The sequence below is a fragment of the Homo sapiens genome, chromosome 9 (genome assembly GCF_000001405.40).
Source record: "Homo sapiens chromosome 9, GRCh38.p14 Primary Assembly".
In the NCBI taxonomy this organism is placed as follows: Eukaryota; Metazoa; Chordata; class Mammalia; order Primates; family Hominidae; genus Homo; species Homo sapiens.
Genome location: NC_000009.12, coordinates 97,873,561 through 98,154,336, shown reverse-complemented (window position 1 = coordinate 98,154,336; position 280,776 = coordinate 97,873,561). Strand labels below are relative to the sequence as shown.

The 280,776-nt window shown below is 44.7% G+C and overlaps 6 protein-coding genes, 3 long non-coding RNA genes and 1 pseudogene across 33 annotated transcripts in view, besides 38 other annotated features; 5 read left to right on the top strand and 5 right to left on the bottom strand.

Moving 5' to 3' along the window:
* Positions 1-33,362, top strand: part of CORO2A (coronin 2A) — a 71,663-nt gene extending 38,301 nt beyond the window's left edge. For all 3 annotated transcript variants that reach the window (NM_052820.4, XM_011518986.4, NM_003389.3), the window contains exons 3-12: positions 16,649-16,765; positions 19,382-19,531; positions 21,120-21,299; positions 22,036-22,152; positions 23,278-23,382; positions 24,447-24,543; positions 25,618-25,730; positions 26,077-26,167; positions 27,514-27,788; positions 29,432-33,362. In NM_052820.4, the coding sequence (NP_438171.1) occupies positions 16,649-16,765; positions 19,382-19,531; positions 21,120-21,299; positions 22,036-22,152; positions 23,278-23,382; positions 24,447-24,543; positions 25,618-25,730; positions 26,077-26,167; positions 27,514-27,788; positions 29,432-29,563 (1,377 nt within the window). In that variant the 3' untranslated portion in view covers positions 29,564-33,362. The remainder of the gene's footprint in view (positions 1-16,648; positions 16,766-19,381; positions 19,532-21,119; positions 21,300-22,035; positions 22,153-23,277; positions 23,383-24,446; positions 24,544-25,617; positions 25,731-26,076; positions 26,168-27,513; positions 27,789-29,431) is intronic.
* Positions 12,163-12,212: an enhancer, noted in NCBI's record as "active region_28692". NCBI's record gives its function as "activates an Ori minimal core promoter by ATAC-STARR-seq in GM12878 lymphoblastoid cells {active_cell/tissue: GM12878}" and the evidence as "EXISTENCE:reporter gene assay evidence [ECO:0000049][PMID:35858748]".
* On the top strand, positions 35,115-118,540 carry TRIM14 (tripartite motif containing 14). 11 transcript variants are annotated; one of them, XR_929880.4, is made up of 7 exons: positions 35,115-35,355; positions 44,353-44,448; positions 54,173-54,406; positions 59,308-59,470; positions 62,336-62,428; positions 66,332-67,159; positions 70,048-72,552. XR_929880.4 is itself a non-coding variant. In XM_047424162.1 (7 exons), the coding sequence occupies exons 1-6, from the start codon at positions 35,149-35,151 to the stop codon at positions 66,865-66,867; spliced, it is 1,329 nt and encodes a 442-aa protein (XP_047280118.1). In that variant the 5' UTR covers positions 35,115-35,148; the 3' UTR covers positions 66,868-66,895; positions 118,524-118,540. The 11 variants fall into 11 exon arrangements, 10 of the variants coding, with proteins under 10 accessions (XP_047280118.1, XP_047280117.1, XP_047280116.1 ...); XM_047424162.1 differs by lacking the exon at positions 70,048-72,552 and adding an exon at positions 118,524-118,540 and having other exon boundaries at positions 66,332-66,895; XM_047424161.1 differs by lacking the exon at positions 70,048-72,552 and adding an exon at positions 93,184-93,201 and having other exon boundaries at positions 66,332-66,895.
* Positions 35,182-35,281: a silencer, noted in NCBI's record as "silent region_20115". NCBI's record gives its function as "represses an Ori minimal core promoter by ATAC-STARR-seq in GM12878 lymphoblastoid cells {active_cell/tissue: GM12878}" and the evidence as "EXISTENCE:reporter gene assay evidence [ECO:0000049][PMID:35858748]".
* Positions 35,592-35,641: an enhancer, noted in NCBI's record as "active region_28691". NCBI's record gives its function as "activates an Ori minimal core promoter by ATAC-STARR-seq in GM12878 lymphoblastoid cells {active_cell/tissue: GM12878}" and the evidence as "EXISTENCE:reporter gene assay evidence [ECO:0000049][PMID:35858748]".
* Positions 52,262-52,381: an enhancer, noted in NCBI's record as "active region_28690". NCBI's record gives its function as "activates an Ori minimal core promoter by ATAC-STARR-seq in GM12878 lymphoblastoid cells {active_cell/tissue: GM12878}" and the evidence as "EXISTENCE:reporter gene assay evidence [ECO:0000049][PMID:35858748]".
* Positions 52,642-52,691: an enhancer, noted in NCBI's record as "active region_28689". NCBI's record gives its function as "activates an Ori minimal core promoter by ATAC-STARR-seq in GM12878 lymphoblastoid cells {active_cell/tissue: GM12878}" and the evidence as "EXISTENCE:reporter gene assay evidence [ECO:0000049][PMID:35858748]".
* Positions 63,126-63,685: an enhancer, noted in NCBI's record as "OCT4-NANOG hESC enhancer chr9:100852934-100853493 (GRCh37/hg19 assembly coordinates)". NCBI's record gives its function as "activates a minimal SCP1, AML or CMV promoter by ChIP-STARR-seq in naive H9 embryonic stem cells {active_cell/tissue: H9 hESC(naive)}" and the evidence as "EXISTENCE:reporter gene assay evidence [ECO:0000049][PMID:30033119]".
* Positions 66,056-66,729: an enhancer, noted in NCBI's record as "H3K27ac-H3K4me1 hESC enhancer chr9:100849890-100850563 (GRCh37/hg19 assembly coordinates)". NCBI's record gives its function as "activates a minimal SCP1, AML or CMV promoter by ChIP-STARR-seq in naive H9 embryonic stem cells {active_cell/tissue: H9 hESC(naive)}" and the evidence as "EXISTENCE:reporter gene assay evidence [ECO:0000049][PMID:30033119]".
* Positions 66,377-66,646: a silencer, noted in NCBI's record as "silent region_20114". NCBI's record gives its function as "represses an Ori minimal core promoter by ATAC-STARR-seq in GM12878 lymphoblastoid cells {active_cell/tissue: GM12878}" and the evidence as "EXISTENCE:reporter gene assay evidence [ECO:0000049][PMID:35858748]".
* Positions 66,730-67,404: an enhancer, noted in NCBI's record as "H3K27ac-H3K4me1 hESC enhancer chr9:100849215-100849889 (GRCh37/hg19 assembly coordinates)". NCBI's record gives its function as "activates a minimal SCP1, AML or CMV promoter by ChIP-STARR-seq in naive and primed H9 embryonic stem cells {active_cell/tissue: H9 hESC(naive and primed)}" and the evidence as "EXISTENCE:reporter gene assay evidence [ECO:0000049][PMID:30033119]".
* Positions 71,260-97,605, bottom strand: NANS (N-acetylneuraminate synthase). Of its 4 annotated transcripts, none has more exons than NM_018946.4 (6): positions 97,397-97,605; positions 93,340-93,555; positions 77,320-77,419; positions 75,990-76,144; positions 73,255-73,521; positions 71,260-71,491 (listed from the first exon to the last, which is right to left on the bottom strand). In NM_018946.4, exons 1-6 carry the CDS (start codon positions 97,526-97,528, stop codon positions 71,282-71,284), a joined length of 1,080 nt encoding a protein of 359 aa, NP_061819.2. In that variant the 5' UTR covers positions 97,529-97,605; the 3' UTR covers positions 71,260-71,281. The 4 variants fall into 4 exon arrangements, with proteins under 4 accessions (NP_061819.2, XP_011517089.1, XP_047279432.1 ...); XM_011518787.3 differs by lacking the exon at positions 97,397-97,605 and adding an exon at positions 78,605-78,767 and having other exon boundaries at positions 93,340-93,420; XM_047423476.1 differs by lacking the exons at positions 93,340-93,555; positions 97,397-97,605 and adding exons at positions 78,605-78,767; positions 84,599-84,688.
* Positions 78,898-79,704: an enhancer, noted in NCBI's record as "H3K27ac-H3K4me1 hESC enhancer chr9:100836915-100837721 (GRCh37/hg19 assembly coordinates)". NCBI's record gives its function as "activates a minimal SCP1, AML or CMV promoter by ChIP-STARR-seq in naive H9 embryonic stem cells {active_cell/tissue: H9 hESC(naive)}" and the evidence as "EXISTENCE:reporter gene assay evidence [ECO:0000049][PMID:30033119]".
* Positions 82,165-82,665: an enhancer, noted in NCBI's record as "H3K4me1 hESC enhancer chr9:100833954-100834454 (GRCh37/hg19 assembly coordinates)". NCBI's record gives its function as "activates a minimal SCP1, AML or CMV promoter by ChIP-STARR-seq in naive H9 embryonic stem cells {active_cell/tissue: H9 hESC(naive)}" and the evidence as "EXISTENCE:reporter gene assay evidence [ECO:0000049][PMID:30033119]".
* Positions 96,887-97,006: an enhancer, noted in NCBI's record as "active region_28688". NCBI's record gives its function as "activates an Ori minimal core promoter by ATAC-STARR-seq in GM12878 lymphoblastoid cells {active_cell/tissue: GM12878}" and the evidence as "EXISTENCE:reporter gene assay evidence [ECO:0000049][PMID:35858748]".
* Positions 97,257-97,426: a silencer, noted in NCBI's record as "silent region_20113". NCBI's record gives its function as "represses an Ori minimal core promoter by ATAC-STARR-seq in GM12878 lymphoblastoid cells {active_cell/tissue: GM12878}" and the evidence as "EXISTENCE:reporter gene assay evidence [ECO:0000049][PMID:35858748]".
* Positions 97,507-97,856: a silencer, noted in NCBI's record as "silent region_20112". NCBI's record gives its function as "represses an Ori minimal core promoter by ATAC-STARR-seq in GM12878 lymphoblastoid cells {active_cell/tissue: GM12878}" and the evidence as "EXISTENCE:reporter gene assay evidence [ECO:0000049][PMID:35858748]".
* Positions 98,047-98,096: an enhancer, noted in NCBI's record as "active region_28687". NCBI's record gives its function as "activates an Ori minimal core promoter by ATAC-STARR-seq in GM12878 lymphoblastoid cells {active_cell/tissue: GM12878}" and the evidence as "EXISTENCE:reporter gene assay evidence [ECO:0000049][PMID:35858748]".
* Positions 106,134-108,765, bottom strand: LOC124902227 (uncharacterized). The gene is made up of 2 exons (XR_007061687.1): positions 108,498-108,765; positions 106,134-107,877 (listed from the first exon to the last, which is right to left on the bottom strand). It is a non-coding gene; the product is annotated as an uncharacterized LOC124902227 (long non-coding RNA).
* Positions 108,513-108,562: an enhancer, noted in NCBI's record as "active region_28686". NCBI's record gives its function as "activates an Ori minimal core promoter by ATAC-STARR-seq in GM12878 lymphoblastoid cells {active_cell/tissue: GM12878}" and the evidence as "EXISTENCE:reporter gene assay evidence [ECO:0000049][PMID:35858748]".
* Positions 108,663-108,732: an enhancer, noted in NCBI's record as "active region_28685". NCBI's record gives its function as "activates an Ori minimal core promoter by ATAC-STARR-seq in GM12878 lymphoblastoid cells {active_cell/tissue: GM12878}" and the evidence as "EXISTENCE:reporter gene assay evidence [ECO:0000049][PMID:35858748]".
* Positions 113,946-114,025: an enhancer, noted in NCBI's record as "active region_28684". NCBI's record gives its function as "activates an Ori minimal core promoter by ATAC-STARR-seq in GM12878 lymphoblastoid cells {active_cell/tissue: GM12878}" and the evidence as "EXISTENCE:reporter gene assay evidence [ECO:0000049][PMID:35858748]".
* Positions 116,748-116,797: a silencer, noted in NCBI's record as "silent region_20111". NCBI's record gives its function as "represses an Ori minimal core promoter by ATAC-STARR-seq in GM12878 lymphoblastoid cells {active_cell/tissue: GM12878}" and the evidence as "EXISTENCE:reporter gene assay evidence [ECO:0000049][PMID:35858748]".
* Positions 117,631-118,830: an enhancer, noted in NCBI's record as "P300/CBP strongly-dependent group 1 enhancer chr9:100797789-100798988 (GRCh37/hg19 assembly coordinates)". NCBI's record gives its function as "activates an origin of replication core promoter dependent on BRD2, BRD4, P300/CBP, MED14 and CDK7 cofactors, with strong dependence on P300/CBP, by STARR-seq in HCT116 cells {active_cell/tissue: HCT116}" and the evidence as "EXISTENCE:reporter gene assay evidence [ECO:0000049][PMID:35650434]".
* Positions 118,163-118,302: an enhancer, noted in NCBI's record as "active region_28683". NCBI's record gives its function as "activates an Ori minimal core promoter by ATAC-STARR-seq in GM12878 lymphoblastoid cells {active_cell/tissue: GM12878}" and the evidence as "EXISTENCE:reporter gene assay evidence [ECO:0000049][PMID:35858748]".
* Positions 118,383-118,452: an enhancer, noted in NCBI's record as "active region_28682". NCBI's record gives its function as "activates an Ori minimal core promoter by ATAC-STARR-seq in GM12878 lymphoblastoid cells {active_cell/tissue: GM12878}" and the evidence as "EXISTENCE:reporter gene assay evidence [ECO:0000049][PMID:35858748]".
* Positions 119,423-119,532: an enhancer, noted in NCBI's record as "active region_28681". NCBI's record gives its function as "activates an Ori minimal core promoter by ATAC-STARR-seq in GM12878 lymphoblastoid cells {active_cell/tissue: GM12878}" and the evidence as "EXISTENCE:reporter gene assay evidence [ECO:0000049][PMID:35858748]".
* On the bottom strand, positions 122,002-122,107 carry RNU6-918P (RNA, U6 small nuclear 918, pseudogene; annotated as a pseudogene).
* ANP32B (acidic nuclear phosphoprotein 32 family member B) lies at positions 138,394-170,996 on the bottom strand. Its single transcript, NM_006401.3, has 7 exons — positions 170,728-170,996; positions 159,557-159,706; positions 155,659-155,781; positions 149,184-149,373; positions 142,948-143,066; positions 141,865-141,916; positions 138,394-138,973 (listed from the first exon to the last, which is right to left on the bottom strand). The coding sequence occupies exons 1-7, from the start codon at positions 170,779-170,781 to the stop codon at positions 138,906-138,908; spliced, it is 756 nt and encodes a 251-aa protein (NP_006392.1). The 5' UTR covers positions 170,782-170,996; the 3' UTR covers positions 138,394-138,905.
* Positions 143,459-143,528: an enhancer, noted in NCBI's record as "active region_28680". NCBI's record gives its function as "activates an Ori minimal core promoter by ATAC-STARR-seq in GM12878 lymphoblastoid cells {active_cell/tissue: GM12878}" and the evidence as "EXISTENCE:reporter gene assay evidence [ECO:0000049][PMID:35858748]".
* On the bottom strand, positions 162,643-168,901 carry LOC124902225 (uncharacterized). The gene is made up of 2 exons (XR_007061685.1): positions 168,816-168,901; positions 162,643-165,371 (listed from the first exon to the last, which is right to left on the bottom strand). It is a non-coding gene; the product is annotated as an uncharacterized LOC124902225 (long non-coding RNA).
* LOC124902226 (uncharacterized) lies at positions 166,534-183,942 on the top strand. Its single transcript, XR_007061686.1, has 3 exons — positions 166,534-166,817; positions 167,522-167,691; positions 183,618-183,942. It is a non-coding gene; the product is annotated as an uncharacterized LOC124902226 (long non-coding RNA).
* Positions 168,877-169,646: a silencer, noted in NCBI's record as "silent region_20110". NCBI's record gives its function as "represses an Ori minimal core promoter by ATAC-STARR-seq in GM12878 lymphoblastoid cells {active_cell/tissue: GM12878}" and the evidence as "EXISTENCE:reporter gene assay evidence [ECO:0000049][PMID:35858748]".
* Positions 169,667-169,896: a silencer, noted in NCBI's record as "silent region_20109". NCBI's record gives its function as "represses an Ori minimal core promoter by ATAC-STARR-seq in GM12878 lymphoblastoid cells {active_cell/tissue: GM12878}" and the evidence as "EXISTENCE:reporter gene assay evidence [ECO:0000049][PMID:35858748]".
* Positions 169,927-169,976: a silencer, noted in NCBI's record as "silent region_20108". NCBI's record gives its function as "represses an Ori minimal core promoter by ATAC-STARR-seq in GM12878 lymphoblastoid cells {active_cell/tissue: GM12878}" and the evidence as "EXISTENCE:reporter gene assay evidence [ECO:0000049][PMID:35858748]".
* Positions 169,987-170,186: a silencer, noted in NCBI's record as "silent region_20107". NCBI's record gives its function as "represses an Ori minimal core promoter by ATAC-STARR-seq in GM12878 lymphoblastoid cells {active_cell/tissue: GM12878}" and the evidence as "EXISTENCE:reporter gene assay evidence [ECO:0000049][PMID:35858748]".
* Positions 170,244-171,126: an enhancer, noted in NCBI's record as "H3K27ac-H3K4me1 hESC enhancer chr9:100745493-100746375 (GRCh37/hg19 assembly coordinates)". NCBI's record gives its function as "activates a minimal SCP1, AML or CMV promoter by ChIP-STARR-seq in naive H9 embryonic stem cells {active_cell/tissue: H9 hESC(naive)}" and the evidence as "EXISTENCE:reporter gene assay evidence [ECO:0000049][PMID:30033119]".
* Positions 170,244-171,426: a biological region, named in NCBI's record as "H3K27ac-H3K4me1 hESC enhancer GRCh37_chr9:100745493-100746375".
* Positions 170,257-170,336: a silencer, noted in NCBI's record as "silent region_20106". NCBI's record gives its function as "represses an Ori minimal core promoter by ATAC-STARR-seq in GM12878 lymphoblastoid cells {active_cell/tissue: GM12878}" and the evidence as "EXISTENCE:reporter gene assay evidence [ECO:0000049][PMID:35858748]".
* Positions 170,527-170,616: a silencer, noted in NCBI's record as "silent region_20105". NCBI's record gives its function as "represses an Ori minimal core promoter by ATAC-STARR-seq in GM12878 lymphoblastoid cells {active_cell/tissue: GM12878}" and the evidence as "EXISTENCE:reporter gene assay evidence [ECO:0000049][PMID:35858748]".
* Positions 170,767-171,426: a silencer, noted in NCBI's record as "silent region_20104". NCBI's record gives its function as "represses an Ori minimal core promoter by ATAC-STARR-seq in GM12878 lymphoblastoid cells {active_cell/tissue: GM12878}" and the evidence as "EXISTENCE:reporter gene assay evidence [ECO:0000049][PMID:35858748]".
* Positions 193,039-193,544: a transcriptional cis regulatory region, noted in NCBI's record as "candidate enhancer chr9.1594 targeted for multiplex CRISPR interference". NCBI's record gives its function as "positively regulates ANP32B and HEMGN gene expression with high confidence in K562 cells {active_cell/tissue: K562}" and the evidence as "EXISTENCE:mutant phenotype evidence [ECO:0000015][PMID:30612741]".
* Positions 195,116-195,410: a silencer, noted in NCBI's record as "tiled region #4249; K562 Repressive DNase matched - State 5:Enh". NCBI's record gives its function as "represses a minimal TATA promoter and a strong SV40 promoter by Sharpr-MPRA in K562 cells {active_cell/tissue: K562}" and the evidence as "EXISTENCE:reporter gene assay evidence [ECO:0000049][PMID:27701403]".
* Positions 209,485-227,546, top strand: HEMGN (hemogen). Of its 2 annotated transcripts, NM_018437.5 has the most exons (5): positions 209,485-209,569; positions 216,146-216,279; positions 218,073-218,166; positions 223,116-224,302; positions 226,859-227,546. In NM_018437.5, exons 2-5 carry the CDS (start codon positions 216,201-216,203, stop codon positions 226,951-226,953), a joined length of 1,455 nt encoding a protein of 484 aa, NP_060907.2. In that variant the 5' UTR covers positions 209,485-209,569; positions 216,146-216,200; the 3' UTR covers positions 226,954-227,546. The 2 variants fall into 2 exon arrangements, with proteins under 2 accessions (NP_060907.2, NP_932095.1); NM_197978.3 differs by lacking the exon at positions 209,485-209,569 and having other exon boundaries at positions 216,165-216,279.
* Positions 231,785-232,234: an enhancer, noted in NCBI's record as "active region_28679". NCBI's record gives its function as "activates an Ori minimal core promoter by ATAC-STARR-seq in GM12878 lymphoblastoid cells {active_cell/tissue: GM12878}" and the evidence as "EXISTENCE:reporter gene assay evidence [ECO:0000049][PMID:35858748]".
* Positions 231,837-257,482, top strand: TRMO (tRNA methyltransferase O). 9 transcript variants are annotated; one of them, NM_001371657.1, is made up of 6 exons: positions 231,837-231,919; positions 237,999-238,173; positions 240,779-240,936; positions 243,721-244,377; positions 249,345-249,627; positions 256,088-257,482. In NM_001371657.1, exons 1-5 carry the CDS (start codon positions 231,844-231,846, stop codon positions 249,602-249,604), a joined length of 1,326 nt encoding a protein of 441 aa, NP_001358586.1. In that variant the 5' UTR covers positions 231,837-231,843; the 3' UTR covers positions 249,605-249,627; positions 256,088-257,482. The 9 variants fall into 9 exon arrangements, with proteins under 9 accessions (NP_001358586.1, NP_001317654.1, XP_011517078.1 ...); NM_001330725.2 differs by lacking the exon at positions 256,088-257,482 and adding an exon at positions 241,362-241,464 and having other exon boundaries at positions 249,345-249,848; XM_011518776.4 differs by lacking the exon at positions 249,345-249,627.
* Positions 276,110-280,401: an enhancer, noted in NCBI's record as "VISTA enhancer hs1717". NCBI's record gives its function as "enhancer in: forebrain[11/11]" and the evidence as "EXISTENCE:transgenic organism evidence [ECO:0001131][PMID:17130149]".
* Positions 278,657-280,401: an enhancer, noted in NCBI's record as "VISTA enhancer hs1597". NCBI's record gives its function as "enhancer in: forebrain[4/5]" and the evidence as "EXISTENCE:transgenic organism evidence [ECO:0001131][PMID:17130149]".

Here is a 280,776-nt window from a genome sequence, read left to right as displayed (position 1 = left end):
ATATATACACACAAACACATAAGAAAGACTCTAGGCCTAGATGGTTTTACAGGTAAATCCTACAAAACTTTCAAGGAACAGATTCTAATCTTTTACAAACATTTCCACAAATAAAAAAGATGAACAACTTCTTTCCTCATTCTGTGAGGCCACTGTAACCTTGATACCAAAACCAGACAAGGAGGACAGAATAAGAAAGAAAAAAATATTGATCAATCTCACTCATGAAGATGGATGCCAAATTACTAGCAAATTACAGTAAATAAAAGATACATTCTGACCAAGTTGGATTTATTCCAGAAACTAAAGGTGATTTAATATTAGTAAATCTATAAAGATAAATCATCATATTAGCAAGTGAAAGAGGAAAAACCATATGATCATGTCCATAGATGGAGAAAAAGTGTTTGATAAAGCCCAATACCCAGCCATGAGAAAAACTCAGCAGCAACAAAAAGAAAATTAGCAAATGAAGGATAAGGGAGAATTTCACTGACCTATAGTAAACAGCATTTTAAAACCTTTTTATCTTGAAGCAATTTCAAGCCTACAGAAGATTTGCAAATAAAACTGAACTAATTCCTGATTAACCTTCACCTGGTTTACCGGTTTTAACATTTTGCCTCTCGGGGTGTGTGTGTGAGTGTGTGTGTGTGTGTGTGTGTGTGTGTGTGTGTGTGTGTGTGTTTGGAAACAGAGAAGTTACAGACATATAGCCTGGGCAGTATAGCAAGACCCCATCTCTTAAAAAATTGCTTTTTAGTTAGCTGGGCACAGTGGTACACACCTGTAGTCCCAGCTATACGAGAGGCTGAAGCAGGAGAATTGCTTGAGGCCACGAATTTGAGGTTGCAGTAGCTATGAAAGCACCACTGCACTCCAGCCTGGGTGACAGAATAAGACCCCATCTCTTAAAAAAAAAAAAAAAAAGTTATCAGCCGGATGCGCTGGCTTACGCCTGTAATCCCAGCACCTTGGCAGGCCCAGACGGGCAGATCACTTGAAGTCAGGAGTTCGACATCAGCCTGGCCAACATGGTGAAACTCCGTCTCTACTAAAAACACAAAAAATTAGCCAGGTGTGGTAGCGGGTGCCTGTAATCCCAGCTACTCAGGAGTCTGAGGCAGGAGAATCACTTGAACCCGGGAGGCAGGGGTTGCAATGAGCTGAGATCGTGCCACTGCACTCCAGCCTGGGTGACAGAGCAAAACTCCGTCTCAAAATAACAAAAAAAGAGAAAAAGTTATAGAGATGACCCTTTACCCCCAAATACTGTACTTCGGTCTGTATCTTCTAAGAACGAGAATATTCTCTTATATAACCACATCCTAGAAATTTAACATTGATTCAATGCTAATTATAATATACAACCCAAATTCAAATTACATCAGTTGTCCCAATGATGACCTTTATAATAGCTTTTTTTTCTGATCTAGAATCCAATTCAGGACCACACATTAGTTGTCATCTCTTAGTCTTCATCACTTCATGATATTAACATTTTTCAGGAGTAAAGGTCAGTTGTTCAGTAGAATGTTTCTAAATTTGGACTTACCAAATTGTTTCCTCATTATTAGAATCATTTATGTATTTTTGGCAAGAATATTGCATGAGTGGTGGTATATCATTTTTAGGTCATTACATCATGGGACACATGATGTCAGTTTGTCACATTATTCATGCTATTAACTTGACTTATTTGTTAAATAGTGCAAATATCATTCATAAAGGGGAAATGTTAGAAGCATCTACAGGCCAGGCAGGGTGGCTCACACCTATGGGCCCAGCACTTTGAGAGGCCAAGATGGGTGGATCTCTTGAGCCCAGGAGTTCGAGACCAGCAACATAGAGAAACCCCATCTCTACAAAAAATGCAAAAATTAACCAGGCATAGTGGAGCATGCCTGTAGTCCCAGCTACTCAGAAGGCTGAGGCAGGAGGCTGCCTTGAGCCCAGGAGTTCAAGGCTGCTATGAGCCATGAACGTGCCACTGCACTCCAGCCTAGGTGACAAAGCGACACCCTGTCTCAAAATAAATAAAATAAAATAAAATCAGGAATAAGATAAAAGGTCATGGCCTGCACAGTAAGACTAGAAAAATGTAACTTGTCAATACCAATTCAAGTAGAAACAGAAAGCCTGAATAGTCCTCTAACTACTAAACATTGAGCAATAAAAATGTCCCTTAAAGAAAAAACAAAAAAAAAAAACAGCAAAAGAGGCCGGGTGCAGTGGCTCATGCCTGTAATCTCAGCACTTTGGGAGGCCAAGGCAGGTGGATCATCTGAGGTCAGGAGTTTGAGAGCAGCCTGGCCAACATGGTGAAACCCCATCTCTACTAAAAATACAAAAATTAGCCGGGCATGGTGGCGTGCGCCTGTGGTCCCAGCTACATGGGAGGCTGAGGCAGGAGAATGGCGTGAACCCGGGAGGCAGAGCTTGCAGTGAGTCGAGATCGCGCCACTGTACTCCAGCCTGGGCGACAGAGCGAAACTCCGTCTCAAAAAAAAAAAAAAAAAAAATTAGCCGGGCATGGTGGTGCATGCCTGTAACCCCAGAGGCAGGAGAATTGCTTGGACCCAGGAGGCGGAGGTTGCAGTGAGCCGAGATGGCGCCATTGCACTCCAGCCTGGGTGACAGAGCAAAATTCCGTCTCAAAAAAAGAAAAATAGCGAAAGAAAAGTTGAAAGTGTTAGGATGGAAAAGGAAGAAATAAAACTGCTATTATTTACATATATAATTGTCTACATAGAACCCAAAAGAACATGTAGTCAAATTATTAGAAAAATAAGAGTATTTGGAAGGTAGTGGATACAAGAATCAGAACACAAAAATGAATTGCATTTGTACATACTGGGAATATTTAGATGATATAATTAAACATTTGCAATAGAATAAAAGAAGATTGGATACCTAGGAATAAACAAGCAACGCTTAGAAGGAAAATGATAGAACATTGTTAAAAGACTAATAAAGATGACCTCAATAGATGGAAATATTTACTATATTCATGGATAGACACTTTTACTTCCTCCCTCAAATTCCCACAGCATTCTCTTTTTTTAGGACATATTCCAAGCCTATTTTTTCCTTAGAACCATGCCCTGACTACTTTGAATTAGAGTCCTTTGTGCTTTTCTGCTAGTACCTCCTAATGTAGTTGGGTGCATAATTGTTGCTCATAAATTTTCATTAACTCCACAAATTATCTCATGGTTGTTCATCCAAATAAATAGGGAGGGTATAAATGGCAAAGGGAAGGGCACAAGCAAAGGCATGGAGGTGCAACTGTATATAGAATGTTCAGGAAGCAATGCAGAGAGCAGCTGTCTGGCCAGAACAAATAATCTGTGAAGGAGAAGAAGGGAAGTACCCTAAGGAAGTGGACTGGGGCTAGCTGAGCAGAGCCTTGAATGCTGGGGTGAGGCATGTGACCTGTATCCTAAAGAGAGAGAGAATGTTTCGAGCTAGGGAGGGACAAGTGCAAAATGGAATTTGTAGAAAGACATAAAAAGGTCAAAATGGGAAGGACCCCCTATAGATGGCCGATTTTGCTACTTGTTTCTTCCAAGCTTTGCATGCTTGTAAAAGATTACGTCCACCAAACAAACTGCATTCTTAATTAATTCAATAATTAGTTGGTTTTCCTTTTATTACTCAAACTCTCAGAACTGTCACTGTTTCTAACTTGCATGAACTGCTCGGTGTAAATGGGTACTAACAACTGATATAAAGAAAATAAATTGGTGTGATGTGATAGAGTGTGACGTGGGTTGGGAGAGGGGACCTAGTTTAGGCAGGATGGTCTGGGAAGGCATTCCTGGGAAGGTGATCTTTGAGCCGAGAGCCACTTGAGGCTCTAAAGGGAGAGTATGCTGGCAGAACAAATAGAACATGCAAACATTCCCCTGAGTGGGAATGGGTTTGGTGTGTCTGTGCATTGTCAGCACGTGGACACATGTGCTGTGACCACAGAGTGGTGGGAGGAGGTGAGGTCAGATTGGGGAGTAGGGCCTGGACTGTGAAGGCGTCGTAAGCCCAGGCAGGAGTCTGGGCTCTATCCTGAGTCCAGTGGGAAGCCACTGGAGGGTTGAAACTCACTTGTCAGCCAGGCGCTGTGGCTAACACCTGCAATCTCAGCACTTTGGGAAGCCGAGGCAGGCAGATCACGAGGTCAGGAGTTTGAGACCAGCCTGGCCAACATGGTGAAACCCTGTCTCTACTAAAAATATGAAAAATTAGTTGGGCGTGGTGGCAGCCACCTGTAACCCCAACTATTCGGGAGGCTGAGGCAGGAGAACTGCTTGAACCCAGGAGGTGGAGGTTGCAGTGAGTCAAGATCGCGCCACTGCACTCCATCCAGCCCAGGCAACAGTGCGAGACTCTCTCAAAAAAAAAAAAGAAAGAGAAAAAGAAACTCACTTGTCCTACACAGCCTGATCCTAGATAAAATGTGTGATTCTCTTTGGGCTTTTTGAAATATAATAAATAGCTCAAAGATACATGTTAATTGCTATCATCACAGACTCCTAGGAATCCAGATCCAACAGGAGCTGTGATACAGTTTGGATGCTTGTCCCCTCCAATTTTCATGTGGAAATGTGATCCCCAGTGTTGGAGGTGGGGCCTCATGGGAGGTGTTTGGGTCATGGGGGCAGCTCATGAATGGCTTGATGCCCTCCCTGTGATAATGAGTTCACCTGAGATCTGATTGTTGAAAACAGTCTGGGACACCTCCCCGTGGCCTGCGGCACACCTGATCCCCCCTTCACTGTCTGCATGATTGGAAGCTCCCCTGCAGTCCTTACCAGAAGCAGATGCTGGTGCCAGGCTTCTTTTGCCTCCTGCAGAACTGTGAGCCAAACAAACGTCTTTTCTTTGTAAATACTCAGCCTCACATATTCCTATATAGCAATGCAAAATGGACTAACACACCCAGGAGCCACTAATCAGAGCTTCTCATACTTTAGTGTTACAACACAGATTCTGATGTAGTGGGTCTGAAGTGGGGCCAGGGAATCTGCATCTCCAACAAGCTCCCAGAGATGCCTGATAAAATACAGGATGCCCAGTTTAATTTGACTTTCAGATAAACAACAAATCGTTATTTTTGCTTTTTTCTTTTTAATTAAAAGTTTTATTTTGACATCATAGTAGATTCACAAGCAGTTATAAGAAATAGTACAGTGCAATTCTGTGTATCCTTTACCCTGTTTCTTCCAGTGGTAACATCTTATAAGACTACAGTACGCAGTACAGCATACTGTTGTGATACTGGCATCACTACAGTCAAGATACAGAACATTCCATCATCACAAAGATCTGTTCCCCTCCACCCCCATTCCCTCCTTAACCCCAGATGACAATTAACCTGCTCTCCATTTCTATACTTTTCCCGTTTTAGGAATGTTACATAAATGGAATCATACAATATGTAACCTTTTCAGCTTGGCTTTTTTTACTCACTGTATTTCTCTCGCAGTTCAGCTGGGTTGTTGCATATATTGAGTATTGATCATTTTTTTTTGTGTTTTGTGTGTGTGTGTTTTGTTTTTTTTGTTTGTTTGTTTTGTTTTGTTTTGTTTGAGACAAGCTCTGGCTCTTTCACCCAGGCTGGAATGCAGTGGCATGATCATATCTCACTGCAGCCCTGAAGCCTCCACTTCCTGGGCTCAAGCAATCCTCTTACGGCAGCCTCCTGAATAGCTGGGACTACAGGTGCATGCCATCACACCCAGCTAATTTTTGTATATTTTTTATGTAGAGGTGAGGTTTTGCTATGTTGCTCAGGTTGGTCTTGAACCCCTGGGCTTAAGTGATCCACCCACCCCAAACTTCTGGAATTACAGGTATGAGCCACTGCACCTGGCCTCAATTATGTGTTCCTTCTTTCTTTTTTTAAATTTTTATTTATTTATTTATCTTATTTTTTTTTTTTTTTTGAGATGGAGTCTCGCTCTGTCGCCCAGGCTGGAGTGCAATGGCATGATATTGGCTCACTGAAGCCTCCGCCTCCTGGGTTCAAGCAACTCTCCTGCCTCAGCCTCCCAAGTAACTGGGACTACAGGCACATGCCACCACACCTGGCTAGTTTTTATATTTTCAGTAGAGATGGGGTTTTGCTATGTTGGCCAGGCTGGTCTCAAACTCCTGACCTCAGTTAATCTGCCTGCCTCAGCCTCCCAAAGAGCTGGGATTACAGACATGAACCACCTTGCCTGGCCTCTTTTTTTTTTTTTCTTTTTTTTTTTTAATAGAGGCGAGGTCTCATGATGTTGCCCAGGCTGGTCTCAAACTCCTGAGCTCAAGTGATCCTCTTGCCTCAGCCTCCCAAAGTGCCAGGATTACAGGCATGAGCCACCACTCCTGCCTCTGTGTCCTTTCTTACTGCTGAATAGTATTCTATGGTATGGATGCACTACAGTTTATATAACCATTCACTCACTGAAAGCCAGTGGGTTGTTTCGAGTTTGGGGCTATTACAGATTAAGCTGTTACAAACATTTGTGTACATATTTTTGGGTGAATATAAGTAAGTCTCCATTTCTCTGGCATAAAGGGCCAGGAGTGCGGTTGCTGAGTCATAAGGTAGTTGCATGTTTAGCCTTATAAGAAACTGTCAATTTATTTTTACAAATTTTTAGTGTAAGTAAAATATTGCATGGAACCTCCTTATGCTAAAATATTTGTTGTTTATCTGCAATTTGAATTTTACTGGGCATCCTGTGTTTTACTTGCTAAATCTGACTTCCCTCCTCCCAGGTGATACCGATCTACTTGTTTGCCAATTGCATTTTCAATAGCAAGGCTCTAATCTAGCTCAGGTTCATAATTATGGAAAAATCTCAAGCACAAAAGTAGATAAAAATAATATGATGAACTTTCCTCAGCCCAGATTCTAGAATTATCAAGTTTGCCCTCTTGCTTCACTCATCCCTTTTACCTGAAGTATTTTAAAGCAAATCCTAGACATTTTGTCATTTCAACCTCTGCCCCCCGCCCCCTACCACATGTCAGTATGCAATTCTAAAACCAGGGACATTTTCTGACATAACCATAATGCCAGGATCACATTAATAATAACTCTTGTGTCACCTGATTCCTAATTCATGTTAATGGTCCCTGGTTGCCTCATACATGCCACTTTGCTTGTGGTTTGTTTGCCTCAAAGTCCAGATGGGGTCCACATCTTGCATTTGATTGATGTTTCTTTTTAATTTTTTCTTATTGTAAGTAGAGATGGGGTCTCACTATGTTGCCCAGGCTGGTCTCAAACTCTTGGGCTCAAGGGATCCTCCTGCCTCAGCCCCCCAAAGTGCTGGGATAACAGGCATGAGCCACCACACCTGGCCAATATGTTTCTTATTAAGTAACCACATCCATTACTACTGTGCAGGCACCATGCCATAGCACTTACCTGCACAGACAGGCCTTAGAGGCTCTTTATTATGTTGTAACCAGGGTTGGAGTGATTATGCTGATACCTTATGAACATTAGCCCCATTTATAGGGGATCTTGCCCCATTGCACAGATGAGGTCGCTGAGGCTCAGGAAGATGACTTCCCAGAGGACCCTGTGCAGTGTGTCCAGGACCCGAATGGGAGCCCAGACCTGGGTGTGGCCTCGGGCCTTGCTCTCACTTCACTGACATGAGGCCCCTGAGGTTTGGCACTGATTTGCATCAGCTCCTACTTGTTACCAGGATTACGTTCTGTGCCAGGCACAGAGATGTATCAGTAGGTGAGTGATGTGAGAACAAGGAAGGGACAAGCTAGCTAATGATTTAATTAAGTACATAAATTGCATTGAGATTGGGAGATGTCTGGCCTTGCCACAGCGTGCAGGAAGTCCTTCTCAGAGGGGCCGGGCTGCCCCAGGCAGTTTCAGATGTCCCAAAGGGAGTGACACTGCAGGCAGGGTCCCTCCCTCTTGCCTGTTGTGACCCAGGGTGAGCTGGTTAGAGGGAGGCTGGAGGTGAGTTTCGCAACCTGCAGCCTTGGCAACCAGGGACTGTACTCAGGGAACAAAGGCAGCAGGGGAAGGCTGGGGAGAGGCCAGGACTGTGCTCCTGAGCCTGGGGCCCAGCCTGCCACAGAGTCACTCCAGGGAGGGGGTGAAGAAGGTGGACTTTGCTGTGAGGTGTGGAGGGTGGGGAGGAATGAAAGCAAGGGCAGGCAGAGCCCCTGGGGGTCAGCCCTGGAACCCTGCTGGGAGTAGACAGGCCAGAGGGGACATGGGCCTGAGGGCCTAATGGACACCGTGGCTTTCAGGTGCCTGGGAGAGTGGAGAGGAGCATTTCACTGCCATGATCTTAAAGGCCAGCCTTAGCCAGCATGGTGGCTCACACCTGTAATCCTGGCACTTTGGGAGGCCAAGGCAGGAGATCACTTGAGGTCAGGCATTCGAGACTAGCCTGGCCAACATACCAAAACCCTGTCTCTACCAAAAATAAAAAATCAGCTGGGCGTGGTGGCACATGCCTGTAGTCCCAGCTACTTGGGAGGCTGAGGCAGGAGAATCACTTGAACCCGGGAGACAGAGGTTGCAGTAAACCAAGATCGCACCATTGCACTCCAGCCTGGGCGACAGAGCAATACTCTGTCTCAAAAAACAAACAAACAAAAAACCAAGGCCAACCTGACCCTTCTCAAGCCGATGTGTGTCCACATCACTCCGCTGCTCAGATGCCTCCCAGGACTCCTTGCTGCCTGCAGATAATGTTCTGCCTCTCTCATCAAAGCCCTCTATGCCCTGTCCTAGCCAACTGTTTGGAACCTCAGAGCCTTCCATAGCACATATCTGTTCCCTCCATACAAATTGCCCTTCTAGAAAGGCAGGGTATGGGCTAGTCTGGCATTTTGGAAGTCTCTTCCAGTTCTAGGGGTTTGTTCATCCTGGACAAGAACATACTCAAGGAATGGGTCCTCTGTCTTCAAATATCCAAGGAGTTGGCCTGCCACAGAGGGCCCAGATGTGTCTATAGGTCCCCAAAGGACAACGCCAGGACCAGAAGTGGGAAGTGAGGGGAAGCAGGGGCCACCTGGAGGCCACACTGGGCTCGAAGTAGGAAACATTTTCTCCAAATTCACAAGGTCTGAAAGTAGGATGAATTACCTCAGGAGGAAGTGAGCTCCCTGTCCCCACAGGTGACCAAGTGGGGACACCAGCTGTGGTTCACCGCTTTCATCCCTGGATGTTGGATTCTACAGTAAACCCTCCAAAGGCTCATCTGGGTGCTCATAAGGAGAGGGGTGATGAAGGATGCTCTGCCCTAAATCATGGGAATGTGCTGTGCATTTTAGAAGTGCTGCCATTCCTAGGGTCAAGAAATGCTCCTCTCATCTCTCCCTCTGCTCAATCCCAGCCTCCTCTGGGCGGTCCCTGGTCCCACATCTCACCCTCTCCAGTCAGGACATGGCTCACCTATCCATTTGTCCACCTCTCTATTGGGTCCAGCCTTGCACCCTGGGCAGGGTGAGTAGACTCCATGCCCTCAGCCTCACCCCTCTTGCTCAGCCTCCTCTCTTGCCCTGTCCTCCAGCCTACCGTGCCCGCTGGCTGCTTCAGCCTCCTCCCACTTAAAACCTACCTGTGGCCCTGCCTTTCTGACTTGAGATTCCTCCCCTCCACCTGACCTGGTCAAAGTCTCCCTCTCTTTAAGGCCCAATTTAAAGTCCTCCTCCTCCAGGGAGCCTTCTCTGGTTCATCCCCCAGGTCTCTTGTGTGCCTCTCCTCTGAGCTCAAAGTATATTCCTTCCTGCCTCCTCCATAAGGTAGATGGCTCCTATAGCCCAGGATTGTGAGTACCGCATCTCTGCCATCACCTGCATGCAGTCTGGCACATAGTATGTCCTCAGTGAAAGGCCTGTATGATGATGATGATAACCATGGTGTGAGGACAGCAAGAGCAGACCAGGCCATAAGAGGAAACATTCCCAATCCTGGCTCTGCTGTCCTTAGTACATGATTGTCAACCTCTCTGAGCCCCAGCCTCTGCACTTGTAAATGGGGAATTCTTGTACTATGTCCTGGGGTGGTTGGGAGGTAAATCAAATATTATGAGCAACGCAGCTGGCACTGGGCCTGGCACATATATGACTCCCTAGATTATGGTTTCTAAAGAAAAGCTTTTTTTTTTTTTTTCTTCGAAACAGGATCTCACTCTGTTGCCCAGGCTGGAGTGTAGTGGCACGATCATGGCTCACTGTAGGCTGGACCTCCCAGGCTCAAGTGATCCTCCTGCCTCAGCCTCCCGAGTAGCTGGGACCACAGGTGTGCATCCCTACACCGGACTAATTTTTGTAGAGATGGGGCCTGTTGCCCAGGCTGCTCTTGAACTCCTGGCCTTAAGTAATCTGCCTTGGACTTCCAAAGTGCTGGAATTACAGACATGAGCCACTGTGCCCAGCCAAGAAGCATTTAAAAACCTATTTCTTATAGACATGGGAACATGTCTGATCCAGCTGCCTGCATTCACCAGTAGGAAAACAATCAAGCCACTAGTTCATTCATGGAGGGCATGCCTGGAGCCACTGCTATGTAGGAAAGGATGGGAGTCCCCATGCAGAACAGTTTGTCCCCTGCCCAGTGAGTATATCCCCTGGCCCCTGAAACATACTGAGCAACAATAAAACTGGGTAATGGTAATGAGCTGTGATGAGCTTCTCCTGGCTAATGTACTGAGTACTTAGCAAGTACTGGGCACCGTCTTCAGTGCTTTACTGTGAATGAGGTGCTACTACTGTTGTCATTTCGTAGATAAGGAAACTGAGGCATAGAGAACTGAGGTCACTTGCCCAAGGCTGCACCATGGTAAGGGATGTGGCAGGGATTCCACCCCTGGAAGCCAGAGTCTGCCTGCCCACTTCACCTCTGCTACACTGTGTGTCCTCCCTCTGCCCGTCCTGCCACCCCTGCCTCCCAGTCTCCACCCTGAGCTGTTGGGATGCTCATTTGAGGCCATGACTATGATGCTGTTGTAGGAACAGCTGCTCCCTTGACTGCTGAGGGTCGTGACAGTGGCCTCACAACCTCTCCCTTTCTGGCAATGGAGGTCAGCCGTAGAGAGTCCCCAGTCTGGTCCCCCACCCGCCTGACTCCTCCTGGGTCCTTCTGTCCTGTCTTCCCCCTCTGCCCCAGGGCAGCCCCTTGGAGACTTGGAGGTGATGCCTCTCCAGGCAGGGCGGCCCAAGCCAGGGTTCTGTGGGGTCTGCGAGGGGAGCAGGCGTGTCTCCCCTGATTTAGAGCTTGTACACCACATCCATCAGAAGCCTGTTTCTGGCTGAGTGCTGGCCTAATGGGCAGAAGGTGGAAATGGCCTCCTGATGATAAATGTCCCTGACAGGCTTTTAGCAGCTCAGTCAATAGCCCACCAGGCTGGCTAATGTCCGCTCCTGCCTGTGGTCCTCAGCGTAAAACCTTTTAGAAGCAGAGCAATCTGCCAGCCCAGGGCAGGGCAGCGCAGGGCAGCGCAGGGCAGCGCAGGGCAGGGCAGGGCAGGGGAGGTGGGGCGGAGGGGAGGGCTGGGGTGGGCTGGGGTGTGAGTGGGCAGCCTTCCCTCATCAGCTGAGAAGGAAGAGAAGGCTGAGAAGGAAGAGAAGCTGTCTAGGGCTAGGCCCTTCTGAGCCACGCCCAACCCTAAGGCGCCTTCCCTGAGTCTGTGGGAGGTGGGAGGTGTGTGTCTGAATGGGGCTCCTGGGCACTTTGCCTCCCGTCAGCCCGAGGGCAGCCTGACTATTGGCTCATCTGGCTTTTCTTGGGAAACCGCACTGCGGAAATTGGGGCATGGCCCTGGGCCAGAGTCTAAAGGCCCGGAGAGCAATCAGTGCCCCACAGCCAAAGACACAGTACTGCTCATGGCCTTTGACCCAGGAAATGATCCCAGAGAAAGGAAAGGCTGTGTGCAGGAAGGAGGCCAGGGCAGGGACTCACAGAGCACTCACTGGTGCTCCCTCAGAGCACAGGAAGTACAGCACCAGGCTCACACTTGGGGAACCAGAGGCCTGGGCTCAAGCCCAGCTCTGCCCCTCACCTTTGCAGTGACCCTGGGCAAGTCCCTACTCCATGCTGGATTTCCCCAAGTCTGAGGTCCGAGAGAGGGTGCTGGGATCCATTCGCAATGCCTGCCACAGGTGCAGGATAAGACAGTGCAGCTGTGGGCTCCATTCCTGGTCTCTAGAGCCCTTCAAGAGCTACAGTTTTATAACAGAAGTTTTTGGCTAATCCTGGATGGACCCATTTTTTCAGAAAATCTGTATTTTTGTTTTTAAACACCTTTTTTAATTGCAAAACTTACATAGCTAAAAATAAGACAAAGATATTAAAGCCAGCCATTTATTCCACCATCTAGATATAACCATGATTAACATTTTGGCTCATTCCTTTTAGTTTTTTTTTCTCAGTTTTGACATACAAATATACATACATATACATATAATAGTAGCTTCTGTTACTGAGCACTTACAGTAACACCTGACTGTTGGGCTCTTCATGCATAGTATCTCATTTAACTCTCAACAATCCTGCAAGGAAGAAATGATTATTCATTCACATTTTACAGATGAGGAAAAAGAGGCTTGCAAAATGTGAGCAGGTGCACAACATGCTCAGGTTTTAATTTTCGAAAACTCACCTTGAGGACAGTGTACAGGATGTCCTGGAGGCTAAGCAAGAGGTCATTGGCAGCTGGGCGCAGTGGCTCAAGCCTATAATCCCAGCACTTTGGAAGGCCAAGGCGGGCAGATCACCTGAGGTCAGGAGTTCAAGACCAGCCTGGCCAACATGGCAAAACCCCGTCCCTACTAAAAAATACAAAAACTAGCTGGGTGTGGTGGCACGCACCTGTAATCCCAGCTACTCAGGAGGCCGAGGCAGGGAGAATTGCTTGAACCTGGGAGGTGGAGGTTGCAGTGATCCGGGATCGCACCGCTGCACCCCAGCCTGAGCAACAAGACGAGACTCCATGTCCAAAAAAAAAAAAAAAAAAAGGGTCAGTGGTCCCATGGAGACCTGGGCCAGGGCCTGTGGGTGCAGTGTCCTTCTAAGACCCTAGCTCCAGGTACCGCCCTGCCAGGACAGGGCAGGAAGCATGCACCTCTCTCCCCTGTCCTGCTGTAGAAGAGGCAGAGACCACTTGAAAGAGAGAAAATTTTCACCTCCCTCCATGCACATCACTAACAAAGGACACAAGTCCACATTCTTTCCTTTTTTTTTGGTTCTCTTTCTCCCTCTGAATGTGTAGGTGTGTGTATAATTTTTTGTTTTCAGAACTCTTTGAGGGTAAGTTACATCCATCTTAGCCCTTCATCCCTAAATACTGTTTCCTAAAAATACAAATATTCTCTTACATTACTGCAGTACATTATCAACTTATATAAGTTTAATGTTGTGATAATACTGTAATCTACCGTTCTTGTTTAGATTTGTTAAATAATGTCCTTTATAGCGTTGTCCCCTCCAGTAGGGGATCCAGTCTAGGCGGAGGTGTCTGATCACTTTTTCCTGAGGGGAGAGACCTGGATTAGCCAGAGTATTTCCAGAGGGAGGCACAGGACCACCTCCTCTGTTTGCAGAGCTACTAAAATGCATGCATAGGCCAGGCACGGTGGCCCATGCCTGTAATCCCTAACTTTAGGAGGGCAAGTTGGGAAGATTGTTTGAGCCCAGGAGTTCAAGACCAGCCTGGGCAACATAGCAAGACCCCATCTCTACAAATAATTTTAAAAATTAGCTGAGCTTGGTGACACATGCCTGTAGTTCTTAGCCTGGAACTTGGGAGGGTGAGGTGGGAAGATTGTCTTACCCCGAGTTCGAGGCTACAGTGAATCATGATTGCACCACTGCACTCCAGCCTGGACAACAGAGTGAGACCCTGTCTCTTAAAAAAAAAAAAAACAAGTACAGTGGTCTCTACACAGATGGGGAGGTGATGGAAGAAGAGAAGGTTGGGTGTTCCCTGAGTCCACCCTGTTCTTGAAAGTCCCTCTAGAAAAAATCCCAAGACTATTGATTCTGCAAAGTCAAGGACTATGTTGAGTGTTCACCTTGCAATCAGCCCCTCCAACAGCACCTGTCCCCTGGGCACCTCGGGAATATTTGTGGGATGGATGGATGTTGGCCAGTTTTCTTCTCAGCTGTCTCTTTCACTTAGATATAAAAATGGCTGGGGGAGCATTCTGGTGGGTGGCTCAAGAACCTGGAACTAGATGGTGGATGTGGGAGGTCGAGGGCCTGGGTCCTGGTCCCTGTTCTGCCAGGGCCATGCAATGTGATGTGCAAAATGAGCAGATTGGTCACTGCCAGTCCAAGGTTCTGTGACTGAACTGGTGTGGTTTCTCTATGACCCCAAGAAATCCAAGTCTCTTGGTGGAGTTGGAAATAGCTTCAGGGCTGTGTGGCATGGGCTGGGGGACCTGTATGTCCCTCCCAGCACCTATACAGGAATTCTCATTAGGAAAGGGGAAAATGAGGGAAATGCCCTTTCTATGTAATTGAGGTAGAATTCACATACCAGAAAATTCACCGTGTTTTGTTTTTTGTTTGAGACAGGGTCCCATTCTGTTGCCCAGGCTGGAGTGCAGTGGCACAATCATAGCTGACTGCAGCCTCGACCTCCCAGGCTCAAGCAATCCTCCCACCTCAGCCTCCCAAGTAGCTGGAACTACAGGTGTGCGACACCATGCCTGGCTATTTATTTATTTATTTATTTTTGAGACGGAGTCTCACTCTATTGCCCAGGCTGGAACGCAGTGGCACAATCTCAGCTCACCGCAACCTCCACCTCCTGGGTTCGAGTGATTCTCCTGCCTCAGTCTCCCAAGTAGCTTGGATTACAGGCATGTGCCACCACGCCCGGCTAATTTTGTATTTTTAGTAGAGGTGGGGTTTCACCATATTGACCAGGCTGGTCTCAAACTCCTGACATCAGGTGATCCACCCATCTTGGCCTCCCAAAGTGCTGGGATTACAGCCGTGAGCCACCATGCCAGGCCTAATTTTTTGATTTTTTGTAGAGACGGGGTTTTGTCCTGTTGCCATGTTGGAAAATTCACCGTTTTAAGGTGTATAGTTCAGTGGATCTTAGTATATTCACAAGGTTGTGAATATACTGTGAATAAACTGTCACCACCACCTAATTTCAAAATCATTTTGTCACTCCAAAAAGACACCCCTCACTCATTAGCAGTCACCCCCTATTGCCCCTTCTCCCAAGCCTGAGGCAACCAGAATCTTGCCTTCTGTCTCCATGAATGTATCGTTCTGCATTTTTCTTTCTTTTTTTTTTTTTTTTTGAGACAGAATCTTGCTCTGTCGCCAGGCTGTAGTGCAGTGGCATGATCTTGGCTCACTGCAACCTCTGCCTCCTGGGTTCAAGCGATTCTACTGCCTCAGCCTCCCGAGTAGCTGGGACTACAGGCGTGCACCACCACGCCGGGCTAATTTTTTGTATTTTAGTAGAGACAGGGTTTCACCATGTTGGCCAGGATGGTCTCGATCTCCTGACCTCGTGATCCACCCGCCTCGGCCCCCCAAAGTGCTGGGATTACAGTCGTGAGCCACCGCGCCCAGCCCGTTCTGCATTTTTCATATGCATTACTTAGGGTTCCAGATACCAGGTACCAGGGGGATGCATTAATGTGCTCAGGCAATGAAACCACATCTGGAACATCATCTAAGTGGAATCACACAACGTGTGGCCTTTTGTGCCTGGCCTCTTCTTCTAGTGTTTTCTAGGTTAATCCATGCTGTAGCAGGGACCAGTACTTCATTCCTCTTTTTAGGGACAGTAGTATTCTGCTGCATGAATATACTGCATTTTGTATGTCCATTCTTCACTTGATGGGCATTTGGGTTGTTTCCACTTTCTGATATTATGAAGAATATTGTTGTGAACATTGGTGAACCAGTTTCTTTTTTTTTTTTTTTGAGACATAGTTTCACTCTTGTCACCCAGGCTGGAGTGCAATGGCGCAATCAGAGCTCACTGCAACCTCCACCTCCCAGGTTCAAGTGTTCTACCTCAGCCTCCTGAGTAGCTGGGATTACAGGTGCATGCTACCACGCCCGGCTAATTTTTGTATTTTTAGTAGAGACAGGGTTTCACCATGTTGGCCAGGCTGGTCTCGAACTCCTGACCTCAGGTGATCCACCCACCTTGGCCTCCCAAAGTGCTGGGATTAGGTGAAACAGTTTCTTGCGGACTTATCTTTTCATTTTCCATGGAGATAGACCTAGGAGTGGAATTGCTGGGTCATGTGGGAACCGGTTAACCTTTTGAGGAACTGCCAGACTATTTTCCAAAAGAGCTGCACCATTTTACATGCCTACCAGCAGTGTGTGAGGGGAAATGCCCTTTTATTGAACATCTGCCATGTGCTAGGCACTGTGCCATACCTCCTCTCCCATGATCCTCACACCAACCTGTGAAATACCTGTGATTGCTCCCTTTTACTGAGGAGGACACCAGAGCTCAGAGAAGTGAAGTAACTCCCCCAGGATCCCACAGGGAATAAGAAGTAAGGCCTAGATTCACACCCAGCTCTGTCCCTTATGTTTTCCTGTTGACTGGTTGCTAACTGACTATGTGACTGTCCAGATGCTAATGTGGAATCCACCTCCTCCCCAACCCTCCTGGGCACTGTCTTGCAGACAGGGAAGTTGGACCCCCACTACCCAAAAGTCTGCGGGCACAGAGGCAACGTTTTGGATGTCAAGTGGAACCCTTTTGATGATTTTGAGATCGCCTCCTGTTCTGAAGATGCCACAGTGAGTGTCAGCCCCTGAGGGGCTTCCCCTTCCTGAAGAGTGGGATTGGGGTGGTTGGGGTGGAATGGTACCTGTTCTTGGCTCTGGTGCCCCTGACTCCATCGCGGAGGTGAGGTCACTGTGTGGGGAGGTGTTAAGTTAAGGTAGAGGAGGAGACATTCTTGGTGCTGTAGGACTAGCGGCACCACCCCTCCTCTCTATGGGCCTTAGTTCCCCCCCATATAAAATGGGCATAATAGTTCCACCCAGCTAATAAAGCCCAGTGAAAATGTATATTCCGATGGGAAAACCCATCCTTCGGGGAGCTATAAAAGGCTATGAGGGGCATTTTTATGGTGATCAGAAAAGATGTTCCACTTAATCCCATAGTGAGGAAGCGAGCTATAAAAGGCTGTGAGGGCCTTGGATGAATGTGGACACTAAAACCATTCCAGCAGCTTCAGTCTCACTCACTTTTTTGAGCCCGTGTTCTGTACCAGGGTTATCATCCCTGCCCCAACAATGTTCAGTGTTACTTATTTACAATTCATTTTGTACCCACTTCTAAAATATGGTGGTATGGCTTAAGACAAGAACCACAGATATGCCAGGTTCAGTGGCTCACACCTGTAATCTCAGCACTTTGGGAGACTGAGGTGGGAGAATCACTTGAGGCCAGGAGTTGGAGACCAACCTAGGCAACATAGTGAGACCCTGTCTCTATTAAAAAATTAAAAAACACAGATATGATCAGATGATTAAAATAAAGATAAAAGTCATTGTCACCATTTATTGTGAGCCCACTGTATTCCTAACTGTCATCACACTTATCATTTCACAGTCTCCCCAGCAACCCCACAAGGTAGGATATTTTTCTGATGGAGAAGCTGAGGATCAGAGAGGTACAGCAATTTGCCTAATGTTACACAGCCTGTGGGAGGCAGAGCAAGACTTCAGACTGAGGCCTGTCTGATTCCACAGCCCATTCTCTTTCCAATGTGCTGTGACACATCTTTAAAGAGAAGCAGCCACAGATGGAGAAACTGAGGAAATACTAGAAATGATGGCTAAGAAGGGTTGCAGCAGCTAAGCTGCTAGTTTAGCTAAGAGCTACCTGGCAGCCAAGGCAAAATGGGCAACAGAATGTATTGCAAAACCTTCAGTTAGATCAAAAGAAGCAGACCAGTTCATCAGGAAAGGAAGGCAGAAAATTCAAAGAGGATTTGTGTCGGTTTCCATATAGCAGATGCTGAGGAACGTAAAGGACAGTGTCTGCCGAGGTGATTTCACCAAAGGGACAATCAGGTCCTGTGAGAATTGGCCCTGTCCCCAGGGAGTATAGGGCCTCTGGCAGGATATCAAATATCTGAAACTGTCCCCACTTTTGTGATACCTGCCTTTTCAGGACTGCTTTGAAGGCTCCCATCAAGATCTTTATAAATCTCTTGCTAGCCTCATTGCCTGCCACTGCCCCTTCCCCGATGCCCCAGGGCAGGACGTGACTGTTGGGGGACTGAAGAAGGAAGGGGCTTTCCTCCCCGAAGCTATGCCCACAGTGAATTTATGGGGTGTTCCTCCCTGCCTTCAGGGCCTGGAGGGCACGGTTGCTCCTCTAGCAGTGGGGAGTCTTCTCTGCTTCAGTGTTGCGGGTGGTACCTTCATCTTCCAAACATACCTCTTCAGAGTGTGTCTTCCTCCCGGGGTTCTATGCAGTGACAGCCCTCATCAGACCGAAGTATCTGGAGCCTGTCACTACTCTCGTGGGGTTGGCTTCCTGGTTTTAAATCCAAGATGACCAGGAAATAAATATTTGCTGAATTGAAAGCAAAGTCGTCTACCTGAAAAACCTGTATACCTCTAAGGGAAACAGTGCATACAATCAACTAGGGGCCAGAGAACCTTGCAGGACCAATAAGGAAGATCAAGTCAGCAGCATCCCAGGATCACCTTGTACTCCATTTGTATACCTCTGTGACAGGGAGCTTACTCTCTGCCATGGCAGCCCCCTCCATCTTCAGACAACACTACTCTGGAAGGAAGTCCCAGCACCTCTTCTCAGGCCCTCACCATGAAATACAGGCCCATGACCCCATCCAGCCCAGCCTCCTGACCTTCAGAGTTTCCTCTTGCAGGCCATCCAGGGTGCACCTCCAAAGCAAGAAGTTTGTCCCTGCCCTGCTGCAGAGACCTCGCCGGCTCCCTAGTGCCTGAGGATGCAGCCTAAACCCTTCATCCTGGCATTTGAGGCTCTACCCTGGGTCTTTGGGACAAGAAGAACACTGTACTTTGGGGATATCCTAGCTTAGGAGACAGGCCTGAAACCCAGCCACCTGCCCACCACCTCAGGCCAGCAGGATGACAAAGATCTCTCAAGGGCAGATTTGGAGGCCTAGACTCATCCCTGGTCAGCGCTGGCCCCTGCTCAGGCTGGAGGAGCTTGGGGAAGCCCCTGTCTGTCTGAGGACCCTCAGCTGCCCCTCCACTGCCCCTCAATGCCCATAGCCACTGAGTGGGAGGTGGCTATGGAGAGAGCTCCCTTGGTCCTTCTGCTGGTCACTGCCAGATCTGTGGCTTAGGCTGGTGACGGTGCCAAGGTGCCCTGGCTAATGCTGCCTTGGGCCCTGTCTCCCCTGCCAGATTAAGATCTGGAGCATCCCCAAGCAGCTGCTGACCAGGAACCTCACGGCCTACAGGAAGGAACTCGTGGGCCACGCGCGCAGAGTAGGCCTGGTGGAGTGGCACCCCACGGCCGCCAACATCCTCTTCAGTGCTGGCTATGACTACAAGGTGAGTCTGGGTATTCTTTCTCTGGGGCAGCCCCAACAAGTTCCCACAAACTGGAATACAATGGAAATGTATTCTGTCACAGTTCTGGAGACCAGAAATCGAAAATCAAGGTGTTGGGAGAGCCAGCTCCCTCCAGATGCCCTAGGGAAGAATCCTTCCATGCCTCTCCCAGCTTCTGGTGGCTCCAGGCATCCTTGGCTATAGCTGCGTCACTCCAGGCTCTGTTTCTGTCTTCACACGGCCTTCTCTCTGTGTACCTGTCTTCCTTATAGGAAGAGGAGAGCAACTATCATTGGATTTAGGGCCCACCTAATCCATTATGATCTCATCTTAACTAATTTCAGCAGCGAAGACCCCATTTCCAAATAAGGTCACATTCTGAGGTTCCAGGTGGACATGAGTTTTGGGGGGAACCCTGTTCAACTCATTATAGCCTGCCCGGAGTGGATGGGATGGCACTGCCCAGAAAATCGTTCCCCCGACCCTGCTCCACTGACAATCAAGCATGCAGGCAGTAGGCCCTGTAGATTGGGACCCACAGTACAGGAGACCTCAATTCTATTCCGACTCAGTCTCTGACCTGCACTATAGCCTGGGAAAGTGCCTTGACTTCTCTAGGCCTCAGTTTCCCAATCTGTACACAAATGGAATTGGTGGCACCATAGCTATGGCCTTTCAGTTCTTTCCTTTTGACACTATAGGGGTTTACAGAGACACCTCGGGACCCTCTGTGTTGGATAAAAGGGAGGTGGGGGGCCGGACATGGTGGCTCACACCTGTAATCCCAACAGTTTGAGAGGCTGAGGTGGGAGGATCACTTGAGCCCAAGGATTTGAGACCAGCCAACATAGTGAGACCCCATCTCTACAAAAAAATAGAAAAAATTAGCCAGGTGTGGGAAAATGCGTCAAGTAGTCCCAGCTACTCAGGAGGCTGAGGTGGGAGGATCACTTGAGCCCAGGAGGTTGATGCTACAGTGAGCCATGATCATGCCACTGTACTGCAGCCTGGGCAATCCTGTCTCAAAAATAAATAACTAAAATTGTTGTGGGGAGCACTGAGGGAACCTGGGCCCTCGCTCTTCCGATCCACAGCGCTTTCTCATCTGTTTGTATGGGGTGTCTGCAGAGCTGCTGCGTGTATTTGTGCTGGTTGTTCTATACCCAACTTCAGGGGGCACTAGTCACGTCCTAGTCTATAGGAATGGATTGCCCTGGACCTCTGCATGCACAGCCTGTGCAGCTAAACATACAGCCCTGTTGATCTGTGGGAGGTGCAAACTGCTGCTAATAACTGAAACCGCCTGGATTAGCTGGTTCCCTGGGGTCCTCCCAGCATGGATGTTTTGTTGCTCAGAGGCAGGTGGCGTTTTCCTTTCACCACTAGACAGCCTGGCCCTGGGATTCCCCCTCCTGCCACAAGCAGCTTCAGCCTGCACATCATCCTCCCACTGAGGCTTCTTGGCCAGGCTGCCAGCTGCGCCACCCTCCCAGGGATACTGTGTTTCACTGCATCCTGGCCAGCATGTAACTATGAGGCCCAGGGGCAAGGTGGCCCCTGTGCTCAGAGCTGGCTCTCTGCCATGCAGGTGATGATCTGGAACCTGGATACAAAGGAGTCTGTCATCACAAGCCCCATGAGTACGATTAGCTGTCACCAAGATGTGATCCTCTCCATGTCCTTCAACACCAACGGCAGCCTGTTGGCCACCACCTGCAAAGACCGCAAGATTCGGGTTATTGACCCCCGAGCAGGGACCGTCCTCCAGGTCAGTTCTGGGCCAGGGGCTGGCTCAGGCTCAGAGGAGCAAGGAGCAGAGTGGGGACAGAGAGAGGCTTCAGAGAACAGGACAGTGATGCTGTCAGCGTCTGGGCTGCGCCTTCACAGGCAGCATCCCTGTCTGTCCTCTCGGGATTGCTGGAAGGTGGGATATGTCCTTTCCATTTTGCAGATGAGAAAACTGAGGCCCGTGAGAGATGAAATGACTCACCCCCATGGAGAGCTGGGATCTGAACCTGGTCTGACTCCAAAGCTTGTTGGCGTGCCTCAGCTCTGGCCAGGGGGTCAGGAGAGCCGACGATACCACTGTTTAGCCACTGTGCAGCCTTGGGCAAGCGCTTCCTGCTCTGAGCCTCTGTTTTCTCATTTGCAACAATGGGCTGTTAGTCCTTCCTCTCCAAGGATTAGATAAGACAGGCCAGGTGACAGTGCCCGCCCCTGTAGGGATGCCCAATACTCTTTCAGCAAGAACAGGGCGCTGGGCAGAAGTTTGTTTCTGTTCTTGCTCAGAAAAATAACTCTTAACAAAGATAGTGGGGAGAGACTCCATGTGGATGAGAGGGATCCAGGTGGTGCCCCTGGGAAGAATCTCCAGGCAGAGCTGGGGTGAGAAAGGGAGGCCTCCCAGGTGGAGCGGTGGCATAAGCAAAGCAGGGAGGCCAGAAACCCCAGCTGCCCCCGATCCTCTACTGTCTCTCCAATACCGACCGCACGTGTCCCTCCAGGAGGCCAGCTACAAAGGGCACCGGGCCAGCAAAGTGCTGTTTCTGGGGAACCTGAAGAAGCTGATGTCCACAGGCACATCCCGATGGAACAACCGGCAGGTGGCCTTGTGGGACCAGGTGAGGGCTGCACCCCACCCCTCACCATCACCCCTCAGCTGAGAGCCAGTGTCATTCATTCATGCATGCATTCATTTAGACACCCATTTATGACACACACATTTAGCGTAGACTGCCAGGTGCTGGGGATCCGGGGATGAATAGCAGGGAGATGCTGACAGCCCCGGGCGAGCCCAGACCCTGTGTATCTTGCCACCCAAGGAGGGAGATGGGTCAGGACCCAGGGGAGTCCGTTGGCTAGAGGAGGGGAGGTAGCTGAGTCTGGGACCAGGACTAGGAGGAAGGGAGAAGGAGAGGGCCATCTGGGCTGAGGGTGCACCTGGAGCAAATGAGGTACTAACGGGTATGGGGAGAAGGAGCTTTCATTGGGACAGCTGAGGGTGGAGCAGGGTAGGGTGAGGGCCAAGCTGGCGGTAGTATTTTGAGGGAGCATTTGACAGAGTTTCAAAGACTGGACAAATCACATTTTCTCTCTGAGTCTCCTTCTTCATCTATTAAAATAAATTTTAAAAAACAGGTAGGGGAAGATTGGAATGAGATCGGGTGTGTCAAAAGTGATTTGTTATGGCCAGGTATGGTGGTACACGCGTGTAATCCCAGCACTTCAGAAGGCCATGGCGGGAGGATCACTTGAGGCCACGAATTCGAGACCAGCCTGAGCTACACAGCAGGACCCCCATCTCTGCAAAAAATCAGCGGGGTGCAGTGGTGCATATCTATAATCCCAGCTATTTGGGAGACTGAGGCGAGAGGATCGCTTGAGCCCAAGAGTTTGAGACTGCAGTGAGCTATGATCGCACCACTGCACTCCAGCCTGGGTGACAGTTAGACCTTGTCTCAAAAAAAAAAAAAAAGTGATTTGTTAAGGGCAGAAAGCTGACAAAATAGGTGGCAGCAGCATTTTAGTGCCTTTAAGATGTCATCTCCACTAGAGAGTAGCCCACACATTGGAACTCAAGAACCAGGGACATCTTCCCCCCGCACACACATATAAAAAAATCACACTTTTTCTCTGACACACACACTCTCGCCCAGAGCACCATGGCAGCAATTCTTATCTCCGGGAGCACCACTGAGGGCCCCCAGGAGTGACCCAGGCCTTCCCTGCCTCCCCTTCCCCTGCAGGATAACCTCTCTGTGCCTCTGATGGAGGAGGACCTGGACGGCTCCTCGGGCGTGCTGTTTCCCTTCTATGACGCGGACACCAGCATGCTCTACGTGGTGGGGAAGGTCGGCTTGGCACGGGAGGGAGGTGACCTCCTGGACCCCTGAGACAGCGGCAGACAGCAGCCTGGGGCCATTGGGAACACAGGGCAGGGATGGGCAGGCCTCGCTGGCCACTCTTTCCCTGTGAGAAGGAACCCCTCCCACCCTCCTGGCTCCCTAGGAACACCTGGAGCCAGGGCTCTGGCTGGACACCTTGACCTTGTCTCTTCCCAACTCCAGGCCCAGATGTGGGGGGACCATTGGTGTTTCTCAGCAGGGGCACCTGCTAAACTGGGGGCAGAACAGGTCTCCACTGGGTAGGACTATCCCATGTCTGGCAGCCCTGGCCCCTGCCCACCAGTGCCAAGAACAGCATCTCTCCCCCTCCATCCAAGTCATTATGACAACCAGAAATGTTCCCCATGGTAAGACCTTCTGGATGACCTCTGAGGCCACCCCAGTTCTGACTTTTGCTGCTGCTCTCAGATAGGAGCGGGATTTGGACTTGTCTTCCCAGAGCTTCTGTCTTAGAGGAAAAAGGGTGGGCTTTGGGTCATGGTGGGGGAGGATTGAATATTAAAATAAGGGCCCAGGCCCAGCACAGTGGCTCATGCCTATAATTCCAGCACTTTGGGAGGCCAAGGTGGGAGAATCACTTGAGCCCAGGAGTTCAAGGCCAGCCTGGGCAGCATAGTGAGACCCCATGTCTACGAAAATGAAAAAATAAAAAATTAGCCAGGCGTGGTGGCACACACCTGTGGTCCCACCTACTCGGGAGGCTGAGGCGGGAAGATGGCTTGAGACCAGGAGGTTGCAATGAGCTGTGATTGCACTACTGCTCTCCAGCCTGGGCAATAAAGTGAGACCCTGTCTCAAAAAAATAAGATAAAATCTAAAATAAAATGAATATCCCCTCATCACCCTCCTGCCTTGATGACAGGGCCCCCAGTTTCCTGGTGTTCCCTTGAGTGAGATGGGTTTGCCGATCATCAAAAAAAGCCAGGTCTTTGCTGCATGGCTGGGTTGCTGATGAGCTGATGAGCTCCAGCTCTGAATCTCACCCTCCTCTTCCTTCTCCTCCTCCTCAGGGAGATGGCAACATCCGCTACTACGAGGTGAGCGCCGACAAGCCTCACCTGAGCTACCTGACTGAGTACCGCTCCTATAACCCACAGAAGGGGATCGGTAAGTGAGGGACACTGAAGTTCATGCCTGTAATCCCAGCACTTCGGGAGGCCGAGGTGGGAGAATCAGGGTCAGGGCTTCAGTGCGGGGTCTGGGGAGACAGGGATGAGTCAGATGGGAGGAGAGACAGCATAGCAACACTCTGACTTGGTGGGGGCTGTACTTGACGTGTGCAACAGCACAAAGGAGGAAGTCAGGGAAGGCTTCTCAGAGGAGGCAACATTGGAGGAACTGAAAGAGGAAGCAGAGCCCAGCAGGGGAGAGAGGGATGTGTTCTAGGTCAAGGTTAAGCAGTTACCACAAGAGCAGAGATGGAAAGGGCTGACCTAGAAGAGCCTCTAGGAAGCAGTCCTCAGTTCCTTTCTAAGTGTGCTTGAGGATTAAAAACACAGCTATATTTCTGTAATCTACAAGAAACCCACTTTAAACATAAAGACATGGCTAGATTAAAAGTAAGGGACTGGAGAAAGATGCACCCTGCTAACCCTACTCAAAAGGAATCTGGAGCGGTTTGATTAAGAGCATTTGGGTCACAGGAGCTGTGGGGATGGAGATGGGGAACCTTAAGCAGAGCAAACTGCCTATAAAAGTTCAGCTAATCCAGCACTTTGGGAGGCCAAAGCTGGAGGATCACTTGAGCCTAGGAATTCGAGCCTAGCCTGGGCAACAAAGTGAGACTCCTGTCTCTACAAATAAATAAAAAAATTGAGGTGCATACCTGTGGTCCCAGCTACTTGGGACGCTAAGGCAGGAGGATCGCTTGAGCCCAGGAGTGTGAGACTGCGGTGAGCTATGATTGTGCCACTGCACTCCAGCCTGGGCAACAGAGTGAGACCTTGTGTCAAAAAGAAAAAAATTCAGCTAAAATAATTTAAATCTTTGAAGGTGAAGAGTCTGATTAATTCAACTCCATTTCCCAACATAGGGCCCAGCCCAGTGTCGGTATTTGTCCCTGAGCTGTTTTCTGGGAGGAGACTGGTCTCTGTTCAGGTCCAGGTGTGCAGCCTGGCTTTGGCCCTAACACTGTGGCCCCAGCCTAGCCAGAACCTCTTGGCCCTCCCTGTCTGCCTTCAGGTGTCATGCCAAAGAGAGGACTCGACGTGTCCTCCTGCGAGATCTTCCGCTTCTACAAGCTGATCACAACCAAAAGCCTCATCGAGCCCATCTCCATGATTGTGCCCCGGCGGGTAAGGGCAGTCGGGACCGCATGGGAGGCAGGTGGGGAACCTGTCCTGGAGAAGACAGACCCAGGGCTGTCGGGCACCAGAGCCTGGAGCCCACGTTCATGGGGCAGCCACAGAGCGGCCTTTCTCACAGCCAGTGTGACATCAGTGGGCGTCAGGAGTCCTGGGTCTCGGTCCACCTCTGTTCTTGAGCTGCTGCGTGACCTCGGGCAAGTCCCTTTGTTCTCTGGGCCTCAGTTTCCTCAATTCAGCAGGGGTTGGTGAGAGCCTGGACTCCCAGGTCTAAGGGCCTTTCCCATCTGAGCAGCCTACCCTACCACCCTCCTCACTGTCTGGATTTCTCCTGCAGTCAGAATCCTACCAAGAGGACATATACCCTCCAACAGCAGGGGCCCAGCCCTCCCTGACGGCCCAGGAGTGGCTCAGCGGGATGAATCGAGGTGAGGAAGGCAGAGAAGAGGCCCAGGCAAATGTGACAGGAACATGGCGTGCCCAGTGGCCCCAAGCAATTGAGAGGGGTTGGGCCTGGATTTTTCTTCTCTCATGACCTCAGAAGCCATGCCCTTGACCTTCAGTCCCCAGTGGGTAGCATGGTCACATACAGGTCCAGAAAGTCAGGGGGCTTGACCCAAGAGCTCAGAAAACTCCAACTCAAGGGACTTTGCCCCACGGAAAGCTTCTTTACACTCTGGGGCTATGTGGGGTGCCTGGACCACCTCAGCCAGACTCCCTGTCCCTGTTCCCCACCCCTACCTCTGCAATTCTTTTTTTTTTTTTTTTTTTTTTTTTTTTGAGACAGAGTCTCGCTTTGTTGCCCAGGCTGGAGTGCAGTGGTACAATCTCAGCTCACTGCAACCTCCACCCCACCCCCAGGTTCAAGTGATTCTCATGCCTCAGCCTCCTGAGTAGCTGGGACTACAGGCACGTGCCACCATGCCCAGCTAATTTTTCGTATTTTTAGTAGAGATGGGGGTTTTGCCATGTTGGCCAGGCTGGTCTCAAACTCTTGACCTCAAGTGATCCACCTGCCTCGGCCTCCCGAAGTGCTGGGATTACAGGTGCGAGCCACTGGGCCTGGCCTTTTGCAATTCTTCTTGACCCAAGAAGCCCTCCAGGCAGCAACCCCCACCCAGGTCCCTCTGCCCACTCTGCCTGTCCTGAGCCACTCTCCCGCTCCTGCCAACACGGGGGCCAGCCCAGCAGAAGCAGTCACCCCAGCTGCTCCCTCTCCCTTCCACCCCCACAAACTTCCTTCACCCCCACCCCAGTGGCTGAGCGGGCCTCCTGGTGTACTGGAAGAGCCTCTGCCTTGGGGGGCAGCGGACCAGGGCCGAGTCCTAGTTTTGGATAACCTTAAGTAGGTTTTGCTCCCTGGGCCTCAGTTTCCTCATCTGTAGCCATGATGCCAGCCTCCCCTGCTTTCTGGAGGTGGTGAGAGAACTAATGAACTTGGTAGATGGTGGGGTGCAGTGTGGGTGGGACTGTCCTTACAAAGCAAGGGCAAGGTCTCATGTGAGTTTGAAGTGTTTGGGGGCTGCTTCAGTGCACGCACCGTGCTGTTCCTACAAACCAAGCTTCACTCTGAGGGTGGCACACGTGGGTATTTGTATCTGTTAGCCCTGCTCTGTGGGTTTGGGCCTGTCCACAGGTAGCTGTATTTCCCACACATGTTGCATGGGTCTGCATGGCTCTGAGTGTCTCTGCATGCCTGCCTGTGTCATTGGTGCCCCATATGCCCATCTTCCCGTGGGCACCCCGTCCTCACATGGCTCTGCTTCCCTTCCAGACCCAATCCTGGTGTCCCTTAGGCCTGGCTCTGAGCTGCTGAGACCCCACCCACTGCCTGCAGAGAGACCTATCTTCAATTCCATGGCCCCAGCCTCACCCCGGCTCTTGAATCAGACAGAAAAGCTGGCTGCAGAAGATGGCTGGAGGTCTTCCTCCCTGTTGGAGGAGAAGATGCCAAGGTGGGCAGCAGAACACAGGCTGGAGGAGAAGAAAACCTGGCTGACAAATGGCTTTGACGTTTTCGAATGCCCCCCACCAAAGACAGAGAATGAGGTGTGAAGGAGGACGGGGTGGGCCTTTCACATGGGGCAGCTGGGGTGGAGGGGAACAGATCCAGGCTGAGAAGAAGGGAGAAAATGAGGCATGAGAAGAATAACCAGCTGTGTGGCCTGGCCTAGTCACTTGACTCATTTTGTTAATTCATTCAACAAACAGGCAGTGAGCTCCATCTTATGCCAAAATGATGGGCATACATAAAGATGGTGGGAGGCTGGGCACAGTGGCTCACTCTTGTAATCCCAGCACTTTGGGAGGCCAAGGCGGGCAGATCATGAGGTCAGGAGTTCAAGACCAGCATGGCCAACATAGTGAAACCCCATCTCTACTAAAAATACAAAAATTAGCCGGGTGTGGTGGCGTACACCTGTAGTCCCAGCTACTTGAGAGGTTGAGGCAGGAGAATGGCTTGAAATTGGGAGGTGGAGGTTGCAGTGAGCCAAGATCACACCACTGCACTCCAGCCTGGGCAACAGAGCAAGACTCCATCTTAAAAAAAAAAAAAAAAAAAGATGGTGGGGACCAGGTGACCAGGTGCAGTGGCTCACACCTGTAATCCCAGCACTTTGGTAGGCCAAGGCGGGTGGATCTCTTGAGGCCAGAAGTTTGAGACCAGCCTGGCCAACATGGCGAAACCCCGTCTCTACTAAAAATACAAAAATTAGCTGGGTATGGTGGTGCGTGCCTGTAGTCCCAGCTACTCTGGAGGCTGAGGCAGGAGAATTGCTTGAACCCAGGAGGCAGAGGCTGCAGTGAGCCAGGATCACACCACTGCGCTCCAGCCTGGGCAACAGAGTGAGACTCTGTCTCAAAAAAAAAAAAAAAAAAAAAAAAAATGGTGGGAAACCATCTGTAAAATGGAGAGGGTTTGACCTAGTGGGTATCAAAGTCTTTCCAGTTCTGACATTATAGGACTTTCTGTGCTTTCAAAGTCCACATTTGTTTAGTGCCTACTGTGTGGCAGATCCTGGGGTAGGCACTTTGATACAGCACGTGATTGAATTCTCTCAACAGCCCTGGAAGTCAGTCTGTAGTGGCTAAGAACACAGAGGCTGGCATCTCACAGATGGATTCTGATCCTGGCTCTGCTGAGTACTAATTTAGGGTCTTAGACCCAGAGACTGAATGTCTCTAAGCTTCCGTTTCCACGGTGGTACGGTGGGGACACTAGCACTGCCACCCTTATAGGGGTGTCACAACGTTCCAGTGGGATAACGAGGCCCTTAGGGCATCACTCAATATCTAACACCCATTCTGCACAGAGGGCAGTTTTCTGACCCCATTTTCCAGAGGAAGGAATGGAAGCTCAGAGTGGGTAAGTAACTTGCCCAAGGTCACACAGTTCAGTGGTGGCGAAAACACCAATCCCCAGACTTCAGAGCCAGGCATCCTTTCCTCTATTTCATGGAGGATCTATGGAAGCAAAATACATCTGAAACATTCCAGTCTTCTTGAATTTCATTTATTGGGTGAAGTAAACAAGGTGTTTGTAAAAGATCTATGCAGTGACAGCCCCATCAGGCCTCAGCCATGTTAATGTGACCGCCTCCACCTTTCTGAGTCAAAGAGGGATAGTGGTTTAGCTTTCAGCTGGTGTCCTGACACCATGGTGATCCTGCCTTCCGATCTTTCTTCCCCAGTTGCTGCAGATGTTCTACCGGCAACAGGAGGAGATCCGAAGGCTCCGGGAGCTGTTGACCCAGCGAGAGGTCCAGGCCAAACAGTTGGAACTGGAGATCAAAAACTTGCGGATGGGCTCAGAGCAGCTCTGAGCAGAGACCTCTGCCCTCCTCACCCTCAGGGACACCACTCGGCTCCATGGGGAGGTTTAGAACCAAACCACAAGTCCCCTCAAGGACAACCACTATTTCTATATTTTTTACCAGAAAACAAAACTCTCCATCGCTGAAAGAGATTCCAGTGGGACATGGTGCCGTTTTTCTGTTTGCCTTCTTGCAACAACAGTTTCTGAATTGACTTTGTTTTCAGATGATGCCTTCTGTTGAATTCTGTTATTAAGGGCCCATGATGAGCTGTAACTTCTCAAGAGGAAAGAACACAGTAGAAAACTAGAGCTGGAAGGATCTAGGTTGACCTGTCTGTGATTTTCAAACTGTGGTCCAGAGAATAGGGGAAGACTGGGCCAGACGCAGTGGCTCATGCCTGTAATCCCAGCACTCTGGGAGGCTGAGGTGGGCGGATTGCTTGAGGTCGGGAGTTTGAAACCAGTCTCACCAGGCGCAGTGGCTCACGCCTGTAATTCCAGCATGTTGGGAGGCCGAGGCTGGTGGATCACGAGGTCAGCAGTTCGAGACCAGCCTGACCAACATGGTGAAACCCCATCTCTACTAAAAATACAAAAAAATTAGCTGGGCGTGGTGGCAGGCGCCTGTAATTCCAGCGACTTGGGAGGCTGAGGCAGGAGAATTGCTTGAAACCGGAAGGCGGGGGTTGCAGTGAGCTGAGATTGTGCCACTGCACTCTAACCTGGGCAATAAGAGCAAAAGTCTGTCTCAAAAAAAAAAAAAAAAGAAAGAAACCAGCCTGGCCAACATGGTGAAACCCCGTCTCTACTAAAAATACAAAAATTAGGCAGGGCGTGGTGGTTCACGCCTATAATCCCAGAACTTTGGGAGGCCAAGCTGGGCGGATCTTCTGAGGTCAGGAGTTCAAGACCAGCCTGGCCAACATGGTGAAACCCCGTCTCCACTAAAAATAAAAAATTAACCAGGCATGGTGGTGCATGCCTGTAATCCCAGCTATTTGGGAGGCTGAGGCAGGAGAATCGCTTGAGCCTGGGAGGCGGAGGTTGCAGTGAACCAAGATCATGCCACTTCACTCCAGCCTGGGTGACAGAGTGAGACTCCGTCTCAAAAAAAAAAAGTTGGCCAGCCGTGGTGGTGAGCGTCTGTAGTCCCTGCTATTCGGGAGGCTGAGATAGGAGAATTGCTTGAACCTGGGAGGTGGAGGTTGCTATGAGCCACGATTGCGGACTGCACTGCAGCCTGGGTGACAGAGCGAGACTCCATCTCCAAAAAAAAAAAAAAAAAGAGAGAGAGAATAGGGGAAGACTAAGCAGGAAGGCTGTGTCTCCCTTCCCCACACTGTATTCCAACCAGACAGCTCCCTTCTATTTTATATGTTGGGCTAGTATGAAAAACAATTCTGCTAGGAAAAAAAAATTTTTTTAGAAGTTTGAAAGCTAGTGATTTGACCCAAGTTCCTCATTTTACAGCTGGGGAAACTAAGGCCTAGAGAGAGGCAAGTGATATTTGTTTCATGGCAGGGCTGGGCTGAGATCCTGCTTTTCTGGGTCTGTCTTTTTGCTCTTTTGGGTCTGATGCAGTTCTCAGCCCAAAGAGTAGAAATCTGTTGCTTCTGGCCTCAGCTGTGCCCCAGCTTACTCAGTGACCTCTTGCAAGTCCTGCCCTCTCTGGTCTCAGTTTCTTCATCTGAACCAGGGGTACCCTGGAACAAGCTGCTCTCTGCAGGATCTGCCACCTGAAACCTTGACCTAAGAGAAAACTACCTGTGGGGTGATCTGGGTTTGCTACAGAAACTAACGGACACTGGCAAGGGGTCAGAGGCATTCAACCCAATTCTACAACACAGGCAGGTGGTCAAAACCAACCTTTCCAACCAGAATCAGCCTGATATGGATAGATGCTGTCCCTTATGGAGGGACGCAGACTTCAGAACTGTGCCCATGACTGCTGACTGCCACCACCAAGGCCCTCAGGTACACAGCCTGCCTCCTGCAGGATGATGTGGGCAGATTTCAGCCCTAGTTAACAGAAGAGTCCCCCAGGAGGTAGGGGGCCCCCATCACTGGAGACATGCCAGCAGAGCCTCTGGCCACCTAACCAGGAGGTCTTCTGAAATGACTATACGAGGTAAAGAAGTAGTACCAGATGGTCCCAAAGTTCCCTTTTAGCCTGAAAGCTTTTCTTTGTCCCTCCTTAGTGAATCTGTGTTCCGAGCCCTACTCTAAAGTTCAGTGGTCAATACAATAGTCCACCAAGAGACTGGGAATGATTAGAAGTGAAATTGGTCCCTCCTTACCAAGGAGGGGCAGATGATCTCCATTGCACAGGGCGATTAGATTCTGGAGCTGAGGTGGGGACTGCAGGAGGCCACCTAGTCTGGTAGGTTTCAACCCAAGCTGTGTACATTAGAATTCCCTTGGGAGCGTGCAGGAAATACAGATGCCCATGCCACATTCCAGACCAACTGAAGCTGAATCTCCAGAGTAGGGCCTGTATGGTCATATAAGCTCCACAGGTGATCTGCAGTACAGTGAAGATGGAAGACTGCATGTGTACCTATTTGCAATAAAGATGAAGAGGACAGCAAGCTCCAGACAGGAGCTGGGACTCAACCCAGATCTCTTAAGTCCTGCCTGGTGGCTCCTTAAAAGTCCAGAAGTGTTGCCCCAAGCCCTCCCTCAACATCTCTGGGAACCGCAGCTGCAGCACGATGGGGGTTCAGTGCCCCTGTTTGCCCCTTACCCAGCTGTGGTTTATTCTGCTTGTATGTCTGCACAGGCCGGATGCTCGTGTTCCTTGTCTTATTCTCCATTTACTCAGTCACTGGGGCTCACTCCCGTCTGATGCACTAGCCAAGATTGCCTTAGTGTGCTCCAGAAAAGAAGGCCAAATCCCAGGCATTGTCAGGGCAGCAGAGCTCTACAGGATAGGCTTACCTTTCCCACCTGTGTGGCTAGCACTTCACAGTTTACAAATTCCTCCCACCTCCACTCAGTGACACATGCTGTTCTAACACAGGTCAGGCAGGCATTACAGTCCCCATGTTCAGAATCAAAGACCTAGCCTCAGAGAAGTGAAGAAACATCATGCCAAGGTCATTGACTGCCAAGCGGTAGAGGTGGGGTTGCATCCAGAGAGCTTCCCGGTATGCCTCTGCACAATGCCATTCCTTGGCCAGCTCCCTCCACCCCAAGGGACCCAGACTGCACACTTAACAAACAGGACACAGGTGTCTTTGAACAAACTTTTTTGTATTATTATTTTTACATCTAGAATAAATTATTTAAATTATTTCACAGCAAGGGAGAGGGATAGGTAATTTTTATCAGATATTTTTTTAAACCATCTGTTTTTTAAATTACATTTTTGTTTATGTTCTTGAGCTGATGTAGTGGAACTTGCCTAGCACATTCAGGTCCCAGCCAGTTGGCAGAGCATGCTCTCATCTCCTTATTCCATACCCTGGGCGTCCCCTTTCTGTTGACTCAGGAACTTTCTGAGAATGAGGACAGCACTAGGAGATGAGCTTTGGCAGGTATCCACCTTAACGCTACAATAATTGTGCTTCCTGAAACAAAACTTGAGATTGTATCATAGAAGGAAACAGGAAGTCAGAAATCAAATCTATGCTTTTAATTGAAACCGTGCCTGAAACAGTTTGAATGATTGTTTTAATGTTGTTTCTGAAATTCCTTGTACCTTTGTGAAAAATAATGATAATAAATAAAAGTGAAAATAAATAGATGTGGAATATGCAATGGAAATAATGTAACAAAATAATAAACATCTGGCCATTTTACTACAAGGAGCTTTCCTTTTCTTGATTTGTTCCACAAATACCAATTAACTATCTACTCTTGGAGTCAGACACCAAGCTGGAAAACAGGCAGAACAGACAGTCTTTGCCCTCTCCAGTTTTCAGTCATGGCTGCGGGAATGGGGAGGGCCAGGATAGGGAAAGCATAGGCTGTTCTGGAAGGAGAAGGAGGGAAGGCTTCCTGGAGGAAAAGATAGTAAGGTAGAAACCTGCAGAGTAAGTTGGAATACTCAGGGCAAAGGGCATTTGGGAAGAAGAATGTTCCAAGCAGGGTAAACTGCACGTCCCCCAGTCTTGAAAAAGCACAGGGTGGAGCATAGGCAGGGCGGAGACCAAGGATCTTAAGAAAGAGCTGAGGGCTTTATAAGTGGAAGTCTAGACTTGAGCCTGGGGGGGCAACTGGAATTTGGGGTGGTGGTGTGTGTGTGAAAGTTGTCAGTACCAAAACAGAGTCACTTACATCAAAACCAAACTAAATGGTGCTCCTGTAGTCCCAGCTACTCCAGAGATGAGGTGGGAAGATCACTTGAGCCCAGGAGTTAGAGGCTGCAGTGAGCTATGATCGCACTATTGCACTCCAGCCTGGGCAACAGAGCGAGATCCTGTCTCAAACAAACTAAATGGTGCTGGGAGGCCATGAAGTGGGGGGCCCTCATCAACGATTTGCCTGGTAACAGGAACTATTATTGCAAAAGATTCCACCAAACTGCAACCTTGCACAAAGAACCACAACCTTGCACAAAAGCCATGATATGAGGACATCTGCCCAGCAACTGCCTGTTCAACTTTTGGACTGAAGCCACCTGTATTAATTCTTGTAACCAAGTATTATTATTTTAAAACGATCTGGCCGGGCGCGGTGGATCACGCCTGTAATCCCAGCACTTTGGGAGGCCGAGGCGGGCAGATCACGGGGTCAGGAGATCGAGACCATCCTGGCTAAAACAGTGAAACCCCTTTTCTACTAAAAATACAAAAAATTAGCCGGGCGTGGTGGCGGGCGCCTGTAGTTCCAGCTACTCGGGAGGCTGAAGCAGGAGAATGGCGTGAACCCGGGAGGCGGAGCTTGCAGTGAGCAGAGATGGCGCCACTGCACTCCAGCCTGGGCGACAGACCGAGACTCCGTCTCCAAAAAAAAAAAAAAAAAAAAAAAACAAAAACAAACAAACAAACAAAAAAAACAGTATATGCAATCCTCCTCGTTTTGCCTTTAAAAGCCTCTGCTTTCCTTTGCCTCCCTGAGTACTCCGCGTCCCCACCCCTTGGGTGCCATGGCACATTTATTCCCGAATTGCAATCCTTCTGCTCAGTCCGAAATAAACTCAATTGGAGAATCTCTGTGTCCTTATTTGAGGTTGATGAAGGTATCTTACAGTTGTGGGAATGATTATCTTTCCGGGGAAAAGGGCAAGAGAGGATCAAGGGAAAGTGAGAGGAGCACCCCCGGAAGGTCACAGCCAACTTTGGTCCCATCATCAGGGCTGCAGTTTTCTGGGCGTTACTGGAACAGCGTCATTAAGCAGGAAGCCCACCCTCTCCTAGCTGGCTCATTAGGAGCTTCCCATTTCTGGTGGGACCACCTCCCGGCCTGGGCGGGCAGAGGGAGCACCCTGCTGGTCGGAGGATGCTCCGAGGCCCGACGCTGCTCCCGGCGGGCTGTCATCCTCCTAGGGGTCGGCCGGCCGGCCTGGAGCCGCCCCGCCCACGGCCGAGGTTTCGGTTTCCCTTGGGAGCCCCGCCCTGTGTCCCGGGGAGCCGGAGGAGGTGGAGATGAATGGCGGGCGCGGCGACCGGGAGCCGGACCCCTGGGAGGTCGGAGCTTGTCGAGGGATGCGGCTGGCGCTGCCCGGAGCATGGCGACCGCGTGGCTGAGCTCTTCTGTCGCCGCTGCCGCCGCTGCGTGTGCGCGCTTTGCCCGGTGCTGGGCGCGCACCGTGGCCACCCTGTGGGCCTGGCGCTGGAGGCAGCGGTGCACGTGCAGGTGGGGACGATGGGGACGGGGTTCGCCGCGCGGGAGTTGGGGGAGCCAGCCCAGGCATAACGGCCGAGGAGGGGGCGTGCCTGGCCGTGGCCAGTGGCGGGTTACAACCTGGAAACCAAAGGTGCCCCAGAGGGCGTCTAAGCGGTCGACCGAAAGTTCAGAGCGGGAGCCTGAGACCCAAGGAAGGGCAAAGGCGAGCCAAAGCCATCAGTTGAGCTTCAGAAAAGGTGGGTTTAGGAGTGAGAGGTTGGGAGCCCAGGCTGGTACCCAGATGTCCTTGACCGTGTCCACCATGGCCGATCCGCCACACTGCCATTGGGCTGGAAGACAGTCTGCCTTTTAGTTAACAGAGGTACAAACTCTCCCTCTTAATAAACAGCCCTGTGTAGCTCAGAAAGCCACACAGACATCTCAGGTTTACTTAATCTGCAGTCCACAGAAAGGGCCTGTGAACTTTGAGCTGAGGACGGCCTGACTGCCCTGGGAGCAGCCTCAGCTGTCACTACCTACCTCCTCTCCCCTCCCCGGCCACACAGACACTCCCATTCCTGCTCATAGCAGCCCTGGGTGAGCCATTATTATTACAGCCATTTTATAGGCCACAAGAGGAAGGCTCTGGAGGCAGGGGCAGGCCTTGAACCCAGGACTCCATTAGCCAGATGCCCCCAACAGGGCCATTGTCACCGTGGAACCCTTACCCATGCATAATCCTAACAGTGCCCCAGGGGCTCTGGGCTCCTGCTCCAGCTTCCCAGCTGACTTTTTCTGTGGCTTCTCTCAAATCCTTCTCTCTCTCTGGGTTTCATGAAGCCTGGGTGAGGTAGGCCCTCATGTCTGACAGCTGTTGATCCTACCACTTGTCTCCAAGAAGTCTTCTGTGATGAATTCAGCCCCATCGTGAGCCTTTCTCCGGTACTGCATGACTCCAGACCACCACACTGTGACAACCTTGGAACTCCAAGGTGAAAAGGGGATCATGGGGGACAATCCAGTGGAGTCGTGGGCTCAAGACCTGTCCCTGCCACCAGACCCTTCCTTTTTTTAACGTATGAAATGGCTGTAATTATAATAATGGCTCCTTGAAAAACTGTTATTCAGAATTAACAAGGCTGCTTTCCACAGATCTGGCTCAAGAGTCTCACCCATCCATTTGTCCATCCCCCTACCCACTACCTACTGTCAACTTGAAGTAATAAGATTCAGAAAATATGATTAAGTACAGAGTTTATCCAAGCCTAAAGCTTGAGGATGGCCAACTGGGACCATAGATTCAAATTTCTGTGACTATCCACTCTGATTAGCAGCAGTTACATATAAGTTTTTAAGGAAAAAAGAAGAAGCAGTTCCTAAATTGTTTACCAAGAATTTACATTAAAATGACATAAGCAGTCGGGCACAGTGGCTCATGCCTGTAATCCCAGCACTTTGGGAGGCTGAGGCAGGAGGATCACATGAGGCCAAGGGTTTGAGGCCTGGCCAACATGGGGAAACCCCGTCTCTATTAAAAAATATGAAAATCAGCCAGGTGTGGTGGTACACATCTGTAATCCCAGCTACTCAGGAGGCTGAGGCATGAGAATCGCTTGAACCTGGGAGATGGAGGTTGCAATGAGCCGAGATCACGCCACCGCACTCCAGCCTGGATGACAGAGTGAGACTTTGTCTTAAATAAATAAATAAATAAATAAATAAATAAATAAATAAAACAGAGAATCTCTATGGCAGAACAACACCAAACCTATTCCACTGGGGAGTCAACTAAAAACATCACGAAGAAAATCCCAAGCCTTCTTTAAAAGCCAGGAATTGGCTTCTAAAACTTTTTCTACAACCTTCCTTGTTGTAGCCAGGAAATAATTCAGGATTTAGTCCAAATTGCAGGAAAATAAAAACTAAAAAACAATGGCCAGGGCTGGAATCTAATAACAGGAATAACAGGTGTGCATAACAGGTGTGCTAAGATTTTCTTCTGAAACATAATTTTTCTCTCTCTAGTTCCCTGTTTTTACCAAAAATGAGTCTTGATAGGACAAATTTACTTGCAAAGTAAGTTTTAATATTACACTTGGCCTGATAATTTGCATTATTGGAACTTTCATAAGGAATTTTGGATTTGACTTTTTTTTTTTTTTTTTTGAGACACAGGGTCTCACTCTGTCACCCAGACTAGAGTGCAATGGCATGATCGTGGCTCACTGCAACCTCCACCTCCCAGGGTCAAGCAATCCTCCTACCTTGGCCTCCCAAGTAGCTGGGACTATAGGTATGCACCACCACACCTGGCTAATTTTTTTTTTGTATTTTTTTTGTAGAGACGGGGTTTCACCATGTTGTCCAGGCTGGTCTAGAATTCCTGGGCTCAAGTGATCCTCTTGCCTCAGCCTTCCAAAGTGCTGGGATTATAGGCGTGAAACACCACGCCTGGCCTGGATTTGACTTTTAAAAGCCTTACAGCTAAAAAGCCAAACCAAGGATTCACCATCAGACTATGCCTGTGATACCCATACACATTGGGTGAATTATTCTCTTCTCAAGGTCCCAAAATATCTTGAGGTTCCTAGACCTGTCGGAAAGTGACATTCTTTTCTTACCACAAGGTCGGGAACCTTGTAAGGGAACTGTGTAGACAAGGACCAAGCTAGTCCAGTCTTTCCAAGGATTTTTTTTTTTTTTTTTTTTTGAGACAGGGTCTCACTCTGTTGCCCAGGCTGGAGTGTGGTGGTGCAATTTTGGCTCACTGCAGCCTCCACCTCCCAGGTTCAAGTGATTCTCCCACTTCAGCTTCCTGAGTAGCTGGAACTACAGGTGTGCACCACCACTCCTGGCTAATTTTTGTATTTGTTGGTAGAGATGTGGCTTCACCATGTTGGCCAGGGTGGTCTTGAAAACTCCGACCTCAAGTGAACTGCCCACCTCAGTGTCCCAAAGTGCTGGGCCCCCTTTTATTGTATTTTATTTTATTCTTGTTAACATTTTTTAATAGAGGCGGGGTCTCACTATGTTGCCCAGGCTGGTTTCAAACTCCTGGACTCAAGTGATCCACCTACCTCAGCCTCCCAAAGTGCTGGGATTACAGACCTGAGCCACCAAGCCTGGCCCCCAAGGGTCTTCTTATGGGCTCTGTAAACTTGACTTCAGTTCCTGAAAGCAGTCTGATCATATATGAAGATATATCATTTCAGTCAAAGCCTTGGTAAAATTACCAGTGTCTCCAATGTGGTCTGTTATGAAAGAAAACATACTCTTATTGAACTTATGCAAATAACTATATTGTCATAAAATAAGAATACTCACAAATAGCCAGGTGCGGTGGCTCACGCCTGTAAACCCAGCACTTTGGGAGGCTGTGGTGGGCGGATCAGTTGAGGTCAGGAGTTGGAGATCAGCCTGGCCAACATGGTGAAACCCCATCTTTACTAAAAATACAAAAATTGTGCTGGGCTCAGTGGCTCACGCCTGTAATCCTAGCACTTTGGGAGGCCAAAGTGGGTGGATCACGAGGTCAGAAGTTCGAGACCAGTATGACCAACATGGTGAAACCTATCTCTACTAAGAATGCAAAAATTAGCTGGGCATGGTGGTGGGCACCTGTAATCCCAGCTACTCGGGAGGCTGAGGCAGGAGAACTGCTTGAACCCCACGAGGCAGAGGTTGCAGTGAGCCAAGATTGTGCCACTGCACTCCAGCCTGGGCAACAGAGAAAGACTCCACCTCAGAAAGAAAAATTAGCCAAGCGTGGTGGCATGTACCTGTAGTCCCAGCTACTCAGGAGGCTGAGGCAGGAAAATCGCTTGAACCTAGGAGGCAGAGGTTGCAGTGAGCCGAGATCATGCCACTGCACTCCAGCCTGGGTGACAGAGCAAGACTCTGTCTAAAAAAAAAAAATTAATTTAAAAATGAAAATAAAAAAAGTAAACACAAATAGTTTGCAAATTTTGGTGAAATCAGGTAGAGAGAAAGACAAATGTTTCAATTTTGCTCACAAAAGTATCTTTTATCCAGTTGCTGTGACAAAAGAAAAAATTTTCTTGACTGAAAAACAATATAAAAAGAATCAGCAATGTTTCAAATTTTAAAAATCATAAAAATCACTTTTATCCTCTATCAGTTTAGTCCCATGTAAATAATTCTTGCTCTGCTTGATGTTGGGTTAGCAGTCTTCATGAATGCCTCAGGTTTTTATTAGAGTTCTGGAAGCTTTTGCTTAATCCAATGGTAAGATCTCTGAAGTTACCAGAAACCTGTATTCAAGAGTACTTGTCAGGGTTTTTTTCCAAAAATTTCCTTAAAGATGAAGCAAATTTTGTAGCTGATTATAAACGACTTTTTTTAAAAGAATCAAAGTAAAATAAAAATTGTCGGCTGGGTGCGGTGGCTCACGCCTGTAATCCCAGCACTTTGGGAGGCTGAGGCGGGCCGATCACGAGGTCAGGAGATCGAGACCATGGTGAAACCCTGTCTCTACTAAAAATACAAAAAAATTAGCCAGGCGTGGTGGCGGGCACCTGTAGTCCCAGCTACTTGGGAGGCTGAGGCAGGAGAATGGCATGAACCCGGGAGGTGGAGCTTGCAGTGAGCCGAGATTACGCCACTGCACTCCAGCCTGGGCGACAGAATGAGACTCTGTCTCAAAAAAAAAACAAATTGTCTGTGGATGATAAAAGGCTTAGAATAGCCACGGTCAAAGATGAAATTGACTAGGATATGTGGTTATTTGTGTGGCACACACCAGTTTATCATAATAATTATGATAATGATATACTGATAACATATACCAAGACATATCAGACTTTTAGGAATCTCATACAATTTTGGAACACATTAATAATACGCTTTTATAAATATAACTCAAAGAAAGTTAAACATCATTTCTTATTTGACAATATTTCCCATATGACTTTGACATCCCAAATAAGCCTAATGTGTCTCTTTTGGACTTCCAGGGGTCCTGGTTATGCCCAAGTTAGCTTGGGTCAAAAAGACTTAATTTAATTTTGGGAAGTATCTCAAATATTAAAGGTTTAAAACACTTGATATAGAAATAAGAAAGGTTTAAAACACATGATCAAAATAGAATCACAGGTCACTACAAAATAATGGTAATTACTTTAGCCAAAATGATTATTCAAAGATTTCAAAAAGCAAAAACCACTCTGATAGAGGAGATTCAGTTCTCAATCAAGAGACCTAATAAAGACAGCATGGGACAAACTCTCCCCAGTTACCTTTTCTTTGCCATTTATGCAAAAGTAAATACATCTTTTACCGTCTCTTATTAATTCTACATTACATTTTTATTCAAAGGAGAAAAACAAGTTTTACTTTTAGGCCAGGCACAGTGGCTCATGCCTGTAATCCTAGCCCTTTGGGAGGCCAAGGCAGGCAGATCACTTGAGCTCAGGAGTTCAAAACCAGCCTGAGCAACATGGTGAAACCCTGTCTCTACAAAAGATACAAAAATTAGCTGCGTGTGGTGGTGTGTGCCTATAGTCCCAGCTACTTGGGGGGCTGAGGCAGGAGGATTGCTTGAGCCTGGGAGGTCAAGGCTGCAGTGAGCCAAGATTGCACCACTGAACTTCATCTTGGGTGACAAAGTGAGACCCTGTCTCAAAAAAAGAAAAAAATTACTTAGGTGTTAGTATATTATCTATCATCCAATTTCAGTCAGCTTTGACTACACAAGATAAGATAATCGATAATCTCTCACCATTTTCTATTAAAGAGCAGATCAATGCTCTGATAAAACCTGGTTGTTCCAACACAGGAGCCCAGACTCTGGCCTTACATGAGTGTGCTTTTGATATTAATACTTAAGTTTTAGAAAAACTTATAAAAAATTCCTTCTTTTTTTTTTTTTTTTTTTTTTTTGAGATGGAGTTTCGCTCTTGTTGCCCAGGCTGGAGTGCAGTGGCATGAACTGCCTCACTGCAACCTCCACCTCCCAGGTACAAGCAATTTTCCTGCCTTAGCCTCCCGAGTAGCTAGGACTACAGGTGCACAACACCATGCCCAGTTAATTTTTATATTTTTAGTAGAGACGGGGTTTCACCATGTTAGCCAGGCTGGTCTCAAATTCCTGACCTCAGGTGATCCACCTGTCTCGGCCTCCTAAAGTGGTGGGATTACAGCCATGAACCACCGCGCCTGGCCATTTCCTTCTGATTTTTTTTTTTTTTTTTTTTTTGAGATTGAGTCTTGCTCTGTCACTCAGGCTGGAGTGCAATGGCGCAATCTCTGCTCACTGCAACCTCCACCTCCCAGATTCAAGTGATCTCCTGCCTCAGCCTCCTGAGTAGCTGTGATTACAGGCGTGCACCACCACACCTGGCTAATTTTTGTATTTTTAGTAGAGACGGGGTTTCTCCATGTTGGTCAGGCTGGTCTCAAACTCCTGACTTCGTGATCTGCCTGCCTCGGCCTCCCAAAGTTCTGGGATTACAGGCAGGAGCCACCACACCCTGCCATTTCCTTCTCATTTTAACCAATTTGATCACATACAAAATGTCTTTTGTGAGATTAATCTTCCACAGACCTTCTAGAATTTGCTTAAATCTTCAGTTTTGTCCTATACTTCCTTTTTATTTTGGCATTCTACCTTAGGACAAAAATTTACTTCCCTTTTCCCATTATCATTTTGACTACACAAAGTTCTCTCTCATGCAAAAGAAAAATTACTCTCTTTCAACAGTCTTTACCAAAAACACATCTGACTTTATACACTCTGTAAATAGAACTGTTTCTTTTATATCAAGTAGTTTTAATCACATATGTTAACTACAATTTTCACTCTTAGTAACCCAAATTTCCAGTGAAAAACCTAGGAAGTAAGTAATTTTTAGCTGTTTTCTACCAGCATTTGTAGATGAAAATAATTTCATAATTTCTAGAAAGATGGCTCCTCAATTTTTTTTTGTTAACAGATCGAAATATATTTAGCTTTTCTATACCATATAAATGATTCAGACGTTTTATAATGACCTATTACTTCATTTAACATAACATGATATTAAGTTACTGAAAACAATTTTTGTTTGTTTGTTTTTGAGACGGAGTTTCACTCTTGTTGCCCTGGTTGGAGTGCAATGGTGTGATCTTGGCTCACTGCAACCTCTGCCTCCTGGGTTCAAGTGATTCTCCTGCCTCAGCCTCCCGAGTAGCTGGGATTACAGGCATGCGCCACCATGCCTGGCTAATTTTGTATTTGTAGTAGAGACGGGGTTTCTCCACGTTGGTCAGGCTGTCTCGAACCCCTGACCTCAGGTTATCTGCCTGCCTTGGCCTCCCAAAGTGCTGGGATTACAGGCGTTAGCCACCGTGTCCAGCCTGAAAACAACTTTTAAAACTATGAAATGTTCATTTATAAACTTTGATCTCATTTACATTTATTTAATTTTTTCATTCTTAACAATTTTGCCTGAATAGTTCATTAAACAAAGCTAGCCACCATCAATTTATTTCTTTGCTAATCATTTCTATAGCCTGTGAATGTCATCCTCCCAAGCAGCTGGAACTTGAGGCATTCTCCACCATGCCCAGCCAGGTTTTTTGTTTTGTTTTGTTTGTTGTTTTTTGGTAAAAATGGGGTCTAGCTATGTTGCTCAGGCTGGTCTCAAACTCCTGGCCTTAAGTGATCCTCCCACCTCAGCCTCCTGAGTAGCTGGGATTACAGGTGCAAGCCACCATGCTCAGCTCTTGAATTTCATTACGTAAGGTTGACACTATGAATATTCATTTTGCATCCACATACCCACTTTCCTATCCATTCACCCATTATTCATTCATCCATCCATCATTCACCAAACATCTATTCAGCATATATTTTGGGCCATGAGTCAAAGAACAGATCAGATCCTTCCCTGACCTGGAAGAGTTCTCTGGCTGGTTGGGAAAGAAGCTAGCAGCACCTGATAATTGTTTTTTTTTGGGGGGGGGGACAGGGTCTCACTCTGTTGCCCAGGCTGGAGTGCAGTGGCATAGTGGCATGATCATGGCTCACTGCAACCTCCTGGGCTTAGGTGACCCGCCCCTGACCTCAGCCTCCCAAGTAGTTAGGACTACAGGTGCATGCCACCATGCCCAGCTAATTTTATTTTATTTTATTTTATTTTATTTTATTTTATTTTATTTTATTTTTTGTGGTAGAGGCAGAGTCTCACTATGTTGCCCAGGCTGGTCTCGAACTCCTTGGGCTCAAGTGATCCTCCTACCTCAGCCTCCCAAAGTGTTGGGATTACAGACATGAGCCACCATGCCTGACCAGCCCCTGATAATTCTGTTCAATTCAGCAAACACTTCTGGTCACACCCTGCTCCCTGTGGGGAGTGAGAACGAAGCGAGCCTGCCCTCAAGAAGCTCCTAGTCAATGGGGCAGCCAGATCTGGGCCCAGCAGCTGAGTGTAAGGCCAGCTGTAAGAAAGGCTAAGATGGAGACGAGATCACACCCTTGGGGAAGGAGAGTGCAGAGCAGACTTTGGGGAAAAAAGCAATTTCAAAAAGCAGAGATATGGAAGGTGGGAAGAGCAGGAAGCATGAACCCCACTGACCTCTCACGTAGTCCAGGGCCAGAGGGTCACAGACTCCCTGGAATGTATGTTTCATGAGGGCAGCACCTGGAACAGGGCCCAGCACATAATAGGTGCTCAGTTAATACTCCATAAGTAGATGTTCTTTCCCAGACCCCAAGCTGTTTGCCTTAAAGTCCCACTTGAAAGGCTGGAAAAGCAAGTCACAGGCAAGACTTGTCCTAGATAAAGTAAAGTGTGAGGAAGGGGTGCAAATCAAGATTAGAGGCATACCTGATGTGGACCTCCGAGGATCAGAGATGTCCTAGTCCCAGCTCATCCACCAACTTGCCATATGACTTTGGGCAAGTTACCTCACCTTCAGATGCCTCCATTGGAAAAGAATACAAGGGTAAGAGGAGGTGACCCCTGTGGGGGGCCTGTTATTTGGAAAGTGACAGTATTACGACTTTTTTCCTAACTCCCTCCTGTACAGAAACTCAGCCAAGAATGTTTAAAGCAGCTGGCAATCAAGAAGCAGCAGCACATTGACAACATAACCCAGATAGAAGATGCCACCGAGAAGCTCAAGGCAAGTGGACATTTCTTCCTCATACCCATGGAAAGACCCACATTTCCCCCCAGACAAAAGGGACCCCCAATATGGAGCCAATGAAAATAAAAACCAACTGCGAAGGGGCAGATGGTGGGGCCTGGAGCTTCTATAATTCAGGGTTCTTTAGAAAAAGAACACAAAATTACAGACAAAATTAGGTGCAAGACCATGAAGGGGCTCTGCAAGTGAGGGGCCCTGAGCTCCGGTTTCCTTTGCTTTGTGGCAAATCTCTGGTTCCTTAGTGTCATCTGCCAGTCTCTTGGAGGAATTAGCCCATTATCCCAAATTGCCTTAAACAAAGCAAAACACAGCTTAAGGAATATGCAGATATCTCTTTAATTCCACTGCCATGCTGAAAGAAAGCAAGTAGGGTAAGATCTGTTCCACAAATAGGTACTTTCTTCACTCTCCTTTCATAATGATGTTTGAGTGGATTCTCTGTGGATTTTGAATGGGAACTTGAGGCTGATGTTATTCTAAGTAACCATTTTGACATGACAAAGTTGTTGTGTTTTTAGGGCCTCAGGGGCTGGTCATTTCCCCTTGCATCCTCCGTTGCTCCCTCCCCCTTTCATCCTGTTGCTCCCTCCCCCTTTCATCCTCTGTTGCTCCCTCCTCCCCTTCATCCTCTGTTGCTCCCTCCTCGCAGTGAGGGCTGGGGTGGGAGGCCCTCCTGGGGCCTGCCCCACTGAGAGCTGGAAGAACCCCTGCTCTGCACTTTGGGAGGCCAAGGCTGGAGGATCACTTGAGCCCAGGAGTTCGAGACCAGCCTAGGCAAGATAGTGAGACTCCCATCTCTACTAAAAATAAATAAAATAAAATAGCCAGGTATGGTGGTGCACGCCTGCAGTCCCAGCTGTTTCAGAGGCTGGGGTGGGAAGATCGCTTGAGCCCTGAAGCTTGAGACTGCAGTGACCTAGGATCACGTCACTGTGCTCCAGCCTGGGCAACAGAGCAAAACCCTATCAAAAAAAAAAAAAAAAAAGGAACCCCTGACTGATTCACACAAGAGGAGGAGTGGCTGTGACCATGGGAGAAGCTGGCACCCAGTTTCTCCTGTGACCAGGCCAGGCCACAGAATTGGCTCCCACATTTGCCTAAAGTCCATTCTCTGTCAGTTGTCTTCATGACAGTTTGCCAGTACCCTGAAGACGTTTGTAGTTCACACCTGTGGTCCCAGCTTAATAGTGTCTCTCATGTCTTCACAAGCAGAACTCTGGGCTAGGAGATAGACAGTACCAAAGGATTTAGAAAGTGAAAGCTGTCACGTTGGAAGGGTTGTGGGGAGGCCTGAAGATCAGGCTCCCTGTCTGCAAATGCCTGAGCAGATATGGTTTGAGGGCCCCCAAGAATTAGGACCCATGTGGAGGGTCTAGTCTTCCCCAGGCCACACTGGAAGAATTGTCTTGGGCCACACATAAAATACACTAACACTAACAATAGCTGATGAGCTAAAGAAAAAAAAAATATCCAAAAAACTCATGATGTTTTAAGAAAGTTTACAAATTTGTGTTGTGCCACATTCAAAGCTGTGCTGGGCCACATGCGGCCCACAGGCTGCAGGTTGGATAAGCTTGGCCTGAGGGATGGCCTGGGGTAGGTTTCAGCTTAATCTAAGCCATGGTTCTCTTTCTCTTGACCCTTTCCCCAACTAACTTTTTAACTTTTTATAGATTTAGAGGAAGTTGCAAAAATAGTAGAGTTTTGTGTACCTTGACCTAGTTTGCCCCAAGGGTTACTTGTTACATAACTATAGCACACTATCCAAAAAAAAAAAAAAAAAGGATGGTATGTGTGTATAGTTTTATGTCAACTTATCACATGTATAGATTTGCATAACCACCACTGCAATCAAAATGCAGGCTATTCCATCACTGCCAAGTTCTACCTTCTTCTAGGCCAAGCGAGGTGGCTCATGCCTGTAATCCCAGCACTTTGGTAGGCTGAGGCAGGCAGATCATTTGAGGTCAGGAGTTCGAGACCAGCCTGGCCATCATGTTGAAACCCCATCTCTACTAAAAAAAAAATACAAAAAAATGCCGGGAATGGTGGCGCCTATAATCCAAGCTACTCAGAAGGCTGAGGTGGGAGGATCGCTTGAACCCAGGAGGTGGAGGTTGCAGTGAGCCAAGATCATGCCTCTGTACTCCAGCCTGGATGACAGAGCGAGACTCCATCTTAAAAAAAAAAATCTACCTACACCTTTATGGTCACCTCCCTACCCACTGTATCCCCCCGACCAATCCCTAACCCCTGGCAATTATTAATTTGTTTGATAATTGTTGCATTTGAAAATGTCATAAAAATGGAAAATGATCTTTTGAGGTATTTTTCACTCAGCAGAATGCCCTTGGGATCCACCCAAGTTGTTGCAAGAACCACTAGTTCATTCCCATGTATTGCTGAGTAGTAATATTCCACTAATCCGATAGTATGCATGTACCATAGAGGTTTTTTAAACCATTTACCTATTGTAGGCTGTTTGGTACAGTCTAGGGCTATTGCAAATAAGGCTTCTTTGAACAGTTGTGTCCAGGTTTCTGTGCGGACATAAGTTTTCATTTATCTGTGTTAGATGCCCAGGAATGCTATTGCTGGGTCATATGGCACCTGCCTGTTTTGTTTTTTAAGAAACTGCCAAACGCTTTTCCAGAGTGGTTGTGCCATTTTACATTCCCACCAGCAATGCATGAGAGTGTGTTTTTCTGCATCTTTGACAACATTTGGTATTGTCACAAGTTTTTATCTTAACTTGCATAATCTGTGTGTAGTGATACCTTATCATGGTTTTAATTTGCATTCCCCCAGTAGCTAGTGATGTTGAGTATCTATTCATGTGCTTGTTTACCATCTCTACAAAAAACTAAAAAATCATCCAGGTATGGTGGCACATGCCTGTAGTCCCAGCTACTCAGGAGGCTGAGGTGGGAGGATCGCTTGAGCTCAGAAGGTTGAAATTGCAGTGAGCAATGACCATACCCACTACACTCCAGCCTGGGTGACAGAGCGAGACCATGTCTCAAAAAAAAAAAAAAAAAAGAAGAAAGAAAAGAAAAAGAGTTTGTTGGGATTTTGATAGGAATTGTGTTAAACCTGTTTATCAATTTGGGGAGAATTGACATTTTTACTATGTATTCTTCCAATCCATGAATATGGTATATCTTTCCATTTATTTAGATCTCTGTTTTCTTTCATCAGCATTTTGTAATTTTCAGCATACAAATTCTGTATGTTTTGTTAGACTAACACCTAAGTGGCCTTCATAAGGTAATAAGAAAAATGGAATTAATAGTCAGCATTTTAAACCTGAGACATATTTGTATAAAAATTTATAGTTAGGAAATTAGAAAGATATTGCCACCCTATGCCTGCACTCTCATGTGGGGGCAGATGGAGCTGAGCAATGGCTACTCCCATGGCATGGGATCTCCCAGCTCCACCCTGCCCACTTCCTTCAGTGTTAACAACCTGGCTCCTGTGAGCATTTATATTCAATTCCTGATCAAGAAACATATTTTTAAAAATTCATCCATAATCCTGCATCCTGCCACTTCAGGCCAACCATTATTCACATTTTGAGATTTTTTTCCTGTATATGCATATGCTTTTAATGTAGCTTGAGTTATATTGTACATACAATTCTAATATATCCCCAATCTGGAGGTGAGGCATGGTGGTTCATTTTCTTGTGTGGTTTGTCACGTGTATTATCATCTTGTCTCCAGTAGCTATTTACCATAGATGTCCAATACACTGTGGATTGTGAGTGTGCCCCTTCAGAGCACTGTGACATGAGCATCTTCAGGAGATGCTAAGAGTTTCAGTAGCTCCAGACTCATTTTCATATTATTTTTCAGTTTTGAGTTTCCGTGAATTTGGACTCCAACCCTGCTTAATGCAAAACTGTTGTTTTATTTGTTTTGCTGGTGATTTTCTTTTCACCTGTGACCCTGGATGAATGACTAGATTCCTCTTCTTTTCCCTGGGCCCGGGGGTGGAGTTTTTCTGGTGCTAGTTGATGGATGGAGCAGCTCTTTGTGGATCTGACTTGATGCAGGTCACTCCTTTCCACTCTCAGCTGGAATGTGGCCAGGTACTCTGTGCTCCCCCTGGATGGCCAGGCCCCATTGTGGCTTTCGTCTGCATGCATGCACCTCTGGCTCCACTCCTTCCAGGTCACTTAGCTTCAGCTCCTGCCAGGTCACTCACACTGTGTTTCCTCTTTGGTTTTGGCATCAGTGAATTTACTTTGTTTGTTTGTTTTTTTGTTTGTTTGTTTGTTTTTTGAGACAGAGTCTCGATCTGTTGCCAAGGCTAGAGCACAGTGGCGTGATCTCAGCTCACTGCAACCTCCGCCTCCTGGGCTCAAGCAATTCTCCTGCCTCAGCCTCCCGAATTGCTGGGACTGCAGGTGCCCACTACCGTGCCTGGCTAATTTTTGTATTTTTAGTAGGGATCGGGTTTCACTATGTTGGCCAGGCTGGTCTCGAACTCCTGACGTCAAGTGATCCTGAAAATGCAGTCGGCGGGGCTCAGCCCCTCTGTCCTACAGAGCAGAGCCGGGGATGGGCAGGAAATGGGCCTGAGACACAAGGGCCCAGCCTGGCACCAGACCCAGAACCCCTGCGGGTGGAATAAGGAGCCTCAGTTGCTGGCTCCATGCCTTTCTCTGTGACCCGCAGGAGCTGTAGGGACTGAGCCAAGGCTTGGGATCAAGGCACCAATGGGGGGACATGAACCAGCCTTTGCCAGACTGGGAACAAAAAGATGGGGACCCTGCCAGGCCATGCTGCTGACAAGGCCACTGGTGTCCATTGCCCCTGCTGGGCATGGCCACTCCCTGCCTCTTCCTGCCTGCCATTGCCACCATAGCAGAGTCTAAAGAGTCCCCATGCTAACGTGGTCTGGGCAAGGTTGGACAGCATGCCTTCTTTCCCTGGTGGTGCATCCCATGAGAGGCATCCGTGGGAGGGTTGTTGGAAGTCATACTGAGTTTTCAGCAAAACAGCGCCCTCCTTTCATCTCCTCACTCTCCACAGGACCCAGAGGTGGATTCACACAGCAGCCCACACTCTGAGTGCAAAATCCCCCAGCCTTCCCTGACCGGGGCTTCATGGCTGTTCAGCTTCTTTCTCTTCCACAGTCCTTAGACCCTGCTCAGCTAGACTCTGTTAGGCCCTCACCCAGCCACCAGCTCTCTTCAAAGCCCAGCCCAGTTCAGCTGGGATCTTCACTTTGAACCAGTGGGACCCAAACCAGATGGCGTACTTCCTTATTTCATGACCATGATATTCTCTTGCTCTCTTTCTCTCTCTCTCTCTCCCCTTCCCTCTCTCTCTCTACCCCTTTCTGACCATATTGCATAATCAGCCTCATCTGCTTATACAAGAAGTTTTCTGGTGGCTGTTTTCCATACTGGTTGCCACTGTGCTGAGAGTTAGAACAAGGTATAGCGTCGTGAAGCTTCTTTTGTATTTTCTACTTTACAAAGTGGATCTATAAAAACTGCTTGGAGCATAACTTGGTTGGGAGGAGATATTTGCTCTCTTGGTTTCTCTGCAAAGGTCCTCTGTGTACTTACGTTGCTTCAACATGTGTTCATAAATCAAGAGTTTGAAATACATTTTATTTTCTTCATTTGATCATTCAGTAAATATATATTTGTGTCCAGGCTCATTGACCCATTGCAACCATAAAAATGTGGACTAATTCCCAGGCTAGCTTAAAGCTATAATCCATAGGCCTGTGTATGAGCTAGCCTCTGAACCTATCCATAGGCCTGTGGTATGAGCTAGCCTCTGAACCTATCCTCTGCCTGGAGCATTGGATAGGAAACACAGATTTAGAGAACTCATCTCCTGTTTGCTGCCAAACCACATGCTGTCCCCCTGAGAACACGGTATCACGGGAGCCTGCCCACCCCTCGTGACTGGCTGGGTGCTGGGTTCATTCTGCTATGTGGACTGTGCAGATGTTTGGGCTGAGGAAGGGAGCTGGCCTATGTTTAATTTTTTTTTTTTTTTTTTTTGAGACGGAGTCTCGCTCTGTTGCCAGGCTGGAGTGCAGTAGCACAATCTCGGCTCACTGCAACCTCTGCCTCCCGGGTTCAGGCGATTCTCCTGCCTTAGCCTCCCGAGTAGCCAGGACTACAGGTGCCCACCACCACACCTGGCTAATTTTTTATATCTTTAGTAGAGACAGGGTTTCACCATGTTGGCCAGGATGGTCTCCATCTCCTGACCTCGTGATCCATTCGCCTCAGCCTCCCAAAGTGCTGGAATTACAGGCGTGAGCCACCGTGCCCAGCTTTAGTGTTTTTTTAATTGTATAAATAATACATGAACAAATTGTCATTTTTTAAAATTTAAACAATGGTATAGTATGGAACTACATAAGGTACAAAGTGAGAGCCTCTCTTTTCCCTTACCCCCAATCCCATGCCTCTTGCCAAATATGACCACTACTAACAAACATTTTAATTGCACTTGCAAATATATAGATGTATACATATGTCCATATACAGGTTTTGTTTTATTATGTTTTACATAAATTTGGATTATCTTGCTTATATTATTCTGCAGCTTGTTCTTTTTCACCTGTTTTTTTTTTTTCTGGAGAACTTTCCCTGCCAGGACATATAGGTCTACTGCATTGTTTTTTGTTGTTGTTGTTTGTTTTTGGAGATGGAGTCTCGTTCTGTTGCCCAGGCTGGAGTGCAGTGGCATGATCTCGGCTCACTGCAACCTCCGCCTCCTGGGTTCAAGCAATTCTTTGCCCCAGCCTCCTGAGTAGCTGGGATTACAGGCGCCCGCCACACGCCCGGCTAATTTTTTTGTATTTTTAGTAGAGACAGGGTTTCACCATCTTGGCCAGGCTGGTCTTGAACTCCTGACCTCATGATCTGCCCGCCTCAGCCTCCCAAAGTGCTGGGATTGCAGGCGTGAGCCACCGCGCCCAGCCTACTGCATTGTTTTTGTTGTTATATTTTCTTCTTCTTTTTTTTTATGGTGATAAAATATACATAACATAAAATTTGCCATTTTAACCATTTTAAAGTATTCAATTCAGTGGTATGAATTATATTCACAATGTTGTATAGCCATCACCTGTGTCTACTTCCAAAACTTTTTCATTATCCCAAACAGAAACTCTGAAACCATCAAGCAATTACTCCCCATTTCCCCTCTCCCAGCCCTTGGTAACGTCGACTCTACTTTCTGTCTCTATAAATTTGCCTGGTCTAGATGTTTCACATAAGCGGAATGATAAATTATTTGTCCTTTTTTGTCTGGCTTAATTCACTGGGGATGATGTCTTCGAGGTTCATCCATGTTTAGCATGCATCAGCACACTGCATTCTTTGTAATCGCTATAAATTATTTCATTGTACGAATGTAGGACAATTTATATAATGAACCGATATACATATCCCATATTGAAAATTGTGCCAAATATGTCATGGTTAACAACTGTCTGAGGCTGGTGCACAGGGGAATAAAATAATTTACCAAAACAGCATTGAGTTTAGAAAGGCAGATTTATTTAGAGAAAAGGGGGAGATACATTGAAAGGGAGCAATGGGTGAGACAGCAGAAAGAAGACTGTCTGCAAAGAGGCAGGAGCTGGAGGTGGAGTTTTCTAAGGTTGTGCTGCTTGAGCTGAATGCTTGCAGACAGGATGCCTGGGTGCAGGTGGACTGTGAGTTGAGTGCTTGTAACAGGATGCTTGAGTGCTAGTGAGCTGTTTGTGGTTGACCCTATTTCTCAGAACGTTCGCTCCCCACTGCTGTTGTTTCTGTTTCTGCTAGTGACGCCCATTTTTCAATGTTTTTTTCTTTTCTTTTTTTTTTTTTTTTTTGAGTCAAAGTCTTGCATTGTCGCCCAGGCTGGGGTGCAGCGGCCTGATCTCAGCTCACTGCAAGCTCCACCTCCCGGGCTCAAGTGATTCTCAAGCCTCAGCCTCCCAAGTAGCTGGGATTACAGACACCTACCACTACACTTGCCCAATTCTATTCTCTATGTGTAGAAGCTATATACTGAGAATCTTGGTACACAAATCTTCATGCACATGTGAAAGCATTTTCTAGGATATAAGTAAAGTAAGAGGAATTGCTGCATGAAAGAATAAATGTATTTAAAACTTTGAGGCCAGGTGCAGTGGCTCATGCCTGTAATCCAGCACTTTGGGGGACCAAGGCAGGCAGATCACCTGAGGTCAGGAGTTCAAGACCCAGCCTGGCCAACAGTGACTCCCTGTCTCTGCTAAAAATACAAAAATTAGCCAGGCATGGTGATGGCCACCTGCAGTCCCAGCTACACGGCTGAGGCAGGAGAATCGCTTGTACCCGGGAAGCGGAGGTTGCAGTGAGCCGAGATCTTGCCATTGCACTCCAGCCTAGGCGACAAGAGCAAAACTTCGTCTGAAAAAAAAAAAAAAATTGATAGCTATTGTCGTATTGTCCTCTAAAAGCGAAGTACCAATAGACCCTACCACCCACAGTTTATATAAATGCCCTACTTCACATACCCTTACAGACTGTATTTCAGTCTCTTAAAAGTCTTCCAATCTAATGATCAAAAACTATTTTCTGGGCTGGGCATGGTGTCTCATGCCTGTAATCTCAGCATTTTGGGAGGCTGAGGCAGGTGGATCACCTGAGGTCAGAAGTTCAAGACCAGCCTGACCAACATGGTGAAACTCCGTCTCTACTAAAAATACAAAATTACCTATGTGTGGTGGTGCGTGCTTGTAATCCCAGCTACTCAGGAGGCTGAGGCAGGAGAATCGCTTGAACCTGGGAGGCAGTGGTTGCTGTGAGCCAAGATCGCACCACTGCACTCAGCCTGGACAAGAGTGAAACTCCTTCTCAAAAAATAAAAATAAATAAATAAATAAATAAAAATTGTTTTGTATTTCATCTAATTGATTTATTCTTTGGGCTTTATGTACAGTGTTTTAGTTTAACTGGACCTTCTCTTTTGTTTGTTTTCCTTAACCTTTCATTGTGGAAAATCTCATATTATTTTAATTATTTTTACTTTTATATTTTTAGTACAAAAAATACAAAAATTTGTTCTAAAATGCCACTGTTACACCACACATACACATACATACATTTCCATATATAATTTGAGTTCTTTTAAAAGCTCTTTATTTTGTACTTTTGACCTCTTATCTATGCTTGAGCCACATGGTTTTAGATCCTGTAGATTTATTGTTTTGTTATCAGATAAGGCAGATAAGGCAGATAACCTCTTATCAGTTTTCTCTTTATTGATTTTTTTAAAGCAATTTTGGCTTTTCTTATGCTTATTCTCTCTCCTAATGATTTAATAATTTTTAATCAGCATGTTAAGATTTTGATTAGAATTTCATCAAATTTATAGACTAATTTAGAGACAAATAGTGACTTTATAGTAATCAACCCTCCCAGTCACGAATATGGTTTTGTATTAGGTATATTTCCACATATTTTGCTATTTTTTCTCCCATTTTCAAAAGGATCTTTATTTCTCCGTGCATTTTACGATCGGTGATGGGCTGGTGCTTAGGAAAGCTTTGGTTTTTATAAGTTGATCTTGTGTCTGACTGGCCACTTTACTGAACTCACATTTCAGACGTTATGATTTTTTTCATGTTGATTATTCTGGATTTCCTGGTTGGCAGACATGTCATCTGCAACTGGTTTTTCTGTTTTTAGGCTAATGCAGAGTCAAGTAAAACCTGGCTGAAGGGGAAATTCACTGAACTCAGATTACTACTTGACGAAGAGGAAGCGCTGGCCAAGAAATTCATTGATAAAAACACGCAGCTTACCCTCCAGGTGTACAGGGAACAAGCTGACTCTTGCAGAGAGCAACTTGACATCATGAATGATCTCTCCAACAGGGTCTGGAGTATCAGCCAGGAGCCCGATCCTGTCCAGAGGCTTCAGGTAATGCTGGGGTCACTGCTCTTACTGCTGCCACCTGCCACCCACACTTCATCTCAAGTATTGTGGCATTGAGCACAGTATTGACACACTAAGCAAGTACATGGACTATTGTCTTGTCACCATGTAGACTGTCTTGCCCCCACACAGGTGGTCAAGAGAATATACATTGTTAGGAAGATAATACACCTCTTGGGCTAATTAAATAATATTAACAGCCACCAATTTCAAAGGCCCCTGTGTCCTGAGCACTGTGTAGTTTAGCACTAATATTCACCAGAACTCTGCAAAGTGGGCTCACCCCATTTTATAAACAAGAAATTGAGGCTCAGTGAAGTGACTCACCTGGTCTCACACAGCAGGTAGGTAGCAGAGCTGGTATCAGGTCTGGCTGTCTGTCTAGGTCTGTCTGACTCTAAACCCACAAGGGACCCTGCCTGGCCCTCTGACTGTACAGTCTTTTTTTTTTTTTTTTTTTTTTGAGATGGAGTTTCTCTCTTGTTGCCCAGGCCGGAGTACAGTGGTGCGATCTCAGCTCACCACAACCTCTGCCTCCTGGGTTCAAGCAGTTCTCCTGGCTCAGCCTCCTGAGTAGCTGGGATTACAGGCATGTGCCACCATGCGTGGCTAATTTTGTATTTTTAGTAGAGACAGGGTTTCTCCACGTTGGTCAGGCTGGTCTTGAACTCCTGACCTCAGGTGATCCGCCCACCTCAGCCTCCCAAAGTGCTGGGATTATAGGTGTGAGCCACCGCAATCAGCCTGCCTTTATAGTCTTAAATTGAGACACCCCACCTGAAAAGGCAGGTGTCCTTGCAGCTACTGAGCACATTTCAAAGGCTGAGTCACAGCTGGCTCAATGGTACTCCTTGGCCACTGGGCTTTGTTGAGGAAGAGTCTAAGAAATAGCCCCTGTGGCAGATCACTTGAGGCCAGAAGTTTGAGACCAGCCTGACCAACATGGCAAAACCACCTCTCTACTAAAAATACAAATATCAGCCAGGCGTGATGGCGTGCACCTGTGAGGCTGAGGTGGGAGAATCACTTGAATCGGGGAGGCAAAGATTGCAGTGAGTAACGAGATCATGCCACTGCACTCCAGGCCGGGTAACAGAGTGAGACTCTGTCTCAAAAAAAAGAAAAGAACTAGCCCCAGGGATAGTCATTGCTACATTTAGAGAAAGCATGTTGTTGAGGATGGTGTTCCTGTCTACTTTTTTCTTTTTTTTTGAGACGGAGTCTTGCTCTGTCGCCCAGGCTGGAGTGCAGTGGTGTGATCTCGGCTTACAGCAAGCTCCACCTCCCACCATTCTCCTGCCTCAGCCTCCCGAGTAGCTGGGACTACAGGCGCCCCCCACCACGCCCAGCTAATTTTTTGTATTTTTTAGTAGAGATGGGGTTTCACCATGTTAGCCAGGATGGTCTCCATCTCCTGACCTCGTGATCCGCCCCCCTCGGCCCCTCAAAGTGCTGGGATTACAGGCGTGAGCCACCGCACCCGGCCGATGGTGTTCCTGTCTTTAGGGAACCGTGGAAGAAACTGTTGTCTGGTGTCAATATCCCTGTGCAGTCACTTCTGCACTAGAATTGCTTTTCCACTAATAGAGCTCCTCCTGTTTCCTTCTTTGCCTTGGGAAGTTCAGAGCCAAATCTGCTTTGACTAACCAGACTAAGGCTTCATGGCAAACACTTTGTGTCTAATTTTCTCTTAGCTTCATTTTTCTCGCTATAAAGAAAAATCTTGCCTTATTAGAGGACCTTCACAAGACACTTTAAAGGCTGTGGGACAAGGCAGGGTACAACTAAAAGTGGCACCAACTCTAACCACAGATTAGTATGGGCTCTGGCTGGAAAATAAGACAGACAAATAAGCCAGTCAACACAAAACCCGCCAAGCCAGTCTCCAGCTGGGGATTTCCACTCTTGTGTCTTTATGTGGCCTCAGTCGGTTCAGCCTGTGTCTCATTGTCAGCTGTTTGAGCCAAATTCTGGATGAAGTGTTTTCCTAGGCATAATGGGTGTTGTGCTTTAAGAGAGGCAAGATGCACAAAGTGTTACATGTAATTGTCTCTTTTTAAATAATGGTCGTTTTTAAGGCTATGGAATACAAAGGAATCCTTCCATGGAGAAGCATGCTATTCTCACATCAGAAAACGGTTTCAGGGCTTTGTCATCTTTTTTTTTCAAATTCTCTTGGGCCACAGCTAATGATTTTAATCATTCACCGTTCCCACCTTCTATGTGTTCATTCGTTTATTCATCAATATGTACTGAGCCAGGTCACTTGCTGGACATTAGGAGCTCACAGTTGGGTGGGGGACTTGCTCAGAAACAGTTATTTACAATACAGCTTAAACAATTTTGTAAATATGAAGCTAGCAAAATTATGTCCAAGAAATGTCTGACACTCTCTGGCTGGGAGAAGGATGCAGTCTGGGAAGACTTCTAGGAAGAGGTGATGGTAGGGTTGGGTGCTGGACAATGAGTAGGAGCACACTGTATATAGAGAGGACGCAGAGAGGACAGACAGGAACTGTGTACATGTGAGAGCTTGACAGGCTGGGGAACCAGCTGGGGTGCAGCCTGACTTGAGGAGAGGTGAGGGTATAAGGGTGGGGGGATTGAGAGACACAGCTGGATCCATAGGCCATAGTTAGTTCATGAAGGCCTTATGTGCCATGGAGTTCAGACTTTGTCCTGTAATGAGATAGGAGACAGGAATGTTTGTTTGTTTGTTTTTGAGACAGGGTCTCACTCTATTGCCCAGGCTAGAATGCAGTGGCTCAATCTCAGCTTACTGCAACCTTTGCCTCCCAGGTTCAAGGGATTCTCCTGCCTCAGCCCCTGGAAGAGCTGAGACGACAAGCACGTGCCACCATGCCCAGCTAATTTTTGTATTTTTAGTAGAGACAGTGTTTCACCATGTTGGCCAGGCTGGTCTCAAACTCTTGACCTCAAGTGATCTGCCCACCTTGGCCTCCCAAAGAGCTGGGAGGTGTGAGCCACTGCACCCAGCCCAGGGGAGTGTTTTGAACTGAGGGATGAAAGCATTCACATGGTCAGATTAGTGCTTTAGAAAAGTCACTTTAGAGATAGAGTGGAAGATGGACAGAGGAGGCCAGGATGGGAGGCTGGAAGAGAACTTGGGAGGAGGCCACAATGTCCAGGAGAGAGATGATGGTGGCCTGGACCAAGACAGGGGCAGTGGGGATGGGGAGAAACAGGCAGGTCAAGAGATGCCACAGGAATGGAGATTGGAATTGGAGAATGGGTAGGAGGAATCCCCAGATGATGCCTGGGTTTCTGGCCTGAGAGATGAAGGGCTGGGATTTCTGTTCTCTGAGTCTGCAAAGGCAAAAAAGTGGCTGTGCTCGGTTTCATGCATTGATTTATTCCATCATACATATGTTTTGAGAACCTGTGTGTCAGGTCTGGTGCTAGCTGCTGGAGTTTGGGGTTACCAGGTGGTGCCATGTGTCCTCTATCGACCCCTCATCCTACCCTACTCATCTGCCCTCTGAGCCCCCTCTCGCCTCCCCGGAGCTGCTCCCTGCCCACCCTGGACTTCCTGCTAGTGCTTGGTCTCCCCTGGCCAGCTCCATTCCAGCGCTCTGGGTGTGACCTTAGGCCTGGTTCCCCACCAAAATGAGGTTGGACTCTATAGACTCCTGGCCTCCTAGGCTGAATGGGGCTTGCAGGCCATCTCACAGCCCCCTCCCAATGTACAGCATGCTGCCAGGTGGGATCTGCCCCTGCCCAACAGCCAAGTGCTAGGCCACCCTCCCTCCCTCCTGAGGCCCTCATCTGTCCACCCCTTCTCGGGTGGGCAGCACTGCCACTGCCAGCCAAGCCTGATCACCTGAGGCAGTCATCTTCCTTCCAACTCCTGGCCAGGACAGAGCTTCAGAAAATGCAGCCATGGTTCTTACCTGCAAACATGAGAATCCACTGGAACTGTTTTAAGCAAGAAAGGAGTTTATGGAAGAGTATGAGATAGCCCATAGGATCTCCAGGAGGGCCAGAGAGTCGGGATGGAAGATGGGCAGCAGGAATGAAGTCCAGACTCCAGCAGGGGTTGGTGCCAGTATAGGCCCCACGGCACCCCTGCTGGGCAAGACATCACCACTCACACCACTGACCAGAGCCCCCACCACTGCTGTCCCTCAGTGCCACATGCCACCATCACTACCTTCACCGTCATTTCCAAATCCACGCTTTGGCTTGGAGGCGTCTGGTCACACTCCTGCAGCACAGGTGCAAAGGGAGCTGGGAGAGGGGGTTTTCTAGCTTCTCCTTAGTGAAGCCACATACCACAGGAAAGTATTGAAGAGGGGCTGTCCAGGTGCAAAACAGGACACATGTCCCCTGCGGTGGCCACACCCCCTCAGTCAGCACTGCAGCTGAACCTTGCTGGCCTTTGGCGTCCTTCTTAGAACATGGTTTCCTGCTCCACCTTTGAATAAGCTCCAGGTGCTCCTTCCCCAGGGAGACTGACCTCTCACCCTTTTTGTACCCAAGGCAGACCCGTGGCGCAGTGTGTGTGAGGCTGAAGCCTCTCTGGGAAGGGCCCCGTGTCAGCCTGACCCTGCCTTCTGCATGCATAGCTGGCACAGAGTAGGTTTCAATGAACACGTAAGGAAGGAAGGAAAGGAGGAAGGATGGAGAGGGAGGAATCCCCAGTGCCAGCACTGAAAAACCGCACCTCCGCATGGCTCCCACCTCAGGGATGCCGTATGGTCTCTCCAGGGCTCTGCTCCTGCAGGCATGGCCTGGGCTGACCATAGGTGCCAGGCCAACGTGGAGCCTGGGCATGCTGGTGTGGGTTTGTTCCTGGGTGCAGCACAGGAGGCTGGGATGCTGCCTGCATCTCCCAGAGCCACCCTCACCCCCGTGTGCCCACACAGGCATACACGGCCACCGAGCAGGAGATGCAGCAGCAGATGAGCCTCGGGGAGCTGTGCCATCCCGTGCCCCTCTCCTTTGAGCCCGTCAAGAGCTTCTTTAAGGGCCTCGTGGAAGCCGTGGAGAGTACATTACAGACGCCATTGGACATTCGCCTTAAGGAAAGTAAGTCGCCGAGTGACCAACTTTGTGTCCTTAACTCCCCTAGTGTCCTTTAGCCCAGAGACGAATGCAAAGATCATCTCCCTACATCCTGTCTCTCCCACACTGAGGCCCTTGGCTGGGCGGTCAGGGGCTCCTGGGCCTGGTGCCCAACCCACCCTCACCACTTCACCTCCAACCCTTCCTGAGACTGAGACCTGCCCTTCTCCAGTCACACTGCCCTGCTTCTGCCCCTCAGATTGCTCCTGGGAGCCTGCCACATCTCAGCCTTGCTCTGGGCTCCCAGCTGGAATGACCAACTCTTCCTCCTTCTCTTCCTCTGGCTGGGGCCAAGGCCTGGCACCCCTTCGAGGCAGACTGGCACAGCTGCGCCCACCTGGGAAGCCCTTTCCTGCCAGCCCAGCCCTGACTCACTCTCTCCTTTAGCCATCTCCCCTCTCCCTTCCCGCTCCAGGGCCTGCCCATGTCCTGCTAGAGGGTGCTCATGAAGTGGATACATGGACCCCCCTCCTTGCCCCTTGTAAGCACGTGAAGGGCAGAAACCAGCTTTAGGTCCAACTCTGAGGTCCCCCCAGGGCCTGGCACAAAACATGTACTCAAAAATATCTGTTCTTTGATTCATTTATGCATTCATTCATTCATTCACCTCTGCTATCATGATTCATTCAGAACATTTATCAAGCCCCTCTTATATGCCAGGCATAGCAGGGCACAAAACAAAGCTCCTTCTCCTCTTTTGGTGCTCACAGTCTTCGTAGGGGAAGACAGACCGTACACAAACATGTCAGGTGACAGGAACTGCTATACTGCTATAAAGAATAATAAAGGCCGGGCGTGGTGGCTCACGCCTGTAATCCCAGCACTTTGGGAGGCCGAGGTGGGTGGATGATGAGGTCAGGAGTTTGAGACCAGCCTGGCCAACATGGTGAAACCCCATCTCTACTACAAATACAAAAATTAGCCAGGCATGGTGGCATGCACCTGTAATCCCAGCTACTCGGGAAGCTGAGGCAGGAGAATTGCTTGAACCCGGGAGGTGGAGGTTGCAGTGAGTTGAGATCATGCCACTGTACTTCAACCTGGGTGACAGAGCAAGACTCTGTCTCAAAAATAACAATAATAATAATAATAATAAACCAGGGCAGGATGGAAGACAGGAAAGTGACAAGGAGGAGGAGCTGTTTTATATAAGCAGTTGGGATGGCCTCTGAGAAGGGGACACTCAAGGTGGCCCAAAGGAAGCATTCATTCTGCAGGTTCTGTGGGTCTGAAGGGCCAGAGAGCACAGTGGTCATAGGCACGGCCTCTGGAGCTAGGCCTCCTGGGTTCCTATCCGAGGTCTACCACTTGGAACCCTGCTGAACCCTGCCATCTTAGACACGGCTCCTCCCTTTTCCATGCCTCTGTTTCTGCATCTGTAAAGTGGAGACCATAATGCAGTCGCCTCTCCTGGGCTGCTGTGAGGATTAAATGAGCTCTTACACATATAGCGCTCAGGCATATTAAGCACCACGTATGTCTTGGCGATTATGATTGCTGCTGCTGTTACGTCTGGGGGAGGTATTCTAGACAGAGGGAAAAGCAAGGGTGGAGGTCCTGAGGCGCGATGGGAGTGAGCTGGCCATATCGAAGGAGCAGCAATGGGGACAACAGGAGTGGACGTAGGGTCACAGGGGAGAGAGGAAAGAGATCAGAATCCAAGGATTTGGACGTGGGCAACTCGCAGAAGGAAACTGTCATTTTCTGAAGTGAGAAAGAGTATTTAGGACTGGAGGGAATGAAGTGAACCTGTTAGATTTGAGAAGTTGGACTTCCCATGTGGTGGTATCGCCTCGGCAGTAGGACCTATGATTCTAGAGTTCTGGGGAGAGGGGAGAGGCTTTTGCCTTGATGAAAGAACAACTTCAGCCAAATTAAATTTAAAGGAGTTTAAATGAGCAATGAACGATTCATGAATCCGGCAGCCCTCTGAGCCACAGTGCACTCAGAGACTCCAGCACAGCCACGTGGTGGAAGAAGATTTAGGGACAGAAAAAGGAAAGCGACGTACAGAAAACAGAAGTGAGGTACAGAAGCAGCTGGATTGGTTACAGCTCGGCGTTCGCCTAATTTGAACACAATTTGAACAGTTGGCTACATCTGATTGGCCAAAACTTGGTGATTGGCACAAGTGCAGGCTACGGTCTGTTTACACCTCCACTTGTTATTGTTCATGACGTACAGAAAAATATGTAGGCCGAACTTAAAAGATGTAAGGAGGAGCTTTAGGCAAAACTTGATTTAAACAGCCTGCAGGTGGGCTTCCCACAGATCTCTACAGGCCCCTGTGATGAGTGCTGGGAGTGATGGGGGCGGAAGGCACTTCTGCGGAGGTGCTGAGTGAGCTGCGGCCCCAATAGCTGGGAAGGAGGCAACCTGGGCAAGGGGGGAAGGGTGTGGGGGGGCTGTCCAGGCAGAGGGCACAGCAAGTGCCAAGGGCCCTGGGTGCCCCTGCTGTGCCCGCTTGTTGGGATAGACTCCCCTCCTTCTTTCTTTCTGAGCACTCAGACCTTCCTGAGGACTCAGCTCTACTTTCTTGTTTTCCATCTTTACCCTGGAATCTGCACATCTTCCCTGAGTCGCCGCCCATCCTTGAGTGTTGGATCCAGTAGTTGTTCGCGCCTCAGCTCCTCCTCCTATTTAGGACTCTCCCACACCAGCCTTGTCATCCTGGGGTTTTCCTGTCCCTGTGAATTCACATAAATCCCTTAAATCTGCCTGGCTCTTGGGCGAGATTATGCGAATCTCCAGTTGTGTGGTATTTTTAGCACGTCTTATTTGTCTGCTTGCATAAGCTCCGGGCGCTCATTTCTCAACAATTCCTTACAGGCATAAACTGCCAGCTCTCAGACCCTTCCAGCACCAAGCCAGGTACCTTGTTGAAAACCAGCCCCTCACCAGAGCGATCGCTATTGCTGAAATGTAAGACCCCCGGGAGTGGGGATAGGGTGGAGACGGTGGAGATGGTGGGATGTTGGGTGGAGGAGGATCATGGAAATGGAGGTCCCTCTTTTTTTCTCATTAGAATTTATTTATTTATTTATTTTAAGAACTTGTTTTTTAAAAAATGTTTATTATTAAAGGCAATAAAACAATACATGTTCATTGTAGAAAAATTAGAAAATGAAAGAAAAAAGTTACTCATAATCCCTCTTCTGTGAATAACTGCTATTATTATTTGTCCTTTTAGCTTTTTTAGCACATCTAATATGCATATAATGATATATTTAATATATCTTTTTATGTTACAAACGTGGTGTCATACTATACATACTGTTTTGTCATCTGTTTTCATTTACTGATATATTATGAACATATATATATTTGGGATTTATACAGTGAGCCACTGTGCCCAGCTAATATTATCACTATGTGTGTGTGTGTGTGTGACCGAGTCTTGCTCTGGAGTGCAGTGGTGCAGTCATGGCTCACTGCAGCCTCGACCTCTTGGGCACAAATGATTTTCCCACCTCAGCCTCCCTCATAGCTGGGACTATCAGTGTGTGCCACCATGCCCAGCTAATTTTTTATTTTTATCATTGTTTTTAGAGGTTGCATGGCATTGCATTGAATGGATGTGTCATATTTAGCCAATCTCATAATGTTGGATGTTTACATTTTCATTTCTAAAACAATGCTGTAATAAACATCCATTCTTGTACACATTTGTTGAATTGAATTAATGAATGAGAGAATGAACACACCATACCTCATTTTCAGATTATTTTTTAGGAGTAATTTCTCAAGTGGAATTACTGGGTGTCAACCTAAAAAAGACTCAATCTAAAGAAGGCTCAGTATCCAGTTAGCAGAGTTTATTCAAGTGCAAAGTAACCATCAGGAGACAGAGGGAAACCAAAGAATGGTGATCACTGCCCCTGGTGTTGGGAGGGGGACAGTGAATATCAAAACAGAGGCACTGAATAAATTTACATTTTCCATACAAAGGCTAACATACTGATTTAAAGGCCGAGCACGGTGGCTCACACCTGTAATCCCAGCACTTTGGGAACCCAAGGCAGGTGGATCACTTGAGGTCAGCAGTTCGAGACCAGCCTGCACAACATGGTGAAACCCTGTCTCCACTAAAAATACAAAAATTAGCTGGGCATGGTGGCATGCACCAGTAGTCCTAGCTGCTCAGGAGACTGAGGCAGGAGAATCGCTTGAACCCGGGAGGCGAAGGTTGCAGTGAGCCGAGGTCGCACTACTGCACTCCAGCCTGGCAACAGAGCAAGACTCCGTCTTAAAAAAAAAAAAAAAAAAAAAAGTGCACAAATCAAAAATGTGCAGATCAATCAGCTCAATGATTTTTTAAAAAGGAAACATATTTTGTAACCACCTTCAGATCAAGAAATGGAAATTTCCACTCCCCAGAAGTCTTCCTCATGTGCCTTCTTGTTTACTATCCCCAAAGGGGATCCACTCTCCAGACTTCTAGGACTATAGGTTAGTTTTACCTGTTTTTGAACTTTCAGTAGATCATTCACACTATACCCTTCTGTGTTTTGCTTCTTTCACTCAATATGAGATTTATCCATTTTTGTATATTGACATACTGAGTGGCTGTTATAAATTCACTTAGTACTTCTAAGCTATCTACAGATTATTTGGGTTTTTGTGTAAATAAGCATGTCACCTATGAATAATAATCTTTCATTTCCCCGATCTTTATTCTTTCCTTTCACTTCTTTTTCGTGCCTTGAGTTACTGTCTACTACATTTAGAACATTGTTGAATAGAAGTGGTTATAATGAGCAGCATTTTCTCCCACCTTAGACATATATCCAACAGAAATGCATACATATGTGAATCAAAAGACCTGCACAAGAATGTTATGTGACCGAAACACAGGTTCAGTTGCTCAACGCTTTGCAGAGTTCAATTAACAAGAGCGAGGTCTGGTATAAAGAAAGTGGTTTTATTCTAAAGATTAGCTTAGGGGAAGAGGTACAGGCTCCTCCTGCCCTTAACGGTACCGCCTCACTTTTGGGGCAGAAAGCAGAGGCTTTTAAATGGGGACTTTGTATGAATGGCATGCAGGGAAGGAGCAAGCAGATGGGGGTCTATATGACTCATTTTGATGCGTTTTCTACCAAGTGGTTGAGCTGGTGCCATTGAGGGCAGAACTAGGTTGTAATGTGGCCGTTGTCTTGAGATGCTGTCCGGGTGGAAGAGTTCTGTTGAAGGCATACTTTATGTTGTAAATTGACTGTTGTCTCTTAAGGCAATCTCCTGGTGGGAGAAAGTTCTGGTTCTAGACCCTCTAAGTAGGTAGATAAGTTTGCCCTGTAGGGACTATCTGGTGAAGGGAAGGTAATGGTTATAATTACATTTCTAAAGAGCTAAGTAGAGGCAGGGCACAGTGGCTCACACCTGTAACCACAGCACTTTGGGAGGCTGAGGCAGGCGGATCACCGGAGGTCAGGAGATCAAGACCAGCCTGGCCAACATGATGAAACCCTGTCTCTACTGAAAATACAAAAATTAGCCAGGCGTGGTGGCAGGTGCCTGTAATCCTAGTTACTAGGGAGCCTTAGGTAGGAGAATCGCTTGAACCCAGGAGGCCGAGGTTGCAGTGAGTCGAGATCACACCACTGCACTCCAGCCCGGGCAACAAGAGTGAAACTCCATCTTAAAAAAAATAAAAATAAAGAGCTAAGTAGGAAGTGGGAGACAGGAGAAAAAGGGGGAAAATCTTAAAAATAATTCATTCTCTTTCTCTTAGAAAAATGCTCTTTTTCTTAGAAAACTCAGTCTCTGTTACACGTTTACAGTTATAGCAACATTAGTCACAATAGGCAACACGGAAACAATCCAAATGTCCATGGAAAACTGTTTGGCCTTGTTTATGAAAGCTGAATATCCACATACCCTGTGATCCAGACTTAAAAAACAACAACAACAACAACAAAAAAAACTTCATGTGTACATACATGGTGTAATGCAAAGAGAAATGTTAATGAGAGTTTAAATCACTACAAACTTTGGGGAGGATAGTTTTGCAATATGTATCAAAGACCTTAAAAAAATACCCATTGACCCAGCAATTCCTGTTTTAGGAGTATATTCTACAGAAGCAATCAGATACGTAAAAATGTAATTGTATTAGTGGTTTCAAAAGCTTTTTAAACGGAGGACTAAGTTATGCGTCCAAACATCAAAATTTTAGAATCTCCACTAAAATGCTCTTGTGAAAGGATATTATGATGTGTCAAAATGCCTCACAAGTAGATCAATCAATTTTAAAAAGCAGATTACCTAACGTCATGTATGGTGTGACACCAATATTAAGAAAAGCTATAAAAATTAGCCGGGCGTGGTGGTGGGCGCCTGTAGTCCCAGCTACTCGGGAGGCTGAGGCAGGAGAATGGCCTGAACCTGGGAGGCGGAGCTTGCAGTGAGCGGAGATCGCGCCACTGCACTCCAGCCTGGGCAACAGAGCGAGACTCCGTTTCAAAAAAAGAAAAAAAAGAAAAAGAAAAGCTATAAAGCAGCAAGGGGAGGGGAAAGATAGGAAGTACACACACCCTAATGTTAACAGTGATAGGATTAGTTTTAATTAAATTTGTATTAATTGGCAACAAATTTCACGGCACAAAATACAGACAGTATAAGGGATGTGCAGCAGAGTGATCTCTTCTTCCCCTTTCCCCAAGACCCCGCCCCAGGGGCAGTCGCGGTTTAAAGGGGTCTGTCACCCCTTCCTTGGGCCATTTCCGCGCTTCGCATTTTGTGATTTGCACGTGCGTTGGTGGGTTCCCGGGGGCGGGGCGCCGCGCTGGCCCCGCCCACCAGGTGCGTCCCTTGTCTCGCCCCCTGCAGACGCGCGCACGCCCACGCTGGATCCTGACACGATGCACGCGCGCCTGCGCCTGTCCGCCGATCGCCTGACGGTGCGCTGCGGCCTGCTGGGCAGCCTGGGGCCCGTGCCCGTGCTGCGGTTCGACGCGCTCTGGCAAGTGCTGGCTCGTGACTGCTTCGCCACCGGCCGCCACTACTGGGAGGTTGACGTGCAGGAGGCGGGCGCCGGCTGGTGGGTGGGCGCGGCCTACGCCTCCCTTCGGCGCCGCGGGGCCTCGGCCGCCGCCCGCCTGGGCTGCAACCGCCAGTCCTGGTGCCTCAAGCGCTACGACCTTGAGTACTGGGCCTTCCACGACGGCCAGCGCAGCCGCCTGCGGCCCCGCGACGACCTCGACCGGCTCGGCGTCTTCCTGGACTACGAGGCCGGCGTCCTCGCCTTCTACGACGTGACGGGCGGCATGAGCCACCTGCATACCTTCCGCGCCACGTTCCAGGAGCCGCTCTACCCGGCCCTGCGGCTCTGGGAGGGGGCCATCAGCATCCCCCGGCTGCCCTAGGGGCCAGGACCGGCGTGACAGCCTCCAGGTACGCCGCAGCTGCCCAGTCTCGCCTAATCTACCTAGATCAGCGTGGCTGGTCCCCTTACTGCCTGCTTCTTAGGGCCCTCTCCCTGCCCCAGCTTTCCCCGACCAATCACGCCTACAGTGCTTTGAAGGTTTCCTCTCCTAGGCTAGTTTCAAACAGGCCCTAAACAAGTCTGCTGCTGCCCTCTCATCAGACCTCCGCACCCTCACCCCACCATCACTTACACTACTTTAATCCAGTTCCTTCAAAGTGATACCCCCACAGGTAAGCCCTCAGCATCCTGAATACATCATCCGCAGCCTGGGAACCTTCTCCCTCGTACAGCACAGGAACCTGACACATAGTAGGCACACAGTAAACGTTTGTGAATGAATGGGAGTCATCCAGTCCTGACTCTTCTGTCTCTTGAGGTCCCTTGAATCTTCCGCTTCCTCCCCACCGATTTCAGCGTGTCCACATCACAGCTCCCTCCAGAAGCTGCAAGAGCTTCTTAGCAGTTCCTGGTCTGAACCCTCTCCCAGTCCTCATCTTCCACCCTAAAACTAGAGTGATCTTCCTAAAACTTCACTTAACCCCTCAGCTATGAAAAGGCTTCCAGGAGTTTCCATGAAATAACAAAAAAAAATACAAGCGCCTCACCTTAGCATTCAAGGCTTGTCTAGTCTGCCCAAAATTACTTATCCTCACCTAGCTCCTACCACTCTTCTTAGAGACTCTCCAGTCAGAAATGTGTCGCATAGTTCCACCTCCACACCTCTCTGCTGCCAGCACATTCATGCAGAAAAGTCTTTTCACCTGTCTCAGTCTTCCGCAGGCTTACCTGCGCCAGGAAGTCTAACCAAGGAACAAGAATCTCACTATCAGAGCCACAAATCTGGGACCTGTCTTTCCAACTAAATTGGAGGCTTTGGAAGGGCAGCTTTGTCCTATACTCTCTCCACCCTGAAAAGTTCCCAGAAAGCCCCTTCCCTCCCAAGCAGTGAATTAATAACCAGCAGGTGCCTATCACTGAGTAACAGAAGAGCTGAGTTAGGCGGGCCTCACAGGTCACCCAGCCAGATCTCATCTGGGGAGTCTGAGGTCCTGAAAGAAAGCAGAGCTGCGTAAAGTTACCCCGGGGTGATATAGGGGGGCCAGACGTGTGCCCCGTTCACCCACCCCCAGGCAAGCATCTGACCTGTCCCCTGGCCCAGCCCTTAGGCCCAGCTTTCAACCTGCTTACTCATTTCTCAGGGGATTTTGGGAAGGAATCAGCAGGTGACAGTTGCTAAGCAACCAAAGGGGGTGGTGTTTCCCAACTGTCTTGGGACAAAAAGGGTAAGAGCACCCTTAGATCCAGATGTTGCCAAGGAAACCCAGAGTGCCCAGCTGTCTGGAATGAAGTGACAGAGGTAGAAAACAGTAGGCCCTCACAGGAGGCCACCTTCGCTAGCAGGGAGTGGGAGGCTTCTTTCCAGGGATTTGTGTCTCCGTTCTGAAGGTTCTGCGTCCTGTTTTGTCAATTCCCTAGACGGTTTTGAAGTTATATTCTGTTAAAGCATCTTCATAGGTGCTTGGTGGGAGGCCAAGGTCGCCGAATCCTCGTGGTTTAAATAGACTTTCAGTGCATTAGTTTGAACCATATAAAACTGACAATTTTCAATAGTTTTTGAGTTAAAAATGGCACTTTTGATATGAGACAATGTAGCAGAATACCAGGCAGACAGAACCTTGCAAACACCTTAACTTCTAACCAAAGACTTTAAAACTCTGGCTGGACAGAGTTTTAAGCACTATGCTGCAGGAATCCTGAGAAAAAGGGGAAATTAATTCTATTAGGAATGGCCCAAACTGAATTGTGACAGGCAGAGGGTGTTCCTGACAGAGGGAAGATGAATACACTTGACCCCAACATTTCTGCCCATCCCTGATGACCAAGACCTCTTCCCAGACCCACAGCTGCAGGGGCCAAGTAATAACAGCTCTTAATAGTTTATAATGCACTGTTTTAATGCTTTACGACTAAACTCATCTGATCCTTTCATCAGCCCTAGAGGGTAGAAAGTTTTCCCAATTCTACACATGGCAAAATGGAGACCCAGAGTCACTTGCCCAAGGTCGCACAGCTAGTGGTGGAGCTGGAGTCTGGGCCCAGGCTGTGAGTTCCAGGTCTGTGCTCATGGCCACCAGGCCCTACTGCTCAGGGTGAATGCAGCTGGTCTCTGGCCAGTGCCTGGTGCTCTGGCCCCTCTCGTGGAGCTACTGCCCATGATGCTTTCCTAGTGCCTGGTTACTCTGCGAGACTTGAGTCTACCTTTGGACTGCCTTCCTTGGGGGTCTGAGATGAGGCCTTATGGCCCAGAGGGGAACTTGATTCAAAAATTTGGGATTCATGTAGCAGAGACAGAGCTAGACTGTAAAGGTCACAAACTAGCTGTGTCAAGGCCCGTGATAGCCAGAAAGCGGCAGTTTCAGTCCATATCAATTGTGTGACCAGGGCTAGTCACTTTTTACTTCTCAGTGCCATCTATAAAATGGGGATAATAGCACTACCTACCAAGTGCTGTGAGGCTCAAATGAGCCAAAGGTTATAAACTTGCCTTAAAACTATAGTCCTATACAAAAATTAGCTGGGCGTGGTGGTGCATGCCTGTAATCCCAGCTACTAGGGAGGCTGAGGCAAGAGAGTTGCTTGAACCCAGGAGGCGGAGATTGCAGTGAGCTGAGATTGCACCACTGCACTCCAGCCTGGGGACAGAGCAAGACTCTTGTCTCAAAAAAAACAAAAAAAACATATATACTGCTGTATCATGCCAGGATTTATCAGCATTCCCAAGGGAGCTTGCACGGTACTGACCGAGTGCTGAGACTACTGGTATTCCCAGCTGCCATGTGGCAGCAGCAGGAGCTACTAGAATATTCTCAGCACAGGAATGAGGCTTCCTTGGTTTCCATGTCTGTAAGGGTTACTGATCACTTACCTTCTTCTCTTTCAGACTTGAATCTGTAGACATTTCTTTATTGATATGGCAAATTGCTTGCAGATATTTTTAAATGACAGCAATTTTCTAATATTTGGTTTAATAAAATGTGAATAATGTCCCTTTTAACCATGGTCTTCACTGGGAGTTCATGTTGCTTCAAGTCCCTAGCACCCAGTGATACCCCCACAGGTAAGCCCTCAGCATCCTGAATACATCATCCGCAGCCTGGGAACCTTCTCCCTCGTACAGCACAGGAACCTGACACATAGTAGGCACACAGTAAACATTTGTGAATGAATGGGAGTCATCCAGTCCTGACTCTTCTGTCTCTTGAGGTCCCTTGAATCTTCCGCTTCCTCCCCACCGATTTCAGCGTGTCCACATCACAGCTCCCTCCAGTTCATGTTGCTTCAAGTCCCTAGCACCCAGACCCAGAAGGGCCTTTACTCATATCTTATTCCTTACGCAGCCTTCTGGTAGTAGTCAGCTGCTCCCTGATTAACTATCTCCAGGGATGGGGCATTCACTGCTTCTGAAGATAACTCATTAAAGTTCTCACTTACGTGTAAACAAACCCTGACTCCCACCTGTTCCCATCCAAGATCGTATTATAGCTTGAACTCCTGGTCTCAAGCAATCCTCCCACCTCAGCCTCCTAAGTAGTTGGGATTACAGGCTCACACAAGCACGCCTGGCTCACATACCACCTTCTAACATATTGTGTGACTGAATCACTATGCTATGGATTTTTATGCATCTGCCCCCATCTGAATGGAAGTTCTCTGAGGAAGGGATTGGGGCTTGTTCATGGCCATATACTCTGTGCCTAAAGCAGTGCCTGGCACAAAGATGGCCCTCAATATTTGTTCAGAGAAGGAACACATGCCATTTCCCTCTCTTTGCTCTGAAAGGAGTGCTTTCAGCATTTTCTGCCTACAAGATCCTTTGACCAGTCCTTTCTCTGATGTGGAGTGACTGCTATACAATGCCAACTAAACACAGAGGCCAAGGGCAGGAAAGGGATAAAGACAATGGAGAAGTAAAGGGCTGTAAGGAAGTGAGAATGAAGGCTTAAAGGAAAGGACATGTGCAGCCAGCTCTCACCCCTCTCTGCAGCCACCCAGCAACTGGAGGATATGGACTTTGTTTGGAACCACCCCTTCTTCTGGTGCTCTGTTTATAATGCACTGTTGGCCAGTGCACTAAGCTGGCCAACTTGAAGGAGAGATTGCATCACTGGATCTTTTTCTGTCTCCAGTGGGCTGACACAGGGCCTAGCCCAGAAACATCTGCTGTCTAAGGAGCAGGTGGAGGTGGATGACAGCCAGGTCCCTGGAGACCGCCATTCCTGCCCTCGCCTCACTCAAACACACCTGACAGCATCAGCAAGGGAACTGAGAATTCAGAGAATGGCACTTTATTTTTAAGACTTGATTTTTTTGCCATGATTATCTACCAATTCTTCCATGATGGTGTCATCCTCTTCAACAGTGACCAGGACCTTCTTGCCCACTAGATTAAAGATGTCTTCAGGAGGATAGCCTTTGGGCTCACCCACCTTCACGGTGAGCATGTCCATTGTTAGAATGGTGCCTTCCGGAATTTTCACTTTGGCCACCACAGACTTGCCCAGCTGTGGACAAAATGAACATTCAGTGCCAGCTTCACAGAAGTAACTAGTGCACACTACTTTACTTTACACTCAAGGTCCCTGATCAGTCTTCCCCAGGCAGTACCTTGGGAGCAGGCACTCTGTTGCCCCCTACACTGCTCAGAATATCTCATACATGGCAGGAATTCAACCAGTATAGATTGAATTCAGAGACTCAGAGGAGGAGCCTTTACAACAAAGTGCAAAGGAAAGGGCTGAGGCTATGTAGGCGGAGCCAGGTTCAAATCCCAGTCTGTGGGGTATAGGCCACGTTTTAGTTTCTCTGTCAAATGGAAACTTATCCTGTCAGATGACTGTAAGGATTGGTGATATTACAGAATGTACGTGGAACATAGAATGCTCTCAATACATGCAAACTCTGATTCTTTTGGTTACCATTCAGCTCAGTATCTCATTGTAAACATGGGGAAACTGAGGCCCATACAGGGTGGGTGACTTGGCCAGGGTTGCAGACAGCCAAGATGAAACATAACATAGGGATGAGATTCTTAACTCCTGACACACCGTTCTCCAGGGCACACACCTTACCGCCACTTTGTTTGGTAAAATAGAAATATGAAGGACTCATAAGATGGTGAATGTGGCTGTTATGCAGATGGCAAGAAAAGGAGCCCCCGAGGAAGGGGCAGATAATACAGGCAGATGAGGGAATGAAGGGTACCTGAAGCTCATGACCAGTGTTTGTCTTCTCTATAAATGCTTTCAAATAAATTACGTGTTTTATTACTCTATATCCTCCACGTAAGAGTACAAGGAATCAATTCTGCTTGGAATGTGGTGCCAGGAAAAAATGTCAAGTGATAATCATGCATCCTGTTATGTTTTACTGTCTGCTCAGAGAGCCAAATTAAGTGCTCAGCTGTTATAAATCTTACTCTGGTTTCTGGTCTAATTCTCTCCTGTTTCCTCTATAAAGAAACTATTTCTTTTTACTTTATTTTAATTTCCTGGTATAGATGCATCTTTGATTTGGGGAAGCAGGTAGGCCCCACTAGAATAAAAGGTGACAACAGTCCCAGGCATGCCTGGTGTTTGGTCTTTGCCTTGACCCCGACAGCCTACAGGTTAGGTGTGTGTGTGCCTGGCAGCCCCAGGATGCCTGCCTGGCTCTATGACTCAGAAGGCAAGAAGGTCCAGGCCACGGCTTCCAGGAAGCCCTGATAGTCAGCATGCCAGGCAGTGCTTCTAGGCCCACCAGTTCCTCTGTCTGAAGGTCACTGTTGCACAAGGAATAGCTGCATCATCACCCACCCACCTCTGCAACGACTCACTGCCCTTCCCACCAGTGCCACCCTGGCTTAGGAAATGCCACAGGCTCTTCTGGTACCTCAGGGAACACCGTGCCTAAATGTTTCTCAGGGCTTACCTGCTCCAAGGGAGCCCAGACTTGACTTATTCCAGGGCCTCACTCCTGTTACATATTCTGGAGTCTAGGAGTACTGGGGCCATGGGCTTCAGAGAATTAGTGGAAGACTCTAATGTGACCCTAGGTGGCCAGAGAAACTGCTAAAGTTAGATAACATGTGTCTCCTGCTGCTGCTACAGGCCAGAGTGACATGCATTACTGAAGAGAAGCCTGAAGAAGCTGACACGGGTGGGAGCACATTCACTGATCATTTCATCAGCCTGGCTCAGGGAGGGCTGGTCCTGACCATCCCTCTCAGGCCAGCCTATCCTTTTTCCACACACGGCAGCAGAACCGAGTAGAGTCCGGCAGGACACACCTTCTCATTGCAGGCCATCTCACAGGGCAGCAGCTGCTTGGTTGGGGAGCCCAGGGCACGCTCCACAAGACGCACTGACCGCACCAGCTCGGCCAGTTCTCCAGGCTCCAGCGAGGCCGAGTGGTCACTCCCCTTCCAGGTCTTGTCCAAAGTTATGTGACGTTCCAACACCTTGGCCCCCAGAGCCACTGCGGCCACAGATATCGCTATGCCTGTTTCATGCCCAGAATACCCTATGGGAATGTCAGGAAAGAGCTTCTGATATTCCTTTAAAATGGAAAAAGAAAAATAACATTAAATATCATGCTGCTTTATGCATATTCTCCAGGTGAAGCGTATCTGGTTGAGCCCCGGTTTAGCCACTCACTAGCTGTGCAGCCAGGGGCAAGATACTGAGGCTCTCTGAGCCTCTCTTTCCTAGGGATGATAATAATACCTGCTGAGTGTTGCTGTAAATGCATGAGAAGCACTCAGCACATTGTAAATGCTCTAAAAATGGTTACTGTTATTCTAAAGAATGCATTTTAAGAATGTTTCACATTGCACAATACACCAAGAGTAACAACAGAACTATAAATGAATGTCTAACCTCATTCAAAAACCATCTGTCACATTTAATTAGCCTGAGCTGCTGAAAGCAAGTGTGCTATATGCACAAATATCATCAATAATATACACAGCCCAATCTCAAAACAATCCTTTGGTGAAAATGATAAATAATTAATCCGTTATCTATAATTCACTGAATGCAACAAAAGACACTCTAAGATGGGTGAGTCTTGTTGGTGAGGGTGACCAGAAAGCTGAGTACAGTAGAAAGACTCAGGTAGCGTGTATTATTATTTTATTGTTATTTATTATTTCTTTTTGAAACAGAGTCTTGCTCTGTCACCAAGGCTGGAGTGCAATGGCGTGATCTCAGCTCACTGCAACCTCTGCCTCCTGGGTTCAAGCGATTCTCCTGCCTCAGCCTCCTGAGCAGCTGGGACTATGGGTGCCCGCCACCACGCCCAGCTAATTTTTGTATTTTTAGTAGAGACAGGGTTTCGCCACATTGGCCAGGCTGGTCTCAAGCTCCTGGCCTCAAGCGGTCCACCTGCCTCAGCCTCCCAAAGTGCTGGGACTACTGGCATGAGCCACGGTGTCTGGCCTCAGGTGGGATTTAACAAAAGATTAGGAGGGTTAGGTGGCAAAGGCCTTGAAAACCAGGCTTAAGGGTGTGTGATGGAGTGCGGGTTGCTACAAGTTTGAAAATTCAAACCACTGTACTATGTGCAGGCCCAAGATGGGATAGGCTGGCAGAATAACTCCTGCAATGTGTAGTGTCAAGAGAGAGGACATGACAGCACCTTGAGTGGGGACGGAGATACACTGAAAAGGAAAATAGCTGGGGTCACGTCTACTAAACTGTTAATTATCGGAATCTCTGTGGGATGGGAGTGCAGGGGATGTTTACTTTCGACATTACATATTTCACAGAAATCATTTTTAAATTTTAAAAATAACGTGATTTAGATAAGCTGTAAGTGAAGCAAAAACAGGATTGGGAGGGACAGAAAGTTTAGGTAAAAAGAGAGTAATGTCAGTTTTCAAAAAGGCTAACTTTTTAAGTTAATGGCTGTATAACAACATGTAAGAAAGCTTATATTATGGGGAAAACAATGTCAAATACTATACTGAAAGGAAAATATAAAAGGAAAACAACTGCAATATCAGGATTCTAGTATGTGTGGATAGATAGATAGAATTCCATTAATGTTACTATAATAGTTTTAATGATAATTACATACATATTTTCGAATAAAGTTAAATTTCCAGTGCTACAGGAAGAACTGAGAGAGATGGCGTGAGACAGTAAGAGACAAAGGCCTAGGGGGACATGCCCAGGTTCTAGTTCCAGCTTTGCCACCAAGCTGCTGTGGGATCTCAGGCTTCCCGACTTGGGACTGGATTTCACCATCTGTGAAATGACTGAGTAGGCAAAATCGTGGGAGAGAGTAATTTCCATCAAGGCTGTCACTATAACTAGTATGAGCCTCAGGGATGCTCAGCATTAGAAAATAAGAGAGTCAGCAAATAAAGCAGAAAAAGCCAGGAAGTTTCAAGAAGGCCTCCTATAACTCAGTATGAAAAAAGATGAATATTTATCTGTACGCTAGTGTTCATAGCAGCATCATTCACAATAGCCAAAAGGTAAAATCATCCCAAATGTCTGTTGACAGACAGACTTTTTTTTTTTTTTTTTTCCCCCTGAGAGTCTCACTCTGTCACCCAGGCTTGAGTGCAGTGGTGCAATCTCGGCTCACTGCAACCTCTGCCTCCTGAATTCAAGCGATTCTCCTGCCTCAGCCTCCTGAGTAGCTGGGACCACAGGCACGCATCACCATGCCTGACTAATTTTTATATTTTTAATAAGAAGGGGTTTCACCATGTTGGCCAGGCTAGTCTCGAACTCCTGACCTCAGGTGATCTGCCCACCTCGACCTCCCAAAGTGCTGGGATTACAGGCATGACCCACCGCGCCTGGCCAAGAAAATTTCATTTACAGTCACCCTCTTTAGAATGTATGTGCTTCCTCAACTGCTTAGCTCGAATTTGATTTGGTAACAGCAAGACTGTCAAAGGATGTTCAAATTATAAAGTATGCCATGTTTGTTAGAATTTTGGTTATAAAAAAGACTACGCCTTCCCCATAGTAAATGGCCCAAGAAGGGAACCCCCTCCCTCCTGCTCACCGAGATGACCCGCAGGTTGACGTCCTCAGGCTGGAGCGGGTATGCGCTGGTACACTGCAAGAAGCAGAAGTTGGGGTTGAGGGGCTTCACGATCTGATAAACTTGCTTCATGGTGTCCATTGACTGCATCCCACTGGAGATCACCATTGGGCGACCTGAGTAATCCAGCACCAACACCATCAGCACTTTCTCTTTAGAGGTTCTGACTCTCCCCAACACATCCCAACTGCTGGTCTCATCATTCAACTGAACTCCACAGACATCTCTTAAAACACTGTGCCAGCCCCTGTGGGGGAACAGAGAGGAGCTTGTTGGGTTCCTGCCCTCGGCCACAGGAAAGGTGGGCTCCCCTCTGCCCCCCGACAGTGTTCTTGAGCAAAAGGAACTGAATTAAAGAGGCAGAGGAATTTCACACTGCCAAGAGGAAAATGAGTATCTTATCTGATTAATAGGTTGTATACCATGGCAGTACAGTAGAATGAGTGCTGATTCAAGAGTGTGAATGAATGTGAGGTGTGGAGCTGCCACTTCTAGCTGTGCCTGGGCAGAGTACTGTCCGTCTCTGAGTCTCAGAGGCCTCCCCTGTGAAATAAGTATCAAGCATCATAATCATGACCTGTTTCAGTCCTAGGAGTGTTATGAGGATCAAATGAAATTGTTCATGTTGTAAAACCACTTTACACGATCATGTCCCACTGCGGTCTCAAACTCAAGCAATCCTCCTACCTCAGCCTCCCGAGTAGCTGGGGCCACAGTAATGCACCACCATACCCAGCTAGGTTTTATATATACTGTCATATCCTTAATTTCTTATAAATTTTAGTTAAAAAATTTTCTAGGACAGGTGCAGTGGCTCACACCTGTAATCCCAACACTTTGGGAGGCTGAAGTAGGAGGATCACTTGAATCCAGGAGTTCAAGACCAACCTGGGCAACATAGACAGACCTTGTCTCTATTAAAAAAAAAAAAAAATTCTTAAAAAGAATTTCTAAATGTCTTATAAAAACTGTCATATTCTTAATTCATTTTCTTTCAAATTAGCTTACAAAAAATGGAAGTACAGGCTGATTGAAAAGAGGTTTCTGGCAGGGCACAGTGGCTCATGCCTGTAATCCTAGCACTTTGGGAGGTCGAGATGGGAGGATTGCTTTAGGCCAGGAGTTCAAGACCAACCTGGCCAACACAGCGAGACCCTATCTCTATTTAAAAAAATGAAAAGAGGCTAAAATTTGTCTTCATGAAATCTGCTGAAAGTGGGCCACCATGAGGGGAGTAAAAATATGAAGGTTTGGACTCCCTTCGATTTTAAGTCAAAAATTAGACACTTACCTTTTTTGGCTGTCTTTTCCAGATAAGGAAAATTATTAGTGTCTCCAGATCCAACTTTGAAAAATGGAACATTCAGTTCATGCAGGAATTCAACTGCCATCTACAAAAATCAAAGAGGGAGCTCCTTTTCACCATTGTCCAAAAACACTGTTGTTATGACAGGCAAGGAATAACATACAAGTAGAAAAACCCCTCATCTTAGGCAGTAGAGGGACGCTCAGCAACTTGAAAGCAGGCAAAGATTTGTTCTCAGTCATTTCATTCAAATGCAAACATTCATTTGCATCCACCCATCCATTAGCCCAACAAACGTTTGGTGCTGGTCTTTGCTGGCTACAGGAATCTGGAAAAGGGCTGGGCGTGGTGGCTCATGCCTGCACTTTGGGAGGCCGAGGCGGGCAGATCACCTGAGGTCAGGAGTTTGAGACTAGCCTGACCAACATGGTGAAACCCCGTCTCTACTAAAAATATAAAAATTAGCCGGGTGTGGTGGCGGGCACCTGTGATCCCAGCTACTCAGAAGGCTGAGGCAGGAGAATCACTTGAACCTGGGAGGCGGAGGTTGCAGTGAGCTGAGATCATGCCACTGCACTCCAGCCTGGGCCACAGAGCGAGACTCCATCTCAAAAAAAAAAAAGAATCTGGAAAAGAACCTTTCCCCTGGCCAGACCCTACCTGCCCCAGGGGCCCAAGGCCAAATGAACAAACATGAAACGGTCATGACCTAATCCTGACCCAGAAAACCAGGCAGTGAAAACATGAATAGCCTCAAAGGCTTTCCCTTCTACTCGGCCAAACGAGCAGGAAAAGGGGCTATTTCAATTCTTGGCGAAAGGGGGAAAATGGAGCATTTTTTTGCCCAGCCTCTACATAAGGATCCATGGCTGGCAGGGCCCATTCAACCCGAGCCCTTTCAGGCCTCAAAGCACGCTGCCTACTTAAAAGTGAACCTCAGTCACTTTTTTCAGATATAACGTCACTGCTTGAGGTTACCTATTTAGTGCTCTTCAACATCCTTCTCTAGTATTCATCAACAAGACTCAGGAAATTGGTAAATGTCAGCAAATGCTTGCTGAAGGAATCAGTGGATCACAAGTTATAAGAGTAAAATCTCAGTTTGCTGTCAAATTATAAGAACTCAAAAACTTTTTATTATCATTTCTTTCCAGCTTCAGTAAGGTGTAATTGATATACTAAAAACTGCACATAATGTAATTTGGTGAGTTGGGACTTAAGTATACACTACTGCTACCATCAGCACAAGAGTAATAAACATACACATCACCTTCAAAAGTTTTCTTGAGTCCCTTTGTTTTGTTTTGAAGTTGGAAATCAAAAGTCGAAAAAATCAATGTCTCTGAATGGTGACTCAGAAATAAGTTAGGGCTTAGTGAGTTGCTCACACTTGATCACATGGGCACAAATCTTTCCCTCTCCCAGGGAAGTTGCTGAAATGAAATGCAAACTCTGATTGGTCTAGGACCGACGGACCGACGGACCAACCAACCTACCTCCCTTCCTGTCTCCTTCCCTCCCTCCCTTCCTTCCTCCCTCCCTCCCTTTCCTCCCTTTCCTTCCTCCCTTTCCTTCCCTCCCTCTCTCCCTTTCCTTCCTCCCTCCCTCCCACCGTTTCCTTCCTTTCCTCCCTTCCTTCACCTTTCTCACTGCTCTTCCTCTGCTTTATTTTTAACTCTTCTCTTTTCCCCTTCCATCTTTTTCTTTTCTTTTGTGGTAGAGACGGGGTCTTGCTATGTTGCCCAGACTGGTCTCAAACTCCTGGGGTCAAGCAATCCTCCTGCCTCAGTCTCCCAAGTAGCTGGGACCACAAGCACGTGCCACCACATGTGGCTAATTTTTTTTTTTTTTTAATTTGCTGTGGAGATGGGGTCTTGCTATGTTGCCCGGGCTGTTCTCAAACTCCTGACCTCAAGCAGTTGTCCCACCCTGGCCTCCCACAGTGCTGGGGTTGCAAGCTTCAGCTGCCATGCCCAGTACCTTCCATACCTTTCCACCTCACTCCTTCCTGTTTGTGTCTCATAACACTGCTAACTAGCCCTAAGACAGAACTGAAAAAACATCAGTTTTAAATATATTTTTTCAATAAAATCTAATTTTCCTACCCTTCTCACTTCATTTGGCAGATGAAGAGAGTGCTTTCTGTTTAAAGAAGGAACCTTCCACTGAGTTTTCTTTTGTATAATGTTCATCTTGTGGGAGTGTGGTGTGGCCCACCAGGGCATAAACAGAAGCAGAAACCCCCCCAAGAGAGGGGCAGAGCGATCGGGGCAAGGAGGGGGGACAAGTGCAGAAAAACACCTTGTGAAAGCTTACCTACAGAGGCTGTAAAATCTGCATGGAATTCTGTAATTTTCAAGTAAAGAAAAAGGCCAATTCCTGCTGGAAAGGGAAGGGGCGCCTCATTTTGCCGCCTCCTGGGGAGCCAGCGCCACCCAGTGGACATTTAGAAAACTGCCACTCAGAGCCATCGGGCAAAGGGAATCTGAGTAATCTGGAAGATCCTAACTTTCAGCCCTAAGACAGTATCGCTGTGCCTAGGGGCTACTACAGGCTGGGTCAGCAACTGGTGACCCCTTTCTCTTCAGGGACTCCTTGACTTCCCCTAGCCTGCCGACCGTGCTATCGGGTTCCCTCTATCTGGGGTTCCATGCAGCCCGGCAGCCTCAGCACTCCTCTCTCCCTCCTGCCCCATAGCACAAAGTCTGTGGGAGTCTGAAGGGAGCTCAGGCATGTACAACTCTCCTCGGGCTCCCAGCTGAGTTCAACATGCAGAAATGGGTCCCATGGATAGCCTCGTTTGGGAGAAACACTACCCTGCCTTAATGCCTTCTTAGAGGGTCCCAGTAAATCAACTTAGCTGAGTTCCAAACCCAGTGTTTCCCAAACTTATTCGACTCAGAACTTTATTAATTCTGGCCAGGCATGGTAGCCCATGCCTGTAATCCCAGCACTTTGGGAGGCCAAGGCAGGAGGATCATTTTAGCCCAGGAGTTTGACACCAGCCTAGGCAACATGGCGAAATCCCGTTTCTACAAAACATATAAAAATTAGCCGGGTGTGTGGTGTGTGCCTGCAGTCCCAGCTACTCAGGAGGCTGAAGTGGGAGGATTGCTTGAACCCAGGAGGTTGAGGCTGCACTGAGCTGAGGTCGTGTCACTGCACTCCAGCCTGGGTGACAAAACAAAAAATAAACCAAAAAACCCTTTATTGATTCTAAATCAATTAATGAATGAGGGTGGACAACACGTGCCCACAGAACCCCATTTCTGTACTGTGTCCTGTGGGACACTCTGGGAACTGCTGATCTGAGTCAGGGGTAAGGAAAGAGAGGAGTGGAGCTGAGATTTTTCTAAAGTCCCTTCCTCTCCCCTCAGGTTTTGGATCCTTCAGGATTGGAAAAAAAAAAAAAGAAGCCCAGGCCAGGCGCGGTGGCTCACGCCTGTAATCCCAGCACTTTGGGAGGCCGTGGCGGGCAGATCACGAGGTCAGGAGTTTGACACCAGCCTGGCCAACATGGTGAAACCCCGCCTCTACTAAAAATACAAAAATTAGCCCGGCGTGTTGGTGTGTGTCTGTAATCCCAGCTACTCGGGAGGCTAAGGCAGGACAATTACTTGAACCTGGGAGGTGGAGGTTGCAGTGAGCCAAGAGCATGCCATTGCACTCCAGCCTGGGTGACAGAGCAAGACTCCGTCTCAAAAAAAAAAAAAAAAAAAAAAAAAAAAAAAGCCCATGGTGATGAGCTGGGGAGAACAGGGAGTCAGGGGAAGGGTGTAGCCACAAATAGGCTGGGCCAGCCTCAGGGCAGCAGCCTGTCAGAGGGCACCGTGCCTAGGACAGAGGCAGGTGCTGGAGGGAAGGGCGGCTTTGCTGGGATGGCCACTGTGTGTGAGGAGAGCATGTCCCTCAGGAGTCACCTTTTTGGTCATGGCTTCCATTTGCCTTCTCAATAGAACTTTCCTTTTAGACTAAAGACATTCTGCTGTTTCACCTGAGTTCCACAGCCTTGGTGCAACTTTCAACCAGAAGCCCTGACGGTTTTCTTGGCCTTAATAAAATTCTGCCACACCTTAACCTTTCCTCAGCACACAGAGAACGCCCTAGAACAGCATACAGTGTGGAGAAAATATGCATTCAATAAATGCCTGTTTCTATAAGGAAGTTAGGGTAGGTAAACACTGGGAGCCACTTGCTAGGTAAATACAGAACAAGGAACCAATCTACCTCCAACAGTTTGACAGAGGGCAAGGTAAATTAACTCTCGTAAAGGCTCTTAAAGAATGCACTTTCCTGCCGGGCACGGTGGCTCCCGCCTATAATCCCAGCACTTTGGGAGGCCGAGGTGGGTGGATCATGAGGTCAGGAGTTCAAGACCACCCTGGCCAACATGGTGAAACTCTGTCTCTACTAAAAATACAAAAATTAGCTGGGCATGGTAGCGGGCACCTGTAGTCCCAGCTACTCGGGAGGCTGAGGCAGAGAACTGCTTGAACCCGTGAGGTGGAGGTTGCAGTGAGCAGAGATTGCGCAACTGCACTCCAGCTTGGGCGACACAGCGAGACTCCGTCTCAAAAAAAAAAAAAAAATGCACTTTCCCTCACTGCCTGTGCCCTAGGTCAGGCAGGGGACTAGCTGGGGACAAAAGGCATTCCTCATCCAGAGGAACCTACCTGCCCAAATAGGCTGAGGCAGAAAAACTCCAAAGGGTTCTGAGTCACAGAACAGCCATCGCTGGGTGAGTGTAGACCTGGCCCTGTGCTGGCACCCCACGGGTTTAGCTCCCTGAATCCTCCAGATAGCCCCAGGAGCATCTTAACAATCCTGTTTTTACAGACGGGGGCCACTGCGGCTCCAAGGTTACATGAGGAGCCCAAGCCACACAGAGTGTGAGCACCAGGAGCTGAGCTCAGAGAGCCTGACTCTAAAACACCCATCACAGACACCAAGCAAATGGGCTGCCTGGGGAGCAGAGGGAAGGAAAACCAAGGAGGAAGCCCCGCTGCAAACACCAGACTCCTCCCTATCACCCAACTGCTCCGGGTTCTCAACCGATGCCACCTGCAGGGCACGGCCTAAAGAAGTGACTCCGCCTTGGCAGCCTCACGGGCAAGGAGGCACCTTTCTCCTAGGTCAGATCCAGGAGCTCAGGGAGCTTGCATTTCCAGGAAACGTGGACGGAAGCAGAAAAGTCCCCAATCCAGGTGCAAGTCACCTTGATGACATCTTCCCTGGTTCTGCGCTGACTCAGGACATCAGAATAGAGAGAACCACTGGATGGTAGCTTGGTCACACACGGAAAATGAAATGGTGGCCCAGGCAGGGAAGGGGCTCACCAAGGTCACACTGAGAGTTAAGGACAAAGCCAGGACAAGTACCCAGATGTCCCAGCCTGCAAGTACCCAGATGTCCTAGCCCTTAGCCCAGGTTGCTTTCCTTAATTGTAACTGATATTCACTGAATACTGATTGTGTACTATGCTTTATATTAACGATCACATTTAATCTTCACTTTCCCTCCCAGATGGGTTCTGCTAGGAAGCCCACTTTACAACTGAAGAAAACAGGCACAAAAAGGTTAAATAACCTCCACATGGATATACCAAAAATAACAGGCAGAGCCATATTCAAACTTAAAATCTGACCCTAGAGTCCATTCACTTGGCCACTGGGCCATATAGCCCGGGTATGGGCCACACAGCAGGGTGTGTACCACAGAGCTGGGGTGTGCATCATACAGTCGGGGGTATGTACCATACAGCTGAGGTGTGTACCATACAGTCGTGCCATCATATAGCCAGGTACACACCACACAGCTGGGGTATGTGTATACAGCATTCAGCATGGAGTCCCAAATGTTTTCATCTTCAAATTCTTAAAAATTACTAAGGAGGCCAAGTGCAGTGGCTCACACCTGTAATCCTAGCACTTTGGGAGGCCGAGGTGGGAGACTGTTTGAGGCCCAGAGTTTAAGACCAGCCTGGGCAACATAGGGAGACCCCATCTCTACAAAAAAATTTAGAAATTAGCTGGTTGTGGTGGCATGGACCTGTAGTCCCAGCTACTAAGAAGGCTGAGGTGGGAGGATCGCTTGAGCCTGGGCCGTCAAGGCTGCGGTGAGCTATGAGCTATGATTGTGCTGCTACTCTCCAGCCTGGGCAACAGAGTGAGACCCTGTCTCAAAAAAAAAAAAAAATTACTAAAGAGTCTGCAGATCTTTTTTATTTTTATTTTTTGATGTGGTTTTATTTATTCGTATTTGCTGAATTAAAAATTAAAATTGTGACCAGGCGCGATGGCTCATGCCTGTAATCCCAGCACTTTGGGAGGACAAGGTGGGCGGATCACCTGAGGTCGGGAGTTTGAGACCAGCCTGGCCAAATGGTAAAACCTCATCTCTACTAAAAATACAAAAATTAGTCGGGTGTGGTGGCGGGTACCTATAATCCTAGCTACTCAGGAGGCTGAGGCACAAGAATCTCTTGAACCCAGGAGGCAGAAGTTGCAGTGAGCCAAGATCACGCCATTGCACTCCGGCCTGGCCAACAGAGTGAAATAAATAAATAAAATAAAAATTTAAAATGAAAGCTGGGCACGGTGGCTCACACCTGCAATCCCAGCACTTTGGGAGGCTGAGGCAGGCAGATCACCTGAGGTCAGGAGTTCAAGACCAGCCTGGTCAACATGGTGAAACCCCGTCTCTACTAAAAATACAAAAATTAGCTGGGCATGGTGGCATACACCTGTAGTCCCAGCTACTTGGGAGGCTGAAGCAGGAGAACTGCTTGAACCTGGGAGGCGAAGGTTACAGTGAGCCACAATCGTGCCACTGCACTCCAGCCTGCGTGACAGCAAGACTCTGTCTCAAAAAATAAAATATAAAATAAAATAGAGGAATCTTTTCTTAATTTTAAACTTTGAATTTTGAGATAATGGTAGATTCAGGTGCAACTGTAAGAAAGAACACAGAGAGATACTATATACTCTTCCCCCAGTTTCCCCCAATGGTAATGTCTTGTAAAACTATAGTACAATACCACAACTGGGTGAATGACATTGACAAAGTCAACCAATCTTATTCAGATTTCACCATTTCTACAAGTATTCATTTCTGTGTGCCTATATTTAATTATATGCAATTTTACCCCATGCACAGACTCATGTGAGCACTGCCACGGTCACCATACAGAAGGTACCATGATGCCACTGCTACAAGGATCTTTCATGTCACCCCTTTATAACCACATCCCCTTCCCCTTACTAACCTTTGGCAACTACTCATCTGTTCTCCACTGTCATAATTCTGTTATTTCCAGAATGTCATGGAAGCAGAATCGTACAGTATGTTCCCTTCTGCATATGCTGCTTTCTCACTCAGCATCATTTCCTTGAGATGCATCCAGGCTGCTGCACGCATCAATAGTTCATTCCTGGCTGGGCGCGGTGGCTCACGCCTGTAATCCCAGCGCTTTGGGAGGCCGATGTGGGTGGATCACAAGGTCAGGAGTTTGAGACTAGCCTGGCCAAGATGGTGAAACCCCATCTCTGCAAAAAATACAAAAATTAGCCGGGCACCATGGCATGTGCCTGTAATCCCTGCTACTCAGGAGGCTGAGGAAGGAGAATCACTTGAACCCGGGCAGCGGAGGTTGCAGTGAGCCGAGATCACACCACTGCACTCCAGCCTGGGCAATAGAGTGAGACTCCGTTTCAAAAAAAAAAAGAAAAATAGTTCATTCCTTTTGATTGCTGAGTAGTACTCTACGGTATGCATGTACTACAGTTTGTTTCACCATTCACCCACTAAAGAACATTTTGCTTGTTCTAGTTTTGAGCTACTAAGAATAAAAGTTGTAATGACACTCACATACAGGTTTTTGTATGAATGTTAAGTTTTCATTTCTTTGGGGATAAATTACCAAATGACAACTGGTGGGTCATATGATAAACACATTATCTAGCTTTATAAGAAACTCCCAGTCTATGTTAAGTGGTTGAATTATACAGTATATGAATTATGTCCCAATAAAGCTGTTTAAAAAAGAAGGAATGAAACTGCCATACTGTTTTCTAGAGTGATTGGATCATTCTACATTCCCACCAGCAATATATGAATGATCTATTTTCTTTGTATCCTTGACACCATGTGGTGTTATCAATTTTTTTTTTTTTTTTAGAGACAGGATCTCACTCTTTTGCCAAGGCTGGAGTCTGGAGTTCACTGGTGCAATCATGGCTTACCACAGCCTCAAGCTCCTGGGTTCAAGGAAGCCTCCCGCCTTCCTGCCTCAGCCTCCCAAGCAGCTGAGGCTACAGGCACACACCACAATGCCTGGCTTTTTTTTTTTTTTTTAATAGATGGGGTCTTGCTATTGTTGCCCAGGCTGGTCTTGAACTCCTGGCCTCAAGCGACCCTCCTACCTCAGCTTCCCAAAGTACTGGGATTTCAGGAGTGAGCCACTGCATCCAGCCAACCACTTTTTACTTTAACGATACTGACAGCTGTGCAGTGATATCACATTGTGGTTTAAAACTGAGAAATAAAGGAAAAAAAAAAGCTAAAAATGGCTGGTGAGGTGGCTGACACCTGTAATCCTAGCATTTGGGAGGCCGAGGAAGGCAGATCACTTGAGATCAGGAGTTCGAGACCAGCCTGACCAACAAGGTGAAACTCCATCTCTACCAAGAGATACAAAAAAAAATTAGCTGGGCATGGTGGTGTGCGCCTGTAATCCCAGCTACCTGGGAGGCTGAGGCATGAGAATCGCTTGAACCCGGGAGTTGGAGGTTGTAGTGAGCTGAGATTATACCACTGCACTCCAGTCTGGGTGACAGAGTGTAACCCTATCTCAAAAATAAAAATAAATGAGAAATTTTTAAACATATAAATAGATAAACACAAGAAGAAAAAAAGATAATTTGGACATCATCAAAATTAAAGATGTTTGTAATTCAGAGGACACTATCAAGTAAGTGAAAAAGGGCGAGGCATGGTGGCTCATGCCTGTAATCCCAGCACTTTGGGAGGCCAAGGTTGGCTGTTCGCTTGAGCTCAGGAGTTTGAGACCAGCCTGGGCTACATAGTGAGATCTTGTCTCTACAAAAAATACAAAAATTAGCTGAGTCTGATGGCGCATGCCTATAGTCCTAGCTACTTAGGAGGCTGAGGTGGGAGGATTGCTTGAGCTCAGGAGGCCAGGGTTGCAGTGAGCCGATATTGCACCACTCTGCACTCCAGCCTGGGCGACAGAGCAAGACCGTATCTCACAAAAAAAAAAGAAAGTGAAAAAGACAACCCAAAGACTAGGAAAGTTTTTTACAATCATTTATCTACTAAAGGACTTGTACTTAAAATATATAAAGACAATTCATTGGAAGGCTATACATGAAAAAATAATTAAATTTCAAAAGAATATATAAAGAAAAATAATCCAATTCTTAAAACTGACAAAGGATCTGAATAGACATTCTTCCAAAGAAGATATGCAGATGACCAACAGACACATGAAAAGATGCATCAGAGAAATGCAAATCACAACCACAATGAGACACCATGTCACATCCACTAGGATGGCTAGAATCAGGAGGTAATCACAAATGATGAGGATGTGAAGCAACTGGCACCATCAAACCCTGCTGGCGGGAATGGTGCAGCCATTTTGGCAAGCAGTCTGGCAGTTCCTCAAAAAAGTTAAACATAGAGTTACCAGGTGACCCAGCAATTCCACTCATATATGTAATACCGAAGAGAAATGAACACATGTCCATATAAAACCTGTACATAAAAGCTCACAGCAGCATTATTCATAACAGCCAAAGAGTAGAAACAACCCAAATGTCCACCAGCTGACAAATGGGTAAATAAAATGTAGTATAGCCATAAAATTGAATTATGAGTTAGTCAAAAAAAGAAATGAAGTACTGATATATGCTACAACATAAATGAAAACACAATGTTATATGAAAGAAGTCAGGCTCGAAGGACCACATATTGTATGATTCTATTTATATGCAATATCCAGAATAGGCAAATTTATAGAGACAGAAATTTGAGGCTGGACGCAGTGGCTCACACCTACAATCCCAGCACTTTGGGAGGCCAAGGCAAGTGGATCACCTGAGGTTAGAAGTTCAAGATCAGCCTGGTCAACATGGTGAAACCCTGTCTCCACTAAAAATACAAAAATTAGCTGGGCAGGGTGGTGCATGACTGCAATCCCAGCTACTCGGGAGGCTGAGGCAGGAGAATTGCTTGAACCTGAGAGGTGGAGGTTGCAGTGAGCCAAGATCCTACCACTGCACTCCAGCCTGGGCAATAGAGCGAGACTCTGTCTCAAAAAAAAAAAAAAATCGGTAAGTGGTTGCCTAGGCCTGGGAGAATTGGGGCAATTGAGGAGTGCTGCTAATAGGTAGTTTTTCCTTTGGGGGTGATAAAAAATGTTCTAACGGTAATTGTATTAATGGTTGCACAACTCTGTAAATATTACTAAACACCACTGAATTGTACCCTCGATTGGGTGAATTGGATGGTGTGTCAATAAAACTGTTCTTTAAAAAGACACACAACACACCTTCCATTAGGTGAGCCGCTGCCAGAGGAATGATGTCATCACACATCACCTAGCCTCTGGAAAACTCCACTATATACTTGTGAGAATGATGATGGAAAGGACAAATAACATTTGAGTATCATTATGGAAATAGCTTTGCCTTTGTGGACCTCCTGAAAGGGCTCATGAATCCCCCAGGGGTTCCTGAACCACACTTTGGAAACCGCCTTCATATACTTCTCATTACTCTGATTGGTTATTATTGTTTTTAATTGTCACTGCAATGAAATGCACACATAACATTTCTCCTTACTATGGATTCAACACTAGGTATGGTCAAGTTTTAGAAAAACTGTGTCCTGGGGAAGCAACTATGGAGGAGGAGGGATGACAAAACTACTGAGCCTAATTATTTTTAACAACCAGGTTAGGACTTAGTCCTCCAAATGAAAGTGCTTCTCAAAGTGATTACTCTGGGGAAGGCTGTAAGCTGTAATTGGACTTACAGTTTCACATGGCTGGGCAGGTCTCAGAATCATGGTGGGGGGCAAAAGGCACTTCTTACATGGCAGCAGCAAGAGAAAATGAGGAAGAAGCAAAAGCAGAAACCCCTGATAAACCCATCAGATCTCATGAGACTCATTCACTATCATGAGAATAGCACGGGAAAGACCAGCCCCCATGATTCAACTACCTCCCTTTGGGTCCCTCCCACAACACGTGGGAATTCTGGGAGATAAAATTCAAGTTGAGATTTCGGTGGAGACACAGCCAAACCGTTATCATTCTGTCTCCAGGGGGAAAAAAAAAAAAGCAGCTGGATGCAGAGGCTTACGCCTGTAATCCTAACACTTTGGGAGGCCAAGAAGGGTGGATCACCTGAGGTCAGGAGTTCGAGACCAGCCTGGCCAACATGGTGAAACCCCGTCTCTACTAAAAATACAAAAAAAAAAAAAAAAAAAAAAAAAAATTAGCTGGGCATGGTGGTGGACGCCTGTAATCCCATCTACTTGGGAGGCTGAGGCAGGAGAATTGCTTGAACCCAGGAGGCGGAAGTCGCAGTGAGCCGAGATTGCACCATTGATTGCACTCCAGCCTGGGCAACAATAACGAAACTCTGTTTCAAAAAAAAAAAAAAAAAAAAAGCACCAGGAGTGACTAACACTTTAAAAGAATAATATTATTTCACCAGAAGCTAAACATTGTAATTCTCTGTTGAAAAACAATCCTATTTATTTAGAGGACACCACATACAATCTCAGAAACTCTCCTGGGCTGTGAGTACGCCCAGAAGGATTAACACAATAATGTCCCTTTGGTTCTGTTGTTGATACTTACAAGACCTATTCCTTTCTGAATGCAGGCTGCTATGTCACCAGTTTGAACTGAATTTGAGCAAACCCAGGTCTCAGATTTGAAACTGGATGCAGAGTGAGGCCCCTGCCCCAGGTTGCAGGGCAGTAATTAACTGAAGATCAGCAATATATCTAACTAACCTTTTTACGTAGGTTTAAAAAAAAAATCTGTCCCCACTCCCAAGGCAGCTCTTGGGCCCAGAGACTCTCCAGCCAACTTCAGTCTTGAACTGGTACCGAGCGTGGTGCATGCGGAGACTCTCCTGAGCTTTCAGGCATTCACAGTGGGAGTCTACGCTCTGGGAAGCCTGGGCTGCCAGCCAGGCAGCAGCAGCTGAGGGACTGTGGAAAGCATACTGCTCTAGGCATCAGATCTGCTACCTTTAAGACCCATTTCCTAACTGTGTGATACTGAACAAACTTCTGGCCCCTCTGGTCCTCCATTTCTTCATCTGTAAAATGGGGCACTGTAGGGATAAAATATATTACTGTATGTGAAGATGCTTCATAAACAATAATGTGTACTTCAAAAGTAGGGAATTAGGGCGGGTGCGGTGGCTTACACCTGTAATCCCAGAACTTTGGGAGGCCGAGGCAGGCGGATCACTGAAGGTCAGGAGTTCAAGACCAGCCTGGTCAACATGGTGAAACCCCATCTCTACTAAAAATATACAAAAACTAGCCGTGTGTGGTGGCAGGCGCCTGTAATCCCAGCTACTCAGGAGGCTGAGGCACGAGAATAACTTGAACCCGGGAGGTGGAGGTTGCAGTGAGCCAAGATCGTGCCATTGCACTCCAGCTTGAGCAACAGACCAAGACTCCGTCTTTAAAAAAAAAAAATAGGGAATTAGGATTGTTAAGTACACAACTGCATTTGAAGAATGTCATGCGTACGAATGCTGTGAATTAAGGAATGAATTTGGTCTACAGAAGTGTAGCCTGAAACTGCCAAGTTCTCTAGAGGCCTAGGTTCTCCACCTTCCTCCTTTTTTAAACCACCCATTACCTCTGGCCTGAGCTGCATGTGTGCTTCTTTCAACTCAGTCGACACACATGTTTTAGAACTGGAAAAGTGGCACAGAGTCAGAAGTCTGCTTCAAATAACCTGGTTGACCAAAAGAAAAAGTGTTTCAAGACCCATAAAAATGTTCTAAGGTTTTACCTAAAAATCTATTTCTAAGAAGCCATCTTAAGGAAACAACCCCAAACAGAGAAAAGATGTCTATCTCAGCACTACTTATTAGCACAAAAAAACAGGCTGGGTGCAGTGGCTTAAACCTGTAATCCCAGCACTTTGGGAGGCCTAGATGGGAGGATCACTTGAGGCCAGGAGTTCAAGATCAATCTGGGCAACACAGTGAGACCCTGTCTCTATAAATTTTTTTTTTAATTAGCCAAGCGTGTTGGCACATGCCTGTAGTCCCAGCTACTCAGCAGGCTGAGACAGGAGGATCACTTGAGGCCAGGAGTTTGAGACTGCAGTAAGCTATGATTGCATCGTTGCACTCCAGCATGGGTGACAAAACAAGATCCCATCTCAAAAAACAAAAAAAACTAGGCCAGGCACAGTGGCTCACACCTGTAATCCCAGCACTTTGGGAGGCTGAGGCAGATGGATAACCTGAGGTCAAAAGTTCGAGACCAGCCTGGCCAACATGGTGAAACCCCATCTCTACTAAAAATACAAAATTTAGCTGGGCCTGGTGGCAGGTGCCTGTAATCCCAGCTACTCAGGAGGCTGAGCCATGAGAATAACTTGAACCTGGGAGGCAGAGGTTGCAGTGAGCTGAGATCACACCACTCCACTCCAGCCTGGGAGACAGTGAGACTCTGTCTCAAAACAAGCAAACAACAACAAAAAATAAAACTGGGCTGGGCATGGTGGCTCACACCCGTAATCCCCAGACCTTTGGGAGGCTGGGGCGGGCGGATGGGCTGAGGTCAGGAGTTTGAGATCAGCCTGGCTAACATGGTGAAACCCTGTCTCCACTAAAAATACAAAAAAAATCAGCCAGGCCTGGTGGTGCATGCATACTTGGGAGACTGAGACAGGAGAATCGCTTCAACCTGGGAGGCGGGGGTTGCAGCGAGCCGAGATCACGCCACTGTACTCCAGCCTGGGTGACAGAGTGAGACTCCATCTCAAAAAAATAAAATAAATAAAATAAAATAAAATTGAAGAAACTTTTTTTAATTTTAAACTTTGAATTTTGAGATAATGGTAGATTCACATGCAGCTGTAAGAAAGAACACAGAGAAATCCTATATACTCTTCCCCCAGTTTTTTTGAGACTCTGTCTCAAAAAAAAAAAAAAAAAAAACTGAAATAACTTCCGTATCCAAAAGTAGAGGAATGGTTAGGTACAGTATAGTACATGCACCAAAAGAAATATTACGTTGCTATTAAAATCTTTAAGCATAAGGTGGGGTAAAAGTTTGTGCTATAATGTTAACTAAAACAAGCAGGCACAGAACTCGATGTTCACTAAATAGTACCAGCAGGCAATAAAACAAGAATATAAAAAGACTTCAGGAGGAAATATATAAAAAGAACTGCTATAGAGGGATTATGGGTCAGTTTTTTCCCTTTTCTCATTTTCTAAACTTTCTGTAATGTTATTTTTACAAGTAAAATTTTTTTTACATTCAAAAGAACACATGAAGGAATTTTAAGGAGGCAGGTCACAGAGCAGATGGGACCTGAGACCTGGCACGAGCTGTACTCTTCCAGGATGTAGCATGGCCAAGCCAAAAACCACCGGTGACCATCCTGTGAGCCATTCCCTTCTGGACAGTGCCAGTGTCCCCCCACTCAAGTCAGTCAAGGCTAGTCAGCAAGGAGCGGACTCCAGAACTGTGGTTTCCTTGCTCTATTTTTTTTTTTTTTTATTAAGAGACAGGGTCTTGCTCTATCACCCAGGCTGGAGTGCTGTGGTCCAGTCATGGCTAACTGCAGTCTCAAATACATGGGATCAAGCAATCCTCAGCCTCCCAGACTACAGGAGTACGCCACCACGCCTGGCTAATTTTTGTGTTTTTTGTAGAGATAGGGTCTCCCTGTGTTGCCCACACTGGTCTTGAGCTCCTGGCCTCAAGCAGTCCTTCCAGCTCAGCCTCCCAAAGCTCTGGGATTACAGGTGTGAGCCACCACACCCAGGCCCTGGTTCCCAGACCATTTTCTACTGGGAGAAACCTGGCCCAGCTGGGGTGTCCCTACAGCTTGGAGGGACTCTGGGATTCCAGTGTGGCTGACCCCTACTTCCAGAGACAACTTGTTATTGTTATTACTATTATTATTATTATTAATTTTTTTTTTTTTTGAGACGGAATCTTGCTCTATCACCAGGCTGGAGTGCAGTGGCGCGATCTCGGCTTACTGCAACCTCCACCTCCCAGGTTCAAGCGATTCTCCTGCCTCAGCCTCCCAAGTAGCTGGGACTACAGACGCATGCCACCACGCCCAGCTAATTTTTTGTATTTTAGTAGAGACAGGGTTTCACCATGTTGGCCAGGATGATCTTGATCTCTTGACCTCGTGACCTGCCTGTCTCAGCCTCCCAAAGTGCTGGGATTACAGGTGTGAGACACCGCGCCTGGCCTTTTTTTTTTTTTTTTTTAATTTGAGATGGACTCTTGTTCTGTTGCCCAGGCTGGAGCACAGTGGTGTGATCTCGGCTCACTGCAACCTCCACCTCCCAGGTTCAAGTGATTCTCCTGCCTCAGCCTCCCAAGTAACTGGGATTACAGGCACGCACCACCATGCCCAGCTAATTTTTGTATTTTTAGTAGAGATGGGGTTTCACCATGTTGGCCAGGCTGGTCTCGAACTCCTGACCTCAGGTGATCCATCCCCCTCAGTCTCCCAAAGTGCCGGGATTACAGGTGTGAGCCATCAAGCCCGGCCAGAGACAATGTGTTTTTAAAACAATGGCATCCTTCCCACAGATTCTCACTGGGCTTTGGCGCCTGCTAGCCTCTCCAGTAGCTGGGAACAGAAAGGATGAGCAAGGGCTGGAGGTGGCCCTAAGCCGGAAGTCACCAGGCTGCCTGCTGACCCTTGGTCTGCTAAAGTGACAAATGACAGAGCAGCAGAGGACTCACCTCATCCATGCCAGAGGCAGTGAAGAAGATCCCAACCTCCTCGGCGTACCTCTGCAGCTCCCTGTACTGGTCATGGCTGAACTCCAGATGTCGTTTGTGCTCCCCGTACGTCTTCCCCCAGGAATGCTTCGAGGTGTATGGCCTCTCCAAGGCTTTCCGATTAAACTTGAATTCTAGCTCACTCTTCTGGAACTTAGCACAATCAGCCCCACACTCCTACAACACACATTAGGACATCTTTCAGTGACTGTCGTAGATTCTCAAAAAAAGGAAAAAATTCTGGAGCAACCACTATGACATCACCATCTTTATTTATTTATTTATTTAGAGACAGAGTTTCGCTCTTTCACCCAGGCTGGAGTGCAGAAGGTGTGATCTCGGCTCACTACAACCAATGCCTCCCGGGTTCAAGCCATTCTCCTGCCTCAGCCTCCCAAGTAGCTGGGATTACAGGCACCCACCACGACACCCGGCTAATTTTTGTTATTTTTAGTAAAGACAAGGTTTCGCCACATTGGCCAGGCTGGTCTTGAACTCCTGACCTCAGGTGATCCAAACGCCTTGGCCTCCCAAAGTGCTGGGATTACAGGCATGAGTCACTGCGCCCAGCCGACATCACCATCTTTAAAAACAACATAGACTGACAGAGACCTTAAGGACCTCCAAGGAAGAGGAACAGAAAAGGCAAGAAAGTCTGAAAGGAAGAAAAGGTTGTTTGGAGATGGGAGACCTCCCCCTATTTTTTTCTCTTAACATGCCAAAAGAAAAAAAAATGGGACTTTTTTCCTTTGTTTTGCATTGTAAATATTAAAAACATTGGATCAAAGAGTTAAGGAAGATTTTAAGTTATATAACTGAGCAAAGAATAGTCAACTCAGCACTGGACCAGAATTTAGTAAAGAAAAATTCTGGTTTAACTTTGACCCTAACTCTTAGATAAGTCACTTCCCAGCTCTGGACTCAGTTTCTCCATCGATATAAAAGCAGTTTGGGCTACCTCCAGGATGTGTAAACTGTCCTAATGAGGCCCTCTCAGGGACAGGAACATCCAGGGACAGTGCCCTATGCCTCTTTCTCTGATTTCAACAATAGCAACTCTGCTTTTAGCTGCTTTGCACTGGCGCTTTTCTCCATGACATTTTCTTTGAACAGGTTACATGTTAAAAAGCAGACAAACAAAACAAAAATGCCCCAGCCCCTAGATGACTTCTACTGAGCAGAGGCAATAATATAAAAGCCGGATTGTTTGACTATAAAAAAAAAAAAACAAAAAACACTCAAGAGGTCAGGCACAGTGGCCCATGCCTATAATCCAAACACTTTGAGAGGCCAAGGTGGGAGGATTGCTTGAACCAAGGAGTTCAAGACCAGCCTCGGCAACATAGTAAGACCCTGTCTCTACAAAAAATATAAAAATTAGCCAGGCATGGTGGCATACGCTTGTAGTCCCAGCTACTCAGGAGGCTGAGGGGGGAGGATCGCTTGATCCCCAGAGGTTGAGGTGGCAATGAGCTATGATGGTGCCACTGCACTCCAGCCTGAGCAACAGAGTGAGACCTTGACTCAAACAAAAACAATCTACTCAAGAAAAAGAGTAATTAAAACCCACTAAAGTCCCATCTCACGGCCATTTCTGTAGACACAGAGGTATTCATGCTATTAAAAACTTCTTGGCTGCCGGGCGCAGTGGCTCACACCTGTAATCCCAGCACTCTGGGAGGCCGAGGTGGGCAGATCACGAGGTCAGGAGATCGAGACCATCCTGGCTAACATGGTGAAACCCCGTCTCTACTAAAAATACAAAAAATTAGCTAGGTGTGGTGGTGGGCACCTGTAATCCCAGCTACTCGGGAGGCTGAGACAGGAGAACGGTGTGAACCCAGGAGGCGGAGCTTGCAGTAAGCCGAGATCACGCCACTGCACTCCAGCCTGGGTGACACAGCGAGACTCCGTCTTGAAAAAAAAAAATAAAAACTTCTTGGGTCCAGAAATGTCAGTGCTGAGATCACTACTCCTGCTCTTAGACAAATCATAAGATGGTAGAGTCAGGACTTGATGCTGGAAAGTTCAAAGAACATTAGAACTGAAAGTGACCTTGGGCAACAGAGCTCTCATTGTCTAGATGAAGATCCCAAGGCCCAGACTGACCTGACTAAAGTTGCACAGTGTCTCTAGCAGAGCTGGCCAGATCCCTTTCCTAAAGGCTGCAGCCACCTAGATTCCAGCTCAATGGAATTAGAGACAGGGTCTCGCTATGTGGCCCAGGCTGGTCTCGAATTCCTGAGCTCAAGCAATCTGCCTTCCTCAGCCTCCCAAAGTGATGGGATTACAGGAATCAGCCACTGCACCTGGTCAGTACAGCTTTGTTTCTATGGCTTCAGTATCTCTAGATATTTCTACAACTTCGGCATTCCAAGAGGAAAAACAGACTGCTCCTTCAAATTAAGAGTGGGAATTTCCCTCTAGAAAACAATGTTGCAGAAGAAAGGCTGGAGTCCTGTGGCTTAGGAGCAAAAACTGAAAAAACCCCTTACTGTATTTATTATACTAGCTATGTGACCTTGCCTAAGTCACTTATTTTCTCTTAGCCTTTAAAATGAAATCGGCAGCATCATGGCATTGGGTTGTTGTAAAAATTAAATGAGATGGTGCATGTACAGCATTTAGCTTAGTACCTGGTAGAGTAAGCACTCAAAAAATGTTAGCAATGTTATTTTTGTAAAGTATTTTTATGATTCAGTGATTAGGTTTCCATAAAACCAGTCCCGAAGGAACAGCAAGGGCCGAGGGTGGTGGCTCACACCTGTAATCCCAGCACTTTCGGAGGCCAAGGTGGGCAGATTGCTTGAGCTCAGGAGTTCGAGACCAGCCTGGGTAACATGGCCAAACCCCATCTCTACAAAAAAATTAGCCCAGCATGGTGGTTCACGCCTGTGGGTCCCAGCTACTCGGGAGGCTGAGGTGGGAGAATCACTTAAGCCTGGGAGGCAGAGGTTGCAGTGAGCCGGGATCATGCCACTGCACTCCAGCCTGGGTGATACAGAGACCCTGTCTCAAAAAAAAAAAAAAAAAAAACCAGGAAAAAAAAAAAAAAACAGTAAGAGAAAACCTCCAGCCTGGGTGACAGAGCAAGACCCTGTCTCTAACATAGATAAATAAATAAATAAACATTTAAAAAACCTATCACAAATGATACAAAATCAGTTGAGTAGCATTGATGAAGGGAAAGGAAAGATGGGGTGAGCTATCTCTAAACCAAAGAATCATAGTGCAGGCCAGGCCTTATGCTGGGGGCTGGGGTCGTAATGAAGAATATGGCAGTCCCAACAGAAGAGGGAGCACGCATTTACCGACTCATGTGTGCCAAGTGCTGGGCTCAGAGCTCTATCTGAGAATCTCATTTGATCCCCATAACAACTCCATGTGGAAAGAACTGTTGTTTTCAAGCCCCGTTTTCAAATGGGGAAAAGGGTTCACGGAGGCTAAGTAAGCAGCCCATGTTCACACAGCTAGTAGTGGTGGAACTGAGATTTGAACTCAAAGGCCCGGCTTTTAACCACTTCATATTTCATATACAGGGAATGGCGGGTGAGAGAGACCACAGCAACTTCCAGGAACTGTCATTCCTGAAAGTAACTCTGTGTCGCTGAAGAATGTCAGAGAAGAATTATGACGGGCTGGAAGGGGCCCAGTCATTAAAATCTTGAAGGCTATGTTAAAGGGTTTCGACTCTACCCGCGGGCAGGAGGGAGCCACAGAAGGTGCCAGGCAGGGGGGATGGTCTGATCAAGTCTGACTTTTAGAAAGATTATTCTGGCACCAGAACGGGGAGGAAACAGGTCGGGTTAGGAGGCAGCTGCTGTAATGCAGAAAGGTCACGAGGGTGGCGGACACGGTGAGGAAGAGGGATCCGAAGGATTCCGAAAACGGAACTGGCGGGCGGGAAGAGGCCGGACCAGGGTACCCAGCCGCGGAGGCCGTGTGGCCCTGGCTCCCCGCGGCCCCGCCCCGCCCCTCCCGGCGCCCGAATCCCGGGTCCCGGGAGCTGCCGCCTCACCTTGGCCATGCGGATCATGCGCTTGGCTACGTCCAGGTCGCCCTGGTGGTTCTGGCCGATCTCGGCAATGATGAAGCACGGGTGTTGCCCGCCCACCCAGCGCCCGGGACACAGCTCCAGCTCCAGCGGCATTGCAGCGGCTCGGGGTCCAAAGCCTCACTACCAGTCTGGGTCCGGCCGCCGCCGCCGCCGCCTCTACTCTGTTCTGTGAGCAACGCTGCGAGACCCACACGCCAGCCCCGCCACGTCAGCCCGCGGTCGCCGGGCAGCCAATCCCCTAGGCCCCGCCTCTCTCCCGACAGCCAATCGGGGCGGGGGGCGGGGGCGGGGCCTCCCGCGGGAAGGGCGGCGGGGCGGGTCGAGGAAGCTCCGCGGCCCTCTCCTGTGCGAGGCTTGAGGCTTGCTGTCCCAGAGCGTGGTCTCGGACCATCGCGGTATCCGTGCGTGCACCCAGGAGCAAGCATTCCCTGCAGGAGGCGGACGGCTGCCTGCGCAGGGCATAGTCTATGTCCTGCTCTCAGGAGCATGGGGAGAGCGCGCCCTATGGTGTAATGGAAAAAACAGGGTTGCTAGAGTTAGAATCACAGAGCTGGATCGAGTCCAGCCTATGCCAGTCACCAGCTCCTGCTCATATATACGTTACTCAGTCTTCCGGAGCGTTATTTTTGTTTCTCTCTGAAGCAAAAAAATAAAATAGAACTGTGAGATGACGTATAGAAACCCCTGATCACAATACTTGGCTTGTAGTAAGTTTTCAAGAAGTGGCGGAGGTTCCTATTATATGAGAGGCAACAGGTTCGAGAAGTTGCACTGGCTTGTCCAAAGCCATCCAGAAAGCCAAAGCAGAGATGGGACTAGTACCCGGACCTCCCAGCCCCAGGCTCTTAAAATACAATCACCTGGGCGGGCGCGGTGGCTCACACCTGTAATCCCAGCACTTTGGGAGGCCAAGGCAGGCAGATCACCTGAGGTCAGGAGTTCGAGACCAGCCTGACCAATATGGAGAAACCCCGTCTCTACTAAAAATACAAAAAAATTAGCCGGGCGTGGTGGTGCGTGCCTGTAATCCCAGCTACTCGAGAGGCTGAGGCAGGAGAATCGCTTGAACCCGGGAGGTGGAGGTTGCAGTGAGCCCAGATCACACCACTGCACTCCAGCCTGGTGACACTGCAAGACTCTGTCTCAAAAATAAATAAATTAATTAATTAATTTAAAAAATAAGATAAGTTATTTCCCAAAATAAACCTCCTTCTTTCCTGGGAACTAGACTGCCTTTGTAGGACTAACAAATTAGCCACAAGATTAGACACGTAGGAGTCATGCACCTGGAGGCTACAAGATTCTGACCCTCCCCAAATTGCTCCTGGGGATAACATCACTATTGTAAAACCTAAGACCAGTGCTTGAGATATTTTGCAGACCCTGCACTTGATGGATCAGCTGGCACCACCAGATTGATAAACTGGTTCATCTGATCTTGTGTCCCCCAACCAGGAACTGACTTGGCACAAGAAGACAGCCTTGACTTTCTATGATTTTATCTCCAACACAACCAATCAGCACTCCTGGCATACTGGCCTCTCTTAACCCACCACATTATCCTTAAAAACTCTGATCTCCAAGGTGGGGCATAGTGGCTCACACCTGTAATCCTAGCACTTTGGGAGGCTGAGGCGGGTGGATCACCTGAGGTCAGGAGTTCGAGACCAGCCTTGCCAACATGGTGAAACCCTGTCTCTACTAAAAATACAAAATGAGCCAGGTATGGTGGTGCATGCCTGTAATCCCAACTACTTGGGAGGCTGAGGTAGGAGAATCGCTTAAACCTGGGAGGCGGAGGTTGCAGTGAGCTGAGATTGTGCCATTGCACTCCAGCCTGGGCAACAAGAGCGAAACTCCATTTCAAAAACAAACAAACAAAAACCCCAAAAACCTCTGATCCCTGAATGCTAGGGGAAATTGATGTGAGTAATAATAAAACTCAGCCAGACTGCACAGCTGGCTCTGCATGAATTACTCTCTCTATTGCAATTCCCCTATTTTGATAAATCAGCTGTGTAGGTAGTGGGCATGGTGAACCAGTTGAGCAGTTAAAAATTTGGGGGCTCATTCGGGATTGCTCTTGTGCTACCTGCCCCGGTTCTGTAGACCCCCTCTGGCGATGGATCCAGAGGCCAGCCCAAGCGGCCACCTAGTTTTGGACTGGGGGCTGACTCTGGCGTCATCTCTATCGGCAGGGCACTACTAGCCCAATATGTATGGAGTACACTTTGCAATAGAGAAATTGTCCTGGGGAGATATCTCATAACTAGAGCTCCATGGCAAGGTGTCCCTCTGTAGCTCCACCATGGGGTGCCTGTAACTGTAACCTTATCACAGTGTCTGTTTGTAGCCCCATCATGGATTGTCTGCAGCTGCAGCCCCATTATGGGGTGTCTGATTTGGTGAGTAGTCTAGGTGCTGCCAACACCCCTTTCCTTCTCCCAATTGGTTCAGCTTCTTCAGGGGTCTCGGTTTACTCTCCCTAATTAGTAGGAAGAGTCTTGGTTCTGGAGACTTCTCCTCAATCAGTAAGATTTCGGGGAGACTTCTCAGATGGAGAATAGGATAGTTTGGAAGGAATACTCTTGGAATTCTTGGTTAGGGATCTTGGTTTGGAAGGCCTTCTGTCCGTCTTGTCTTTGTGTGTGTGTTTGTATATGTGGAGGGGATCTCTGAGGGAATTTCTGATGCAAGTCCAGCAGGCCTAACTCAGAAAACCCTCTGTAAGTATGGTCACATTCAGTGAGCTCTGAAAAAAAAGCTTAACAGGCCTGACTGTTAAGGGGTAACTCTCTGCTCTTTGTCTTGCCCAGAGACTACTCATTGATGCCATCCCTCCCCACCTTGAGTGGATCAAAGATGATAGGGACCAAAGGAAGACAGTTTGAGCCTTGCTAGGGTGATACTGGGTGCCCAATGAGGTGACTACTATCTGTTTTGTTATGTGTATTTTGCTTCAGCTGAGACGGAAAATGTTAATTCGGTTCTCCATGCAGCCCATCGGGCAGCATCTTACAAAGTTGAGAAGCTTTGCCTATGGTTCCATAAAACAGAAAAGGATGATATTTATTTATTTATTTATTTATTTATTTATTTTGTAGTGGGCTTGGCCCCCACAGCTATAGCATAGTGAACAGTTATCAAAGGCCGCTCCGTTCTTCTGGAAGCTGCAGAGAAAGGGAACCTGGAAACCTGGTATGCCGGCAAAAAGGGTAACAACTTATTAGCCAACTTTCTGGCCTGTATGTGTGTGTGTGTGTATGTTAAACATCACTGTCTCCTCTACAAAGGTCTGATTAATAGAAAAAAAGACTTATGAGACTAGTTTAGGCTATAGAAAATCTGGTGTACTTAGTGCTATGAATTTGTTTTTCTGTGTTGTTCTATAATGGAGGGGGCATCACAGGATAGAACATGGACTTAGGAGCCATATAAGCCAACTGTCCAAAGCCAGTTCAGCAGGCTGGTCACTTACAAACTTTTCTGTGAGTCCCTGAAACCAATACCAGATGAAGTTTCTCTCTCATGTTGTTTTATGTCCTTGAACTTAACCTTGTGACCATGTGAGGATACTTTATCTTGGATTCTGCCATCCAGAGGACAGGAATTTTGGGGTTCATGTCATAGGTAGCCCTAAAAATTATCTTGAGCAGTTAAAAGCCTTCGCAAGCTCAAAATCTTCCTTCTGGGAAGAGCAATAGAAAGTGCTTAATGCGGTAGCTCAGTACTAAGGCTTTGGCATTTGACAGTGGTGGCCCAGGTTCAATTCTTGGCTCAGGGGGCTTAGGGAGTGAGCCCTTTCTGGTTTGTTATTTGTGTAACTTTTTGCCATTTATTGATTCTTTTTCCCCATGGACCGATTCTGGTTTTCTGTCTTTATTCTTACTTTTGCTGAACTACCTTTGGGGAGACTCTAATTATTAGAAAACGAAAACAAAAACTGCTTACCATCTCTTTAAGACACTTTATGCATCCATGGTTAAGTTATGACCTTAGTTAAAATGTATTAATTTCACATGGGAGGTTACCTGTGGTAGAATTCAAAAGCCAGAAATATTGGCTGTCCTGGCTAGTCTGGTAATAAAAGATTTTGGGCTGAGCACGGTGGCTCACGCGTGTATTCCCAGCACATTGGGAGGCCAAGGAGAGTGGATCAGCTGAGATCAGGAGTTTGAGACCAGCTTGACTAACATGGAGAAACCTCATCTCTAATAAAATATAAAATTAGGCAGGCGTGGTGGCACACGCCTGTAATCCCAGCTACTCGGGAAGCTGAGGCAGGAGAATCACTTGAACCCAGGAGGTGGAGGTTGTAGTGAGCCGAGATCATGCCATTGCACTCCAGCCTGGGCAACAAGAGCAAAACTTTGTCTCAAACAAACAAAACAAAAATTTAACAGTTTTTTTTTTAAGAAAAAAGAGCTATATGGTTAAAATCAGCTTAATAAAAAGTGGATATGCAAACTGTACATATATTTAAAAAGCCTTTATGTTTGTTTTCTTTTCTCTTCTTGGATCTTATTTTTCTGAAGGAAAATTAAAGTTTTTTTTTTTCTTTTCAGTCAACTGAATTGTTTTTCTCCATTTTGTCTTCTTGCCATTCTTGAGGTCCACATGAGAGAACCTAAGATAATTACTAACAGCCTGGGACTCCTGGGGAAAAACAGAGGAGGTGTCACAGACCCCATTCTAGGAAAAACCTCTGTTTCCCTCATGTAACCCCAGAAATTGAAGGAGGATAGAGTCCTCTCAAAGTCTAAGGCTCTGTTCTGTTTTACATTACATTACCTGACACTTGTGACTTTGGGGGCAGGTTGTCCAAAATTACTTTGCATTGTGAGAGAGCTTTTAGCCTTGGTGTGTAATAACCAGGTAGCGAATATATTTTAAGGGATGGCTAATGGCAGTTAGGAGGGATACTTGGCTCTTTGCACGCTTGGATCAAAGAAGCACGCTCTTGACCACCTAGAGGCATGGAAACATCTCCACCCCACCCCCTCACCCCTGCTAAATATGAGATTCCCATAAGAGATGGGCTGATTACAAAATGAGCTGATTGGCTTTGGGTTGCCTTGCAATGAAATCCACAGTAGAAGCATTGCACTATCTTCTCTGGTAGCATTTCCCTTCTTTTTGGGGATCCAGGATCCAGTATAAAAATGGGACCCTTCATTTTGGGGATCTGTTTTTGCCTTCCAGCTGTGGCTGCTTGTTAGAACATTGGCTCACTCCTCTTAACCCACATCATGGGTTAAAGAAATCATTGCCAGGAGGCCTTCACTCCTCTAGAAGGGCATCATTTGTTAAGTCCTTTTTCTATGGTTTGGAGTAAAAGGGGCAATGATTAGAAATGTATCCCCCATGATAGGTTCTATAGCAGGTTCTACTGTAAAGTCTATGGTTCCACAACAGACTTTATCTTATGAAAGTTATGCTAAATAATGGAATTGCTCTAGATTACTTACTGGCACAGAAGTATCTGTGCAGCTGCTGGCACTTGTGGCCTATGGATAAATATATCACGTCGGGCATTATAGAGATTCAGTTGTAGGGGATTAGTGGAAAGACTGCTTAGTTAAGCGAGTAGACTCTTCATCTAGCTCATTCTTTGATCTATTTAATTTCAGGTGGTTTGGTTTATGGGGACCCTGGATAAGGAGAATACTCCAAACACTTGGTGTTATCCTCGCGATAGTCATAATAGTAGTCTCCCTGGTGTGCTGTATTCTCTCAAAGGTTTTAAGTGTTTGCACACAGCCATCTTTAGAATATCAAACGGTCTCTCTTCAGTTGGAATGACAAGAGCTGAAAGAAATGTGCAACCATGCCGGGTGTGGTGGTTCACTCCTGTAATCCCAGCACTTTGGGAGGCCAAGGCAGGTGGATCACTTGAGGCCAGGAGTTCGAGATCGTCCTGGCCAACATGGTGAAACCCTGTCTCTACTAAAAATACAAAAATTAGCTGGGTGTGGCGGTGCCTGCCTGTAAACCCAGCTACTCAGGAGGCTGAGGCATGAGAATCGCTTAAACCCAGGAGGTGGAGGTTACAGTGAGCCAAGATCATACCACTGCACTCCAGCCTGGGTGACAGAGTAGACTCTGTTTCAAAAAAAGAAATGTGCAACCATGAGGACACCATAACCTATGAATGACACGCTGAGACCAGAAACCCAAAATGATGGTAACTGAGAGTGGCGTTAAGGCCCTAAGTTTTGGTCACCGTCTCACCTAAGTAAGAACTCTCACCTAAGGGAGAATGTGACCAAAAAGGGGGAATATTTAAAAACAAAATTAGGGGAGGCCATTGTTTTGGAATGAGCACTAGGCCCCAAACCAAACCAAAATGGAGTCACTCGTGCTAAATGTGACATAGCAATACTAAGACTTTAAGGAACACATAGGTCCTAGAACAAACCAGGTTTTGTTTTTCTTCTGTAAACAGGAGGTTCCAGCATAAGGAGGTACCCTCTACTCAGTCCTTGTTCCCACCTTGCAAAACTCACTGTTCTACTGTTTCCCAGTGGGTTTCAAGACCAAATAAGTATATTTATGCTGGGATGGTGACATGAATGACTAAAGTTTTGGTCAATCTCTCAAAATTGAGAAAATGATCAAAAGGGGGGAATTGTTAAATCAAGTTTAGCCTAAAGCTGCCTCCTTATATATTTTAAGTTCAGCCTAAAGATTTTCTGTACATCATGAACTACAACAAGTGGAGATGTAAACAGACTGTAGCCCATATCTGTGCCAATCACTGAGTTTGGGCCAATCAAATGTAGCCAATTGTTCCAACTGTGTTAAAATAAGGCAAACGCTGAAATGTAAGCAATCCAGTTGCTTCTAAACCTCATTTGTGTTTTCTGTACTTCACTTTCCTTTTCCTGTCCATAAATCTTCTTCTACCACAAAGCTGCACTGGAGTCTCTATGCCTACCCTGGCTCAAAAAGCTGCTCAATTCGTGACTTGCTCATTGATCAATCAAACATCTTTAAACTTAATTCAGCTGAAGTTTTTCTTTTATCACTGTGGCAGAGGCATTTGAACTAGAGTGACTCCATCTTGAATGGGGGCTAGATAAAATAAGGCTGAAACCTTCTGAGCTGCATTCCCATGAGGTTAAAGCATTCCTAGTTACAAGAAGAGACAGGAGGTTGACACAGGGTACATGTCACAAAGGCCTTGCTGATAAAAAGTAGTGGTAAAGAAGTCAGCCAAAACCCACCAAAACCAAGATGGCAATGAGAGTGACCTCTGGTTGTCCTCACTGTTCATTATACACTAATTATAATGTATTAGCATGCTAAAAGACACTCCCATCAGTGCCATGACACTTTATAAATGTCATAGCAACATAGAAAGTTACCCCATATGGTCTAAAAGGGGGAAGAACTCTCAGTTCCAGAAAGTGCCCACCCCTTTCCTGGAAAACTCATGAATAACCCACCCCTTCTTTAGCATATAATTAGGAAATGATCATTAAAGTGGACAGCCAGCAGCCCTTGGGGGTGCTCTGCATATGGAATAGTCATTCTTTTTTTTTTTTTTTTTTTTTTTTTTATGCAGAGTCTCACTCTGTTGCCCAGGCTGGAGTGTAGTGGTGCAATCTTGGCTCACTGCAACCTCCACTTCCCAGGTTCAAGTGATTCTCCTGCCTCAGCCTCCTGAGTAGCTGGGATTACAGGCATGCGCTACCACGCCTGGCTAATTTTTGTATTTTTATTAGAGATGGAGTTTCTCCATGTTGGTCAGGCTGGTCTCAAACTCCTGACCTCAGGTGACCTGCCCACCTTGGCCTCCCAAAGTGCTAGGATTACAGGCATGAGCCACCGCTCCCGGCCAGAATAGCCACTCTTTATTCCTTACTCTTTTTTTTTTTCTGAGACAGAGTCTTGCTCTGTCACCCAGGCTGGGATGCAGTGGCATGATCTCGGCTCTCTGCAACCTCCGCCTCCCAGGTTCAAGCAATTCTCCTGTCTCGCCTCCCAGGTAGCTGGAATTACAGGTGCCCGCCACCACGCCTGGCTAATTTTTGTATTTTTGGTAGAGACTGGGTTTCACCATGTGGCCAGACTGGTCTCGATCTCCTGACCTTGTGATACACCTGCCTCGGCCTCCCACATTGCTGAGATTATAGGCATGAGCTACCATGCCCAGCCTATTCCTTTACTCAAGTTGAACGATTTTCAAAAGCCAAAGAAGCAGTTTATAACCTTAAAGCATTTAGCAAACCTAATATCTGACCTGCCTAAATTAGACTAAATATCTTTATTTTACCAATAATCTTCAAAATTGTTTTTATTTCCCAAAGGTTACTAAAGTCATGTGAACTAAAAGGCATTACAGTTTTTATTTTTCTTTCAAAATATTTAAGTACTTATTTTTCTTGAAGCCAATTAATCAGAGCTCTTTTATATAAACATCACACGCACAACACATATATAACTACACAGACAGACAGATGGAAGAAGATCCAGTAGCTGTAGGATTTTTCATTTGCCAGTTTTTATATTTCTTAATTGGATTACTGGCTTTAGAGTGGAGCCCTTTGTAGAACAGGGTGAGGAAAGCAGTTTCTAGGACCTAATAAGCAGGCACACCTGGAAGGTAAAATGGATTCCCCCAATATTAAGGGTTTCATTTTTAGACCAGATCTCAGATCCCAAAAGGAGAAATGCTATGAACAAGACAGTGCAATGATTTTACCATGCATTTAATTGCAAAGCAATCCAAAGCTAACCAGCCCATTCTGTGACTAGCCCATCATCCATGGGAGTCTTGTCTCTCAGTCAGGGGGTGTGGGTGACATTTCCATACTTTTTTTTTTTTTTTTTTTGAGAAGGAGTCTCACACCATCACCCAGGCTGGAGTGCAGTGGCATGATCTCAGCTCACTGCAACCTCCACCTTCTGGGTTCAAGCGATTCTTCTGCCTCAGCCTCCTGAGTAGCTGGCACTACAGGCATGTGCCACCACGCCCAGCTAATTTTTGTATTTCTAGTAGAGATGAAGTTTCACCACATTGGCCAGGCTGGTCTCAAACTCCTGACCTTGTGATCCACCTGCCTTGACCCCCTCAAAGTGCTGGGATTACAGGTATGAGGAACCACGCCCGGCTCATTTCCATGCTTTCTAGGTGGCCAAGAGCATGCTTCTCTGATCCGAACATGCAAAGAGCTGAGAATTCCCCCATAATTGCCATTAGCTATCCCCAAAACTGTATTTCCTACCTAGCTATTACACACTAAATTTCTCTCATAATGTGAAGTAACTTCTGGTACCCCCAAAACTCAAAAATATCAGATAATGCAATGCAGAAAAGAACAGAGCCTTAGATTTTGAGAGGGCTCTAACTGCTTCCAATTCCTGGGGTTTCATGAGAAAAACAGAGGTTTTTCCCAAAACAGGCTCTGTGGTGCCTCCTGTTTTACCCAAGGAGTCCCAGGCTGTTAGAGCTTGAATATCTTTTTGGGTATCTTTACAGCAGTGGTCCACTCTACTGGTACTAATTTACTGTATTTGTCCATTTTCACACTGCTGATAAAGACACACCCAGGACTGGGTAATTTATAAAGAAAAAGAGGTTTGATGGTCTCACAGTTCCACGTGGTGGGGGAGGCCTCACAGTTATGGTGAAAGGCAAAAGGCACGTCTTACATGGCAGCAGACGAGAGAATGAAAACCAAGCAAAAGGGATTTCCCCTTATAAAAACCATCAAATCTCGTGAGACTTACTCACTACCATGAGAACAGTATGGGGGAAACCGCCACCATGATTTAATTCTCTCCCACTAGGTCCCTCCCACAACACATGGGAATTATGGGAGCTACAATTCAAGATGAGATTTAGTTGGGGACACAACAAAGCCATATCACCCACCCATTGCAGTGATACTGAATCAAAAGTTCAAGTGGTCACTTTTTGGTCACAAAGGGACCTTTTCCAGCTGTCCCATCAGCCCTTAAATTTCACCTTTGGGGGGAAAAGTTTCCCCAGGTTCTAAGGTCCTGTACGTGCCTAATCCTGTCACTCATAGCTGTCAGCAAAGAGTACAAGGCAGATTTAATTTTTTTTAATCAATTAGTTGCCTAAGCTTTTTATTTGCCTTTTGTAAAGGCTTTAAATAAAAATATGGAAATCTTTTTAAACTCTTCTGCATATCAGCTGGGCGCAGTGGCTCACGCCTGTAATCCCAGCACTTTGAGAGGCCAAGGCGGGTGGATCACAAGGTCAGGAGTTCAAGATCAGCCTGGCCAATATGGTGAAACCCCCTCTCTAATAAGAATGCAAAATTAGCCGAGTGTGGTGGCGCATGCCTGTAATCCCAGCTACTCAGGAGGCTGAGGTAGGAGAATTGTTTGAACCCGGGAGGCGGAGGTTGCTGTGAGCCGAGATCACGCCATTGCACTACAGCCTGGGCAACAAGAACGAAACTCCATCTCTGAAAAAAAAAACAAAAAACAAAAAAACTCTTCTGCATATCAACAGACATCCCTAGATGAGACTAATTAGGGAGCCCTCATTTTCAAATGCATTTCAGTGCAGTTTTATTCATTTGGAATGTTCCACTGTAAGTTACCTTTAGTACGATTTCACCATTTCTGTAAGACTTCGCTGCTTCCAGGGCCCTAATACTTACGCATGTATAAGTCAGAAGGAACTCAGTTCTTCAGAAATTAAGTATCAAATTTTTACCTAGGATATTGGGTTTGCTCTCGGGTTCCCTTGATTAACTTAGCCAATGATTTTTTTTCCTGTGTAAGCACTGAAGAAAAATGAAACAAAGGGGTGAAAAACAAAAATCCCTGTGAATTTCCAAAACCCAAATTTTACACCCCCTGCAATATTACCATTTACTACCAGTTTCTTTCTGACCCAGTCAGTTGTAAGAGGCCTTAACTGGATCCAAGCCAGTTAATTACCAGATCTAATTCAATCCCGGACCCAGTCCAATTTCTGTTGTGATTTCCAAACCCAGTTTGGAACAGAAATTTCCTCAAAGAAACTCGGAGAGCTCAAAGCACAAATCCATGGAGTTCTGAAATCTGAGCAAGAACTTACCATGATCCCCAGCTGCTCCAAGAGATCAATGGACACAAATGGGTCCTGCAGGTACCTTGCTTGATCACTCAGCACCCCTGGGGGTCATTAGAAGAAGCTCTACTTCAGATCCTGTTTCTGACCCCATCTGATGAAAGCAAAACTTCAGCTGAATTAAATTTAAAGGAGTTTAGTTGAGAAATGAACAATCCATGAACTGGGGAGCCTTTTGAGCCAGGCTAGGCTCAGAAACTCTAGCACAGCCATGTGGTGGAAGAAGGTTTACGACAGAAAAAGGGAAGTGATGTACAGAAAACGGAAGTGAGGTTCAGAAACAACTGGATTGGTTACAGCTCAGCATTTGTCTTATTTGAACACAGTTCAAACAGTTGGCTACATTTGATTGGCCAAAAACTCAGTAATTGGCACAGGTGTGGGCCATGGTTTGTTTATACCTCCACTTGTTATAGTTCACGATGTACAGAGAAACCTTTAGGCTGAACTTAAAATATGTAAGGAGGCAGCTTTAGGCTAAACTTGATTTAACAAGAGATACCAGAGATGACCTTGTACTGAGAGAGGATTTGACCTTGGCATGTGAAATGGTGGACGAGAGCTACAAAGTTAGGGGTGGCTGAGCACAATTTACAGGAAGTAGTCTTGGCTGTTGTTTTTTTTCTGTCTTAGGAGGCTGTTGTTTAAGGATCCTACTTCTAGTTCGGAGGTGCATTCTTTATTTTTATTTTTTGGAGACAGAGTCTGCTCTGTCACCTAGGCTGGAGTGCAGTGGTGCAATCTTGGCTCACTGCAACCTCCGCCTTCTGGGTTCAGGCAATTCTCCTGCCTCAGCCTCTCACGTAGCTGGGACCACAGGCATGCACCGTCATACCCAGCTAATTTTTTGTGTTTTAATAGAGACAGGGTTTCATCATGTTGCACAGGGTGGTCTCAAACTCCTGAGCTCAGGCAATCCACCCGCCTTGGCCTCCCAAAGTGCTGTGATTATAGGTGTGAGCCACCACACTGAGCTCAGAGGCGCATTCTAAAGGGTCTTCTCCATTGCTTTTTCTCCCAAAATTAATCTCAATTTGGCTTGTCTGTGTACATTTAAGTGAGGAACTGAACTGTTGTTTTCATAGGTAAATGACAGACTGAGTTTACTCAGCATCCAAGAGAAAGAGCATTTTGCAGCCAGGCACGGTGGCTCATGCCTGTAATCCCAGCACTTTGGGAAGCCAAGGCGGGCAGATCACGAGGTCAGGAGATCAAGACCATCCTGGCCAACATGGTGAAACCTCATCTCTACTAAAAATACAAAAATTAGCTGGGCATGGTGGCGCGTGCCTGTAATCCCAGCTACTCGGGAGGCTGAACCAGGAGAATAGCTTGAACCAGGGAGTTGGAGGTTGCAGTGAGCCGAGATGGTGCCACTGCACTCCAGCCTGGTGACAGACCAAGACTCTTTCTCAAAAAAAAAAAAAAAAAAAAAAAAGAGAAAGGGCATTTTGCCCTTGCTAGCTGAAAGGCGCCCCTGGGTGACCGGGGGCCACATGGGAGTGTCTGGAGGGTTGACCCTCATGACGTGCAACGGCCCTACAGGGAACCCTCACCAAAATTAGTTTTAAAAAGGCTTGTCCAGGAAGGGCATATGGAAGCTGATGACTCCGCACTTTCAGCCCTCCTGAAGGGGCTTAGACCTGCAGAGTCAGAAACTGAGACGCTAAGAGGGCAGTAACACCTCAGTGGTGACACACTATGGAGTGCTGCCCTCAAGCAGCACACACTTTGACCCACTCCACAAAAGCCCTAGGACACAGCTCAGTTCCTCCTTTTAAGAAAAAAAAAAAAAAAAAAAGGAAACAAATAATCTAAGAAGGCGGAGAAAACAAGAAGAGTAACCCCTTTTGGGGCACTCTTAGTGTTATGGCACCTCTACTTGTTAGAATTTGTGTAAAATGGAAATATTATGGTCTTTGTGCACAAGATGACCACTGCATTAAGGAAAAAGAGCCCAAAGGTCCACAGAATTTCTAAGTTCTCTTTCTCTCTATTTTCTTTTCTGCTTGCTTTAACTCTGCTGTTACTTTTCTACTGAGATAAAAACCACTGTTTAGATCCAAACTTTTTTTTTTTTTGCAAGCCAGTGAATTTGTGTTTATCTCATGGCTAGAGTTCTGAAGTAAAAGCTATAGGATCTCTCTCTGTGTGTGTGTATGTGTGTCTGTGTGTGTGTATTTCCTTTATGATAGATTTCTATAATTTTATGTTTAACTGGCAATTAAATCAGTTTTAACTTCCCTCTAGCACACCAGACTTTTTCCTCTCTGAATTTAGAGATGTAAATTTTGCTATCTGATTTTTCACCTAAGAGTTGTTTGCTTTAACATGCAAATTAGCCAGGCATGGTGGCCCATGCCTGTAATCCCAGCACTTTGGAAGGTTGAGGTGGGCAGATCACCTGAGGTCAGGAGTTCCAGACCAGCCTGGCCAACATGGCAAAACTAAAAATACAAAAATTAGCTGGGCATGGTGGCACATGCCTGTAATCCCAGCTACTCGGGAGGCTGAGGCGGAAGAATCGCTTGAACCCAGGAGGGGGAGGTTGCAGTGAGCCAGTATCGCGCCATTGCACTCCAGCCTGGGCAATAGAGCGAGATTCCATCTAAAAAAAAAAAAAATGCAAATTTAGGGCTAGTCAGCTGACAATTCCCTAGAGTAAAGAAACAGGTTATCAAGAATTTGCAAGTCTAAATAGGGGGAAAAAAAGAGGTCTTATGAGTCTATAAGATGTACTTCTATTGGCATGCCTAATACGTCTATGTATTTATGTGTTGTATACACAATGTTTCACTACTAAAAATGTATGAGTTCTAATTAACTGGCTTAAAGAAAAATAAAAGTGCTTAAATCAAATACTTTATCAAAAAAGAAAGACTAATCAAATGCTTTTTCAAGATTGCATGACTTAAGTAAACTCTTTTTTTTTTTTTTTGAGGTAGAGTCTCGCTCTGTCTCCAGGCTGGAGTGCAGTGGCGTGATCTCGGCTCACTGCAACCTCCATCTCCCAGGTTCAAGTGATTCTTCTGCCTCAGCCTCCTGAGTAGCTGGTACTACAGGTGCGCACCACCATGCTCAGCTAATTTTTGTATTTTTAGTAGAGACGGGGTTTCACCGTGTTGGCCAGGATGGTCTCAATCTCTTCACCTCATGATCTGCCCTCCTCGGCCTCCCAAAGTGCTGGGATTACAGGCTTGAGCCATTGCGCCCAGCCTAAGTAAGCTCTTTAATAAATAAGCTGACTTTAACATTATAGGTAAAATAACATTAGAAATGTTTTAAGAATTGTTAGCATTTTTGTTTGCATTTATTGATCAAGTGGTTTAGTGCTTATTCGATATCACAGTTAATCTAGGAAAACTATTAAATAATCAGGTAAATGTAATGGAATAAATGCTTGAAAAACAAACTTGTCATATAATTTGAGATCTAAGATTAATAATAGATACTAAGTGTCCAGGCAATTTTCCAATTTAAAAATTATAGGAAAACTTTTTTTTTTTTTTTTTTCCAGACAGAGTCTGGCACGTTCGCCTGGGCTGGAGTGCAGTGACACCATCTTGGCTCACTGCAAGCTCCGCCTCCTGGGTTCACGCCATTCTCCTGCCTCAGCCTCCCGAGTAGCTGGGACTAGAGGCTCCTGCCACCACGCCCGGCTAATTTTTTGTATTTTTAGTAGAGACAGGGTTTCACCAGATTAGCCAGGATGGTCTTGATCTCCTGACCTTGTGATCCGCCGCCTCAGCCTCCCAAAGTGCTGGGATTAGAGGCATGAGCCACCGCGCCCGGCCAGGAAAACTTTTTTTTAAAAGATGTCCTTAGGCCAGGCGCGGTGGCTCTTGCCTGTAATCCTAACACTTCGGGAGGCCAAGGCGGGCAGATCACTGAGGTCAGGGGTTCGAGACCAGCCTGACCACCATGGAGAAACCCCGTCTCTACTAAAAATACAAAAAATTAGCTGGGTGTGGTGGCAGACTCCTGTAGTCCCAGCTACTCGGGAGGCTGAGGCAGGAGAATGGCGTGAACCTGGGAGGCGGAACTTGCAGTGAGCCGAGATTGTGCCACTCCACTCCAGCCTGGGCGACAGAACAAGACTCCATCTCAAAAAAAAAAACGAAAACAAAAACAAAAAACAAAAAACAAAATTAGCCTGGCGTGGTGGCACATGCCTGCAATCCCAGCTACTCCAGAGGCTGAGGCAGGAGAATCACTAGAACCCAGAAGGCGGAGGTTACAGTGAGCCAAGATCATGTCATTGCACTCCAGCCTGGGCAAAAAGAGCAAAACTCAGTCTCAAAAAAAAAAAAAGATGTCCTTATTGCTGGGTGAGGTGGCTCATGCCTGTAATCCCAGCACTTTGGGAGGCCGAGGCGGGTGGATTACCTGAGGTCGGAGTTTGAGACCAGCCTGGCCCACATGGTGAAACCCCATCTCTACTAAAAATACAAATCTTTAATAAAAATGAAGAATGGAGAGAGAAAAAATTGGCTTCAAAAACAACTATAGTACACCTGTTGTTAGTTGTTCTTAAGTTTTTTTTTTCCTGCAATTTGGACTAAATCCTAAATTATTTGTGGGTTACAAGTCCCCAAACTAATGCTTTCAAATCTTTACTTTTAATACTGGGAATTTTATTCCTCATCCTAGAGCTCATTATTTACCTAATAGTACACTGTTCCCCTAAATACTATACTAAAACTGTAGATGAGAATACTGGCCAGGCACAGTGGCTCACACCTGTAATCTCAGCACTTTGGGAGACCAAGGTGGGTGGATCACTTGAGGCCAGGAATTTGAGACCAGCCTTGCCAACATGATTAAACCCTGTCTGTACTAAAAATAAAAAAATCACTGGGCACGGTGGCTCACGCCTGTAATCCCAACACTTTGGGAGGCCGAGGCGGGTGGATCAAGAGGTCAGGAGTTCAAGAGCAGCCTGGCCAAGATGGTGAAACCCCCTCTCTACTAAAAATACAAAAATTAGCCGGGCGTGATGTCGGGCACCTGTAATCCTAGCTACCCGGGAGGCTGAGGCAGAGAACTGCTTGAACCTGGGAGGCAGAGGTTGCAATGAGCTGAGATCGCGCCACTGCACTCCAGCCTGGGTGACACAGCGAGACTCCGTCTCAAAAAAAAAAAGAAAAGAAAATACGCAGGTGAAGCTGCCCCCAGGCAGGAAGAAAGGCAATGTGGAAGCTCAGAGCAGAGGTCTTGAGTGGAGAGGGATCTGGGAGCTACTCTGAGTTGGAAAAAGACCGAGGATAGGCCCAACTGCTGCAGGAGAGCGCATGCCGGGGGCTAAGCAGTGCAGAGGAGACAGCAGGTGCAGCTGCCCTGGGAGAAACAAGCAGGAGACAGAGCAGGTGTGTGTCCTGAGGAGGCGAGGCCCACAACATCAAAGGCCCCGAGCAGTCCAGGAGAATGAGGAACGAGAAGACACCAGTGGCCATGGGGATCAGGGGCCACTTGGAGACAGCAGATTTGGTGGCAAAGGGGAGTTGAAGAAATAGAAAAAGTGAAAATAGCCCTTTCTTGAAAAAGCTCAGTTGTCAAAGCAGGTGGAAAATGGACCCTGGGCTGGAGGAATCCAAAGAGTTGAGGGGTTCTGAGGAAGTGCGTGTTTGGAGACCAACAGGAGGCAACCAAAGGAAAGAGAGAGATGCCGGGTACAGTGGCTCATGCCTGTAATCTCAGAACTTTGCGAGGCTGAGGCAGGAGGACCACTTGAGCCCAGGAGTTCAAGAGCAGCCTAGGCAACATAGTGAGACCTGGTCTCTACAAAAACTAAAAAAGTTAGCCAGACATGGTGGCGCGTGCCTGTGGTCCTGTAACCACCCAGGGGTTCACCTTACCCGCTGCTAGACAGTGTCAATTCATGAAGACATGGGAAGTGCAATAGAGAAAGAGTAATTCATGCAGAGCCGGCTGTGCGGGAGGCTGGAGTTTCATTATTACTCAAATCAGTCTCCCTGAGCATTCAGGGAGCAGAGATTTTAAGGATAACTTGCTGGGTGGGGGAAGCCAGTGAGCCGGAGTGCTGATTGTTCAGGGATGAAATCATAGGGAGTCGGAGCTCTCTTCTTGCACAGAGTCAGTTCCTGGGTCGGGGCTGCAAGATCAGCTGAGCCAGTTTATCGATCTGGGTAGGGCCAGCTGATCCATCAAGTGCAGCGTCTGCAAAATATCTCAAGCAGTGACCTTAGGAGCAGTTTAGGGAGGGTCAGAATCTTGTCCCCCTCCAGCTGTGTGACTCTTGAACCATAATTTCTAATCTTATGTCTAATATTAGTCCTACAAAGGCAATCTAGAGCCCAGGCAAGAAGGAGGTCTGCTTTGGGAAAGGGCTGTTACTGTCTTTGTTTAAACTATAAACTAATTTTCTCCCAAAGTTAGTTCAGCCTACGCCCAGGAATGAACAAGGACAGCTTGGAGGTTAGAAGCAAGTTGGAGTCAGTTAAGTTAGAGCTCTTTCACTGTCCCAGTCATAATTTTGCAAAGGCAGTTTCAGTCCCAGCTACACAGCTACCCAAGAGGCTGAGGCAGGAAGATTGCTTGAGCCTCCAGAGGTGGAGGCTGCAGTGAGCCGTGACATGCTACTGCACTCCAGCCTGGGCAATGGAGTGAGAGTCTGTCTCTAAAAGTAAAAATAAGAGGGAGGAAGGTTGAAGCAGGTTCACTTATCATGCATGAAATACGGGTGTGCTACTCTAGAGGGCATGTGTTTAGTGTCTCAGGTTTTTTTTGGTTTTTTTTTTTAGACGTAGTCTCTCTCTGTCGCCAGGCTGGGGTGCAGTGGCGCGACCTCGGCTCACTGCAACCTCTGCCTCCTGGGTTCAAGCGATTCTCCTGCCTCAGCCTCCCCAGTAGCTGGGACTACAGGCACCTGCTACCACACCTGGCTAATTTTTGTATTTTTTAGTAGAGGCGGGGTTTCACTATGCTGGCCAGACTGGTCTCAGACTCCTGACCTCATAATCCGCCTGCCTCGGCCTCCCAAAGTGCTGGGATTACAGGCATGAGCCACCACACCTGGCCGTGTCTCAGGTTTAAATGGCCTTCACATTCTGGGGTGAGGCTGAGCAGCGGACTCTGATCACAGAGAAAATGAAATCCAGCACTAAAGTAACTCAGTCGCTTTTGACTGAAGAAAGCTATTGCAGTTTTGTATAATTTGTGAATAAGTGGAAATTAAAAGGAAAAAAGAGAAATCACATTTAAAAATAGTCATCTCACGAAAGCAAGTTAGGCTCATTTGTGACTAAATAAAAATTTTCAGTAAAGTAACGTAGTACTTTGTCTTACTATAGTAAAGAGGAAAGAATCAATTTTCATTCCACTCTTATTCTTGGATTTAAAGTCAGTTTCTGGTGCTTTTTCTGCTTGGATAATGAATCAATGTTCAATCTGTCCAAATGGCTGAGAACATGTAGGAAGTTCTTTAAAAATAAATTAGGCCGGGCTTGGTAGCTCATGCCTGTAGTCCCAGCACTTTGGGAGGCTTAGGTGGGCAGATAACTTGAGGTCAGGAGTTTGAGACCAGCCTGACCAACATGGTGAAAACCCATCTCTACTAAAAATACAAAACATTAGCTGGACATGGTGGCTCGTGCCTGTAATCCCAGCTACTCAGGAGGCTGAGGCAGGAGAATAGCTTCAACTCAAGAGGTGGAGGTTGCAGTGAGCCGAGATCATGCCACTGTACTACAGCCTGGGTGACACAGAAAGACTCCATCTCAAAAATAAAATACAATAAAATAAAAATAAAAATAAGAGCCGGGTGCACTGGCATGTACCTGTAGCCTTCCAGCTACTTGGGAGGCTGAGGCCATGAGGATTGCTTGAGCCCAGGAGTTAGAGGCCAGCCTGGGCAACATTATGAGATCCCATCTCAAAGAAAAACAAGTAATAACAACATATTAAACCAGACTCTTTCCTGTTGTTAACAGGAGAAGGCAAGGAAGAACTTAGTTTGGAGAAGCTAGAGTACCCAGAGTGCTAGGTCACGGGGTCAAGGTTGAGGATGGGGGTCCAGTTTCCAGATTAGACCCTCTGGAGTTTGAGGCCCCAGTGGCTACCCCAACTGTGCCAAGCTCCTTTTGAAGTTGGCTCCTAGAAAACTTCTTCTAGCCTTTAGGACTCCTGCCTAATTTTTTGCCACTCTGTGCTCCAGCTACACAGAACTATTTTGAGTTCCCTAAAGGATCATGTTCTGTCACCTCCAGGTCTTGGCACAGCCTGTTTCCTGTTCCTGCACACTCCCCACTCCTCCACCCTCCCACACTGAGCCTTGCCTGGCTACTGTCTGCAGGTCCTTCAGTGCACAAGCTGCTTCCTCTCAGAACTTTCTCTGATCTCCCCAGTAACCATCTCTGGGCTCCCACAAGACCCTCTTCTTCACCCACTTTTTTTTGTTTGTTTGTTTGTTTGAGATGGAGTCTTGCTCTGTCGCCCGGACTGGAGTGCAGTGGCACGATCTCAGCTCACTGCAACCTCCACCTCCTGGGTTTGATCAATTCTCCTGCTTCAGCCTCCCAAGTAGCTGGGATTACAGGTGCCTGCCACCACACCCAGCTTATTTTTGTATTTTTAGTAGAGACAGGCTTTCACCATGTTGGCCAGGCTGGTCTCAAACCCCTGACCTCAAGTGATCCTCCTGCCTCAGCCTCCCAAAGTGCTGGGATTACAGGTGTGAGCCACCGTGCCCGGCCCCTTCTTTGCCCACTTCTCACCCTTTATGACATCTGCCTCTTTTGTCTGTCATTCCCTCTAGAGTGTAGGCGCCTTCAGTTAAGGAACCATTTGGAGTACCTTCCCAGCACTGAACCCAGGGCAAAGCCCTAGAGAGACAAGGTGACAAGTCAGGTCAGGCCTCTGCCTGAGGTTGCCTGGAGCCTTGCATTGTCACTGTGTCCTACGGGGCCAGGGGATCAGGGCATGGACTCTCTCCTACTCTATCCCCAGCACCAAGCACAGGACTTTTTGTTTTGTTTTGTTTTTTTGAGACCGAGTTTCACTCTTGTTGCCCAGGCTGGAATGCAATGGTGCGATCTGGGCTCACCGTAAGCTCTGCCTCCCGGGTTCAAGCAATTCTCCTGCCTCAGCCTCCTGAGTAGCTGGGATTACAGGCATGAGCCCCCAATCCCCCTGGCTAATACTGTATTTTCAGTAGAGATGGGGTTTCTCCATGTTGGTTAGGCTGGTTTTGAACTCCTAACCTCAGGTGATCCACCCATCTGAACCTCCCAAAGTGCTGGGATTACAGATGTGAGCCACCTTGCCTAGCATTTTTTTTTTTTTTTTTTTCAGATGGAGTCTCACTCTGTCACCCAGGTTGGAGTGTAGTGGCATGATCTTGGCTCACTGCAACCTCTGCCTCCCAGATTCCTGCGATTCTCCTGCTTCAGCTTCCCAAGTAGTTGGGAGTATAGGCACATGCCACCAGGCCTGGCTAATTTTCGTATTTTTAGTAGAGATGGGTTTTCACCATGTTGGCCAGGCTGGTCTCAAAATCTTGACCTCAGGTGATCTGCCTGCCTCGGCCTCCCAAAGTGCTGGCATTACAAGGACTTCTTTTTTTCTTTTTCTTTTTCTTTTTTTCTGTTTTTTTGAGACAGAGTCTCACTCTGTTGCCCAGGCTGGAATGCAATGGCACGATCTCTGCTCACTGCAACCTCCGCTTCCTGGGTCCAAGCGATTCTCCTGCCTCAGCTGGGATTACAGGCACATGCCACCACGCCTGGCTAATTTTTGTATTTTTAGTAGAGATGGGGTTTCACCATGTTGGTCAGGCTGGTCTCGAATTCCTGACCTCGTAATCCACCCACCTCGGCCTCCCAAAGTGCTGGGATTACAGCCGTGAGCCACCACACCCGGCCTACAAGGACTTCTTAATACCTAGTAGATGCCAATAAATATTTTCTGAATGAGCAAGTGCAGAAGAGAAAATATGACAGCGATGACTGAGGCGTAACTGACTTCATCTGTTCTCAGGCCACATTCTGCCCCTTGGGTGAACCTGACTGTTCCCTGAGTCGTCGCTGAAGTCAGCTTTCTGGCCAGTTCCTCAGAGGAAGAAGTGAAGCATGGAGCCACCCAAGCTGCCCAACCCCAGCTGCTGAGGGCCTGCCTCAGGTCCCATGGCCAAAGAACCTGCTTCTTCCAAGGCTGTCAGTTGTCCCATTTTCGGCACCCTTGCTGATCACACCCTCGCTGGTCACACCACCTACTTTCTGCTTCCCCAACCTTGGTTCTCATCCCTGTAACATAAGCATCATTTTTATGCTGACCCTGAGAGAGCAAACCCCCCATCACACTCTGGAGGGTGTGGGGGGTGAAAGTCAACACCTTCAGTCTCTGGTGGAGGCTTGTGACCTCTGACATCCCTCATTTGCCTCCGTTTTCCAGTGCACCCCACTGCTGCATCCACCAAAGCAGTTTCGAGTGCCTGCTTGCGTGCCTGGTACCACAGCAGGTGCTGGGGATAGAATGCGGAACAAAAGAGGCCTCCACGGTCCTTTTCCTGCAAACTGTAGTTTACAATAAAAGTAAACTATATTCACGTATAACTATATGGTCTTGAATTATGATGAGGGCAGTGAAGAAACTAATTGAGTGCCGCGTGAGAAATGAGGAAAGGGACCTTCTTTAGATGGGTGGCCAAGAGGAGTCTTTCTGATGAGTTGATGTTTTGGCTGAGACCCCCACCCCAAATGTCTTCCAAATGATAATAATCTCTTCCCTCACTGGGTCCCTATGGGGTCCTGGAACACTACAGTGTCCTGAGAAGTGCACAGGGTTTTGGATAATTCAGGCCGGGGTTCACCTCCCAGCTCTGTCCTTTCACGCAGAGGAACTTCTCAACGTCCTCCCCTGTGAAATGGAGACAGCCACCACCAGAGGGCAGTAGTGAGGACTACGTGAGAAGAGGTGTGTAAGGCCCCGTTGGCTCAGACCTGCCGAAACACTCAGGGAGGGGTCTCATTCCTGAGCCCCTGCTCCCATGCCTGTTTCCACCGCCCGCAACCTGCGGGGACCTTCCCACCCTCAGACCTCATCTTGACAGTTTATCCCTGTCACTGGCCTCATCCCTAGTTTGGCTGGTCCTGCCCCTCCCCGTACCCAGTTAGGACAGTTGGTCTGACGTGTCTCCACCTTCTCATCTCACCCTTAACTTCAAAGGGTCCCCAAAGCTTTCACAACTCTCACGCTTCTCCCTCACTGTCATTGGGAATCTCCTCCATTCTAGGGCTTCAAAATTTCCCCAGGTGCAGTGGCAGGAGGATCACCTGAGGTCAGGAGTTCGAGACCAGCCTGGCCAACATGGTGAAACCCCGTCTCTACTAAAAATACAAAAATTAGCTGGGTGTGGTGGTGGGCGCCTGTAGTCTCAGCTACTTGGGAGGCTGAGGCAGGAGAATCGCTTGAACCTGGGCGGTGGATATTGCAGTGAGCCAAGATCGTGCCATTGCACTCCAGCTTGGGCAACAGAGTAAGACCCTGTCTCGAAAAAAAACAAAAACAAAACAAAAAAAATCCGTATCTTCATGGGAGACCTTTCTCACCACACTGCTTCCTCATGGTCATCTCTGAAAACAACCCCAGGAACCAGAGCGCCCCATAGTAACTTGGGCTCCGCCGTGTGATACTGTCCCCGGAAGCTGACCAACCTGATGCAGACATGTGATAGAAGATCATCTCTGGGTCAATAAGCACATGAAAAGATGCTCAACATAGTTAACTATCAGGAAATGCAAACCAAACCCATGGTGAGATACCACTTCGCACTTGCTAGGATATTTAAAATTGGAAAGATAAATAATAACAAGGATGTGGATTTTTTTTTTTTTTTTTGAGACAGGGTCTCACTCTGTCACCCAAGCTGGAATGCAGTGGCACCTGCAGCCTTGAACTCCCAGGCTCAGTGATCCTCCCACCTCAGCCTCCTGAGTAGCTGGGGACCACAAATGTGTGCCACCCTGCCCAGATAATGTTTTTTGGTAGAGATGGGGTTTTGCCATGTTACCCAGGCTAGTCTCAAACTCCTGGGCTCAAGTCATCCTCCCACCTCAGCTTCCCAAAGTGCTGGGATTATAGGCATGAGACATTGTGCCCAGCCTTGATGTTTGGCTATCCTTCCAAAGCTCTATCAACCAGGTTCTCTTCTCTCACGATTCTCTCTGCTAATGATGACTCTGTAGCCCGGAAATCATGAGGAATGGCAAGTCCATAAACTTCTGCCAACTGAGTTGCCCAGAGCTGCCCAGTTTCAACTCTTTTGAGACCCTTCCTTGGATTTTCTGAATCACCCCATAACACCCCAATAAACCCATCATTTTGATTTGTATAGCCACACCCACTTCCCTCCAGCCCCACCCCCTCCCTAACCTCTGCCAACCACTAATATTTTCCATTTCTATAATTGTGTCATTTTAAGAGGGTTTTTAATAAACAGAACCATGCAGTTCTGTAACCTTTGGGGGCTGGCTTTTTTCCCTCAGCATGATTCCCTGGAGATTCATCCTGGTTGTTTTGTGTATGGGTAGTGTGTTCCTTTTTATTTATTTTTTATTTTATTTTAATTTTTTTGAGATGGAGTCTCACTCTGTTGCCTAGGCTGGCATGCAGTGGTGTGATCTCAATCACCACAACTTCTGTCTCCTGGGTTCAAGCGATTCTCCCGCCTCAGCCTCCTGAGTAGCTGAGATTACAGGCATGCACCACCATGCCCGGCTAATTTTTGTATTTTTAGTAGAGATGGGTTTCACCACGTTGGTCAGGCTGGTCTCGAACTCCTGACCTTAAGTGATCCACCCGCCTCAGCCTCCCAAAGTGCTGGGATTACAGGCGTGAGCCACTGTGCCTGGCACATGTTTCATTTTTATAAGAAACTGCCAAACTGTTTTCCAGAGTGGCTGTATGATTTTACATTCTCACCAGACATATATAATTGATCAGTTTCTCTGCATTCTCACTAGCATTTGGTGTTGTCCTTATTTTTCATTTTTTCCATTCTGAGAGGAGTGCAGTGATATCTCATTGTGATTTTAATTTGCATTTCCCAAATGGCTAATAATAATGTTGAACATCTTTTCATGTGCTTATTTGCCTTCTGTATATCCTCTTCAGTGAAATCTCTTCATGTCTTTTGCCCATTTTCTAATTCTATTCTTGTTTTTTTGCTGTTGAGTTTTGAGAGTGCTTCATATTTCTAGTTACTAGTCCTTTTGTCAGGTATGTGGTTTGCAAATATTTTCTCCCAGTCTGTAGCTGTAGCTTGTCTTTTTATCCTCTTTACAAGGTCTTTTGCAGAGCAAAAGCTTTTAATTTTGACAAAGTCCAATATATAAATGTTTCCTTTTATGAATCATGTTTTGGGGGCTAAGTTTAAGAGCTCTTTGTCTCACTCTAGATCCCAAATGTTTTCTCCTGTGCTTCTTTTTTTTTTCTAAATTTTTTATAGAATTGTTTTTAAAATATGAAATGCTTCACAAATTTTTATATCATCCTTACATGGGGCCATGCTAATCTACTCTGTATCATTCCAGTTTTGGTTTATGTGTTGCCAAAGTGAGCAGAAAGTCTTATGGTCTTATGTTTACATTTTAGTCTGAGGTCTTTTTTTTTTTTTGAGACAGGATTTTGCTCTGTCACCCAGGCTGGAATGCAGTGATGCAGTCATAGCTTGCTGCAGCCTCCATCACCCAAGCTCAAGCGATCCTTCCACCACAACCTCTGTAGTAGCTGGGACTGCAAGTGTGCCCCACAATGCTCAACAAATTTTTGTGTTTTTTGTAGAGACAAGGTCTTGCCATGTTGGTCTCAAACTTCTGGCCTCAAGTGATCCTCCCTCCTTGGCCTCCTAAAGTGTTAGGATGACAGGCGTGAGCCACCACGTCTGGCACTGAGGTCCATTTTAAGTTAATTTTTGTACAATATATGAGACTTATGTCAAAGTTTTGTTGTTTGGTTGATTTTGGGGCCTATAGATGTCCAGTTGCTTCAGCACCATTTGTTGAAAAGACTTGTCTCCATTGATTGCTTTTGCACCTTTGTCAAAAATCAGCAGTCAAAAATAGTTGTGTGGCTCTGTTTCCGAGTTCTGTGTTCTGTTCCATTGATCTGTGTGCTATTCCTGGGCCAGAACCACACTGTGACCATATAACAGGTTTTGAACTTAGGTAGACTGATTTTTCTCTAAAATTAGCTAAATTTTAATAAACCATCTAAAATTATTCTAGCTATTCTAGTTCCTTTGCCTTTCCACATAAATTTTAGAAAAGTTTTGTCAATATTTGCAAGAAATAGATTTTGTTGGAATTTTGATAGAAAGTGTGCCAATATGGGAATAATTGACAACTTTATTATGTTTAGTCTTCCAACCCATGAACACAGTTTTACCTCTCAGTTTATTTAGATATTCTTTGATTTCCTTCATCAGCATTTTATAGTTTTCAGCATAGAAATCCTATACATGTTTTGTTAGATTTCCACCCAAATATTCCATGTTTTGAGTGATTATAAATGGTATTTTATTTTTAATTTTGGTTTCCATATGTTCATTAGTATATAGATTCTAGGAATTTTGTATGTGTGTATGTGTGTGTGTATGTGTGTGTGTGTGTGTGTGTGTGTGTGTGTGTGTAGATTCTTTGGGACTTTCTACCACATCGTATCATCTGCAAATACAGACCATTTTATTTTTGCCTTTCTGAAATGTGTGCCTTTTCTTTTCTTTTCTTTCTTGCCTGTTACACTGCCTAGAATGTTCAGTTGTATGTTGAATAAGAGTGGTGAGAGTGGACATCCTTGCCTTGTTCCCAATCTTAGAAAGAAAGCATTCCATTTTTCACCATTAAGTATAGTATTAAATGCAGGGTTTTGTAGATGTTCTTAATCAAATTCAGGAAGTTCCCTCTATTCCTAGTTTTCTGAGGGTTTTTGAGACGCTGAGATTTGTTTCTAATGGAGCTACAAGCTGTAGAGAACTTTATGAAATTGAATACATCCTAGTACAGCCACTTTATATCCAGACTGTTAAGAGTTTTGTGTTAGAGAAACCATCAACCTTATATGAGAAGATTATTCGTGTGTGTTAGAATTTGCATCTTAGAGAAAACCCTCATTTTAGAATTGGGTTGAGAAGAAGAACAAGACATTGGGTTTATTAATTGCAACTTTTGGCACAACGGTTAGAGCATTTATTTGCATCAAGGTTACATTACTGGGAAATTCATCTTACAGTAAAAAAGGTGAATAAAATATTTTTTCATAAGAATTAATGTAGAAGGGGTGGATATATTTCCAGACACCCACAGTCCAAACTTTCTATCTATTGACACAATTCACAAACCAATGGAATGACACAGAATGAATTAAGTGAGAAATAAAAGATCATATGATCATTTTACAGTGTTCTCCCTGGGATTCACGGAAGCATTAGGAAGCTACACTAGGTGCAGGTGCTACCAAAGTTAGCAGTCATTATAGTGTATCCCTGAGAGTCTGAGTCCAGTGAGGTTTGGGGTGGAATGGAAGAACCACCTGCCTCTGCCCCATCTCTACATCCCCTGCTGAGACTTAGAAACAAATACTGCACTCTGAGAATGCTCCAAAAACCTCCACCTTTCTTCTTTTTCCTTTTTTTTTTTTTTTTTTTTTTTTTTTTGTTTGGAGATGGAGTCTCACTCTCTCGATCAGGCTGGAGTGCAGTGGCACAATCTTGGCTCACTGCAGCCTCCACCTCCTGGTTCAAGAGATTCTCATGCCTCAACCTCCCACATAGCTGGGACTACAGGTGCGCACCACCATGCCTAGATAATTTTTGTATTTTTAGTAGAGACAGGGTTTCACCATGTTGGCCAGGCTGGTCCTGAACTCCTGGCCTCAAGTGATCTGCCCGCCTCAGCCTCCAAAAATGCTGGGGTTACAGGCATGAGCCACCATACCCGGCCAAACCTCCAGCTTTCTCAGGAGCTCTTGAGATGGTAAAGAAGGAATGAAGTGGAGATCCTCCCCACTGTGAACTGCAGCATTCAGCAATCCCAAGATAACATGCCTCAACTGTCCTCCAGCCGCAGCTGCTCCCAGTTTACCAACAAGGTGAGTGCAAACAATGACTTATACAGAAATTGATCCCATTTTTTATTTTTTATTTTTTTTAAGAGACAGGGTCTCACTCTGTTGCCCAGTGTACTCCAGGCTGGAGTACAGAGGTGTGATCACAGTTCACTGTAACCTTGATCTCCTGGGTTCAAGGGATCCTTCTGCCTCAGCCACCCAAGAAACTGGACTACAGGTACATGCTACCATGCCCAGCTAATTTTTAAATTTTTTTTGTAGAGATGGGGATCTTACTTTGTGGCCCAGGCTGTTCTCAAACTCCTGGCCTCAAAAAATCCTCCGGCCTTGGCCTCTCAAAGTGCTGGAATTACAGATGTGAGCCACTATGCCCAGCCCTTTTAAAATTGTTTATTTTTATTTTTAGAGATGGGATCTTGCCACATTGCCTAGGCTGGAGTGCAGTGGCTATTCACAGGTGTGATTATAGCACACTGCAGCCTCCAATTCCTGGCCTCAAGCCATCCTCCCACCTCAGCCTCTTGAGTAGCTAAGATTACAGGTGCGCACTATCGCACTTGACCTGATCCATTTAAATAACTGACATTAAGTGGAAAAGGCTTAGTGTATGGAACTCAGATCTGCTGTGTCCCAACCCAGTGCTTGGAACACAGTGGGTATTTAGGGACCTTGAATGAAATAATGAGAATTTTATTAGCCATTCTCAATCAGAAATATGTAGTTCATTTGTAAATTGTGCACCCCCTCGCCATAAAATAAAATGTGGGATGGGATCAAGAATTTAAATCTTTGAAAGGCACTTCAGCCCTCATTTTGTCCAACCTGTATATGGAGCTAGGATCTCTTTCTGCAGTATTCACAAGTACCAACAGTCCCATCTTTGTCTGCAAAGACCTTTCCACTGATTCACAGGTCTGTTCTTTTGTTCCTTATTTTTTCTTTATATCAAACTTAAATTCTCTATCCTCCAATTCTCAAACCCCAATCTTAGTTATGCATCATGAGGCTTTTGGAGAAAACCTGCCTAATGGTCTATCTCCCTTCCTGTGTATTCAACCTCCCCTTTTCAGCTGGCATTTTGCATGAGCATTGAATCATGGTCAGGTCTTGCAGCTTGCTGGGGAAGCTCCTTACACCCCTTGTCCTTTCTTCACCTCTCACCTTCTCTCTCCTCTTCACAACCAATCCTCTTGAAGGACACTTATTATCTCCACTTATCCCTCCCACTGCCCAGCTCTCCTTAGTCTGGCCTCAACCCCAACCCGAACCCTTGAATTGCTCTATGACAGATTAGCAATGATGCACCTCAGACCTTATCTTACTGGTGGACTTGGAAGCATGGATGCATGTGACACCCTAGGCTTCTGAGGACCCTGTCTTCAGGGTCATCTGAACTGGCTTTAGGGGCTGGGCACGGTGGCTCATGCCTGTAATCCCAGCACTGTGGGATGCCAAGGTGGGCGGATCACCTGAGGTTAGGAGTTCAGGACCAGCCTGACCAACATTGTGAAACCCCGTCTCTACTAAAAATACAAAAATTAGCCAGGCATGGTGGTGGGCACCTGTAATCCCAGCTACTCAGGAGGCTGAGGCAGGAGAATCTCTTGAACCCGGGAGGCAGAGATTGCAGTGAGCTGAGATAGCACCATTGCACTCCAGCCTGGGCAACAAGAGCAAAACTCCATCTCAAAAAACAAACAGGCCGGGCGCAGTGGCTCACGCCTGTAATCCCAGCACTTTGGGAGGCCGAGGTGGGCAGATTACGAGATCAGAAGATCGAGACCATCCTGGCTAACACGGTGAAACCCCGTCTCTACTAAAAATACAAAAATTAGCTGGGCTTGGTGGTGGGCACCTGTAGTCCCAGCTACTCGGGAGGCTGAGGCAGGAGAATGGCGTGAACCCGGGAGGCGGAGCTTGCAGTGAGCTGAGATTGCGTCTCTGCACTCCAGCCTGGATGACAGAGTGAGACTCTGTCTCAAAAACAAACAAACAGACAAACAAAATTAGCTGGGCGTGATGGCAGGTGCCTATAATCCCAGCTACTTGGGAGGCTGAGGCAGGAGAATTGCTTGAACCCAGGAGGCGGAGGTTGCAGTGAGCCGAGATCACGCCATTGCACTCCAGCCTGGGCAACAAAAGCAAAACTCTGTCTCAAAAACAAACAAAAAACTGGCTTTAGGGACATCACTCTCCTGGTTTCTTCCAACTGCTCTGGCTCCTTCGTGTCTTGTTGCCTGGCTGGTTCCTCTTCTTCTGTCCTCCCTTAAAAAACAAACAACAGGCTGGGTACGGTGGCTCACACTTGTAATCCCAGCACTTTGGGAGGCCAAAGGGGGCAGATCACCTGAAGTCAGGGGTTTGAGACCAGCCTGACCAACATGGTGAAATATCGTTTCTACTGAAAATACAAAAATTAACCAGGCGTGGTGGCACATGCCTGTAGTCCCAGCTACTCGGGAGGCTGAGGCAGGACAACTGCTTGAAACTGGGAGGCAGAGGTTGCAGTGAGCCGAGATTGCACCACTGCACTCCAGCCTGGCTGACAAAGCAAGACTGTCTCAGCCGGGCACGGTGGCTCATGCCTGTAATCCCAGCACTTTGGGAGGCCGAGGTGGGCGGATCACGAGGTCAGGAGATCGAGACCATCCTGGCTAACACGGTGAAACCCCGTCTCTACTAAAAATACAAAAAATTAGCCGGGTGAGGTGGCGGGCGCCTGTAGTCCCAGCTACTCGGGAGGCTGAGGCAGGAAATGGCGTGAACTCCAGGGGGCGGAGCCTGCAGTGAGTGGAGATCGCGCCACTGCACTCCAGCCTGGGCGACGGAGAGACTCTGTCTCAAAAAAAAAAAAAAAAAAAAAAAAAAAGACTGTCTCAAACAACAACAACAAATCGTACCTTAGCGATCTGTTCTGGGCCTTCTTTTCTTCTCATTTTACACACTTTTTTCCTAGATGACCTGTCTATACCCATAATTTCAGTTGCCAACTGTTGTGCCAATGAATCCTGAAACCATAATTCCAGGACTTGCACAGAGGAGGATTCACTATCTGTTGAATAACAAAGTGGATGAGTCTGGGTACGGTGGCTCACGCCTTTAATCGCAACACTTTGGGAGGCAGAGGTGGGAGGTTCGCTTGATCCCAGGAGTTCCAGACAAGCCTGTATGACACAGTGAGACCCCGGTCTCTACAAAAAATACAAAAATGAGCTGGGCATGGTAGCTCATGCTTGTGGTCTCAGCTGCTTGGGAGGCTGAGATGGGAGACTCACCTAACCCTGGAGGTAAAGGCTGCTTGTGAGCCAGATGCCACTGCACTGCAGCCTGGACGACATGGTGAGACCCTGTCAAAAAAAAAAAAAAAAAGATGAAACCTGTAACTTCAGTCAAAGCCTAGATGCTGAGACTCATTCTTTTCTCTTGTCCTGTTCCCAGCCTGCTCCTCTCCCTCCTCCATTTCCTGTCCTAGGTGCCAGATCTGAGTGCCTGCCTTGCATTTCCTCTCTCCCTAACCCCAGACCCTATTAACCTCTTGCCAGCCTGTCCACTTCTCTAGCTCAGGCCCTCTTCATTCCTCATTGTGACTGCTGCCTCTAGAATAGATTGCTGCCTATTCTAAATGGTCTTCCTGCCTCTAATCCTGCTCCTTCCCCAATTTCTTTCTTTCTTTCTTTTTTTTTTTTTTTTTGAGACAGAGTCTACCTCTGTTGCCCAGGCTGGAGTGCAATGGCACGATCTCGGCTCATTGCAACCTCTGTCTCCCGGGTTCAAATGATTCTCCTGCCTCAGCCTCACAAGTAGCTGGGATTAAAGTTGCCCACCACCATGCCTGGCTATTTCGTGTGTGTGTGTGTGTATTTTTAGTACAGACAAGGTTTCACCATGTTGGCCAGGCTGGTCTTGAACTCCTGACCTCAAGTGATCTGCCTGCCTCAGCCTCCCAAAGTGCTGGGATTGCAGGTATGAGCCAGCACACCCAGCCTCCACGTGCAATTTCAAAAAGAAATTTTGGTCCCACCACTTGCTTGTTTAAGGTTGTTCAAAGACCCCAAGAGAGCTTTTTTTTTTTTTTTTTTTGAGACGGAGTCTAGCTCTATCGCCCAGGCTGGAATGCAGTGGAGCGATCTTGGCTCACTGCAACCTACACCTCCCAGGTTCAAGCAATTCTCCTGCCTCAGCCTCCCAAGTAGCTGGGATTACAGCCGCCCACCACCACGCCCAGCTAATTTTTGCATTTTTAGTAGAGATGGGGTTTCACCATATTGGCCAGGATGGTCTCGAACTCCTGACCTCGTGATCCACCCATCTCAGCTTCCCAAAGTGCTGGGATTACAAGCATGAGCCACTGCGCCTGGCCCCGAGAGCTCTTTCTGGCCTGCCCCACTCCTACCTCCCCAACCTCATCTCTCATGAGCATCCTCTTCACTCTTCATTCCTCCCATGCTGAGTTTCTCTCAGCTGTCTGGCCCCCAGCCCTTTGCACAGGATGGTCCTGCTCTCTGAATGCTCTTCTTTTCACATGTTGCCTGGCTCCCTCCTACTCACTCCTCAGGTCATTTCCTCGGGAGCTCTGTCCCTGCCCTGCCCTTCCTCAGTTCGTGTACTACCCGATGCTACGGAACTTACACACTGCATTGCAATTACACATTTACATAAGTGTTTTGCTCAGTAGCCTGTAGGTTCTGTGTGGGTAGGACTAGAGATTATTTCTATCCTGTTCATCTTTTTGTATTCTCATATATAAATATAACTCATCACCTCCTGACATTTGAGCCCTTCTGCTGATCCAAGTAAACAGTACTTAACACAGAGCTGTGTACACAGTAGATGCTCAGTGTGTTGAGTGGAAGAATCAATGACTCTTCCCCAAGGAGAATGGCATCATTTCTAACATGGATGGCTGGGCTGTCCCATGTGATTTGAGCAGTTTTAGATTTACACCAGGAGGGAGTCCGCCATTACCTCTGGGTACTTATTGTCCTCCCTTTCCAGAACTGTCCCCACATTAAGCATAGACATGAGGAATGGAGCCTGCATTATTAAAATAGGGCTTCCTTCTTTATTGTCTGAGTGGCCTCCAGGGAAGTCATGATAGGGGACAACCGTTGTCAAACTAAAAAAAATTCACTGGGGCCTAAAACATCACCAGCCTAGGTCCAGGACAGAGAGGTGGGGGAGACAAGGCTCATTCATGTGCATAGCAGAGCACACAGGAAGTTTCAGGGGACTGAGCCCAGTGGCTATAGCAGTATGATGGTGACATCACAGGGCTGGCAGCTAAGGCTGTATCAATAGGGATGTAATGGAACAAGCAACAGGATACCCCTGATAGACACTGATTGATAGAGCCAGAGTTTGTCTCAAAAAAAAAAAAAAAAAAAAAAGGCTGAATTTGGCTGGGTGTGGTGGCTCACATTTGGAATCCTAGGACTTTAGGAAACCAAGGTGGGCAGATTGCTTGAGACCAGCCTGGGAAACATTGCGAGACTCTGTCTTAAAAAGAAAGAAGCTGAATTAAATCCATTCTTCTTTAGCTCCATTGGGCAAAATTACAGCCAAAAGTGTTACAGGAAATTGCATAAATAAGAGCCTTTTAAAAAGGATTTGTTTACCATATTAGTAACAAGGCTCATGATAAAAAAAATACAGCTGCCTTACTATTTTATTCTTATTATTTTTTGAGACAGGGTTTCATTTCTGTCACCCAGGCTGGAGTGCAATGGCTTGATTTTGGCTCACTGCAACCTCTGCCTTCTGGGCTTAAGTGATTTTCCTGCCTTAGCCTCCTGAGTAGCTGGGACTGCAGGTGCACGCCACTGTGCCTGGCTAATTTTTCTATTTTTTGTAGATATGGGGTTACACCATGTTGCCCAGGCTGGTCTTGAACTCATGAGCTCAAGCAATCCACCTGCCTCGGCCTCCCAAAGTGTTGGGATTTATAGGAGTGAGCCACTGCGCCTGGTGTGCCTTACTATTTTAGAGATTTTAAAAAATCTGTTTTGTTTTGTTTTGTTTTGTTTTTTTGAGACGGAGTCTAGCTCTGTCCCATGCTGGAGTGCAGTGGTGGGATCTTGGCTCACTGTAATCTCCGCCTCCCAGGTTCAAGCTATTCTCCTGCCTCAGCCTCCAGAGTAGCTGGGATTACAGGCACGTGCCACCACACCTGGCTAATTTTTGTATTTTTAGTAGAGACGGGGTTTCACCATGTTGGCCACGCTGGTCTCGAACTCCTGACCTCGTGATCCACCTGCCTCAGCCTCCCATAGTGCTGGGATTACAGGTATGAGCCACCATGCCTGGCCAAATTTCTGTTTTTCAAAGATGGAATACATTGCCTTATAAGGAGTGGGGTCCCCATCACCAAGGTATCCAACAAGTAAGGTAGGCATGTTGCAGAGGGCGTTTCAGCATCAGCCAAGGGACTAGATGTGATCTGGTTTCTTCCAGCCCAGGGTTCTTGCCTTTCATTGCATATTAGAAGTTTCCATAAATGTCTGGAGATACCAACTTTGTTAACTCCAGATTGGTAAGTTCTGATTTTTAAGAGTCCAGACCTCTTGTATTGATTTGTATAATCTGCTGCCATTTTAGCCCTCTGTGCCTCAAAATGAAACAATTCTGGTGAGATTGGAAGGGAGATGGGAATTAATATAATTAATGTGAAAGAGAAATACAGTTTGGAATAACTGACTTACACAGATCACAAAACAGATAGGAAGCAAACCAGGACTTGATTCTGTTCTCCAGACTTGAGCTCCCAAGTCCTCCTTTTAATCACATCACTCTTGTGTCCAAACACTGGACCGTGAGGGGAGTGAAGCACCTGACTGCCATTGCCATTCTCGGTCCAGAGGTTTTCACAACTCATTTGTTTAGTGTTAGGGGTTGAACTGTGCCCCCCTAAAATCCGTATGTTGAAGTCCTAACCCCTAGTACCTCAGAATGTGATTGTATTCAGAAACAGGGTCATTACAGACAAATAGTTAAGATGAGGTCATTAGGGTGGGCCCTAATCCCAGACGACTGGTATTCTTAGAAAAAGAGCAGTTGGGCAGGATGCAGTGGCTCATGCCAGCAATCCCAGTGACTCAGGAGACTGAGGCCGGAAGATCACCCAAGCCCAGGAGTTCGCAGCTACAGTGAGCTGTGACCACGCCACTGCACTACAGACTGGGTGACAGAGAGAGACCCTGTCTCAAAAAAAAAAAAAGAAAAGAAAAGAAAAAGAAAAAGGGGCTGGGCGCGGTGGCTCGCACCTGTAATCCTAGCACTTAGGGAGGCTGAGGCAGGAGGATCACCTGAGGTCGGGAGTTTGAGACCAGCCTGGCCAACATGGTGAAACCCCCTCTCTAGTAAAAATACAAAAATTAGCTGGGTGTGATGGTACAAACCTGTAATCCCAGCTACTCGGGAGGCTGAGACAGGAGAATCACTTGAACCCAGAAGGCAGAGGTTGCAGAGAGCCGAAATCACGCCATTGCACTCCAGCCTGGGCCACAAGAACGAGACTCTGCCTCAAAAATAAGGGCAGTTTGGACATAGACACACACATACACAGGGGAAACTCCATGTGAAGCGACACATGGAGAAGATGGCCATCCCCAGCCAAGGAGAAAGGCCTGGAGCAGCCTCAGAAGGAACCCATCCTGCTGACACCTAGATCTTGGACTTCTAGCCACCAGAACTGTGAGACAATCAATTTCTGTTGTTTAAGCCACTCAGCATGTGGTACTTTGTCATAGTGGCCCCAGGAAACGAATACATTTGGTGATTGAGGAAACATTCACTGAGTGCCAGTGTACTGGGCCCAGCAAGAGGAATCAGACACGTGGCCCAGAGTGCTATCTGGCAGGGGAGACAGGACAGGGAGCAGAGCAGTCACTGCCAGGGGCAGAACAAGTCATCAAGGTCATCCAGCGAGAAATCCAGGGAAGGAAGCCTCCTGCCTGCCAGGCTGTCTGGGGCTAATGCGTTTGCTCTGGTTCTTGAACACTGGGATGGATTTTGCTGGTGCAGGTAGGGAAAGAGACAGAGGAGGTAGCATGAACAAAGTCAAAGTGCGACAAGGTGCAGATGGCCAGCTAAGGCATGTGGGGACCATGTGAAAAGAAGGCTGGAAGGTGGATTGAGAGCAGGTTGGTGGGGGAACGATGCCAGGAGTGCTCTGCAGGCCCTGGGAAGTCACAGAAAGTTCCTGAGCTAGGAGCTGCTGAGAGCACCAGCTGTGTGGTCACTTGAGCAGTGGTGGAGAACAAGCTGGGGGTGGCGGGCCGGCACTGAGGGCTCTCAGGTGGTCAGTAATGCAGACCCAGGAGAAGCTGTCAGTGGGAACTTGGATTTCCTCAGCCTCATTTCTTTTGTCTTCCACTTGCTGAAAACACCTGCATTGTGAAGAGCTCTAGGTTTCAGAAATTCCCATCCACTGAGACAAGCTTTGCCTAAATGGAGTGGTCCTAGCAGTCCTGTTAGCTGCCTCACCCCCAGCCTTTCCCAAGAGTAGCATTAAGCAGGCAGGGAAAGAAGTCACCCTTGATCTGCACTCTGGGACCTTGCAAGTGACCCTGAGCCTCAGTTCCCTTGTCTGAAAGATGGGGTCAGACATCTTTGAACAAGACAAGAATGTGCAAGAGCCTGTAAAGTGCAGTGAGCCACGGACACATCAGGGGCCATCACTCCCTTTGTCAGAAGCAGGGCTCAGGCAGTTCAGTGGCTGGTCAGGACTGAGCTTGGCAGGATGGTTGTAGGTAGGATCTGGACAGGTAGCTGTCGGGGGAACTAGGTGGCTACAGAAGCAGGAAACAATGGCCCCATGTTCCAGCAGGAAGGGAGCCTAAGGGCAGATCGGGCCCTGACCAAGTCACTGGAATGGACAAAGCCAGGGCTGGATGGGAATTCCCATTCTTGGGGCTGGCAGGTCCCTTCACCCACTGTCAGACTCCCCAGCGCCAGGTCACTCACTCTGCGCAGATGCTGGCTTCTGACCCACACATTGCTACTGTGACTCCCAGGTGCAGCTGATCTAGCACCAGCTATGCAGAACCACTTCCAGGGATTTCTTGTGTGCTCAGGCCCTGGCTGGATGCACGCTAGTGCAGTCTATCACCGACAGAGGCCCATGGCATAGGCTGTCCCCAGCTCTTCTTAAGTTACTCCTCATGGGTATCCTGCCCTGTCATGCTTATCGACTCAGAGAGTGGGCAGGGCTCTCACAATTTATAAATGAGAAAACTGAGCTCCAAGAAGCAAAGGGTCTTTTGCAAGTTCTCTAAGATGGTATATGACAGGGCTGCCTCCCACAGTGTGAAATTATCATAAGAGTTGTAGTTGTAAGTATTTTTTTTTTTTTTTTTGAGATGGAATTAACTTTTGCTGCCCAGGCTGGAGTGCAGTGATGTAATCTTGGCTCACTGCAACCTCTGTCTCCTGGGTTCAAGTGATTCTTCTGCCTCAGCCCCCCAAGTAGCTGGGATTACAGGCACCCACCACCATGCCTGGCTAATTTTTTGTATTTTTAGTAGACACGGGGTTTTACCCTGTTGGCCAGGCTGGTTTCGAACTCCTGATCTCAGGTGATCCACCCACCTCAGCCTCCCAAAGTGCTGGGATCACAGGCGTGAGACACCATGCCCAGCCAGTTGTATTTACAGTGCTCGCTGTTTGCCTGTGTCCCTAAGCATTTTATGGTTCCAACTCTGACAACTAGTTCTGTTCACGCCCTGTCCTGAACCTTTGGAACCAATGAGTCTTGTTAGCTAGTGTCTACTTTGCTCCCTGCTTTGGACTAAGGGAGAAATAAGTCCACTGACTTTCTCATCAGAACTGAGCCAGGAGCAAGGGCCCTAGGGAGGGATATATGGCAACATACAGCAGCTTTGGGTTTGGGCAGAGCTGGGTTTGGATCCCAGCCTGGTCATCATTACTAGCTACATGACATTGGATAGGGCACTTCACCTCTAAATCCTTCAGTTTCCACATCCATAAAAGGGGATTATAGGTTATTTTTCAGGGAAGTTGAAGACTAAATTCCTCTCAGTAAATGGCCATCAATGGCAGATGTATGTACTAACCTGCATCTGTAATGCTACTAGATGACTGACTAGTCTGGCCAACTTATGTATATACCTGTGGCAATTTCTGGAAGACACCTCCTTCACTGAAAGTGCAGCACTCATCTGGCCCCATGCTACTGGTCTATCCTTTTCAATTCCATCAGCCTAAACATAGCTCTGACATTTTCTACTAGCCCAAACCCTTACCTACTCCTTCAGAGGGTAACTGGGAGTAACGGCATGAAATACAATTAGTATTCCTATTGCTGGTTAGGCTCACGGTGAACCACATGCAGATTTGTACAGCTGAAACAACCTGCAGGCTCACTTAGCTTGGGCCTCGGAGTTTCAGTTGAGGAACTGGAGGCTCAGAGGGGAAGTGACAGAGGGGAGCAAATACCATTCAGTGGCCAGGTTGGGGCTAGAATATGATCTCTAGATTCTGTTTGAGGCCTCCCTCCCCATACCTCCACTCTTCCTCTGCCAGGGCTGGCGCTGGGGAGTGCTGTCTTAAACACAGAGACCCCAGGCCCCTCCTGGCCAGGGGTCAAGTCCCCTTAATCAGAAATAGAGTTAACTCTGGCCAGGTGCAGTGGCTCATGCCTGTAATCCCAGCACTTTGGGAGTTCAAGTCAGGAGGATCACTTGAGCCCAGGGGTTTGAAACCAGCCTGTGCAACATAGTGAGACCTCATCGCTACCAAAAATATTTAGCCAGGCATGGTGGCACGCACCTATAGTCCCAGTTACTCAGCTGAGGTGGGAGGATTGTTTGTGCCCAGGTCGAGCATGCAGTGAACCATGATTGTGCCAGTGTATTCCAGCTTGGGTGACAGAGTCAGACCGTCTCCAACAACAAAAAGCAATAGAATAAGGGTATTTTCTCCATATGCCCTCCCAACACCCCTGGGACAAGTTATAAAATACCCACTTGATCAGAGATTATTAAGCTGACCTAATTGGCTCTGAGGACTTCCACACTCACTGCAATCTTGGTGATTTTCCTGCAGAGCAACTGTTTGGCTGGCTGCAGCTTAAGTCTACTAGTAACTTGATTCCCTTTCCAAACTGTCAACACGGCGGTATCATCAGGCTCATTAAAATTGATGGCAGCACAATGCAACAGAGCTGGAGAAAACTGGAAGGTCATAGCATAGTGTACAACCACTTTGTGCTTCTGTCTCACCTTTCTCTGGCGATGGGGTAGGTAGTGTAGCCCAGATAGGAATGCCAGGAACAGGACGACTCAACTCTCCTGTATCTGTCCTGGAGTATGTACCAGGAGTCCTGGTGGTGGTGATACAGGAGCGGGTAGGGTGCAGTATCTTACACAAGGTGGTTTGTGCATTTCCACGCTGGCCACTATCATTCTTCAGGTGCTGGACTCCTGAAAGAGGAGTGAACTAAAGGTAAGAGCAGAGGTTGAAAACAGGGCGCCATGGACCGGGCACAGTGGCTCACACCTGTAATTCTGGCACTTTGGGAGGCCAAGGTGGGTGGATCACCTGAGGTCAGGAGAGTTCAAGACCAGCCTGACCAGTATGTTGAAACCTCGTCTCTACTAAAAATACAAAAATTAGCCAGGCGTGGTGGCGGGCGCCTGTAGTCCCAGCTACTCGGGAGGCTGAGACAGGAGAATTGCTTGAACCCAGGAGGCGGAGGTTGCAGTGAGCCAAGATTGTGCCACTACATGTCAGCCTGGGCGACAGCGAAGACTCCCATCTCAAAAAAAAAAAAAAAAGAAAAAAGAAAATAGCTTCAAAAAGATGGCATACCAATGTATCACACATGTAGGTGTGTATGTAGAACACACCTCCACCAACCTCGGAGCAGCTAGTCAGGACCAGTCATCTAGCCCATCATAGCTGCCACCCAGCTCAGACATTTTATAACTAAACTTACTGCAGAAGCTGGAAGCAAACCCTCTCAATGTTCTCCTTCAGATGGGAGACAACTCCAAAAATAGTCTGCTGTGTGACCTCATCACCAAACAGCTTGCTTCTCTGAGGACCATGTCAAAGGCATCTTCACTGGCCACATACAGGTGACATCAATATTTTACTATAATGCACAAAAAGGCTTTGACCTTCAAGGCCCCCTACAAGAGCCCAAATGACTTGTCCAGTATTATCATCTATTCATGTGTTGTCAAATCTACTTGTATCTAACTGTACTCAGCAGTTTCCTACCTTTAACCTCTGCTCACCAAGATACTCCCTTCTCTCTCTATTCCTATTTATAGACGCTATTCACACTTGCATGTGCAGCTGAAGTACTTTCTTTTCTAAGAAGCTTCCCTCCCTCCAGGTTGGGTGCCATCTCTCCAGCCTCTGAGCTACACTAAAACTTACCTAAACCTCTTGCTCCTAGGTCCTAGTAAATATTACTTGTGTTGATGTCTTTTCTTCCTGACTAGTTACTATGAGCACCAAGGGCTGGCTTGTCTTTTTAACCCAATTCCCTTCCCTTTTGCCCAGCCAATAAGCCTGGCATATCCTACAGGCTTGGTAGATACTGGGAAGTTCTGTAAACTTTAAAAAACAACTAAAAACAACAACAACAACAACAAACCGGGAAAAATAATCACTCAAAGTTACTGTGTTTGATATTTGACAAATAAGCAAAACCTTAAGGACACACTTAGGCTACAGAAGAAACCATTTTACAATGTATTGAAGGTTTGCCAAAATGGCCTTATGGTTGGGGAAAATGATGTGTAATACCTGTAAAATCAGAAATCAAATTTTCTTGGATTTTCTTTGCAAAAAAGAAACTCCATTTTAAAGTCTATGGGAGATTTTGATTTTAAAGTACAGTATTTGGGGGCTCCATAGAGACTGTGACTTGTTATAAATTCAAATTAGATTCCAATTTTACATATTGCATTTACATGCATCAAAAACCTCACTCATTCCAGCAGCTATAAGCTAAAATTTACTGAAACAATCCTTAAATCTTCCACTATAAAAAACTGTATTGATAATGCAGTCATACATCTATTTTCGCTAAACGGTTAATCACTGAATACAGACAGAATATCCTCCTTTCTCAAATCCCTTTAAGATCTGTAAGAATAGAGAAAATTTCCATCTTATGGAAAACCTGAGTTGACCTCAGGCAGTGCCTACCCACTGCTTGGTGAGGCTTTTCACATGTCATTCCCCCTTTTCACGCCTGTCTTGGCAACAAACCATACTGTGTTCACCCATCAGTCAAACCCTACATGCTTCAGACTAGTGGAAAGCCCATTTTTCTCTTCAGACCTTCCTGTCAGCAAGGGTCACAGAACATCAGTGCTACAAGTGACTTCAGAAGCCATTTGGTCACACCCCTTCAATTTTCCAGACTGGGTGGTGACCCAGAGTCAACACAAGGTCACACAGAAAATCAGTGGCAGAGCCAGAACTAGAATTCAGATCTCTTGGGATTCTGGTGAAGGCCTTTTGCTTTACACTATCTTCTTTCCCTTAATTCACATAATACTTGAACCTAACATTTTACTGGTTTTCAGGGCCCCAGAGTATTCCATTTTGAACGTTATTTTTTAAAGTATGCTTCATTTACTCCCAGTTATCAATGAGGATTTGATCTAAATGCTCAAAGATCCTACACACTTGTGCAATTCCCCTCAACAACTACTAATATAAAAATGCCAAATAAACCAGTTCTTTGGTGTTTTAACATGAGCTTACAATGAGAGTATAATTTAAAAATGTAAGCATACAACTAGGCTTTACCAAAGAGTAACTGTTTATTTCGCTTAAATTCTTAAAAATACTTTTTTGGCAGTTGTCACATAAAATGTCCTAATGTAAAAAAAATAATAATAATAATTAAAAAGCAAAGCATGAAAAAACAGACCCAAAATGTTAAGATTTTATTTACAAAGCTTTTTTGTTGTACAGAAAGTAAAAATGCTGTTACAATCTCAGTGTAACTGGTAGCCACAGACGGTTGACTCACCAATCACAGCTATCCACGCTACAGCAAGAATCTTACACAAAAACCTAACAACGCTTACAATTTTGTTGGGGTGAAGTCCACAAGCTTGGTGGTAGATTACCAAGAGGGACTACATGGAAGGAAGGCGGAATGTCACAGGAACTATTCTTTGGCTCTTTGGGTGGGTGGGTGTCCTGGGGTTTGTATCACAGCTACCTTTTTTTTTTTTTTAAACAGCTACAAAATCCATGAGCAGTCCAACCAATACTGAACAGTTCTGTTTCTGCAGGTCATCTGGGGTCTTAATCATCTTCTCCTTCATCATCTGTTTCTCTCTTCCTCTTTTCACCTTTCCCACCTTCTTCCTCCTCTGTACAGTAACAAAAATTGACTTTAGGACAGTGGAAAGGCATTTTGCTTAGATTATTGCCAATGGAGGCAACAACAACAAAGTTTTTGACAGTTAGGAGATAAAACAATGTAAACTTGATCAGATTAATATAGGTGACTAATAGCAAGTATAAGTGGTGACCACAGAACCAAGAAAAGCAAAATGCACAGCAGCACCTCAACTCACCCAGGAAAAGTTAATCCAGTTTCCTCGATTTTAAGGTGTTGTCTTCCAAATGTTTCTTTTTACAAATCTAGCAATTATTAAAGTGCTTATTATTAACCTGAGCTGGTCAGGCCCACTGGCTCATGCCTATAATCCCAGCACTTTGGGAGGCCAAGGCAGGCAGATCACCTGAGGTCAGGAGTTCCAGACCACCCTGGCCAACATGGTGAAACTCCGTCTCTACTAAAAATACAAAAATGAGCCAGGCATGGTGGCATGTACCTGTAATCCCAGCTACTCTGGATGATGAGGCATGAGAATTGCTTGAATCCGGAAGGCGGAGGTTGCAGTGAGCTGAGATTGTGCCACTGGACTCCAGCCTGGGTGATAAGAGCGAAACTGTCTCCAAAAAAACAAAACAAAACCCCTCGTGCTATCTAGCACGTCTTCAAGACATGCTTACTTTCAAGTGATCTCAGACAAGCTTAACCTCTTTAAGCCTTTTTCATCTGTAAAATGGGGACAATGGTACTGACTTTAAAAGGTTATTCTGAGAATTAAATAACACACAAAACATAGTATGGAACATCATTAAGACTCAAATTGTAGCAAACTAATATTAACTAAAAAGGAAATTCTTAAGAGTATTATGTAGTCGAGACACAGAGACTTACATATAGACCAATTTTTTCAACTAATAAAATCCATGGTTATTTTAATGAAATTAACTATATGTTAAATCATATTTCATACAGGTTGTTTTTTTTTTTGAGACAGACTCTGGCTCCGTCGCCCAGGCTGGAGTGCAGTGGCTTGATCTCGGCTCACTGCAAGCTCCGCCTCCCGGGTTCATGCCGTTCTCCTGACTCAGCCTCCCGAGTAGCTGGGACTACAGGCGCCTGCCACCACACCCGGCTAATTTTTTTGTATTTTTAGTAGAGACGGGGTTTCACCGTGTTAGCCAGGATGGTCTCGATCTCCTGACCTCATGATCCACCCGCCTCGGCCTCCCAATCATACAGGTTCTTAAAGGCAGTGACCAGGTCCTAACCAGGGTAATATCTAGTGTAAATGTAATTGAGAGCTTGACAAAGTGGATGCTGAGAAAACATCAGCCAACAGCACAGTGAACACCTGATTTTCTGAGACACAACCATGAGACTTTTTATTTGAGACAAGGTCTCCCTCTGTCACTCAGGCTGGAGTGCGGTGGCACTATCATAGCCTCACTGCAACTTCAAGCAGTCCTCCCACCTCAGCTTCCCAAGTAGCTGGGACTATAGGTGTGCACCACCATGTGCAGCTAACTTTTTTTTTTTTTTGAGACAGAGTCTTGCTCTGTTGTCCAGGCTGCAGTGCAGTGGCATGACCTCAGCTCACTGAATCTCTGCCTCCTGGGTTTGAGTGCGTGCCACCACGCCTGACTAATTTTTTAATTTTTAGTAGAGACAGGATTTTACCATGTTGGCCAGGCTGCTCTCGAACTCCTGACCTCAGGTGATCCACCTGCCTCGGCCTCCTAAAGTGCTGAGATAACAGGCGTGAGTCACCACACCCGGTCCCAGCTAACTTTTTAATTTTCTGTACAGACAGGGTCTATGTTGTCCAGGCTGGCATACTTTCAACAGTATTAAATAAGTAACAGCTATTTCATTTGTCTTGGTTGTAGTGGGGAAAGGACTAACACTGACAAAACTGGGAAACTGCTACATCTATTTATATATCCTGAAAATGATGGTTCAATTATTAAAGCCTTTTTTTAAAAAATGAAAGAACTCCAAACACAGAAACTCACACTTGACAGTAAACCAAATGACTGGTCCTAAAAACACATTTAAAACATGGGGAACAGGCTAGGCATGGTGGCTCACACCTGTAATCCGAGTAATTTGGGAGGCCGAGGTGGGTGGATCACTTGAATTCAGCCAGGAATTCAAGACCAGGCTGGCCAACATGGCAAAACCCTGTCTCTACTAAAAATACAAAAATTAGCCAAGTGTGGTGGTGCATGCCTGTAATCCCAGCTACTGAGGAGGCTGAGGCAGAGAATCCCTTGAACCTGGGAGGTGGAGGCTGCAGTGAGCTTAGATTGCACCAGTGAACTCCAGACTGGGCGACAGAGCAAGACTCCATCTCAAGAAAACAACAGGCCGGGTGTGGTGGCTCACGCCTGTAATCCCGGCACTTTGGGAGGCTGAGGCGGGTGGACCACGAGGTCAGGAGATTGAGACCATCCTGGCTAACACGGTGAAACCCCGTCTCTACTAAAAATGCAAACAATTAGCTGGGCGTGGTGGCAGGCGCCTGTAGCCCCAGCTACTCTGGAGGCTGAGGCAGGAGAATGGCTTGAACCTAGGAGGCGGAACTTGCAGTGAGCCGAGATCGTGCCACTGCACTCCAGCCTGGGCAACAGAGCGAGATTCCGTCTCAAAACACCACCACCACCACCACCACCCCGAAAAAAACCCCATGAGGACTGAAGACCAACAGGACCCTTGCCATGAGACAGGAATAACTGCTGTAGCAGCAGGGAGCCTGCACCAGCACAGACACACTGATGGGACGATAGAAACGAGAATGTGAATGTGTAAACCACCAGAGCCAAGAGTATTTTATTTTCTTCTCAGTGGTATCATATTCTAAATAATGGATGTTTTTCTCTAATTTTTAACTGAGAATGATCAAAATGCATGCATTAGGCCCACCTTCATCCTCATCCTCATCTTCATCTTCTTCATCAAGTCCAAATTCTTCTTCCTAAAGAATAGCAAACAGCATAACATTAAATTAATTCTGCCAAATTGAAAAGTGCATATAGTACAAATTCTGCCAAACTAAGAAGTACAAATAAATGCAACAATATCAATCAAGCAGGAAACTGTAATGTTATTTTTATCTACTTTGATGTACCAAGACCCACTGATTTTCCTTAACGAGCTTTATAATTTTTCTAAGAAAAATTTTTTTTAGAAGCAAGCAGTTCATTTGCTAGATGTTTAATTAGTATATAACTCTGGATAATTCAAGAAAACATCTTAAAATCTCAAATTTCAAAACAGATTTAGACAAAAATTTCTATATCCCATTCATATACAAAGCTTCTTTCAGAACTTTAATGTCAATCATACACCTAATGACATCACACAAACCCCAAGCCTTATTTTTATACTACAAAAGAGGATGCGTTTTGTTAACAACTAATGTTGTCTGCCTGTTTCCCAAACCTCTTTGAGGGTCAAAGTCAAGACACTGTTTTCTCCTGCCCTCGTATAGCATTTATTTCCTCAGGGATCCTCTATTATTGGGTATTTCATAAACCAGACTGTGCTCTTTCAGGGCAGGACCACAATCTCATTTCATTTTGTACTCCCAACTCTTTAACATAGCAGATATATATTTACTGAATTACACTGAATATACAAGAAAAAGTTTAGACTTGGTAAACATAAACTTCCCTACAATTCAATGAAGGAACAGACATACCATCAATTCTCAACATGTCCAGTTTTCTCACCACACTGAATACTCAATTCATTCCTTCCCCCAGAGGGCCAGAACTTACCTTGCACAGCCAGGAACCGTACTAGTTTGAGTTCAGTAGGCATTCTATTTAGTAGTTATTTAAAGCCAGACAAACACTAAATTAACCAGATTCATATTGTAAATGTATTCACAGGTATACTAATTTCTTCAAAAGGTGTTTTTTCTTTTCTTTTGTCATCTTTTTGAAACCCCCACTTTTGTTGTAATTACAAATAGGAAGCAGGGTAGAAAACAGCTGCACTGACCTCCTCACTGACTTCATCGTCGTCCTCATCCCCTTCTACATCTTCATCTTCATCATCTTCTTCATCAAACTCCTCTTCTTCACCATCCTCATCGTCCTCGTCTTCCTCATCTTCTCCTTCTAAAAATAGTCCAAAAGGGATTCATTAAATATCCTCGACGCTCCACAGGGGACAAAGTGTTGAGGATCTGTGGGCTGGCTCACAGAACAAATGCTGTAAGGCCACGAACTGCAGTCACTTTCTTTCTACTATGTGCTACAGCTCAGTCCCTTTGTCCGATAGAGTCCCATAAAATCAGAGAGCTAGAAGTCCTGGTAGATAAGACAAACACTATAATTCTCGCTGATGAAATGATACAATGGCTAAGATTTGCTTCAAAATTATATGGAGTGGGGAAGAAGGTAAGGGTATGCAGGAATAAAATAAGATCAGCTATGACCAATAATTGCTGAAGCTGAGTGATAAGAACATGGGGGTTCATTTTGCTATTATTTTTACCCTTTGTCACTGTCTGAAATTTTTGACAGTAAAAAGTTAAAAAAAAAAAAATCATGTACCTTCTCTTGGGTATCATTACCAGAGTCACAGTCAGCTGCTCAAATCAGGAACCTGAGAAACACCCATAATAACCCTGTGACTCAGGGGACAGGAGGCTGAGAGGCACCTGCATCTCTAGCTGGTTGTTCGGACCTCTAGTGCGGCAGTTCTTGCTTCTCCTGGGTCCTAGAGCACACCATGCTCTCACCTGCCTCCTGGTCTCTGCATGCTCTTTCCATCCTCTTTGCTTGGCTAACTCTGACTCCACCTTGGAGTCTCAGTCAACATCACTTCCTTAGGCAGTCTTACTCACCAGACCTCCCAATGCCAGGTCATAGGCTCTCACCATGAGTATGTGGTGCTTCTCCATTACAACACACTTTGCTTACTTGCAATTATTATTTAGAATTCTTAATTTAAAACAATTTTTTCTGTACAGATAGGGTTTGTCTATGTTGCCCAGGCTGGTCTTGAACTCCTGGATTCCAGCAATCATCCTGCCTCACCCTCCCCAAGTGTTGGGATTACAAGTGTGAGCCACCATACCTAGCCTATTTATGATTTAAAAAAAAAAAACAAAAAAAAAAAAACACCATTTCTCTGTAAGGTCCAAGAGGGTAGGAACCTTGTTTTTTTGTTCCTTTTTTTTTTAAACCACTATTTTCCGCAGTGCCTGGCACATAGGAAATGCTCAAGTATTTGTTGGCTGACCCATCTTTGCTCTCAGGAACTGCCCCCCACCTTCCAAGGAATGTCCTTTACTGGCTCTTGCACATGTGGCTGTTCTTCCTGTTTGAGGTGAACTTAAATAGACAACAAGCACAAATGGTTTTTAGGAAAAATGGAAAAACTGTAGAAGGGACAAAGGGACATAACATTTGGAAATAAGTGAGATGTCCTATTCTCTGTCCATTTTACCACCTTATAACTCATTAATTTTTGCCTGTCTCAATATGCTTCAAAATAAAACTGTAAAAATGCTTCCAGAGAATTATACCATTAACTGCACCCAAACTCCTTGATGCTTTTCCTCCTCTATTTTCTTGATAATTTCTGTCATATGTGCTAATTTTTAAAGAAAAGAAATACTCATGCTGACTGATGTGAAAACTAATCATTCTGCTTCCTCCAAACCAGGGGTTCCCAACTCCCAGGACTGGTACTGGTCTGTGGCCTGGGCCGCACAGCAGGTGGTGAAGAGCAGGCCAGTGACCATTACCACGTGAACTCCGCCTCCTGTCACATCACCTGTTAGATCCTCATAGGAGTGCAAATTCTATTGTGAACTGCGCATGTGAGGGATCTGGACTGTGCATTCCTTATGAGAATCTAATGCCTGATCTAAGGTGGAACCGTTTCATCCCAAAACCATTCAGCTGCCGCCCCCAACCCCTTCCCTGCATCTGTGGAAAAACTGTCTTCCATGAAACCAGTCCCTGGTGCCAAAAAGGTTGGAGACTGCTGCTCTAAGCCACCTGTACGTGAGAAGCGTTTTATTCTAAGAGTGACTGAGAATAAACAAACTCAGCATGCAAAGAAAACACAAACTAATCAGGAGGAATATCTTGGGTAGAAAGTATTAGTTATTTCTTAAAATCTGTAAATCTGTAAAATATGTATAAATCCTGGGTCAAATGCCAAAACTACTGAAAATCATCTTTTAATTCTATGTTATGATCAGAGATTATTTCCCTTATGAATGAAAAACGGAATCTAACATATAGTTATTTGAAATCATTACCTTTTAAAACTCTGGTCATATGTCAATGGAAGGGAAAGCTATTTTATTTATAGCTGGCAATAACAAACAGGTACCAAGTACCTACTCAGTGTCAGGCCCTGTGAATCAGGAGATAAGTATCTACCCAAGATGATGACTGTAGTGCAGTAGGACAGCGGTCCTCAACCTTTTTGGCACCAGGGACCAGTTTTGTGGAAGACAATGTTTCCACAGCCTGGGGGTGGGGGGATGGTTTCAGGATGATTCAAACGCATTATGTTTATTCTGCACTTTATTTCTATTATTACATTGTAATATATAATGATATAATTATACAACTCATCATAATGTGGAATCAATGGGAACCCTGAGCTTGTTTTCCCTGCAACTAGACAGTCCCATCTGGGGGCAATGAGAGACAGTGACATTCGAAGTGTGTGCTGCTTATGTCCAGTATACTCCATAATCTTGTTTTGGTTGCTGTCACTGCAGAAAACTTTGCTTCACAAAGATAGGATATTGGAAATGGAAGCAGGTTTTTCAGTGCTTTTTTGGCAATCTCAGGATATTCCACCTCGACTTTAATCCAGAATATATGGAGATTTTGAAGTTGTCTCAAACCATACTTTTAAGGCCACTGCCATTTGTGATCTCAACCAGTTGATCCTCTTCAAGCATGAACAAAGTCGATTGACCTGGCTTATTCATAAATGGGTTGTGGATCCATTCCTTCCCAGTTCGGGGGTCTTTTGTGGTTGGGAAGTAATGCTCAAACTCTTTTGAGAGCTGAGATAGGTGATCATGCACCAGCTGTGAGAAAGAAGGCCCTGGCTCACTCTCTTTCAAAAATCACTCCTACTGTTTGAAACATGTCAAAAATCCCAATGCTCAGAACAGAAAACTAAGTATCGTATGTTCTCACTTGTAAGTGGGGGCTGAATGATGAGTATACATGGACACATGGAGGGGAACAACACACACTGGGGCCTGTGGAGGCTGGGGACGGAGAGCATCAGGAAAACTAGCTAATGGACAGTGGGCTTAATACTTAGGTGATGGGATGGTACACGTTTATCTCTGCGACAAACGTGCACATGTACCCCTGAACTTAAAAAAAAAAGTTTTACCACTCATTCTGTGTTACTAAAATGTTCTGCTAGTGGTGACTGTTATTCTTAGAGAAATCTCTGGAGCAGGCCTCTTAACTCAAAAACTCTGGCCAGTGATCCACCTTTAGAACGCCATCTCGCTTCTCTGTGTAAGAGAAGTATTCTCTGCATCCATCTCACAGAACTGCGTGAACAGACATGGGTTAAGGGCATGTACTTTAATGTGGTTAATTTTAATCACATCCTGCAAAACGTTAAGTTCAGGTGACATTTGTCAGCTAGCCAGCATTTCTCTATGGATGACACAGTGCATAGACTCACATCCAGAAGCGACCTCTCTGACTCGAGTAGTGAAACCAGAAAGCCGTCCAGCCATGGCAGCCGCTCCATCTGTGCATATACGACACAAAATGACCAATTCAGTTTTCCTGATATGTAATCGTTCAAAAGACTTGAATAGTTCTGCAGCTGTGGTGCTGGTTGGCAACGAAGTACACATAACATAGTCTCATGCACATCCTCCTGAAAATATATTGCACAAAAACAAGCATTGTTGCCATGTTGTCAACATCGGCAGACTTGTCAACCTGCAATGTGTACCACGGTGACTCATCAATCCTCTCTAACAACTATGCCTCAATATCCTCTACTATGTCATCAATTCATCTAGTTATGGTGCTAGCTCAAAGAGGAACATGTGCCACCTTTTGAACTGCAGCTTAACTGCAGCCTCTCCTAAAAGTTCATGACAAATGTCCTTAGCAGCAGGCAGGATCAACTCTTCAATAGTAAAGGGCTTCTTACTTTAGCAATGCAGTTAGTTAAGGGCTTCTTAGCTTTAGCAATGCAGTTAGCCACTAAGAATGAGATGTTCTCAGTGCAGTCACATTTGATGAAGTGGGAGCTTTCAATAATTGCCTCTGTTTTTCACGTTCATGTTTATTTCTTTTGAAAAACTCCAAAGGCTTGTCTTTTAAACGCAGGGTGCTTGGTCTCCAAGTGGTGAAGCAGTTTTTTTTTTGTTTGTTTGTTTTTTGAGATGGAGTCTTGCTCTATCGCCCAGGCTAAAGCACAGCGGCACAATCTCGGCTCACTGCAACCTCCGCCTCCCAGGTTCAAGCAATTCTCATGCCTCAGCCTCCCGAGAAGCTGGGACTAAAGGTGTGCACCACCATGCCTGGTTAATTTTTGTATTTTTGCAGAGCCAGGGTTTCCCCATGTTGGCCAGGCTGGTCTTGAACTCCTGACCTCAGGTGATCTACCTCGGCCTCTGTAAGTGCTGGGATTACAGGCATGAGCCACTGTGCCCAGCCAGTGAAGTGGTTTTGAAGGTTTCATGGCTTTGTTGGATAGCTTGTTGCCACATATTATACAAAGTGGGCTTGGAGAATGTGAATCATCTGTTGCAATGAACCTGTAATTTAAGTAGCACTCTTGGTATTTTCTTTTCAATGAAGCTTTCTTTTCATTGGCAGTCTTGTCTTCTGCTGTCTCATTATTGGGTCTTTCCCCCTTCTCAAAGAAGCTCTCCAGCGACGTTTTTTACTCATGTTGGATAGTTAGCTTGTGGGCCTAACAAAACTGTGACTGAGACAAATACGCAGTGCGGGAAAGAGGTGTGGATGGAAGTGGTAAATAAAAAAATGGGCAGGCCATGCACTGACTAAAAAAAGCATCAGATTCTGACTTAAAGCCTGTCACCAGATACAGCTGTACAACTGAAGTACACCAACTCACTTGCCACTATAAAGCCTGCCACCAGATGCAGCTTGTCACTTGCCACTCACAGATAGGGGTTGATGAGTCTGCAAGCAATTGATTTATTATCATCTCTGTAAAGTCAAACCTCTTTGCTAATGTTAATCTGTATTTGCAGCCACTCCCCAGTGCTAGCATCACCACCTCAGCTCTAGCATCACCACCTCAGCTCCACCTCGGATCATCAGGCATTAGATTCTTCTAAGGAGCACACAACCTAGCCCCCTCACATGTGCAGTTCACAATAGGATTCTCGTTCCTATGAGAATCTAATACCACCATTGATCTGACAGGAGGTGGAGCCCAGACAGTAATGTGAGCAATGGGGAGTGGCTGTAAATACAGATGAGGCTTCCTCACTGCTCATGCGGCCTGGTTTCTAACAGGTCATGGAGTAGTACCAGTCTGTGGCCTGTGGGTTGAAGACCCCTGAAGTAGGAAGACTTAAGAACAGCAGAGTGGCAAGCCTGTAAGAGCAAGCGGTTTACAGTTTAAACGCACAGCATCCTAACTTAGCTTGTAGACTTCAGGAAATGCTTCCCGGGCCAGGTTCAGTGTCTCATCCCTGTAATCCCACCACTTGGGGAGGCTGAGGTGGGAGGATCCCTTGAGGCCAGGTGCTTATGAAATAGGCCTTAGCTATAAATTTAATGGAATGCCTACATTCAAAAAATACACGCGTGCGCACGCACACAAACACACACTATTTTCCTCAATAGTAAGAACATCTAGTAGCTTTTTTTTTTGAGACACCCTGTCTGTCTTCTGAGACGGAGTGCAGTGGGGAACAATCATGGCTCACTGTAGCCTCAAACTCCTAGGTTCAAGTGATCCTCCCACCTCGGCCTCCAGTCTTCTGAGTAGCTAAGACTCCAGGTGTGCGCCACCACACCTGGCTAATTTTTTTTTTTTCTATTTTCTGTAGAAACAAGGTATTGCCATGTTGCCCAGGCTAGTCTCAAACTCCTGGGCTCAAGCAATGCCCCCTGCCTCGGCCACCCAAAGTGCTGGGATTACGGTTGTGTGCCACTGCGCCCGGCCAACATCCAATAGCTTTTATCAGAGGCTTTGAAAGGCAGACATCAGGTTCACCAGATGCTGAGCCTACTCACCTTCGTCCTCCTCCTCTTCATCCACACCATCCACCTCGGCATCTGAGTCAGGTGCTTCCTGGTCCTCTCGGTCATAGCCATCCAAGTAGGTAAGCTGGGGCAGGAGCTTGAAGACACTCTCTCGGTAGTCATTCAGGTTGGTAACCTCACAGTTAAAGAGGTCCAGGCTTTTCAGACATTCTAACTTTTTCTGAAGAAAAGGATCAAAAACCACAACTCCTAAACCAAAGGAATATAAGTAACAAATCCATCTCTTGAAGAGGTAAAATTCTAGGCTCTATATTCAATTTCCACTACCCACTCAGCCTCATATATAGAAAAATACATCAAGTCTTTTGCAACCTTTATATTAGGTTACTAGACTTTAGTCCCTCTCTTCCTTTATCTACTCTCCCAGAGAACTATGTGTTTTTCTGGCAGCATAGTAGTCTAAAGAAATATAAATTGAAAATAATTTTTATTAAATCCAGGTATTTTCACAGTATGAGACAATCAAACAGTTTAATAAATTTAGCTGAAACAAATGTTAACATTTGAGTAATCAAATGGCCATTAAGAACTTCCTGGGTATCAAGCGGTCTTTAATGTTCTAGGGTGGCAGTATAGGGAAAAATTCAGAGATTTATAACACAATCTTAGGGTGCTTACAATTTTAGTTAGGGCACAGACATGAAACACTAGAGGATGAAATATAATAAAATATAAAGTGTGGCAATGCAGCTACTTTCAGGGAAGACAGGAGTCAATATGGGCTGAGGAAAAAGCAGAGGGGCGCAGAGTTGAAACTTCGGAAATACGGAGAAACATTGCACTCTTCTTTTTTAGTATTTGGGGAAAAGACTGACATGTTACCAGACTTTTATGATGTAAAGTTCTTCTGATTTTATTTACCATACCTTGAAATTTTGTTGCAATACCTCATTTCTTTGGAACCATCAGTTTCATCTATCTAAAAACAGTTAAGCTATAAAAAGTTGGCCCAAGTCAAGTTTTCTGAGTAGTCAAAGTGCACTGGAAAATGTCTATGTATTTACTCAGATCTTCATTTGTTATTATATCAGTGTACTAGTATTTCAATCCCAGGTCTATTAAGTTTTGATTAAGGGTAAATTAAGAGATTGAGAGGGCAGAGGTACTACACTATAGGCAAGTCAGGAGACAGCAACAGGAAGTGACAGCAGACCCTTGTAGATAGAAGAGGGAGCAGCCTATGAAAGGCAAATCCAATGTGAAGTAGCACATAGCCTGGTGCCTTTCAGAATAGGGGCAATAACTACATATATCTGGATAGCTTCATAAACACAACCTTTAATGGTTCTGAATCAAGAGAAAAACTTCGGTATTCTCTAAGAAGATAGTACTAAAAACACCCAAACAAACTTTAAGAGGACCTCCACATAAAATAATTTCTAAAAAAATAAATGTTGATGCTTAACAGGTTTTGCTGCTTTATTAGGAAAGCTGTTACAACACTCACAAGGACCTGAGAAGAAATGCAGACAAAACAAAACCTTATTTTCAGAACTCAAGGTATCTATGTAGTTCTGAGGAGATATAAAATGGTGTGAAAATCTGCCTCAAGGCTCTAGAGCAGGGGTTGGGAACCGGTGGTCCAGTGGCCAATTCTGGCCCACCACTTGTTTTTGTAAAATAAGCTCCATTGGAACACAGTCACACTCATTTATTTATGTATGGCTCCTTATGTACTAAAATGGCCAAGCAGACTAGTTGTGACAGAGACTATATAAACAGGCTACAAAGCCAAATGAACCTACTATTTGGCCCTTAGAGAAAAGGGCTACTGACCCCTGCACATGAAGAACTTCATCTTCTTGATGAAGAAAGAGGCTCCCACACTTGTTTTATTCATGCAGGGAACACACAGCAGGGTTACAGCAACAGGAAAACGTTGCACCCCTCAAAACACAAATTGTACAATGATCCAAGAGTCTGTGGATCAAACAATGTGCTTATATAGTCAGTTCCTTGACGTTTTAAGAAAGCTGTCCCCAGCCCTTCTGGTCATAGAGCTGCTTTTGTATCATGTAATTTTCAGATTAGCTTCCCTTCCAGTCAGGCCCTGACTTCCAGAAGCCCAGGTATGACTTCTTGCCAAAGAGGAAAAAAATGCTGCAATGCCACCCCAGATGGCTAGCTAGCATACTGGCTTTCTCTTCACAAAGGCTGACTCGATGCCAGCTAGAGTCAGCTTTAGGCAGCTTTTCCAAAAAGGTTCACTCTAAAAATTCTCCACTTAAAGGAATGAGCCATTTATATTTCAGAATTATTTCCTAGAAATAGGTGCACAAAAACACATACAACCTCTGATATTTATCTAATGCTTTTTAATACCAAAAGCCCTTTCTCTATCTAGTTTCATTGACTCTTCCAGTACACAGGGCCTCCAAGGCTCTCCTGTTTCTGAAACTGTACAATTATGTGAGATTTTTGGCTACTTCCTGGCAAAGCACCCCTTCTCAAACAATTTGGACATGCCAATCAGTAGTTTGAAAAATGAAATGAAAGCAAGAAAACAACAAAAATCCCAAATAACTGTAGTACTCTGGAACTGCTGAAAGTAGTAAAATTGTGCTTTAAGGCCCAATAGGCACAAAATACACTACACACAGATTATTCAGGATCCCAATGTAATGTGTAAATACTGATTAAAAAAAATTACAACTCTACCATACCAGAAATTTGATGTAAGCTAATAGGCTAGCCATAATAAACATTAAACATTTTATTAACAATAATTTTGCTTGCCTTCTTAGAATTTAGAAGGGCTTTGGGGGATGGTTTGGATGGCCCAGGTCTCTTAAAAAAGGTGTCCAAGGAAGTTTGAATTGATGCCTTCTTTGTCTCTCGATTAATGTCCCTGTAGCAAGCAGAGGCATTCACAATCATTGCATTGACTATAAGAACTGGGCTCAAAGTAGACGGTGTTCAAAATGTATGTGGTTAATGAGGATGAGGATGGTGTTTTTCCCCACTGAAGAATACTGCCAGAAGTCAAAATGGACCCAACTCTTCCCCCCTTCACCTTCTCCTACAGATTTACTTAATTCCAAGTTAGAACTTCAGGAGACCAACCTAGCACCGCCAGGAATCTGAGTGCCAAGTATAGCAGAATGGCGGGACCCCAGGCTTTTCGAAATAGCTCTGGTGTGTAGCCCTGTGGCTCTGCCACAGGGTGTGTGACTCTGGACAAGGGATTCAGCCTCACCCAAGCCTTAGCTTCCTCAATATAAAACAAGGGCCATGCTATTTCTATCCACTTTGTATCGAAGGTTTTTTTTTTTACAATTACTAATAAAACATGCATAAAGCACCCAGTAAATGTATGGGTATAGCAGATCCTCTAAAAATGGTGAACACAACGAAGATTACTTTTTATCCTTCACTATCCTGGGGGACTGAGACTTTCACAGCCACCAGAGGGTCCTCTCATACATTACTGACCAGATCAGGAAAAAACTCAAGCAAACAACTCCCACACAGTATTTGCTTCTGCTCCATTGCTGTGTGCTACAACACTGAAAAAGGCTTCTGATAATCAGAGGATTCAGGCTGCCACGAGAACTAGGTAATGGCCAGTCATCAACTGGCCAACAGTGAAAAGGTACTGCCTGCTACTCTGTTCTTTAAAAATTAAAAGAGAAGGCCAGGCATGGTGGCTCACGCCTGTAATCCCAGCGCTTTGGGAGGCTGAGGCAGGCGGATCACGAGCTCAGGAGATCGAGACCATCCTGGCAAACACAGTGAAACCCCATCTCTACTAAAAATACAAAAAACTTAGCCAGGCATGGTGGCAGGTGCCTGTAGTCCCAGCTACTTGGGAGGCTGAGGCAGGAGAATGGCGTGAACCCAGAAGGCGGAGCTTGCAATGAGCCGAGATGGCGCCACTGCACTCCAGCCTGGGTGACAGAGCGAGACTCCGTCTAAAAAAAAAAAAAAAAAATTAAACCAGAAAAAAAAAGGGGGGTGGCGGGGAGAAGGGTTTCTTATGCTCACAACCTAGGATTAGTATGTCTGTCACTAACCAATAAACAAAGGCTTAGTGTAGCCCATGTGAACGGGAAAGCATCAGCAGTTAAAATTTGGTGCTCCTGTTGGAATTCCCAGCTTAAGGAAATTTGGGCATGAAATAAATTTACAGGTGGAAAGAGAAGAAGAGGTCCCAAGGGCTATGGAAAACACAGCAGACTTCGAATTTTTTTTTTTTTTTTTTTGAGATGGAGTCTTGTTCTGTCACCCAGGCTGGAGTGCAGAGGCATGATCTCAGCTCACTGCAACCTTCGCCTCCTGGGTTCAAGTGATTCTCCTGCCTCAGCCTCCCAAGTAGCTGGAATTATAGGCGCCTGCCACCACGCCTGGGTACTTTTTTGTATTTTTAGTAGAGATGGGGTTTCACGTTGGCCAGGCTGGTCTCAAACTCCTGACCTCAAGTGATCTGCCCGCCTCGGCCTCCCAAAGTGCTGGGATTACAGGCGTGAACCACCGTGCCCAGCCTAGACTTAGATTTGAATCCCTACTCTGCCATTTCTCCTGAGCAATTATCTACATTCTCTAAACTCAGCTTCCTCATCTCTAAAAAGAGGACAGTCATTCTCTCTTCTCTGGGTTACTTAAGGATACAATGGGCAAATGTTCATGTCCTTGGATGCAGCAAAAGTCAGTAAATGTCGGCTTAAATACTGGAAATGGGGGTTGGTTTGAAGGAAACGAATAAAACTAGTAAGAGCCCGAGTATCTGGGTATACCTGTAATAGGAAAAAGGGCAAAATGCATGGAGCACTGGTGAGGCATCACATTTATGAGAAATAAGCTCTTAAATATGGACAACTTAAAGAAATGTAAAAATAAAGAGACTCAGCCGGACATGGTGGCTCAGGCCTGTAGTCCCAAACACTTTGGGAGGTCGAGATGGAAGGATCACTTGAGGGCAGGAGTTCAAGACCAGCCTGGCCTAACATAGTGAGACCTCTCTAAAAGAATACATATACACATGCACAAAGAGATTCAGTAAAAGGTAATTAAATCTGTATTGCAGCAGTCTCAATAATTGTTTAGGAAGGAAAAGATCTTCTAACTCTTGACAGGAAGTCCTCTTCATTAAAAGAAGCTACAATTTAACTGTCTTCCCCTCAAGTATCAACAGAGCATTCTATACAAGTGATGTGAAATCCACTTATTTTAATATACTCTGACATCAGAATAGAGACAACAGAGAAGAAATGTCTTACCCTCTAGTGTCTGTTCTGGATTCTCAAAGACACCTCCTATATGCTAAATAACCCTCTTCCAAATAGCACAGCCTGTGGGGCTGCCCTACAAACTGCATTAAGCCCCCTGCCTCCAGTCCTGCCTCTGGAAGCCCTTTTCTGGCCACTACAACTTACACAAACTGGACAAAAAGCAAAATAAGTACATTAACTTACAAAGCAAAGTAAGTACATTATCTTATTCTCAGAACTCCTAAGTGAGGTAAGTAAGGCAGGGATTATTATCCTCCCTGCTATAAGTGAGGAAACTGAGGCCCAGAGAGAAGAAGCAGTTTGCCCAAGGTCACACATCAAGTCTACAACCCAAGTGGCACTGAAACTCAGCTTTTCATATCTTATCCCAATATGTAAGACTGAGGAGGATCTTGGCGTTTCCATGCAAAACTCTAGGCAACTGTAATCCAGCTAGAACACAAGATCATGAATTACACGACCCAAAGCTTAAAATAGAGCTGTCTTTGTTCCATCTACAATTCAGGTATGCCACACAACATAAATAGCCTTTTCTGTTAAAGTGTAAAAGTACATAATGGCTTGGCCAGTCTGAAGAAAAAAATTGTTAAGAACATGTTTAAGGCTATATAGTCAATACATGAATTTCAAAAGTGGATCCAAAACAAAATACCCCCAAAAATTCTCTTCTGAAGGATGCCACCACAATATCAGGCAGGGAGAGAGCAAAGCCACAGAAATACATCTAATTAGAGAGGCCCTGATCTTTAAAATTGGGACTTACATAAAAAGTAAAAAGCCACCACTTTCGGCCGGGCGCGGTGGCTCACGCCTGTAATCCCAGCACTTTGGGAGGCCGAGGCGGGCGGATCACGAGGTCAGGAGATCGAGACCATCCTGGCTAACAAGGTGAAACCCCGTCTCTACTAAAAATACAAAAAATTAGCCGGGCGTAGTGGCGGGCGCCTGTAGTCCCAGCTACTTGGGAGGCTGAGGCAGGAGAATGGCGTGAACCCGGGAGGCGGAGCTTGCAGTGAGCCGAGATCCCGCCACTGCACTCCAGCCTGGGCGACAGAGCGAGACTCCGTCTCAAAAAAAAAAAAAAAAAAAAAAAAAAAAAAAAAAAAAGCCACCACTTTCTCAACCAATTATTATTGCCAGTAATTTCCCCCACTATAAAGAAATATGAAAATGAAAATGACCAGTAAGTTCCAGTTTCCAAATTCTCAGTTACTTACCAAAGGTTCCAAGGTGCTGATATCTTTCAGTTTATTTCCACTTAAGTTTAGATGTGTGAGATTTGGAAGTTTTTCAGCTAACATGTCCAGACCTCCAAAGATTCTATTTTCACTGAGTTCAAGCTGCAAGAGAAAATGGACACAACACAAACACAAATACACACAGAGAAACAGAAATCATTTAAGGTATTGTAAGTAACAAATACAGTTCTCAAAGATTTATCAAGATCAAATGATCCCTATTTCTATTAGGGCATGCATGTTCATTTTGTTTAAATCCAAATAATTAACAGGAGAAGGTAAGGTCAGAAGTATTGTGTTTTCCTAATCAGCTGCTAATAACAGCTTACTCAAGAACTGGTCTCTAACATCAGCAAATAAATTTTCTAACTTAAAAAGTGGGTCAAAACCAATTAGAATCCTTTGACAAGTTGTAATACCCTATACCTGCCAGAAAGGGTAAATGGTTTAATAGTCTGTGCATTCTGAGCAGCATATTTTGTGTGCCTTCAAAGCTTGCAATGCCCACTTGAAACCTAATTTCTGGACAATACTGACATACACTGTAGAGTTCTACACCTGGAAGCCACCAGGGAATGTTGCTCTGAAAGCTACAAGAGAGGAACGGGCCCTACAAGTAAGCCCATAAAGAAGCTTCATAACCTCAGGAAAGGGAGTAGGTCAACAGCCTCAGGTTTATGAAACCAGCTCCCTGGAGGCCACATCTTGCATAAACCTGGCACTAGCCTTTATTAGAACCTACTCTAATTTCTAAGCTGCAGGTCAAGTAGCACAGGCAAGTAATGTGCCAATGAGGGAATGAGCCTTCACCAAGGAATATTAGAATCTTAGAGTAGAAGGAATTGGAGCCTGGAAAGCATTGTGAAGAACATCTAATTCAAGCTCTTCCTTTTGCAAACAAGAAAACTCAGCTACACAGCTGGTTCTGATTCTCTATTTTAAAGTGCCAACAACAATAGTAACTTTAACCCTTACATAGTATTTAAATGCCAGGCACTGCTCAAAGCACTAGAAATACCTTAACTCATCTGATCTCACAAGAACTCTATGGGGTAGGCAGAATTACCACTCCTGTTTACAGATGAGGAAAATAAACTTGCCCAACATCGCCCAGCTGTTACTGTAGTGGGCCTATGATTTGAAGCCAGGCAGGCTGGCTTCATAAATATCCATGTCCTCATTATTATGCTACGTACCTAGAATAGCATGAAAGCTTCATGTAATGAAGTTTTTGCCATGCAATGAAATGTACTATATGATGCAGAGTAGAGTAACTTTTAAAAATGTAAATATCTGCTGAAAAACAGTTAAAAAAACAGGTCAGCTGCTTAAGGTGTTATTAAATATTTCAGAAGAAGAAAATGTAACATTTCAAAACATTTTTTCCTTTCAATGGGATATTTCAGTGAAATAGTCATGGTCTAGGTTTAAAAACATAAGCCCATAATCAATAGAGTCAAGTGTTAGCTTTATTGGTGATTTTAGTAAATCAAAATAAAAACAGAGATAACTTTTCTTAACCCATGTTTTAGACCCTGTGGTTAGAATATCACATACACATGTAACATCCACATCCTTTCAACATGTGTATCTTAGGGAGTAGGAATAACAAGGCAATCTACCAAAACAAGGCAGTCTACCAAAACATTTATTAGCATATTTATTTTGAAATGAAATAGATGTGTAAATTTAGAAAATTTGTGACATTTACACATCAATTTTTTTTCAGTACTTATTTCTTGTTAAAAACAATTTGTGGGCCGGGCACGGTGGCTCACACCTGTAATCCCAGTACTTTGAGAGGCCGAGGTGGGCTGATCACCTGAGGTCAGGAGTTCGAAACCAGCCTGACCAATATGGTGAAACCCCCATCTCTACAAAAAAAAAAATACAAAAAGTAGCCAGGCGTGGTGGTGCATGTCTGTAATCCCAGCTACTCAGGAGGCTGTGGCAGGAGAATCGCTTGAACCTGGGAGGCGGAGGTTGCAGTGAGCCGAGATGGCACCACTGCACTCCAACCTGGGCAACAAGAGTTAAACTCCATCTCAAAAACAAAACAAAACAAAACCAATTTGTGTTCTGGAATAGGAAGAAAATAAAGTTCTTATCAATCATGAGTACACTCAACCTGCCTTTAAGTATGATTCCCTCTCATTAGCCCTATAAGGGAAGTGATTAATGTTTTAAATGTTAAAAGTTTTTAATTTGTGTACTTAACGTGCCCTCCCACCCAAAACCAACAAAAACAAAAACCCTGTCCTTCTCAGAACTCAAACAAGCTCTATTCAGAATTCTGAAAGGTTTATTAAAGTCCCTATAAAAACGGTCACTGATAGGCTGAATTTCTGAATAAGTCTGAGAGTACAGAGACCAACAGTAATTTGGGAAAATAAATCAGAATGCTAGGAAAACAACACAAAACACACACTAAGGATCTGCTAGCATCAAGTTTATGTAAATAGATGCTAAAAAGCTATACTATGTTTAACTGGGCTAATCAGAGCTTCCAATGTCACTGATAACCCATGCAAATATAAAAGAATTATACTTGAACCTCTAGTATACTTAGAAGGGGAAATTTCTTTCTCATCAGAAACGGTCACCTGAAACTCACGAAGACTGCTTGAGCATTTAATATTACCTAAACAAGGCAAATAAAGAAAGCAAAACAAAAAATACTTCCAGTTTTTAATTCATGTATTATACTTTTTTTTTTTTTTTTTTTTTAAATCGAGACAGAGTCTTGCTCTGTCGCCCAGGCTGGAATGCAGCGGTGTGATTTTGGCTCACTACAACCTCAGCCACCGCCTGGGTTCAAGCAATTCTTGTGCCTCAGCCTCCGGACTAGCTGGGACTACAGGTGCGTGCCACCGTGCCCAGCTGATTTTTTTGTATTTTTAGTAGAGATGGGGTTTTGCCATGTTGGCCAGGCTGGTCTCGAACTCCTGACCTCACGTGATCCTCCCACCTTGGCCTCCCAAAGTGTTGGGATTACAGACGTGAGCCACCATGACTGGCCTCATGTATTATACTTAACCCACTCCACCTGCTGTAAAACCACAAACAAACAAACAAACCCCAATACCAAAAAACTAACTGTCCCACTCAGAACTCAAGCAAGCTCTAGGCACAACCTACCTTTGCCCAAGTTTGATTAGTTTCCTTCTACGTGTGCCTTAGTTTAAATAAAGGTACAACTTAACTTTCCTAGTAAAGCGAATATTGAAATGGCAGAGAATTCTGCAAGACTTATATAACCACATATCTTTTCCTATATAATGGGAAGGGTATGGGGTTAGGAGATACGGGTTCTAGTTTTGGCTCTAGTACTAACCACTTCTGTGGGTGGCTTTAGGCAAATTACTACACTTTCCTGGGACTATTGCTGTGCCTATAAAATAAGGGGTTGGGTTAGAGGAGCAAAGTTTCTTCCAGTTCTGACATTCTGGGACTCTGTGACAGTTAAATGTGCAGTGACAAGAGAAAACATTTTTATGTTGCATTTGGTCCCTTTTTCCGAAAGGATAGAGAATTGTTTTTATAACAATTAACAAATAAATTACTCAACACAGTAATTATTCTTCCTAACTACTACTTATTGAGCACCCAACATGCATTATTTCCAAACTTCACAGCAATTCTGCAAGGTCAAGTAATACCACCAGTTTACAGGTGAGGAAATTGGGCCTTAGAGAGATTAAGTAACCTGCAGAAGTTTGCCCATCAAGGAAATGCTAGGGCTAGAATTCAATCCCATATCTGCCCAGTTCCAAAGGCCATGTGCTTTCTGCTACACTAAGTGCTTCCTTACAGGTAAAATCATACATTTTCCCTTCCCAGGATCGTTCTCTTTTACTGTTAAAGAAAAAGCACTTACCTTTTTCAATTTAGGCAGCTTGGGGAGATTTGAAACTGAGATCAAGCCTACATTTATTAAACTGAGGAACTCTAAGTTCACAAATTCAGCTGTTAAGCCCTCAATTTTTCCATCATTTGATTTGCAATTGTCCAAGACAAGTTCTCGAACCTGTGGATGACAAAGAAAAAAGGATAAGCTCTCAAAAACACATTGAAAACAAACAACAATGCAGAAACTTCTACCATAAATATCCTGCAAAAACACCCATATATACAGGCAGCCTCTTACTTAGACCTAGATCATAGTTATAAAAAGATAAAAACTGATTAAGCCTTCAGTAACAATATACTGACAGGTTCAAAGATGGAATATTATTCCATGGGTATAAACACTTACGCTCTTTGTTTTTCCAGAAACAGAAACTATACTTTTTAAGATATAAGTGAAGTAAGCGTATTCCCCTTATTTCTTTTCTCCAGCCTGTTCCCCAAAGGGCAGCTTTTATCTAAATGCAAATGCAGAATGAAGACACTCTTTAGGCTGGGTCTACCTTAAGGCCCAGAAGATGACCCCTGGAAAAGAGGAAAGCTTTATGTTTCCTATCAAGACCACTAAGAGATTCTGGCTAGAGGTTTCTGCACCAACGCACTTTCCAACTCTGGTTTTAGTAATCTTTGCCAAGATTATCTTGACACTGGGAAAAAAAATCAGGATGCAAGAGTCCTTAATTCAAAACAAAGATCAATCTGGATTGCACTTGAGAAAGATGTTTCTAGCAGAGAACTGCTACATAATAAATTAAATTGCATTTTCAGGCTACACAGTCTCTTTTTCAGAATTTAAGTCCATCCAAGAGTATCACATCTGGCCGGGCGCAGTGGCTGACGCCTGTAATCCCAGCACTTTGGGAGGCTGAAGTGGGCAGATCACCTGAGGTCTGGGGTTCAAGACCAGTCTGGCCAACAAGGTGAAACCCCCTCTACAAAAATACAAAAATTAGCCAGGCAAGATGGCGAGTGCCTGTAATCCCAGCTACTTGGGAGGCTAAGGCTGGAGAGTCGCTTGAACCTGGGAGGTGGAGGTGGCAGTTAGCCGAGATTTCGCCATTGCACTCCAGCCTGGGCAACAGAGTGAGACTCCATCTCAAAAACAGTATCACATCTGATGATTTGAACTTTTGAATATTGATTATTTAATAGTCTACATGCAGATCCACCACAATAATCCATATTGCCATTCTTGCTCTATGATCATCCTGAAACTTGCAACTTTTTAGCTCACTTTGATCTACTCACAGTGATGCAAATTACCATTTTAACTGCACCAACAAAGGCATTCTTTTAGTGAACCTACCATATTTAATAGCATTAATCAAGCATGTATACAGTAGGGAGATGCTGACAGTCTGAAAAGAGAAGAGGAGCTATTAACAGTGTCCTCATCCTCTCATACAAAATCCAATGATGCTACTCTAGTAATTGCTATCAATTATAGAGTACTTAATCATTTATTCTTTTTACCACCACTCTCCTTCCCCCATTTACAGAGAAGGAAACAGATTTCAAGTCAGCAATGCCCACAACATAGTAAGTGCCTAACCGCTTCTCACTACCCTGTCTACTTCCTCTTCAGAAGCCAGGCATCCTTTTTACTCTTTACATCCACTTACTTCTTCCTTCCTTCCACTTTTCTTTAGGTATCTCTGCCATTCTTCCCTTTTCTGATAAGAAATGGGCACATCTGAAAACTTAATAGGTCAACTCTGACAAAAGCTGGGCTCTGGAGACATATGCCGGGGGTTGAATCCTGGTTCACCTCTGCCACTCAGAACTTGTGCGACCTTGTGCGAGTCACTTAACTTCTCTGTGCCTCAGTTTCCCATAAAGTGGAGATAATAGTACCTACCTCATGAAGTTGTAGAGACTAGGGCTTGGAACATTATAAATGCCCAGAAAGTAACCTCTGGGTAAAGGGAATGGGAAATGTCAGTGACCTTTGCTGTTTACTTTACTTATATCTGTACTAAGTTTTTTACAACCATGTATTTATTCTGTATTAAAAAGCAACTAAACATAAAACCAACGAACCATTAAAATTTTAAAAAGGTCGACTGTCATCACCCACCAATGTAAACAGTATACTGCAATACAATTAAAATGTTCCCATTTAGCTTGGGAGAGTTTCTATAATTTTATCCAAAATAATCCAAAAACGTTATACAAAATACACCAATATGCCAAAAGTGAAGTGAAGAAGAATTAAGAGTTAGCCACACTGCCTCTCAGCTCACAGAGTGAAATCACCTCTTAAAGACATTTCTTTCAACTTGCAAAATTCCACTTGAACCACTGCAAGGCGTCATCAGAAAGTATCACAGGACTCAAATGCAGGTTAAAAAATGTTTTTGCTGGCTGGGCGTGGTGGCTCATGCCTGTAATCCCAACACTCCTGGGAGGTCAAGGCGGGCGGATCATCTAAGGTCAGGAGTTCAAGACAGCCTGGCCAACACAGTGAAACCCCATCTCTACTAAAAATACAAAAATAAGCCAGGCATGGTGGCGTGTGCCTGTAATCCCAGCAACTTGGGAGGCTGAGGCAGGAGAATTGCTTGAACCTGGGAGGCAGAAGTTGCAGTGAGCTGAGAATGTGCCACTGCACCCCAGCCTCGGTGAAAAAGGAGACTCCATCTCAAAAAGAAAAAGAAAAAAAAAGTCACCGCTAGACTAAGCTTCATGATGACAGGATCATGTATATTCTGGTTACCACTATATCACTGTGTAAGAGCCTACATAACTGCGGAATGAGGAAAAAAACGGTCACAGGTTTGTCAGCAATATTGTACAGAGGTTTGTGTCACAATTGTGGGGGACTAAGATGAAAACCTGGACATAAAAGGGACCAACTTTCTGATCACAGAGTATTTTTTAAGAAAGCACAGTGTGTGGATATATTATAAATCACTTTACAATCCTTCGTGTTGAACATTTGTGCTCAATTTTCCCTACTATAAATAATGCCATATCTTTACTTAAAATGTCTTCTGTATTTAGGACTGTGTTTTCAGAATCCATTGCTAAGTGAAAGAATACAAACATCTGAGTGTGTTATTAGTTAAGAGTTCTTTATTTAAAATGTCAACTTCTCTTTTAAATGAGTAGTTCATTTTAACTGCCACAAAATTATTTTCTGATTTATTTGACTGTTACTTTTTGTAACCTCTCGATTACGGAAATTCTGGCTATTTGCATTTATCTTGTTCTTGAGGATATCTTCTATTTTTTTTACCCTAAGTGAGGAAAAAATAAATACCCCAGCAGAAACACTAACGAAGGACAGACAAGCTCTAAAAGACACAAATAGCCAACACTAAAAAAAACTGTTCAAGGCCAGGTGCAGTGGCTAGTGCCTACAATCCCAGTATTTTGGGAGGCAGAAGTGGGAGGACCACCTGAGCCCAGGAGTCCAAGAGTCACCTGGGCAACATAGGGAGACCCTGTCTCTACAAAAAATAAATAATTATCTGGGCATGGTGGTGCATGCCTGTGGTCCGAGCTACTTGAGAGGCTGATGCAGGAGGATCACTTGAGCCCAGGAGGTCCAGGTTGCAGTGAGCCATTATCATGCCACTATGCTCCAGCTTGGGCCACAGAGACCCAGTTAAAAAAAAAAAAAGTTTGGCTGGGCACGGTGGCTCACGTCTATAATCCCAACCACTTTGGGAGGCTGAGGCGGGCAGATCACCTGAGGTCAGGAGTTTGAGACCAGCCTGGCCAACCTGGCGAAACCCCATCTCTACTAAAAATACAAAAAAATGTGCCGGGCATGGTGGTGTGCACCTGTAGTCCCAGCTACTCGGGAGGATGAGGCAGGAGAATGCTTGAACCCGCGAGGCGGAGGGTTGCAGTGAGCCAAGATTGCGCCACCGCACTCCAGCCTGGGCACCAGAGCAAGATTATGTCTCAAAAAAAAAAAAAAAAAAAAAAAGGTTCAACTGTAAGCAGTAAAAGTGCATATTAAAAATGAGGTATCATTCTACTCTTGTTGGAGGAGGGACAGCTCCTTCAAGAGAGATGGCTAGGATGGACACAGATGTAGGTGAGTTTGTTAAGTGAGAATGAGAAGTTCAGGAAATGAATACCTGAGACCTTTAATTGCCTCTACCAGTAAGAGGCAATAAGATATACTGGGATAAATAGGGCAGAGAGTTGTTGGGCTAGGCAGAAAAGGCAAGTCCCTTGACTTTTCCAGAAAGGCTGAGAATGTAAAGAAACATGCCACCCCAAGAACAGAACGCCAGAAGCATACTGAGAAGATGAGTCACTGGGGAATAAGCACAGAGGAGAATGGGAATTACTGCATAAAGCAGAGACCACTGGAGGGCCCCACTTAGGGCTGTACCCAAGGATAGCAGGTCTAAATGTTCCATCAGCCAACTTCAAGGTTGTTGAAAGTTCTTAACAGGACCTTGATGAAAGGTATTCTGAGCTCGGATATTGTTTCAATGGCAGAAAAGTGGCATTTGAGGTGCAGAAAAAGTGTATTTACATGTGCAACACACATACACAGGTGCACTCACACTCAGTGATAACTGAGTAGTTAGAATTTAGGGCTTATATACCTAACTTAGAAGAGGAAAGGACAGCAGGAGAAAAACCTTTTGGGAAGAACAGATTTCTTTAGGGAACACAAATGGTATTTTCAGAACAAATGAGAGATCAAGTTTACAATGTCTGTCTACATAGGTATGAGTGGTCTTTCTTTTCTTAGGGCCAAAAGACTACCCCTCCAACCCCTACCAGAGGTTTACTCTTGGCCTCTCTCCTGGGAACAGACTCACTCCAAAGGGAGAATTTATGTCAGCCCTCGTTTGTGACATGTATTTGCTTTTAGCCAGATAAACTCCAAGTAGGCTTCTCTCTGCATCTGTTGAATCTCAAATCTCTTCAGTTTAAAACAATCTTTATATCAACTCTGGGGTTCTCAGTGGATCTCCACAGAGGTAACTAAGCCTCATCTCTTTTCATTCCTTCCTGGGTATAGAGATCTAGACTGCCTTGCAAAGGAGATAACAGCTTTGGAAGAGTGTAGTTGAGACAGTGAGTGGAGCTGGGGTCAAGATGATCCCACAGCTTCCCAATCTAGATTCAGAATAAACCAGAGGTCCTAATCAAAGGAGAAAAGGCCCTAGTTTCTTCTTATATCTCAAATCCTCCCAGAGCTGCTATCTAATGAAGAAAGTTAGGCAGGCACTTGTTCATTTGTGCTTAAATCTGAGGGATCTATTTGATCCAAGAGTTAACTGGCCTTCTGCTTGAAGATGGACAGTTTAACTTTTGGGGCCAAATTCACTCCTCTTCTTCCCTCATGCTCCAATTAAACTTGCCTTTTCTCAAACACAAATTTAAGGTAAACACTTAAAAATGAAAAATCCATACTACCTCCTACTTAACTCATATTTGTTTTCTACAGTTACCAGCAAACAGTAGTTTCCTACTACTTTTTCATTGAAAAATTTGAACTATATTGCAGCCAAATACCTTTTCAGATCTGACTGGAGGATATAACAATGATTTATAACACTACCTCTATGAAAAACAAAACACATTTTAAGTTCTAAATGGCAAAATGCCTATGAGGTCCTTCTTTAAGTTATGATGAGTCTAGGTCATGGGAATATCCCTGGGGATTGGAGCTGGGGGCCACAGGAGATGGAAACATTTTTTTTCCTTTCATTCTCTTCAATTTGCTCATTTGCCACTCCCCTAGCTATTATGAAAAAAGATCAACTTTACCTAACTGGTGGGGCGATGCTCTCCAATTATACCAGCTGTCTCTGCCATAAAAGGAGGAAAGGGTATGGAGGAATTAAAGATCTTTCTGAGTTGTCAATTCTTTTAATTAGAACAATACTGGTTATTATGGTAAGTGAAATAATCCCAAAATATAGAAAGTAATTCCTGCCATCCTTGCAATTTCCATTCTTCTGAGTTAACCAGTATTCAAATCTTCTACCCATTATTTTAAAATAATGTTTCTAAATTAATAGAACTTTTTATTATTTTATTTTTATTTTTGAGATGGAGTCTCGCTCTTTTGCCTATGCTGGAGTGAAGTGGTGTTATCTTGGCTCACTGCAAACTCTGTCCCCGGGGTTCAAGCAATTCTCCTGCCTCAGCCTCCAGAATAACTGGGATGACAGGTGCCTGCCACCACACCTGGCTAATTTTTGTATTTTTAGTAGAGACGGGGTTTCGCCATGTTGCCCGGTCTGGTCTTGAATCCCTGACCTCAGGTGACCCACCCTCCTCTGCCACCCAAAGTGCTAGGATTATAGGCACGAGCCACTGTGCCCAGCCTGGAACGGATCTCTATTAGTGGTTCTCCAATGTGTTTAGGTAGCACGACTGCTGGCATTAAGGAAGGAAACACCAATATTCTACTGGTGGGTATTTAAAGACGGGAACCATTCTGAAAAGCAATCTGGCAGATGGAAAAAAAAATCACATTATAAGATGCTCATTTCAGCAGTATTTAAAACAGCCAAAATCCCTGTGAACAACCTGAGAGGGATGTTTAAATTATGATCTATGCAGACATTAATAATGAGTCTATAAAATAAGGACACACACAAAGATGTTGACTGTATTTTTTTTCTAAAAAAAAAAGCAACAAGCTAGCTAGCATTTGGATTATTTGCATGAACCAAGTTTAGAAAAAATTTAAACATTCTGGTAGACTATAATACACTAAAGTGTCTAGATGGTACGTTAGGCATGTATGATGTCTATCTTCTTTTTGCTTGTCTATACCTACAATTTTTTGGCCTATCTATATCTAATTTTTCTTAAACGAAGATGTATTACTTATACAAGGAAAAAAACCCCAATTAGTTGCTATGCAACCAACTAGAATATCCAATTGAGCTCAAAATTACATCACAGTAGACACAACAAAAGAGGTCAAAAGCTGGGGAGGGGGTGCGGATCAAAAAAAGATGGAAGTTAAAGACAATCTACATTTTTTCTCAGTAAATTGGGACTACGTAAAGACTTTTATTTTGGTATATGAAATGTCACAGTCCAGCATATAGCACACCAGCATTTCGCAGGTGCATAGACTGCAAGCCACAGTAAGGAACTGCTTGGCTTTCTAACTTTGAATGAAAAACTCAGAGCTGATAGGAAGGCTGACTGTCCCCAGATGCGTGGTTAATGAGGTGCTTCTAACAGAGCGACATGTTCAGTTTACTGGAAGGATAAGAATCTCACATAAAGAACAGGTATTCTTTTCCAATTTTAGAATACAACTAAATGTGGTTTATATCTAGCTACTGCATGTCAGTGTCTTCTCATTTTACTGACAAGACCTCCAATTTCCATGGTGTATATATGGTGTATTCTAGCACTGTTCAATTTACTCTCAGTGAACTGCCAATATTTTATATAAAATATTTCCTTGTCATACAAACTATCTCCTATCCTTGTCTATAAAATGTTTTTAAATGGTAACCACCATTCTTCATGAAGATTACTTTAAAATGCCATCTTAGGCCATTTTGTTCCACTATGAGAATATACCCTGCCATAAGAGCTCTTTTGGACTTAGAAAAAAATAAATAAAATTCTGTATTTCTTTACAATCCCTCGCCCCCATCCCTTAGGGAAATGGGCATACTTGTGTTTATAAGGAATAGGGATATAGTAACAGGTGAACTGAAGAAGACCCTAGTAACACTTTTGTGTTTACCTTCTTGTCTTCCTTGGTCAGAACACACAAGAGCCCAACTGAACAAAAGTGTTACTAGGGTCTTCTTCAAACCCCAGTAATTAAAAAAAAGCCATATACACAATAAAAGCCCATCTGGTCTTAAACGTAAGAACATATTTACAATTAAACCCCTATTCGCCCTCTTCAAACACCCTTAAATCTCACTTGACTTTAAAATCATTAAGGTCAACCATGGGACACTGCTGTATATTTCAGGGCATCCTGTTCATACAACAACAGTATACCTTCAACAAGGGAAACGATTCTTCATGTTACCCCACACGACAAGTCTGCAGGATCCCAGAGGCCAAGCCTACTGTGTAACAGCTGACAATGCCATCAATTTCTGTGGTGTTTATGGCATGTTCCAGCACATCACACATAAGGTATCATGTGACTAGCTGAATGTGATTTTAAGAGAGTGATCTCCAAACTTTTCATTTGCCTTAAGGATGACGCCTCTGTGCGAAAACACTTTAAACTCTCTTTTAGAATTTCCTTCAAAATCTACAGCATTTTTTCCTGAAAAACCCTTCACTTTTAGGTCAAAGTTTTATTCGCCCAACTGGGTACCTAACTCCCACTGGTCTCAGTCTCCCTAAGGGAACCTTCCTCTACCCCCACAATCTTAGCTGGCTCCCACAACACTCTCTCAAGGCCTCATCAACTCTCCCAAGTGCAAAAAGCACCACACCACCTCAATGGTTTCTCAGGCTTAAAATGTTTACTTAATAAACCAGTGGATTCTGCAGGCCAGTGCTGCCTAACGCAGCACCCACGAGCCACTTGTCACGTCTGAGCACTTGAAATGTGGATAGTATTACAGAGAAAATGTTTTAATTTAACTGAATTAAATGGCTCTGGCCTGACTGGCAAGAAGGTTAAGCTGATTACTTGAAAAATGAACTGGTGGCCGGGGGCGGTGGCTCACGCCTGTAATCCCAGCACTTTGGGAGGCCGAGGCGGGTGGATCACCCGAGGTCAGGAGTTGGAGACCAGCCTGAACAACAGGGAGAAACCCCGCCTCTACTAAAAATACAAAATTAGCCGAGCATGGTGGCGCATGCCTGTAATCCCAGCTACGCGGGAGGTTGAGGCAGGAGAATCGCTTGAACCCGGTAAGCGGAGGCTGAGGTGAGCCGAGATAGTGCCATTGCACTCCAGCCTGGGCAAGAGAGAGACTCAGTCTCAAAAAAAAAAGAAAAACAGAAAAAAGAAAAATGAACACCTGTAGATATACATGTGTTTTTAAAGCAATATTACTTCATATATGAAAACATCCTCTAAGGGGAACAGCAGACCAACTGTGTTTCCCAGAGGGAACACTACTCTTGAGAATTTTAAAAGACCTTTAGTTTGAGCATATCCTAAAGAATTCAAATTCTAGATTTTAACGCATTTCTGAAGACCCACGTGTGTACTTCTCTTGCGGGCACTTTGGCTAATTTTAGCTACTCCATATTCTACGGATTTGCAATTACGCCGCAATGGAAAAGTCTGGAATAAACACCTTCTCAAGCCAAGAAAGCCTCTCAAGTTTTGAGGCGCGAGCTGGGCGATAGGCTAGCACGTGGCGGGCACAAAATGTCTGACGGAAGGTCGGAAGAACGCACGCCCGCGACCCTCCATCTCGCAACCCCCGGAGCGGCCCACCCTCGCGGGCCCTCCGGGAAGGACAGCGCCGTGCGGTGGAGCCCGGCCCGCCCCGCGTTAGTGGTGACCTCAAAGACTAGAGAGCAAGGATTTAAAATGTCGAGCACACCAGGTAAACCCTGGTCGACGAATTCCCACAAGTTCGCGACTTGTTAACCACAGCCACCTGAGGGCACGAAACCTGGCCGCTCGCTTAGCCCAGAGCGGGTCGGGAGGCCCCGCGGGGCCGCCCTCCGCGGGAAAGCCACTGGCCCGCTGGGGCACCCGGCCGCGGCGCTAACTGGCCCGCGCCGGTCCGCGGCGGGGGGGGGGCTCGCGACGGCGGGCAGCCGCGCTAAACCCGGGAGACGAATGGGGCAATTCCCACAGGTCGGACCCACGCCCACGCAGCCGCGCCGCAAGAGGGCCGCCCTCAGGCCCCTACAGCCCGCAAGGCGCGCGGCCGACCGCACCAGGCCGCTCTCAAGCACGTGGGAGGCCAGAGGCCGCCCGGCCCACGAGCCGAGCCGAAGCCCGCCCAAAATCCCGCGCGCCCGGCGCGGGGCGGGGGCGGCCGCCTGCCGTTGCCCTTTTAAGAAGGGGGAGGGGGTCGGCAGCGCGCCCGCGACGGGATGAGTCGGCGGCGGCCGCGGCGCGCGGCTCCCGCCAGTGGGAGCCAAGCCCCGGCGGGGCGGGGGGAAACAGACCGAGGGCTCGGCGCGGGAAGAGGCGGCCGCCAGCCAGCGCCGAGGGCGGGCGGGCAAGGCCAAGCTCGTGGGCCGGCTCACCAGGCGCAGGGAGACGGGCACCCGCCAACATGGCGCTGCGGCGGCCTGTGGCGCGCCCCGGCTGGCGTGAAGAGCCGCCGCCCGCCCACACGGAGGGGCCAGCCTCCCGGGGCAAGGGCAGGGGCCCCGGGCGCCGCCGCCGCGGCACAGGGGGAAGGGCGAGGCCGTCGCCACAACGGTTGGCCTTGGTCGACCCGGGCTGCCCCTGGGAGGCAGGAGTGGGCAAGGCCGAGGGCGAAGAGGGAGCGAGAGAACGGGGGAGAAAGTTTTATTTTTGGGCTTGAAAAATGGCGGGAACCACGTCCTTTTTTCAAACTTGGCCTCGGGAGGGGCGGCGGTTGCGCCACCTCCGCCGCCCTGGCCCGCCCCTCCCCCGCTCCGCGCGCCGGGCCGCGCCCGCCCAGGCCTCCAGGCGCCCGAGGGGGCTTCTCGCTCCCTTCAAAAGAAAAAAGCCCCCTCCTCGCCCCACGACTGCTGACCTCGGCCGGGCCGGCGCCCACGGCGAGCTCCGGCCACAAGAGCCCCCGTCCCGCCCCACCCGCGCCCCTTCCCCGGCCGGCCCGGGGCGCGCGGAGCCCGGCCTGGCCCAGGCGGGGATGGCCGCGCAGCTCCTCGGCAGGCCGGGCCTCCGCCCGGCCGCGCATCCCGGGAGGCTGCAAACATGGCTCCCAGCGTTACACAACCCCCGCCTCCCTCTCTCGCCGCCGGCCACTTGCACACGCGCTCCCTCAGGGGAAAGACCCCGGCGGGCGAAGCGCTCAAAGTTTGCTTTCCCCCACACCGCTGCCTCCCCCCGGCCGCCCCAGGGGCCCGCGGGCGGCAAAGAGTTAATCCTCGCGCGCTCGCTCCCCCCTCCGCGCCCGCCCGCCTTCCCCGTCCGAGCCCACGAGCTGCGCTCTTCCCCGCGCCGGGGCCGGCGAACCCTCAGCCCGGGCCCCGCAGGTGGCCACCATTACATGCAAGTCATCGGGGGAGAGGGCACCCAGAGGGGTCTCTGCTTACAGCTGCCGGGGTCCGGTTCCTCAGCTCCAGGTGGATCCTCCTCTTCATGTCCATGTTCCCCTCTTCCCCCCTCTTCAAACTTAACTTTCCGCGGCGGGGGCGGAGGGGGGAGAGGCGTCCCGGCTTGCGCAGCGAGGGCCGTCGGAAGGGTTTGCTAGCGGCGGAGGCCGGCGGCGCGGTCCTGGGTGGCGGGCGGCGTGCGGGCAGGCGAGCGGAGCCCCCGGAGCCAAGTTACTCACGGGAGCGGAGAGAAACCATGGAGGGAAAAGGGGGCTGGAGCGCAGCGCTGGGCTCACTACCGCCGCCCCCGGCCGCGGCCTGCACTGCGCTTAAACCGGCGACGCGGCGCGGCAGCTGCTCGGCTCCACTCGGCCCCGCGCGGCGCTGCTCGGCTCGGCGGCCGCGGCTGCACCAAGGCGGGGCGGGGAGACTCGCGGCGGGCGGGGCGGAGGCTGGGGAAAGGCGCAGCCCGAATAGAGGAGCGACTTCCTCCCTCTCTCCGATTGCACGTGGGGCGGCTGATGTAAGACCTTTCTCGTGGGTGGGGGGGCTTCCCCGCCCCCCGGCCCCCGCCGCGCTGAGACTCCTTCTACCTCCGGCCCCACGTCGTCGCGCCCGGAGCTGGGCTTGCGGCCCGGGCTGGGAGGTTCGCGGGAAGGGTTGGTGGGAAGCTTTGCAGTCCGGCTGCGGGGGTCCCTAAAACCCAGTCCATCCGGGGAGGCTCACGGGGGCGGCCCGACGCCCGCGGAGGCGCGAGATGTGAAGAAGCCGGGGACAGGCTTTGACGTTCACCTTTTGCCTGCCACACAGTCTGGGGCCAACAGGCCGAACCCCGCTGCCTCCTTGGCAGACTGGCGTCCGTAGTGCCGCCGAGGATCCCCCCCGTCGGGACGGAATCGCGGCCGACCGGCCCTGGCAGGGCAGCTGGGGTCGCTTGCTAAGCCACAGAGCAGCCGAGCATCCCCACCCTGTTCAGGAGAGTCTCCCTCGGTTTTCTAACATTTTAATAGGAGCTAGAGAAGGAAACGATTAGCATTTCTAATAGGGCCTCAGGGTTTCCCCGCAGACTTTTTTTTTTAATCTCATTTATTCCTTAGGGCACCCCTGTGAAGTGTGTAAATTCTTGGTGGTCTAAGTTTCGCTGAAACCTGGCAGGCAGCCTTTGTCATGGTCTGGCCCAAAGGGTCCCAGGGGTTAGAGCACCAGATCGGGATGAGTGTTGTGCTTTGCAGAACACCGGGGAATGACGTTATATTCAGCGTACAATAAGTAAATACATAATGTGTCAAATCAAATACAATCTAAGAAGATCGTACTGACAAGAAGCACCAAAAACTAAGAACAATTTGTTAAAGAAAAACTTGAAATTCTATGTATTAACATGAAGTTTTATGGAAGTTAAGAAAGTGCCCCCTTTCCTATTTTACCTAAGTTTTAGTGGCAAACAACCCAAATTTAGTTGTAAACCAATTATATATCAGCTTTTAAAATACTGAGTGAGTTAACATTTGAAGATGAAAGTTTTAGAAGGAATATGGGAAAAGAAAAACTTTCTGGTAGTAGTTCCCTGACTCCGTTTGTAGTCTCAGCAGACGTCTTTATGACAAGGGAAAATGGAGACAGATGTTCTCAGGGTTACAAAAGGTCTGTAACTAAGGTTATGAGAACCACAGGGCTATGCAATGAGGGCTTTTACCAAACAAAACAAAACAAAACAAAAAATCGGTTTCATGAGCCAACAAGCGATTATTGAGGATCTGCTTTAAGGGGCTTGATATTATTTCTCTAATTCTCAGACAACTTTCTGAAGTAGGTGATAATTTAATCATTTTACAGATGAGGAGCTCAGGAATCTTAAGCTGCACGTCCAGCAAGAAGCAGAGCTAGGATTTACACCCAGATAGGTCTGACTCCACAGCCCACCATCTTGTGCTACATCATCAGTCTGGCTAGAGTGGAGTCATAGCATGGTGGGGGGCTACTTTGGTGCTGTAGGTTGGGAACAGTTGCAGAGGGCTTTTAATACCAAACAGCATGCAAGTGTCCTCGTGCAGGAAAAGGGGGGATGGTGCTGAAGGAGTCTTAAACGTGGTAGCTCTGTGCTAGAGAGTGGTAACCTGATGGCTCCCGGAGGAGGTGGTATTAATCCTTAGCATCAGGGCAAATCTTGAGACTCTGTCCTCTCTTTATGGCCAACTGGAGGGTATGAAGGACTCTTTCCCTAGGGTACATAGCTCACAGGATAGATGTGTGTTTTATAGTATTAAGCCACAAAGTAATTAATAAACATAGCCACAATGTGCTGCAAATAGAAGGCAAAAGAGCCAAAGGAGGAGAGACTACAGACACGGCACTGTCCGTTCTTACGCAGCCGGTGCTGGCATGCACCTCTGTGAACAAAGAGCATGTGTTCCAGTGACATGCTTCTTTGTCAGGGGCTTCACTGCCAGAGGCATAAATAACACAGGCAGAGCAGGGTGTGTCTCATTGCCCTGCCAACATCTTCTACGGGACTGTCAGTCTACAGGCCTGAAGGGGCTGTTGTCACAGCGCCTGGGTTTTGAATATTGCTGCTCTTAACATCATTCTCTGCATCTGTGTGTGAGAAAGATGTAGAATATTCAATTATATCTAATCTGCAAGTATTATCATGTCCATGGATTTATGGATTTCAACAAGGGCTGAAAGGGAATAAGGAAATGTAAAAACAGTTTGTTAGACCAAACTAAGAATGAACTTCTTTTTACTTCCATTGATGTTAACGTTTGACCAGTAAGTAATAAAAATATCAAATAATGCCAGGTTTTGGCACCCCTTGAGCCTTAAAACTGCCTGTTAATCAGAATGGCTATGTATTCCAAAAAGCTCTAAAATGTCTGAGCGGAACACTCCGAGCCAGTTTGTAACTCCTTGGACCTGTGCCCCACCCCGCTGCCTCAGCAACAGCATGTTACTTGTCATGTCATCATATGACTTGAGCCTTCCCCACAAACTTTGTGGCTGTGGACAGACTTTAATAAATCTGAAGATGAGAGGAAACAGCCCTACTAGGTCATTGATTTAACTAGCTCTGAAACCAGCTTAACAGAATGGGCACATTTTAGTAACGACAGTATATGAAGCTGATATATAATATAGAGTGAGGAAATGATTACTCTTTAAATACTTCCATTCTTCCCGTCCTCTTCTACACGCATGTGCATACACTGGTAAGAACATATCTCTTCCCCAGCCCGGAGTTTCCACAACTTAGTGTGTGTACCTCTATTATTGCAGTTCGGCAACAAATGGTAGTTATTGAAGGATCTAACTTCTCAATTAGAACTCAGAGAAGTATTTCTGGATGATAGGAATGGAGAGGAGGACCTGGGGTCCATCTTTAGAACATAGCAGATGCTTTGCAAATGTATGTTATGTTGAAAATAGTGTCACATGTACTAAAAAATACCATCTAGGCAGCTGAGATTATTGAGACAAGGGGAGAGGGAGAGGCAAATAGGTGAAAATGGGTTAAGGGAGGAGATCCTGTTAGTCTCCACATGGTAAAAACAGAGGAGGGGAATGTGTCAGGTGTACAGGAAGCTCTAGGCCCAGTAACGGGCCCCTGCCCAGGTTCCTTTCTGCTTTCTGAACCAGCTGGAGGTGCTATGCCTTCCTGGTGCAGCAGGGAAGAGCTATGACTACCAAGAGTCAGGTCTAATATTTATTAAGCACCATCCTTATGCCAAGTGCTATGCATGGGACTTTTGTGTACACTGCTTCTCAGTTAATCCTAGCAACAGCTCCCCGGGCAGGACGATAATCCACCTTTTTTTAGTATTTAGGAAACAGACTCAGCAAAGCCAAGTAGGTTTGCTGAAATTCATATAACTACTAAGAAGCTAGATTTCTCTTGTCATTAAGGGCTCACTGTAATTCATTCTCATTACTTTGATCGACTAGTCCTCACAACTGCTTCTGAAAAAAAAAACATTTTTTTCCTGTTTTAAAAAGGTTTACTTGCTCATTGTGCAGAAAAAATTTAAAAATAGAAAATAAATTTAAAAGTTCCTGCCATTGAGATATAACCACCATTAAGTTGTATATCCTTGCAATTTTTTTCTGTACTATACATATTGTTTTTCAGTGTTGGGATCAGATTGAAGATTTTTTTTAGAAACTTGCTTTTTCCACCTATCATTATGATAAATCTGTATTAATATAACTTTCTTCAGTGGTTTTCCCTTTTAGAAGGACTTCAGTGAGATGAGAATCCCACTCTACCACTTACTGGCTGTGTGCTTTAGGGCAAAACATATAGCCTCTCTGGGCCTCAGGCTGCTCATCTCAGAACTTTTGAGGGTTGGACATAATTACATTAGAGAAGCTGAGTGCCTTTCACTTTTCTCTGCACCCCAGCCACAGTCACTGCAAGCCTGAGTCCCTTCCTTACCCAAGCAGCATCCCAGAGCCTGCCAGCCTCTTCCAAGGCTAGGAACATTCTGCTGTTTCCATCTCTGCTCCATGTGCTACCCCTTTGGCTAAGGGGGAAATATGTTTTTAAATCTCAAATAGTCAGGCTCATTTTCTGCTTCACACAGTCCTTGTTCTCTCTTGAGGAACTTGGAACATGCTCCTGAGCTACACTGGAAAATATCGAAGTGCCCTTCTCCATAATTAGCCAGCATCCCTGCCATCTGGACCCTCTCATACCTCACAGGGATTTCCTTGTCCACATGGAACTGAGACTGATCCAAGAGTCCAGCTCCTGCTGACTGAACTCTGCCATCTGTTCCGAAGCTTGCCTTACCTGCTCCTGTCCAACCAGGCACCCCTCTGTGGGCCTGTGCTTTAGTCCTTTTTCACTCTAGACCCTGGTACTACTGAGGTGGCTTGCGTGGTCCTAAATTTGCTAGTCTCTTATTTTGATAAAGGCTGCAAGTAGCAAATATCCTTATCCTTGAAAATAAGGGCATCTAGGCCCCTGGCTTCTTTTTATGTTTATTTATGCATGTACTATAGAAAACTTGGAAACCATACTTACAGAGAAGAAAATAAGAATTTCCATCCAAGGCTTTTTTAAAGGGCCAAGCACTGTTCATGTTTTGTTGTCTATTCCTCCAGTCTTTTCTCTACACACATATGGCATTTTCTCAAGTCTCAGATAGTGAGAAGCATCATCTCATTAGTAAGACCTTTTCAGGAGGGAGGGAGGGGGAACCCACAACATCAAATATTCATGTCAATTTTAAGAGATATTTCACATATAGAAGTGAAAAAGTATAATACCTAGGAAATATCACAATTAAAAATATTTTTCAAAAGTGGGATAGTATAACCTGCTTTTTAGTTAACAATATATTATAGACATATTTCCATGTCATTGAATAATCTTCTACAATATATATTCCTTGAAGATATTCTTCTACAAAAATGAAAATTTGTTTTCTTTTTCTGGGCTTAAGGACAATACACATTCATGTAGCAAATTCATGCAATGCAAAAAAGTATAAATAAGAAAAGCCAGCCAAAATCCCATTACTTAGAGGGACTACTGTTAACATTTTTGTGAATATTTTCCAAGCTATTACTCTACGAATGAAGATGCATATATAAAATATATAATTTTATATAAATGGAATTCTATAAATGATACTCTATAATACGTTTTTCATTTTCACTAAGCAATGGGTCACAGAGATTGCTCAGTCAGTAAGTTGGATCTACTTCATTTTTAAAGGCTGCATCATATTTTATTGTACGGACTGGAGAATAATTTACTCACCTGGTCTCCTACTGATAGACACTTAGATTACTTCCAGTTGTTTACTATTATACATAACATCGTTGAATACATTTAGCTCCTTGGAATAAATTCTTAGAAGTGCAGTTCCTGAATCAGAGTGTACACATTTCAAACTGGTATATACATGTCAAATTGCCCTTCAAAGGCTACTACTTTATACTCCTGTTAGCAGTGTACAAGACTTCCCCTCACTCTTGCCTAAACTAGGTATTATCTTTAAAAAAATGTTGTGAATTCGTTTTCAACAAGGGTGCCAAGACAGTTCAACGAGGGAAAGAATAGTCTTTTCAACAAATGATGTGGGACAGTTGGCTGTCCACAAGGAAGAGAATGAAGTTGGACATCATTTACAAAAATTAATTCAAGGCCAGGCACGGTGGCTCACGCCTGTAATCCCAGCACTTTGGGAGGCTGAGGCGGGTGGAGCACGAGGTCAGGAGATCGAGACCATCCTGGCTAACACGGTGAAACCCCGTCTCTGCTAAAAATACAAAAAATTAGCCGGGTGTGGTGGCAGGCGCCTGTAGTCCCAGCTACTCGGGAGGCTGAGGCAGGAGAATGGCGTGAACCTGGGAGGCGGAGCTTGCAGTGAGCCGAGATCGTGCCCCTGCACTCCAGCCTGGGCGACAGGGCAAGACTCCATCTCAAAAAAAAAAAAAATTTAATTCAAAATGGATCATACACCTAGATATAAGGACTAAAACTATAAGACTCAGAAGAAAAAGTAGGATGACCTTGGATTAGGCAAAGTTTTTTAGATAGGACACCAAAAAGAAAAATAGATTAATAGACTTCATCAAAATTTAAAATTTTGTGTTTCAAATGACTCCATCAGGAAACAGAAGACAATGCATGGGATGGGAGAAAATATTGCAAATCATATATCTGATAAGACACTTGTCTTCAGATGTATAAAAAACTACTGCAGGCTGGGCACGGTGACTCATGCCTGTAATCCCAGCACTTTGGGAGGCTGAGGCAGGCAGATCAGTTGAGGTCAGGAGTTCAAGACCAGCCTGGCCAACATGGTGAAACGCCGTCTCTACTAAAAATACAAAAATTAGATGGGTGTGATGGCGCGGCCCTGTGAAGCTGAGGCTGGAAAATCGCTTGAACCCGGGAGTCAGAGGTTGCAGTGAGCCGAGATTTTGCCACTGCACTCCAACCTGGGCAACAGAGCGAGACTCCGTCTCAAAAAACAATGGGCAAAGGATTTGAATATACAGTTCTCCAAAGAAGATATACACATGGCCAATAAGCATATGAAAAAATGCTCAACATCGTCATTAGAGAAATGTAAAAACCACAATGACATACAACCTCACACCCTTGTGCATTGCTGGTGAGAATGTAAAATGGTGCAACTTCTTTAGATTTTGGCTCACTGCAACCGCCGCCTCCCAGGTTCAAGTGATTCTCCTGCCTCAGCCTCCCGAGTGGCTGGGATTACAGGCACCCGCCGTCATGCGTGGCTATTTTTTTTTTTTTGTATTTTTGTAGAGAGGGGGTTTCACCCTGTTGGCCAGGCTGGTCTCAAACTCCTGTCCTCAGGTGATCCACTCAGCTTAGCCTCCCAAAGTGCTGGGATTACAGGCGTGAGCCACCGCGCCTGGCCAACAACCTCTTTGGAAAACAATTTTGAAATTGTTTTGTTTACAATGTCAGGTTCATAGAAAAAGAAAAAGTTAAACATGGAATTACATATGAGCCAGCAATTTCACTCCTAGGTATATACCCAAGAAAATGAAAATGTATGTCTACACAAAATTTGCACATGAATGTTTATTGCAGCATTAGTCTTAATAGGCATAAAATGGAAACGACCCAAATATCCATTAGCAATGAATGAATAAACAAAATGTGGTTATCCATACAATAGAATATTATTTGGCCATGAAAAGGAATGAACGTGGGTAAACCTTAGTAACGTTATGCTAAATGAAAGAAGCCATTCATGAAGGTCACATACTGTGTGGTTCTGTTTATGTAACATGTCCAGAATAGGTAGACAGAGACAAAGCAGATTTGTGGTTACCAGAGGTTTGGGGGAAGGGAGGATGCAGAATGACTGCTAACGGGTCTGGGGTTTCTTTCTGGAGTGATGAAAACATTCCAGAATTAGATTGTGGTGATGGTTTGGTTGTACAACTTTGTAAGTATACTAAAAACCACTGAATTGTACACTTTTAAAAAAGTTAAACATATTGCTACCATATGACCCAGCAATTCTACTCCTAGGCAAATATCCAAAAGAATTGAAAACATAAATCTACACAAAAGCTTGTAAAGGAATGTTCATAGCAGCATTATTCATAATACCTCCAAAGTAGAAATAACCCAAATCCATCAACTAGTGAATGCATAAACAAAATATGGTGTATCTGTGTGGTAGGCAAAATCATGGCCCCCAAGGGACTTTGCAGATGTGATTAAGGATCTTGAGATGGGGAGATTATCCTGGATTATCCACATAGGCCAGTGTGATCACAAGGTGCTTAAAAGTTGAAGAGGAAGATGAAAGAAGAAAAAAGGAAATTTTGACTATAAAAAAGGAGGCCATAGTGATGTGTGAGAAGGACTTGAATGCTGGCCTCGAAGGTGGAGGAAGGGAGCCATAAACGCAGGAATGTGGATGGCATCTACAAAGTGGAAAAGGGAAGGAAAAAGGATCTCCCTTGGAGCCTCCAAAAAGGAACACAGCTCCGACAACACCTTGGTTTTAGCCCAATAATACCTGCCTCAGGTTCCTAACCTACAGAACTGTAAAGTAATAAATTTGTGTTGTTTTAAGCTACTAAATTTGTGGTAATCTGTGGCCGGGCGCGGTGGGTCACACTTGTAATCCCAGCACTTTGGGAGGCCGAGGCAGGCGGAGCACGAGGTCAGGAGATCGAGACCACGGTGAAACCCTGTCTCTACTAAAAATACAAAAAATTAGCCGGGTGTGGTGGCGCACGCCTGTAGTCCCAGCTATTCCAGAGAGGCTGAGGCAGGAGAATGTCGTGAACCTGGGAGGCAGAGCTTGCAGTGAGCCAAGATGGCGCCACTGCACTCCAGCCTGGGCGACAGAGTGAGACTCTGTCTCAAAAAAAAAAAAAAAAAAAAAAAAAATTGTGGTAATTTGTTATAGCAGCGAATAGGAAACAAATACATCCATACAATGGAATACTATTTGGCCATAAAAAGGAATTAAATGCTGATACATGCTACAACATTGATGAACTTTGAAAATATGCTAACTGAAACGAACCAGACATAAAAGGCCACATAGTGTATGATTCCACCTAGATGAAATGTCCAAAATAGGCAAACCTGGCTGGGCGCGGTGGCTCACGCCTGTAATCCCAGCACTTTGGGAGGCCGAGGCGGGCGGATTGCCTGAGGTCAGGAGTTCAAGACCAGTCTGGCTAACATGGTGAAACCCCGTCTCTACTAAAAATATTTTCAGAAAAAGTAGCCGGACGTGGTGGCGTGTGCTTTTATTCCCAGTTACTCGGGAGGCTGAGGCATGGGAATTGCTTGAACCAGGGAGGTGGAGGTTGCAGTGAGCTGAGATGGCGCCACTGCACTCCAGCCTAGGCGAGAGTGAGACTCCCTCTCAAGAAAAAAAAAGGCAAACCCACAGAGACAGATTAGTGGTTGCCAAGGACTGGAAGTTATGGGGAGTGACTGCTAATGAGTATGGGGCTTCTTTGGGGGGGAAGGGAAATGCTCTGGAATTTGGTAGTGGTGATGGTTACACAACTGTGTGAATATACTAAAAATCACTGAATTGTATACTTTAGAAGGATGAACTTCATATAACTGTATCCCAATAAAACTGATAAACTTTGTCAATTAGGTAAGTTGAAAATATCCCATTTGGTTGTTTCAATTTGTACTTCTTTATATAACAAATAAAGCTAAATACTTTTTCAGATATTTTTAAGCCATTTGTACTTCTTTGTAAGTTGCATGTTTGTGTCTTATTGGTGTTTTAAAATTATTTATTAACAAGTGCTCTTATATATTAAGAATGTTAGCCTTTAGTGTAACATATATATATCCAAACTATTTTTCCCAATTTTTTGTGTGTGCTTTTAAAATGTTGTTTATAGGATAGAGATATATCTCCATGTATAGGTGTAAACACACACACACACACACACACACACACACACATACATACACCACACACATACAGGGGGAGATGAAGAAAAATTTTAAATTTTTATTCAGGATCAAACCAGTCTTTATGGTTAATGGTTTTATGTCATGATTAGAAAGACCTTCCTCACTCCAAGATTATATCAGTATTCACCTATATTTTCTTCTGGTACTTCTGGTTTCATTTTTTATGTGAAATCTTTCATCTACTTGGACTTTCTTTTTTTTTTTTGAGACAGGAGTCGCACTCTGTCGTCCAGGCTGGAGTGTAATGGTATGATCTCAGCTCACTGCAACCTCTGCCTCTGAGGTTCAAGTGATTCTCCTACCTCAGCCTCCCAAGTAGCTGGGATTACAGGCACCCATCATCATGCCTGGCTAATTTTTTTGTATTTTTGTAGAGATGGGGTTTTACCATGTTGGCTAGGCTGGTCTTGAACTCCTGACCTCAGGTGATCCGCCCGCCTCATCCTCCCAAAATGTTGGGATTACAGGCGTGAGCCACTGCGCCCAGGCTTCTTGGACTTTTAATGTATGGTTTGAAGTAAAGATCTCATGTTCTTTATTTTAATGGCTAGCTGTTATTCCAATACCATTCCTTAAATAACCATCTTTCCCCCAATGAACATGAAATGTGACCTTTATAACATACTACATCCTTACCTATTCGTGAGTCTCTCTTTCCTTCCTTCCTTCCTCCCTCCCTCTTTCTCTTCTTCTCTCTTTCTTTCTTTCATTCCTTTCCTTTCTTTCTTTTCTTTCCTTTCCTCCTCTCACCTTCCCTTCTCTTCTCTTCTCTTTTCTTTTCTCGCTTTGTTGCCCAGGCTGGAGTGCAGTGCCGCAATCTTGGCTCATTGCAACCTACACCTCCCAGGTTCAAGTGATTCTCCTGTTTCAGCCTCCCGAGTAGCTGGGATTACAGGCACGTGCCACCATGCCCGGCTAATTTTTGTATTTTTAGTAGAGACGGGGTTTCACCATATTAGCCAGGCTGGTCCCTACCTTCTGAGCTTAAGTGATCCACCTGCCTCAGCCTCCCAAAGTGCTAGGATTACAGGTGTGAGCCACCACACCCAGCTGTAAGTCTATTTCTGAACTTCCTTCTCTGTTCGTTTATTTTTCTGTCTGTGTCCTTACCAGTACCTCTGGGAGAGTTTAGAAAATGCTAAGCCAGTGGACAAATGGCAGAAGAGCAGAAGTTTACTTTCTGGAGAAAGTAAAGCTAATAGAGCGCTGGGCTTAGAGACACCAGGCCCAGATGAGGGTGGCTGTGGATTCCCCAGGCCCATTTCTTATCTCCCTTTCTGCAAAAGGACATACTATCAGCCAAGATGTAGAATGGTATCAGAAGGATTTCTAGTTAGTCATGGTAAATTGATACGCTTATCTTCATACCCTCCCAAATCACTAAAAGGATTTAAGGATAGAATTGAGGAAATTTGCCCCAAAAATAGCATAAAAATATAAAGAAATACCCTAAAGGAAAAATACATATAAAAGTAGAGAATCGGTCCAGGAGGTCCAACATCTGACTAATCAGAGTTCAAGAAAGACGGAAAAGACAGAATGGAGGGGATGAACTGGAAGTCTACATCCTAAATGGTGAGCTACTCCTCCAACTCCCCTTTTCCCAGCTGGCTCCAGAATGCTAATGGCTAATCTCCAGAGGCAGGAGACTGGAAGAGTCTTTTCTGGGGGAAAGTGACTAGTTTAAGAAAAAATAAGATAACCACATTTGGTTTTTTTTTTAGCTGTCATATTTTTAATTTCCAAGGGCTCTTTCTTATTTTTAATGTTCATTTTTCATAACATGCTGTTTTTATTCCATTAATGTAACATATTTTAACCTCTTTTTTTTCTTTCAAGCATATGGAGCTCAGGTGAACATATTTTAACATCTTTAAATACATACACATGTATTTATGTATGTAAACATATATACATAAATATATGTATAATAAATATATTTATGGACATATTTATATCTAACATATGTACATTAAATATATATATTTAAATTTTATTCATTTTTTGAGGGACACAGTCTTGCTTTGACCCAGGCTATAGTGCAGTGGCATGATCATAGCTAACTGCAGCCTCAAACTTCTAGGCTCAAGTGATCCTTGTGCTTCAGCCTCCCGAGTAGCCACCACGCCTGGCTAATTTTTTTATTTTTAATTTTTTTGTAGAGACAGAGTCTCACTATGTTGCCCAGGCTGGTTTCTCCCAGGCTAGTCTCTAAATCCTGGCCTCAAGTGATCCTCCCACCTCAGCCTCCCAAAGCTCTGGGGTTAGAGGCAGGAGTCACCAAGCTTGGCCCCTTAAGTTTTATTCTGATCTCTGAAATGTCTCCATTTTCTCCAGGTTTCTATTTATTTGTTTATTTTTGGGACAGAATTTTTGCTCTTGTCACCCAGGCTGGAGTGCAGTGGTACCATCTCGGCTCACTGCAACCTCTGCCTCACAGGTTCAAGCAATTCTCCTGCCTCAGCCCCCCAAGTAGCTGGGATTTTAGGTGCCCGCCACCACGCTCAGCTAATTTTTTTGTATTTTTAGTAGAGACGGGGTTTCACCATGTTGGCCAGGCTGGTCTCGAACTTGAAATTGACCTCAGATGATCCACCTGCCTCAGCCTCCCAAAGTGCTGGGATTACAGGAGTGAGCCACTGCGCCCGGCCTCCAGGTTTCTTTTTAGTAACACAGAGTTCTGGCTTTCATTATAGAGTCTTTCCTGAGTATATGATCATCCTTAAATATCCATTTATATTTATGAGAGAGGCACTAAAAAGTGCTTCTGTGGGAACTCTGTGTCCCCTGGTAGGTCTTAAAGACTAGTGGGCACTCCCCTAGGGTGATCAGGAAGCAGGTTCCTTGAGGAACCCCCAAATGTCAGTATTTTTAGTACCGATAGCTGTAAATAATGAAATTATCAAACAGTAATACAACGCAATTCCTCTAGGATTCCAGATCGAAATGGCCCACCAAGGCATATCATAATGAAGTTGCAGAAAACTAGAAATCCTAAAAGTGTCCTAAGAGGGGAAAAAAATCATAATCTGAAGACTAGGATTCAAAATGGCATGAGCCTTCTCAGTAGAACACTGGAAACTAGAAGACAGTGGAGCAACTGACAGTCTTCAAAATTGTGAAGAAAGTTATCATCTTAGAACTTCCGCAGCCAAATTATCATTCAAGAGTAAGCATAGAATAAAGACTTACATACATTCAGCGTGTCAGAATATTGACCCTCCATGCACCCCTTTCCAGGAAGCTCCTGAAGAATACATGCCCATAATGTTAGCTGTACAGCTGGCCCGGAGGGCAATCCTGTGTAGGCGGGAACCAGAGGACAGAAGGTTCTTGGGGTGGCCGGGGGTGGGGTGGTGGGGGGATGTCAGGAAATAACAATCAAGGATACCACCTGCGTAACCACACTGAGAAGAGAGAGGAGTTTTACAGCTCTGACGGATGTAGTAAATTAAGCCAAAGGAAGACAAAAAGAGGTTATTCTTAACACCAGGAAAAATTAAAAGTTGTACAAAAAATATAATTATAGTATGTTATATGTAGGTCTTAAAATCACCTGTAAACACCACATACAGAGTCACATTAACATAAGTAACCATTACTGAAAGGAGGGGGGAGTCAAAAGTGTGGGAAAGTAAGGATGAAGAGAGATAAAGTCTTATTTTTCATAGTAGGAAGTCAATAGTTAATGTCAAAAATTTTTAAAAAAAGAATAATATAGTCATAGTATTTATATAAAAGGAGGTAAACAACAGAAGCAACTGCTAAAAGAACAGTCTCTGGAGCACTGTCTGTGGAGAATGACAAGTGAGGTGGAAAGGGCTAAGGCAGGGGCCTGCTGTTTTTCGTAACAGACTTTGTTTTGTTGTTGTTGTTGTTGTTTGTTTGTTTGTTTTGAGATGGAGTCTTGCTCTGTCACCCAGGCTGGAGTGCAGTGGCACAGTCTCAGCTCACTGCAACCTCCACCTCCTGGGCTCAAGCAATCCTCCCACCTCAGCCTCCCCGGTAGCTGGGATTACAGGCAAGCGCCACCATGCCTGGCTGATTTTTATATTTTTAGTAGAGGTGGAGTTTCACTGTGTTAGTGAGGCTGGTCTTGAACTCCTGACCTCAAGTGATCCACCCGCCTCGGCCTCCCAAAGTGCTAGGATTACAAGTGTGAGCCACCGCACCTCCAGACTTTGGAGTAGTTCTATTTGATGTTTAAAACTCTGCCCATGTATTACCCTGAAACAAATAAGATTTAAGTTGAAAAAGCAAGCAAGCTGGCAGAGGAGGGTCCTGGCCTTGGGTGTAGGTGCTGGGAAAAGGTGCTCTGCCTCCTCAGCGATCTGTTCCCATCAGGCTAATGTCCCAGAGGGGCAGAGGACAGATGGTGTGGGAGCAGCCAAGGGCATTCTTTCCTTTTCTCAGGCATCCGCTCATAAAATTCAGGTGAGTATAATGTGTGCTCTAAATTGGGTCAGTGTTTCTTAATACAGCTGCAACATGCACATTAGAAGAACAGAAAACAGAAATGCTGCCAAGACTCTGGCATCAGATTTCTTTCAGACTTTTTATGGTGTTGGGGATTCCTAATTTTCCATTTTCTTCAGATGTTTTTCAGTAAGGAATTGAGAAAAAGTAGGAGACTACTAGGAAGCCTCTGTTTTTTACCAATATTTGGGCTTTTTAAATTATTTTTTTTGAGACAGGGTCTCGCTCTGTTGTCCAGCCTGGAGTAAAGTGGTGTGATCACTGCAACCTCAAACTCCTGGGCTCAAGCAATCCTCCCACCTCAGCCTCCCAAGTAGCTGGGACTACAGGTGCATCCCACCACGCCTGGCCAATTTTATTATTTATTATTATTATTATTATTATTATTATTTTGTAGAGATGGGGGTCTCCCTATGTTGCCCAGGCTGGTCTTGAACTTCTGGGCTCAATCAACCCTCCTGCCTCGGCCACCAAAAGTGTTGGGATTAGAGGCATGAGCTACCGTGCCTGGACTCTCTTTCTCTCTCCCCCTCATTGGGGAACAGTTACAGTGGAACACACAGATCTCAAGCATACGGTTAATGAGTTTTGACAAAAGTATACACCTGTATAACCAGTCCCTCAGTCAAGATAGAAAGTACTGCTATCGCATCCCCGTGTTCCTTCCAATGCCTATCAGAGACAACCCTTATTCTAAATTATATCCCTATAGATGATAATGATGATGATGATGATGATGATTGTTTGAGACAGAGTCTTGCTCTTGTCACCAGGCTGGAGTGCAGTGGTGCCATCTTAGCTCACTGCAGCCTCCGCCTCCTGGGTTCAGGCAATTCTCCTGCCTCAGCCTCCCAAGTAGCTGGGATTACAGGCGCCTGCCGCCATGCCCGGCTTTTTTGTATTTTTACTAGAAACAGGGTTTCACCATATTGGCCAGGCTGGTCTCTAACTCCTAACCTCAGGTGATCCTCCCATCTCTGCCTCCAAAAGTGCTGGGATTACAGGCGTGAGCCACTGCATCTAGCCTCCATAGATTATTTTACCTGTTCTTGAACTTCATATGAATGGACTCATACTGCATGTATTCTCTTATATCTGACTTCTTTTACTCAACATGATGTTTTGAGATTTATCTGGGTTGTTGGGTGCATCAGTAGCTCATTTCTTCTTTCTTTCTTTCTCTCTTTTATTTTTTGTAGTGACAGAGTCCCACCACGTTGTCCAGGTTGGTCTCAAACTACTGGCCTCAAGTGATCCTTCCATCTCAGTCCTAAAGCACTAGGATTACAGGTGTGAGCCACTGTGCCTGGCCTTCTTTTTACTGATTAGTATTCCAGTGTATGAATATACCACAATTTGTTTTTTTTTGTTTTGTTTTGTTTTTTGTTTTTTTGACACTGAGTTTTGCTCTTGTCGCCCAGGCTGGAGCGCAGAGGGTGCGATCTCAGCTCACTGCAACCTCCGTCTCCTGGGTTCAAGTAATCCTCCTGCCTCAGCCTCCCGAGTAGCTGGGATTACAGGCATGTGCCACCACACTCGGCTAATTTTTTTGTATTTTTAGTAGAGACAGGGTTTCGCCATGTTGACCAGGCTGGCCTCAAACTCCTGACCTCAGGTCATCCATCCACCTTGGCCTCCAAAAGTGCTGGGATTACAGGTGTGAGCCACTGCGCCCGGCAACAGTGGGAAAATAATGGATAAACAATTAACAATGGATAAACAATTTGTTTATTCATTTGCTGGGCAAGTCTCATCTTTCTGGTGATCAGCCTTGTTTCTGAGCTGGAGCAAATCTTCTTTGACCCTTTTAACTAACACGCTAATGGAGTTGTTGCCACTATATGGAGTTGGAAGTTGAAAGAACTAGGCTTTTTAAAGGACCAACGTAATTTACATATAAGCTATAAATGGAAACTGGATGCAATACATGCTCATTTAGGTTAAAGCTATTTCTGTACCAGGAGACCAATTAAAAGCCTGTGGCGGCCGGGCACAGTGGCTCACGCCTGTAATCCCAGCATTTTGGGAGGCTGAGGCGGGCAGATCACTTGAGGTCAGGAGTTTGACACCAGTCTGGCCAACATGGTGAAACCCTGTCGTCTCTATTAAAAATACAAAAATTAGCTGGTCGTGGTGGCACACGCCTGTAATCCCAGCTACTCAGGAGGCTGAGGCAGGAGAGTTGCTTGAACCTCGGAGGTGGATGTTGCAGTGAGCCAAGATCGTGCCACTTCACTCCAGCCTGGGCAACAGAGTGGGATTTCCTCTCAAAAAAAAAAAAAAAAAAAAAAAGCCTGTGTCAATAACCCATGTGTGAGTTGACTGAAGTCTGGAGTATGTTTTTTTGTTGTGAGAAGAGAAAGTTAGGGACAGATAGGGTAAATATTTCACAAGAAGACTTGACAAGGCTTTGTGACAGACTAGGTGTATTACATGAAGATGCAGGATGAGTCAAGTCCTATTTCAATGCAAACACCTGCCTGTTGAGTTCCTCTTCTCTTCACAGCTCGGGCCAATCAGCCCCTCTGCAGGCTCTGTCAAGTCAGGGAATTTAAAGGGCCCTGGTTCAATAGCTCAGCCTGTCTTCCAGGCTAACTTACACCTTTCATCCTACTTCTGGTATCTAAGCTCTCACCACACACCTCAGGTCTTTTTAAAAGCATGGTGATATTATGGAAAGAACACTGAATTTGGACTTGGTCAATATTTCATTCTTTCATTCACTGAGGCTCTCTACATCGCAGTATCGCCACTCCTCCAGACTGTTTTGGTAATCAGAACAATTGATTTCAAAGTTCTTGTTATGGTTCATAAGAAACTGAATAAGAGAAATTACCTGTGGGAGGGGAGTAGGTGGGATGAGGAAGAAGTAGGAGTGAAACTTTTTAGTGCATACCTTTTTATACTTAAAAATATTTTTTGAACCATATGAACACATTACTCTTTCAAAAAATATTTTTAAATCCTGAGTGGAATAAAATAAAAATATGTCTATAAATTAGGCTGCTGAAAAGGAATGGGGTGCAGAGATTGTCTACCACCTATTTGTGAGAATGTTGAGGTCCGTTAGACAGGCAGTCCTGTCACTTTGAGATAGATGGATTGCCATTTCTGCTTAATGACCAAAAATGGGAAATGGGTTACAGTGGAAAGAACTCCGCTCTGGAATAAAGACATCCGGGTCTGGGTCCTAGTTTAACTGTGTAACTTAGGTGGGTTCCATCCCCTCTCTGTGTCTTCTATTAGCTAAAGGAGAAGGACTGCATGATCTTTGAAACTCTTCCAGCTCTGACACGCTAGACTATAATGCTAATTTCTAAGCAACAGAGGTTGATTCCAACTCTAGGATAGGGCATGCAATTAATCCTAATTTATCAGCATAGTCCCACATCTTGTCACACTTATTGATTCAGAAGTGAGCACTATCTTAGATTGAGTTCTCCAGAAACAGAATTTAAGATGGAAAGTTGCATGCAGAAGGGTTTTTTTTTTTCATTTTTATTTTTTCTTATTTCTTTTTTTTAAATATTGAAACACGGTCTTGCTATGTTGCCCAGGCTGGACTTGAATGCCTGGGCTCAAGCAATCCTTCTGCCTCAGCCTCCTGAGTAGCTGGTACAGAATTGCATCTGTACCTAATATAGGCATGCACTACTGTGCATGGCATGCAGATGGTTTATTGAAAAGTGTTCTCAGGACATACAACTGTGAGGAAGTAAAGAAGACAGGGTTGGGTGTAGAGAGAAGCTGACCAGCAAAATAGTTGCTGGGTAGTTACAATGAAGGCTTTCTCTGGTCCCACTGGGAGCCCAGGAGCTGGGCTAGCCCTTCAGAGTTGTCCTAAGTTGAAGTGTATTCCCACATCAGCCTGTCACTGGCCTCAGGCTGTACCCTAGGAGAACATGAAATGGTTTCCTGAGGCTGAGAGCAGTAATATCCCCTGCAGCTGAAGGATGGGTGTATCTGCAGGGAAGAGGGGCACTGGGCAAGGCCCCACATAGCCACTGTAGGCATATGACTCAGTTTAGATTAACAGAGGTTCTCTAGGGGCTCCTGAGAGAGAGGCTTGTAGAAATGACCTTTGTCTATCTGGATATGGACAAGGACTTATGTAGCTCTGGGAATTGTTGGCAGCCATCTCACATCAAAGTCAGCTTTAATGACATTGGTGATCTGCTAAATCAAACCAAGCCTGGAGCCTGAATTACCCTGGACTTTTAGTGTGAACTTTTGTTGTTAGGTCAGTCTGTTGGTTGTGTTTTAGTTACTTACAAATGAATGTATTTTATTTCTTTGAGCAAGGATGGGTTAAAAAAAACAAAAACAAAATCAACAAAATCAACAAATGAATGGTTTTTTTTTTTTTTTGAGACGGAGTCTTGCTCTGTCACCCAGGCTGGAGTGCAGTGGCACGATCTCGGCTCACTGCAAGCTCTGCCTAATTTTTTGTATTTTTAGTAGAGACAGGGTTTCACTGTGTTAGCCAGGATGGTCTCGATCTCCTGACTTCATGATCCGCCCACCTCTGCCTCCCAAAGTGCTGGGATTACCGGTGTGAGCCACCATGCCTGGCCCTCTTCTGGGCAGGGTTTCTAAGGTGCTAGCTGAATAACTGTCTTAACTATCCTTTCTCTCCTTGATGAATGCCTTCTCTCTCTTGGCTTCTTTTCCTCCTCCCGATCCCTCCTCTTAAGCTTTAGGTTCCTGTTTCTTCTACAGGATTTCTTCTACAGGATTATTCTGGTACAGGCAAGCCCTATTTTCCCTGCCTTACCTTTAACTCGCACCAGGAGATCCCCAAGGTCCCTCTCAGCTCTAACACTATGAAGTCTGAAAAGTATGGAAACATCTTCCTAAATGTCACTTAAGTCATAAAGTCTCTTCCATTTACTTAATATTATTAGCCATTTTTTTCTATTGTTAGAGAAAACAGGCAGCAACCATGTGCAGCAACCATGTGCCAAGTTTGGTTTTGCTATCACATGGATTTTCTGTTTTAACATCACTTTACAACCTGAAAGTTTTTGTTTCCTGAGTTGAATCATCAATAAAATGTATATAAGGTTATATGGATTAAATGAGTTAATGTCTCTAAGGCCTCTAAAAAAGTACCTAACATATAGTTGTTAATGAGCACATTTGGAGTATGCGTGTGTTTGTGTATGTGTGTGCATTGTGCTTTAGGGATAAGAAAATACTGCTCTTACAAGTCACCTTTGGGGAGACAGACATTAACAAAAAGTGATATGTTCTAACTGTGATTCAATGTGATAAGGCCTTGTATCAGGACTATGTTAAAAGGAATAGAACCAAAGTACTGTAGAAATCCAGAGAGGCAGAAGGGACCAATTCTTGGGGTGCGTGGTGGCCCAGGAAGATTTTGCAGAGGGAGTGTCATTTTAGATGGGTTTCAAAGGCCAGGTAGTAGTAGCTTTCCAGGTTGACAGAAGATATTTCAGATACAGAAACTAGCAGAGACAGGGTTAAAAGAAGTAGATTTAAAATACCTAGTGTGTTGGGGAACTAGGGAAAATGTTTCATTACTTTAAGAATTGTAGCTACTGAAAGAATTGTGGTGAAGAGAACTTCCATGTGCTGGTTTCAAACAGCACATAACAAAGAGAACTTCCAAGATTAGAAGACCCTCAAGAAGCTTCTGTTCTGGATGGGAAGAAGCTCCCATGCACTACAATATGCGACCTTCACATTTTTTTTGTGTGTGTGTGGTAAAATTCATGTAACAGTCAGCATTTTAAAGTATATAATTCAATGGCATTTAGTACATTCACAGTGTCGTACAAATGCCACTGCTACCTAGTTCCAGAACATTTTCATCACAAAAGGAAACCCTGTACCCATTAAGCCATCACTCCCCATTCTGGCCTCCCCCAGTCCCTGGCAGCTACTATCTGCTTTCTATCTCTATGGGTTTACCTATTATGGACTTTTATTTTCTTTTCTTTTTTTGGGGGGGGGATAGGCTCTGGCTCTGTCACCCCGGCTTGAGTGCAGTGGAGGGCAGAGGTTGCTCACTGCAACCTCTGCCTTCTGGGCTCAAGTGATCTTCCCACCTCAACCTCCCAAGTAGCTGGGACCACAGGCATGCGCCACCATGCCTGGCTAATTTTTGTAGACATTTCATATAAATGTAATTATATAATATGTAGTCTTTCAATGCTGTGAACAAGTCACACAACATCTTAATATTATTGTGAAAATAATTTTGACCTAATGAACCTGCTGAAAGAGTATTAAGACCCCCAAGAGGTGTGCAGACCAGACTGAAAACCGCAGGTCTAGGTCATCAAGTAGTGTGGTTCCAGCTCCCCTTTCCAGTTTCTGTTCGGGCAAGGTGATTATCAGGCCCGTGTCCAGTCTGAGGGCTCCCCATCTCAGCTGCTCATCTGGGTGAAGACTCCATCAGCCATTTCCACAAAGCTGAGATTAACGCTACAACAATGGCTTCACATTTCAAACTGCTCAAAGGAACCAAACAACCAAATGGGGACACATTTTATTAGTAGTAAATCTGAAAGTGTTTTTTAAAAAAGACTCTGCCACAAACATTTCCTATAAAATGCTGATCACTATCTGCCACGATCATTACATTTTTATGGTTTCAATAATTCCCTTTTACCTGAGATGAGAGCCATCATGTACTTTTGAATATCAAGCAGCAGCCCATGCCATAAATTGCTAACCCCCTTCTCCTCTAATGATCACAGCTTATTTTATTCTTTAAGTATTCTTCTCAGAGTAATTAGCACGCTTATTATACAGCATATTCAAATGTTAATGTGCACACTGTACTGACGCTATTGTGAGACACGTTTTGCTCAGGAGCTAAAATTATGTTGCCATTCTGCTTGGTGCTAGGGGTTCTGTGCTTGAAACCTGTTTCCCACATGCAAGGAGCCAAGGTTATTTAATTGGAATGCTGAGCTAGAATGAGAAGAGTCTGACACTTAATATAGAACCTGTAAGCTAAACGGGGTCAGCAAGTACAGGGCCTACACACTTTGAATTAGCTATCCACCACTGGGGAGACAATCAATATTTGAGCAGACTGGCTTAGGGGCATGTTTGACATCGTTCCTCCAGGGTCTCCACTAAACTCTGCACTGCCTCAGCAGGTTGGACCACCAGAAGTCACAGTTCTGACAATTGGAAATATTTTCCTGAAACTGAGCTGAAATCTGCTCAAATTTTCACTCGTTTATTTTTGCCCTGCCTTCTGGAGTGCTCTGTAACTGCCCTTCGGAGACTGAAGACAGTGACCATCCCCATGGTCTGCTCTCCTAAAGCTCACTTGTCCCAAGTCCTTGTATGGCAGGCCACCAGTCCCTTCACCATCGTGGTCAGTCCCCTTAGTTGTTTGAGGTGATTTTTTTTTTTTTTAATTCTTGGGTTTTGTTTTTGTTTTTGTTTTAAAGAGAGGTGCTCAGAACCTGAAACAATGATCCAAGTGTGGTCTAATCCATGGGAAAGTGAGTAGGCCTATCACTCCTCTTGGATGCTATTCTATTGGTTCTTTTCAAGAGTTTATTATCTTGTTACCCACCACTGATTCATAATCAGCTAAAGCCACCAAGTCTTCTAAACCATATATGCTACCTTGGCATTTAGCCATTTAGACCCAAATACAGGATCGGAAATTAGTCATTGTTACATATAATCAGGTTAAATCTGTCCTAGTGTTTTGGCTTGTCAAGAAACTTTTTGTTTCTTGGATTCTGAATCCATCTTTTCCACCCACAAATGTAATCAATCTATTAATATTGGCCTTTTTATACGGCCAAAGTTCAATGTTTGAACTTTGTAAGAATCAAAGTTAAAAATGCCAGACAGCAAAGATCTCAGGAGATGGAGCCCTTCACCTACTACCAGATACCTCCTATCAAAGTATTTATGTAACCAGTTACTTACACACACACACACACACACACACACACAGACACACACTGCCCCAGTACATACACACGACCATCCCAACTGTTCCATTCTCTAACTCAAGTTGACAGGGAGGGAAAACATCAAAGAATATGCCAGGTTACTAACTGGCTGGTTTAAGTAGCCAGGAAAACAAGGGAGGAGTGAATAAGGCCTAACGAAGGACCAAAAGTGTAGGACCAGGATCCGGTGAGGCTACATTATCTAGGCCCACACACCAGCAAAGGTTGGGAGATAGCAAGGCTGAGTCACATGGAAGATAGTTCAGGGTTCTGCCATGATGACAGAGAGGAGATCAACAACCAGAAAACAGGCTGGGCGTGGTGGCTCACGCCTGTAATCCTGCACTTTGGGAGGCCGAGGTGGGCAGATCACTTGAGGTCAGGAGTTCAAGAACAGCCTGGCCAACATGGTGAAACCCTGTCTCCACTAAAAATACAAAAAATTAGCCAGGCATGGTGGCGCATGCCTGTGGTCCCAGCTACTCAGGAGGCTAACGCAGGAGAATCACTTTAACCTGGCAGGCAGAGGTTGCAGTGAGCCGAGATCGCTCCATGGCACTCCAGCCTCCCGAGGCTCCTCTGTCGCTCTGGCTGACAGAGCGAGACGCTGTCTCAAAAAATAAAAAATAAAAAAAAACCCAGGAAACAGAGCTGGTGTTGGAAGCTGGAAGGTAGCCAATGAGCATGTCAAACTGGAGGGACTGGGCAGAAGGGAACAGGGACAGGCAAAGCTCCCAAGGGGAATGAAGCAAGGAAGGACCATGTGAAACAGAATCTAGAGATGCTAAGTGGACTCCAGAGCTGTGCTGTCCAATATGGTAGCCACTAGCTGCAATATGGCTATTTACATTTAAATTAAAGCAAAATAAAAATTAAAAAATTCAGTCCCTTAGTTGCATTAGCCACATTTCAAGTGCTTTAATAGTCATGTGTGACTAGTGGCTACCATATGGGATAATACAGAAGACAATTTCTATCACTGCAGAACATTCTGTTGCATTCTAGGTGTACTTCTAGAAAAGGGCTACACCAGGGAGGATACTATTTTAGTGTGCTTATTTTTCCTTTGCTTTCCTTCAAGACCCAGCTCAAATACCAATTCTTCTGGGAATCTGTCCCTATGCTTGTTGTGTAACTGTATGCTACAGGCAGCAGGGCATTCCGACTGATACAGTTCTTAGTGGTAATGCATGGGTGTAGATAGGACTTAATATGGAGATCTCAGCACAGCTGTTTCTTAATTCTTAACCTTCCTCTATCTTGGGAAGGCTTCTTCCTTGACAAAGTAATTTGTTTTGAGGCTAAGACATGAGGTGGGGGCAGGAGGGGAGGAAGAAGGGCACACTGGCCTAGCCAGCCAGATCTGCTGAATCCAACTCTGTAGCTGTAAAAAAAAATTGTAAAACTGTAACAAAAAGCTTTTTCATCTATTGTCCACAAACATTACATAGGCCATCTTGGCCAGGCTGTCCAGAAGGTGAAATCAAGGTCTGATTTGCTTGATGCAAGATATCTTGTCATCTTACCTATGGGCCTTCACTAAGTTTTCAGTCTGCCTTCTTTCTCTTTTAATTTCCTGTCCCAGAAGCTCTTAGAATTTCTAATAAGATCAATCAATTCTACCTTCTAAATCTCTCTAGAATCTGTCCCTCACTTCAATACCCCAGTTCATTTCTCACCTCTTCCCACCCAGCCCTCATACTGCCACAGCTCTAAGATTCTTACTTGCCCATCACATTCTTCTCCCTAAAACCCTTCCGTGGCTCCCATGACATATAAAGGCCAGGCCCTTTGGACTCCAGCTACCTCTCCTGTTTCAGTTCTTCCACTCCCTGATGTGTAACAGACACTCCAACCTTACTGTTACTGTGCCCAGAGCCAAGATGCCCTTTCACATCTCTGTGCCTTTGTACTTGCAGCTCCCTCTGTCTGAAATGCCCGTTAAAGTCCGGTTTAAATCTCATCTCTTCTGAGAAGCCTCCCCTGAGCCTGAGTCCTCAGATAGATTTTAGTGACCCATCAGCTATGCCCACACACTGCAGGCTCTGATCATAACACATCCTGTGTATAACACTCATGAGTCTGTTTCTCCCACTAAACTGTGAGGTCTCAGGGGCAGGCAGCACATCTGACTCAGCTCTTATCCCCAGTGGTTAGCACAGGACCTAAGTCATAATAAACACTTACTAAATGCCTATTAGGATAAACAACAAGTGTGCCTTTATGAGGTTCTCCTGTGCCTGAGAACGAAAACTATGAGAATCCTCTGTGTGGCTGCCTGTTGCCATGCTCCTTAGGGCTCACCCATGCCACTGGAGGCCTAGTGAGCAAGTGGCCTCGGTAGTTGAAGATGTGGGGAAAAGCAAGAGGCCTGCAGCTGTTCCTGCTGAAAGCCTCACTATCTGCTGGCTGTTACCCCAGCAGACCGTGTGGCCACACAAGCCCATTCCTTGTTTTTCGTGAAAAAACACAGGACCCCTTGAAGAACGCTCTTATAGTGACCCATCTGTGGCTAACTCTGGGGAAGAATTATTGGCAAAGGGGAGGAACCTCTTAGTAGAATGGAGAGACATGAGGCCGGGCATAGTGGCTCATGCCTGTAATCCCAGCACTTTGGGAGGCCGAGGTGAGAGGATCACTTGAGCCCAGGAGCTTGAGACCAGCCTGGGCAACAACATGAGACCCCGTTTCTATAAAAAAATAAAAAAAATTAGCTGGGCATGGTGGTGCGTGCCTATAGTCCCAGCTACTCTGGAGGCTGAGGTGGGAGGATCACTTGAGCCCAGGAGTTTGGGGCTATAATGAGCTATGATCGTCACTGCTCCAGCCTGGGCAATAGAATGAGACCCTGTCTCAAAAAAACAAAGAGAGGCATGAACCATTGCTACTCTTACATAGCACATGGGATGTCCCTGGTTATGGAATGTAGGAGCTAAGAGTAACACTTTTATACAGTATTTAATTTTTTTTGTTTTGTTTTGAGACGGAGTCTCACTCTTTCACCCAGGCCGGACTGCGGTGGCGCTATCTTGGCTCACTGCAAGCTCCGTATCCCGGGTTCACGCCATTCTCCTGCCTCAGCCTCCCGAGTAGCTGGGACTACAGGCGCCCACCACCGCGCCCGGCTTATTTTTTGTATTTTTAGTAGAGACGGGGTTTCACCGTGTTAGCCAGGATGGTCTCGCTCTCCTGACCTCGTGATCCGCCCGCCTTGGCCTCCCAAGGTGCTGGAATTACAGGCGTGAGCCACCGTGCCCGGCCTTAATTTTAATTTTATTTATTTTTTGAGACAGGGTTTCACTTCCGTCTTCCTAACTGGAGTGCAGTGGCGTGATCTCCGCTACTGCAACGTCCGCCTCCAGGGCTCAAGCGATCCTCCGGCCTCAACCCCCTGAGCAGCTGGTGTCACAGGCACGGGCCACCATGCTCGGCTTATTTTTTATTTTATTTTTCTTTGGAGAGATGGGGTTTTGCCATGTTGCCCAGGCTGGTCTTGACTCCTGAACTCAAGTGATCCACCCACCTCAGCCTCCCAAAGTGCTGAGATTACAGGCATGTGCCACCACACCCGGCCTTATACAGTATTTTAAAATGTCCACCATACCTTAATGGTTACCAAGAGACTTCCACTAATATGATCTTTTTTCTTTTTTGAGACAGGGTCTCACTTTGTCATCCAGGCTGGAGTGCAATGGTGTGATCACGGCTCACTGCAGCCTCAACCTCCCAGGCTCAAGGGATCCTCCCACCTCAGCCTCCTGAGTAGCTGAGATTAGAGGCCGGCACCACCAGCCCTGGCTTTTTTTTTCTTTTTTTTTTTTTTTTGTAGAGACAGGATCTCATGATATTGCTCAGGTTGAATATTACCTTCTTTAGCCCATTATTTACCCTGAGTGGCAGGCAGGCAAGGCAGGGCTGGAGTTGTTATTTATACATAAAGAAACTAATGTCCAGAGAGGTGAAATGACTGGCCCAAGGTCACATACATTGTAAGCAAAGGATCATAAAGGTGAAGTCCCATTCTTACGGCTATGAAGTAATAATCAGAACTGCAACACATGGGAGTTATTTTTTAAATATTTGCTGGGGTTTCGTGTTAATAGAATGCTTAAAATCAGAAACATTTTCTAGCAAATTGAGTCTATAGAAGGCTTTCAGGCATCTCTTGGGAAGTTTGGCTAAATGAAATTACAGATTTCTTCCAGGCAGGACATTCTATGAAATTTAGTGTTTACTGTGTCCCAGGTTCATGTAACTCCTGAAATGATCAGCTAAGTAATTTCCAAAACAAATAGCTCTCCTGCCCAGCCCAGCATCCCTGTCTGGCTTATCAAAGAGTCTCAAGCTCATTATTTACTTATTCTATCACCTACTTCTCACTCTAGTTTTTCTACTCCTTCACTTCCTACAACATGGCACTCCTATTACTTGATCAATTGTTCATTTCCTCTATCAGAGATAACCATGATTTAAAGCTAGAGGAATAATTTCTATATAAGACTAGAAAGCAGAAATGTCATCATGCATTATTCAGTTCTTAATTTAATTCCCATTAAGGGGGAATTAAATTGACTGGATTAGTGAAGGTTCACTTGATTCATTTCTTCTGAGAGATGACTAAATTCATTTGGGTGCCATATTTGGTAGTGGGTGTGCTAAGGGAGTTTTTGATAGGTCAGTGTAGGTGGATGATTTTCTAGGAAGGACAATCTGCCTTGGTTGGATGGAGAGGTTGTTTAAGCTCTGCCTGACAGGATTCTCCCCAGCCTCCCTGCATAAGAACAAAGTATTGTACATCTACTTGAACTGGGCAAAATCAGAGTTAATAGCAGCTTGATGGAAATAGATACCCCACTTTCTTCTGTTTGCAGTCCAGGTTCTAACCACTGCACCACATACTTTTCAGGGTGACAATTGCTCCTATTAGTTAGTGTTTCTGACACAGACGTGAAATGCAGTCTCCAATTTTAATGATATTCTATTTTTGTTGTCTAATAGGCTGCTATAAAAGTGATATCCTATTTTTGTTTTCATCAGGAAGTCCCAGGCCCTTCAGATAGAACTATGGGTAATTTTTTTTTTTTTTTTTTTTTGAGACGGAGTCTTGCTCTGTCACCCAGGCTGGTGTGCAGTGGCACGATCTTGGCTCACTGCAACCTCTGCCTCCCAGGTTCAAGCGGTTCTCCTGCCTCAGCCTCCTGAGTAGCTAGGATAACAGGGACCCGCCACCATGCCTGGCTAATTTTTTTTTTTTTTTTTTTTTGGATTTTTAGTAGAGACGGGGTTTCACCATATTGGTCAGGCTGGTCTTGAACTCCTGACCTTGTGATCCGCCCGCCTTGGCCTCCCAAAGTGCTGGGATTATAGGCGTGAACCTGGCTTAATTCTTAAGCCAGGCGTGGTGGCTCACACCTGTAATCCCAGCACTTTGGGAGGCCAAGGCGGGCGGATCACCTGAGGTCAGGAGTTCGAGACCAGCCTGGCCAACATGGCAAAACCGTCTCCACTAAAAATACAAAAATTAGCTAGGTGTGATGGCTTGCGCCTGTAATCCCAGCTACTCAGGAGGCTGAGGCGAGAGAATTGCTTGTGCCCAGGAGGTGGAGGTTGCAGTGAGCCAAGAGATCTCGCCACTGCACTTCATCCTGGGTGGCAGAACGAGACTCTGTTTAAAACAAAACAAAATAAAACAAAAAAAAAATACAAAAAACAAGAACTGTGGGTAATTCTTGATGTTCCTAGCAGTCTTTGAGGATGGAGATTCTGTCTGAGTTTGTTTTAATTTTTCTCTTGATCACAAGAACATTCTGATATTTAAACATATGAATAAGATGTACTTCTTGCTGATGGTGGGGGGACCCTCATTACAAAGTTCTAGACCAGACCTTCTTTACTTCCAGTGGTGCATCAGACTTTGCTATGTGACTCCCACACAGGTGTCTACCATGGTTGAGCAAGGCTGGCCTCTTTAGAAAGAGATGAGAGCACTAACAATAAAGGGTAATGATACAGAACATGAAGAAGCACAAAATGTTCTTCATCCTCTTGTTGGCTTTGCCCAGGATACAAGCTGATAAAATCAGATCAGATCAGATCCTGAACGCTGTGTGTTAAAGGTATTCACAGATGCTTAGGAGAATGCCAGGCAAGAAAGACCTGGCAATACATTTCCTGCATGCTAAAGTAACTCCTCCTTTTCCCTCTCCAACCTGGCTAAAAATATAACCTAAGTGTCACTAAATTCTAACAAAATACAAAAAAGCCTAACATTTGTTGAGCAGGTTGTGACAGAATATCAGTTAGCTAAGTGCTAGGTATGCAAACATCCCCAGTGCTAACTTACCCAGAGGAGGACTTGGAGGAAGGGGGAACAGAGGGTGTCAGAGAATTAACAGAGAAAGGCCAACTGCCTCTAAGGGAAAGTGCTGGAGCCAGGGCTCATGACCTAGTTGACAGGTCAGAATGGTGCAATTGCCATTTATGTCCACCTAGTGGCAGCAGTTCTAGCCAGAAGCACCTGTACCTCAATTGGTTCACAGGCCCACTGGCAGCCACCTGGAATGGAACCATTTGGAAGGTTGCATTTGGAAGCAGTGGTCCCTTTTGGGCAGGAACTGATCTAGGTTATCCCAACTCTAAACCCCAAGTCCATGTGATAGAATCTGCTAGAAACAGGGTGCTGAAGTTTCCAAACAAATGCACTTTATCATATTAGGTTCTAGTACATGTTTTATGCCAGGGATCTAAAACTCCAAGGAGTAGAGAAGTTAGCTAAAAGAGGTGAGACTAGTATTCAACTAAGGACCAGTGATAGCTGATACGAATAACAGTGGGTCGGTGGCAGGCCAGGGAGTGAGTTGGGTCTTATGTTCTGTGCCTTCTGAATATAAACCAGCCACTGAAAAGGGCAGTTTTGTTTTAGGATAGATTTGTACATGATCTAGAATTTCTGTGAAAGGAAAATAATTCACTCTATAGGCCAGCATTTCCTAAGAAGTAGTATGCATGCCACTCAGGGCAGCGCAGATAATTTTTGATGAAACGCCTTTTATTTTAATATTTCAGTATTTATTTTAAGATGTCTTTGAAGAACTATATTATACCACAAACCTATGATTTCACAGGTGATATTTTTGGTTTTCCATTTACGATAATGATATGAAATTTTCACTGTATTTGCTTATTTATTTATTTATTTATTTTTGAGAGAGGGTCTTATTCTGCTACCTAGGCTGGAGTACAGTAGTGTGATCATGGCTCACTGCAGCCTTGAACTCCTGGGCTCAAGCAATCTTCCCACCTTAGCCTCCCAAGTAGCTGGGAACACAGGTACACACCATCATGCTTGGCTAATTTAAAAAAAAATTTTTTTTGGTAGAGATGAGGTTTCTCTGTTGCCCCAGCTAAAGTTTAATTTAAAGTACTTTTAGTAAAAATGAGTTTATTTGAAAAAAAAAAAAAAACTAAGTAAATAATAGCATAAAAGCACGTCAATACAAGAACATGGTAAAAATCACAAAGGTAGAGTACAAACAATTGGAAAGTTTGAGAACTTCTTTGTTATCCTGGGGGATGAGGTGGATTGACTTGTAAACAAAGGAGTTTGGAATGTCAGATAGGCGAAGAAAAAAGTAGACTGTCAGAAGATCTGGATTCCAGTTCCAACTGCCACTCAGCCTGTGTGACACTGGCTTCTCTCTGGGTCTCCATTTCCTTATCTACATAATAACTCTTAATGCTCTGCTTAGCTTTATTATTTGGTGGTTCTATTTCACTTTTTATTAATGAGATTATAAACAATCATGATAACAGCCAGCACATACGGTCTGCTTTGTGGCAGGCACTGTGCAGGATGCTTTCCGTAAGTCATCATTCTTATTCTCACAACAGCCTTAAAAGGTAGATATTATTATTATTATTTTGAGACAAGGTCTCGCTCTGTCACCCAGGCTGGAGTGCAGTGGCACGATCTTGGCTCACTGCAATCTCCACCTCCTGAGTTCAACTGATTCTCCCACCTCAACCTCCCAAGTAGCTGGTACTACAGGCATGCACCACCATGCTCAGCTAATTTTTGTATTTTTGGTAGAGACAGGGTTTCACTATGTTGGTCAGGCTGGTCTTGAACTCTTGACCTCAGGTGATCGGCCCACCTCGGCCTCTCAAAGTGCTGGGATTACAGGCGTGAGCCACTGCACCTGGCCAAAAGGTAGGTATTATAATGCCTATTCTACATACGCAGAGAGTTGAGCCTGGAAGATTTTAAGTAACTTGCCCAAGGTCACACACAACTTGATTTGAATGAACTTGGATCTGATTCCAGAGCCTGTGTTTTTTCCCCTAAGCCTTGCTGTATCCTAGTAGTTGATTCCTATTCACCCTTCAAAACTAAGCTCAAGATCATCTCTTCCAGGAGGGCTTCTTTGACCTCCTCTCTCCATCCTGTTTAGACATCTCTCTCCTCAGTGTTCCCTTAATTTTCTAAGTATGTCTTTTGCTGTTGTTGTTGTTATATTTGCCTTTGCGTCCCCAACACCCTGCATAGAATAGGTAGTCAACAAATCATTATGGAAACAGAGGGAGTGTGAAGGAGGGGGAGAAAGGGGAGAAAGGAGAGGGAAAGAATTACAAAAGAAAATATATTGCTACCTTATTTTATTAAATACTAAGGAAGTAGAATTGAGAGATAGGAGAGGAAGGTGGTTAAGCATATGGCCTCTAGATTCAAGCCACCTACCTTTGCTACTTACTAGGAGAGTGTCTTAGAGCACAGATTTAAAGCCTGTGCTTCAGTTGCTTCTTCTATAAAATAGAGGTATCAATAGCACCTACCTTAAAGACTGTTGTAAAGACTAATGAGTTACTATACGTAAAGTGCTTAGAGCAGTGCTTGAGATGTGATAAGCAAGTACTTTAAATATTGGCTATTATTATTTCTGTGAAATAAATAAAAGTGAATGTAACACTATTATATACATATAATGCCTCTTCATTTCCCAACTGATTGACTGATGGCAGGGTCTTTCCAAGGCAGTATGAATAAAGACAATTATACCCATAGGATGAACAATGTAATAGCCTTGTCTTTCCAATCCCATGGTAGCAGCATTAAGCACCCCATCTCTATGCTCAGAACATTTAGAAATATTGATATTAAAATTATCACACTGGGCTGAGTGCAGTGGCTCACACCTGTAATCCCAACATTTTGGAAAACTGAGGCAAGAGGATGGCTTGAGGCCAGGAGTTTGAGACCAGCCTGGGCAACATAGTGAGATGCTATCTCTACAAAAAAATGTTTTAAAAATTAGCTGGGCATGGTGGCATGTGCCTGTAGTCCTAGCTGTTCAGGATGCTGGGGCGGGAGGATCGTTTGAGCCCAGAAGTTAGAGGCTGCAGTGAGCTATGATTGCACCACTGCACTTCAGCCTGTGTGATAGAGCAAGACCTTGTCTCTTAAATAAGTAAATAAAGAAAGAACATTATCACACTGTATTATATTCTAAATCCAGGTTTACTTGCTGTCTACCACCCTCAATTAGGCTGTGAGTTCCTTGAAGGAAAAGACTCTCATTTGATTTCTCTCTCTGTCTCCAATTCTTAGCAAAGGGGTTAGTAAGAAATAAATGCTTAATAAATGTTTGCTGAGTGAATATAATAGAAAAGATGTGTACACATAAGCAATAAAATAAAAAATATTAGAGGTCCATTCCAAGATGGCCTAATAAGAACAGCTCTGGTCTGCAGCTCCCAGTGTGATTGATGCAGAAGATGGGTGATTTCGGCATTTCCAACTGAGGTACCTGGTTCATCTCACTGGGACTGGTTGGACAGTGGGTGCAGCCCACGGAGGGCAAGCCAAAGCAGGGATGGGTGTCGCCTCACCTGGGAAGTGCAAGGGACTAGGGGATTTCCCTTTCCTAGCCAAGGGAAGCCGTGACAGACTGTACCTGAAAAACAGTACACTCCTGCTCAAATACTGCACTTTTCCAACAGTCTTAGCAAACAGCACATCAGGAGATTATATCCTGTGCCTGGCTCGGCAGGTCCCACACCCATGGGGCCTTGCTCACTGCTAGTGCAGCAGTCTGAGATCAACCTGCGAGGCAGCAGCCCGGCATGGGGAGGGGCATCCGCCATTGCTGAGGCTTGAGTAGGTAAATAAAGCATCCAGGAAGCTTGAACTGGGCGGAGCCCACCAGTTCACTGCTGCAAGGCTTGCTGCCTCTATAGACTCCACCTCTGGGGGCAGGGCATAGCTGAACAAAAGGCAGCAGAAACCTCTGTAGACTAAATGTCCCTGTCTGACAGCTCTGAAGAGAGCAGTGGTTCTCCCAGCATGGTGTTTGAGCTCTGAGAATGGACAGACTGCCCCCTCAAGTGGGTTCTTGACCCCTGTGTAGCCTAACTGGGAAAAACCTCCCAGTAGGGGCCGACTGACACCTCATACAGGCGGGTGCCCCTCTGGGACAAAGCTTCCAGAGGAAGGATCAGGCAGCAATATTTGCTGTTCTGCAATATTTGCTGTTCTTCAGCCTCCCTGCTGGTGATACCCAGGCAAATGGTCTGGAGTGGACCTCCAGCAAACTCCAACAGACCTGCAGCTGAGGGACCTGACTGTTAGAAGGAAAACTAACAAACATAAAGGAATAGCATCAACATCAACATAAAGGACATCCACACCAAAACCCCATCTGTAGGTCACCAACATCAAAGACCAAAGGTAGATAAAACCACAAAGATGGGAAGAAACCAGAGCAGAAAAGCTGAAAATTCTAAAAACCAGAGCATCTCTTCTCCTCCAAAGGATCGCAGCTCCTCGCCAGCAACAGAACAAAGCTGGACAGAGAATGACTTTGATGAGTTAACAGAAGTAGGCTTCAGAAGGTCGGTAATAACAAACTTCTCCGAGCTAAAGGAGGATGTTTGAACCCATCTCAAGGAAGCTAAAAACCTTGAAAAAAGATTAGACAAATGGCTAACTAGAATAAACAGTGTAGAGAAGACCTTAAATGACCTGATGGAACTGAAAACCATGGCATGAGAACTACGTGATGCATGCACAAGCTTCAATAGCCAATTTGATCAAGTGGAAGAAAGGGTATCAGTGATTGAAGATCAAATTAATGAAATAAATTGAGAAGTTTAGAGAAAAAAGAGTAAAAATAAATGAACAAAGCCTCCAAGAAATATGGGACTATGTGAAAAGACCAAATCTACGTTTGATCAGCATACCTGAAAGTGACGGGAAGAATGAAACCAAGTTGGAGAATACTCTTCAGGATATTATCCAGGAGGACTTCCCCAACCTAGCAAGGCAGGCCAACATTCAAATTCAGGAAATACAGAGAACACCACAAAGATACTCCCTGAGAAGAGCAACCCCAAGATACATAATTGTCAGATTCACCAAGGTTGAAATGAAGGAAAAAATGTAAGGGCAGCCAGAGAGAAAGGTCGGGTTATCCACAAAGGAAAGTCCATCAGACTAACAGCGGATCTCTCAGCAGAAACTCTACAAGCCAGAAGAGAGTGGGGGCCAATATTCAACATTCTTAAAGAAAAGAATTTTCAACCCAGAATTTCATATCCAGCCAAACTAAGCTTCATAAGTGAAGGAGAAATAAAATCTTTTACAGACAAGCAAATGCTGAGAGATTTTGTCACCACCAGTCCTACCTTACAAGAGCTCCTGAAGGAAGCACTAAACATGGAAAGGAACAACCAGTACCAGCCACTGCAAAAACATGCCAAATTGGAAAGACCATCAATGCTATGAAGAAACTGCATCAATTAACGGGCAAAATAACCAGCTAACATCATAATGACAGGATCAAATTCACACATAACAATATTAACCTTAAATGTAAATGGGCTAAATGCCCCAATTAAAAGACACAGACTGGAAAATTGGATAAAGAGTCAAGACCCATCAGTGTGCTGTATTCAGGATACTCATCGCATGTGCAAAGACACACATAGTCTCAAATTAAAGGGATGGAGGAAGATCTACCAAGCAAATGCAAAAAAAAAAAAAAAAAAAAAAGCAGGGGTTGCAATCCTAGTCTCTGATAAAACAGACTTTAAACCAACAAAGATCAAAAGAGACAAAGAAGGCCACTACATAATGGTAAAGAGATCAATTCAACAAGAAGAGCTAACTATCCTAAATATATATGCATCCAATACAGGAGCACCCAGATTCGTAAAGCAAGTCCTTAGAGACCTACGAAGGGACTTAGACTCCCACACAATAATAATGGGAGACTTTAACACCCCACTGTCAATATTAAACAGATCAACAAGACAGAAGGTTAACAAGGATATCCAGGACTTGAACTCAGCTCTGCACCAAGCAGACCTAATAGACATCTACAGAACTCTCCACCCCAAATCAACAGAATATACATTCTTCTCAGCACCACATCACACTTATTCCAAAATTGACCACATATTTGGAAGTAAAGCACTCCTCAGCAAATGTAAAAGAACAGAAATCACAGCAAACTGTCTCTCAGACCACAGTGCAATCAAATTAGAACTCAGGATTAAGAAACTCACTCAAAACCGCACAACTACGTGGAAACTGAACAACTTGCTCCTGAACGACTATTGGGTAAATAATGAAATGAATGCAGAAATAAAGATGTTCTTTGAAACCAATGAGAACAAAGATACAACATACCAGAATCTCTGGGACACATTTAAAGCAGTGTGTAGAGGGAAATTTATAGCACTAAATGCCCGCAAGAGAAAGCAGGAAAGATCTAAAATGGACACCCTAACATCACAATTAAAAGAACTATAGAAGCAAGAGCAAACAAATTCAAAAGCTAGCAGAAGGCAAGAAATAACTAAGATTAGAGCAGAACTGAAGGAGATAGAGACACACACATACACAAAACCCTTCAAAAAATCAATGAATCCAGGAGCTGTTTTTTTTTAAAAGATCAACAAAATTGACACACCGCTAGCAAGACTAATAAAAGAAAAGAGAGAAGAATCAAATAGATGCAATAAAAAGTGATAAAGGGGATATCACCACTGATCCCACAGAAATACAAACTACCATCAGAGAATACTATAAACATCTCTACACAAATAAACTAGAAAATCTAGAAGAAATTGATGAATTCCTGGACACATACAGCCTCCCAAGACTAAACCAGGAAGAAGTGGAATCTCTGAATAGACCCATAATAGGCTCTGAAATTGAGGCAATAATTAATAGCCTACCAACCAAAAACAGTCCAGAACCAGATGGATTCACAGCCCAGTTATACCAGAGGTACAAATAGGAGCTGGTACCATTCCTTCTGAAACTATTCCAATCAATAGAAAAAGAGGGAATCCACCCTAACTCATTTTATGAGGTCAGCATCATCCTGATACCAAAGCCTTGCAGAGACACAACAAAAAAAGAGAATTTTAGACCAATATCCTTGATGAACATCGATGCAAAAATCCTCAATAAAATACTGGCAAACCAAATCCAGCAGCACATCAAAAAGTTTATCCGCCACGATCAAATCGGCTTCATCCCTGGGATGCAAGGCTGGTTCAACATATGCAAATCAATAAATGTAATCCATCACATAAACAGAACCAATGACAAAAACCACATGACTATCTGAATAGATGCAGAAAAGGCCTTTGACAAAATTCAACAGCCTTCACGCTAAAAACTCTCAATAAGATAGGTATTGATGGGACTTATTTCAAAATAATAAGAGCTATTTATGACAAACCCACAGCCAATATCATACTGAATGGGCAAAAACTGGAAGCATTCCCTTTGAAAACTGGCACAAGACAGGGATGCCCTCTCTCACCACTCCTATTCAACATAGTGTCAGAAGTTCTGGCTAGGGCAATCAGACAAGAGAAAGAAACAAAGGGTATTCAATTAGGAAAAGAGGAAGTCAAATTGTCCCTGTTTGCAGATGACGTAATTGTATATTTAGAAAACCCCATCATCTCAGCCCCAAATCTCCTTAAGCTGATAAGCAACTTCAGCAAAGTCTCAGGATACAAAATCAATGTGTAAAAATCACAAGCATTCCTATACACCAATAACAGACAAACGGAGAGCCAAATCATGAGTGAACTCCCATTCACAATTGCTACAAAGAGAACAAAATACTTAGGAATCCAACTTACAAGGGATGTGAAGGACCTCTTCAAGGAGAACTACAAACCACTGCTCAGCAAAATAAAAGAGGACGCAAACAAATGAAAGAACATTCCATGCTCATGGATAGGAAGAATCAATATTGTGAAAATGGCCATACTGCCCAAGGTAATTTATAGATTCAATGCCATCCCCATCAAGCTACCAATGACTTTCTTCACAGAATTGGAAAAAAACTACTTTAAAGTTCATATGGAACCAAAAAAGAGCCCGCATTGCCAAGACAATCCTAAGCAAAAAGAACAAAGCTGGAGATATCACGCTACCTGACTTCAAACTATACCACAAGGCTACAGTAGCCAAAACAGCATGGTACTGGTACCAAAACAGAGATATAGACCAATGGAACAGAACAGAGGCCTCAGAAATAACACCACACATCTACAACCATCTGATCTTTGACAAACCTGACAAAAACAAGAAATGGGGAAAGGATTCCCTATTTAATAAATGGTGTTGGAAAAACTGGATAGCCATATGTAGAAAGCTGAAACTGGATCCCTTCCTTACATCTTATACAAAAATTAATTCAAGATGGATTAAAGACTTAAATGTTAGATCTGAAACCATAGAAAACCTAGAAGAAAACCTAGGCAATACCATTCAGGAGATAGGCATGGGCAAGGACTTCATAACTAAAACACCAAAAGCAATGGCAACAAAAGCCAAAATAGACAAATGCAATCTAATCAAACTAAAGAGCTTCTGCACAGCACAACTACCATCAGAGTGAACAGGGAACCTACAGAATGGGAGAAAATTTTTGCAGTCTACCCATCTGACAAAGGGCTAATATCCAGAATCTACAAAGAACTTAAACAAATTTTCAAGAAAAAAACAAACAACCCCATCAAAAAGTGGGCAAAGGATATGAACAGACACTTCTCAAAAGAAGACATTTATGCAGCCAACAGACACATGAAAAAATGCTCATCATCACTGGTCATCAGAGAAATGCAAATCAAAACCACAGTGAGATACCATCTCACACCAGTTAGAATGGCGATCATTAAAAAGTCAGGAAACAACAGATGCTAGAGAGGATGTGGAGAAATAGGAATGCTTTTACACTGTTGGTGGGAATGTAAATTAGTTCGATTGTGGAAGACAGTGTGGTGATTCCTCAAGGATCTAGAACTAAAAATACCATTTGACCCAGTGATCCCATTACTGGGTATATACCCAAAGGATTATAAATCATGCAACTATAAAGAAACATGCACACATATGTTTATTGCAGTACTATTCACCATAGCAGAGACTTCGAACCAACTGAAATGTCCATCAATGATAGATTGGATTAAGAAAATGTGGCACATATATGCCATGGAATACTATGCAGCCATAAAAAAGGATGAGTTCACGTCCTTTGCAGGGAAGTGGATGAAGCTGGAAACCATCATTCTGAGCACACTATCACAAGGACAGAAAACCAGACACTGCATGTTCTCACTCATAGGTGGGAATTGAACAATGAGAACACTTGGACACAAGGAGGGGAACATCACACACTGGGGCCTGTCTGGGGGTGGGGGGCAGGGGGAGGGATAGCATTAGGAGAAATACCCAATGTAAATGACGAGTTAATGGGTGAAGCAAACCAACATATCACATGTATACCTATGTAACAAACCTGCACGTTGTGCACATGTACCCTAGAACTTAAAGTATTTATATATATATGTATATATATGTATGGTAAGATGTATATATATATATATATATGTATATATATGTATGGTAAGATGTATATATATATATATATATATATATATATAAAGATGTGCAAAAAAGTTATGTAACATTCACTACAAAAGAGGCTAAAATCAAGCATGGTTATAGCTCAGAAAGGAGAGACCACATCTAGGCAATTAAAGGGAATAGAACAGAATGGTTAAATCCCTAAACTTTACAGTCGGACAGCCTTAGTTTTGAGCCCTAATTCTGCCACTCATGAGTTTATGTGATCTAGGGATATAACCTCTTTAAACCATGGTTTTGTTATCAGTGAAATGGGGATACTATTAGTTGGAAAAATGAAATGAGATACTGCATATAAAGTGTCAGCTACCCATTATGAGTTTGTAGAGTGACTAAAGTCTCATCATATCATTGTCATCGTTGTCATCATCATCATCATCAAAGGCTTTGTGATTAAGGCACTCACTATCTGGATCGGCAGACATATGACAGAAGACTGAACAACCAGAAGTTATGAAGATAGGTACTGTGGGTGTTAGAAAGATTCACGGCAAAACAGGGAAGGCAAGTGGTACTATTTAATGGAAACATTGGGTAGTTCCAGGAAAGTAATGGGAAAGAACATTGGGAAGTTAGACTTAAATGCCAGACTGGGAAATTTAGTCTTTATTCTGCAGGCAATACTGAGGCTTTACAGGATTCTAAACATGGAAGTGACTGGTTCAGAGCCAGCTGTAGCAGGAATATTCTGGATGTTTGTGCAGGATGGACTTGGGAGGGTGAGGGCAGATGAAAGCAGATAGCCACTTAGGGAGCTTTTCCAATGCTTCCAATGAGAAGTTGAGGCCCCTCTCTGGGATGGTGGTATAGGACAGGAAAAGATGGAATGAGCATGTGGGACACTGGGAAGAAAGAACTGGCAGAACTGTATCTAGCTGAATGTGAGAGACAAAGTGAAGAGGCAGAGTCAAAGAGACTTCTGAAGGCTAAGAACTAGATGGCCAGGCATGGTACTACTATTCTAACAGAAATAAAGCACAGGGAGCCTAGTTTTAGGGGGGAACATATATTTGCTTTTAGTTATGCTAAGTTTGAGGTGCAGTGGGACATCCAGCTAATAAGTGATAACCAAGAAACACTTGGAAATGTGATCTTAGAACTCAGACATATTTATTTAGAAGACATCTGCAAAGAGGTAGTAGCTAAAAGTATATAGTTGGATCAACTGTCTTTGGGTAAGAGTATTAACTCAAAAGGATCAGGGACTCTTGGAAAACACCTCCCATACCTAGGGGAGTGAAAGAGAAGCCTGTGAGCAAGGAGGAGGAGAAGGGAGAGAGAGGTGAGAACACCACACCATCAGAGAGGCTCCACACCATCAGAGAGGCCAAAAGTGGAGCAAATTTCATGGAGGATAGGAGTACTCAGAGGAATTATAAGCTGCAGAGAGGTCAAAAAAGAAGAACTGAGAATGGACCACTGGATTTGGCCATTAGGAAATCATTGATGATTTATGAGAGAATGAGTGAAAGAAAAAGCTAGATTACATATGCAAAGCAATGAAATGGTGTAGGGGGAAAAGGAGACACTGAGAATATATTACTAGTTCAAGAAGTTCAGAAATGAAAGGACAGGGATAAGGGGGAGGCTCAAGGTGGGACCAGAATTGCTCTTCCCCAGATAAATGACCACTCATCAGTGTTTATTCAGAGATGTTTGTCTATACTCTAACAGAAGGAGCATTTGTGGGAGGATTCCAGAGGAGGGACTTTGGGACAAACTAGATTGAAAGGCAGGCTACAGCCATTCTAAGTTATAGAACATGTTATCTATATGTGTACAGCAGCATCTGTTTTAGCAGACAGAAGTCATTTATCATGCATCAACAGACTGAGAGAGAGGGGAACAAGAAACTGTCCTTCTCCTTCTCCACTTAGGAAAGCAAAGCTTGATCCAGTCTTTGAAAAGTATTTAAAAGCTTTGAAAAAGTATGTCAGCAAGGAAGGAATGCTAAGAAAAACAAGTGTCCATTGTGTTCCCTTCCATGACTTTTCCACCCAAATGTATTTTAGGAAATTGCCCAGGTGCATCATTAGAACACTCTAATATCACTATCAACACTGTCCGGGTTGATGGGACTTATATCTGCCGTGTTTTTCATTTTATAAAAAGCTCCCATGATCTCTTTTATCCTCACAGAATCCCCATGAGGTATTACCTTTCTCTATTTTACAAGGGAAGAAACTGAGGATCAGAAAGAATTAAGTGATTTTCCCCAAGTTACCCAGCCAGGAAAATGATAGAGCCCTGTACCCCTCATTCTTTTCAGTGTATGCTTTCATATAATATGGTCTTCACAGTATGGCTCTCTGACTATGGCATGACAAACCAAAGTGTACCAGGGCTCTCATCTCTCTGGTTTTGGAGGCGCTATAATTTTTATCAATATAGCCTTAAATGGCGTTAGCTTTGGGGCACTTTTACCCCGTCTTGTTTTTGACTAAACAGTATCCAGTACATGGCCTGAGCTATTTTTTCCTGTGCTCCCTTTTCACCCCCATCTTAAAGGGCCCTAGGGCAGAAGTTTCAGCAATGTGTTTCCTCCCTCCTTCATTTGCCCAGTTCAGTCAGGCCTCTGAAATGTATGACCAAATTCTCAATACTTACACCTGCTCCAGATGGTCAGGAAGCAGGAAAGCAACTCTCTCCCTCAATACCTAGTTTGTTCTAGTAGGAAGAGGGCCAGGCTGGGCTTGGTAGCTCATGCCTGTAATCCTAGCACTTTGGCACGCAAAGGCAGGGGTATTGCTTGAGCCCAGGAATTCAAGACCAGCCTGGGCAATGTGTCAAAACCCTATCTCTACAAAAAAAATACAAAAAATTAGCCAGGCATGGTGGTGTATGCCTGTAGTCCCAGCTACTTGGGAGGCTGAGGTGGGAGGATCACCTGAGCCCAGGGAGGTAGAGGCTGCAGTGAACTGTGATTGTGCCACTGCACTCCAGCCTGGGCAACAGAGTGAGACCCCATCTCAAAAACAAAAAAAAAAAAAAAAAAAAGAAGGAATTAGAGGGAATTGGAGGCTGAAGGCCCAGCTTCTGGTGCGAACTACCAGTCTCACTCTGTGATCTTAGTTATATCACTCAATGCACTGAGCACCAGTTTCTTCATCAGAAAAATGAGGACAATAATAGCTATGTTATAAGTCTGCTTCAAGGATCCAATGAAACACTTGTGAAACACTTGCTAGGTTTAATTTTCTGCTATAGCCATCTTGAAATTCTTAGCAATTTTTGAAGGAGAAGCCCTCTGTCTTCATTTTGCCATGGGTCCCCCAAAAATTATATAGCTGGTTTCATCTGCATGCCCTTGGCCAAGTTACTTCACCTCCATAATCTATAATTAATTTAAATGAATTGAATTGTTAGGAAATCAATTGTTAGGACAATTCTCAATCCTTCCTCTACTTTAGCAAAGTTTGACACAGTGGATTAGTCTCTCCTCCTTGAAACAGTCTTTCCTCTTGGCTTCCGAGACACTATATTTTTCCAGTTTTCCTCTGCCTCACTGGCTGCTCCTTTGCTGTTTTCTCCCTAACCTGTTAGCACATCCAAAATGAAACTCTTGATCATCTCCTCCAAGCCTGCTTCTCCCAATCTTCCTGATCTGTGAATGCTAACTCCATCCTTCCAGTTGTTCACAACAAATCTTTATCTTGATTCTTTATGTCTCACCCCATATTCAAGTTATAAGTTAATCCAGAATCTGACCATGGCTTCACCACTGCCATCATCCAAACCTTAATTATCTCTCATCTGGATCATTGCAATACCATTCTGATTGTTCTTCTTGCTTCCTCTGCCCCTGTCCCACATAGTAGCCAGAATAATTCTTTAAACATGTAAGTCAGATCGTATCACTCCTCTGTCCAAAACCATGCCATGACTACCCATCTCACTCAGAGTAGAAATCCTACAAGGGGCAATAATAGGCTTCTTCTCTGATCCCACCTCCTTAACACTCCCCTCCTTGGGCCATTTGCTGGTGCCCCTATACCTGGAATGCCCTCCCAGATATCAGCATGGCATATCTGGCCTCTCACCTCCATCAGTTCTGTTCACCTGTCACCCTATCAGTCAAGCCTTCTCTGACCACACTATTTAAAATAGCAGCCACCATCAACCTCCTTTTTCTTATCCTATTATGCCCAGCTCAGTTTTCTCCAAAGCACTTATCACCATCTGACACATTATATATTTTATTTATTTCCTTATTGTTTATCTCTCCCCATTAAAATGTAGGTTTCATAAAGGCAGGGACTTTGCTGTTCAATTACTCTATCTCTAACACATAGGACTGCGCTGGGCACAGAATGAATGACAGTAGAAAGAGCTCTGACACAGATGATGATATTGCTATTATTAAGTCACAGCAGCATCAAGCCCTGAGTGTATAAATTACTGTCCCAGGCTGCATGTTCATGAAGCAGGGAGTGAGGGCGATTATGGGGACTACAGTGAGCCAAGCCTCCCACCGGATCATACTGTGGAGACAGAAAAGTGAATCAGGAGCTGTATCTGCTCTCTAAGGGTTTGTGGCCTAGAGAGAGGTTTATGTATATATGCAAATAACTCTAGAACAAGGCAGCATTTGTCAAAAAATATGTGGACTTTAATGCCTAACACACATTCTGGAAATTCTAGTTAGAGAATTCTAACTAAATTTCTAACTAGAATTTTCTACAGAGAGAAGGGACCATGAACTGTGGCTTGTAAACTTACTGTAGGCTACTTCTGTCTCAAATTCCCACTCTGGCCTGTTTATCATGCCAGAGACACCTTGCCTGACTTCCAATCTAGTTTGCTCCAAAGTGTCTCTCCACTGGCCTCCTCCACCCAATATTACCTTCAATTTACTGTTAACTTGAAACCCCACCCTCTTACAGTCCCTCCACACTCTGCTTCTAGATACAGGGAACATGGGGCAGGGGTGGAATTGACTTAGGTAGGTTGTAGCAGGATATAAAGAATCTATTATTTCCTTGCAATACAGATGTACACACTTTCTCCTCTATGAGCCTACAGGGCACAGGGCTCAGGAACTGCACCATCCGTCTCTACAGCACAAGAGGGGGCATTAAGTAAAATTTGCTGAATTGTTGAACTGGGTGTTACAAGCTCTTAGTAAGGACAATTTTATTCAAGAAGTACCTCTGCATCCACTGAAGGTGTCCCAGAGGGATTCTATAATGTTATTTTATTAAACTATCCTAATGTAAGAAACAACCTAACTAATAAGAATTAAAACATATCAACTAAAGGGACCAATATTTAAAAAAACACTATTTTGTAATTTTTAAAGTTAGTTTGAGTTATTTAAACCCCATATCTGAAAATCCAAAATTTTCAAGCAAATAATGCCTGCTGTTCCGTGCAGGATTCCTTTGAGCAGGGGCTCCCTGAAGTTACCTGAACTTTTAGATACAGAGATTTACTTAAGAGAAGGACTGGGGAACTGAGAGAGGTAAAGCTAAATATTAGGGTTTAGTAATTAAAAACCAAGTTAAATTTTAGTGGCAGATACTTGGGTGTTTGTTATATCATTCTCGATACCCTTTAGTGTGTTTGACAGCTTGTTTCTCTAATATATTTACATGATACACACATTTTTATACCCAGGAAAGATCAAGCACACAAAATGATGACCCATCTCCTAATCTGTAAGAGATGCTGCTGGCAATAAGTAATAAAATACTAAGTATAGGTAACTCTCCTCCTCGGTTCTCAGTTTCTTTGTATACAAAATAGGCAGGGACTAGATGATTTTGGGCTCTTCCAGTTCTAATGCCTTAAGACTCCATGGAAGTAGTGGGTATCTATTCACATTACAAAGGTCTTTCTTTATAAAGAATCCTCTTCAGATTCTCTCTTTAGTGCATTTAAACTATGACTTGCTTTACCAAAATCTGGTTACTGTATTTTTATTGGTAGCTAACATTTACTGACCAAGTTCAATATGCTAGGCACACATAAAATGCCTCATATGGATTACTGGACTTAATCATCCCAGTAACTTTCTGAGGTAGATACCAATATTGTCCCCATGTTATAGATAGGTAAATTGACTCCAAGGCTATCTAACCTGCCTCAGGTCACTGAATTAGGGAATGTCAACACTGGAATTCAAACTCACTTCAATTCAATCTGAATCCAGAACACATATATTAATCCTGCATCTCCCAGACTGGCTTCCTGTATCAGGAGGTGCTCAGGGTTTCTTCTTTAGTTGAACCATAGTAGTCTGTGGCTCCTTGTCTTCACAAATGGGGTTACTGCTTGGAGATAGGATGGTTCCTTTGATTATTTCAACTTAATTTCTGGGATATAATGTGGTGATATTTTCATTAAGAAGTAATTTTTCACCTTCCCCTATATGAGTAACAATGGATTTCACTAGTTATCTTGAGTCACTTGCGAATGATTTGGTGAGCCAAAAAGGGTACAAAATTGCTGTGAAATTCTAATTTGGTTCTTTATGTCTATTTCTTAACTAAGTCTAACAGCATACACAGCAAAACTGTACATTATTTTGCAACAGATTAAGGTGAAAAAAGCTACATACAGGAAACCATGTAAGATTAATATATATCACACTTTCTAGAAACTTTTATATCTATTATTTTCACTTTCACAAGAACCGTATGAAGTAGGCAAGACAGGAATTATTTACCCATTTTGCAAATGCAGAGAGTCATAGAAAAGGGAGGTGACTTGCCCTGGGCCACTGAGCTGGTTGGGGCCTAGATTGTGTTCTTTCTACACTAGGCTACCTCCATCTGTAAAAAGGAACATCGGATCCAGACACTTCCTGGCAGATAGAACCAAAAGAGTGCTGACTAGAGGCTGTGCCATGCCAGGCTGTGGTCAGAGAGTTTCCCTGTATAAATAGCAACCTATGCTAGGGGTTGCTAGCACCAGCCATTTCCCCTACTCACACCTGTGCAGTGTGATAAAGATAGTAGAATTAGCCTGCAGTTGTGGTCCAACCAGATAAAACTTTTAGGCGGGAAGTCAAGTGACAGGCAAACTTGTGTGTGTGGTTTTTTTTTTTAAGTGTTAGATGTTTTTGATATTTTAAAAAAGCATCTAGGCTGCTTGTGGAAGTCAGACCAAAATAGCAGGAAGGTATTGCAGCAAGATGGATTTGGGAAAGGACCAATCTCATTTGAAGCACCATCAGACACCTGACCCTCATCAAGAAGAGAACCATTCTCCAGGTAATGAAAAATACCTTAAGAGCTGGTGGCTGTTGAGAAGAATTCGGGGTATGATAATTTTCTCTTTTCAATGGATCTGGCCAAAAAAAAAAAAAAAGGAAATAAATGAAAGCTAATGAGACTAGTTCATCCAATAATTTCATTCGATGGCTGTGGTAAAACAAGTGGATTCATACATTTCTATGGCAGCACAAATTTGGTCTAACGTTTGGAAAGAGATCTGGCAATAAGTGGTGAGAGCTATAATACTGCTTATTCTTTTGACTCACTAATCTCAGTCCTTGGATCTATCCTAAAGCAACATTTCTCAAAATGTTTTGTGGAAACTTAGGCCTTGAGATACCTTAAGACATTGTTTTAAATTTTTTTTGCTACATGGATCTCTTTGGCATTCTGATGAACCCAGAGACTCCTTCTTTGAATAAAATTTTTAAAGGCATAAAATTAAATATATAAGACTAGAAAGGGAATAATTACATTAAGATACAAATATCAAAATAAAAAATTATTATATAGTAATATATATGATTATTTATAGATTACAATATCCAGTGGTGGGTCTAATAATAGTATCAAGTCAAATAAGTCATAGCCAGTAGGTGATATTTTAAGGTATCTGCAACAACTATAATGTGATAAAAAAATATGTGATTTCTTTATAGGGACCAAGTCATATGCTGAGGGGGAGGGAGAGCATCAGGAAGAATAGATAATAGATGCTGGGCTTAATACCTAGGTGATGGGATGATCTGCACAGCAAACCACCATGGCACATGTATACCTATGTAACAAACCTGCATATCCTGCACATGAACCCCTGAACTTAAAATAAAAGTTGAAAAAAAAGTCATATACTGCCAAAACTACTGTGGTTTGTTATCTACATTCATAATTGAAGGAACTGTCAATTTTAATTAGAGGTTGGTAAAAATAAAGATATAATTTTTCCTATTAAGAACCCTTATCCCAAGAACAAGAGGCACCATGGTTCAAGGGGCATGCTCTATTCTTTAGAGGTCCCAGTGTGGATTTGTATCACTTCACAGGCTCTAGGAAGCTCTGCATCAAAGACTCATCAATTTTTCTCAACCTTAGACAGCAGCAGAAACTTTTTTGATCAAACCCTTAATTTTCCAAAGAACTTGAAAAAACACCGTTCTAAGGAAAAAATACCAAAGAAAAGCTATATGCAATGAATATGCTTATTATAATTTGATATACAAGGCAAAGATAACTAGCAACAATCTAAATGCTCAATCCAAGAGGAATGATTGGGTAAATGAGAGTACATCAACTAGACTATGTATCACATTGTCATTAAAATTATCATTATGAAGACTACGTCATGGAAAATAGTTCTAATATAACGCTAGCTTAATAAAAAGATTAAAATTGTGGTATGCTATTCTTACAACTTTGTGTAATATAAAGACTGGATAGAAGTGAGGAATAAAATGAAAACAAGTTATCATGTTAAAGACAGCAAAATATGGCTACTTTTTTCATTATTTGTACAATATATAAAATTACTTTGAAGAAATTAATAGGTTGGTAGCACACTTATGTACAAATACTATGTAGGAGTAGGTCTCTGACCTTTTCATTCAAAAACATTTGCTGAATGTCTGCTTCCAGGCTTTCTCTGGAGATACAAGGATAAATGAGATGCAGTCCTTGTCCTCAAAAAGCTAGGAGAAAAACCTAGAACAGAGACTCTGCCACTTGGCTACAGGACTTTTGCTGATAGACACCACAGTTCATCACTTTTTCTAATCACTTTCATTTTATTACAGAAGTCATTGGAACCTGGAGTTTGAGAAACAGAGAACTACTTAGAAAAAGAAAAGCTGAAGTGCATGAAAAGGAAACATCACAATGGCTATTTGGGTATGGTAGCATCACAAGGGAAAGGGAACTAATATATTTATTGAGGATGTTATGCATAAAGTAGTGCTGTGCACTTTACACACTGTATTTTATCTTTCCAACAATCCTGTAAATCAGACATGGTTATCCCTATTTTACAGAAAAACAGAGACTAAGCCTCCAGTGAGTTACACCTCTTGCCTAAAGTCACACACACAGCTGGTAAAATGGTGGGAACAGAATTTTTTCCCTGGTCTCTTTTAATTAAAGCACTGAGCAACCGAATTATATTGTAGAGAAGCCTGGCGTTTAGCTCCTAGGTAATATAAACATAGAAGCATCCTGTTGGGAGTGGGAAACATCATTGAAGAAGCCTCCAAGATTGTTCGCCAAGCTTTCTATTAGCTAAATCTTTACTGAATGAGTGTGATTAACTCTCCATGGAATAAGCCAAAACATTCGCTGTAAATGAGTGACAAAGAGTTTAGATAACCTGTATGTTCACCTGTATGTAAATGCAGGAAGGGGGTACAATAACATGACTGTAAATTAGGCGACATCTAATTGCATCCATTTCAAATATGATTGTGGAAACTGGGGACTTGCTTGCTTGGAAGGGGAGCCCAAAGAGCCAAAAGTGCAGCATCCATCTAAGCCAAAGTGTCTCCACCTTGGCACTGCTGACACTGGGGGCAGGAGAACTTCCTGTTGTGTGGGGGGCTGGCTTGTGCACTGCAGATGTTTTGTAGCATTTTCTGGCCTCTAGATGCCAACAGCACCTTCCACCCCAGCTGTGACAACAAAATGTCTCCAAACATTGTCAAAAGTCTTCTGGGGTGGGGTTGGGGGAAGACAGGCAAAATCATCCCCAGTTGAGAACCACTAATTTAAGCAAAGCACTCTTCCTAAGAAAGGGCATTTTCCAATCCCCAAACCCCGCTGTGGACTGAGCACTGTCTGTTCTGCTACAACAGATGTTTCTATAACACCAAGTTCACATACGATTGATAAATAGGAGAATGATGTCAGTATAATGTGGGGGTTGTGTTGGTTCATGATTTTTTCCTAGTCAGAAGAAAGCAGAATAGTGGGAAGAGAATTAAAGCTTTCAGCTGGAAAGAAAAAGCCTTCAGCTTGGCTGTTGTATAAGCAGGATTCTTTTCAGCCAGCATCCAGGGTTCCCTCCTCAGAGAGGCACAACACCAGCCTTGCGCAGCTCTCCATCAAGTGGCAGCTTGCACTTCCCTCCTGTGCCCAACTTAACGGCAACCCCGCTGGCTCAGAGCTCAGGTCTCAGCAGCTTCAAGCCTGCAATTACACTATATTTGCATTTACTATCCCCTGAGGCAGCCTCCAGCCACAGTAAACTGCTTGTCTAGACCATCCAAGTTCTCTCTCCTGGTACCAATTATTGTTTTAGTTAGTGTTAAAATGTTGCAAGGGTTTTGAATCATTTGTCCCAAGCCTATTTGCCCCACCTCCATAACCACTGTAACTTTATAGAGGATGATTTTGCAGAAAGTGAGGTTTTTTTAGGAACACGTGTATCATTTTACAGTAGAAATATTTGTATTAGGGTCCTGTGGCAGGTCTATTGAAGATTATCCAATTAGCTCCCAAATTCCATACCACTAAGCAATCTTCCAATCATTACTTGGCTTCCCAAGTACTTATCTACAGAGACGGTGCATTTGTTTGGGAGCCCAGAACCCAGGTATTCTCCTCCCCTCCCCTCCCCCCTCCCCTCCCCTCCCCCTCCTCTCCCCCATCCCCTCCTCTCTCCTCCCCTCTCCTCTCCTTTTCTTTTTTCTCTTTCTCTCATTCATTCATTCATTCACTCGTTTTGAGACAGAGTCTCACTCTGCTGCCCAGGCTGGAGTGCAGTGGCACAATCTCGGCTCACTGCAACCTCTGCCTCCCAGGTTCAAGTGACTCTCCTGCCTCAGCTCCCAAGTAGCTGGGAATACAGGCACTGGCCACCACGCCCAGCTAGTTTTTGTATTTTTTAGTAGAGACGGGGTTTCGCCATGATGGCCAGGCTGGTCTGGAACTCCTGGCTTCAAGTGATTCGCCCACCTTGGCCTCCCAAAGTGCTGGGATTACAGGCGTGAGCCACTGTGCCCAGCCAGTCCAGGTATTTTCTACTATGTGACTTTGTATGTCTGTTCATTTAAAAATTGGTCTTTAGGTTTATATGTCAGTCTCCTTAAATCTGCTTGATGAGCTCTGCCCCTGATAAATGGAGGTAGTCTCAGTGTGCTAACAGAATCAGGTTTCTGGGCTTGCTGGGCTGAGGGTATTCACTCAAATGGATAACACCTTAGTGAGCCTCTTGGCAGCTGGCTGGACTTGCTCTGGTGATACATCTCTATAATGCTAAGGCCTGTGCCCTCTTTTCTCACTACAACACACCATACAGTGAAACTTTATTAGTTTCAGAGAGAGGCAGCAGAGTGCATGGTTATGAGCCTGGCTGTTAAAGCCAGAATGACTAGATTCGTAGCCTGGCTCCCCTACTTGGTAGCCAGAGCCCTTGGAAATATTATGGAAAATAAATAATTCTCATTATAAACGAATAGATTGGCACTCTGGTTTATATACTAGTCTCTTTGCATTTAGTCTGTGTGTATTACTTCACTACCCCTGAGTAAACTCATACTCAGGGTTTCTAGACCTGCAATCCAGGCACGGCTCCTTATCTGTGCAGCCTGCAGGTGGATAATGTATATGGCTTGATTATCAAATACAAGTGTTGGGCAAGTTACTCAACATCTCTGTGTTTCAGTTTTGTCATTTGCAAAATGAAAATAATAACTACCTACTTCATAGACTGATGTGAAGATTATATGAGATAACAAAATAACTAAATTATTTAAACGGTGCCTGACATATACAAGCACTATAAGTGTTTCCTGTATTCATATGAGTCCTAATTTATATTTGAATAATTCATTCATGTAAGTTATTATATATAATTCTTATAACCACCACATGAAATTGGGCCGATATTATTTACCTCATTTCACTTACAAGGAAACCAAGGCATGTAGAGGTTAAGTGACTTGCCCACAACCATGAGAGAGTACAGACTAAAGTTTAGGCCACATAGGTATTTTTTGCATTTTTTGAAAAACTACCTGGGAAGACATGGACTATTACATTACTCAGATCTCCTCATACAGAGATTTAAATAACAACTTCTTTAGGATTTAATATCTAGGAAAAAATATGTGTTTCCTAAGGAACTTGGATTACTATTAATATCTTTTTCAAAAAATTTATCAGAATTTTATGATTTATCTTGTCACCTTGGTTACTTGTAGTAATAGTTCAAAATGCTGAGGTGCCATAACCATCATCTTTAGATTTCCTTTTTTTTTTTTTTTTTGAGACAGAGTCTCATTCTGTCACCCAGGCTGGAGTGCAGTGGCACAATCTCAGCTCACTGCAACCTCCATCTCCTGGGTTCAAGCGATTCTCTTGCCTCAGCCTCCCAAGTAGCTGGGATTACAGACGCGCACCACCATGCCTGGCTAATTTTTGTATTTTTAGTAGAGACGGGGTTTCACTATGTTGGCCAGGCTGGTCTTGAACTCCTGATCTCGTGATCCACCAGCCTCGGCCTCCCAGAGTGCTGGGATTACAGGCGTGAGCCAACGCACCCGGCCTAGATTTCCTTTTTTAAATATAATTTTCAATATTATTTTAGACTGCTCTGTTACATCTATACCTTTTTTTCTTTTTTTCTATAGCCTCATATTAGAAGTGAACATATATACTTTTTTGGTATTGACTTCAAACTGTGTTTGGTGAGGTAATCTTTTAAAAACACTTTTTTACAACGGAAATTTCAAACATACACAAAAAATGGAACAGGGTATACTTTTTTTAAATATGCAAGGAACGATGGGCACTATAAAGATGTAAAAAACACTGGTTTTTATCTCCAAAGACTGTCTAAAATGTTTACTAAAAGAAATACAGTTTCTTCAGAAATAACTACAGTATGAGGCAGCCTACATTCCTTGCCTTTAGCATGGTACACCCAATAAGTCCTATAGGAGTGCTAAGCTGGGAGAGCATTTTAGTCCTGTAGTCTCTTAGAGAAGGCTCCATGGAGCGGGTAGCATGAAACAGAATTTCAGTAGATTTAGAAAAATGATGAAATGCTTATTTATAGTACTTCCCCCAGCCCCCAGCCCCCAGCCCATCTGTATTAGCCATCTGTATTTGGTTGTATTTGCAGTGCCTAACAATTTGTCACTGGCTGCAATTACCATGCATATCCTTTCATCTTCTAGATCTTTAATTTATTAATTAGGAATAGGTATAATATGGCCACTCATGCCTATCTACCTGACTTCTTAACTTCAAGAAGTGCTTTTGCAGCTTTTGACCCCTTACAGTATACCTCATTTGATATATACTGTAGCAACTTAGAATTCTTTACACAAAATAATGTATTTGATAATCAAGCCATATACAGCATCCACCTGCAGGCTGCACAGACGAGGAGCTGTGCCAGGTCTAGAAACTCGATTTGTATGAGTTTACTCAGGGGTAGGGAAGTAACACACAAAGACTAAATGCAAAGAGACTAGTGTATAAACCAGAATGCCACTCTATTAATTTGTAATGAGAATTATTTATTTTCCATAACAAAACTTTAAGAATATGCTATAACACACGCACGCACGCATACGCGCATGCACTACCCTCACCAAGAAGGCTCCTGGTAAGCATGGTATCAATGCCACGAAGTCCTGGAGAAACATTCCCTCTCCTAAGAATTGAGAACATCTAGAGCTGCTCCTTCATTTTACAAACAAGGAGATTGAGGCCCAGAGAGATTAAGTGACTAGTTCATGATACTTGTGCAATGAGGCAGTGGGGGACCTGGCACTGTTATTACAAGCATTTATTTGAATTCTGTAGTACCACTGCTGACACTAATTCTGTTCTTTCTGCAGAGAACAGAAAAAACGCAAGCAGCAGAGAACAGGAAAAGGAAATCGAAGAGGCAGAAAGAGACAACAAAACACAGAATTGAAGGTGGAGCCTCAGCCACAGATAGAAAAGGAAATAGTGGAGAAAGCACTGGCACCTATAGAGAAAAAAACTGAGCCACCTGGGAGCATAACCAAAGTATTTCCTTCAGTAGCCTCCCCGCAAAAAGTTGTGCCTGAGGAACACTTTTCTGAAATATGTCAAGAAAGTAACATATATCAGGAGAATTTTTCTGAGTACCAAGAAATAGCAGTACAAAACCATTCTTCTGAAACATGCCAACATGTGTCTGAACCTGAAGACCTCTCTCCTAAAATGTACCAAGAAATATCTGTACTTCAAGACAATTCTTCCAAAATATGCCAAGACATGAAGGAACCTGAAGACAACTCTCCTAACACATGCCAAGTAATATCTGTAATTCAAGACCATCCTTTCAAAATGTACCAAGATATGGCTAAACGAGAAGATCTGGCTCCTAAAATGTGCCAAGAAGCTGCTGTACCCAAAATCCTTCCTTGTCCAACATCTGAAGACACAGCTGATCTGGCAGGATGCTCTCTTCAAGCATATCCAAAACCAGATGTGCCTAAAGGCTATATTCTTGACACAGACCAAAATCCAGCAGAACCAGAGGAATACAATGAAACAGATCAAGGAATAGCTGAGACAGAAGGCCTTTTTCCTAAAATACAAGAAATAGCTGAGCCTAAAGACCTTTCTACAAAAACACACCAAGAATCAGCTGAACCTAAATACCTTCCTCATAAAACATGTAACGAAATTATTGTGCCTAAAGCCCCCTCTCATAAAACAATCCAAGAAACACCTCATTCTGAAGACTATTCAATTGAAATAAACCAAGAAACTCCTGGGTCTGAAAAATATTCACCTGAAACGTATCAAGAAATACCTGGGCTTGAAGAATATTCACCTGAAATATACCAAGAAACATCCCAGCTTGAAGAATATTCACCTGAAATATACCAAGAAACACCGGGGCCTGAAGACCTCTCTACTGAGACATATAAAAATAAGGATGTGCCTAAAGAATGCTTTCCAGAACCACACCAAGAAACAGGTGGGCCCCAAGGCCAGGATCCTAAAGCACACCAGGAAGATGCTAAAGATGCTTATACTTTTCCTCAAGGTAAGGGCTGTTTATAGCACCAAGGTAGGTACATCTCCCCCAGAGTAGTGATTTACAACTTTCTCTGACAATCCTGGGTATTCCCTGTTATTTCAATGGATACTGTGAATTTCATTGACTAGTTTTAAGTGAACAATATTTTCATGCAACCAACGTCTGTCTTGGCATATTTCAAAGAGTTAAAAAAATTGAAAATGCAAGCATGTACATTAAGTACTTATTCATACTATCCATCCATTATGAGATGCTATAGTCAGTGAAATGAACCCAATATAGGATGAATTATTGCAAAATATTTTTAAAAATTAAGTCTACATTAACAAGAAAGCTTGATGAATGAAGTTTTTCTAGGAAATTTAATTTGCCTGATAAATGGAAAGCAGGTAAATTCATAGTACGAAGTACTGAGGGAGATAAAAGCTGTAAAATATAATCCTGTTACTAGGGAATTCATTCTTGTAGGATTTATCAGGTTTACCAAAAACCCTTTCTATTTCAAGATTTGTTCCTGAAAAACTTTTTCCTAAGTATAGGAATTTGAAAATAATGCAACCTTTCTTTAATTTCACTTGCCTCAGAGACATAACTGAGAACTTCAGCTCTCTTTGTACAATACTGTAGACAGTATAAGAAATGGACTGAGTCTATCAGACCATAGTTATCCCCAGGAAACTGATTTCTAAAGAAATCCCTTTAGTAGTTTACTTGCTCTTTATCCTAAAAGATGAGTGCAACAAAAACATGGTGCTAGTTGGTTTCCAAGTAATACCAGTTTTGAAGAACTACTTTAAAGAAATACATTGCAGCAAAAGCAGGCATGTGAAGCAGTACGTGCACTGACAGGAGTACCCTGCTGGAGAAGCAGCTCTAACCAACACAGCGTCCTGATTCCTAACTGCTTCATTCTAAACCCAGCAAGGTCGATATGGTCAATTAATTAACGCTTATTTTATTTTTGGCTTTGTTTGACCAAATAAATGGGAATATCTATTTTTCCTGATTATAAAAGTAGTAAGTGTTCATTATAATAAAGCAATATGTAAGTGAATATCAAGTAAAGTAAAAGTCCCCTATAATACCATCTTCTATCTTCAGTTCCCAATGTTAAGGTTGTTTTGTTTCAACAAATGAGACAGTACCCATCCTATCCTGTAACTTGTTTTTGTTTTCATTTACAATATGTATTGCAGCCATCTTTATGATGTCTTTTGTAACAACTGCATAGTACTGTGCTATATGTATATTCAACCAGTCTCTATAAGGATGAACACTTAGGTTACTGCCAAGTTTTACTATTACAACAATGTTCAATGAACATCATTGGGAATAACATTTATTTAGTTAACATTTATCTGGTACTTTTCTATGTGCCAGACACCATATTAAATATTTTATGTGGTTTATTTTATTCAATGTTAAAAGCTCTACTGGATAAATAATACTCCCATTCTAAATATAAGGAAATGGAGGCACTGGAGGCTGAAGTTTGTCTGATTATTTCCTTTGAATCAACCCCTAGAAATCAAATTGTTGGGCCAAACGGTACCCAAATTTAAAGTTTGAATATACAGTCAGTCAGACTAGCCTCCAGAAATGTGGTAGCAATTCACACGAGACAGGTGCCTTTTCCCCACACCCTTGTCAGCACTGTACATTATGACATTTTAAAAATCCTTGTCTGTCTGCTAGGTTAAAAAATACACTTGATCGGCCGGGCGCGGTGGCTCACGCCTGTAATCCCAGCACGTTGGGAGGCCGAGGTGGGCGGATCACGAGGTCAGGAGATCGAGACCATTCTGGCTAACACGATGAAACCCCGTCTCTACTAAAATTACAAAAAATTAGCCGGGCGCGGTGGCGGGCGCCTGTAGTCCCAGCTACTCGGGAGGCTGAAGCAGGAGAATGGCGTGAACCCGGGAGGCGGAGCTTGCAGTGAGCAGAGATCGCGCCACTGCACTCCAGCCTGGGCGACAGAGCGAGACTCCGGCTCAAAAAAAAAAAAAAAAAAATACACTTGATCTTAGCCAAAAGGCTGAGAAGTGATAGGTTAAAAAATAAAACACACCTAATGGTCTTAATCACCCCCTTTTATAATTAATGTTACTAGACATCTTTTCAGGATTATTATAAATATAATTTTTTAAGAATTGCCTGTTTGAATCCTTATCCCATTCAACATTTTTTATTTCTTTTTTCCGATTAAAAAACCTCTTTAAATAATAGTTTTTACTATGTATATGTTGCAAATATTTTTCCAGTTGTCTTTGATTTGGTTTAACTTTGTTTATAGTGGTTTTCACCATATATAATTTTACTTTTTAGGTATTCGAACTTGCTAGTCTTTTCCTTTATGGTTTCTGGTCTCTGTGTTCTGCTTAGCATCCTAAGATTACTAAAAACACTATTATTTCTATAACTTTATGGTATTTAAAAATTTACCCCATCTACGGTTTGTTGTTGTGTATGTTGTAAAGCAGTTTTTCTTCCTCCAAATGGAGAGTCAATTGTCCCAATACAATTTATTGAATCTATTTTTTATTTTATTTGATTTTACAGAAATGAAAGAAAAACCCAAAGAAGAGCCAGGAATACCAGCAATTCTGAATGAGAGTCATCCAGAAAATGATGTCTATAGTTATGTTTTGTTTTAACAATGCTCAACCATAAAGTTGTGGTCCAATGGAACATACAGCTTAATAGTTTATGCGTGATTTTCTCAAAATATTGTAAAACTTTTGACAATGCTCATTAATATTATTTTTTCTATTTGTAGACCATATCTGAAAGAAATAACATTTTTTAAGGCTCTACCACATAGACAATATCATGCTAGAATGTGTGTGTGTGTGTGTGTGTGTGTGTGTGTATGTATGTATAGGTCGGGGAGAGGATAGTGGTGGGAACAGACAAATAAGGAAGCGGGGAGGACTGGATAATTGGTTTTCCCCCCTAAGAACATTTATTTACGTCTTAAGAGCAGATAAGTGACTAAGACTGAACACATACATTTTGTGGAGTATATAGTTTTCTTGTAAATGCTGTTCAATTATTAATGTAACAGTAGCATCAAAATTTTATTCAGGCTTTAGTTGACTCTTTTGGTCAGTTTTAACAATTCTCCTTAAAAGATATTTTGGAGTGATGAATGTAGTTTACTTTTGTATTTGAATTTTGATTTTCTATTTTTATTTTTTAAATATTGTATTTGTGCACAATGTACATTAAATCATTATTACATGCTTAACTGTGTGGATACCATCATGTTAAGAATTGCGGAGGTTAGAAGACCTATCTAACACCCCACGGTGGGGTTAATTTGGTTTCATGGGGAAATAAAACAGAAAACAAATAATCACAAAAGAAAATAGTAAGGGCTGGTGCCATTTGAATGGTAGATACAAACAGAGAATGCTCACTTTTTGCTGGAGTGACCTGAAAAAATTACACAGGCATGAAGCCTTGAAAGACGGAAAGTATTTGCATAGATGAGGATAGCAGCATTACTGTATGTGACAAAGAGAAGGGTGAGTTCAAAACATGTTCAAGAGAACTGCAGGCAAACTATGGTTAATGTAGAGTCCATATGAAATAGTAGTAGGCTTGCATGCTGAAAAGCTCATATTACTAGAGCATAGAATATTTTGCTTACCTAACCAAGAAATATATCACTTGTTAAAAATGGGGAATGAAGTCAGATTTTTGAACAATGGAATGGCAATTTCACTATTTTAGGAATATGGTAAATATGGTGATAATGGTAAAGATTAACTGAAAACGACAAGAGACCGGGGCAGGAATAGAAGCTGTTCTGGATGGGAAGATGTCTGAAAATCTACCCTGGTATTTTTTGTTTTCACTTTTCCTTCTGTTATTACAGAGGACTAAGGATATTTTTGCAAATAAAGTTTCATTCAGCAAGAACACACTTGCACAAGCTTTCCATATAGACACTGTGCTAGGTACTAGCTATATCAAAGAACAAGACAGGGTCACAGTCCCTCAGGCATTCATGGTATAATGAACATGAGAGAGCAGTGGTTCTTTCAACCCTTCTGGTACATTAGACTCACCTGGGAAGGTTTCAAAAATACATATATGTCCAGACTTCTCCCCCAGGGATTCAGATTCCCCCATCTAGCTGATGTACAGGCATAGGTATATTTATTTTTTAATTGTTTTATGCTTCAAATAATAGTTTTTGGAGGAATAATTTTAGAATTACAGAAAAGTTGTCATGATAGTACAAAAGTTACTATATACCTTTCGCCCAGTTTACACCAATGTTAACGTCTTACATAACCATGGGCCATTTGTCAAAACTAAGAAATCAGGATAGTTACACTACCATTAACTACAGACATTATTCCGTTTTCATGAATTTTTCCACTAATGTGCTTTGTCTGCTTCAGGGTCCAATCCAGGATATAGAATTGCATTTAGGATGTTTTTATTTTAAAAGCTCTCCTGACAATCCTAAAGTGGAGGTAGGGTTGAGAACCAATAGTACAGTGGGATGTTACAATATTGTTTCCCTCCTATCTGCCTACCCCCTTTTGTGTGTACATTAAATTTTTTACCATCAGGATGTATTCATTGCACAATTATTCATACCCCTATTATATTTATTACACAACATACTGAGGGCAGGGCAGCACAACCACATAATAGTTTCGTCTCTTTTTTTTTTTTTTTTTTTTGAGACGGAGTCTCACTCTGTCGCCCAGGCTGGAGTGCAGTGGCACCATCTCGGCTCACTGCAAGCTCCGCCTCCTGGGTTCACGACATTCTCCTGCCTCAGCCTCCCGACTAGCTGGGACTACAGGCGCCCGCCACCACGCTTGGCTATTTTTTTTTTTTTTTTGTATTTTTAGTAGACGGGGTTTCACCATGTTAGCCAGGATGGTCTCAATCTCCTGACCTCGTGATCCTCCTCGGCCTCCCAAAGTGCTGGGATTACAGGAGTGAGCCACCGCGCCCGGCCACAACCATATAATAGTTTCTTACCTCTCAATGACACTTCAACATTTATACTTTCACATAAACTATTTTATTTGATCTGTACAAAAGTATGTGAAATAGGCCAGGCGGTGATTATCACTCTCACTTAAAGATGAGGGAATAACATAGAGGGAAGGTACTCACCCAAAGTCACATCTGACTTCCTCAGTGCTTTTTTTTCTTCTTTGGAATGTGCTTCTGTCTCAATTTCACCTGCCAGAGTGGGCCAAAATTAGAGGAAAAAAAAGAGTAAACTGAAGTCTCAAGTTCTAACAGCGTTGCATTAAGATGGACCTTAAGAGATTTGCATACGTACAGTGCACAGGAGCACAAAGATGAGATGGGGAAGGAGAGGGAAAGAGGAATGCAGTACATTAGAGGAAGCAGAATTTCTCTCTCCACCTCTCGGGACCCTTTCTGCTTGCCCTCTTACATCACTCCCTGCATTCACACACCACTTCTGCTTTCTCACCATTCTTGTTTAAACATCACTGTGCATCTAAAATTCTTCTGGCGTTCTTCTTGGCTTAGAACCTTTAGGTGACAGAATTAAAGTTTTGCAAGAATCCTTCTAGCTTGACTTTGTGCTGCCCTCCTCTCATGTTAGGTTAGAAACCCATGAACCATATGATATTATAGCCAAAATGATGTGTGGGACGGTTCAAAGCTTTAGTTGATTCTCAAAGGGGTCCTTCACCCAAATGAGAGGTTAAGAATCACTCTACTGAGAAGTGTTTCTCAAAGTAGTACAAGCTGAAGACTACATAATTATTTAGGTCATTTCTTTAAGGCAGATTTCTAGGTCTTACATCTGGAGGAGAGGTTAAGTCTTATAAACTGCAAATAATCACATATAATTCCAGACAAGATAATAAGAACTTCAAATCATAGACTAAAAAATGTGCTGCATATTTAAGTTCCCGTTTTCAGTCAAGAGAAATTTTACCTATAAAAGAAGTAGCAATCTATTTCCCTAGTATATTCAAATCAGCTTTGCATTTCAGTACTTGTCACACTTGGTAATTACATATTTTTTTGTGTGATTAACAACGTCTACCATGCCCTCCAGGAGGGCAAATATCTCTTTAAATCTAGTCTTTCCACAGATAAAGCGGGACTATCATTTTTAGCAACACCACCATCTAGTGGCAAGCGCAGTAATTCTGGCCCAGTTTTATAAACACACACATACACACACACGCGCGCGCGCTATATATATATAAAACAATGATTTTCAAACTTGTTTCTCCAGCTGCACAGAGCTGTCCCTCCTAAAAAAAATGGCAGCCTTTTCCAAGTTGTCCTGTAAAAATGACCTGCCAAAAGACACTATATGAATTTGATCAGTTTTATCTTATTTTTTAAACCACAATCTTTAATTATTTGGCTCCTCCTGCTGGTTATTTTCTACCAGAAATCAATGACAAATGGACAGACATGGAAACATCTTTTCATGGTTGTTAGACTTTTCAATCTGTGACTCATATGCTTTTGAATATTTTATACTGCAGATGTTAACAGATAAAAAGATAAAAGATTTTAAAATTTCTCCCAGAAAGAGAATTATATACAGAGAAACTTACTAAAGGTGAGAGACAGCATTACAAGTGGGTAAAAGATAGGCTATCATTGCAAGGACAACTGGTCATTGCATGGGATTAAATGATTCTTGTTAGCTCTTAGCTTCTCAGAGCTGTCCAGAAACGACAATAATCCCCACAATGCACATGGCATGTTGACTCTTATAATTCCATTCTCACTTCAGTTCCGGTAAGGTGTGGAGCACAAGAAACAGTTCCCACTCCTTAACCCCTAGCACATAGTAGGGCTCCTTTATAACATCCACCACACTTGAAATAAGACTTATTTGGGGTTGTTTCTGACAAAGCATAACTTATATTATGGAAAAATTTCCCACCACCCAGGGATAATTTTTTTTTTTTTTTTTTTTTTTTTTTTTTTTTTTTTTTTGATACGAGGTCTCGCTCTGTCACCCAGGCTGGAGTGCAGTGGCGCGATCACGGTTCACTGCAGCCTCAAACTCCTGGGCTCAAGCGATCCTCCCGCCTCAATCTCCTGGGTAGCTGGGACCACAGGTGCCTGAGAATTCTTAACATTTCTTAACGTCCAGTCCTTCCGCTCTGTGTTAATTACATATACACATCCCTTAAAAATTAGGGTCATACTGGACGTATAGGTTACTTAATAATGTTTCGAGAGAGACATAGTTGCGAGTTCTTCATGGAGGTGTGTTCCCTCTCAAAAAGCGCGGGAAGCCGGAGTCGCATTCTACCCTAGGAGGGCGGGCAACTGTAGCAGCTGTGTGTAAGATAAACGAGATTGGGGTCCCGGAGGGGCACACGCCCGGGATAGGGTTCGAAGCCCCATGGAGAACTCAAAGCTTCCCTCAACGCCACCCTGCGCGCGCACATTCTCCTGGGTTCGCGGGACCTCGCCGGCGAGGCCACTGCGCATGCGTCAGGCATGGAGAGCGGAAGCGGAAGGTTGAATGCGTCGGGTGGGCACCTCAGCAACCAGTAGCCATGCGCGGCTTGGAGGAGTCGGGGCCTCGGCCTACAGCGACCCCGTGCGGCTGCGTTAAGCCGGCTCTGGAGACAGGTAACTTCCAACACCGGCGGTGCCACACTCTGGAGAGGTTTAGGCCCAGGCAGCGGACTTCGTTGCCGAGAGGGGTGTAAAACGCACGATCTGGAACTGACGTGCGTCATTCTTTTACCTACGGCGAAGGCACGGGTCACGTGCTGCGGAGACCACGTGATGTGCTTTGGCGAGCGGGATGACGTCATCTGGCTTGTTCCGCTTTGTTATAAGACTTGTACTGTCTGCGTAGTCTTGGCTCAGTAGCTGGAGCAGCTACGTGCAGCGTAGGGGCTTTTCTCTTAGGGGTTTCCTTGCCATAGCGTATGGGAGATGGTGTTAGGCGGGTTAGGAATTAATAAATGCCATAGAGAGGCATCCTGCGCTGTAGGAATGAGGACAGAGAAGGGGGAAAGTTTCTGGGGGAGAAAATAGTTTTAAATTGGGCCTAGAAAGACAAGGCATGAATTTGTTTCTCTTTACTCACACGTTTTCATAGAGGAATATATTAGCTTTAGAAACTGGAAAGCAAATGGAAGAAAATTAAAATAACCTGCCAGAGAAAGCCATTGTCAATATCTTGGTGTCTACCTTCCACGCTTGTTTCTTTGCATACACACTTGGAAAGTGAGGTACTATACGACCTGTTTAGTAACGTTAAAATAATTTAAAAAAAAATCTTAACAGGGCAGTTAATGTTAATTATAACACTTTGGGCCGGGCGCAGCGGCTCATGCCTGTAATCCCAGCACTTTGGGAGGCCGAGGTGGGCGGATCACGAGGTCAGGAGATCGAGACCATCCTGGCTAACACGGTGAAACCTCGTCTCTACTAAAAAATACAAAAAAATCAGCCGGGCGTGGTGGTGGGCTCCTGTAGTCCCAGCTACTCGGGAGGCTGAGGCAGGAGAATGGCATGAACCCGGGAGGCGGGCTTGCAGTGAGCCGAGATCGCGCCACTGCACTCCGGCCTGGGCGACAGAGCGAGACTCCGTCTCAAAAAAAAAAAAAAAAAATTAACACTTTGTTTTGTTATTATTAATTTTTGTAGAGGCAAGCTCTCACCGTGTTGCCCAGGCTGGTCTCAAACTCCTGGGCTTAAGCAATCCACCTGCCTTAGCCTCCCAAAGTTTTGGGATTACAGGCATGAGCCACTGCAACCAGCCTAACGCTTTGTTTTAGATATGTGCTCTAATTTAACCAGCTTCCTGTTACTGAGCATTTAAGTTATTGCCAGTTTGCATTGTTCTAAAAGAAAGCTCTTGAAGCCGAAATGTTTGTGTACATTCTAAAGTTTGAACTTTGTTAAATTTCTTGGAAGTGCTATTACCTGGCCAAATGTGCTTATTTAAAAAAAATTGTTGCACACTGCCGATTACAGGTCTCATATTTTGACAGGAAGGAAAACGCAGAAGCCAGGGCTCAGAAGTCTACACAGTATAGGTTTGGGGAGCTAGAAGTCTAAAGTGTTGGATGGAACAGGGAGGTGGGAACCTTTGGATTCTGATTGTGAAGAAACTTGAGTACCAGGCTAAGAAATACAAAGTCTGTTAACAGTGGAGAATATGAAAAGTTTAAAGTTAAAGAGTTAGCATAACACAAGAAACTCTAGGAGTGTTGAGGATTCGTCTAGAGTATTTTGAGAAGGGGAAGAACTTGCAGTGGGGACAGAAAGCCTAAGAAGGGTAATTTAATAGTACAGGTGGAAATGAAAAGGACCTGAACTTATTTTCAGAGCAAGACGTGTAGACAATCCTGTACACAAAAAACCCCACATTGATTGCTTGCTGGCTTTTTACTTATTACACAGTTAATACAGTTGTAATGTTTAAATGAGGAAAAAGCCTGAGCAGGGACTTTAAAAAGCACTCCTTGCTGGGCACCTTCTATTTTATTGGATGCTTTCCTATTTTATTAGTACTTTTACAGCTTTCCAAAGTAGGTAGTATCCCTTGTTTTATAGATGAGAAAACGGATTCAGAGAGAGAAGCTAGTTTTTCCCATGGTCACACAGCTAGTGTAGTGGCCCTGTGTTGTTTTTATCCTTTCTCCATTCTGAAACCAGTCCTAATTCTCTCATGCTCCTTTGAGGAACCACTTCTCCCCATTTCCATGAGGTTCTTGTGCTGGTTTTTGTCATACCTGTGCTTATTTATCTCTATCCCTGCAAAGGCACCTAGCTAGAATTGTTGATTTACTTGTCTTTCTCTGTCAATGTACTGGAAACCCTTGAGGACGAGAACTGGTTCATATTTGTACCCCAAGTCCTTAGCACAGTGCTTACCAAAATGGTAGGTGTTTACTGTTCTTTTGGGTTTTTGTTGTTGTCGTTTTGAGATAGGCAAGAAGAAGAAGACCAGAATTCCCCTTGGCAAACGGTGTCAGGTCTCTGCTTCAAATAGCATTTATATTTCATAGCATTATCCCCAGGAGGGCACAGAGAATGTATAAATATGTCCCAGAAGAGTTCAGACGTACTAGGATATGGATATTTGGTATTTTGAGAGTGGTCCCAAACATTTTAGAGTAGCAGAGTTAGAAGAACTCTTTCAAAGTAGCTCTTGAGTATACTTCCAGTTCATTGCTAATCCAGTGTTGTCTTGCTTATGTTCTTAAGGAGATGCACAAAGAGGATAGAAGTAAATCTAATTAGAGGATAGAAGTAAATCTAATTGGCAGCCACTTATATTTATCATATCATATGTGTAATCTGTGAAAAACAGGCATAGACTGATTTAGTGAAGTGATAAATCAGCTATAATATAAATTCCTAGGCCCCAAATCAAAGAGTCAAGGGCAGAAGTCTTTGATTACTTTACTGCTGACAGGACATTTCCCATGATATTGAAGCATGGTGTGATAGTCTCCTCAACTATTAAATTCCACTGTAGTAAGAGTTCTTGGTTTGTATCTTTTCTCCAAACTTAACACAATGTCTGGCAATTGTAGACACTTGGAAAATAGTGTTTCTCTCTTTCTTTTCTTTTCTTTCCTTTCTTTCCCTTTCCTCCCTTTCCTTTCTTTTCTTTCCTTTTTCTTTTCTCTTTTCTTTTCTTTTCTTTCTTTCTTTTTTTTTTCTTCTCTTTGTGGAGCAGAGCTAACTCATGGGCAGTGTGCCCAGAGTATCAGCCAGAAAATGTTTCTTGAACAAATGAAAAGAAGACACAGGGATTTTGTGGCTGGGCTAGGGGTCTTTTTTGGCCATTTATCTTCCAGACATAAAGAAGATATGCCAGGTCGTTTGGCCTCAGTTTCTTCATTTTTAAGATGTCTACTATATCTGTTCCATAGAAGCATGGATGAGGATTAAAAAGAAAAAACAAAAAACTAAAAACAATGCCTGTAAACATACTTGAACAAAAATTAAAGTTGTCAAAAACATACAGAGTATGTATGGATCTTAGCCTCATAATATTGAGAGAGAAAAAGCAAGTCTGAGAAGACAACTTACAGTTTGGTGCCAGTTTTTATAGATCTTAAAGACAAAAATCAATGAAATACTGTTTAGGCATGCATGTACATGTAACAAAATCATTCTCTAAAAGGAAGTGAATGATAAAGATCAAATTCAGGCTTCTGTTTATCTCAGAGGGAAAAGAAGGGTGTGAGGTAAGAGAAAAACAACCTAAAAAGAACAAGTCGTTAGTAACGCTCTAGTTTTTGGGATGGGTGGTGTATACACGGGGTTTCATCATATTATGCCGTATAACTTACATGTATGTTGCATATGATATTTATATATATCAAATAAAGTAGCTTCTAGAAGTGAAGAGTAATGAAAGATACTGTGAGGGACAGCCCCAGACCTATAGTCTTACTGCTTATGCTGGTAGGGTAGATTTAAGGAAGCAGGAAATAAAGTCTGAAGTGTCTTTATATCATCTCTCAGAAATTGATAACGCTGTCATGAAATGTGAGAATAATAAAAAAGTTATCAATAAATTCAAAGTGGTAGCCATGGAAACCTTGGACTTTATATTGATAGTGTCTGGCCATTTTTTTTCTTTTGAAATATGTTATTACTTAAAAAAATTGTGATTTTTTTTTTTTTTTGAGATGGAGTCTCGCTCACCTAGGTTGGAGTGCAGTGGCGTGATCTTGGCTCACTGCAACCTCTGCCTCCCAGGGTCAAGTGCTTCTCCTGACTCAGTTTCCTGAGTAGCTGGGACTCCAGGCATGCACCACCATGCCTGGCTAATTATTTTTTTTTTTTGTACTTCTAGTAGAGATGGGGTTTCACCATGTTGGCCAGGCTGGTCTCGAACTCCTGACCTCAGGTGATCTGCCCACCTCAGCCTCCCAAAGTGTTGGGATTACAGGCGTGAGCCACCGCGCCTGGCCTAATTTGTGATTATTGAAAAAACTTCAAATATTATAGAAATTACGAAGTTAAATTTAAAGGTAATTAAAAAATCTCACCACCCAGATTAACCACTGTTAAAAAAATTGGTGAATATTGGCCAGGTGTGGTGGCTCACACCTGTAATACTAGCACTTTGAGAGGCCGAGATGGGCAGATTGCTGGAGGTCAGGAGTTTAAGACCAGCCTGGCCAACATGGTAAAACCCCTTCTCTACAAAAAAAAAAAAAAAAATTAGATGGGCATGTTGGTGCGTGCCTATAATCCCAGCTACTTGGGAGACTGAGGCACGAGAGTCGCTTGAGCCTGGGAGGTGGAGATTGCAGTGAGCCGAGATTGTGCCACTGCACTCCAGTCTGGGCAACAGAGCAAGACTCTGTCTCAAAAAAACAAACACAAACAAAAAATAAAACACAGCATGTGGTGCATATCCTTCCAGATAGCTTTCCAAACATACCTGTATGTGTTTAAGAAGGTAAATATGTAACAAATTTCCATAAGTGGGATTATATTATATATATTATTATTTTACTTTTTCAATTTCCACATTAATCAGTTTAGACATATATGATCTTTTCTTCTATGCAACATGAATTTTTTGAGTACCTACTCCGTTGCAGGCAATGTACTAGACAATGAGAATGCAGCGATAAATGAGACAGAAAAACTGCCCACATGGAGCTTACATTCTAGAGGGGCAGTAGGCTACTGGACCAAGCCTAACTTGAAATTTACCTTGCCTCTAGATATTTTAGCACTATGAGCTTATAAGCTCTCTTTATTGCTTAAATTAGTTTATTTCATATGTTCTGTTGCTTTCAATTGAAGATATCCTTACTTATGTATACCCAGTGTTTCCTCATCTTTCATTATTCTCTGCCTCTTATTTCATACTCCAGCCAATCAAAATAGCTTGTTCCCTGCATATGCTATGACATTTCTCATTTACTTTTGTGTACACTCTCTCCTCTATTAGAAATACCCTCATAGGCCAAGCACTATGGCTCACGCCTATAATCCCAGCACTTTGGGAGGTTGAGGTGGGTGGATCAAGAGTTCAAGACCAGCCTGACCAATATGGTGAAACCCCGTCTCTACTAAAAATCCCAGCACTTTGGGAGGTCAAGGTGGGCGGGTCAGGAGTTCAAGACCAACCTGACCAATATGGTGAAACCCCATCTCTACTAAAAATACAAAAAAAAAAAAAAAAGTTGAGCGTGGTGGTGGGCGCCTGTAATCCCAGCTACTGGGGAGGCTGAGGCAGGAGAAATGCTTGAACCCGGGAAGCAGAAGTTGCAGTGAGCCGAGATCGGGCCACTGCACTCCAGCCTGGGCAACACAGCGAGACTCCATCTCAAAAAAAAAAAAAAAAAAGAAAGAAATACGCTCATAGCCCTGGCCAGAGTCACATGACTTAGTATTGGTAGCATAGAATTTTAATTATGGTCATAGTAGGTATTCTGAAAATGCCCCCTTACTTTCATTCTTTCTTTCTTGGACCATTATTCTTTCTAGTATATCTAAAGGGATATTACTATGTATGTAATGATGTATGTGTATGTGTGTGTATGTAATGATGAGAATACTTATACGTATTCATGAATACTATAAAAATCATTTTTATAGTTGCACGACACTAAGATTTTAAAACTATGAAACCAATGCATTAGAGAAAACATGTTTTCTTACAACTTGGTTTGACCTTTTGACTAATAACTTTTTACCTAATTTTCTCCTGTAGGGAATCTTTTAACTGAGCCAGTCGGCTACTTGGAATCTTGTTTCTCGGCCAAGAATGGTACTCCAAGACAGCCATCCATTTGTAGCTATTCTCGAGCCTGTTTGAGGATTAGAAAGAGGATCTTTAATAATCCTGAACATTCCTTGATGGGCCTAGAACAGTTTTCTCATGTTTGGTAAGTTGCTTTATAGTTAGATGTAGGATTTTGGGCCAGAACTTGCCCCCGAATAAAGTACTCTAGTTGAAGGCAACCTTGGAGTCTGCCATCCAGACCACCCTCATCTTTGTTTTGTTTTGTTTTTGAGTCAGGGTCTCTGTCACCCAGGTTGGAGTACAGTGGTGCAATAGCAGCGCACTGTAACCTCTGCCTCCCGAGCTCAAGGTATCCTTCCACCTCAGCCTCCTGAGTAGCTGGGACCGCAGGTGTATGCCACCATGCCTGGCTAATTCTTTTTTGTATTTTTGGTAGAGATGGGGTTTCACCATGTTGCCCAGGCTGGAACTCTCATCTTTTGCATGGCTTTTTTATTTTTTTTTATTTTTTAAGACAAGTGCAGTAGTGAGAAGAGGGGAAAAGTAGAACAAAAAGTTCAATCTGTAACTGACTGTGAACAATCAATTGAGATAACTCATTACCTTTGAACCAGCCTGTTGTATGGAATTTTGTACTGTATTTGTGCATATGATTATCTGTGTCATTTAGAGATCCTCAGGGAAGCTTGGGATCCACTGAGGTGACATGTTCCATTTGCAGTTGGTTCTAATGGTGATGAATGCCTTCTGTTGAGTGGAAATTATAGACCTCCTTGACTCTGCCCCTGGGTCATTATTCTACCCTCTAGACCAGGGGTCAGTAAACTATGGCCCATTTTTGTAAATTATTTTTATGGGAACAAAGTCATATCCATTTGTTTAAGTATTGTTTGTGGCTGCTTTCGTGCTATAGCAGCAGAGTTGAATAGTCTCTATAGTGACTGGTTGGCCTGCATGTCCTAAAATATTACTCTCTGACCTTTTACAGAAAAAGTTTGCAGATCCTGCTCTAGACTCATGTAGAATTAAGTATACTCCTAAAAGACAAGACACTGTAGAAATCTGGATACTTTAAGTGTTACCTATATTAGGGCCTGTGTTATACTAGCATTGTTTGTTGTCATTTCAAATTCTGTCCGTGTTCATTCTTCCTCACCCCAGCATCAGCAGTCTGAATCGGTCTATTTTTATTGGTAGAGACCTAAAAATTAAGTGTATATTCTGAAATAGTTTATTTTTCATGTCAATTTGGGGACAAGAGTAGATTAGAAAGAAAATGTATGTTCTGACCTAGTTTGTATTATGATCCTGATTGAATTATTTAAGTTAAAAACATTGATGATGGAAAAAATGGGTTCAGAAGTATATAAAGAGATTTTTCCTTATCCCTCCTATTTTCCTCCCCTCTCTCCCTAACCCCAACCACTCATCAGAGCTTATTACTGTTAACAGCATGGTGTAGATCCTGCCAGACCTTTTAATTTTTTCTTTTTCAAGTACACATAGAAACAAATATATACATACAGAGTGGGTATTTGCTTTTTTTAAAAAAGTATGTTTTCTTCACATAACAGTATATACCATGGAGAACTTTCACGACAGTAGATTTACCTTTTTTTTCTTTAATAGCTGTCTATTATTACAAAATATAGATGTATATTTTGTAATATACACACTCTTGTTAATGGAGGGCTATGTTGTTGTTATAATAACTGTGACAAACCCCCTTAGACACATTCTTGGCCACTTATGTATTTTTATGAACAGGATATCAGAAGTGGATATATTGGGTTAGAAGGTAAGCATATTTAGAATTTTGGGGAACTACTTCCAAATTATCCTCTAAAATTAACCAATGTATACTTCAATAATATATGCAAATGACCTTTTTCTTACACCCTTCCCAACACAATATGTTATCAGTTTTTTACATTTTTGCCTGATGGGGAAAAAGAGTATTTTGGATTTTTAGTTTAATTTCTAAATTTAGAAATTTCTAATTATTAGTGAAGCTCAACATCTTTTCATATGGTTCTTAGCTACTTGCCATTTTTTTGTGAATTACTTATTCATGTTCTTTGCATAGTGTCCTATATTGGGTTGTCCTTAGTAATTTGTAGGAACAATTTGTGTGCCACAGATATTAACCTATGGTCCATTATGTATGTAGCAAACGTTTTCTCTTAGGCTGACATTTTGTAGTACATAAATGTAATGATTTCATGAGTTCAAATCTGTTAGTTTTTCTTCTTGGCTTCTTGGTTTTGTATCTTTTTTAGGAAGGTCTAGTCATGCCAAATGGAAAAAGAAAGGAAGGTCTGGTAAAGGTATTTAACATTTCTGAACTTCAATTTCCTCATCCCAAAAATGGGGGATAAATTATATTACTTAAGACAGTTAAGGCGATTGTATGAAATGAGTGTAAAAATGTTTTACCGTACTACCTGGCAAACAGCAGACACTTAGTAAATATTGTTTGTTGGGCACTTGATAAACGTCTCTCAAGTTCCTACTGTGTGCCAGTTGTTGTGTTAGCTGCAAAGGATGTGGAGATGAGATTCTGTCTCTTCCTTTAAGGAAAGGGGATGGTGTTATTTTCTTCCTACCAGATGACAAGTTAATACTATTTAAAACATGATTTCTGTTAATTTGTGGGAGATTGCATTTTTTTCCCCATCAGATCATTGTGGTAAAATAACTTGTGCTCTTTTCTTATTCCGTGGTTTGTTTTGTTTTGTTTTCTATAGGATTTTGTTTGTTTTTCACAAAAATGGTCATTTGAGCTGTAAGGCAAAAGTGCAGCCTCCTAGGCTGAATGGTGCAAAGACTGGAGTTTTTTCCACAAGGAGCCCTCATCGTCCCAATGCAATAGGACTGACCCTGGCCAAGCTGGAAAAGGTAGAAGGTAACCCATTTCATTTCTACTTTTACCTTTTTCCTCACCCAAAAAAGCCTTATAAAATAAACAGCATTCACCACTGGCTGTTTATTCAGACGAGTACCAATGATGTTAACTCCTGAGAACCACCAGACATTGAAGAAAATACAATGATTAAAAGAATGTTAGCATTGAAAAATGTTGAAATAAACTCATAGGATGCTCAGAGCTTGTTTATATTATTGCATATATCCAAAACTATTAAATTATTTAGAAATAACACAAATTTCACAATCATTAAATTAGTAACCAAAGTTTCTCTGACTTGGAATGCAGTAAATACAAAATGATTAAAAATAAATGGACACTTTCCAATTTAACACACAATAACTCATTGTACATGCACATATGGAAAACACATAGACTGGTGGTATATCATTCCTTCCTTGCAGCCTTGGGGAAATGGACAGATATCATGGCTGCAGTGCTGATGTCAACTGTGCTGTGTGGCAGGAGTCTGGGATGAATCACACTACAAGGACAAACATTGGTCAGGTTGTAGAAGTTTTAAACTAGTTTTAACTGTGTGTTCGTATATAACCTAGTTACGCATTTATGGAAAGCATTCCATTCTGACCTAACAGATGCATTTGTTATAGAGGCAGCAGATGAAATGGCAGGTAAACTAGGAGTCAAGAGACCATTCCAGGCTTCAGCCTGCTGGTTGTGAAGTGGGCAAAGGAGAAGGACCTGCTTCCTCTGTGATTCCACAGAATATTTTGAGAATCTTGTAAGAGAGAAGTTCTAAAACTACTTTTTCAGGCTATTGGACACTAAATAGATGAGAGCAGTTATTTTGCTTGTTCTTTCCCAGAACTTGAACTCTCCCACTGGATTGTACTCAACTGGGCCTTAGGTAGTTTTCTCAGAAAAATTCAGTAGCTGATCCACCTTGAATTTTATCAATTTGTAATGGCTAACAAACTTGGATAGCAAGTACTAGAAGATTTTATGATTATTCAGGGACATATTTTCTAGCACTGAATATGTGCCAGACATTGTCCTAGGTGCTAGAGCTATAGTGATAAACAAATCAGATGAAAGTAGAAATCCATGCCCTAAAGAACTTAATGTTTCAATTGGGAAGGTCAAGTCAGATAGGTTAAAAGGCAAACACAGTAGCACTGTAGACATTACTATATAAGCTTTATGGCAACTAGTGTTTGTGCAGTGCTTTACAGTTAGTAAACAGTGTTCACGTACCTTATCTCACAGTGGCTTTGTGGGTTTGACAAAGTAGCAATCCTCATCTCATAGGTGAGGAAACTAGGGCTCTTTAAGATTAGATAATCTGTCTAATAGCATCCAGCCAGGTGGTCATCTGACTCTAAATCCTTTGAAGTCTTACTTATGCTACAGTGCCTTTCTTTTTCCTACAGATATTGTTAGGCATAATTCATCATCTAGCAAGTCCAGAATCATCTTTCCAGAGTTCCAGCTCATTCATAATAACATGTTTCAGAAATCAGGGTCCTGTATTAGTTACGTTTTTCTTAAATGGAGACGGAATCAAATGTGACTGCATGTAGTTTTTCTGTTCTCATTTGGCCTATTTTCCAAGAGTAAGGTTAGTAGATGGCTATTTGTAGCAGTAACTGGACAGCATCTGTCCAGTGGGACAGCTGGAGACTTGTCTTTAGTATTTGGTAATGCTGACTTATGTGCTGCTTAATCTTTTGAGTCTTGATGGATGTATTAGATTTCTATTGTTGTGTAACAAATTACCACAGAATCATCAGTTTAAACAACACACATGTATTATGTGTTTGAAACATTATTATGTATCTGTGGGTCAGAAGGATGGGCACAGCTTAACTAGGTCATCTGCTTAGGTCTCACTAGACTGCAATTAAATTGTCAGCTGATATGAGTTCTTATCTGGAGGCTTGACCATGGAAGAATCTGCTTAAGCTCACTCAGACTGTTGGCCACATTGATTTCCTTGCCATCGTAGTAGGACTGGGGGCCCCAGATTCTTGCTGGTTGTTGGCTGGAGGCTGCCCTCAGTGTCTAAAGGCTGTTTGCAGTTCCTTGCTATGTGGGCTTCCTAGCACGCCTGCCTACTTCAGCAAGCCTTCAAGGAGAGTCTCTCGAGTGAGTCTTCCAGCCAGCAGCAGTGCTAATGAAAAGCATAGTCACTGGAGGGACATCATACCTCTTTTGCCATATTCTGTTGGTTAGAAGCCAGTCACACTCAAGGGGAAGGATTATATAAGGGCATGAACTTCAGGAGGTGCGGGTCACAGGGCCACTTTTGGATCTGTTTGCCACAGTAAGAACCTTCATTGGTCCCACAGAGATATACTGAGGACTACTATATCCCTGGAACAGAAGCACCAGTGATACAAAGATGAGTTGGTCCCAGCCTGTGTTAAGGGGCCTGCCTGCGTCTAGGGATGAAGACTCTAAGCAGGTCACTACCCTACCGTGGGGAAAGCGCTCTAGCAGAGGTTTGTGCACAGGCTTCTCTATGGGGACTGTAGGAAAGAATGCTTTTGTCTGGAGGAGCCAGAAAGGCTTTGTAAAAGGTGTGCTTTTGAGGGCCTCAAAGAGCAAGTAGGAGTTTGATAGGTAGAGAAGAGGATGGGCTACCAGGTAGCAAGAAGGGTGTGTGTTGGTACTAGGTCTGTGTGAGAGAATTATGAGTAAGTGCAGTGAGGCGTAAGCAGACAGTGTTAGAGGATTCTGGGGCGTGACTGTATTCTCCAAGTGTTTGCACTGTTCTTCATTTTTCACGTTTTTATGTCATAGGTGGAGCTATATACCTTTCTGGAATTGACATGATACATGGCACACCCGTACTAGACATCAAGCCCTACATAGCTGAGTATGACTCACCGCAAAATGTGATGGAGCCTTTAGCAGACTTTAATTTACAGAATAACCAACATACACCAAACACTGTGTCCCAGTCTGACAGCAAGACTGACAGCTGTGACCAGCGACAGCTCTCAGGGTGTGATGAGCCACAACCCCACCATAGCACTAAGAGGAAACCTAAATGTCCTGAAGACAGAACTTCAGAAGAAAACTACCTGACACACAGTGACACAGCCAGAATTCAGCAAGCATTTCCTATGCACAGGGAGATAGCAGTGGATTTTGGTTTGGAATCAAGACGTGATCAGAGTTCCAGCGTGGCAGAAGAACAAATTGGCCCATATTGCCCAGAGAAGAGCTTTTCAGAGAAAGGTACAGACAAGAAGCTAGAAAGAGTGGAAGGAGCAGCAGTCTTGCAAGGAAGCAGGGCAGAGACACAGCCCATGGCCCCTCACTGCCCTGCTGGAAGGGCTGATGGAGCTCCCCGCAGCGTGGTTCCTGCCTGGGTGACAGAGGCTCCTGTGGCCACTTTAGAAGTGCGGTTTACTCCTCATGCCGAGATGGACCTTGGGCAGCTCAGTTCACAAGGTATCTTCAGTTTCTTCATTCTGAATGAGAGATGAACTTTTACTTTGAGATTTAGCCAAGTTTGGTATTTGTGAAGGCAGGTATGTGGAGTGTTTGTCAGTATGACTGGTTTTTAGGAAACAGGTATAAAATAATATTTTTGCAGTACCATCATGTGATGACTTTTGTTGGACAACTGTGTGGTCAGCACAGTTAGTTCCAGGCTGTCAGTAAAGCATTGGCAGAGAGTGGCTGCTGCCTCACAAGGTGGCCTATGACTTACAGCCCCTTGTCTACTTGCTACAGTAGTTCTTAGAGTCTTCAAATATCATTCAGAAGCTAAATTGTGCTTGTTCTATACTTATGTACATAAAGTTTTCTTATTTGTTTTACTGTCTGACTTGAGAAATGTTGCATTGTATTCTGACTGTCAGGTAGTCGATAGCTCAGCCTCTGGCACAGAGGACTCTAGGAGCCCAGAGTCACAGGGGAAGAGTCTCTTAGCACAGAACTTGCCCCAACAAAGTCCCACTGCTAGAGGCATACACTTTGCTGCAGAAGAGAGGCCACAGGGCTCTTACATGGAGCCTGCTTACTTTAACACATGGTTCTTAACAAATGTTATCTGGTTTCCCCAGCCCACAGCAGATCCCAAGCAGTAGCCTAGGATGAAGGAAGGGGCTGTTAAGATGTGGATACAGCGATACCAGTAAGAAGTAACTAATTTCAGGCTGGGCACGGTGGCTCACTCCTGTAATCCCAGCACTTTGGGAGGCTGAGGTGGGTGGATCACTTGAGGTCCGGAGTTCAAGACCAGCCTGGCCAACATGATGAAACCCTATCTCTATTAAAAATCCAAAAAGCCAGTTTTGGTGGCAGGTGCCTGTAATTTCAGCTACTCAGGAGGCTGAGGCAGGAGAATTGCTTGAACCTAGGAGGCAGAGGTTACAGTGAGCCGAGATGTTGCCACTGTACTCCAGCCTGGGTGACAGAGTGAGACTCCATCAAAAAGAAGAAGCTGGTTGCCAAGGAGATGTCAGATTGCAAAAAGCTGTTCTTTGTGTTACAACTCAGTAAGGAGCCAGCATAACCATATAAAGAGGGAAGTTCATTTATTCATTCTACAGTTGTTTACTGAGCTTCTGCTAGGTACCAGACATTGGTCTAGGTTCTTGGAATACATCAGTGAACAAAACAGATATAAAAAACCCCTGCTGTCATGGAGCTTGCATTCTAATGGGGAGGAGAGAGACAAATTAAAAGTATAATAAGCAATCAAGTTATTAGACCAAACATATTCAACATTATATAATATTAGAAGGTGATAAGAGTTACTGAAAAATTTAAGAATACAGCAGGCTTGGAGTGTTGTTACTATTTTATTTTATTTTTGAGACAGGGTCTCACTCTGTCACCCAGACTGGAGTGCAGTGGCAAGAACATGGCTTACTGCAGCCTCAGCCTTCCGGGCTCAAGCAGTCCTCCCACCTCAGCCTTCTGTGTAGCTGGGACTACAGGTGTGCACCACAACACCTGGCTAATATTTTGATTTTTTTTTTTTTTTTTTTTGAGACGGAGTCTCGCTCTGTCGCCCAGGCTGGAGTGCAATGGCTCGATCTCGGCTCACTGCAAGCTCCGCCTCCCGGGTTCACACCATTCACCTGCCTCCGCCTCCCGAGTAGCTGGGACTACAGGCGCCCGCCACCACACCCAGCTAATTTTTTGTATTTTTAGTAGAGACTGAGTTTCACCGTGTTAGGCAGGATGGTCTCGATCTCCTGACCTTGTGATTCCCCCGCCTTGGCCTCCCAAAGTGTCCAGATTACAGGTGTGAGCCACCGTGCCCAACCTATTTTGAATTTTTAAAGAGACGGGGTCTCATTTTGTTGCCCAGACTTGTCTTGAACTCTTGGGGGTCAGGGGATCCTCTGTCTCAGCCTCCCAAAGTGCAGGGATTACAGGTGTGAGCCACTGCACCTAGCCTGTTGCAATTTTAAATAGGTGGCCCCAGTGGGCCTCACTGAGAAAGACACATATGAGCAAAGGTCAAAGAGGTGAAGACATGAGCCAGCCTGTCCAGAGAAAGGACATGCTGGCCTGAGGGACAGCCAGTGCACAGCCGCAAAGTGGAGGGTGCATGGCACGTTTGAGGTCATGTGGTCAGAGTGGACTGAGGAGGGCTGAGCGGAAGGATATGAGGTCAAAGAGGCACTAGAAAAGGGACGAGGTCACCTAAGGGTTTTATAGGCCATTGTAAGGACTTGAGTTTTGATCTTGGGAGAAGTAAAAGGCAGAGGAACTTGATGTCCGTATCCCCAGAGAGCAGGGGACCATCTCTGGGGTCAGATCACTACCTGTGTGATTTCTGGGATGTCACACCTCAGTGACATGCAAAGGCAAGCTGGAGTTCCTTATTGAGACAATGAAGACTTTCATTCTATATCCAGAAAATAAAGGCTTACACAACCAAAGATACTAGATTTTCCCCTGCTTTACTAGCAGGGAGAGAATGAAGAGGCTAGGGGGGTATTTGGCTTTGATAATCCAACCTGAAGGAGGTTTTTCTGATGGGAAAAAGAAGTCTAAAAGTTGGGACTGGAGATACATGCCAACTGACTCTGAGATTTCCCCATTTCTTCCTGTCAGAGCCACAGCCAGCCCACACTGTTGCCTTTTGCAAAGGAAAAGCCACCCCTTCCTCTGGGTGGAGGCAGCCACCTGCCAGGGCCCAGGAACTGGTTTTAGCCCCAACATGCAAACTTCAGCCAAGTGCCGTATGCAGGGCACCCCCTGCACTTCTGGACACGGCAGTCTCGTGGTCATGAGTGGTGATGCCACTTGAGGGTTGTGCTTCTCTTTGGCTCCTAAGGCTTTACTTTTAAACAAAGCTTTTGATTTTAAAATTGATCTTTTTATTTTTAAAAGTTTTGTTGATAGAAATCATTACATCACTGTATACAGTTGATGGGAGGAGGCTGGTCAGTTGTAAAAGGATTTTATGGTGGAACAAAACAGTCCTGCCTTCTAGACACTTTATGCTTACCACTTGTCCTGTGGTTATTGTCTAATGCAAACTACTATGGAAAGTTTTGTTTTTCTTTCTTTTCTTTTTTCTTTCTTTCTTTTTTTTTTTTTTTTTGAGACGGAGTCTTACTCTGTCACCCAGGCTGGAGTGTAGTGACGCGATCTCGGCTCACCGCAACCGCCTCCTCCCGGGTTCAAGCGATTCTCCTCCCTCAGCCTCCTGAGTAGCTGGGATTACAGGCGTGAGCCACCACACCCAGCCTGGAAAGTTTTGTTTTTTAAACTGCAGTGCAGTATGTGTCAGATGTTTGAAATATGCCTTACTGATTAAAAAAATGATTAAAATGAGAAATTACGCAGTGTAACTACAAAACAGGAACTGATTGATAGCAAACAGCAAAATTCAGAGCTGTTGCAGAAATAAGAAGTGACTTCAGGAAGTTCTGAGTCTAGAAGAGGTTAAAGGTGTTGAAATGGGAGGAAGTTTGGTGCTGGAGTAAAGGTCTGGGCAGAGTGCTGTGGGCACTCTGAGAGGAGAATCCTGACTTGTGTCTGGGAGGGAGTGTGGAAGGAAACAGTGCTTGAGCTGAGCCTGGCAGGATGAGTAGGCAGGGAATTGGGGGAAGGCACCCATGCCAGATAAACGGCCAAGCAGAGGCCTGGAGCCTCTCCCAGAAACGCCGTCACAGGGGAGTGTGATGAGCTCTCCTCATTTTTGAGTGGCCTTCAGAGCCATTTTCTATGAGCCATGCAGTAAAGGAACCTTATTGCCATATAATTGATTTTTTTTTTTTTTTTTGAGATACAGTCTCTTTCTGTCACCCAGGCTGGAGTGCAGTGGTGCAATCTTGGCTCACTGCAACCTCCACCTCCCGGGTTCAAGTGATCCTCCTGCCTCCTGAGTAGCTAGAATTACAGGCGTGCGCCACCATACCTGGCTAATTTTTTTGTGTGTGTGTATTTTTAGTAGAGATGGCGTTTCACCATGTTGGTCAGGCTGGTCTCAAATTTCTGACCTTGTGAGCCTCCTGCCTTGGCCTCCCAAAGTGCTGGGATTACAGGTGTGAGCCACCGTGCCCAGCCCATATAATTGATTTTTGACTAAAAATTGTACTTCATGGCTTTATTTACCCAACCTGCTTATTAGATATGGCCCACAGTGATTTTTGGCTGCTTGTAGAAATCAAATCCACTCCAAGAGGGATAAAGATCCACTGCCACCACAGATGATATTTTGAGCAGGGACAGTGTTTTTAAGATCTGTACCTTCCTGGAAGGGGCATTTGGATGTATGTGATGTTGTAGTTATGAAAAACTAGGTCACAGTTACTTTCTAAATTTATGTTTTATACATACCATATTAAAAATAAAATACATTAAAAATCCTACAAACATAGGAAGTTTTGCTGTTTCTTAGGGACACAGATGTGAGAGAGTCCCAAAGCAAAGGGATGTTACTGGTAACTGCGGGTCTGTGATACTAGCTTTCTGGTGCAGCCTCTCTCGCCTGTAGCTGGTGTTCTGGGTGTGTGTGGGTTTAGTTCTCTTTCTTGTGGCTTTCTGAGGATGCTGGGACTGTCATGCATTTCCTTGTCTCTGTTCTGAGAAGAAAATGACAAGGAATTAAAGTCTACATTGAGTATAGAAAAGTGACATTTTGGATATCAGAAAAGTGACATCTTGGCTGACAGAAAATGAAAGCTCACCTGTCTTAGGAGACTAAGGAAAAATACTACCATGATTTTTCTGTCCAGTAAAACAAAAATTTGGGGGTGTACAAGTTAAACCTAATGATAATAAACACCTCTTGACGGTGACAGTCTCCGTAATGATCAAATAGTTTTCCAAACCCTGTCCATGTCAAGTGATCTTTAAGGAACCAACCAGATTCCATATTGAAGTTTGTTGTAATTAAATTCAACCTGCATGATAGTGCTCATTAAGTTGTGTTTTTTTCATTGCAGATGTTGGTCAGGCGTCATTTAAATATTTTCAGTCAGCAGAGGAAGCAAAGCGTGCCATTGAGGCTGTGCTGTCAGCGGATCCTCGGTCTGTGTACCGCCGGAAGCTTTGCCAGGACCGCCTTTTCTACTTTACTGTAGACATAGCGCATGTCACTTGCTGGTTTGGTGATGGCTTTGCAGAGGTGCTGAGGATCAAGCCGGCTTCTGAGCCTGTTCATATGACTGGCCCTGTGGGGTCCTTGGTGTCTCTAGGGTCTTAAGGAGCCTCCCTCATGTCTTTAAGGTAGCATCATTGATCTTTGGATGTGGCTTTTGGATTTTCTGAACAAGCTAATGTTGTGTCGAGAAGCAACACTTTGTGATCTCATGGCTTTGATTGATTTGGGCTGTTCAAAATGTTTATTTGAAAAACGTATACATTAATAAACTTAACAAAGAGATATAAAATACAGAGAAATCACCAAATGCTTTTTGATCTGTTGATATTAAAGAATCAAAAGGTGATGCTGTCTCGATAATTTCTGAAAGAAGCTGTTCTTGGTGCACTTGATAAAATTAGACAAAGTTCATTCCAGCAGAGACTTTCTAGTTGAGGGGATCTATTCAGTAATTCATATTGGTTTTCCTGTCTGTCTGGAAAAGCCTGACCTTTCTATTTGATTCCAAATCAAACCTATATCAGGAAACTAACAAATAAAAAACAAGTAGAGATAGTTTTTGAGATTAAACTTATGTGTTTCAGAGACTTTGTGACATAGTCACACACACATATATATATGTATATATATTTAATACTGATTCTAAAATAGAGACTCTCTGAGATTTCTTTGGATGTCTTTGTATCAGAAAAGGAAATCACCCTCAGAAGTTCAAGAAAATTGTTACTGTTTTTTTGTTTTTGTTTTTGTTTTGAGATGGAGTCTTGCTCTTTCGCCCAGGCTGGAGTGCAGTGGCGTGATCTCGGCTCACTGCAATCTCTGCCTCCCAGGTTCGAGCAATTCTCCTGCCTCAGCCTCCTGAGTAGCTGGGATTACAGGCGTGCGCCACCATGCCTGGCTAATTTTTGTATTTTTAGTAGAGACCATGTTGGTCAGGCTGGTCTCGAATTCCTGACCTCGTGATCCACCCACCTCAGCCTCCCAAAGTGCTGGGATTACGGGTGTGAGCCACCGTGCCTGGCCTATAATTACTGTTTTTTAATATACTCACTTTGCAACTATTTATTGAGAACCTATGGGTTAGGTTTTGGTGATAAAATAAGATGACAAGATGTAGTTCTTGTTGCAATCATGGTTAATGGAAGAAGTAAGACATAAATAAATTATTGTATTATAGTTTTAGAAATACAGTAATTATACATGGATCCTCTGTAGTACCACATAGGAAACAGTTGTAAGAATGTATTGCCTATAGGTGATTTTAATGATGTGCTCCCAGATAACTGAGGATTTATGATCAACATAACCAAATTAGACACCTGTCAACATGATACATGCTTTCCTAATCATGATTGTAAATCTTAATAGCTGATCGAAATGAGCTGATTGAAATAGTCTTGAATAGTTTTGAAATGAGTTCTGCTGCCTGTGGATACTTGTGCAGAGTCATTTGTGGCTGATGACACTGTACTCCTAAACCAAACTGATTTGTAATTGCCTTTGATGTTACTTAGAACTTCTTGGGGAGGTATCTTTAATTTGATTTTTGGTTTTTGATTTTTTTTTTAGAGATGAGTCTCATGCTTTTGCCCAGGCTGGAGTGCAGTAGCCTGATCATAGCTCACTGCAGCCTTAACCTCCCAGGCTCAAGGGATCCTCCCACCTCACCTTCCTGAGTAGCTGGGTCTACAGGCTCATGCCACCATGCCCCACTATTTTTAAATTTTTTTGTAGAGACAAGGGTCTCGCCTCATTGCCCAGGCTGGTCTTGAACTCCTGGTACCAAGCAACCCTCCCTCCTCAGCCTCCCAAAGTGCTGGGATTACAGGCATGAGCCACTGTGCCTGGGCTAATTTGATTTTTTAAAGCTTTTTATTTTGAAATAATCAGAGGTTCACAGGAAATTGCAGAAATAGTAGAGGTCCTGTGTACCCTTCACCCAGCTTTTCATTTAACTTCTTCCAGTGGTTGGTTCCATCTTACATAACTATAGTAAACGTTAAAGGTAGGAAGTTGACACTGGTAGAGCCTACACTTTAGTTTGATTTTGTTGTTTTTTCTTTTGAAAAGTTATTTTGAAGCTTCATCAGGGCTTGAAGCACAAAATGTTTTGTTTAATATGTTAACAATGACTCTGGGGGATGGTAACCAACGGCCTTATAACAAGAGGACTATTAAATTGTTTGGGGTTTTATTATACAGTCTCAGGATTTTAGAGCTAAGAAGGATTTTAGGCTGGGCGCAGTGGCTCATGCCTGTAATCCCAGCACTCTGGGAGGCGGAGGCGGGTGGATCATTTGACGTCAGGAGTTCGTGATCAGCCTGGCCAACATGGTGAAACCCTACCTCTACTTAAAATACAAAAATTAGCTGGGTGGTAATGGCGCATGCCTGTAATCCCAGCTACTCGGGAGGCTAAGGCAGGAGAATCGCTTGAACCTGGGAGGCAGAGGTTGCAGTGAGCCGAGATCGTGCCACTGCACTCCAGCCTGGGCGACAGAGTGAGACCCTGTCTCAAAAAAAACCCACAAAAATAATAAAAAGGATGTTAAATATAATCTGGCTCAGTTTTCTGCCAGTTCCTGAGTCTCTTCAATGTTCCCACTATCTGGCCTTTCCAGGCCCTGCCTAAATGAGGTATATACCCCTGACCTGTGCAGCTTATTCTTTATGGGCAGTGCTCATTATTAAAACATTCTTCCTGAACGTGAGATCCACTCTGTCCTCCGACAGCTCTGCCCACTAGAGAGGCCACACAGGCTGGTTGCCCTCCCAAGTTAGCCTGTCATACCACCCCTTGGTCTTCCCTAGGCTGAGCACCCCCGTTTTCTTCAGCTGTTTCTCATAACATGATCTCAAGCCTCTTCTGAACCCCAGGCTTTCTTGAGTCTCCATATGAGCATTTGCCTCTGTGGGCACAACTTCAAGTGTCCTTTGTGAGGAAATGTGCATCTCTGGTTGGTGAACTTCCATCCCTCAGAGAGAAATAGAAGCACAAATTTGAAACAAGCTGTCTGTCTGTCTGTTTCTTTATGTCTTGGAAACTTTATTTATCCATCCAAGCTTTTTTTTTTTTTAGCCTTTGAGAGCAGGCAACCATCCAAGCTCATTCCACGAACCCAGAGAATTAAATATACCTGATTTGTAGCACAAAATAAATAAATGATAAAAGTTCCCTCAAACCTTCCATCAAGTGGTTTTAAAACTGTCATTGATTTTATGTCCGGAATTGAAGTTGTTTTGGTGCGTGCATGTACACACACGCATGTACACACACACACAAATACACACTAATCCTAAAAATGAGATGGAAATGAGCTACAAGAAAACTCAAAAGTGCCATAATTATGACTGTCAAAAATAGTGTTACAGCTCTAGGGTCGTTTTGTGTCCTATTTGTATCAAAATCACATTTGGTCCTTTATTAAGTGGGAGGTGAGTACATCAAGAGGAAGAGGTTGCTTGATTCTTGGTCCTTTAGATTTTTAAGACTCTTTGGCCAGAGTTTTGGAAAAGGGATTGTGTCAACAAGCAAAGTTGTGGTTTCAGGACTGCCTTAGAAACTTTTTCAAGAGAAGAAACAATTCTCTACTAGGCGTAAATGGCACCCACCTTAATTTTTAGCCTTTGCTTTTTGGTGCCTGTAGGGGGAGCCCTTGATAGCAGATTTTATTCCCATTTCACTGGCTTGGAGGAAAACACCAGGAGTTCAAGCTGTTTAGGTAATTTTGGCGTTTGGCCCACCTGCCCCAGCTTTAAAGAACAGTAACTTGTACAAGCAATGCTGACTGATGATTGTCAGTCACATGTGAGAAGAGATTAGAAAGATGAGTGGCATTTATTAATTTTTTCTTAAATTGTAAGCTTGGCTTCAGGGGTGGGATTGATTATTCCAGCATGTGGATCTGTGCACAACCAGGTGACTCATTAAGCCCATGAGCACACACGGACAAGGCATTGACTTTGTTTCTGTGTTTGTGACTTTTTTTCTTGGAGAGAAGAAAATGAAGTTGACGTGAATCAACCTCTTGTTGGTAGGGTTTTTAAAATGCTACAGTCCCAGAGAAAGCAAGAGAAGACTCAATAAAAATGAAAGCCTGCATCACTTACTGAACTTTTATCATGTCCTTGGAACTGGACTATGTGCTTTTCGTACATTGGGTGGAGGTTGAGTAACGTGCTCAAGCTGCTCGGCTGCACAGCTAGGATTCCAACCCACCAGTCTGGCCTGAGTCCTCTTCCTTCTCAGCCTGGCTCTACGCCTTAGCAAATCATGCTGGTTTATTGGAAGGTCAGCAGTTCCATATGATTCAGCACATGAGTCTTTGGCAGAATGAAGTCCATGGAAATCCAACCACTCGTGAAGAATGCACAGGGGAATAAGGGCAGAAACGCCCATTCCCACAGGATCTGCATGGAACCTCCTGGGAAGCAAGATGGGAAATACGAAGAGCACTGGGCTTGGCCTCAGAAACTTCAAGCGCTTTCTGCCCTGCCATGGGCTAGCTCGTGACCTCAGGCAAGTCACTGCACCCTGCCTCTAGCTCTGTGACCTTACAGAGTTGTTGCCAGGATAATGCTTGGGAAAGTGTCTTCTGAACTCTTCAATGACCTATAAACCTAGGTAATATTTTTATTGTGTTTCTCTTCATTGATAGCCTTTTTCTACCACTCTGTTCTGGCTTACCTGGCTAGATAAGCAGACTTCAGGGGGATCTAGGGGGTCCCTAAAATTCAATGTATGAATGGCTTCTGTTTTTGTTGTTTTGTTTTGTTTTTTGAGGCAGTCTTGCTCTATTGCCCAGGCTGGAGTGTAGTGGTGCAATCACGGCTCACTGCAGCCTTGACCTCCCAGGCTCAAGTGATCCTCCTGCCTCAGCCTCCTGAGTAACTGTTTGCCACCATGCCCAGCTAATTATTTTTTCTTTCTTTCTTTTTTTTGGAGACAGAGTCTCTCTCTGTTACCCAGGCTGGCGTGCAGTGGCTCAGTCATAGCTCACTACAACTTCTGCCCCTGGGCTCAAACTATCTTTTCACCTCAGCCTCTTGAGTAGTGGGGCTACAGGCGCACGCCACCATGCCCAGCTAGTTTTTGTAGTTTTTGTATTTTTTGTAGAGACAGGGTTTTGCCATGTTGCCCAGGCTGGTACCGAACTCCTGGCCTCAAGTGGTCTGCCTGCCTCGGCCTCCTAAAGTGCTGGGATTACAGGCGTGAGCCACCGTGCCTGGCCTGTCTTTTTAATTATAGAAATATTTTTTTAGGCTGGGCTCAAGAGGCTGAGGTGGGAGGATCATTTGACCTTGGGAGATGGAGGTTGCAGTGAGCTGAGATTGTGCCACTGCACTCCAGCCTGGGTGACAGAGCCAGATTCTGTCTCAAAATAAATAAATAAATAAATAAATACGTACATAAAAATTAAAATGACTATTTTTACCAAGCAATATGATGTTTTGCTAAGGGAAGTATCACAAAGTGCTCCTCCCTAAAGGATTCAGTTACCCCACAAAACATCTTCCCCCTCTCATCTGGGTTTCTTTTCTGGGGTTACACGTGCAGTACCGTGAACCACCTTCACTGCCCGGGCAGGCAGTCACCAGCTCACGGGTTTTTTTTAGTACGCTTTCTCTTCTACTTTCTTTCCTAATCCTAGCCCTGGTATTGCAGGAAAATCTCTGCATTTCATTTATGAGAAAATAGGCCGGGTGCGGTGGCTCATGCCTGTAATCCCAGCACTTTGGGAGGCCGAGGCGGGCGGATCACGAGGTCGGGAGATCGAGACCATCCTGGCTAACGTGGTGAAACCCCGTCTCTACTAAAAATAAAAAAATTAGCCGGGTGTGGTGACAGGCGCCTGTAGTCCCAGCTACTTGGGAGGCTGAGGCAGGAGAATGGCGTGAACCTGGGAGGCGGAGCTTGCAGTGAGCCGAGATGGCACCACTGCACTCCAGCCTGGCTGACAGAGCGAGTCTCCATCTAAAAAAAAAAAAAAAAAAAAGTATATATATATATGAAAATGCAATTATAATCATGGTGTGAGGTTATTGAAGCAAGCCCTACCTCCGTGATGGAGAAGGGGCAAGTCATAAGTTTTAAAGCTCAATTAAATATATAATAGGGATGTTTATATTGTAAAAAATAAGTTTCCTGGTGGGGCACGGCAGCTCATGCTTGTAATCCTAGCACTTTGGGCTGCTGAGGGTGGCAGATCGTTTGAGGCCAGGAGTTTGGGAACAGTCTGGGTAACGTGAAAAGCCCGTCTCTAAAACAAAATTTTTTTTGGTATACAAGTATATATACAAATGTATATATATATGAACACAAAATTAAAAAACGGGGTGTAGTGGCTCATGCCTGTGGTCCCAGCTACTCAGTGGGGTGGGGGGCTGAGGTAGGAGGATCACCTGAGCCCAGGAAGTCAAGGCTACAGTGAGCCGAGATCATGGCACAGCACTTCAGCCTGGGCGACAAAGACCCTATCTCAGACAAAAACAAAAAATTGAGTTTCCTGATCTAGGTAAGTCATAAAATGACTCTCCAGCATTTACCCTATTCTTATCCTTTCTGCTCCTTCTCTGCCTTTGTAGGTTCCAGCAGATGCAATTCACAGAAGGTTCAAGGTTTAGGCCAGTGCACGTGGCTGTGAACAGCAAATGGAGGAAGAGCCTTTTCAATGCCCGCAGTGCAAAAACTCAGTGATATACTCTCTGTTTTTCAGTGGAGGGGGGCACTTGGCATATGAGCTTACACCACAAGAATCACATTTGTGTTAATGTGTGTTTATGTTGTGTTGACAAAAAGTGTAGGAAGCCAAGCGTGCTGGTGTGTGCCTATGGTCCCAGTTACTCAGGAGGCTGAGGCAGAAGGATTGCTTGAGCCCAGGAGTTCAAGGCTGCAAGGAGTTCAAAGCTATGATCATGCCACTGTCCTCCAGTCTGGGCAACAGAGCAAGACCCCACATCTAAAAAAAATTTAAAAAAAATTTTTTAAAGTAGGATTAGCAGTAATACAATGTTATCTTCTGCCTCGTAGATAGCTTGAAAATTCTGAGATTCTTTGCTAATATATCTAACTCTTCATCCAATTCAAGATATAAAAAACATTTTTAAATTCCATGTTAACTTTTGTTTTAAAAAGTTATCCACGTGCTAAACACTGAAAAACTACATAATTCTTCATATTAGTATAGACTTTACAATGCAATTTAAAATATATTATCTTATTTGGCATCTCAGTAATATTATGGATTAATTGTGCTTCTGGGAGCTAAGCTGTGGGCCTAACCACCACTTAGAAGAGGGGTCAGCAAATGATAGTCCAAAGGCCAAATCTGGCCCACAGCCTGTTTTGGCACTACCTGAGATCTAAGATTGGTCTTTACATTTTTAAAGGATTGTAAACAAAACAAAACAAAACAAAAAACCCAGAGAAGAAGACATGACAGAGATTGGTGGGTAAAGCTGAACATACTCACAATCTGGCCCTTTACAGAAAAACCCCTGATCCCACTCCTTGATTTAGAACATTATTTCTCTGAAACTCGTTGTGAGTTCCAGAAAGGTTATTTACAGAAAGGTTATATTGAGTTCCAGAAAGGTTATTACATACAGAAAGGTTACATTTTTGGGATATCACATGCTTCTAAGTCAGAGACTGTTTTTATTTTTAAAGGATTTATTTAGCCATGTGAGAAAATGTATGAATAGGATATAAATGGCAAGTATGTATTATAATATCCCATTCATATATGTAAAATGAGGAGGTTATACAACCCATGTTTGCACATCTGTGGAAAATTTCTAGAAGCATAAACAAAAATATGCTAACAGTGGTTACCTTGGGGTGGGTTCTCTGGGGACTCACTGCAGAAGGGGACTTTTTGCTTTATTCTCTTCAGTACCTTATGAATTTTCTGTCTAATCACAAGCATGCATTATTTTTATATGTGGAACATGAGGAAAGTAAAATGTCTAGAACTCAAACTGGAATGGATTGGATATGTTAGTGCATCTTAATAAATAAGTTAGGCCAGGCACAGTGGCTCACACCTGTAATCCCAGCACTTTGGGAGGCTGAGGCAGGTGGATCACTTGAGATCAGGAGTTTGAGACCAGCCCGGCCAACATGGTGAAACCCTATCTCTACTAAAAATACAAAAAATAGCCAAGCATGGTGGCACATGCCTATAATCCCAGCTACTCGGGTTGCTGAGGCAGGATAATTGCTTGAACCTGGGAAGCGGAGTTTGCAGCGAGCTGAGATCGCGCACTGCACTCCAGCCTGGGCGACAGAGCGAGACTCCATCTCAATAAATAAGTAAATAAATAAATAAATAAGAAAGACATATATATTTAAATAGATAACTATATATCCTCCCTCTGTTCCATTTACTAAATATGGTTAGAGGCATTTTTACTTTTTCCTAGAGCATAACATATGGATCACAATACCAAAAACCACCCAGGTCATACATTGGCTGTGGAGCTGAGCCAATTTGGAACAGGCAAACTGGCTAAGCCTGGGCAGCTTTGTCCCTGAGGGTGCACTGACGTTTTCTGTTCTTCCAGAGACAGGTTTATGGATAAGGCGCTGTGCCTCCAGGCAGAAGACAGACGCCCATGTGGATGATGTTGCTGGCAGGGCTGAGCCACCAGAGAGCTCCTTGACCCAATGCTTGCCAAAACTGTGTGGTTCATCCAATCTGGAGTCTCTGCCTGCAGATCACTCACTCATCAGCTCCACCCACTGGTTCACTGTCTACTTGCATGTAGTGAGCTAGGCTATGAGTGGTAGGAATTGCTCTTCCTACCACTGGACCTTGCCGCTGTCAGAATGGGAAGTCTGAGCTCAGTCACTTGAGTCAACAGTAAAGGAGAGGCTTGGAGTCCAAGATTGGCTGTGCCCCTCTGGATAAGGTGGCTGTACTGATGCAGAGGTGGGCAGACCTAGGAGAAAGGCCAGGCTGGGATGTTGGCAGGTGATGGAGCAGAGCCTGGGCTAGGGGTGCAGTAGGGTTGTCAACAGACTTGGGAGTTTAGGCTCTGCTGGGATTAGGGGAGGAGTTGAGATACGAGAGAACTGACAGAACCAAGGCAGGATCTGAGTCCAAGAGGGTATAGGCAGGTTATCCAGGGCGCTCAGGGACCTCAAGGCAGGGACCTCCTCATCATACTGGAGCTGGAGATTTGTATTTCTTAGTTCTTTGCCTAATATCTGATCTTTGCCAAGATACAAGGTCACATATGAAAATGCCTTCAAAAATATAGTAAGATGACATAAATAATGCTTAAAACTAATGGGCCAAGGGAAAGCAAGTGGTGTTAAATGGGAGGCTGAGACAGGGGATGGCTTTGAAAACTGAACTGACTTTGGAACCTCTGTCCACAGAAGGTGAGTCATAATTTGTGGTCTAAACCTAACTGGAAAGAATTGTTAGGTTAAAAAAAAAAATCAGTGTTCCCCAGAGGACTTTAATAGGATCCAGCATCTTACAGCATAATACAGTCATGTACCATATAACAATGTTTTGGTCAAAAATGGGCTGCATATACAACAGTGGTCCCTCGAGATCATGATATCATAGTTTTACTGTTTCTTTTCTCTGTTTAGATATATTTAGGTACACAAATGCCACTGTGTTACAATTGCATGCAGCATTCAGTACAGTAACATGCTATACAGGTTTGTAGCCTAACAGCAATAAGATATACCATGTAGCCTAGATGCATAGTACGCTATACCATCGGTTTTGTGTAAGTACACTCTATGATGTTTGCACAATGACAAAAGTGTTTGATGAGGCATTTCTCAGAATGTATGTCTGTCATTAAATGACATATGATCGTATTCAAAATGTCTAAGCTATAATCCAAAATCACTCAAAAAAGTACTAGGAAAATTTAAACTATTATCAATGGAAAAGACAACCAATAGATGCCAATCCTGAGACAACTCAGATGTTGGAATTATCAAAGACTTTAAAGCAGTTGTTACAGCTATACTATAAGAACTAGAGGTGAACACTCCTGAAATGAATGGAAAGATGAAGTTCTCAGGAGAGAAATAGAAACTACAAAAGAAGAACCCAATGGAATTTTAGAACTAAACACTACAATATCTAAAATAAAAATTCATTTTAATGGGCTCAATATCAAAGTGAAAGTGACAGAGAAAAGAATTAGTGAGTCAGTGAACTTGCAATAGGTAAATTGAAATTATCCAATCTGAAGAACATAGAGGAAAAACACTTAAAAAATGAACAGAGCATCAAGAATTTATGGGACAATATTAAAGGTCATGCACACCATTGTATTCCTGAAGGAGAGGTGAAAAAGATTGATTGCAAAAATAAAAATTGATGACATAATGGCTAAACACTCCCCAAATTTGGTGAAAAATACATAGATTTAAGAAACTCAGCAAGGCCAGGCACACGCCTGTAGTCCCAGCACTTTGGAGAACAAGGGTGGTGGATCACTTGAGCCCAGGAGTTTGAGACGAGTCTGGCCAACATAGGGAGATCCTGGTGTCTTAAAAAAAAAAAAAAAAAAGTTAGCCAGGCCTGGTGGCATGTCTCAGCTACTTGGGAGGCTGAGGTGAAAGGATTACTTGAGCCTGGGAGGTTGAGACTGCAGTGAGCCGTGATTGCACCACTGCACTACAGCCTGGGTGAAAGAGCAAGGCCCTGTCTCAAGAAAAAAGAAAAAGAAGAAACTCAACAAATCTGAAATATGATAAATTCAAAGAAAACAATGTCCAGACACATTATTATTAATCTACTGGAAATGAGAGGAAATGAAAAGTATTTTGAAAGCATCCAGAGAAACATTACAAAACAGAAATTAAATGTTTTATTGTAGCAGAACTCAATGAAATTGAAAACGGAACAACAGAGGAATATTAGTGAAATGAAAAGCTGGTTATTTAAAAGGATTAATAAAACTGATAAACTTCTAGCCAGATTGGCCAAGGAAAAAAAGAGAGAAGACAGATTACTAACATCAGGAATGAAAAAGATGACATTACTACAGACCTTACAGATATTAAAAAGATATTAAGGGAATACTACACACAACTCTATGCTCATAGATTGAATATCTTAGATGAAATAGACCAATTCCTTGAAAGACACAAACTATTAAAACTCACTCAATAAGGGAATGGAGTAGCTAGGCTATTTGAGGCAAGGGGCACGTCATTGGGAAACCTGAGGCTGGCTTGGCAGTTTTAACTCCAATTTGAGCCTCAACTCATCTTTAAGGCTTAGACATTCCGGATCTTGGGCACCAGCACTGTTGGTGATGGGGGGCATTTCTTCGTCACTGGAGCCCTTGACCACTCAGATGGCCATTTAGCTTCTGGATATCTCCTGGCTCACTGGCTTTCAGGACATCTTCTGGGTGTGGCTTAGGAGTTGGAGTCTCCTTAGACTTCCTATCTCCTTGACATCTTTGGCTCTTGAAGGAATCCCTAAATCTCCAACATCTTTTTCCTAAAGTGAAATCTCTGAGAAGATGCTGTCCCCTGTGCTGAGCCCCTTCAGACCCTCTACCCTCTGTCCTCTGCCTCTAGGTACTGCTCTTCTATGGCCAGAGTTTGCTGGGACATCACTCTCATCCATTGGGTATGTCCTGCCATTGTCTGACTTGAAGTGACTTTGGACTGCCTCTCTTGTCCCCCTAACAGTCTCACTCTGACACAATTTGTCCCTGAAGATGGTAAAAGGAGCTTAAAAGTTTGCCTGCTTTCCTTCTTGGACTCACGGTCCTCTGTGACCAAACTCAGGGACTTTTGGACTTCCTGCTTATAGCTGAGGAAGCAGGGAAGGAATCTCTGGGGTGAGGACTGAATTTTTTTGTGATCCTCTTGTCTCCTGGCTTCAGCTTATCTAACGGTTTCTTTCAAGGATCTAAAGAACCTCCGCTTAGCCATCATGGAAACATGGGGTGCTGAGGGAGAAAGGTGGACCTGGGAAGGAGCCATGATTGGGCCTCTGTCACCTTAAGTTTTATGGATTCAACAACTTTGAGAGGTAAGCTATACCTCTACCTCTGTCACACTCAAAACCATACCACCTGGGCTTCTAGTGCCTATGTAGCACTTGAATCAAGAAAGGAAAGCTTCCAAGAGGTATTCAGGCAGTATTCTGATTCATTGAGGGTGCCAAGGTTTCAGTTTCTAGAAAGATACAGGACTTCCCAGGAGGGGGCAATATATAGTTGGCAACAGTCATGAACCATGGCCATGGTCTCCAGCCTGGGACATTCGCCCAGCTTCTTGTCCAAGTGAATGTTTAGGGTGTTTTCCGATGGCTCTGGTCTAGGTTCTCTCTTGGACCCCTGGATAAGTCATTCCCTGAGTGACACTTCAAGCCATTTCTTGTCTCCTTCTAAAAGTCAGACCCTAGGCTCCTCATGGGGTAGCTTTTTAAGCACCAGAATAGATTTTTTTTTCTTTTTATCCTTCCTCAAGTTGGGCTCCATACTCTGCCTGTCATTCCCTACTGCAACTTTGCTGGGCCTCTCGTAGGAAGCTTCCGGGCACTTTGATGCCATCTTGCTTAGATCTTTCCTTGCTGCTTTGACCCTTACCACAGAGGACTGTACGGGTCCACGCTTGCCCTTTGGATGAGAATTTGTTCTCAGGCTGTATCTGTGCCAGGTGGGGCTGGTGTTGGATGAGGCTCTTTCAATGGTGGTGCCCCTCTTGCCCCCAGATCCTGCTGCTGACGGGACATTCTCCAGCAAGGATGGAGATGGGTGCTCTGGTCTGAGAGGCCACGCTATCCTGAGGAATGTTGACAGCTGAAGGATTCAAGGTTTCCTGAGATCTTTGGACCAAAAAAAAGTAAATGCCACAAATATTCTAGTTGCTTTTGCAATCAGTGCCAATTCAGTCATTGAATTTCCCTTGGGATGAGAGACTGTACGTCTTTCTGGGCTCTAGGGAAAGATACCCCACAGGCCCTAATCTGGGGTGAGAGTTAGAATGGGGGAGAGGATTGAAGGTGGGCCTGAGGTGGGGCTGGGATTGGGACGGGGCGGGGGATGCAATGCAGATTCTTTGGCCTAAATTAGGCTGGAGGCCCTTAGGAGAGCAGTGAGTAAGACAAATGGAAAATCTACTGGGGATCAACTACCAGACACCAGGACTGTAGCCTCCAGGAACTCGCTGTGCAGAGGGCAGACCCCAGAAAAGCTGGCTCCATTCCTGTTGCAAATGGTTCTGCCAGGTTTTGGGATCTGGGAGCTGCTGAGGACTGTCCAGACTGACTTGTCTTCAGTATTTCACAAGGGTTGGGAGCCTGTGTTGTTTTGCATGTCAGCAAGACATTGACTGTAAATTAGACCCAGAAGATTTCAGTTTATTTTTCCCATTGTTTGGGAAAAATCCCTCCTGCATTTCTCTCCTCCCTAACCTGGAAATGCACTCTCTTTGTGACTTGTATCTCTAGAGCTCCTGGATATCAGGGCTGAGGAAGACAAGCTACCATCTTAATACCTGCTGGCAGAGTTCCCTAGAGACAGGCCTCTGAGGAAGGGGGGGCCCAGGCAGAGGAGCTGTGGAAGTTAAAGGGGACCCAGAAGGAGGAGCATCTTCCCCAACCCCCATAAACAGCAGAAGTTCAGCTTGTATGGTCAATCAACCTTGACCCTCCCAGCAGGAGTCATCTTGCTACAAGCTGCCCTCATCAGGAAGCCTGCCCAGATGGCTGCAAAAGTCAGGAGATACAAGCTTCAGCCAGAAGCAGAATGGGAGCTGGGCATGATGGCTCACACCTTTAATCTCAGCACTTTGGGAGGCCAAGGCAGAAGGATTGCTTGAGGTCAGGAGTTTGAGACCAGCCTGGCAAACATGGTGACCCTGTCACTACAAAAAATACAAAAATTAGCTAGGTGTGGTGGCAGGTGTCTGTAATCCCAGCTACTCAGGGGGCTGAGGTAGGAGAATTGCTTGAACCCAGGAGGTAAAGGGTTGCAGTGAGGTGAGACTGCATCACTGCACTCCAGCCTGGGTGACAGAGCAAGACTCTAAAACAAAAAAACAAAAACAAAACAGAATGGGGATAGATAGAAGGCCCAGCAGGCCTGGTGGGAGTTGCATTCTCCCACACCATGGGCATTGTGGAACTTCCCTTATTCCTCATGCTGGGGCTTTCTTTCACATTCCCTTCCTATGGGATTCCCCTCCCATGCCAACCTCAGCAGCACTAGGGCCCTGGAGTCACACAGGCCATGCTAGGAAAAGGGGTACAGCAAAGGTGAAGAGATTAATCAATACGTGCTTTTCCAAAGAGCAAGCAAGTACAGTATCAACATGAGCTCCTTTCTGGCAATCTCTCCTAGCTGGGAAACCAGGGGACTTGGTCACACGTGGTGAAGGTAGGAGTGAAGGGATCATAGAGAAGCCTGGGGAAGGTCCTGGGACACTAGACTCTGACAGCCCCAGCCTCTGGTACACAGGGTGGAGTGGTCAGTGACAACAGTCCACAGGCTCAAGTATGTCACCACGTGTTATACTTGAAAGTGCTTTCTTACACGTTATCCCGTATGATCTACATACCTGTGTTGTGGGGGATACAGGCCAAGTGTATCTCAAGGAGGAATCTGAGCCTCCAGGAAGTTAAATATTTGTCCAAAATCTGAATCTCAAAGGTTTGCCTCCAGCTACTCTTCCCACTGCACCTCACAGCGCCATCTAGTGGGTGAGACCCATGGGCCGGCTCCATCATTCTTTCATTTCAGGGGATGGACAGAGCAGGCAATCTCCTAAGCACTCCAGATTCGGATTCCTTTTTATGAGTGTCCCTGCTGGGGGCTTTATCTTCTGAGAGTAATGGGCTCTAGAAGCTGACACAGCCTCAGAGGCTGTGGACCGGGGTCCTCATGGGAAAGGAGAGATTAAGTTTAGACCTTGAGAGTTCTGGGCTGAACAGGCAGAACCTTCTACTATTGACTGAATGTTTATATCCCCCTAGTTCATGTGTTGAAATCCTAATCCCCGGTCCAACAGTATTAGGAAGCGAGGCTTTTGGGAGGTGAGTAGATTGTGGGGGAGGAGCCTTCATGAGTGGAATTAGTGGCCTAATAAAAGAGACCCCTGAGAACCCCATTGTCTGTTTTACCATGTGAGGACATAGTGGGCGTCACCGGATACTGAATCTGCCAGTGCCCTGATTTTGGCATTTGCACCCTTCAGCAGTGTGAGAGATCAATTTAAGCCACCTAGTCTATGGGCCTATGGTATTCTGTTATTGCAGCCCAAACGGACTAAGACACTAACCTGGAAATGCACCCTCTTTGCTGCTCCTCTTTTCTCTGCATTGATGCTGAAAGACAAGAAAGGAAGGAGGGCTGAGGTCCAATGCTGTCTCTCCTCTCTAGGCAGACTATACTCATGGATAGTCTTTCTCCGCTGCAGGAGTGGAGCTCTATGTTACTTCCTTTTTATTCATTTGTAATGTGGGTAAAAGTGTTTTTCTATTTTCTTCTTTTGAAAACCTTAGAAAAGGGTTATCTGTGTATTCCTCTCGAGGAAGGGGACAAAATCTCTAATAGGGTTTGCTCCATGAGATGGGATTCAGCTCCACAAGGACAGCACTAGGGCTCCAGCCTCCGACTGGAACCTTTCAGAGGCTCAGCATTACTATCCAGATCAGCCCTAAAATGGAGGAAAGGCTTGGCCAGCACACCTAAATGGAGGGGACTGACAAACAGGGCGAAGACTCTGCTCCCCTTCGGTTATTCTGAACTCTTAATAATCCAGTCCCTGGCTGGGAATTTTTCCTGAACCCCTCTACCACATCCAGGTAGATGGTCTGTGAGTATTGGATAGAAGCCCTAGTCTCAACCGTAACCCCTCCATGTCCATAAAGATGATGCCCTCTTTTTTCCTGAGAGTTCCCATCTCAGTTGTCTCTCTGGGCTAACATAATAATTCATTTAGACAAGTGGGAAGAGAGACAAAAAAAAAAAGATTCAATCTCTGCTGGAGTCTGGCCTTCGGTTTCTGTAGGGTGGGACGGGAAGGACAGACTGCCAGCTTAACTCATAGTTTCCCCCACCCCGACTATTTAGTCCAGAAGACCCTTAACCCTCCAGCTCCTTCTAAATCTCCCCACCCTTCTCTGGGCCTTCCTGTTCTCCAACTCCATCTTATCATCATGTCAGATATATCCCTTGTGCTACTTCCTATTTCTCCCACCTAGAACCTAGACATTAATTGGGTCCATTACCCCTTGAGATCTCAGCTTGACACCCCCTCAATTCCACAGCTTTTGAAAGTCTTGCTCATTTCCAGGAATTTACCCTGGAGACTTCCATTCCAGCTTCCCTTCATGATGTGTTTTTGCCTTGCATGCAGGCCAGGTGCAGTGGCTCACCCCTGTAATCCCAGCAGTTTGGGAGGCCGAGGTGAGCAGATCACTTGAGGTCAGGAGTTAGAGACTAGCCTGGCCAACATGGTGAAACCCTGTCTCTACTAAAAATACAAAAATTAGCCAGGCCTGGTGGCATATGCCTGTAACCCCAGCTACTCAGGAGGCTGGGGCATGAGAATCACTTGAACCCAAGAGGTGAAGGTTGCAGTGAGCTGAGATCACACCACTGCACTCCAGCCTGAGTGACAGAGCAAGACTCCATTTCAGAAACAAACAATTCATCCCTGCATCCTTCAATACTCCCTGGAGAATCCCCTTTCACAAAAAAAGAATGACTTTTCTAAAGACAGTGTAAGAGTGACAAGAGGGAAGGAGGCCCATAGCACACACCATGACAAACAACTTAAAAATTCCCTCTTATTAATTCCTTTTCTCCCAAAGTCTTTTGTGCTGCTGTGCCCCTAAGGGCTCTCACCTTCTGTCCTTCATTCAGGTGGTGCCCCACCCTGCTTGCTGCTCACTCCCCTCTCCCAGGTCCCTCCCCTCCCCTCAGCATTATGATTCTTCTCCTTTTTGTACAGAACAGTTCGCCTCTCCCAAAACTCTGCCCTAACCTGCACACCACCCTGATTTGGGAGTTCTCACAGCAGTTATGACTATAATGCACAATATTCTATACAAACCTAATTATTCCTTTCGTCATTCCTTTCATAGGTAGTATAGGAGCAAACCATTGTGTTACCTGGTGGTTACTTTAGAACACCCAAATGTTGTTTAGATATGAAAACATCTTAACAATTTTGTTGTTTTGAATATGAAACCTGGATTTGGGAAAGGCAAAAATCAAGAAAAGATGATTAGAGGATGGCCCGACGTAGTGACTCACGCCTGTAATCGCAGCACTTTGGGAGTCCGAGGCAGTCAGACCACTTGAGGTCAGGAGCTCAAGACCAGCCTAGCCAACGTGGAGAAACCCCACCTCTAGTAAAAACACTAAAAATTAGCCGGGTGTGGTGGTGCATGCCTGTAATCCCAGCTATTTTGGGGGGCTGAGGCAGGAGGATTGCTTGAACCCGGGAAGTGCAGGTTGTGGGGAGCCGAGATCGTGCCACTGCACTCCAGCCTGGGCAACAGAGCAAGTCCCTCTCTCTCTCTCTATGTATATATATATGCGTGTGTGTGTGTGTGTGTAGTTAGAGGAGACAAGATACCAGCATACTTTGGAAATATTATAGGTTCGATTCCAAACCACTGTAATAAAGCAAATATTTCAATAAAGCAAATCAAATAAATTTTTTGGTTTCCCAGTGCACATAAAAGTTGATGTGCAATAGCATTATGTCTAAAAAAAACTATAATTTAAAATGCTTTATTAAAAATGTTCAAAAGAATAAATCTGACCTACTATTTGATAGCAAAATAGGGTGACTATATAGTTAATAATAGCTGTACATTTTAAAATAACTTAGAGTGTAATTGGTTTGTTTGCAATTCAATGGGTAAATGCTTGAGGGGATGGATACCCCTTCTTCACAATGTGCTTATTTCATGTTGCATGCCCGTATCAAAATATCTCATGTAGCCCATAAATATGTACACCTACTATGTATCCACAAAAGTAAAAAATACTTCATTGCTAAAAAATGCTGGCACAGATACATGAAGTGAGCATATGCTGTTGAAAAATGGGCACTGATAGACTTGCTTGATGCAGGGTTGCCACAAACCTCCAATTTGTAAAAAATGAAATACCTGGCCGGGCGCGGTGGCTCACGCCTGTAATCCCAGCACTTTGGGAGGCCGAGGCGGGTGGATCATGAGGTCAGGAGATCGAGACCATCCTGGCTAACAAGGTGAAACCCCGTCTCTACTAAAAATACAAAAAATTAGCCGGGCGCGGTGGCGGGCGCCTGTAGTCCCAGCTACTCAGGAGGCTGAGGCAGGAGAATGGCGTGAACCCAGGAAGCGGAGCTTGCAGTGAGCCGAGATTGCGCCACTGCAGTCCGCAGTCCGGCCTGGGCGACAGAGTGAGACTCCGTCTCAAAAAAAAAAAAAAAAAATGAAATACCTGCAAAGCACAATAGAGTGAAGTTCAATAAAGCAAGGTTTACCTGTGTAAACCATAAGTATTTAAAGACAAGGCAGGTGACATTGTAACACATGGCAATAAGGAACAAATTTTTTTTTTTTTTTGAGGCAGGGTCTAGCCCTGTCACCCAGGCTGGAGTGTAGCGACACAATCTCAGCTCACTGCAACTTTCGCTTCCTGGGCTCAAGTGATTCTCCCACCTTAGCCTCCTGAGTAGCTGGGACTGCAGGCATGCACCACCATGCCTGGCTAATTTTTGTATTTTTTTTTTTTTTTGGTAGAGACAAGGGCTCCTTATATTGCCCAGCTGGTCTTGAACTTCTGGGCTCAAGCAATCCTCCCCACCCACGTGCTGAGCCACTGTGCCCAGCCTAGGAGCAATGATTATTAGGAACTTAACTAAGTATGGTAGAAAGCACCAAGAGTTAAAAAAATATTTTGGTGACACAAAAGAAACTTTACTAATGTGGGCATAAAATATTCGAGTAATTTTACATAAGCATTACATAATGATGTATAATAAAGGATTTACTGATATCCTTTTATACCTAGATATATGCTGTTATATAAAAATACAAATGACTACTAAATCTAAAGCTTATGTCTATCGCTTTGAAACACAAAGTATCAGTATATTAAATAAAACAAGATATGTGTATATTTACTAGCTGAATAAACTGAAACAACTTTTAAAAATAAACATTAATCATATCCATTATATTGCATACATGTTTGTATTTATCTATAATTATTATTCTTAGAATAGTCAACCAATTACAGTAATTATCATCTTTAACCCAAGTACAGTCATAACCTAAGTATGTTTATGTCAGTAATGGGCTGCAATATATGGTGGTGGTCCCATGAGATTATAATGGAGCTGAAAAATTCCTATCGCCTAGCAAGATCCAGCCGTCGTATCATCATAGCACAATGCACTACTCATGTGTTTGGGGTGATGCTGGTATAAACAAACCTAATGCACTGCCAGTCTTATAAAAGTATAGCATATACACGATGTATAGTACATAATACTTGATAATAAATGACTATGGGCTGGGTACAATGGCTCATGTCTGTAATCCCAGCACTTCAAAAGGCTGAGATGGGGTATGGCTTGAGTTTGAAACCAGCCTGGGCAACATGGTGAAAACTCATCTGTACATTTCTATAAGAAATACAAAAATTAGCCAGTCATGGTGATGTGTGCCTGTAGTCCCAGGTACTCGGGAGGCTGAGGTGGGAGGATGGCTTGAGCCTGGGAGGTGGAGGTTGCAGTGAGCCGAGATCCCACCACTGCACTCCAGCCTGGGCAACAGAGCCAGACTCTGTTTCAACTTAAAAAATAACAACAACAATAACAAACAACTATGTTACTGATTTATGTATTTATTATACCATACTTTTAATCATTATTTTAGAGCATACTCTTTCTACTTATGTAAAAAGAAGTAAAATAGCCTCAGGTAGATCCTCCAGGAGGCGTTCTAGAAGAAGGCATTGTTATCATAGGAGAGGACAGCTCCGTGTGTGTTATTGTCCCTGAAAACCTTCCAGTGGAACAAAATATGGAGGTGAAAGACAATGATATGGATGACATGGTGAAACCCCGTCTTTACTAAAAATACAAAAATTAGCTGGGCATGGTGGCACATGCCTGTAATCCCAGCTACTTGGGAGGCTGAGGCAGGAGAATTGCTTGAGCCCGGGAGGCAGAGGTTGCAGTGAGCCGAACTTGTGCCACTGCACTCCAGCCTGGCTGACAGAGCGAGACTCTGTCTCAAAAAAAAAAAAAAAAAAAATTGAGATATAATTCACATACTATAAAATTCACCGTTTTAGTACACTTTGATGGCTTAATTATTTTTTTAAGAAATGGGGTCTCACTCTGTTGCCCAAGCTGGGGTGCAGTAGTGCAATCATAGCTTACTGCAGCCTTGAAATCCTGGGCTCAAGCAATCCTACCACCTAAGCTTCCCAAGTAGCTGCGACTATAGGTGTGTACCACCACACTGACTAATGTTTAAAAATTGTAGAGACAGGATCTCACTATGTTGCTCAGGCTAGTCTTGAACTCTTGGCTTCAAGCGATCCTCCCACCTAGGCCTCCCAAAGCGCAGAGATTATAGGTGTGAGCCACTGTGCCTGGCCTAAAGTGTACAATTAGGTGTTTTTTAGGATAGTTTCAGAGTTCTACAATCATCACCACTATCTAATTCCAGAACATTTCATAATTCCTTGAGGAAATCCTGTGTAACCATTATCAGTCACTTCTTATTTCACCCTCCCCCTAAGTCCCTAATAACTACTAATCTTTCTTTCTCTGTGGATTTGGCTATTTTGGATATTTCGTATAAATGGAATTAGATTATATGTGGCCTTTCGTGTCTGGTTCCTTTCACTTAACCTAATGTTTTCAATTTTTTTTCATGTTGTAATATGTATCAGTACTTCATTCCTTTTTATGGCTAAATGATATTCCGTCATATAAATATACCACATTTCGTTTATGCATTTATCAGTTGATGGACATTTAGGCTGTTTTCACTTTTTGGCTGTTATGATTAATGCTGCTATGAACATTCATGTACAAGTTATTGTATGTACATATGCTTTCATTTTTCTTGGGTGTATACCTAGGAATAGAATTGCTGGGTCATTTGCTAGTTTTATGTTGAGCTTTTTGAGAAATTGCCAAACTGTTTTCCACAGTGGCTGTACCATTTTACATTACTACAGCAATGCACAAAGATTCCAAATTCTCATTGTGGTTTTGACTTCTAGTTTCCTAAAGACTAATAATGAACATCTTTTCATTTCTTATTGGCCATTTGTATATCTTCTTTGGACAAATGTCTATTGAAGTACTTTACTAATTTTCAAATTTTTTTATTGTTGAGTTGTGAGAGTTTAAAAATATGTATATTCTGGCTATTAGACCTTTATCAGATACATGATTTGCACATATTTCCTCTCATTCTTTGTCTTTCTACTTTCTTGACAGTGTCCTTTCACATGCAAAGTTTTTAGTTTTGATAAAGTCCAGTTATCTGTTTTTTCTTTTGTTACTGTGCTTTGTTTTTGGTATTATATCTAAGAAACTGTTGAGTAATCCAACATCACAAAGATATACATCTGTGTTTTCTTTTATAAGTTTTATAACATTGTCTATAAACATTAAGGTCTTTATTCCATTTTGAGTTAGTTTTAGCATATGGTGTGTGGTAGGGATCTGAATTCATTCTTTTGCATGTGGATATCCAGTTGTCTCAGCACTATTTGTTGAAAAGGCAATTCTTTTTCCATTTAACGTACATTTGTTGAAAATCAATGACTATTGATTTCCACTGAAGGCACACTGGTTGAAAATCAACGACTATTGATTATGCCAGTAAGGCATAAGGATAGACATATAGATAAATGGAATGGTTTTCATTGCTGTCATTTTGTAGTTTTTTTGTGTGTTTTTATTTTTATTTTTTGAGACAGGGCCTCTGTTTGTCACCTATGCTGGAATGCAGTGGCATGAACACAGCCCACTGCATCCTTAACCTTCTCCTGGGCTCAAGCAATCTTTCTGCCTCAGCCTTCCAAATTGCTGGGACCACAGGTGCATGCCACCATACCTGCCTAATTTTAAAAAAAATTTGTAGATACAGTCTCACCATATAGCCCAGGCTGGTGTCAAACTCCTGGGCTCAAGCAATCCTCCCGCCTTGGCCTCCCAAAGTGCTAGGATTACAGGTGTGAGCCACCGTGCTCAGCCCAATTTCATTTTTTGATTATTCATAATTGACTTTTTTTTTAAAAAGTGAAAGCCAGTTTATTAAAAGAAAATAAAGGAATAAAATAATGGCTACTCCATAGGCAGAGCAGCTCATAACTGACTTTTAAAACAATGCAGTTGCATTATTCTGATAAAAAATGAAAATTAATTCTAAAAATAAGAAAAAAACAGTGTTTGGCAGAGGCTTCATATAAAATTTGAAAATAAGCCTGATACAGAATCCCATTTAGCAAACAAATTATATGAAATTTTTATTTCCAGTAGTTTAGCTCTCCCACTGCAAAAACCCAAATGGTAGATAAATTAGAGCAAAATAATTTAAAATACATTTATGGACTCACAAGAAAATAAAGTCCTTTTCACAATGCTAAAGGCAAATGTTTGTTGAATTGAAATTATATATCAAGTAATGCTATGTTTTAAGAATAAGGGATACATTCTGGGAAGATAGTGATAAATGCAGAATTTTGAGAACAACTTAATAGCAAATCCTCAAGCCCATGCACAGTATTGACAATAAGACTAGGTGACCAGGTATTATCATAAAGCGCACAATATCAAAAGTGGAAACAAAAGGCAATGAGATGGACAATATGAGAGAATAGAAAATTCTATGATTATTATAAGGGATTGTACATTCAACTATTAAGAGACCCAGAGAGAACAGGAGATGTGATGAGGAGAGATGTGTTAAGGAAGTAACATAGGAAATGTCCTAGAATTGTAGGGTATGAATCTCAAAAATGAAAGGTCCTATCAAGTACCCCATACAACAAATGAGAAAAGCCTTATATTAAGATACATCACTGTGAAATTACAGAGCACAAAGAAATAGAGAAAATCCTATAATCTTACAGAGAAAAATGGGTTGCAGAAAGGATTAGAAAGAATAATGGCATCATTTCTAGAAGGCAATGGAGCCATGCCATCAAGATTCAGAGTGAGAATTATTTCCAACCTAGAATTTAATACCCAATGAAACTATCAATGAAGTATGAAGGTAGAAAAATTCATTTTCAGATATGCAAGGTGCATTAGTTAGGATATAAATATTGAGAGGAGGTAGATAAACTTAAGAAAAACAAAAATTATATAAGAAATGTGACATATTTATTGCTTGGCTTATCAGAAAATAAGCTTGATGCATCATAATATACTCGTATAGTAAACACTGGACAGCTATGATGTAGATGTAACTATTTTGGTAGACAGTGGTAGGAATAAACTGGAGAGAAGTGGGTAGAGAGGCAAATCTTTATCTTTTTCAGTTGGAACTCAAAACACATCTTTGCTGGGCCAGTGGCTCACGCCTGTAATCCCAACACTTTGGGAGGCCGAGGCAGGTGGATCACCTGAGGTCAGGAGTTTGAGACCAGCCTGGTCAGCATTGTGAAATCCCGTCTCTACTAAAAATACAAAAAAATTAGCCGAGTGTGGTGGCGGGCACCTGTAATCCCAGCTACTCGGGAGGCTGAGACAGGAGAATCGCTTGAACCCAGGAGGTGGAAGCTGCAGTGAGCTGAGATTGCACCACTGCACTCCAGCCTGGGCAACAAGAGTGAAACTCTGTCTCAGAAAAAAATCAATCAATCAATCAAACAAACAAAAAACACATCTTCTACAATTAAAGAATTTTGAGATTGCAATTACAGATAACAACTACTGTAACCTATATAATATCCTTTTCCTCTTATTTACTAACAGAACACTGATTTTACTTGAGGAAGCTGAGCATTCAGCTAAAAATTAAAAATCTGCCCATCTTTTCTGCAGTGGGGGTGGCCTTGTGACACAATTGTAGCCATTGAAATGTAAGGAGAGGTCCCTGGCAGTGATGTTGAAATGTAAGCAGTCAAGCGGGTTGTCCAGGTACAGTGGCTCATGCCTGTAATCCCAACACTTTGGGAGGCAGAGGCAGGGGAATAGCTTCAGCTTGGGAGTTCAAAACCAGCCTGGGCAATGTAGCAAGACTCTGTCTTTATGGAAAAAAAAATTGTCCAGCGTGGTGGTGCGTCAGTGTAGTCCTAGCTACAGCCACTTGGCAGGCAGAAGTGGGAAGGTCTCTTGAGCCCGGAAAGGTCAAGCTGCAGTGAGCCATGATACATTTAAAAAAAAAAAGAAGGTTGACTCAACTAGCACTTTTCTTTTGTGCCTTTTCATCCATCTACTTACTCCTGCCCTAGTTGCAGACATATGGCTGGAGCTCTGGCAACTCTATTGAAAAGACTAAGACAGAGGTATAGGGTCACCCCTGAAGATCACAGCTATAAAAGGGAAAGCTGTAAGGAGCCAGGTCCTTTTGGCATCATAGACTGCAATATTACCTCTGAACTCCTTTTGACATCAGAGAAAATAACACTGTATCTTTAGGTTTCTGTTACTAGTGCATTTCCTACTTGATAATCAATATATGGATATATAATAGGGGAGTCTAATTGCTTTAACAAATAGATGCCAATATGCACACTGACTCAAACATAATAGAGTTCTTTTTTCATAATAGTACTGGGCAGGTAGAAGCAGACTGGTAGGTCAGTCTTCCTTCTTTCCCTCATTCAGACACTGGCTGATGAATGCTTTTTTTTTTCTTTTTTCTTTTTTTTTTTTTTTTGAGATGGATTCTCACTCTGTCGCCCAGGCTGGAGTGCAGTGGCATGCTCTTGTGCCTCAGCCTCCCGAGTAGTTGGGATTATAGGCATGCGCCACCACGCCCAGCTAATTTTTGTATTTTTAGTAGAGTTGGGGCTTCACCACATTGCCCAGACTGGTCTCGAACTCCTGAGCTCCAGCAATCTGCCCTTCTTGGCCTCCCAAAGTGCTGGGATTACAGGCGTGAACCACTGTACCCAGCCTAATGAATGCTCTTTCATCTTTTAGTATGTGGCTTCCAGAGCCTGCAAGGACATCATCTCCATTCCAGGCAGCCATAACAAGAAAGATCATAGGCTGGGCATGGTGGCTCACACCTGTAATCCTAACACTTTGGGAGGCTGAGGTGGGCAGATTGCCTGAGCTCAGGAGTTCAAGACCAGCCTGGATAACATGGTGAAACCCCGTCTCTACTAAAATACAAAAAATTAGCCGGGTGTGGTGGCGTTTGCCTGTAGTCCTAGCTACTCAGGAGGCTGAGGCAGGAGAATTGCTTGAACCTGTGAGATGGAGGTTGCAGTGAACTGAGATTGCGCCACTGCACTCTAGCCTGAGCGACAGAATGAGACTCCCTCAAAAAAAAAAATAAATAAAAAATAAGAAGAAAGATCATAGAGGAGCACATGGGTGAACATGGTGGTTTTAGGGACCAGGCTTAGAAGTGGCACTAGCACTTCTGCTCACATTTCATTGGCTAGAGCTCAATTGCCTCTAACTTTGGGGCTGGGGGCCTGGAAGGAGGAAGAGGAGACAGGAGCAGGAGCTGAAGAATGAGATCTAGCTGTACACCCAGGAAAAAGAGAACATGGATTGTGGAGGGCTGTTAGTCTCTGACATAGCTTATGACTTAGAAATTTGCAGGTAACCAACATAAGAGGAAGCTTAAAGAGTTGGAAGTTGCTACCTCCTGAAAATAGGACTCAGAGGTAGAGTAGGCTAGGCCAAGGGACCACAGGCTTTTGTTAAAAAAATCCTTTTAATACTATTTTATTTTTATCTCTTTGTTTCTTTGTTTTTCCTGAGACAGGGTCTCACTTTGTCACTCAGGCTGGAGTGCAGTGGTGCAATCTTGACTCACTGCAACCTCTGCCCCCTGAGTTCAAGTGATTCTTGTGCCTCAGCCTACCAAGTAGCTGGGATTACGGGCATGCACCACCATGCCCGGCTAATTTTTGTATTTTTAGTAGAGACAGGGTTTCACCACGTTGGCCAGGCTGGTCTCGAACTCCTGGCCTCATATGATCCACCTGCCTTGGCCTCCCAAAGTGCTGGGATTACAGGCGTGAGCCACTGTGCCCAGCCAATACTATTTTATTGTAAAAACACTTTATAAATATTACCTTGTGAAAAAAAAAACACTGCCAACTTAATTTATAAAAATAAAGCAAAAGGGCCAGGTGCAGTGGCTCATGCCTGTAATCCCAGCACTTTGGGAGGCCGAGGCGGGTGGATCACCTGAGGTCGGGAGTTCAAGACCAGCCTGGCCAACATGGTGAAACCCCATCTCTACTAAAAAATACAAAAATTAGCCAGGAATCGTGGCACGCACCTGTAATCTCAGCTACTCAGGAGGCTGAGGCAGGCGAATCGCTTGAACCTGGGAGGCAGAGTTTGCAGTGAGCTGAGATTGTGCCATTGCATTCCAGCCTGGGTGACAGGGCAAGACTCCATCTCAAAAGAAAAAAAAAAGTTTCAGCTACATCTTCCTTTTGCATGCCTGTCTCTGCCTCTGCCACCAATCTCCCCAAGGGTGGGAACCCTTTCTTTTTTTCTTTTCTTTTTCTTTCTTTCTTTTCTTTTCTTTTCTTTTTTTTTTTTTTGAGATGGAGTCCCGCTCTGTTGCCCAGGCTGGAGTGCAGTGGTGCAATCTCGGCTCAGTGCAACCACCTTCCTGGTTCAAGCGATTCTCCTGCTTCAGCCTCTTGAGTAGGTGGGACTATAGGCGCCTGCCCCGACACCTGGCTAATTTTTGTATTTTTTAGTAGAGATGAGGCTTCACTATGCTAGCCAGGCTGGTCTCGAACTTCTGACCTTGTGATCCGCCTGCCTCGGCCTCCCAAAGTGCTGGGATTACAGGCATGAGCCACAGAGCCTGGCCATTCTTTTGTATTTTTATTCGAGCCAGGGTTTTACCATATTGGTCAGGCTAGTCTCGAACTCCTGACCTCAGGTGAGCCACTTGCCTCTCCCTCCCAAAGTGCTGGGATTACAGGCGTGAGCCACTGTGCCCAGCTGGGTGAGAACCATTTCTTAGATCCATCTTCTTTCTTCTTCTCCAGAGACCCACACAGGACCACATGCTGCTAAACACGCAGAAAAAAATGTTGAACAGAATGGCATTCTGCCCTCTTTGCTTGCAGTGGGCTCGCTCTCATCTAACAGCCGCTCATTCTTCCCACGTGTCCAGCCTGGTAGATTTGTGCTGTAGCATGCACTGCTTCAGTCCTGAGAGACTGGCCAGATTCCAGGGCCCTTGTACTCACTGCTTGATGAAGCCAGAGGAATGCCTGCAGCGGATGAGCACATTCCCAACCAGTGTGCAAATAGTAATGAAATCACTGCAGCTTCCTGTGGGGAGTCAAACACCATGACCCTAACCCCAGCAAGAAGATGCTGATGGGTACATTAATAGACATGGATTTTCCAGGATGCAGAGTCCTTGCATTTCACTCTGTCCTGGATCATTACCATTAAATTATAGCGTTATCTTTTTCTTTGACTTTTCAGTATCGTGAGATTGCAAGAAAAGGTTTTCTTAGATCTTCACTTGCTCAACAAGGAAATGGGATGCCGTGGGAAGTTATGAGTTCCCTGCCTGGGGTGCTCGATAACTGATTGGCAGGGATGTTGTGGAGGCGGAGAGGAGGACTCCAACCCCAGGATGCTATGAGTCTTTAGTGCCCATTGTCCCTAGGACGCCACCAGAGGTACGCAATCTGATGCGGATTTCGCAACACAGCTTCTGAGGTTAGTGATGCAAGTTCATTCAGGAGAAAACTGTGTGGCTGGTGAGATAGACCCAGGCTGTTGAGGCTGCTGCTGGGGCTAGAAGGGTCTGACTCATGCTTCGCAGCCCGTGCCAGCATTTCAGAGGGAAGCGATGTTGTCTCTTGTTCTTCCTCCGCTCATCCCCTAAGCCAGGCGTCTGGTCTTCAGCCCTTGTCTCTTTCATTGCACACAACCACCTGAGAAATCTCAGCCACCCCCCAGCCTCAACCCCCATCTCTGTGATAACTCCTAACTCTGTCTACAGCCTTGACCTCATCCCTAAGCAACAGACTCATATAGCTAACAGTTTATTGGACATCTTCATCTCATTGTCCTACATTTCAAACATGATGTTATAAAATTGGGATGTTTTCTCCTGGCTTCAAATCTGAAGTCCCTCATCCAGCCAGCCACCCCATACAGAAACCTTCCTCCATCTCCCTCTTAAGTTCATTTCTACCTTGTGTGCAAGTCCTGTGTATTCCACTTCTATGGCGTCTCTTCTTATTGGCCTTTTTCATTCTAGCTCTATTACCACTGATTTCATTCCTGCCAGAGTGAGTATACTTCAACCCAAGTGGGACTCCACCTCCACCAGGTGGTCATTCCCCTAAAAAAAAAAAAACAAGCATAAAACACAAAAAGACTGACAATACCAAGTGTTGACAAGAATATAGAGCAATGAGAACTCCTGTGCATCCCTGGTGGGCGTGTACATGGGTAGAACAACTTTGGGAAACTAGAAGTATCTACTCAAGTAGATATATGCATAGCCCACAACCCAGCAATTCCACTCCTAGATATGCATGCAACAGATTTACCCCCAGAGGAGCACGTAAAGGCATGTGCAGGAAGGTTTACAGCCCCAAACTGGAAACTGCACAAAGCTCATCAACAATTGCAGTGCATCCATACAATGGGATATCAACCAGCAATGAGCAAGAACAAAGTGCATTTATGTCTAACAACATGGGGGAGTCTTGCAAACATATGTGGAGTGAAAAAAGCCACACACAAGAAAATAGTGAAAACTAGTTTATGATGTTAGGATGGTTATTTTTCTTGTATGTAAGTAGTTCCTGAAAGAGGCCAGAGTGGATCTCTGGAGTTTTAGTAATAATTTGTTATTGTTTTAATCTGAGTGCTATTACGTAGATGCGGTCAGTTTGTGAAAAATTTTGTACTTTTCTATACATATGTTACATTTCAATAAAAAGTTTACTAAAACACATCCACCTATGCATACACACTGAAAAAACAAAATCTCTTCCATGGTTCCTCATGCCCTGAGGAGAAACTTCCAGACCCTAACAGAACACTCATAGATCTCCATGATGTGACCCTGCCTGCCAGGCCACACCCTTCCCATCAGTACTATGTGTGCCACGCACTAGACCATTCTCCTTGCTGATCTCTGTGCTACTCCTTCAGCCTGAATCCCTCTGTCCACCTGGCTCTGTCTGAAGATGCCACCTCCTCCGTGAGGCCTCTTCTGATTTCTGAGACCACACATGCTGCTTTTCTTTCTCACACAGCTCTGAGCTCTTTCTGCTTGCATGTGTTCCCTTGACTGAAGGCAGCATGCCATGAAAACGCAGCCCAGGGAGAGATTTGTGTGGTCTCAGAAATCAGGAGAGGCCTCACAGAGGAGGTGGCGTCTTCAGACAGAGCCAGGTGGACAGAAGAATTCCAGGCTGAAGGAAGAGCACAGAGACCTGCGCAGAGAATGTGGAGTGGGCTGGTAGATGGCACACATGCCCCAGGTGGGCAGGAGGGGGCCTGCTAGACAGGGTCACATCATGGAGGGCAGAAGGTAAACCTCCTCGAGGTGGCAGAAATGGTGCCTGGTTCATCTTTGTAGACCCTGCTAGGGCCAGTGCTGTGCCTGGTACAGTGCTTGAGCTAACAAATGTTTGAGAAATGATTGAATGTATGCTCTGAGTTAAGCTGTAGTCCACAGTGCCAGAAAGCCAAGACACCCAGTGTGCCTGCAAACAAGCTTCTGCCGAGAGCCAAGTCCCTTTGGAACCAAACACATCCTGTAGTCCTTTATTGGCTGCTGACAGCCAGGTCGATGTAAATGTGTTGTGCAGCATTGTGGGCGTGTCCAATTAGACTCAGTGAGATGGAGCAGCCCAACTAACATGAATAAGCTGTGCAAATATGTGGTTAATGACCATGTCGCTCCGTGTCAATTCTTAATCCCGGATAATTAGCAGATAGATAATTGGTGGAAAAAGGGGAGGTGCTGATGGATGGCCCATCACTTGGGTGAAGCTAATGATCCTCTATGGATTAAGACCCACCCTCTGTAAGTGTTGATGGCTCTTATTTGAAATGCTCCTTTTGAAAGGGCCTAGATCCAAGAAAAGGTGTCAGGAACTCCAGAGCTGGGCGTTGGCATCAGGACTAATTCCCTGGGCTGCTTCCATGAAAGGTGGGCTGACATGTCCCGCTGCTGCCAGCCTTGTGCAGGCAGCCAGAGTCCTGGGCTACTCCTGACTTGCTGGGTAATCCCAAGGAGGGCCTTTTTCCTCTCTTAGTTTCATCGTTTGTCTAATAGCAAAGAGCGGGAAGGCTGGGGTGGGTGTGCTGACTTGAGAATCCACTGTAGATGAGAGTTTCCCTCACCTGCCCCTCCTTAACTACATTGGAGGTGTGTCATTCGCTGCCATTGAAATGGTTTGGGTGGACTAGCTGGCCTTGATGATAGGGTGCGGTGGAGGGGACATGCAGGGGTTGAAAGCAGACACCTGAGATGGAAGCTTGTGGTACCTTATGTGATTTGAGGCAGGGCCAGCTAGCCGTCCACCAGGATGGGTGCATCTGGTGCCACAGGGTGAGTCATCACTGCACAACAATTGCTCAGCCAGCAACTCCATTTCCCAGGCCCCTTTGCACTAAGTCAGGTACAGTACAGTGTTTCCTGTTGTTGACAGCTGGCATTTGTTCCGATTGGCTGGGTGTCCACTCCGACTGGTTGGTGCGTGTGCTGAACTAGCCAAAAAGTATTTTTTCTTTTTTTGGTTTTAAGGAGCAAAAAGTTTAATAGGCAAGAAAGAAGGAAGAAAAAAGAGACCAGCTCCCTCATACAAAGACAAGGGAGGAGGACTTGGAACAAAGAGAAACCCTGTGTGCAGCACAAAGGCAGTCCATTATATAGGGAGGCTGGAGGAGGCAGTGTCTGGTTTGCATAGGTCTCAGGGGATTGGTTTGACCAGGTGTGTCATTCACGTAGCCCATGAACAACCTGGCCTTCCCACCTTAGCCCTTTAATATGCAAATGTCGGTCGCCATGATGTTCTGAACACATGGTGTTATCTGGAGGTGGCCATCACACTTGGCACAGGTGGTGACAAGGGGAAGATGGCAGGAATCACCATAC

Bases quoted from the DNA above. Each gene is read 5' to 3' on its own strand.
- TRIM14 (XM_047424162.1), top strand. From the start codon at position 35,149: ATGGCGGGCGCGGCGACCGGGAGCCGGACCCCTGGGAGGTCGGAGCTT. The intron at 44,449-54,172 runs GCAAGTGGACAT...TTCTGTTTTTAG, and splicing joins ATGCCACCGAGAAGCTCAAG to GCTAATGCAGAGTCAAGTAA. The intron at 59,471-62,335 runs GTAAGTCGCCGA...AATTCCTTACAG, and splicing joins GGACATTCGCCTTAAGGAAA to GCATAAACTGCCAGCTCTCA.
- NANS (NM_018946.4), bottom strand. From the start codon at position 97,528: ATGCCGCTGGAGCTGGAGCTGTGTCCCGGGCGCTGGGTGGGCGGGCAA. The intron at 93,556-97,396 runs GTGAGGCGGCAG...TGTGTGTTGTAG, and splicing joins GCATGATCCGCATGGCCAAG to GAGTGTGGGGCTGATTGTGC. The intron at 73,522-75,989 runs GTGAGCAGGAGG...TCCATTTTAAAG, and splicing joins TCAACCTGCGGGTCATCTCG to GAATATCAGAAGCTCTTTCC.
- ANP32B (NM_006401.3), bottom strand. From the start codon at position 170,781: ATGGACATGAAGAGGAGGATCCACCTGGAGCTGAGGAACCGGACCCCG. The intron at 159,707-170,727 runs GTAAGCAGAGAC...TGTCATCCACAG, and splicing joins GGAACCGGACCCCGGCAGCT to GTTCGAGAACTTGTCTTGGA. The intron at 155,782-159,556 runs GTAAGTGCTTTT...TTTCTCTTGCAG, and splicing joins AGCTGCCTAAATTGAAAAAG to CTTGAACTCAGTGAAAATAG.
- HEMGN (NM_018437.5), top strand. From the start codon at position 216,201: ATGGATTTGGGAAAGGACCAATCTCATTTGAAGCACCATCAGACACCT. The intron at 218,167-223,115 runs GTATGGTAGCAT...TTCTTTCTGCAG, and splicing joins ACATCACAATGGCTATTTGG to AGAACAGAAAAAACGCAAGC. The intron at 224,303-226,858 runs GTAAGGGCTGTT...TTGATTTTACAG, and splicing joins TGCTTATACTTTTCCTCAAG to AAATGAAAGAAAAACCCAAA.
- TRMO (NM_001371657.1), top strand. From the start codon at position 231,844: ATGCGCGGCTTGGAGGAGTCGGGGCCTCGGCCTACAGCGACCCCGTGC. The intron at 240,937-243,720 runs GTAACCCATTTC...TTTATGTCATAG, and splicing joins CAAGCTGGAAAAGGTAGAAG to GTGGAGCTATATACCTTTCT. The intron at 244,378-249,344 runs GTATCTTCAGTT...TTTTCATTGCAG, and splicing joins TGGGCAGCTCAGTTCACAAG to ATGTTGGTCAGGCGTCATTT.